We start from the raw sequence: 288,358 nt of genomic DNA on the forward strand, positions 1-288,358 counted from the left end.
ACAGCGTCTTCTACTACTCTTCTGAGCGTCGGGGGACCGGGGCAGGGCGCAATGGTGGCGGATGGACTCCGCTTGATGGCACCAGAACATATTTAAGATAAATAGATGTCCTGCTTTACTGTCCTAGCAGTATGGAGGACAGCACTAAGCCTGAGATGGCAGAGAGCCAGGCACATGTAACTCCCCAGTTAGGGTTTCCCCTCTCAGAATCACAATAAGAATACTGATCTATGAGGCTTCTGTTCTTATTTATTATAGGGGCTTTCTTCCACGTTGGATAAAAGTAAGAAGTCCAAGAAATATAAAAAGTGCCCCATTTGTTCTGTAAGGCTTAAGAATTCCGGGCAGAAATCTCTCTGTGAGACATGTACCAGTCGAATTGTGGGGGAAGAGCAGGCTTCGCTCATGACTAATATGAGGGCTATTGTCAGAGAAGAGGTGCAAACCTCGATATCTGGTTTGATACTTCCCCAGCCTATGCAGTCGGATTCCCAGGATCTGCAGGGATCTAGGAAGAGGCAGAGGGAATCAGGTCTATCATCTGACAGCAAATTTTCAGGTTCAGATCCGGAAGATGAAGAAGTATGTAGAGATCTTCCAGAGAAAGGGAAGAGATATCTGTTTCATCTGCTGACATAGATGAGCTCCTAGAGGCAGTAAGACAGACGATGCAGATTGTGGAGCCCGCATCCATTCCGTCAGTGCAAGACGAGATGTTTTGGGGGCTACATTCACAAACCTCAAAAGTCTTTCCTGTGAACCCCCATATTCGTGCTATGATCCTAGAAGAATGGGAGGAGGCGGAAAAGAGACTTTCCATTCCTAGAGACTTCAGACTTCGTCTTCCTTTTGATCAGGAGATCAGGGACAGGGAGGGTGTTCCAAAAATTGACATTCCACTTGCAAAAGTGTCTAAAAGAACCGCCATTCCTTTGGAGGACTCCTCCAACCTTGAAGGAGTCTATCGACCGCAAAGCAGATGGGCTCTTGAAAAGAGCCTGGGAGAGCTCAGCTGCGGTGGTCCGTACAAACATAGCAGCAAATTCCATTGCGCTGGCTATGCATTTATGGGTAGACGATTTGAAAGAACAGTTGTCAGCTAAAACCCCTAGAGTGTCTATTCTAAAATCTATTCCTCTGCTTAAAATGGCAACCAGTTTTCTAGCATATGCTACTGCGGAGTATGTGAGATTTACAGCCAGAGGCCAATCATTATCCAATGCAGCAAGAAGAGCTACCTGGCTAAAGAACTGGTCAGGAGATGTCCAGTCTAAAAATAAGCTGTGCTCTATTCCTTTTTTAGGAGGTAGAGTCTTTGGCCCTATCATTAATGATATTCTGGAAAAAGCCTCAGATGAAAAGAAGGAAATCAGAAATCAGACTATAGGTAGAAGGGAAAGCAGGGGAGGTGGAGCTTTCCCAAAGGGGGACAAAGTAGGTACAGAAATAAAGACTCAGGTTCCTCAACTTCAAGGTCTGGGTTTCGGAGAATATGACGCCATCAGAGTAGGGGGGCGCCTATCAAAATTCCTGGTAGAGTGCAAACAAATTTCCAGAAGTCCATGGGTACTCCAGGTTATCTCCCAGGGGTACAGAATGGAATTCAACGCCCTTCCCTCAGAAAGGATTTTTGTATCCAGCGCCCTTCTCTGTTCAGACTCTCCTATGTGGTGGAACATTCAGGACCTCCTGCGGATGGCAGCAATAGGTCCAGTTCCTCCTCAGGAAGTGGGAACAGGTCATTATTCGGGCCTCTTCTCTATAAAAAAGCCTTCGGGGGAATCCAGGACTATAATAAATCTAAAACCCCTAAACCCCTACCAATTTTTCCAGGCCATCAAAAGTACCTCAGATTTGCGGTGGAGAAAGATGGAAGGATCTTCCATTGTCAGTTTTGTTGCCTCCCATTCGGCTTAGCAACGGCGCCCAGAATTTTCACGAAACTTATGGTAGAGGTGGTAGCCTATTTGAGAAATCAGGACATCACAATTGTACCTTATTTAGGCGATTTCCTAATAGTGGCAGATTCTCCAAGTCAGCTCAGAATCGACTGCCAGTCAGTGGTCTCCACACTGCAGAAACTGGGATGGGTGGTAAACTGGTCAAAGTCAGATCTAGTTCCCAAGCCAAAAATAAAATTTCTGGGAGTCATTGTAGACTCAGGTGTGAGGAAATCTTTTCTGCCAGAACAAAAACTATTCAATTTAATCAAAAGGATTCGCCAGTTCTCAAGAAGCCGGGTTTTTATCAGAGAAGCAATGAAGATTCTCGGTCTGATGACAGCCTGCATCTCCTGTGTCAATTGGAGCCAATTTCATTCTCGCCAATTGCAGAGGGCAGTTCTCACTTCTTGGGACAGAAGGCAGAGCTCACTAGACAGAGAATTCTGTCTGTCCCATCAAGTCAGACGACCTCTACAGTGGTGGACCATTCCCAAAAATCTCCAGACGGATGTTTCATGGATTCAGTCTCCAGTAGGGTTGAGCGAAACGGATCGGACAAATTCAAAAATCGCCGACTTTCGGCAAAGTTGGGTTTCATGAAACCTGACCCGATCCTAGTGTGGAATCGGCCATGCGGTCGGCGATCTTCGTGCCAAAGTCGAGTTTCGTATGACGCTTTCACCGCCATTTTTCCGCCAATGAAGGAGGACGCAGAGTGTGGGCAGCGTGATGACATAGGTCTCGGTCCCCACCATCTTAGAGAAGGGCATGACAGTGATTGGCTTGCTTTCTGCGGCATCACCTGGGTTATAAAGGGGCGTGCACGCCGACCGCCATCTTACTGCTGCCGATCTTAGCATAGGGAGAGGTTGCTGCAGCTTCATCAGAATACGGGATATAGTTAGGGAGGGAAGATTAACCCCAAACCGCTTGTGCTGTAGCGATTTCCACTGTCCAACACCACCTTTTTTTGAAGGGACACTGGAGGCTATATTTTTGTGCATCAGCTCTGTAGCTTATTAAGCTGCCTTATAAGGCTCCCTGATAGCTGCATTGCTGTTTGCACGGTGCTGTGCAAACCAACTGCTTTTTTAAAAGCAAAAATCCTGTTGCTCCTTTCTGTACAGTTATCTTGTTTATTTGTCCACAGTGCACTTTTGTGTGCAGCAGTCCTTTTTATTGCTGCCATACTTGTCCTGAGATCATTGTAGGGAGATTGAAATTGTACTACAGTCCTTGTATTTTTTTCATATATCTTCCAGCCACTTTCTGCCACTTACATTGTGTTGTTTTATACACTGGGCCTGAGTTTTGGTTCAGTCTCCCCCCCAAAAAAAGGGAGATTCAAATTCTCACAAAGTGGATATACTTCAGTCCTGTTAGTTTGTCGTATATCAGCCAGCCACTTTCTGCCACTTACATTGTGTTGTTTTATATACTGGGCCTGAGTTTTGGTTCAGTCTCCCCAACAAAAAAGTGAGATTCAAATCCTCACAAAGTGGATATACTTCAGTCCTGTTAGTTTGTCGTATATCAGCCAGCCAGTTTCTGCCACTTACATTGTGTTGTTTTATACACTGGGCATGAGTTTTGGTTCAGTCTCCCCCCAAAAAAGGGAGGTTCAAATTCTCACAAAGTGGATATACTTCAATCCTGTTAGTTTGTCGTTTATCAGCCAGCCACTTTCTGCCACTTACATTGTGTTGTTTTATACACTGGGCCTCAGTTTCGGTTCAATCTCCCCCCAAAAAAGGGAGATTCAAATTCTCACAAAGTGGATATACTTCAGTCCTGTTAGTTTGTCGTATATCAGCCAGCCACTTTCTGCCACTTACATTGTGTTGTTTTATACACTGGGCCTGAGTTTTGGTTCAGTCTCCCCAACAAAAAAGTGAGATTCAAATCCTCACAAAGTGGATATACTTCAGTCCTGTTAGTTTGTCGTATATCAGCCAGCCACTTTCTGCCACTTACATTGTGTTGTTTTATACACTGGGCCTCAGTTTTGGTTCAGTCTCCCCCCAAAAAAAGTGAGATTCAAATTCTCACAAAGTGGATATACTACAGTCCTGTTAGTTTGTCGTATATTAGCCAGCCACTTTCTGCCACTTACATTGTGTTGTTTTATACACTGGGCCTAAGTTTTGGTTCAGTCTCCCTCCAAAAAAAGGGAGATTTAAATTCTCACAAAGAGGATATACTACAGTCCTGTTAGTTTGTCGTATATCAGCCAGCCACTTTCTGCCACTTACATTGTGTTGCTTTATACATTGGGCCTGAGTTTTGGTTCAGTCTCCCCTCAAAAAAAGGGAGATTCAAATTCTCAACAAGTTTATATACACCTTCTACCTTATTTTACAGTACCATATAACGGTTGTTATTTTGGTTAGATTTTCCAAAAAATGAGGAAGTCTGGTGGAAGAGCTCGTGGGCGGTCGTTGCTAGCTGGTACTGATGGTGGTGGTGGTGGTGCATCTGGTGGTAGTGGCAAAAGCACAATAGCACCTAAGGCTGCAGGTGTTGAGCCAGCGTCATCGTCAGGCTAGACAAGGCCTCGAAGGCTCCCTTATCTGGGAGTAGGAAAACAGCTTTTAAAGCTGGAGCAGCAGGAAAAAGTTTTGGCTTTCCTTGCTGACTCAACCTCTAGCTCTTTCGCCTCCTCTTCAAAGTTCCAAATATAAAAGCAGCAAGTCGTCAGTGGATGCTCCCGGTCAGGAACAAGACGTTTCCTTGTGTCCTTCACCCAAACCAAAAGTGAAGGATGCCTCAGGCTACACTACAGGTTACTCCATGGAGCTCTTTACACATACCGAGCCTGGGTTAGAAAGGGAAATTGTTAACTGCCCATTACAAGATGAATCGGACATGGAGTGCACTGATGCACAGCCACAGCTAGATTATTATGCTGTTACATTGACTCAGATCACTATATTGCCCTCGCAGTGTACTGAGCCTGAATCTGACCCTGATGAGACTATGGTGCCCCGTCCTGAACGCTATAGCACCTTACACAGTGACACAGAGGAAGGTGCACATGACATTGAAGAGGAGGTGATAGATGACCCAGTTGTTGACCCAGATTGGCAGCCATTGGGGGAAGAGGGTGCCGCTGCCAGTAGCTCAGAAGCGGAGGAGGATGATCCGCAGCAGCCATCTACATCGCAACAGCTGTCATCTGCCAGGCCCGTATCAGGCCAAAAACGTGTGTCAGAAACAAAAACAGTTTTAGGACAGCGTGGCCATCCGGTGAAAGTAGCACAGCGTGCAATGCCTGAAAAGGTATTCGATAGTACGAAGAGTGCAGTGTGGCAATTTTTTAACCAAGATCAGAATGATCAGTCAAAAGTTATCTGTAAGAAATGCTCAAAGACCTTTAGCTGAGGGAAGAATCTTCAAAATTTAAATACAACGTGCATGCATAGACATTTAACCAGCATGCACTTGCAAGCCTGGACTAACTACCAAACATCACGTACCGTTGGTGCACCTGCTCAGAATGAAGGCAGTCAGCAACGCTACATTGCTTCCCTCACTGTAAGCCCACCAGTTAGGACACCAGCAGCAGCAAATGTGGAGGTATCGTTGCAAGGCCAAAGCAGTCAGGAAATCACAAGGTTATTGGTAGGAAACACAGTATGTAGGCCAACATCAAGAATACGATCACCAACCCTCTCTCAATCCGCCATGTCCACCACCACCACCACCGCTAGTTCCACCATATGCAGCTCTCCAGTCCAGTTCACCCTATAAGAGACTCTCATTAGGAAAAGAACGTACTCATCCTCTCATCCGCGTACACAGGGTTTGAATGCCCACATTGCTATACTAATCTCGTTAGAGATGATGCCCTACCGGATGGTTGAAAGCAAAGCTTTCAAAGACCTGATAGCAGTACCACGCTATGACCTACCCAGTCGGCACTTCTTTGCGAGAAAAGCCATCCCAGCCCTCCACCAGCATGTCAAAGACCGCATTGTCCATGCACTGATGCAATCAGTCAGTGGAAAAGTGCACCTCACAACAGATGCATGGACCAGTAGGCATGGCCAGGGATGTTACGTGTCCATCACAGCGCACTGGGTTAATGTAGTGGATGCAAGGTCCACAGGGGACAGCCATAGTGGGACAGTTCTGCCTAGCCCACGGTCTAGGAAACAGTTGGCTGTAGGCGTTCACCACCCCTCCTCCTCCTCCTCCTCCAGAAGCAAAAGCTCATCCACAGAGCACAGTCGCATGACCACACCATCTGCAGCTGCCAGTGTTGCACACGAGGTGTCCCATTATCGAGCAGCTAGTGGTAAGCGTCAGCAGGCTGTGTTACAAATGAAGTGTTTGGGTGAAACAGACACACCGCGGAAGTACTGGCCGAGTACTTGCAGCAAAAAACTCAGTCATGGCTGGGCAGAGTACATCTTGAAGCAGGCAAGGTAGTCAGTGATAACGGAAGGAATTTTATGGCTGCCATAGCCCTTTCAGAACTGAAACACATACCTTGCCAGGCTCACACATGAACCTGGTGGTGCAGTGCTTCCTGAAAAATTATCCGGGGTTACCAGCCCTGCTCCTGAAGGTGCGAATACTTTGCTCGCACATCCGCCGGTCGCCCGTACACTCCAGCCGTATGCTGAACCATCAGCAATCGATGAATCTTCCCCAGCACCACCTAATAATCGACGTTGCAACAAGGTGGAACTCCACACTGCACATGGTTCAGAGGCTGTGCGAACAGAGGCATGCTGTAATTTATTTGTGGGAGGATACACATACACGGGCAGGCACTTGGATGGCAGACATGGAGTTGTCTGGTGTGCAGTGGTCGAAGCTACAAGACCTCTGTCAAGTCCTTCAGTGTTTTGAGGAATGCACACGGCTGGTAAGTGCAGACGACGCCATCATAAGCATGAGCATCCCACTAATGCGTCTGCTGATGCAAAGTTTGACGCACATTAAGGAGCAGGCGTCTGCAGCCGAGAAGGAGGGAAGCCTTGATGACAGTCAGCCATTGTCTGCTCAGGGAACTCTCCTGGACGAGGTGGCGGATGAAGAGGAGGAGGAGGAGGATGATGGGGATGAATATTTATGAGAGGAGGAAGCTTCTCAGGGGGCAATAGAAACTGGTGGCGTTGCAAGGTCAGGTACAGGGTTTTTGCGGGACACAAGTGATGTTGATTTGCAAGAAAGTGCTCCTCAACCCAGCACAAGCAGTGAACTGACACCTGGAACATTGGCCCACATGGCTGAATACGCCTTGCATATCCTAAAAAGGGACCCCCGCATTATCAAAATGATGACCGATGACGATTACTGGTTGGCCTGCCTCCTGGATCCATGATATAAAGGAAAATTACAAAATATCATGCCACATGAGAACCTTGACCAAATATTGGCTAACAAACAAGCAACTCTTGTAGACCATTTGGTTCAGGCATTCCCAGCACACAGCGGCGGTGATGGTTCTCACACGAGCTGTAAGGGGCAACATGGCAGAGGTGTTAGACGTGCACAAATACGAAGTGGCGTTGGACAGAGGGGTTTTATGAACAGGTTGTGGAGTGATTTCGCAATGACTGCAGACACTACAGGTAGGGTTGAGCGACTTTTATTTTTATAGGATCGGGTCGGGTTTCACGAAACCCGACTTTCTCAAAAGTCGGGTCGAGTTAAATCGGCCGATCCTATAAAAAAGTCGGGGTCGGGGTCGGCCGAAACACGAAACCCAATGCAGTGCAATGGGATACTATGGTTCCCAGGGTCTGAAGGAGAGGAAACTCTCCTTCAGGCCCTGGGATCCATATTTTAGTGTAAAATAAAGAATCAAAATAAAAAATATTGATATACTCACCCTCGGACGCGCCCTGGTACTAACTGGCAGCCTTCCTTCCTAAGAATGAGCGCGTGAATGACCTGCGGTGACGTCATGGCTTGTGATTGGTCACGTGAGCGGTCACATGGGCGGCCGCGACCAATCACAAGCCGTGACGTCATCTAAGGCCCTTCAAGCGCTCATTCTTAGGAAGGAAGGCTGCCGGAAAGAAGCCGAGGGTGAGTATATTCCTATTAGGTATATACTCACCCTCGGATGCGCCCTGCTTCTTTCCGGCAGCCTTCCTTCTTAAGAATGAGCGCATGAAGGGCCTTAGATGACGTCACGGCTTGTGATTGGTCGCGTGAGCGGTCACATGGGCGGCCGCGACCAATCACAAGCCGTGACGTCATCTAAGGTCCTGAACGCACTCATTCTTAAGAAGGAAGGCTGCTGGAAAGAAGCAGGGCGCATCCGAGGGTGAGTATATACCTAATAGGAATATACTCACCCTCGGCTTCTTTCCGGCAGCCTTCCTTCCTAAGAATGAGCGCGTGAAGGGCCTTATATGATGTCACGGCTTGCGATTGGTCACGGCCGCCCATGTGACCGCTCAGGCGACCAATCACAAGCCGCAACGTCACCGCAGGTCATTCACGCGCTCATTCTTAGGAAGGAAGGCTGCCAGTTAGTACCAGGGTGCGTCCAAGGGTGAGTATATCAATATTTTTTATTTTGATTCTATAATTTACACTTAAATATGGATTCCGATACCGATTTCCGATATCGCAAACATATCGGAACTCGGTATCGGAATTCCGATACCAGATTCAGAAGATCGCCGACCTCATGGCCGACCCCACACAGGGGTCGGGTTTCATGAAACCCGACTTTGCAAAAGTCGGCGACTCTGAAAATGGCCGACCCGTTTCGCTCAACCCTAACTACAGGTACTGCTGCATCGATTCAAAGGGACAGGAGACAGCATTTGTCCAGTATGGTTACGAACTATTTTTCCTCCCTTATCGATGTTCTCCCTCACAGTTCATTTGATTATTGGACATCTAAAATAGACACCTGGCCTGAATTGGCTGAATATGCATTACAGGAGCTCGCTTGTCCTGCTGCTAGTGTGCTATCAGAAAGAGTCTGCTGGTCCAATACTGACCAAAAAAAGGACACGTCTGGCTACCTGAAAAGTTGATGATGATCTAACCTTCATTAAAATGAACCAATCATGGATTTCAAATTATTTGGCCCCACCTTCCCGTGCTGACACGTAGCTTGCCTGAAAAATGTCTTGCTTTTGGCCTCCTCTTACTGACTGCTCCAAATCCTCCATTTGCAGCTGCTGAATGTCCACCATAGGCCATTTTTATACCTCCCTAAATGGGCTGACTCCCTCCACAGGGCCGTGGTCACCACCTGGCTCAAGCACCTGTGCGAGTGCCGTTTGCCTGGACAGGTGGGTGTGTCCACTCTTGGGCGACGGCACTGTCACAGGATCCCTCATAGTACAATGAAGCGTATATGATGGTGGTGGTGCACAACCAACGTCAGACACACCTTCGTAATATGAGGGGCCCTGTGCCAGTACCGCCACCCACGAGAGTGTTCCCCCCAGCTCGAACAGTGCTCTACCACTTACCTCTCCCTGCTCTACCACTGTGTAGTCTGGGCTGTTAAATCCTTCAATGGCACTGACAATACAAATTTGTTGAAATGATAGATGATAGTTAAAATATACAGGGGCCCTGGCCTCCATTTAGACCAGTTAATACTTTGCGCCTACTACCACTGTCTGCTACTCAGCAGAGGAGCCCACCCCTGTACCTAGCTGTTTATTTATAAACAATTTTTTGGCAGACATTTAGCCCACTTTATTATTTGGGCCTACTAACTGTGTCTGCAGCTCATTACAGTTGTCCTCCACTGAACAAAGCAATGCCGCCTGTTTAGTCCTGTTACCACAATTGAACTGCATTTTGGCTACTTTATTATTTGGGCCTAACAAACAAAAAAGAAAAAGAGACATGCGATACTGCAGGGATCATCAAATAGTAGTAAATTTTATTAAGTCATAATCCTTAAACCACACCACTCACGATTAAAAACATTTAAAAGTACATAAAACACAACAACAGTCCACCCAAGAGGATAATTGGAAGACAGAACTGTACACACAGGTACGGACCCTTTTATACATATACCTCCATGTTTGTAATACAACAAATTATTCTCCCTAAAGCAAATACAAAAATAGATTGGTATCCAATATATATGAATAGAAAGATTTTCAATAGCTGGAATGATATGAACAAATACTCATGTCTTAGCCACTCGAACTTCCAGTAAAGTGCCAGTAAAATAAAAAAATAGTCAAAACCCGTTCTAATAAACTGGCTGTGAAGGCAAAGTCTAAGCAAATGCTACTTCTGGCAAAAAAATGGATTTCTAATGAACATGCTCATACCACATAACCGGCCAGGGAGGCTGAAGTAAGGAGGAAAGGGACCAAATCCTGCGTGGTCAACCCGACGCGTGTCGTCACCACTGTGACTTCATCAGGGGTAAGAACGGTGTGGTAACCATAAGACCCCAATATAAATAGTACTTACAATTAATACAGCTGCAGCTAGAGATCGCGCTGACAGACATGCTGGCTCCCTCAGCGTCCCGGAAGTTGCTACTGCGCATGGCCAGGCGTTACTAAGGATACCCTGCGATACATGTCATACTGCGCAGGCGCCAATTGTAACTGAAGATCATACTAACAGGCACAGCGGCTCCTTCGGCGTAAAAGAGGCCGCTATTACACAGGGTTAGATGTTACTGGGTAACCCTGCGATGCATATTACATTACGCAGGCGCTCCCACTATTAGCAGATTATCCTTCTTAAACCAGCTGAAAGTCACATTGACAAGTACACCGGCTCCTACGGCGCTACAAAAACTATCACTGCGCATAGTAAGATGTTACCAGGGAAACCTAGCGACGCATATTACACTGCCCAGGCGCTCCCACCCAGAAAACCCAGAAATAACCTAACCCAATCTAAGAAATATAAATATGTATATACAACGATAGCTACCTACAAAATGGATATATAATATCCTAAATTGCCCTAATGGCAGTTTCTGGAAAAGTACCTATTGAACACATTAAGGAGAAACACATGGCAACTGTACGTAAAAGGGCGTTACCAATAGTATATGTTAAATAACGCAGGCGCTATATTCAAAAGCTGGTGCGCGTACAACTATAATATACCCTACTAGTCAAATTTAGTCCCTACACCCACCTTCGTGGCACAGTTGTTATATGCAGTTCCACCCGCCCACCAGTATGGGACCAACAGTATGAACCCAAACCCATGTTGTCATACACTATATAATTCACCAATACGACAAATGGGAGAAAGATGCTCCCAAGATGGAACACAGCAATATCCTTCAGTCAAGAAATCTTCTAAGTATATATAGCCTAGAAGAGACGTTGTTTTCGAGTCAATTCAGGATATATGTAAGTCCTCAAGTTCCCACGGTACTCCAAAAAAGACTAGAGGAGAAAAAACTTCAGGAGCCTCCAGTGCGTTCTCACATTAAATTCATTTTAGTTATAAACGAACCTATAATACCCAAAAATTTATGTATTAGGAGCCAAAAAAGACTAAAAAGCTTTTGAGCGGAGAAAATGAATACTTCGCCAAACCAAAATCATCTCATTATATCAAAAAATGAAATATAGATATAAAAGAAGGAGCTATATTGGGTACCAATCATATGAAAGACAATCATAACTGTTTATAGTAACCAGTAAATAGGAGCTCCTCATTAAGTCCAACCGGAGAGAGGCTCCGTAATTTATAGATCCTCTTGGACTCACATCTCAACAGCTGGTTAGTTAAGTTACCCCCTCTGATAGTTTCATTAATGCCTTCTAATCCCAGAATCTTCAAGCCTCTGATATTACTTCCATGTGCCTCAAGAAAATGTGCCGCAACTGAGGTTAGGGTCTTCCCTTTTTCCCGATCTCTTTTTGCCAGACTAATGTTAGAAAGGTGTTGTTGACATCTCTTCCTCAGCTCCTGCGACGTCTGGCCCACATAGATCTTGGGGCAATCACATAGAATTGCATACACGAGATTTTTCGACCTACAATTAAAAAAGGAATCTGATTTTATAGGGAAAGGTAACGTGGAAATACATATTTGTTCCCGTGCAACCAAAAATTGGCATATATTACACCCCCCACAAGGGTAAGTGCCACGGGTCCGTTTACCAATTCTTAATTCCCTTTTGGGTCTTTGATAGTGGCTATGGCAAAGTTGGTCTTTTAAGTTCTTGGCTCTTCTTGCCACCACTTTGGGAGTAGATGCGATATGCATAGAGAGTTTTGGCTCACATAACAGGATATTCCAGTTTTTATTCAGAATCCCATATATATCTGACCATTGATTGTTATAGGTCGTGATAAGAGATAAAGGTCGAACTGAATCACGCACCTGTTTCGTAAAGAGACTTTGTCTATCCCTTTGTTCAGCTTCTTTGAAGGCTCTTGCTACGATTTTTTTGGGATATTGTCTGTTGGTAAAACGGGTAGTTAGATCTTTTGCTAGCCCATAAAAATCTGTTGTTGAGCTACAGTTTCTACGGAGTCTCAAGAACTGACCTTTTGGTATTCCATTCTTCAAATGGGTTGGATGAAAACTGGAATAATGTAAAAGATTATTTGTTGCTGTCTTTTTCCGATAGAGGCAGGAGGAGACCCGGTTTTCTTTAATAGTCAATTTGATATCCAGAAAGTCCACAGTCGATTCTGATATGGTGGAGGTCAGGTGGATATTCAAAGAATTGATGTTCAAATCGGCGATGAACTTTTTGCATTCTTCAAGTGTTCCTGTCCACAAAAACAGAACATCGTCTATATAACGTCGCCAGATGGCTATTTTACTAGAAAACATGACATGTTGATAGACCACCAACTCCTCCCACCAACCCAAAAACAGGTTTGCGTATGAGGGCGCACAACGCGCCCCCATAGCAGTCCCAGTAATTTGCCTGTAATATTTTCTATCAAAGGTGAAATAGTTTTTATCAAGGACAAAATGAAGTAGCTCCAACAAAAAGAGGTTATGCTCACCATTCTCTTGATGTCTCTCCAGAAAAAATGCAACCGCTTGAATTCCCTGGTCATGGGCTATATTCGTATATAAAGATTCCACATCAAGACTAACCAGCAACGTTTCCTCTGGGACCTCCAGTTCCTCCAAATCCATCATTAAATGTGCCGAATCTCTTATATAAGAGTCCAGGGAAAGGGCTATCGGTTGAAGAAAATGATCCAGATATAAACATGGTCGTTCCATAATGCTCCCAATGCCAGCCACTATTGGTCTTCCTGGAGGCGATGTAAGTGACTTGTGCACTTTGGGCAAGATGTAGAAAGTAGGGACTACCGGATGATGCGTGACCAAAAAATCCGCCTCTTTTTTGTTGAGGATGCCCTCATAGGTTGCATTACGTATCAAACGGTCCAACTTGTCCTTAAATACCCCCGTAGGGTCTGAAGGAAGAATGTGATAGTTATTTTTGTTATTTAACTGCCGCAATACCTCCTCAGTATACATCTCGTGTGGCCACAAGACCACATTTCCTCCTTTATCGGCCTCTCGAATTATAAATTGTTTATTATTACGAAGCCCGGATAAGGCTTTTCTCTCCCCAATACTCAGGTTGTTACCCTTATTAGTGTCTATTTTTAAGGCCTCAATATCTTTACAGACACTTTCAAAAAAAATTTTCACCGCAGGGAAGAGTGAGAGAGAGGGGGTCACCTGTGATGGAGATCTCCTAGTAAACCTTGTCTTGTCCGGTGTCCTCTCATTCTCCTGTAGGAGTTCCAGAAGGTCACGGAAGGTCTGCTTGTCATTTTCCGGGAGTGAGTCCACAAGAGATGGTTTATGGTATAAAAGCTTAAATGTCATCTGTCGACAAAACAAATACACATCTTTAACCAATGTAAATTTATCCAAGGGGTTCATAGGTGAGAAAGAAAGACCCCTCGTTAACACTGATTTTTCAAGATCTGATAGGACATAAGTAGAGAGGTTTAACACTTGCAATTCCTCAGTTCTAGGTTGTAGCGACATACCCAATCCATTCAGCGTAATATCAGAGGCTTGAAGATTCTGGGATTAGAAGGCATTAATGAAACTATCAGAGGGGGTAACTTAACTAACCAGCTGTTGAGATGTGAGTCCAAGTGGATCTATAAATTACGGAGCCTCTCTCCGGTTGGACTTAATGAGGAGCTCCTATTTACTAGTTACTATAAACAGTTATGATTGTCTTTCATATGATTGGTACCCAATATAGCTCCTTCTTTTATATCTATATTTCATTTTTTGATATAATGAGATGATTTTGGTTTGGCGAAGTATTCATTTTCTCCGCTCAAAAGCTTTTTAGTCTTTTTTGGCTCCTAATACATAAATTTTTGGGTATTATAGGTTCGTTTATAACTAAAATGAATTTAATGTGAGAACGCACTGGAGGCTCCTGAAGTTTTTTCTCCTCTAGTCTTTTTTGGAGTACCGTGGGAACTTGAGGACTTACATATATCCTGAATTGATTCGAAAACAACGTCTCTTCTAGGCTATATATACTTAGAAGATTTCTTGACTGAAGGATATTGCTGTGTTCCATCTTGGGAGCATCTTTCTCCCATTTGTCGTATTGGTGAATTATATAGTGTATGACAACATGGGTTTGGGTTCATACTGTTGGTCCCATACTGGTGAGCGGGTGGAACTGCATATAACAACTGTGCCACGAAGGTGGGTGTAGGGACTATATTTGACTAGTAGGGTATATTATAGTTGTACGCGCACCAGCTTTTGAATATAGCGCCTGCGTTATTTAACATATACTATTGGTAACGCCCTTTTACGTACAGTTGCCATGTGTTTCTCCTTAATGTGTTCAATAGGTACTTTTCCAGAAACTGCCATTAGGGCAATTTAGGATATTATATATCCATTTTGTAGGTAGCTATCGTTGTATATACATATTTATATTTCTTAGATTGGGTTAGGTTATTTCTGGGTTTTCTGGGTGGGAGCGCCTGGGCAGTGTAATATGCGTCGCTAGGTTTCCCTGGTAACATCTTACTATGCGCAGTGATAGTTTTTGTAGCGCCGTAGGAGCCGGTGTACTTGTCAATGTGACTTTCAGCTGGTTTAAGAAGGATAATCTGCTAATAGTGGGAGCGCCTGCGTAATGTAATATGCATCGCAGGGTTACCCGGTAACATCTAACCCTGTGTAATAGCGGCCTCTTTTACGCCGAAGGAGCCGCTGTGCCTGTTAGTATGATCTTCAGTTACAATTGGCGCCTGCGCAGTATGACATGTATCGCAGGGTATCCTTAGTAACGCCTGGCCATGCGCAGTAGCAACTTCCGGGACGCTGAGGGAGCCAGCATGTCTGTCAGCGCGATCTCTAGCTGCAGCTGTATTAATTGTAAGTACTATTTATATTGGGGTCTTATGGTTACCACACCGTTCTTACCCCTGATGAAGTCACAGTGGTGACGACACGCGTCGGGTTGACCACGCAGGATTTGGTCCCTTTCCTCCTTACTTCAGCCTCCCTGGCCGGTTATGTGGTATGAGCATGTTCATTAGAAATCCATTTTTTTGCCAGAAGTAGCATTTGCTTAGACTTTGCCTTCACAGCCAGTTTATTAGAACGGGTTTTGACTATTTTTTTATTTTACTGGCACTTTACTGGAAGTTCGAGTGGCTAAGACATGAGTATTTGTTTATATCATTCCAGCTATTGAAAATCTTTCTATTCATATATATTGGATACCAATCTATTTTTGTATTTGCTTTAGGGAGAATAATTTGTTGTATTACAAACATGGAGGTATATGTATAAAAGGGTCCGTACCTGTGTGTACAGTTCTGTCTTCCAATTATCCTCTTGGGTGGACTGTTGTTGTGTTTTATGTACTTTTAAATGTTTTTAATCGTGAGTGGTGTGGTTTAAGGATTATGACTTAATAAAATTTACTACTATTTGATGATCCCTGCAGTATCGCATGTCTCTTTTTCTTTTTTGTTTGTTGTACTGTTTTGGCATGTTGCGGGTAGAGCATCCTTAGTTATTAGTTAGATGGTGCCCTCTAATTTTTGTGTCTTGCTTATTATTTGGGCCTACTAACTGTGTCTGCCACTCATTACAGTTGTCCTCCACTGAATAAAGCAATGCCGCCTGTTTAGTCCTGTTACCACATTTGAACTGCATTTAGCCCACTTTATAATTTGGGCCTACTAACTGTGCCTGCCGCTCATTACAGTTGTCCTCCACTGAACAAAGGAATGCCTCCTGTTTAGTCCTGTTACCAATTTTGAACTGCATTTAGGCTACTTTATTATTTGGGCCTACTAACTGTGTCTGCCACTCATTACAGTTGTCCTCCACTGAACAAAGCAATGCCGCCTGTTTAGTCTTGTTACCAATTTTGAACTGCATTTAGCCTACTTTATTATTTGGGCCTACTAACTGTGTCTGCCACTCATTACAGTTGTCCTCCGCTGAACAAAGCAATGCCGCCTGTTTAGTCCTGTTACCAATTTTGAACTGCATTTAGCCTACTTTATTATTTGGGCCTACTAACTGTGTCTGCCACTCATTACAGTTGTCCTCCGCTGAACAAAGCAATGCTGCCTGTTTAGTCATGTTACCAATTTTGAACTGCATTTAGGCTACTTTATTATTTGGGCCTACTAACTGTGTCTGCCACTCATTAGAGTTGTCCTTCACTGAACAAAGCAATGCTGCCTGTTTAGTTCTGTTACGAATTTTCAACTGCATTTAGGCTACTTTATTATTTGGGCCTACTAACTGTGTCTGCTACTCATTACAGTTGTCCTCCGCTGAACAAAGCAATGCCGCCTGTTTAGTCCTGTTACCAATTTTGAACTGCATTTAGCCTACTTTATTATTTGGGCCTACTAACTGTGTCTGCCACTCATTACAGTTGTCCTCCGCTGAACAAAGCAATGCCGCCTGTTTAGTCCTGTTACGGATTTTGAACTGCATTTAGCCTACTTTATTATTTGGGCCTGCTAACTGTGTCTGCCACTCATTACAGTTGTCCTCCGCTGAACAAAGCAATGCTGCCTATTTAGTCCTGTTACCAATTTTGAACTGTATTTAGCCTACTTTATCATTTGGGCCTACTAACTGTGTCTGCCACTCACTACAGTTGTCCTCCGCTGAACAAAGCAATGCTGCCTGTTTAGTCCTGTTACCAATTTTGAACTGCATTTAGGCTACTTTATTATTTGGGCCTACTAACTGTGTCTGCCACTCATTACAGTTGTCCTCCGCTGAACAAAGCAATGCCGCCTGTTTAGTCCTGTTACGGATTTTGAACTGCATTTAGGCTACTTTATTATTTGGGCCTGCTAACTGTGTCTGCCACTCATTACAGTTGTCCTCCGCTGAACAAAGCAATGCTGCCTATTTAGTCCTGTTACCAATTTTGAACTGTATTTAGCCTACTTTATCATTTGGGCCTACTAACTGTGTCTGCCACTCACTACAGTTGTCCTCCGCTGAACAAAGCAATGCTGCCTGTTTAGTCCTGTTACCAATTTTGAACTGCATTTAGGCTACTTTATTATTTGGGCCTGCTAACTGTGTCTGCCACTCATTACAGTTGTCCTCCGCTGAACAAAGCAATGCTGCCTATTTAGTCCTGTTACCAATTTTGAACTGCATTTGGGCTACTTTATTATTTGGGCCTGCTAACTGTGTCTGCCACTCATTACAGTTGTCCTCCGCTGAACAAAGCAATGCTGCCTGTTTAGTCCTGCTACCACATTTGAACTGCATATAGCCCACTTTATTATTTGGGCCTACTAACTGTGTCTGCGGCTCATTACAGTTGTCCTCCGCTGAACAAAGCAATGCCGCCTGTTTAGTCCTGTTACCAATTTTCAACTGCATTTAGCCCACTTTATTACTTGAGCCTACTAACTGTGTCTGCCACTCATTACAGTTGTCCTCCACTGAACAAAGCAATGCCGCCTGTTTAGTCCTGTTACCAATTTTGAGCTGCATTTAGCCTACTTTATTATTTGGGCATACTGTGTCTGCCACTCATTACAGTTGTCCTCCACTGAACAAAGCAATGCCGCCTGTTTAGTCCTGTTACCACATTTGAACTGCATTTAGCCCACTTTATTATTTGGGCCTACTAACTGTGTCTGCCGCTCATTACAGTTGTCCTCCGCTGAACAAAGCAATGCCGCCTGTTTAGTCCTGTTACCAATTTTGAACTGCATTTAGCCCACTTTATTATTTGGGCCTACTAACTGTGTCTGCCACTCATTACAGTTGTCCTCCGCTGAACAAAGCAATGCCGCCTGTTTAGTCCTGTTACGGATTTTGAACTGCATTTAGCCTACTTTATTATTTGGGCCTACTAACTGTGTCTGCCACTCATTACAGTTTCCTTCACTGAACAAAGCAATGCCGCCTGTTTAGTCCTGTTACCATATTTGAACTGCATTTAGCCCACTTTATTATTTGGGCCTATATCTGTGTTTCCTCGTCATCCTGCCCATTGCCCAGCCAGTGCTAGATGAGTCTGCTGGTACATTGACACAGACCACTACATTCCCCTTGCACTCTACACAGCCAGAATCTGACCCTGCTGAAAGTCAGATTCCCCTTCCCGCATACTATACCACCTTACACGGGGACAAAGAGGAAGGTGCAGATGAAAGTGCAGGTTCCTTCATCAGGTGGGGGCATACTCGTTGGCGACGTCACTGGCACAGAGCCCCTCATAGTATGCAAAAGTGTCTCTGCCGGTGGCTGGCGCCACCCGCCGTCAAACACACCGCCGTACTATGAGGGGCCCTGTGCCAGTGCCAATGCCAACGAGTGCCCCCCCCTGCTTGCTCAGGATCACAGCACTTGCAAAGTTGAAATACTTACTTCTCCCTGCTCCACCGCCGTGACGTATTCCGCGTTTCCTGGGCCCACGAAAATCTTGAGCCAGCCCTACCCCCCACAACTTTAGTCAAATGACCCCCAGTTTTCAATGCCTAACTATTATTATAATGTAAATTAAGATTGACAAGCTTCAGTAATAAGAATTTATGTTTTTGGCATTAAAATGGGCTCTGTTGGTGTTTTCCTGTCCTCCACTCACTGCTGACTTTGATTCCCCATTGATTTGCATTGGGTTTCGTGTTTCAGTCGGCCCTCGACTTTTCGAAATAATCGGCCGATTTCACCCGACCCGACTTTTGACAAAGTCTGGTTTCACGAAACCTGACTCATTCCAAAAAAAGTAAAAGTCGCTCAACTCTAGTCTCCAGTAGTTACAATAACCACGGACGCAAGTCAGCAAGGATGGGGTGGACACGTCCAGGGAAGATATTACCAGGGACGTTGGAGTTCGGTAGAAAGCAGAAATTCCTCAAATCACAGAGAGTTGCATGCGGTTTGGAAAGTCCTTTCTTCAGCACAGGTGTTACTAAAGAACAGACACATAAAGATCCTGTCAGACAATACAACGACGGTAGCTTTCCTTCGTCATCAGGGTGGTCTAAGACATCCAACATTGCAGTATCTAGCAGATCGGATCTTCAGTTGGGCGGAGAGAACTGCTCTGTCAATGTCATCAGTGCATCTGGAAGGTTCAAAAAACAAGATTGCGGACTTCCTCAGCAGGAAGATGTTATCATCAACGGAATGGGAATTAAACAACGAGGTTTTCAGTGAGTTGTGCCAACGCTGGGGAACACTGGATGTAGACCTGTTTGCGGTCAGAACATTTTACTCTCTGAACCCTCAAGAAAATCCAGCAGGAGTGGATGCCCTCTCACAATCATGGAGCAATGGTCTGTTGTTTGCATTCCCTCCTCTTGCTCTAATCCCAAGGGTGCTCAGAAAAATATTCAAGGACAGAGCTTGAGTCATTCTGGTGGTTCCTTTCTGGCCCAAGAGGAGCTGGTTCCCCTTACTAAAGAAGCTATCGGTAGCAAGACCTCTTCTCCTTTCAGGAAGAAAGGACTAACTTCATCAAGGTCTGATTCTACACCAAAACCCATAGAACCTGCAGTTAGCAGCTTGGATCCTTAGCACCAGATCCTAAAAGCGAACGGCCTTTCGGAGGAAGTCATCTCGATTCTTCAAGCAAGTAGAAAACCAGTGACCTCTGCAATTTATTTAAAGATATGGAAAAAATGAGAATTTAAATTCCCAGAGGAGCATTGCACGGCGAATAAGCCTCCTTACCTTGACAAGCCAGCAGGTATGTCACTCTCCATAAGGAGAAACGTTACCCCTTAGACCCCAGTCCAGAGCCTCTCACCTAGCTAAATCAGTTCTCATGCTTCGCACTGACGAGGGCCAACAGCCCGAAACACCATGTCTGCGAATAGAGATACTGATTTGGCTTTTATCCTAAGTCATATTTCTCGACTCGTTAAAGGGTTGATTGTGACTTGTAGGATCGCTACTTCCAACAGGTGGCGCTATAGAGTTAAGTCCTCTTTTTCTCAGAAGAGGCAATTTGCAGTTTCTGTGGAGACACAGCAGTTGATTCTGACCATCCTGACATTCCCAGAATACTTGATTTCTTACAGCAGGGATTTAAAAAAGGTCTCAGACCTAGTACGCTGAGGGTTCAAATAGCAGCCCTCAGTGCATTCTATGACTCTTCCCTGGCTTCCCACCCTTGGATAGGCCAATTCTCCAGAGCTGTTCAGAGATTAAGGCCCTTAATAAGGAAAACTGTCCCACCGTGGGATCTTAATTTGGTCCTTAATGAATTATGCAGACGACCGTTTGATCTAGCAGAGGAGATAGAGATTGGTAATCTTTCACTCAAAACTGCATTTTTAGTAGCCATCACGACTAGTGTTGAGCGATACCGTCCGATACTTGAAAGTATCAGTATCGGAAAGTATCGGCCGATACCGGCAAAGTATCGGATCCAATCCGATACCGATACCCGATACCAATACAAGTCAATGGGACTCAAGTATCGGACGGTATTCCTGATGGTTCCCAGGGTCTGAAGGAGAGGAAACTCTCCTTCAGGCCCTGGGATTCATATTAATGTGTAAAAGAAAGAATTAAAATAAAAAATATTGCTATACTCACCTCTCCGACGCAGCCTGGACCTCACCGAGGGAACCGGCAGCATTGTTTGCTTAAAATTTGCGCGTTTACTTCCTTACGTGAAGTCCCCGCTTGTGATTGGTCGCGTGCCGCCCATGTGGCCGCGACCAATCACAGCAAGCCGTGACGTAATTTTAGGTCCTTCAGGATTTTAAAATTACGTTCTGGCTTGTGATTGGTCGCGTCGCGGTCACATGGGCGACGCGACCAATCACAAGCCGTGACGTCACGGGAGGCTGGACACGCGCGCATTTTAAAATGCGCACGTGCCCAGCCTCCCGTGACGTCACGGCTTGTGATTGGTCGCGTTGCCCATGTGGCCGCGACGCGACCAATCACAGCAAGCCGTGACGTAATTTTAGGTCCTTCAGGATTTTAAAATTACATTCTGGCTTATGATTGGTCGCGACGCGACGCAACCAATCACAAGCCGTGAAGTCACGGGAGGCTGGACACGCGCGCATTTTAAAATGCGCGCGTGTCCAGCCTCCCGTGACGTCACGGCTTGTGATTGGTCGCGTCGCCCATGTGACCGCGACGCGACCAATCACAAGCCAGAACGTAATTTTAAAATCCTGAAGGACCTAAAATTACGTCACGGCTTGCTGTGATTGGTTGCGTCGCGGCCACATGGGCGGCACGCGACCAATCACAAGCCGGGACTTCACGTAAGGAAGTAAACGCGCGAATTTTTAGCAAACAACACTGCCGGTTCCCTCGGTGAGGTCCAGGCTGCGTCGGAGAGGTGAGTATAGCAATATTTTTTATTTTAATTCTCTCTTTTACACATTTTTACATTAATGTTGTTTCGATACCGATACCCGATACCACAAAAGTATCGGATCTCGGTATCGGAATTCCGATACCCGCAAGTATCGGCCGATACCCGATACTTGCGGTATCGGAATGCTCAACACTAATCACGACCGCTAAAAGAGTAGGGGAACTCTAGGCCCTGTCTATTCAAAACCCATATTTACAGGTATTTGATGATAGGCTGATCTTGAGACTTGATCCAGCTTTTCTCCCTAAAGTTGTCTCAGATTCCAATATAAACCAGGAGGTGGTGCTTCCCTCATTTTGTCAGCTCCCTAAAAACCAGAAGGAGGTTTTCTTTCATAACTTGCATGTCAGGGAGACAGTACTCAGATACCTGGAGGCAACTAGATCTTGGAGACAGGATAGTAATTTGTTCATCCTTTATAGGTGGCCAAATAAAGGAAAAAAGCATCAAAATCAACCATTGCGAGATGGATTAGATCTACAATTAGCCTAGCATATGAGGCTCAGGGAAAGAGTCCCCCGGGTAGTCTTAAAGCTCATTCATCCAGGGCCATAGCCACTTCGTGACCAGAGAAAGGGGGTGCATCAGCAGAACAAATCTGTAGAGAAGCATCCTGGTCTAGCCTCAGTACCTTTTCTAAACATTAGAAACTAGACGTAGTGTCATCTCAACTAGCATTTGGCAGAATGGTGCTTCAGGCAGTTGTCCCACACTAGGACTAAGTCTCCTTTGGTACTTCTCCTTGGTGCTGTCAGGTGGTGACCTGGAAAACAGTAATTAGACCTACCGGTTATTGTATTTCCAGGAATCCATCCTGACAGCACTCCTAGTTCCCTCTCTATTATAAGAACATTCTGTACTTCTTTGATGTAACATTTGTATAACAATTGTGTGTGTTTAAATAAAATTCTCCTTTTTGCATCCATCCAGATGTGTTACTTTGGAAAATCACTGAAGGGTGGTGGTGGGAGGGTCCTTTTAAACTCTCGTGGTTTCCTGTCCCACTATGGATAAGAAGGACATCCTCCATGGTGCTGTCAGGATGCATTCCTGGAAATACAATTACCGGTAGGTCTATTTACCGTTATCCAACATTCGCCGGATTGTACCTGAAGCAAAAAGCCTGATGTGTGAAAGTATCCTAACTCTATAATAACTTCCTGCTGATAAAACAATGATTTCATAGAAAAAAAGAAAATACACTTAGAAGCCGAGTAAGGGAAACATCTCTAAAATCAGGGTATCTGCCCAGATTAGGAAACAAAAATCTGGTGATACATTTAAAGGAGTTGGAGCCAAATACAACAGACATTTTTATGGAGAAGTATTCCACGTGTATTTGCACTTTTCATATTATGGCTGGTATTGATATTGTTCAGATCATGAGTTTATGTATTTATGGAATTATGGAGAGGTCATAGAAATTTAGATGAGGGTTTTACTTTACTTTAGGTCTTGGACATTAATATCAGTTACTCCTTTATGCAAATCAAGAGAAATATATTTGATGTTGAGAGGAAATACAATTAAGAAAAGTTATTTTTTAATCACCAGCATATTTAATTAGACATCATCTCTACTTCATATCATGAACAGAATTTTATGTTTGTTGTTTACTTAAACTATCTCCATTATTATGCCCACTGTTAAGTTCTCTAAAAATGTACTGGGTGACCATTACTGTAGTATGTATTCATCATTTATTTATTTTTCCTTTTCTAGTCGACTCTAAGCATATTTAGCACAAGAGTGAACACTTTTTTGTTTTGTAACTGTTGGTATTGATTCGTTGTTTCATGCTGTGCAGTCTCAACAAAATGAGCATCTTATATCTTTCTTAACTATAGCCACTATTTCTGATATAAAAATAATGGTCTTTCACGTGATCTAAAAAAGTACAAATACAGACTCAATTCATGATGTTCTTTTCCTAATTGTCTGTGGTCAGCAAAAAGTAAAAAAAAAATAAATCTGAAACTAATAAGAAATTTATGTTATAATTGCATACCTTTTATTAAATAGCTTGTTTTAAAATGAAGGACAATGTGACTAATTATCCTTTTCCACATCTCAAAGAATGTGTTTTGAAATGAATCCTGGAAACTTTAATTTCCTTGTTAACTAACTTCACCCGCCTACTGCAAACAGTCTAATTAAATTAATTCCATGGAATTACAGTATGTCCACACATTGAAAGCAATTAATGTTAATTCAATGTGTAATCATCAGTTAAAAGCCTGGATGCTGAGCTTCATCCACAATTTCTATTAGAAAATGAAAGCTACACACATAGCTTCATAACCAAATGAATTGGTTGAATTTTAACATGTAAGAAATAGACAACTATTTCTACAAATTAGAGGTTTTCAATTACCTTCTTCAGAACTGTGGAGACTAGCAGCAAGAAATTGTTGTTGTTTTTTAGAGTATGATAAATACAGGACTGTTTGACTTGGGAACTTTACATTTACATTGGAAATATCTCTGTTAAAAAATACACATAGACAACAATGCATATAGGATTATTCCTATTGCAATAAGCAACAAAAAAGTGAACAAACTATAGCACAACGTTTTCATATTTGTGGAAGCTAATTTGTATGTTACTTGTTGAACTATATTTTCTGTTAAAATAAAAGAGACATATTCAAGAAAAAAAGTATAAATACGTGCCTGTTTTTCACATGTTTTAATTAGCTCAAAGTACCACTAAATATGCTTTAACTGGTTCTTTGTGCAGAGTCCACGTTTATCAGCGGTTGATGGTCTCGCAGCGCTCAGGACCCCAGAGTCCTGCAAGCACTGAGATTCCAGTGCAGAGCGATAGCTCTGACAGGTGACATCATCAGGACCTGATTGGATCAGGTACCCAAGATGTTACCATTTGCTATCTTCTAGATGTCACAATAGCGGCATTTAGAATGTAGCAGAAGGAGACCTTTACTGTACTCACCTCTCCGATGCATGCCGTGATGAGATCTGATAATATCACGAGAAATCCAGTCATGGCAGCCGGAGGTCGCGTGATGATCTCCGGGTCTGCCAGCTACGATGCAAGCAGTTGAGTCTAACATGTAATCTGACAGTGTAAAACTGTCAGGCCTCATACAATGCAATACATTAGTATTGAGGAGCATGAGATCAGTGATCAGAGAAATAAACTTTGAAGTCACTTATACATATTTGGCATTGCTGCGTCCGGAATGACCCAACCTACAAAACTCTCACACTAGTTAACTTCTTCTGTGCACATCATAAAAAATAGAAGAAAAAATCTTTGCTTTTTCATTATGCTGACAAACAAAAAGTGCAATAAAATGTGATCGAAAAGTCAGATAGAAATAAAAATGATACACATGAAAATGTCATCTTGTCTTGCAAAAAACAAGCTGCCACATAGCTCAACTAACAGAAAGATAAAAAAGTTATAGCTCTCAGAATAAAGCAATGCAAAAACAATTGTTTTTTCTATAAAAGTTTTTATTGTGTAAAAGTGGCAAAACATAAAAAAAAATATAATTGTGGTATCGCTATATAGTACGAAAGCTGCCAATCATAAAAACCTGATATAAGTCTGGTATCGCTGTAATCACACAAACCCAAAAAATAAAGTCGACCAAGTACTTATACCACATGAGTCTCTGTGTTGAAAGGTCCTGCAAGTGTACAGGTTTTCCTGGAAGGCACATGGAGGAGGTATGTGCCTGCAGAGTCCATGACGGCTATCTGTGTTAGGGAAGCTACCATCTTTCTGAGTGTCTGGAACTGACTGAGTTTGAGCTTGTGAAGCAAGGTGATCCCAGTAAGGCAGCTTCCCTCGAAGCCAGGACCCACATGATGACAGCCTGTGAAGCCTGCAATGCTGCCAACCAGGTAACCCAGAGCATGGGAGACTGTGTGCACTGACAAGGGTCAGTTAACCCCTTTCTGACATCCTACTTACTATCCCGTTCATGTGGGCTGGGCCCGTCTGACCATGGATAGGATAGTACACCATAGCCGGGTGGTGTGTGGCAGATCGGGGCCAGGTGTCAGTTGATTGTCACAGCTGACACTCTGCACTAAGTGCCAGGAGCAGTCATGGACTGCTCCCGGCACTTTAACCCATGGGACACTGCGATCAAACATGATTGCAGCGTTGCGGGAGCAGGCAGAGGAGCTGTCAGCTCTGACAGCCCCTCTGCTTTTGGATTGGAGACCCCACAGCCCCCCGTGGGGTCCTGATCGCTGCCATGGAGACCCAATGTTGTCATGATGACATCCGGGTCTCCAGAGCTGAGAGACTTCCTGTCATGTGCAGTGCATGTCAAGAAGTCTCTAAGGTTAGTGAACAGAAGCTGCAGTGTTGCCAGCTTCTATAGCATGCAGATCTGCATGCTATAGAAGCAATAAGCCAGCACAAAATGAGTGTCCCATAGTGGGACAAAGTGTAAAAGTAAGAATGAAATAATTTTTTTTAAAAATAATTGAAAAAATATAAAATAAAATAATACAAAATAATAAAAAAAATCAATATTTTATATGAAATGAATATTTGAATTAAAAAAAATCTAAACAATAAATGTACACATATTTGGTATCGTGGTGTTTGTAACAACCTGACCTATAAAACTGTCTCACTATTTAACCCCTTCAGTGAACACCATTCAAGACAAATAGCCAAAAAAATGCTTTATCCTCATACTGCCGAAAAAAAGTGAAATAACGCGATCAAAAAGACGGATATAAATAAACATGGTGCTGCTGAAAACTTCACCTTGTCCTGCAAAAAAACAAGCTACCATATAGCTCCATCACCAGAAAAATAAAAAGTTATAGCTCTTAGGCTTGGTTCACATTGCGTTAATAGCAGCCCGCTCAACACATGCGTTAACGGGCAGCTGTTAACGTAAGTGCTGACTTGTCATACCAGTAGCGCAGATAGAGCTAGCAGATGCTCTATCTGCGCTAGCAGTGACGGACCCGGAAACGCTGCAGCCTGCGTTCCAGAGTCCATCACTCAATGATGGCACATCGCTAGCGCACGCCCATTGTGAGCGTGCGCTAGCGATGCATCCGCCATAGGTCTTAATGGCGGCATTAATGGACTGCGTTACCGTGTTATGCCGCCGTGTAATGTAGTCCATCTAATGGACTGCTAAAACACAGTGTGAACCTGGCTTTAGAATAAAGGGATGCAAAAATAATAATTTTATTATATGAAATAGTTTTTATTGTATAAAAGTGCCAAAACATAAAAAAATTATATTAATGAGGTATCGCTGTCATCGTACCGACCTTAATAACAAAACTGCTTTATCAATTTTACCACATGCGGAATGGTGTAAATGCCCCCCTCCAAAAGAAATTCATGAATTGCTGTTTTTTGTTCATTCTGCCTCCCAAAAATCGGAATAAAAGCGATCAAAAAATGTCATGAGCCCGAAAATTGGTACCAATAAAACTGTCAATTTGTTCCGCAAAAGACAAAACCTCACAAGTATCTGTGGGCCAAAATATGGAAAAATTATAGCTTTTAAAATGTGGTGAAGCAAAAACTATTTTTTGCAATAAAAAGCGTCTTTTAGTGTGTGACAGCTGCCAAACATAAAAACACGCTATAAAAACCTACTATAAATAGTAAATCAAACCCCCCTTTACCACCTCCTTAGTTAGGGAAAAAATAAAATAAAAAAGTATTTATTTCCATTTTCACTTTAGGGTTAGGGTTGGGGCTAAAGTTAGGGTTAGGGTTACAATTGGGATTAGGGTTAGGGTTGGGGTTAGGGGTGTGTTGGGGTTAGGGTTGGAGTTATAATTGGGGGGTTCCACTGTTTAGGTACATCAGGGGCTCTCCAAACGTGACATGGTGTCTGATCTCAATTCCAGCCAATTTTGCATTGAAAAGTCAAATGGCGCTCCTTCTCTTCCGAGCTCTGCCAGTAGTTTACCACCACATATGGGGATCAGCATACTCAGGAAAAATTGCACAACAACTTTTGGGGTCCAATTTCTCCTGTTACCTTTGGGAAAATAAAAAAATTGGGGGCGAAAATATCATTTTTGTGAAAAAAATATGATTTTTTATTTTTACGGCTGTACATTATAAACTTCTGTGAAGCACAAATTGCACAACTACTTTTGGGGTCCAATTTCTCCTGTTACCCTTGGTAAAATAAAGCAAATTGGATTTGATATAAATTTTTTGTGAAAAAAAGTTAAATGTTCATTTTTTTTTAAACATTCCAAAAATTCCTGTGAAGCACCTGAAGGGTTAATAAACTTCTTGAATGTGTTTTTTAGCACCTTGTCAGGTGCAGTTCTTAAAAGGTGTCACTTTTGGGTATTTCCTATCATATAGACCCCTCAAAGTGACTTCAAATGAGATGTGGTCCTTAAAAAAAAAAGTGTGGTAAAAAAGAGAAATCGCTGGTCAACTTTTAGCCCTTATAACTCGCTAACAAAAAAAAATGGTTCCTGGTTAATAATGGAGAGATGTCAATAAGACACCTATCCATTATTAATCCAATAGTAATAAAGGGTTAAAAATGCACACATATTATGAATAAAGTATTTTAATGAAATAAATAAACACATGGGGTTTTAATATCTTTATTGTATGCTCAATCCAATAGACAACCCTCGTTCTTCTGAAGAAAAGAAAAATAAAAAAGCAACAATGTCCCATACCTGTCTGCCACACAGTCATGTCCCTCAATGTAAATCCATCTGAAGGGGTTAAATACATTTACAACCAGGAGTCTGCTAATGCAGCCGCCCCTGGCTGTAAAAAACAGGGGAATAAATGGAATGCAGCTTCGTTGACTTGCGGTGCCGTCATAGAAGCTGCACCCCCTTGGTGGCATAAACTCATATGAACTGTAGTATGAGAAAATATTCAGAAAAATTCCCATGCTACAGTTTATATGAGTTCATATAGTGGGCCATGATATGATACTATATGTGGTGATGTTGGAGCCATGATACTGTATTTAGGGGCATCATACAGTGTGTGGGGCATTTTGCTTTGTGAGGGACTGTGGTAAAGGAACTGTAGGGACATCATATTGTGTGTTTGGACTGAGGGGGCCATGATACCGTATGTGTGTGGCTATGGGGTCATCACATTGTGTGAAGGGCTATTGGGTCATTATACTGAAACCGGCAAATCCCCGCAGCGCACAGTGCACAGTGATATCACAGGAAAGGAAGGTCATGGGTACCACCCGCTGTGATATTTGGAGTGAACTGCTCTCTGCTGCCAGCCTGTTCGCACCACTAGGCCGGCCATCGGAAAATTAACGGTGAGCATATGGCATATACACCTCCAGATTCCAACACATGGAATATGTGCACACACCCCGGTACGGTCAGAGCCAATGCTGAAAAAAGGGAGGGGAGGTATGAGGGGCATTTTTAATGTTTTTATGACAGGTGGATTCATAAGTCTGCAGCCACACTTATATATTTGGAGCAAACAACCCCTTTAAAGTTAGTTTACTCTGTGTCTGATAACTATGGGGCTCATTATAATGTGGTGGAGCTCTGGGAGCTAAGATGTTGTGTGTGACTGGAGAAAGTGAGCTCCGGGGACTATGATACTGTGTTTGTGGGCCTTCATGTTGTGCAGTAGCCAGCAATGTGGGGGTGGGCGATGGCACCACCCCTATTATTAAGTATTTTTAAATCTCATCTTACCTAGGTGTTGGAGCAATAGAAACAATCTGATAGTCTATTGCAGAAGCATGGCTAGGTAAGTTTATTACAATTAGATTACAATTAGATGCAATAATTTCTACAATTATAGATAGATACATACATTTGTCCATCAGTACATATGCAGTAAGTCATGTAAGTTTCTTAATTTTAGCCAAAACATACTTTTCAGAAACTATGCTTGGTTTAATATTGCATATTAATACAAACATGTTGAGACTTTGACAATTAGACAATACATTTAACTCTAAGTAGATCACATAATGAAACTGTAGTTTAGCAAAACTGCTAATTAGTTTTAATGTTTATCAATTATGATAGGATTAGGAGGCATTCTGGAGTTATGCCAGAAAGTATTTTCTCCTTTTGTCAATTTAATTTTCTTGGAATTTCAGATTTAATTTTTCTTAGACATTTGTTCCTTTGGGTAATCAAAATTATAAATGAATGTGAAATAGTTTTGTTAATTTGTACTACCTGATTTATTTTCATGCTGCAACAAAAGTACAACTAGGTCTAGTGCACTAAATATACTATGATTGTCTAGCAATAGTAAAATGTTTATTTAATATAGTTTGCAAATTTTGAATAAGGATTCTATCATACAGTACATTTTATTGCATAAAACAAAATGGTCACATTGCCCATTGTTGAGTTTGGTTATTCCTTACTTAAACTTCTTTTGTTTAGTAATTTAAATTGGGACAATAAATATGGTATTCATATGAAACCCCCCCCAAAAAATGTTTTTATTTATGTAATAATCTAAAATGCCACCAACCTGTGGCTACACCAAAACAAACAACAAAACACACCGTGAAAAAAGCTAATGTTGGGGGAAGATAAGATCCCTGAACGGTATCTATACTGATGGCTGCCTGACAGTGGGGGTTGGTGCCCTAGGGGGAACATTGCGGTGCCCCCACTCCACGGCGGCTTGCCCTGGGGTCCCTACAAATCCCTAATATTGCCAATGGGTCCCTCTACCCACACAATATTAATGTACTAAAGGTACCCCTAAAATATTAAACAATGTAAATCCTATGTCTAGGGAATCCTACACCCCAACACCGTGAATATAAAAACAATTGAGAACATGTGGTAGGCTACTGACAGACATGGATGATGCCTAGTCACTCTAATTAAGGTCAGAAGTTGATGTCTATAATCCAGAAGCACCTGTACAGTGGGTCACACACAGCATTTTATCTTATGGATTATTTGGTACGTCCATAACTGGGCAGCCTGCCCGATAGGTAATGGATTACAATATTTACATATACCCCAATGCTGCAGGCAAGAGAATACCCCCTCTCGTAATCAAATGACCATATATACATCTGCACACTTGATACTCATCGTCAGATGCCACGCCGTCAGCCCACTATCCTAAATCGCCTCGACGCGTTTCGCCCCTCTGGCTCATCAGGAGGCCCGATATTCCATGTCATGTGTCTCGATGGTAAAAGATAGAGATGTCCAACCTTTAGCACATTCTCGCAGAAACGTCGCACACCTAGACATTCACAGACTCTCAGACTCTCTTATATGTCAGTCCTCCATATCTTCACTCCACAACATGGACAACACCACCGCTTTCTATAATGCTACCCTCACACCAGCCATAGATTCAGTTACCCCTCTCGTGCATGGCAAAGTGCAACAAATCAATAGGCAATCCTGGCACAACAATCTCACCAAAAACCTTTGACAAGCATCCAGGGTCGCGGAGCGGCGTTGGAAGAAAACACGCCTGCCAGACTACTTCACCCCTTTCAAACAAGCTACACTTGCCTTCACATTAGCCCTCACCACTGCTAAACAGACCTTTTCCACAAACCTTGTATCTTCATTATACTACAACCCAAAACAACTGTTCAGCACATTCAACTCTCTCCTCCGCCCAACACTGCCTCCTCCTGCTCCCCATATCTCTGCCGAGGACTTTGCCACCTACTTCAGACATAAGATCAACCAAACAAGGCAAACCTTTACTGTTCCACCACCCCTACCACTCCATACACCAGACCTCTGCCCTTCCCTAATAACCTCCCTCTCCAACATCTCTGAAGGAGAGCTTACTCACCTCCTTTCCAAATCATACCTCACCACCTGTTAACTTGACCCCATCCCTTTCCACCTGCTCCTCAACCTCACTAACATGCTCATTCCAGTCCTAACCCATCTCTTCAACCTATTGCTATCATCTGGTACCTTCCCCTCTGCCTTCAAACATGCCACCATCACACCCATCCTCAAAAAACCTAGCCTTGACCCAACTGCTATGCCCAGCTATTGCCCCATATCACTGCTCCCATTTTCTTCCAAACTCCTTGAGCAGCATGTCCATGCTCAACTTTCCTCCCACCTCTCATCTAACTCTCTCCTTGACAACATCCAATCTGGCTTCTGCCCCCACCACTCCACCAAAAATGCCCTGACCAAAATTACTAATGACTTACTCACAGCCAAAGCTAACAGACAGTTCTCCATCCTCCTCATTCTCGACCTGTCCCCTGCCTTCGACACAGTCGACCACTGCCTATTGCTACAGATTCTTTCTTCCCTTGGCATTAAAGACCTTGCCCTGTCCTGGATTGCCTTATGCCTTTCCAACTGCACTTTTAGCGTTTCCCACTCCTACACTACCTCCTCATCCCCCATTTCTGTTGGAATCCCTCCAGGCTCTGTCCTGGGGCCCCTACTTTTTTCCATCTATACCCTTGGCCTAGGGCAACTCATAAAGTCTCATGGCTTCCAGTACCATCTCTATGTAGATGACATTCAGATCTACCTCTCTGGCGCAAATGTCACTTCTCTGCTGTCCAGAATCTCGGAGTGTCTATCAGCCATATCCTCCTTCTTCACCTCTCGCTACCTAAAACTCAATGTAGACCAAACTGAACTCATCATCTTTCCTCCATCTCATGTTGTATCTCCCCTACCCGACCTATCTATTATGGTATACAGCATCACGCTCTCTCCCGCAACTGAAATCCGCTGCCTCAGAGTAACTCTCGACTCTGCCCTAATCCTTCAAACCGCACATCTAAACTCTTGCCACCTTCTGTCGCCTCCAACTCAAAAATATTTCCAGAAACCGTCCCTTCCTCAGCCCTCAATCTACTAAAACTCTTGTGCATACGCTCTTCATCTCCAGCCTTGATTACTGCAACACCCTCCTCTGTGGCCTCCCGGCTTACTCTCTTGAACCACTCCAGTCCATCCTCAACTCTGCTGCCCAACTAATCCATATCTCTCCTTGCTACTCCCCTGTTTCTCCTCTCCGCGAATCCCTCCACTGGCTCCCAATTCCCCAGAGAATCCAGTTCAAACTACTAACACTGACCTACAAAGCCATCCACAACCTGTTCTCTTCCTATATCTCTGAACTAATCTCCCAATCTCTTCCCTAACATAATTTTGATCCTCCCAAGACCTCCTACTCTCCTCTACATTTATTCGTTCCTCACACAACCGCCTCCAAGATTTCTCCCAAATATCCCCCATCCTCTGGAATTTCACACCTTAACACGTCCGATTATCCACCAGGGAACCTGAAAACCCATCTCTTCAGGAAAGCTTACAGCCTGCAATAACCATCCTGCCACCTCACTACCACCGAAGCTGCCGCTTCACCACCATCAGGGCTGCTGCACCCCAGACCTTCTGTCTCTTCCCCATTATCCCGTAGAATTTAAGTCCGCAAGGACAGGGTCCTCTCCCCTCTGTCATCGTGAATTTGTTTAGTGTAAACAATATCTATAACTTTGTATTTAACCCTTTCTAATGTACAGCACCATGGAATCAATGGTGCTACATAAATAATAATAAAAATAATAATAATAATAATAATAGTGATATTAAATATCGATAACATAAAGGAATTAATGGTTATCCAGCCATTTAACATTGATTTCTTTAAGATAAGGCATCAAGATTAGATTGGTGTAAGTGAAACAATGCTGCAATATCGTGAGTTGATACTAAAATAAAATATGACGCAGTCAGGTATGAATCAACTTTCATTCCTGTAAGCATTAAAATGACTGTCTTTTCAAAGAGCCAATTGAAGGGGTAGCAAAAGGCTTAAGGTACCGTTACACTAAACGACTTACCAACGATCACGACCAGCGATACGACCTGGCCGTGATCGTTGGTAAGTCGTTGTGTGGTCGCTGGGCAGCTGTCACACAGACAGCTCTCTCCAGCGACCAACAATCAGGGGAACAACTTCGGCATCGTTGAAACTGTTTTCAACGATGCGGAAGTCCCCCTGCAGCACCCGGGTAACCAGGGTAAACATCGGGTTACTAAGTGCAGGGCCGCGATATTTACCCTGGTTACCATTGTAAAAGTAAAAAAACAAAAACACTACATACTCACATTCTGATGTCTGTCACGTCCCCCGCCGGCATCCACAGGGTTAAAACTGCTTTCGGCAAGAGCGCTGCTATTGCACGCGCTGCTGCTGAGAGCTTCCCTGCACTGAATGTGTCAGCGCCGGCAGTAACAGCGGTGACGTCACCACTGTGCTCTGCTTTACGGCCGGCGCTGACACAGTCAGTGCAGGGAAGCTCTCGGCAGCAGCGCGTGCAATAGCAGCGCTCCTGCCGAAAGCAGTTTTAACCCTGTGGACGCCGGGGGACGTGACAGACATCAGAATGTGAGTATGTACTGTTTTTTTTTTTACTTTTACAATGGTAACCACGGTAAATATCGGGTTACCAAGCGGGGCCCTGCGCTTAGTAACCCGATATTTACCCTGGTTACAAGTGAACACATCGCTGGATCGGCGTCACACACGCCGATCCAGCGATGACAGTGGGTGATCAGCGACCAAAAAATGGTCCTGATCATTCCCCAACGACCAACGATCTACCAGCAGGGGCCTGATCATTGGTCGCTGTCACACATAACACGATCGTTAGTGGGATCGTTGCTACGTCACCAAAAACGTGACGTTGCAACGATATCGTTAACAATATCGTTATGTGTGACTCAGCCTTTACTCACAATCTTATACTGATAGCTTATCTTAGCCACTTCTCCACATGCGCTGTACATATGTCTGCTTTATGGGAGCTTCATTCCGGCAAACAGCAGTATATGTACGGTGCCGTGATTGCACGGCCTAATGCTGAGCATCTCTGAGATTGGGTGTGGGTGTCAGCCTATGTGAGAGCTGATACCCTGCAGCAACACCCACGATCGCTTGTGGCTGGGGGTTTCCAGCAACACCCATGATCTCTTGCTTCCAGGGGTTTCCATGGAGACTATCAGGCCAACGTGATCGCATCGCACTGTCCTGATGGTCTCCATGGAGATCCCCGACGTCCTTCAGGGAGGGTGGCATGTCAGTGCTCAGAATAAGACTTTAGACAATTCCTTCCCTGCCTGTGAAATGCTCTTCTGATACTCTGCAGTGCAGAAGCGTTGCAGAACATCAGATGAGTGATCTGATGCTATATAGTAATGTCATACCCTGGGACAATGTAAAAAATTTCTCTCTTCCTTTCTTCTTTTTTGCTCATTTATGTGCAGACCCATATCATATGGGGTGTTGACAATATTATGTGGAAAAATTATTTTGTTGTGTAACTAATAACTTTATATATTTACATTAAAGGCTATGTTTTATATGGTCATAATTTGAGCACTATTTGGTGAATTCTATATATTTCTGGTGCCTATCTATTTGATTGATCTATTTGATACAATGAACTGTTTGAATTCGTAACAAACCACTCTATAAAACTGCCCCACTAGTTTACCCCTTCAGTGAACACCATAAAAAAATAAAAAACTAGGCAGAAAACAATGCTTTATGATTATACCGCCAAACAAAAAGTTCAATAAAACATGACCAAAAAGACTAATGTAAACAAAAATAATACTGCTGAAAATGTCATCTTGTCCCGCAAAACACAAGCCACCACACAGCTCCATCAGCAGAAAAATAATAAAAATATAGCCCTCAGAATTAAATTTTTTTCTATAAAATAGCTTTTATTGTGTAAAAGCGCCAAAACATAAAAAGATATAAATTGAGTATCGCTGTAATCACATAAGAAAAAATTCCTAAATTGCTAGTTTTTGTTTATTCTGTCTCACAAAAATCGGAATAATCACATAATAATCTTAAACATAACAAGGAAAAGGCCACCAAGTGGCAATAAAAGTGCTGGAATCAGCGCGAGGGTATGAATAATTAAATACACATAATAGATTACATAGAATAAATCAAAAAGTAGCAAGTAAGATTGGATCACAAATCAGAATATAAAGCGACCAGCAAATGTCATGTGCCCGAAAATTACTAATTAAAACGTCAACTCGTCCCGCAATAAACAAGCCTTCACATGACTCTGTCAGCTGAAATATGGAAAAATTATAGCTGTCTAAATATAGTGATGCAAAAACTAGTTTGTGTTAATAAAAAGCGTCTTTCAGTGTGTGACAGCAGCCAAACATAAAAACCCTATATAAATCTGGTGTCACTGTAATTGCACCGATCGGAAGAATAAAGTCACCTGATCACTTATAATGGTCAAAGAACAATGCAAAAAATTAATAAAAAATAAAAACCAATTCTTCACATGCTTTTGATTGTTTCTTTCTGCCTTCCAAAGATTGCAGTAATGCTCAGTGCACATTTATCCTGCACTCTGCACTGAGCGCTTACATTTCATGTAAATCTCTGAAACATGAGATTCATACAGAAACCCTGGTGGAAGATTCCCTATAATGAGGCAGATGAAGGCACTGTGGACGCCATAGAACATCTGATCCGGCGGTGTGCATCTTTTTAGGACTCCACAAAAGTGCAGTCGCCCACAGTTTTGTGCACTTATGAAAAGGACACCGATAAAGAGACACCAGCCCAGAGTAACTCTGCTCCCTCATTATAGTGAATGGATCCCTCAGAGTGTCATCTGCCATGTGACTCCGAGATTTAGATGGAAGCCACAAAGTTAGTGTTCAGCTTAGAGCACCAGAAAAATGTGACCCAAACGTTATGTAAAATGTTCCCAATAAAATATTCAACTCAATTCACAAAAAAAGGCCAGTAGACACTCAGATTTGACATCTATTAATTGAATTATAGTGGGCTTCCATGTTACTGGTAGCACAAAGGCTCTGAAAAAGCTATATGGCTCCTCGATCCCCAAAAGAAATTCATCAAATTCTCTGCTCCCAAATCCAAATGCCCCCTCCCTTCTGAGCGACAGTGTGCCTAAACCACATTTAGCGCCCACAAGCTTGGCATTTCTGTAGTGATGAGAGCCCACCTAATTTTCAGGTACATGTCTCCAGAAGCATGAGCTGGGCATAGTGTCCTGGTGACTGCAACGTACTGGTCACTACAGCGTACTAATCACTACAATGGCTGTTTTCAATTTTTACTCAGCAACATCCACTACTGCTGGTTTCTGGAAGACACCCATGGAGTCAAAATCATCACTACTTCTGTAGATAAATTCCCAAAGGGGTATAATTTCCTAAATGGTGTCACTTAAGGGGGAATGCTGCTTTTCTAGCACTTAAGCGCTCTTTATATGGAATCCACAAACTATTCTAGGAAAATCTGCGCTCTAGGAGGCAAATAGCGCTCTGTCCCTCTTGAGTTTCTCCGTATCGCTAAGCAGTACTGTACATCCACATATGGGGTATTTCCACATTCAGCAAAAATTGTGGGACAAATTTTGGTGCCATGTTTACCTATTTTGCAGTATGAAAATGTAAAAACTTGGGGCTAACACACAATCTTATTGGTAAAAATGTGAATTATTTTATATTCACTGCCCAAAGGTATAAAAGTCTGTGACACACCTATGGTGTAAATTTAATTACTGCACCCCTAGATGAATTCGATGAGAGGTTCAGTTTTTTAAATGGAATATCTTATGGAGGATTCTGCTGTTCCGACTCCTCAGGGGCTCTGCCAATGTAACATGGCACCCTCAAACAAGTGCAGCAAAATCTGTACTGTAATATGGCGCTACCTCCCTTCTGAGCTTTGCACTGTGCCTCAAAAGTAGTTTTTGACCACATATGGAGTATCAGTTTACTCAGGAGAATTTGGACAAAAAATATTGAGGTCCATTTTCTCCTGTTATCCTTGTGAAAATACAAAAATTGGAGCTAAAAAAAATTGTTTTGGGAAAAAATTTGATATTTTTATTTTCACGGTTCAATGCTATAAACTTCTGTGAAGCACCAGAGGGTTCAAGGTGCTCAATACACATGTAGATAAGCTCCCAAAGGGGTCTAGTTTCCAAAATGGTGTCACTTGTGGGGGATATCCACTGTTTAGGCACATCAGAGACTCTCCAAATGCGACATGGTATCTGCTAATTATTCCAGCAAATTTTACATTCAAAAGTCAAATGGTACTCCTTCCCTGCCATGCGCCTAAACAGTTGTTTTGCTCCACATATTTGGTAGCAACTTGCTTAGCAAATTGTATGGAGCAATTTATCCTATTACCCTTATGAAAAAGGAAAATTTGAAACAAAAAAAAATGTATTTGGGAAAAATGTAATTTTTTTATTTCCACGGCTCTACATTATAAGCTTCTGTAAAGCACCTATGGGTTCAAGGTACTCAATATACATCTAGATAAGTTCCCAAAGGGGTCTAGATTCCAAAGTTGGTTAACTTTTGGGGGTTTTCCACTGTTAATCACATCAGGGGCTCTCCAAACAGGACATGACGTCCGCTAATTATGCCAGCAACTTTTACATTCAAAAAGTGAAATGGCGCTCCTTCCCTTTCAAGCCCTGTCATGTGCCCATACAGTGGTTTTCCCCCACATATTGGGTGTCATTATACTCAGGAGAAATTTCAAAACAAATTGCATGGTTCTCCTGTTACCCTTGCAAAACTGAAAAAATGGGTCTACAGGAACATTTTGTGAAAGTTAAATAAATATTTATTTTTTCCTTCCACATTCCATTAATTACTGTGAAGCGCCTAAATGGATAATAAACTTCTTGAATGTGGTTTTAAGGATCTTGAGGGGTGCAGTTTTTTGAATGGTGTCACTTTTGGGTATTTTCTGTCATATAAGCCTCTCAAAGCCATTTCAAATGTGAGGTGGTCTCCAAAAATAATTATTTTGCAAATTTTGTTTTAAAACTGAGAGATCTCTGGTCAACTTTTAACCCTTACAACTTACTAACAAAAAATGATGTTTCAAAAATTATGGTGATCTAAAGTAGACATGTTGGAAATTTTATTTACCAACTTTTTTCTGTGACCTGACTCTGATTTAAGGGCATAAACATTGAAAGTTTGAAAATTGTGAAATTTTCAACATTTTCAGCAAATTTCCGATTTCATCAGAAATAAATGCAAGTCATATTATTATTATTTATTATTATTGCATTTTTATAGCGCCATTTAATTCCATGTCAGTTTACATTTGAAAAGGGGACAAATATAGACAAATACAACTAAACATGAGCAAAAAACGAGGCACACAGGTACATAAGGAGGGAGGACCCTGCCCGCGAGGGCTCACAGTCAAAGAAATGTTAGGATTATCATGAAGTACAATATGTTATGGGAAAACACACTCATAATCAGTGGCATGTATTAAAGCATTTCAGAGTTAGGACCTCATAAAATGATAGTGGTCAGAATGGCAAAAAAATGACCTGGTCAGGAAGATGAAAACAGGCTTCGGAGTGAATGGGTTAAGGCTAATAAGTTAATATAAAAAGGTTATATTATCCCTTTAAGTGCCAGCTTATCAGATGCTGCATATCAGTATGAAAAAAATGTGAAGGCATACATGTTACCAGTTAAAGAGAACCTTTTCCCAAATTTTCATGTTGAACTGGATATATGATGTAATACTTTTCAGATAAGGACCCCATGGGGAGAGAGGCACCTCAGCTGATTTTACCTCTGTCAGATTACAAGCCCAACTACCAGCTTTCCTCCTCTCCTAACACTGTCAGCAGAGGCTAGGGGATCAGCTCCAGGTGTTAGGGGGGAGACAAAACATTTGAGTGGTAACCCTGATTCCAACCCCTGATTCCAACTATGGTGGTGTACTGACATTACAGCCATATGGTGATCATATAATAGTAGATAACAGTCCTGTAGAACATACAAGTGTTTACCGTAGAGTCATATATGCAGTAATAAGTTACAGCTGATGTATTTTCTTATTGAGTCATTCATTTTTCCCGTTTTTTTTCTGGCCCAAACCAACATGACAACTTCTTTCAGCCATGACTCATCTACAAAGATGACAACAAAGACACATTTGACGTCTGACATTTCCAGCACCATTCCTGCTCATTCCCAACCTGCACAAATACCTCATCCTACTGATACACCAACACTGAGCCACTGCTGCCATATGTGTCCCTATTACTGCACCTGATGTGTGGTACATCACACAACATGATAATGCCCCCCACTATGCCACTTAAGATGATAAAATTGTGCAAATGACCTTGAAAACAGTGTACACATATTGCCCCTATAACAATAGAGCCTCTTAAGTGCCCTATTGACATTTAATAATGTCAGCTGAGTCCCTCAATGTGCAGCTCATCCATGCACAGTATGGTGGACCCACAGCTCCCTTATACAGAGTATTAGTTCCCACAGCTCTACTGTATACAGTATGATACCCCCACAGCATCTGTATACATAGAATGATGCTCCCCAAAACACAGTATAGTGACCACCATAAAGGCCCTCACAATGTATAATGGCCCACACAGCAGAACCCACACTGTATAATTGCCCTCACACTTTATAATTAGGTCCTCCACAGTAGTCCCCATGCTAGTCCTCACATTGTATAATAGCCTCCACATTAGCTCCCATGCTGTGTAATGCCTCTCACACTTTGAGGACCCCCCACTGATGTCCCTATAATGTATGAGACCCCCCACGGAAGGCCCCAAGCTATATAATAGTCCTCACATTAGCCTCCAAACTTTATAGTGGCCCTCACATTACCCTACAAACTGTATAATGACCTCTACATTAGCATCCATACTGTATAATTGCTCCTATATTAGCCACAAAACTGTATAATTGCCTTCACATTAGGCCTCAAACTGTGTAACTGCTCCATATTAGCCCCAAACTGTATAATGGCCTCCACCTTAACATCCATGCTGTAAAATGGCATCTGTATTAGCTCCCCTGCTGTATAATTATTATTATTATTTATTTATATAGCACCATTGATTCCATGGTGCTGTACATGAGAAGGGGTTACATACAAATTACAGATATCACTTACAGTAAGCAAACTAACAATTACAGATTGATACAGAGGGGCGAGGACCCTGCCCTTGCGGGCTTACATTCTACTGGATGGTGGGGAAGGAGACAATACATTGAGGGTTGCAGGAGCTCTGGTGTTGGTGAGGCGGTAGCTTCGGTAGTGGTGAGGAGGTAGCAGGGTCAGTGCAGGCTATAGGCTTTCCTGAACAGGTGGGTTTTCAGGTTCTGTCTGATGGATCCAACTGTGGTTGATAGTCGGACATGTTGGGGCAAAGAATTCCAGAGGATGGGGGATATTCGGGAGAAATTTTGGAGGCGGTTGGGTGAGGAGCAAATAAGTGTGGAGGAGAGAAGGGGGTTTTGGGAGGACTGGAGATTACGTGAGGGAAGATATCAGGAGATTAGTTCAGAGACATATGGAGGAGACAGGTTATGGATGGCTTTGTAGGTTAGTATTAGTAATTTGAACTGGATACGCTGAGGGAATGGGAGCCAGTGAAGAGATTTGCAGAGGAGGGAAGCAGAGAAGTAGCGAGGAGGGAGATGAATTAGTTGGGCAGCAGAGTTAAGGATGGACTGCAGAGGTGCAAGAGTTAGCAGGGAGACCACAGAAAAGGATGTTGCAGTAGTCAAGGCGGGAGATGATGAGGGCATGCACACGCATTTTAGTACATTGATGGATGAGGAAAGGATGGATTCTGGAGATATTTTTGAGCTGGAGGCGACAGGAGGTGGAAAGAGCTTGGATGTGCGGTTTGAAGGACAGGGTAGAGACAAGGGTTACTCCGAGGCAGCGGACTTCCGGGGGAAAGCGTGATGTCGTTAATTGCGATAGATAGGTCAGGTAAGGAAGATCTATGAGAAGGAGGAAAGATGATGAGTTCAGATTTGTCCACATTGAGTTTGAGGAAGCGAGAAGAGAAGAAGGAGGATATGGCTGATAGACACTCTGGGATTCTGGACAGCAGAGAGGTGACGTCTGGGCCACAGAGGTAGATCTGAGTGTCATCAGCATAAAGGTGGTACTGAAATCCATGGGACTTTATGAGTTGTCCCAGGCCAAGTGTATAGATTGAGAATTGCCACTTTATTAGCCCCCAAACTGTGTAATTGCCCCCACATTGTATAATGGCTCCACATTAGCCCCCAAACTGTATAATGGCCTCACTTTAGCTTCCACACTATATAAGCTTCGTTGCTGTGCAATGACTCTCTTGTTAGCCCTTGTACTATATAATGTGTTGTGAGTTCCGCTCTTGGGCTCCCTCCGGTGGTTATAAGTAGCATTTTTGTGAGTTCTGCTCTTGGGCTCCCTCCTGTGGTTTTGAGTGGTATGGCTGCTTCTTGGATTTAGCATCAGCTGCTGTTCTCACTGATCGTCTTTCTGGCTCGGCTATATTAGTCTGGCCTTATCCCTAATTCAATGCCAGTTGTCAATTGTTGAGCTTGGAGTCATGGCTCTCTGAGGATTTCCCTGCCACTCTGACCATTTCAGCAAAGCTAAGTCCTTGCTTGTCTTTTTGCAGTTCACTTGTTGTGGACTTTGTTGTTTGGCATTTTCTATGTTTTGCTCATTTGTCCAGCTTATCAGTATGGATCTATTTAGCTAAGCTGGAAGCTCTGGGCAGCAGAGTTTGCCCTCCACACCTTTAGTCAGGTGTGGAGATTTTTGCATTTCTCTGCAGTGGACTTTTTCTAGTTTTTATTACTGACCGCACAGTTTTCTGTTCTGTACTAATTCTGTCTAGCTAGTAGTGGCCTCCTTTGCTAAATCTTGTTTCATACTACGTATGTAATTTCCTTCTCCTCTCACAGTCATTATTTGTGGGGGGCTGTCCTATCCTTTGGGGATTTTCTCTGAGGCAAGATAGCTTTCCTGTTTCTACCTTTAGGGTTAGCTAGTTCTCCGGCTGTGACGAGGTGTCCAGGGAGTGACAGGAACATCCCACGGCTACTGCTAGTGTCTGTGTTAAGATTAGGAACTGCGGTCGGTATAGTTACCACCTGCTCAGAGCTAGTCGCATGTTGCTCCTTAATCACCAGACCATAACAGTACAACTGGCCGAAAATGAGCTGAATGCATCTCAAAAGAAGGAAAAGAAAGAGTTCTGAGCCATTTTTTTTTTTTTAGTCTGTTTTGTCTTATTCCTTCCTCTTAATCTCTGGGTGATTCAGGATATGGATGCGGGCATGGATGTTCAGGGGTTGTTTTCTCGTGTGGATCAGCTTGCTGCAAGAGTACAGAGTATTCAAGATTATGTTGTTCAGACTCCGGCCTTAGAGCCTAGGATCCCTACTCCGGATTTGTTTTACGGGGATAGAACTAAGTCTTTGAACTTTAAAAATAACTGCAAATTGTTTTTTGCTCTGAAACCCCGTTCCTCTGGTGACCCCATTCAACAAGTAAAAATAGTTATTTCTCTGCTGCGTGGTGACCCTCAGGACTGGGCATTCTCCCTTGAGTCAGGGGATCCGGCATTGCTTAATGTAGATGCATTTTTTCAATCGCTCGGATTATTGTATGACGAACCTCTGTAGAGCATGCTGAGAAAACACTGTTGGCCCTGTGTCAGGGTCAGGAAGCGGCAGAATTATACTGCCAGAAATTTAGAAAATGGTCTGTGCTCACTAAATGGAATGAGGATGCTCTGGCAGCAATTTTCAGAAAGGGTCTTTCTGAAGCCCTTAAGGATGTTATGGTGGGGTTCCCCACGCCTGTTGGTTTGAGCGAGTCTATGTCTCTGGCCATTCAGATTGATCGGCGCCTGCGCGAACGCAAAGTGGTGCACCATATGGCAGCATCCTCTGAGCAGAGTCCTGAGCCTATGCAATGTGATAGGATTTTGACTAGAGCGGAACAGAGGGGATACAGACGTCAGAATGGGCTGTGTTTTTACTGTGGGGATTCTGCTCATGCTATTTCTGATTGCCCTAAGCGTATTAAGAGGGTCGCTAGATCTGTTACCAATAGTACTGTGCAGCCTAAGTTTCTCCTGTCTGTGACCCTGATTTGCTCATTGTCATCTTTTTCTGTCATGGCATTTGTGGATTCGGGTGCTGCTCTGAACTTAATGGACTTAGAATTCGCTAGGCACTGTGGTTTTTCTTTGCAGCCTTTGCAGAGTCCCATACCCTTAAGGGGTATTGATGCTACACCGTTGGCCAAGAATAAACCTCAGTATTGGACTCAGCTGACTATGTGCATAGCTCCAGCACATCAGGAAGATTGTCATTTTCTGGTGTTGCATAATTTACATGATGTTGTTGTACTGGGTTTTCCATGGTTACAAGTACACAATCCAGTGCTGGATTGGAAATCAATGTCTGTGACTAGTTGGGGTTGTCAAGGGGTAAATAGTGGCATTCCTTTAATGTCAATTTCCTCTTCCCCCTCTTCTGATGTTCCTGAATTTTTGTCAGATTTCCAGGATGTATTTGATGAGCCCAACTCCAGTTCCCTTCCTCCACATAGGGACTGTGATTGTGCTATTGACTTGATTCCTGGCTGTAAGTTCCCTAAGGGCCGACTTTTCAATCTGTCTGTGCCAGAGCATGCAGCCATGCGGAGCTATGTAAAGGGGTCTTTAGAGAAGGGGCATATTCGGCCGTCTTCGTCACCATTGGGAGCGGGATTCTTTTTTGTTGCCAAGAAGGATGGCTCCTTGAGACCCTGTATTGATTATCGTCTTCTTAATAAGATCACGGTCAAATTCCAATACCCTTTACCTTTGCTCTCTGATTTGTTTGCTCGGATTAAGGGGGCTAGTTGGTTTACCAAGATTGACCTTCGAGGGGCATATAATCTTGTTCGTATTAAACAGAGTGACGAATGGAAAACTGCATTTAATACGCCCGAAGGCCATTTTGAATACCTGGTGATGCCTTTCGGGCTTTCTAATGCTCCTTCTGTATTTCAGTCCTTTATGCATGATATTTTCCGCAATTATCTTGATAAATTCTTGATTGTGTATTTGGATGATATTTTGATTTTTTCCAATGATTGGGAGTCTCATGTGAAGCAGGTCAGGATGGTATTCCAGATCTTTTGTGATAATGCTCTATTTGTGAAGGGGTCTAAGTGCCTATTTGGAGTTCAGAAGGTCTCTTTTTTGGGGTTTATTTTTTCTCCTTCGTCTATAGAAATGGATCCTGTTAAGGTCCAAGCCATTCATGACTGGATTCAACCCACATCCGTGAAGAGCCTTCAGAAATTTTTGGGCTTTGCTAATTTTTATCGCCGTTTCATTGCCAACTTCTCTAGTGTGGTTAAACCCCTGACTGATTTGACGAAGAAAGGCGCTGATGTGACTAATTGGTCCTCTGAGGCTGTTGAGGCCTTTCAGGAGCTTAAACGCCGATTTACTTCTGCCCCTGTCTTGCATCAGCCGGATGTTTCTCTTCCTTTTCAGGTTGAGGTTGACGCTTCTGAGATTGGGGCAGGGGCCGTTTTGTCACAGAGGAATTCTGATGGTTCCTTGATGAAGCCATGTGCCTTCTTTTCCCGAAAGTTTTCGCCTGCGGAACGCAATTATGATGTTGGCAATCAGGAGTTGTTGGCTATGAAGTGGGCATTTGAGGGATGGCGACATTGGCTTGAGGGAGCCAAGCACCGCATTGTGGTCTTGACCGACCATAAGAATCTGATTTACTTCCAGTCGGCCAAGCGGCTGAACCCTAGACAGGCTCGGTGGTCCCTGTTTTTCTCCCGTTTTGATTTTGTGGTCTCATATCTTCCAGGATCTAAGAATGTTAAGGCGGATGCCCTCTCTAGGAGTTTTTTGCCTGATTCTCCTGGAGTCCTTGAGCCGGTTGGCATTCTTAGGGAAGGGATGATTCTGTCTGCCATCCCCCCTGATTTGCGGCGGGCGCTTCAGGAATTTCAGGCTGATAAACCAGACCGCTGTCCTGTGGGGAAGCTGTTTGTTCCTGATAGATGGACAAGTAAGGTAATTTCTGAGGTCCATTGTTTTGTGTTGGCCGGTCATCCTGGGATTTTTGGTACCAGAGATTTGGTTGCTAGGTCCTTTTGGTGGCCTTCCTTGTCGCGGGATGTGCGTTCTTTTGTGCAGTCCTGTGGGACTTGTGCCCGGGCTAAGCCTTGCTGTTCCCGCGCTAGTGGGTTGCTTTTGCCTTTGCCTGTCCCGGAGAGGCCTTGGATGCATATTTCCATGGATTTTATTTTGGATCTTCCTGTGTCCCAGAGGATGTCTGTTATCTGGGTGGTTTGTGACCGGTTCTCTAAAATGGTCCATTTGGTACCTTTGCCTAAATTGCCTTCCTCCTCTGATTTGGTTCCATTATTTTTTCAGCATGTGGTTCGTTTGCATGGCATTCCAGAGAATATTGTGTCTGACAGAGGTTCCCAGTTTGTTTCCAGGTTTTGGCGGGCCTTTTGTGCTAAGATGGGCATTAATTTGTCTTTTTCTTCGGCGTTCCATCCTCAGACAAATGGCCAAACTGAGCGAACTAATCAAACCTTGGAAACCTATTTGAGATGCTTTGTGTCTGCTGATCAGGATGATTGGGTGGCTTTCTAGCCATTGGCCGAGTTTGCCCTTAATAATCGGGCCAGTTCGGCTACTTTGGTTTTGCCTTTCTTTTGTAATTTTGGTTTCCATCCTCATTTTTCTTCAGGGCAGGTTGAACCTTCTGATTGTCCTGGTGTGGATTCTGTGATGGACAGGTTGCAGCAGATTTGGACTCATGTGGTAGACAATTTGACATTGTCCCAGGAAAAGGCTCAGCGTTTTGCTAACCGCCGTCGGTGTGTTGGTCCTCGGCTTCGTGTGGGGGATTTGGTCTGGTTGTCCTCTCGTCATGTTCCTATGAAGGTTTCTTCCCCTAAGTTCAAGCCTCGGTTTATTGGTCCTTATAAGATTTCTGAGATTATCAATCCAGTTTTTTTTTCGTTTGGCCCTTCCAGCCTCTTTTGCCATCCACAATGTTTTCCATAGATCTTTGTTGCGGAGATATGTGGTACCCGTTGTTCCATCTGTTGATCCTCCTGCCCCGGTGTTGGTTGAGGGGGAGTTGGAATATGTGGTTGAGAAAATTTTGGATTCTCGTTTTTCGAGGCGGAGGCTTCAGTATCTTGTCAAGTGGAAGGGTTATGGCCAGGAGGATAATTCTTGGGTGGTTGCCTCCAATGTCCATGCCGCCGATTTGGTTCGTGCTTTCCATTTGGCTCGTCCTGATCGGCCTGGGGGCTCTGGTGAGGGTTCGGTGACCCCTCCTCAAGGGGGGGGTACTGTTGTGAGTTCCGCTCTTGGGCTCCCTCCGGTGGTTATAAGTAGCATTTTTGTGATTTCTGCTCTTGGGCTCCCTCCTGTGGTTTTGAGTGGTATGGCTGCTTCTTGGATTTAGCATCAGCAGCTGTTCTCACTGATCGTCTTTCTGGCTCGGCTATATTAGTCTGGCCTTATCCCTAATTCAATGCCAGTTGTCAATTGTTGAGCTTGGAGTCATGGCTCTCTGAGGATTTCCCTGCCACTCTGACCATTTCAGCAAAGCTAAGTCCTTGCTTGTCTTTTTGCAGTTCACTTGTTGTGGACTTTGTTGTTTGGCATTTTCTATGTTTTGCTCATTTGTCCAGCTTATCAGTATGGATCTATTTAGCTAAGCTGGATGCTCTGGGCAGCAGAGTTTGCCCTCCACACCTTTAGTCAGGTGTGGAGATTTTTGCATTTCTCTGCGGTGGACTTTTTCTAGTTTTAATTACTGACCGCACAGTTTTCTGTTCTGTACTAATTCTGTCTAGCTAGTAGTGGCCTCCTTTGCTAAATCTTGTTTCATACTACGTATGCCATTTCCTTCTAATCTCACAGTCATTATTTGTGGGGGCTGTCCTATCCTTTGGGGATTTTCTCTGAGGCAAGATAGCTTTCCTGTTTCTACCTTTAGGGTTAGCTAGTTCTCCGGCTGTGACGAGGTGTCCAGGGAGTGACAGGAACATCCCACGGCTACTGCTAGTGTCTGTGTTAAGATTAGGAACTGCGGTCGGTATAGTTACCACCTGCTCAGAGCTAGTCGCATGTCGCTCCTTAATCACCAGACCATAACAATAATGGCCACTTCATTAGCTCCCATGCAGTAGAATGGTTATTGCATTAGCCTCCAAACTGTTTAATGGCCCTCACATTAGGGTACTGTCACACAGTGACACTTTGATAGCTACGACGGTACGATCCGTGACGTTCCAGCGATATCCATACGATATCGCTGTGTCTGACACGCAGCAGCGATCAGGGACCCTGCTGAGAATCGTACGTCGTAGCAGATCATTTGGAACTTTCTTTCGTCGCTGGATCTCCCGCTGTCATCGCTGGATCATTGTGTGTGACAGCGATCCAGCGATGCGTTCGCTTGTAACCAGGGTAAACATCGGGTTACTAAGCGCAGGGCCGTGCTTAGTAACCCGATGTTTACCGTGGTTACCAGCGTAAAAGTAAAAAAAAACAAACGGTACATACTCACATTCCGGTGTCCATCAGGTCCCTTGCCGTCTGCTTCCCGCTCTGACTGACTGCCGGACGGAAAGTGAGAGCAGATCACAGCGGTGACGTCGCCGCTGTGATCTGCTTTCACTTTACGGCGGCACTCAGTCAGAGCGGGAAGCAGACTGCGAGGGACCTGGCGGACACCGGAATGTGAGTATGTACTGTTTGTTTTTTTTTACTTTTACGCTGGTAACCAGGGTAAACATCGGGTTACTAAGCGCGGCCCTGCACTTAGTAACCCGATGTTTACCCTGGTTACCCGGGACCTCGGCATCGTTGGTCGCTGGAGAGCGGTCTGTGTGACAGCTCCCCAGCGACCACACAATGACTTTCCAACTATCACGGCCAGGTCGTATCGCTGGTCGTGATCGTTGGAAAGTTGCAGAGTGTGACAGTACCCTAAGTCTAAATGCTGTATAATGACCACTGCATTAGCTCCCATGCTGTATAATGGCCCTTGCATTAGCTCCTACACTGTATAATAGGTCCCACATTAGCGTCCAAACTGTACAGTGGTCACTGTATTATCTCCCAAACTTTTTAGGGCCTCCCACACTTTATAAGGGTCCCCACAGTAATCCCTATTATTATGAGGACCCCCATTACTTCAGGGTCCCCCCATTATTTATGAACTTACCACATGTTTTAATCAAGATAAAAACATCATATGCTCACCTATTCCAGGATCCTGACCAGCCCTACGGGCAGCCGAATGCATTGTCATAGTGTCGACACATGCACAGGATGTCAGAGTCGCAACGCAATTATGTCACCACACGAGGATTCATCAGACTTCATGTGCATTTGTCAGTGCCTTGGCCATTCTGTAAACCACAGGTTTAAAGTGACTTGCTGTCTACAGAACGGAGAGTGGCTGTGCAAGGAAATTCTGTATACCTGCTCTATCGTGAGGCTTAACTGTATTTGGCTTATAAGTTTAGTAGCAGTTGTTCACATTTTCATGAAACATTCAGAAACTTAATTTTAGAAAGAATTTTAGTTCTCAAATGGCTTTGAGGGACAAATACATTAGAATCCCCCACAAATCATTCAATTTAACCCCTTAAGGACCAGGGGTATTTCTGCTTTTGCATTTCCGCATTTTGATCCCCTTTTTCCCACAGCCATAACGCTTTTATTTTTCCATCAATATGGCCATGTGAAGGCTTGCTTTTGCGGGACAAGTTGTACTTTTGAATGGCACCATTGATTTTACCATATTGTGTACTTGGAAATGGGAAAAAAATTACAAATGCGGTGAAATTACAAACGAAGTGCAATTCCACAGTTGTTTTTTGGATTTCTTTTTTACCATATTCACTAAATGCTAAAATTGACCTACCAGTATGATTTTCCAGGTTATTGTGAGTTCTCTGACACCAAACATGTCTAGGTTCTTTTTTATTTAAGTGGTGAAAAAAAAAATCCAAAGTTTGTAAAAAAAAAAAAAAATGTTACTATTTTCCGAGACCTGTAGTGTCTCCATTTGTTGGGATCTGGGGCCAGGTGAGGGCTTAATTTTTGCATGCCAATCTGATGTTTTTATTGATACCATTTTGGTGTGTATACGATCTTTTGATTGCCCGTTAATGCATTTTATTGCACTGTTGAAGTGACAAAAAAACGTAATTCTGACGTTTTCATTTTTTTCTCACTATGCCGTTTAGTGATCAGATTAATTCTTTTATATATTGATAGATCGGGTGATTCTTAATGCGACAATACCAAATATGGGTATGTATCCAAAAGAAACAAAGAATCAGGCGGCACTGTCTTATTGTGTTCTGGCTCCTCAGTGGAAATCAAGAACATGTGTCCTACTAAGCCGTACTTTAGAAGACTTCAGGTGCTCCTTCAGGGAAAACAATCACTTAATCCAAATTATCTTGCAAGAACGAGAAATGAGGGCACTCACCCGTCTTCATTAAAAATATTCCTTTATTTGCAAAACTGCATCCAGAGAACCAATGTGGCCGGGGGAGAGAGAGGGGGCCTCAGCCCGTGTGAGCAGAGGAGTACGACGACGGCCGTTTCGCGCGGTCCTGCGCTTCTACCCGTAGAAGCGCAGGACCACGCGAAACGGCCGTCGTCGTACTCCTCTGCTCACACGGGCTGAGGCCCCCTCTCTCTCCCCCGGCCACATTGGTTCTCTGGATGCAGTTTTGCAAATAAAGGAATATTTTTAATGAAGACGGGTGAGTGCCCTCATTTCTCGTTCTTGCAAGATAATTTCCAAATATGGGTATATTTACACTATCGTTCCAAAGTTTAGCGTCATTTAGAAATTTCCCTATTTTTTAAAGAAAAGCACAGTTTTTTCCAATGAAGCTAACATTAAATGATTCAGAAATACACTCTTAACATTGTTAATGTGGTAAATGACTACTCTAGCAGCAAATGTCTGGTTTGCAATGCAATATCTTCATAGGTGTATAGATGCCCATTTCCAACAACCATCACTTCAGTGTTCTTATGATACTTTGTGTTTGTTAACTGTGTAAGAAGGCTAATGGATGGGTAGAATACCCTTGAAAATCCTTGTGCAAGTATGTTAGCACAGCTGAAAACAGTTTGGCTGATTAGATAATCTATAAATCTGACCTTCCTTTGAGCTAGTTGAGAATCTGGATCATTACATTTGTTGGTTCCATTAAACTCTCAAGATGGCCAGAAAAAAATAACTTTAATGTGAAACTTGACAGTCTATTCTTGTTCTTAGAAATGATGGCTATTCCATGCGAGAAATTGCCAAGAAACTGAAGATTCCCTACAATGGTGTGTACTACTTCCATCAGAGGAGGGCACAAACAGGCTCTAACCAGATTAGAAAGAGAAGTGGAAGGCCCCGCTGCAAAACTGAGCAACAAGACAAGTATATTAGAGTCTCCAATTTGAGAAATCAATGCCTCACAGGTCCTCAACAGGCAGCTTCATTAAATACACGCAAAACGCCAGTGTCTATGTCTACAGTGAAGAGGCGAGTACAGGATGCTGGCCTTCAGGGCAGAGTGGCAAAGAAAAAGCCATATCTGAGACTGGCTAATAAAAGGAAAAGATTAATATGGGCAAAAGAACACAGACATTGGACAGAGGAAGATTGGAAAAAAGTGTTATGGACAGACGAATCCAAGTTTGAGGTGTTTGGATCACACAGAAGAACAATTGTGAGATGCAGAACAACTGAAAAGATGCCATCTGTCAAGCATGGTGGAGGTAATGTGATGGTCTGGGGTGGCTTTGGTGCTGGTAAAGTGTAAGATTTGTACAAGGTAAAAGGGATATTGAATAAGGAAGTTTATCACTCCATTTTATAACGCCATGCCCTGTGGACATCGCTTGATTGGATCCAATTTCATCCTACAACAGGACAATGACCCAAAGCACACCTCCACATTATGCAAGAACTATTTAGGGAAGAAGCAGGCAGCTGGTATTCTATCTGTAATGGAGTGGCCAGCGCAGTCACCAGATCTCAACCACATTGAGTTGTTGTGGGAGCAGCTTGACCGTATGGTATGCAAAAAGTGCCCATCAAGCCAAACCAACTTGTGGGAGTGGCTTCTGGAAGCATGGGGTGAAATTTCTCCAGATTACCTCAGCAAATTAACTGCTAGAATGACAAAGGTTTGCAATGCTGTAATTGCTGCAAAGGGAGCTTTGTTTGACGAAAGCAAAGTTTGAAGGAAAAAATTATTATTTCAAATGAAAATCTTTTTTTCAAACTTTGTCAATATCTGGAATAGATATCAATTCATTTGGCAACTCATTTGATTAATAAAAGTATGAGTTTTCATGGACTAGAAGCTGCGATCATCTGTTCGCTTGTGCTACATAGCGCATGGCTGCAGCCCTGCTTGTTGTAGAAGAAATGCTCACTTGCTATGAGCACCGACCTCTGGGCGATGCTCATAGCTTTTCTGCTATGACAACCAAAGGGGTCTCCTGCAGACCCTGGGTTGTGATGCCAACCCATCGGCGACCTGTGGTCATGTGACACGGGCGCCGATTGGCAGGGTCAATGACGCACTTCCTGCCTGTGCATGTTAACTGGTTCTGACAGAGTTTGAAATCGGCATTTAGCATGTTAACAGCTGCAGGTGGATCGATATTCCACCTGTGGCTGTTAGGGGCACATGACAGCTGATCAGATCAGCTGTCATGTGCCAGAAATCATGTGGGCTCATTGCCAGAGCCCACACCAAACAGGGGGAGGTGTCCAATGCTGAAAAATACATCCTTATAGTATTGAGAATGTGAAATATAAATATTTCCTTTTTATCAGATATTCAATTTTATTCAACTTTTTTTAGTAATACAAACCTGAACTGGACCATAGAGCCAGGGCCGGTTTTAGACAAAGTGGGGCCCTAGGCAAAATTTTAAAGTGGGGGCCCCAAATGATAACATTGCACTGTGGCCCCTATATTTAGGGGCCTTATATCGGCCAACGGGTCTGCCACTATTAGCTGTACACAGGGGCGTTGCTAGGGTCAGAAAAGATTGGGGGTCCAAGACAAAGAGCTGCCCCCAAGCCCCTCTTAATTTTTTTATAAACTCTTCAGATAAAACAGTGCTAACTCTCTGAGAACAGATAATGTAGTAGATGTCACCTGCAGTCCTATGTAACACCAGAGAAAGCAGTGATAACTCTCGGAGTACAGATAATTTAGTAGATGACATCTGCAGTCCTATGTAACACCACAGATAGACATAGCGTTTCAGAGTAAGACTATGTTCACATGCAGCATTTTTTTTTCAGTAGCCAAAACCTTTTCTATTAGCAGTAAAAATGTTGCATTCAAAACACCTGTTTTACAGCTTGTTTTGTGGTGGTCTTCACACTTGTTTCAGCTTTTTTTTAGAGTGAGGATGTTTGTTTTGTCTACAGTATGTTTAAGGCCACGTTCACATGTTGAGTGTTTGGTCAGTATTTCAAATCAGCATATGTAAGCCAAAACCAGGAGGGTGAGAAATAAAAATGTTTCTCAGGCTATGTGAACACGTTGCGGATTTTGCTGTGGATCTGCAGCAGTTTTCCATGCGTTCCATTGTACAGTACCATGTAAACGTATGGAAAATAAAATCCGCAGTGCACATGCTGTGGAAAATACCGCGCGGAAACGCTGTGTTGTATTTTCTGCAGCATGTCAATTCTTTGTGCGGATTCCGCTCCATAATAGGAATGCGCTGGTGTAAAAACGCTGTTGAAAACCGCACAAAAACCGAGGTAATTCCACAATAAATCTGCGGTAAATTTGCAGGTAAAACGAAGGGGATTTAAAAAGTGATACAGTTCTGATATCCAGTCAGAAAAAAAACAAGCGCCTGCAGGAGATTTTGGAAATCTCCTATGTTTTGCTGGCACTTTGAAAAGCAGCTTTTCGCTATGTTCATATGCAGAATTTTTGCAGCTTTTTCTTCTGCAAATAAGTTTACAGCATTTTACAGCACAAGCAAAAACTGAGATTTTCCCCTCACTGAATTTCACAACTGCAGCCCTTTTTAAATCTGCAGCATGTCACTTCTTTCAGCAATTTTTTTACCCGTAGAAAGCAATGAAAAAAGTTTAAAAAATGCTGCAAATGTTGCAACGTTGTTTTTTACTGCGTTTTTTGTGAATAACACTAACTTTATTAAACATGTACTGTAGACAAAATGCATACTGTAAAAAACAAACAGCAAAAGCTCTAAGGGTACCATCTCACAGTGGCACTTTGGTCGCTACGACGGCACGATCCGTGACGCTCCAGCGTCGCTCCATTATCGCTCCAGCGTCGTAGACTGCGGTCACACTTCGCAATGCACGGTGCTGGAGCGATAATTTAATGACGTATTTGCGATGTAGAAGTCGTACGGGACAGTACGATATACAATATATACAGTATACAATATCATGCACACCTTTGTTACACGATGCGATCATGCCGCCACAGCGGGACACTTGACGACGAAAGAAAGTTTCAAACGATCTGCTACGACGTACGATTCTCAGCGGGGTTCCTGATCGCAGTAGCGTGTCAGACACAGCGAGATCGTAAGTATATCGCTGGAACGTCACGGATCGTGCCGTCGTAGCGACCAAAGTGCCACTGTGAGACGGTACCCTAAGGGTGTGTGTCCACAATCAGTAAACGATGTGGGTCGGCTGCTGTGTACTTGTGCAGCGTCCAACCCGCAGTGGCCAGAAATTACAGTATAGTGGATGGGATTTCAAGAAATTCCATCTCTACTATGCGTGCACTATCACCTGCACCTCACCCGCAGAGACGGACATGGGGCGCGTCTGTCCAGGCTGCAGCATGTCAATTTATATGGTGTAGATGCGAGTCTCCGAAAGAGAAATCTCACCCGTGCAATGTATAGGACGCGGTGATTCCGCACAGATCAATGAACACACGTGGAATCACCTGTGTTCAAAAGATGGCAGCACTTTGGAAGCAGCACATGTCCACTACATCCAAAGGGGCTGCCATTTCCGGATCCTCTGCACATACCCTAAAAAATGGGTGTTGTGAAAGCAGTGATTTTACTGCCAAGAGAGCAGGCTTTGGCTGCAAAAAAAATGCACCAAAAACGCTGATTCCTATGCACACCTGTACTATATGTCTATAGTTTCCCCTTATTATTTCACGTGGGAATTCATTTATTTCTATATAATAAATGCCCTGATTCAGCAGACAATATTCCTGTCTTGTGTCATCCAGACAGTAGTGACAGGAGGTCGCCCTGTCAGATTACAAGCAGTGACTGTGGTCAGAGCCTATGCTGATCCCTGCTGTATGTGACTGTGAAACCTGATCCTACAGCAAACAGCACAGAGCTCCGGGACCACAGTGAGTAAATCACTGCATTGAGGGGGTCTCCAGGGGGGTTTGGGAGAGACGCCACTGCTGTACACCCTCTGGGCACTTCATACAGGGGCTGCAGTGGTAGGGGGCCCCCTTTCTAGGTGGGGCCCCAGGCATCTGCCTGGTCTGCCTGTGCCAAACACCAGCCCTGCATAGAGCAATGGTTGAAGGTGGTCAGGATTGATTTATCATGTTTTCTTTGATATAATATGGATGACTGGGTGCACACTTGTTGCCTTTTTTTAGGAGATGATACCAAGATGCACTTTGGCAAGATTGCAAGACAGCAGTGATAGTGAGATGCTCTGATTAATTATTTTCATTTATGATGATACTATTTTGATGCATAATATTCCCTAGTGGTAGCTGTATTTTCAGCAGGATAATGCACCCTCTCACAATGAGTAAATTGTTCAACAATAGTTTGAGGTACACAGCCATACATTTTCAGATGATGATTTCACCTTCAGTTTCCCCAGAATCCAATCTCTTTGAGCAGCTTGGTGCTTTGAAATATGCATGAGATCATTGTACCGTTGTAAGGTCTAATTATGCCCAGTCTTCAGTTTCCAACTCAAAGAAGGATGATGCTCTTGACTATGATTTCCTGATTTTTTCCTTGAATCCATTTAGCTCTCTACCTGCTGCCTGTTTCCAGTGACAGAAGAAGCACAGCAGCTCCAAAGATCGTTAAACTATCATCATCCTTCATTGTAGGCATTTTCGTCTTTTCAGTGTATGTTTCATTCTTCCTTTTTCTGACATAACACTGATTCGTAGACTCCAAAAATGTCCAGTTTTGATATATTGCCCACAAAACAGAAGTTCAAAACCCATGTGGCTTCTTTATACTTTAACTAGATATGAGCAGATCTCGCCAAATTAGAATCCATGTGGATTTTACTGGGAAATTCATTTTGCAGCAAGGAATTGAATGTTCCCTATTAGGCTTTGGGATCTCTCTAGAACCCAGGGTATAACAAATGTAACATATAAAAATAAAACAATGTAATTCTCATCTAACTGCTCACTGTCCCAGCACCACTGCTGCCTCTAATGTCCACTGCCCACTTGTCTAGTCCTCAGAACTTCTTATTTACCGTAGTCTTTATGCTAGGACCAATCCTTGGAAATTAAAGCGCTTCCTGATATTATGACCTGTGATCTCTGACACCTGGTGACAGCTGTAAGTTCTGTTCTAAAGTGAAGATGATGACACATAACTGTAGAAGAAAAGGCATTGAGGATTTGACAATGGGCAGCAGGCATCAAAAGTAATTTGGGGGCTGAGACAAATGAGTGGTGAGGTGAGTACTAGGTTTTATGTTTATTTATTTTTTACCGTTTTTCAGCCATCTACTGTTAAAACAAGGAGACCTTCAGCAATTAGTTTGCACCTTAGTGTGCAAACTAAATCCTCAGTGCCTATGGCCACCAAATCTTGCTGCAGATCTTTTACAGTCACTCGAGAATTTTCTACCATCTGTCTCTTCAGAAATCTGGCAAAAGCAGGAAATAGTTTTCTCTTTCTCTCATGTTCAGGTAGCCAGTGTATCTTTAACTGTGACATGCTTCCAACTGTATCTCTAAGAACATTCAACGTGTTTTTAATCTTTTATTTTTTGTATCCTTTTATTTGTTTGTGCAAGGCAATGATCTCTCCTCTTAACATTTTGGACCACTTTTTTGATAACCTACAGTGGGGGAAATAAGTATTTGATCCCTTGCCGATTTTGTACGTTTGCCCATGGACAAAGACATGAACAGTCTATAATTTAAGGGTAGGTTAATAATTTTAACATTGAGAGAGAGAATATCAAAAATAAAATCCAGAAAATCACATTGTATAAATTATATAAATCTATTTACATTTTGCAGTGAGATCTAAGTATTTGATCCCCTACCAACCATTAAGAGATCCAGCTCCTACAGACCAGTTAGATGATCCTAATCAACTAGTTACCTGCAATAAAGACAGTTCTCTTACATAGTCACCTTTATAAAAGACTCCTGTCCACAGACTCAATTAATCAGTCAGACTCTAACCTCTACAACATGGACAAGACCAAAGAGCTTTATAAGGATGTCAGGGACAAGATAATAGACCTGCACAAAGCAAGAATGGGCTACAAAACCATAAGTAAGATGCTGGGTGAGAAGGAGACAACTGTTGGTGCAATAGTAAGACTATGTAAGAAATACAAAATGACTGTCAATCGACATCAATCTGGGGCACCATGCAAAATCTCACCTCATGGGGTATCTTTGGTCATGAGGAAGGTGAGAGAGTAGCCTAAAACTACCCGGGGGAATTTGTTAATGATCTCAAGTCAGCTGGGACCACAGTCACCAAGAAAAACATTGGTAACACATTACACCGTAAAGGTTTAAAATAAATCCTGCAGTGCCCACAAGGCCCCCCTGCTCAAGAAGGCACATGTGCAGGCCCATCTGAAGTTTGCCAATGAACACCTGGATGATTCTGTGAGTGACTGGGAGAAGGTGCTGTGGTCAGAGGAGACAAAAAATTGAGGTCTTCGGCATTAACTCAACTCGCCATGTTTGGAGGAAGAGAAATGCTGCCTATGACCCAAAGAACACTGTCCCCACTGTCAAGCATGGAGATGGAAACATTATATTTTGGGAGTGTTTCTCTGCTAAGGGCACAGGACTACTTAACTGCATCAATGGAAGAATGGATGGAGCCATGTACCGTAAAATCCTGAGTGACAACCTCCTTCACTCCGCCAGGACATTAAAAATGGGTCATGGCTGGGTCTTCCAGCAAGACAATGACCCAAAACATACAGCCAAGGCAACAAAGGAGTAGCTCAAAAAGAAGCACATTAAGGTCATGGAGTGGTTTACCTAATCTCCAGCCTTTAATCTAATAGAAAACTTATGGAGGGAGATGCCATGCGACAGCCTCAAAATTTTATGATTTAGAGATGATCTGCAAATAGGAGTGGACCAACATTCCTGCTGACATGTGCGCAAACCTTATCAACTACAAAAAATGTCTGACTGCTGTACTTGCTAACAAAGGTTTTGCCACCAAGTATTAAGTCTTGCTTGCCAGAGGGATCAAATATGTATTTCTCACTGCAAAATGCAAATAAAGTTATATAATTTATACAATGTGATTTTCTGGATTTTATTTTTGATATTCTAATGTTAAAATTATAGACTGTTCATGTCTTTGTCAGTGGGCAAACTTACAAAATCAGCAAGGGATCAAATGCTTATTCCCCCCACTGGAAGTATATTTGTGAACTGAACAGGAGAGCTGCAAGAAACTAGTGTCTGTCTATGCATCACATTTCTAGTAGGTTGTAACAGCCAAAGTATGTTTTACTGAGTACTAAAGGCTTTATTTTGTGTTGAGTTTGGAGAAACCATTTGCTACATTAGTTGTGTAGAGCTACTTAAATTGTTTTTGTTTTATTGGTTTAAATAAAACAGCATAACATTTGTTAATTTTGCTCATAAATCTAATTTTCAATTTGAGTTGAATAATTTTGATTGTAACTGTGATCAGAATACCTTTTTTATAAAGTACTACCACAGTGCTTCAGTCATCACATTGTCCCCATTTACGATACCATCAGTACGCTCCAGTTTATAGTGACACCAGATTGCCCTCATTTATAGTGACACCAGAAGGTCTCTATTTATGCCATCAAAATGCCTCTATCATTAGGCTAGTTAGAGCTGCTCAATTCACAGTGCTTCACAGTGCTACCACGGTGCCCCATTTCACAGCTACAGCAAAGTGTGATCATAATGTGATGTTCATACCATTTTCTTCATAGACCTACTAATGAAAATTTTACATTGCCCTGTATTATAAATATAAATGAGTTATTAATTCAACAATCACATCACATTATATCTGATTATTAATGTTCTTGACACAAAGACATCAATATCATTTGGAGCTTGGAAAGCAATATAAGCTCCATGTTTAAAAATGTAAGATGTTTAATTCCATTTTTATCGCTATGAGTCACTTCTTTGCTTGGCAATGCCCTAACAAGCCTAAATGTGATAAACAGGAGAACAAATCCAGCACTATACTATGCACTGATCCTATGCCAAAATGCCTGTATAATTAGCTTGGATTGCAACTACTGACATGCTTCCAATATAGTATATGCTTAGTGAGCATTGGGAAGGTTAACATTTAAAATGAATATGCAGTTCAAGGAAAAGCAAGACATCTAAATTCTTTATATCCATTTATAATTGTAATTCCATCTGTAAAGATTTTAGGATAAGATTCACATAAAACTGAGAGTGATTTGAGATGTGATGCTTTAATACATTTTTTTCCTATTTTTCTGCTATTGCTGGACTTTTTTTCTGTCTCTCTCCATGGCTCTCATTGCTCAGGAACCGGCCTGAAGTTTCTATGCATCGCACCCATATTCATATTCATCCAAATTCATAGATTTCCTATACAGGTGAGCTGATTTTTTCATCTCTTTATTTTTGCTAATGTAACACTGATGACCTATCTTTAGGATAGGTCCTCATTATAAGGTCTGTAGGGTCCAACTTACAGAACTCCCAGGTATCAGCTTTTATAAGCTTAATTCTTGAGTTCAATGTGTAGTGGCCAATGCTGAGAACTGCCCATCAGCTATTATTGCCTTAAATAATCTGTCATTAAAAAGTCAGGACCACACTTATGGGTTATGGGAACCCAGCATGCTGTGTGGCTTCTGACAAGCCTCCATATCTGTGTTTGCCATTAGACTGTGAAATCTCACAGATTATATCAAGATCTTGCTGTTCCAACTAAACAAACTGTTTGCGCATTAATAAGAGCGCAAGTATGTGATATCATGCTCTCGGTCACATTCCAACAAGATGGTTTCTGACTTCACCTAATACACTTGCATTGAGCAAGGCCACACCCATCTAGTCGAAATGTGACCAGGAGTATGCATATCGCCACTCCCAGCACTAGCCCCGGAGAACCCTTACAGCACGCAGTGCGCAGGATGTGAGGATTCACAAGTCTGTAGTCATATGAAGTGACAGCAGACTTGTAGCTTTAGACCAGACAACTTCTTTAAGTAGGAGAATAGCCTCTTCAGAGAGGAAGACAAATTGAACTCTAGGGCCACCTACTGAATGTAAAATCCTAAAAGTCAATATTGACCCTTTAATGAGCTTTGCCACATGACTCAGGGTAAATAGCCAAACCTGACACTCCACTTGCAGACTTGTATTTTGGGGTGTATTCCTCTCATCAGTGCAAAGTAGGAAGTCTGATTTGGGTAGGTGAGAGGCCTCTGATAGGGAATGTAAGAGAATGTGTCTACTTATAGAGAGTGCCAAGTGGGTACTGTCTCACAGTGGCACTTTGGTCGCTACGACGGCACGATCCGTGACGTTCCAGCGATATCCATACGATATCGCTGTGTCTGACACGCTACTGCGATCAGGGACCCCGCTGAGAATCGTACGTCGTAGCAGATCATTTGAAACTTTCTTTCGTCGTCAAGTGTCCCGCTGTGGCGGCATGATTGCATCGTGTGACAAAGGTGTGCATGATATTGTATACGATGTGCGCACAGTAACCAACGGCTTCTACATCGCAAATACGTCATGAAATTATCGCTCCAGCATTGTGCATTGCAAAGTGTGACCGCAGTCTACGACGCTGGAGCGACAATCAAGCGACGCTGGAACGTCACGGATCGTGCCGTCGTAGCGACCAAAGTGCCACTGTGAGACGGTACCCTAAGGAAACTTATAGACTGCACCATACTCCTTTGGGAATTTAAATATGAAAAGAATCCCTTCAGATATTAAGAGGACTTGATATCCATTAGGGCTTGCCACCTAATGGATGTATCAATCCTAAAAGTCAGTATTAACTGTGTAATGAGCATTGTCACATGACTTAGGAAAATAAGCGAGACCATAAGCCATATTCCTTTAGCACACATGTTTGGTGGTGTTTGCCCTTCATCAGCACAGATCAGGAGATCTGATTTGGCTAGGACTCTGACAAATGGCCTAAGAAGGAGTGTTTCTTTTTGTTGAAAGTGTAAATTGAGTGTCTGGTTTGGCATTTTATGTTGCAAGGCTCATTTAAGAGTCGATATTGACTTTTAAGATTTCTACATCCAATAAGTGGCACTAGAGTTCAAGTCCTTTACCCTTTCTACAAGGAAAACCATTTCTCCTTAGACTACTTATAAGTAGATACATTTATGTAACTAATTACATATTGTGCTAGTTATAAAATAAGATTCCTTGTGGCAAACCAGCAAACCTTGCATAGTGAAATTTTTTTACAATATCAAGAGAAAAAAAAATAAAATCCAAGAGCAGAGAGAAGTAACTAAAGCTGCTACAGTATGTACTTGGTTTATATGCATAAAATCATTATTCAAGTATAATTAATCTTACAGTTAAAACATTTTGCAACACAATGTAATGAGCATAGGCATTTTTCGCAATTTACCTTACAAATCAAAGGTTTGAGGCATACTTTTATGTCATTTACAATTCCTTGTAATTCCTAGAAATGTATCTCAGAGTTCAAAGTTCAAAGTGGGCAGTTTTTGCTCTTATTTTATCCTTAATTCTTCTCTGAGAATTCAGTTTTTTTTAACAAAAATCTGCAACAAAGTTCCACAGGTATGGTCTTTTTTTATTTAGCACTATTTTTACGGTTTTTAATAAGGGGGCGGTATACACAAGGTAATAATGGAGAGCAGTCTAAAGATGCCCCACCAGCAAACTTGTGATCCACGCTTCCATGGAAAGGCCATAAAAATTAGCTCTAAATACACTACTCAAAAATAAAGGGAACACTAAAATATTACATCCTAGATACCACCAAATGAAATATTCCAGTTGCAGATCTTTATTCATTACATAGTGGAATGCGTTAAGAACAATAAAACATAAAATCATTGTTTTACATCACTGTAAAACAAAATTAACATCCCATGGAGGTCTGGATTTGGAATGATGCTCAAAAGCAAAGTGGAAAATCAAATTACAGGCTTATGCGACTTTAGTGGAAATGCCTCAAGACATGGAAATGATGCTCAGTAATGTGAGTGGCCTCCACTTGCCTGTATGACCTCCCTACAATGCCTGGGCATAGTTGTGATGAGGCAGCAGATATTCCCCTGAAGGTTCTCCTCCTAAACCTGGATTAAAGCATAAGTCAACTCCTGGACAGTTTGTGGGCAACATGGCATTGGTGGATTGAAAGAGACATGATGTACCATATGTTCTCGATTAGATTCAGCTCTAGGAAACAGTCTTGCCTATCCATAGCATAAATGCCTTCATCATGCAGGGACTGCTGGCACACTTCAGCCACATGAGGCATAGCATTGTCATGCATCACCTGCATATGGTCTCACAATTGGTCTGCAGATCTCATCTTGGTACCAAAAGGCAGTAAGGTTACCTCTGGCTAGCATATAGAGGGCAGCGCAGACCTCCAAAGAAATGCCTCCCCATACCATTAATAACCCATTGTCAAACTAGTCATGCTGGAGGATATTGCAGGCAGCAGAACGTTCGCCACTGTGTATCCAGACTTTGTCACGTCTGTCACGTGCTCAGTCTGAACCTGCTCTCATCTGTGAACAGCACAGGGTACCAATGTCAAATCTGCCATTCTTGATGTTCTCTGGCAAATGACCAAAAGGAGAAGGAAAAAACATATGCATCAAAGAAGGGATCATCAAATAGAGTGCATATGCATCAAAGAAGGGATCACCAAATAGAGTACAATACAAAATTATTTTTATTGTAAATCAACCACATACAAATCAGTTAAAAACATTTAAAATTTATTGTTCCCCTTTTTCCTTCCTTCTCTCCCCTTTCCTTTATAGGTCACAGATGGATGAGGATTAACATTTTCACATCTTGACAGCAAGATAAGCACACTGAGGACTCATGAACAAGAACCTTTTTGTCGTTGGCTTTCTTGAATCCCATATTCTAGTCCTGTCCCATTGTATTACCAAACATGTTTGCATGCTATTATCATATATTATTTAGTTTATTTACATATAATGCCTTATTATTTGAGGGTCACTTGTGTATATACACAACTGGCCTCGCTATATGTTTATTACGGATATGCCTATATGTTTGTCCTTTCCGTTGTATGGGTTTAGATCCTTACATGGACACAATCATTATGGGACTTTGCATGGGGACAATATACGGTATCTGCTAGATAATAAGCGTATATACCAAAAAAGGGGAGCCGTAAATTATATAAGCTCAACCATAAATATAGATAGGAAATCCAAAAGAAAATGGACACATAGAGAAAATGAATATAAAAATATTAAAAATGTATTAACAAGTAAATAAAACCAAAAATTGAATACATATGCATAATAGACCTAAACAATTAAAAGTGAAAGATGACATCTAAGCGCCACATCAAGGCAGAAGGTATATTGCACCAGTATATAAGTAAGAACCAATCAATGTAGTAGATTTAAATTGATGATAGTAATGAAAATAATTAGGTGCGTACAGTATGGTCCAATATAATGAATATTTGATTATATAGAGTATTTAGTTGTCAAAATGCACATATGTGCATAAAATGGCAAGAATTCAATAATTATCCATATTGAAGCAGTATTAGAAATGATGTAGTAAAGTGCATAGTGCTTTAGTACAGCCCAAATACAAGCTGCCATGTAAGATCAGTGCCAAAAAAATCATTATTTAAATCACAACAAAGTAGAAAAAAGGACCAAACAGTAAGGTGCAAGATACCAAATATAGTCTACCATAAAGTATAATCTACCATAGATCATATAGTGTGATCAAAATGGTATGAACAGTCTTCCAATATAAAGACACGGAGAGTATATATGTAGATGAAAAGGTAAGTACCTAAAAGAAAAGAAACTAATAGAAGGGGACTTTGCATGGGGACAATATATCTGCTAGATTATGAGCGTCACCAAATAATACTGGGTCAAAGTAGTAAATAAAAAAAAGTGCTCTCTAACAGGGACTGTTTATTATGTGGGAACCTATGTGACACTATTGTGTGCCTTACTCATGCGCATTGTTTAAATCTATGCTTGATAGAAAACTAAAATACTGACTTCCGATATGTACATACCGAGCGCAGGAGAGGGAGTTATCCCTGATGCATAAGATATTTCCTGTTGCTCCTCGCGCCTGCGCTTAAATGATGCTTGTTTTGCACACGGCACTATGTGCTTCGCCGTTGGCGCATGCGCATTGGGCCCACATGGAACTTCCGGTTATTTGATCGGTTCGCGCCTGCGTAGTACTAATGACAGGGCGCCGTCTTGCCATGGATACTCTCCTGTTACTGGCACTGTACAGCTGGTAGGATTTATCTATAATTATATTTTGTATATATATATATATTAATTGGGTCTGCACCACTACAGATCACTGATCTTGAGAAAGACACACCTATGTGTCGATACATGTGGGTCTAGCACCTACTTAGCCTGACTGCCTGCTTCATGGGGGAGACTGCCATTTCAGGTTAGGGTGAAGCATTTGATTCACCAGTATCATGGCCCCTTTGAGGTAATTGTTCTAGTGTCTCCCCTTAGCCTGATATTTCCTTTTAGGTTATTTAGATCATGTCTTGTGAAAAATTCTTTCTTATTCTATTGGATTGACTGTATTGATATTGTGCTATTTCTGTGATAACAGCATGCATACATTCTATAATTTGCATTAGGTTACATATTCATTGGCATTCATTTAACCCATTGCTTGCCAAATTAAAATTTTTACAAGTACGGATTTTTCAGAAAAGGGCGTCCCAATATTCAATTAAATATTTTACAAACACAACACAAAAAATTGGACCTACCGTATATACGCGAGTATAATCCGACCCGAGTATAAGCCGACCCCCCTAATTTTGCCACAGAAAACTGGGAAAACTTATTGACTCGAGTATAAGCCTAGGGTGGAAAATGCAGCAGCTACCGGTAAATGTCAAAAATAAAAATAGATACCAATAAAAGTAAAATTAATTGAGACATCAGTAGGATAAGTGTTTTTGAATATCCATATTGAATCAGGAGCCCCATATAATGCTCCATACAGTTCATGATGGGCCCCATAAGATGCTCCAAACAAAATACGCCCCATATAATGCTCCATATTAAAATACGCCCCATATAATGCTGCATAAAGGTTGATGGTCCCATAAGGTGCTCCACGCATTATGCCCCATAAGATGCTCCACACATTGTGGCCCCATAATATTCTCCATACATTGTGGCCCCATACAATGCTCCATACATTGTGGCCCCATACAATGCTCCATACATTGTGGCACCATACAATGCTCTATATATTGTGGCCCCATACAATGCTCCATATATTGTGGCACCATACAATGCTCCATATATTGTGGCACCATACAATGCTCCATATATTGCGGCCCCATACAATTCTCCATATATTGTGGCCCCATACAATGCTCCATATATTGTGGCACCATACAATGCTCCATATATTGTGGCCCCATACAATGCTCCATTTATTGTGGCCCCATACAATGCTCCATATATTGTGGCACCATACAATGCTCCATATATTGTGGTCCCATACAATGCTCCATATATTGTGGCCCCATAAAATGCTCCATATATTGTGGCACCATACAATGCTCCATATATTATGGCACCATACAATGCTCCATATATTGTGGCCCCATACAATGCTCCATATATTGTGGCACCATACAATGCTCCATATATTGTGGCACCATACAATGCTCCATATATTGTGGCACCATACAATGCTCCACACATTTGCCCCATTTGCTTTTGCTGCGATTAAAATAAAAAAAATCACATACTCACTTCTCTTCGCTCAGGCCTCCGGCACTTGCGATAGTCGAGTTCCTCGTTCCATGTGCCGCTCTGTCTTCCATCCTCTGCATTGACTGTTCAGGCAGAGGGCGGCGTGCACACTAATTGCGTCATCGCGCCCTCTGACCTGAACAGTTACAGCCAGAGGACGGAAGACAGAGCAGCGCGCAGCGATGGAATGAGGAAGGTGACTATCGCGCAATGCTCACCTCCCCCGATATACTCACCTGCTCCCAGCGCAGTCCCTGGCAGTGTCTCACTGTCAGATGGTCTCCGGGAGCCGGTGGCATCTTCCTGTGTTCAGCGGTCACGTGGTACTGCTTATTAAAGTAATGAATATGGACGCATATTCATTACTTTAATGAACGGTATGTGACAGCTGAACACAGGAAGATGCCGCCGGCTCCCGGAGACCATCTGACAGTGGGACGCTGCCAGGGACCGCGCCGGGAGCAGGTGAGTATATCACCGCGCCGCTCCCCCCCTCCGCTGACAATGACTCGAGTATAAGCCGAGAGGGTCACTTTCAGCCCCAAAAAGTGGGCTGAAAATCTCAGCTTATACTCGAGTATATACGGTAATTATAAAAATGATAAAGTCTTAGTTGCTAGAAGCTAAAGATTTGGAGTTCCAAAAAAGGACATTGGTAGATAATGGGTTAACATATACTAAGGGGTTATAAATGACATGGAGTGCACCTGATGCATCTAATACTGTGGTAAGTAGGGTTTTGAGTATTATATTCATTATTGTATGACCCATACTTCTTTGATTGTTGTCCAAAATGGGACTTTTAAATGTTTTAATTGATTTTTGATTGATTTGTATGTGGTTTCTTTCCAATAAAAATAATTTTGCATTGTATTCTATTTGGTGATCCCTTCTTTGATGCATATGCTTTTTTTTCTTCTCCTTTTGGTGACTATTTACTTTATATGCATTCGGTGAACACAGTGTAATTGTATTAATTGATGGTGCCTGTTTACACATATTGTTCTCTGAAAATGATAATTGCCCTGCATAGTGTTGGACTGTAAGCACAACACCCACTTGTGGATGTCGGGTCCTTATACCACCTTAATGGAGACTGTTTCTAACAGTTTGGCAAACGCATGGATGTTAGAGGCCTGCTTGAGGCCATTTTTCAGTGGTCTGGCACTGCTCCTCCTGATCCTCATTGCACAAAGGAGGAGGATGTGGTTCTGCTGCTGAGTTATTGCCGTTCTACGGCCTCCTCCATGTCTCCTGGTGTACTGGCCTGTCTCCTGGTATTATCTCCATGCCCTGATCAATGTGATGACAGATAGAGCTTCCCTTCTTACCACAGCTCACATTGATGTGCCATCCTTGATTATCTGCACTACCTGAGCAACTTCTGTGGGTTGTAGACATATGCTACTGTACCTCTAGGTGGAAAAGTGACCAAAACAACAGCCAAAAAGTATGAGAACAGAGAAATGGTCTGTGATCACCACCTTCAGAAACACTTCTTTATGGGGGGGTTGTCTTGCTAATTGCCTATCATTTCTACCTGTTGTCTGTTCCATTTGCACAACAGCAGGATAAATTGATTCACAATTAGTGTTGCTACATAACTGGACAGGTAGATTTCACAGAAATGTGATTGATTTGGTGTTACATTGTGTTGTTTAATTGTTCCCTTTATTTTATGAGCAGTGTATAAAAGCTACAAATGGTAGAATTTTAAAAAAAATAAAATAATTGATTAATTAATTTAAAAAAAGAGAACAGCTGGAGCAATAACTGGCCATTTCTGATCTAATGACTTGTCCTCTTTAGCTCCCAGAGTGTGTATGTGCACAGGGGAAAAAGATGACTGCAGAAAGGAAAATTATATTGAACATTAACGGACTTAAAGAAAGTTGATGGTGCCAGTGAGAAGTAGTTATATTTATTTGCTAGCAGGTAATTTTATAATTCACAGATTTGATTCCTCAAAGAAACTCTACACATTTTCATATGCAATTAGCCTCTTCAGAGAAAAAGAGGACTTGAACTCTATAGCGCCACTTGTTGGAAGTAGCGATCCTACAAGTCACAATTTTCATTCAGTTTTCTTTCAAAGCCAATATCATTATTACAATACGCTTTGTTTAATTTTTGAGGTTTCACAAATTTCTACATCTGCAAGGCTGTATTCATAAAAATCACTTTGTGCTATTCATTGCTAACAGCTTGCTATAAGCCTTTTAAACACAATTTTAAAAGAGTCATGGATTTAAAGCAGCTTATAAAAGTCCATTTATACAGCTAACAGTAGCCTATGCTCAGTGTACACAGAAAGCTGTCAATTAGTGGGGTGGTGGGGTTTAACAGAACTCAGCATTTGGAAAACTGGCAAATCTCAGCTCGTAGGTATTCGGCAGATAAAATAGTGATTTTACAAAAAGTAAACCCATTTAGTGATGACTTGCTGGATTCAGCTCTCAGATAATGAAACAAGAATCTGGTGCCAGATTCCCTTTTAAAAAAAGCCACTGCTTCAACTGATAAATATGTAGTAGTAAAAATAATGATTTTCTAAAAAGTATGACAAGCAGCCCAGTAAGTGATACATTACAATACCGGATTCAGGGTCTCTGCCCCTAAATCATGCTGCTCTCAGATGTGGATTCCCTTTAACCCCTTAACCCCCAAGGGTGGTTTGCACGTTAATGACCGAGTCAATGTTTACAATTCTGACCACTGTCCTTTTAAGGTTATAACTCTGGAATGCTTCAACAGATTCTGATGACTCAGAGAGTTTTCTCATGATGTATTGTACTTCATGATAGTGATAACATTTATTTGATATTAACTGTTTATTTGTGAAAAAAATTGAAATTTGTCGAAAATTTAGAAAATTTCGCAATTTTCCAACTTTGAATTTTTATGCCCTTAAATTGCAGAGATATGTCACACAAAATCCTTAATGAGAAACATTTTCCACAAGTGTACTTTACATCAGCACAATTTTGGAACCAAATTTTATTTTTCTTAGGGAGTTATAAGAGTTAAAATTTGACCAGCAATTTCTCATTTTTACAACAATATTTTTTTTAGGGACTACATCATATTTTAAGTCACTTTGAGGGATCTATATGATAGAAAATACCCAAGTGTGACACCATTCTAAAAACTGCACCCCTCATGGTGCTCAAAACCACATTCAAGATGTTTATTAACCCTTCAGGTTTTTTACAGGAATTTTTGTAATGTGTAAAAAAAATGAACATTTAACTTTTTATCACAAAAAATTTACTTCAGCTCCAATTTGTTTTATCTTACCAAGGGTAAAAGAAGAAATTGGACACCAAAAGTTGTTGAACAATTTGTTCTGAGTACGCCGATACCCCATATGTGGGGGTAAACCACTGTTTGGGCTCATGGCAGAGCTCAGAAGGGAAGGAGCGGCGCTTGACTTTTCAATGCAAAATTGACTGGAATTGAGCTAGGGCGCCATGTTGCGTTTGGAGAGCCCCTGATGTGCCTAAACATTGAAACCCACCACAATTGAAACCATTTTGGAAAGTAGACCACCTAAGGAACTTATCTAGATGTGTGGGGAGCACTCTCACTCACCAAGTGTTTCACTACAGTTTATAACGCAGAGCCGTGAAAATAAAAAATCATTTTTTTCCACAAAAATAATATTTTAGCCCCCAATTTTGTATTTTCTCAAGTGTAGCAGGAGAAATTGGACTGCAATAGTTGTTGTCCAATGTGTCCTGAGTACGCTGATACCTAAAATGTTTGGGTAAACCACTGTTTTAGCGCACTGGAGAGCTCGGAAGGGAAGGAGCACTGTTTTACTTTTTCAACGCAGAATTGGCTGGAATTGAGATCGGAAGCCTGTCGCATTTGGAGAGCCCCTAATGTGCCTAAACAGTGGAAACCCCCCAATTCTTAACCCAAACACACCCCTAACCCTAATCCCAAACCTAACCATAACCCTAACCACACCCCTAACCCTAATCCCAACCACACCCCTTACTCCAACACACCCCTAACCCTAACTTTAGCCCCAACCCTAACTAACCCCAACCCTAACCCTAACTTTAGCCCCAACTCTAACCCTAATTTTAGCCCCAACCCTAACCATAACTTTAGCCCCAACCCTAACTAACTTTAGCCTCAACCCTAACTGTAGCCCTAACCCTAACTTTAGCCCCAACCCTAAGTTTAGCCCCAACCCTAACCCTAAGTTTAGCCCCAACCCTAACCCTAACTTTAGCCCAAAACCCTAATCCTAACCCTAATAGGAAAATGGAAATAAATACATTTTTTTTTTTTATTATTATTTTTCACTAACTAAGGGGGAGATGAAGGGGGTTTGATTTACTTTTATAGTGGGGTTTTTAGCAGATTTTTATGATTGGCAGCTGTCACACACTAAAAGAGGCTTTTTATTGCAAAAAATAGTTTTTGCGTCTCCACACTTTGAGAGCTATAATTTTTCCATATTTTGGCCCACAGAGTCATGTGAGGTCTTGTTTTTTGCAGGACGAGTTGATGTTTTTATTGGTACCATTTTTGGACACATGACATTTTTTGATCGCTTTTTATTCCAATTTTTGTGAGCCAGAATGACCAAAAACCAGCTATTCATGAATTTCTTTTTGGGGGAATGTTTATTTCGTTTGATAAAATTGATAAAGCAGTTTTATTTTTCGGGTCAGTACAATTACAGTGATACCTCATTTATATAATTTTTTTACGTTTTGGAGCTTTTATATGATAAAAACTATTTTATAAAAAAAATAATTATTTTTGCATCGCTTTATTCTGAGGACTACAACTTTTTTGTTTTTTCTCTGATAATGCTGTATCACAGCTCGTTTTGTGCAGGACAAGATTACATCTTCAGTGGTACCATAGTTATTTGTATCTGTCTTTTTGATCGTGTGTTATTCCACTTTTTGTTTGGCGGTATGATAATAAAGCGTTTTTTTGCCGCTTTTTTTTTTTTACAGTGTTCACTGAAGGCGTTAACTAGTGGGACTGTTTTATAGGTCAGGTCCTTACGGGCGCAGCAATACTAAATGTGTACTTTTATTATTTTTTATTTAGATAAAGAAATGTATTTATTGGAACAATACACCGTGTGCAGAATTATTAGGCAAGTTTTATTTTTAAGGATTATTTTTATTATTGATCAACAGCTATGTTCTCAATCAACCCAAAAGACTCATAAATATCAAAGCTTAATATTTTTGGAAGTTGGAGTGGGATTTTTTTTAGATTTGGCTATCTTAGGAGGATATTTGTTTGTGCAGGTAACTATTACTGTGCAGAATTATTAGGCAACTTAATAAAAACCAAATAGATTCCCATCTCACTTGTTTATTTTCACCAGGTAAACCAATATAACTGCACAAAATTTAGAAATAAACATTTCTGACATGCAAAAACAAAACCCCCCAAAATTAGTGACCAATATAGCCACTATATATTGACACTAACAGCCTTCCATCCATAGATTCTGTCAGTTGCTTGATCTGTTTATGACCAACATTGCGTGCAGCAGCCACCACAGCCTCCCAGACACTGTTCCGAGAGTTGGACTGTTTTCCCTCCCTGTAGATCTCACATTTTATGAGGGACCACAGGTTCTCTATGGGGTTCAGATCAGGTGAACAAGGGGGCCATGTAATTATTTTTTCTTCTTTGAGACCTTTACTGGCCAGCCACGCTGCGGAGTAGTTGGAGGCATGTGATGGAGCATTGTCCTGCATGAAAATCATGTTTTTCTTGAACGATACCGACTTTTTACTGTACCACTGCTTGAAGAAGTTGTCTTCCAGAAACTGGCAGTAAGTCTGGGAGTTGAGCTTTGATGATCCCAGCCCATACCAGTACCCCACCTCCACCTTGCTGGCGTCTGAGTTGGAGTTGGACTGGAGCTCTCTGCCCTTTACAGATCCAACCTCTGGCCCATCCATATGGCCCATCAAGAGTCACTATCATTTCATCTGTCCATAAAACCTTTGAAAAGTCAGTCTTATAATATTTCTTGGCCCAGTTTTGACGTTTTATCTTATGTTTTTTGTTCAAAGGTGGTCGTTTTTCAGCCTTCCTTACCTTGGCCATGTCCCTGAGTATCGCACACCTTGTGCTTTTTGTTACTTCTTGCGACCCTGTTGGCTATTTGCCATGAAACGCTTGATTATTCGGTGATCACGCTTCAAAAGTTTGGCAATTTCAAGACTGCTGCATCCCTCTGCAAGCCATCTCACAATTTTGGAGTTTTCAAAGCCCGTCAAATCTCTCTTCTGACCCATTTTGCCAAAGGAAAGAAAGTTGCATAATAATTAAGCACACCTTATATAGGGTCTTGATGTCATTAGACAACACCCCTCCTCATTACAGAGATGCACATCACCTGATTTACTTAATTGGTAGTTGGCTCTCAAGCCTGAATAGCTTGGAGTAGGACAACATGTATAAAAAGTATCGTGTGATCAAAATACAACTTGCCTAATAATTCTGCACACAGTATATATGTATATATATATATATATATATATATATATATATATATATATATATAATTTTTAATTATTTAGGATTTTTTTTACACATTTAAATATTTCTCTTTTTACTTTTTTACTTTGTCCCAGTGTGGGACATCACAGTGCAGTGTCAGATCGCTGATCTGACAGTCAGTGCTCCAGGCTTGCCAGCGCCTGCTCTGAGCAGGAGCTTGCAAGCCACCTCCCTGCAGGACCCGGAAGGAGCCCCGCGGCCATTTTGGATCCGGAGACTGCAGGGAGGAGACACTCGGAACTATGCGATCACATTGCGTTATTCCGAGGGTCTCAGGGAAGCACGGAGGGAGCCCCCTCCATGCACGATGCTTCCCTATGCCGCTGGAACGCTGCGATCATGTTTGATCACAGTGTTCCGGGGGTTATTGTGACGGTTCATGACCACCCCTGGCATATAGTGCCGGATGTCCGCTGTAATAATCAGCTGACACCCGGCGGCAATCGGCCGCGCTTCCCCCGTGAATGCCGCCGATCGCCTATGACATACTATCCCGTCCCTGGGAATTAAGTCCCAGGTCATCTCGAAGGGAAAGTACGTCATATGGGATTAAGGGGTTAAAAAAATGGCTGTTATCAAAACCATCTAATAGTAAAACTCTCTTAGCAAAAAATAAGACAACTTTTATTTCTTAAACAACTCCAGCAAAATAAAAGCTGTTCTCTGACTGTTCGTTAATTGTTCAACTAAGGCTTCTTTCACACTTCCATCATTTGGGGTGCATCATAATGTAGTGAAGCGACGTATCGACGGATGTTTAGAAAATAGTGGAAGGAGTGTGTTATGCATCCAGTGTTATGATGGATGTGTCGAATGAGTTACTGCCTGAATTTTAAGGTATAAAATTCTAGAGAGAGAGAGAGAATTTTCCCCTTTTTTTAGAAAATCCTTCCAGGCATTCTCAGAAAGAAAAAACGGGATATGTCGCTGGATTCCTGTGTTTGATGGTCAGCGACGGATCCTGCGTCCATAGACTTCCATTATAGCCAAAGAAGGACAATGCAGAACCCGTCGCTGAGCGATTTTCCGACGTGCAAAAAAAAGTTCCTCTGAACGTTTTCTCTGCCCGACGGACCGCTATTTTCTGACGGATCCAGTGCAAGACGGATGAAACGGATGGCCGTCCGTCGCTAATACAAGTCTAATATGGTCTAATACAAGTCTAATACAATACAAGTCAAATACTAATACAAGTCTAATACAAGTCTAATACAGCGCCCCCTGCTGGAATAAACTCACATGAACTCGAGCGTGGGAATTTTTCAGAATATTTTCTCATGCTCGAGTTCATATGAGTTTTGCCAGCAGGAGGCGCAGCACCGCAAGTCTAGGTAGCTATGTTCCCCTGCATTCCATTCATTCCCAACTTTTTACAGGCAGGAGCACAGCTGCATTAGCAGAGCTGCTGCTTGTAAAATTTTTTTAACCCCTTCTGATGGATTTACAGCATGGGACTTGACTAACGCCGAAAAGGTATGGGATATTGTTGTTTTTTATTTTAACTTTGTTTCAGGTGACAAGGGTCTTCAATTGGATTGAGTGTTTAATAAACTATAACACCATGTGTCTTTATTTCATTAAAATACTTTTTTACTAATGTGTGTGTTTTTTTAACCCTTTAAGAACATAGGATTAATAATGGAGAGGTGTCTTATTGACACCTCTACATTATTAACCTGGCTTAATGTCACCTTACAATAGCAAGGTGACATTAACCCCTTATTACCCCATATTCCACTGCTACTCGGGAGTGGGAAGAGAGTGGCCAAGTGCCAGAATAGGTGCATCTTACAGATGTGCGTTTTATGGGGTGGCTGGGGGCCGATGTTTTTAGCCGGGGCGGCCAGTAACCTGATGTGAATTCTGCTTTTGGGCTCCCTCCGGTGGTTGTAGGTGGTAATGCAGTTGCCCCTGAGTTGCAGTCCTGGTCAGGTGTATCTGCTGATTGCAGTTCTGACTGGGGTACGTAGGTGTGCAGGATTCATTAGTCCTTGCCAGTTGTCAATTGTTGTTGGGAGGTGTTTGACCTCTTCCTGGTTCCTCCTGCCTTTCTGCCAAATCAGCAAAGATAAGTGTCTGTTTTTTTTTTCCTGTGACACACATGCTGTGTGTTTCACAATTCAGTGCTATTCTTTGTGTTTTCTTGTCCAGCTTAGATTGTGTCAGTATTTTCTCAGTCTTGCTGGATTCTCTGGAGTGGTAGATATACATTTCATGTCTTTAGTTAGATTGTGGAACTTTTTGTATTATCTGCTGTGGATATTTTTGGAAGGGTTTTAATACTGACCGCATAGTAATCTGCCCTATCCTTTCCTATTTAGCTAGAGTGGCCTCTTTTGCTAAATCCTGTTTTCTACCTGCGTGTGTCTAATCTTCTCTTTCTCACAGTCATTATTCGTGGGGGGCTGCCTATCCTTTGGGGGTCTGCTCTGAGGCAAGATAGCATTCCTATTTCCATCTATAGGGGTATTTAGTCCTCCGGCTGTGTCAAGGTGTCTAGGGTTTGTTAGGCACACCCCACGGCTACTTCTAGTTGCGGTGTTAGTTCAGGATTTGCGGTCAGTACAGGTTCCACCGACTCCAGAGAAAGTTTCATGCGGCTCCAAGGTCACCGGATCATAACAGTACAACTGGCCCATAATGAATTAAATGCATCTCAGAAGAAGGGAAGAAAGGTGTGTTGAGCCATTTTTTTTTCTACAGCCTGTTTTGTCTTTTCTTCCCTCTTTATCTATGGGTGGCTGAGGAGTCTTGTGCCAGCATGGATGTTCAGGAATTAGCTTCTCGTGTAGACCAGCTTGCTGCTAGGGTACAGGGTATTTCTGATTATATTGTTCAGACTCCTGCTTTAGAGTCGAAGATTCCTACTCCTGATTTGTTTTTTGGTGATAGGTCCAAATTTTGGGGTTTTAAAAACAATTGTAAACTGTTTTTTTCTCTGAGACCGCGATCCTCCGGTGATTCCATTCAGCAGGTTAAAATTGTCATCTCCCTGCTGCGTGGCGATCCTCAGGATTGGGCATTTTCCTTGGAATCTGGGAATCCGGCCTTGCTTAATGTAGATTCCTTTTTTCAGGCTTTAGGATTATTATATGATGAACCGAATTCTGTGGATCAAGCGAAGAAAACCTTGTTGGCCCTGTCTCAGGGTCAAGAGGCGGCAGAATTGTATTGTCAGAAATGTAGAAAATGGTCTGTGATGACTAAATGGAATGATGATGCTTTGGCGGCAATTTTCAGAAAGGGTCTTTCTGAATCCGTTAAAGATGTTATGGTGGGGTTTCCCACACCTTCCGGTCTGAGTGATTCTACGTCTCTGGCCATTCAGATTGATCGGCGCTTGCGGGAGCGTCAAACTGTGCGTGCTGTGGTGTCGTCCTTAGAGCAAAGTCCTGAGCCAATGCAGTGTGATAGGATTTTGTCTAGAACGGAACGACAGGGATTCAGACGTCAGAATAGGTTGTGTTATTATTGTGGCAACGCTTCTCATGTCATTTCAGTCTGCCCTAAGCGGACAAAAAGGATTGCTAGTTCATTTACTATCAGTACTGTACAACCTAAATTTCTGTTATCGGTGTCCTTGATCTGCTCATTGTCATCATTTTCTGTCATGGCATTTGTGGATTCAGGCGCCGCCTTGAACTTAATGGATTTTGAGTTTGCCAGGTGTTGCGGTTTTCCCTTGCAGCCTTTACAGAACCCTATTCCTTTAAGGGGGATTGATGCTACACCTTTGGCTAAAAATAAGCCCCAGTTTTGGACACAGGTGACCATGCACATGGCGCCAGCCCATCAGGAAGATTGTCGATTTCTGGTGTTGCATTATTTGCATGATGTTATCGTGCTGGGTTTCCCGTGGTTGCAGGTACATAATCCTGTGTTGGATTGGAAATCTATGTCTGTGACTAGTTGGGGTTGTCAGGGGGTTCATAATGATGTTCCTTTGATGTCAATCTCCTCTTCTTCCTCTTCTGAAATTCCAGAGTTTTTGTCTGATTTTCAGGATGTATTCGATGAGCCCAAGTCCAGTTCCCTTCCACCGCACAGGGACTGTGATTGTGCGATTGACTTGATTCCAGGCAGTAAGTTTCCTAAGGGCCGACATTTCAACCTGTCTGTGCCTAAACATACCGCCATGCGGAGTTATGTTAAGGAGTCTTTGGAGAAAGGGCATATTCGGCCATCTTCTTCACCGTTGGGAGCAGGTTTTTTTTTGTTGCTAAGAAGGATGGCTCCTTGAGACCTTGTATTGATTATCGCCTCTTGAATAAGATCACAGTCAAGTTTCAATACCCTTTACCTTTGCTTTCTGATTTGTTTGCTAGTATTAAGGGGGCTAGTTGGTTTACGAAGATTGACCTACGGGGGGCTTATAATCTTGTTCGTATTAAGCAGGGGGATGAATGGAAAACTGCATTTAATACGCCCGAAGGCCATTTTGAATACCTTGTGATGCCATTCGGGCTCTCTAACGCTCCATCTGTTTTTCAATCCTTCATGCATGATATCTTTTGGACTTATATTGATAAATTCTTGATTGTATATTTGGACGATATTTTGATTTTTTCCAATGATTGGGAGTCTCATGTGGAACAGGTCAGGATGGTATTTCAGATCCTTCATGACAATGCTTTGTTTGTGAAGGGGTCAAAGTGTCTCTTTGGGGTGCAGAAAGTTTCTTTTTTGGGCTTCATTTTTTCTCCCTCATCTATGGAGATGGATCCGGTTAAGGTTCAGGCCATTCATGATTGGATTCAACCCACATCCGTGAAGAGCCTTCAGAAATTTTTGGGTTTTGCAAATTTTTATCGCCGTTTCATTGCTAACTTCTCCAGCGTGGTTAAACCCTTGACTGATTTGACGAAAAAGGCGCTGATGTGGTGAATTGGTCCTCTGCGGCTGTCTCTGCCTTTCAGGAGCTTAAACGCCGATTTACTTCTGCTCCGGTGTTGCGCCAACCAGATGTTTCTATTCCGTTTCAGGTTGAGGTTGATGCTTCTGAGATTGGGGCAGGGGCCGTTTTGTCTCAGAGGGATTCTGTTGGTTCTTTGATGAAACCGTGTGCCTTCTTCTCCCGCAAGTTTTCGCCTGCTGAACGCAATTATGATGTCGGCAATCGGGAGTTGTTGGCTATGAAGTGGGCGTTTGAGGAATGGCGACATTGGCTTGAGGGAGCTAAGCACCGTATTGTGGTCCTGACCGATCATTAGAATTTGATTTACCTCGAGTCTGCCAAACGGCTGAGTCCTAGACAGGCTCGATGGTCCTTGTTTTTTTCCCGTTTTGATTTCGTGGTTTTGTATCTTCCGGGTTCTAAGAATATTAAGGCTGATGCCCTTTCTAGGAGTTTTTTGCCTGATTCTCGTGAGGTCCTTGAACCGGTCGGCATTCTGAAAGAAGGGGTGGTCCTTTCTGCCATTTCCCCTGATTTACGGCGGGTTCTTCAGGAATTTCAGGCTGATAGACCTGACCGCTGTCCTGTGGGGAAATTGTTTGTTCCTGACAGATGGACTAGTAGAGTGGTTTCTGAGGTTCACTGTTCTGTATTGGCTGGTCATCCTGGTATTTTTGGTACCAGAGATTTGGTTGGTAGGTCCTTTTGGTGGCCTTCTTTGTCACGTGATGTGCGTTCTTTTGTGCAGTCCTGTGGGACTTGTGTGTGGGCCAAGCCTTGTTGTTCCTGTGCTAGTGGGTTACTTTTGCCATTGCCGGTCCCTGAGAGGCCCTGGACGCATATTTCTATGGATTTTATTTCTGATCTTTCAGTTTCCCAGAGGATGTCGGTTATCTGGGTTGTTTGTGACCGGTTTTCTAAGATGGTTCATTTGGTGCCTTTGCCTAAATTGCCTTCCTCTTAAGAGTTGGTTCCATTGTTTTTTCAGCATGTGGCTCGTTTGCATGGTATTCCGGAGAATATTGTGTCCAACAGAGGTTCCCAGTTTGTTTCTAGGTTTTGGTGGGCCTTTTGTGCTAGGCTGGGCATTGATTTGTCTTTTTCTTCTGCATTTCATCCTCAGACAAATGGCCAGACCGAGCGAACTAGTCAGACTCTGGAGACTTATTTGAGATGCTTTGTGTATGCCGATCAGGATGATTGGGTGGCCTTTTTGCCATTGGCCGAGTTTGCCCTTAATAATTGGGCTAGTTCGGCTACTTTGGTTTCGCCTTTCTTTGTAATTTTGGTTTTCATCCTCGTTTTTCTTCTTGGCAGGTTGAGCCTTCTGACTGTCCTGGTGTGGATTCTGTGGTTGACAGGTTGCAGCAGATTTGGGCTCATGTGGTGGACAATTTGGTGTTGTCTCAGGAGGAGGCCCAACGTTTTGCTAACCGTCGTCGGTGTGTTGGTTCCCGGCTTCGGGTTGGGGATTTAGTTTGGTTGTCTTCCCGTCATGTTCCTATGAAGGTCTCTTCCCCTAAGTTTAAGCCTCAGTTTATTGGTCCTTATAGGATTTCTGAGATTATTAATCCGGTGTCTTTTCGATTGGCGCTTCCGGCCTCTTTTGCTATCCATAATGTCTTCCATAGATCTTTATTGCGGAAATATGTGGTGCCCGTTGTTCCCTTTGTTGATCCTCCGGCCCCTGTTTTTGTTGATGGGGAGTTGGAGTATTTGGTTGAGAAGATTTTGGATTCTCGTTTTTCGAGGCGGAGGCTTCAGTACCTTGTCAAATGGAAGGGTTATGGCCAGGAGGATAATTCTTGGGTTTTTGCTTCTGATGTCCATGCTGCTGATTTGGTCTGTGCCTTTCATCTGGCTCGTCCTGATCGGCCTGGGGGTGCTGGTGAGGGTTCGGTGACCCCTCCTCAAGGGGGGGGGTACTGTTGTAAATTCTGCTTTTGGGCTCCCTCCGGTGGTTGTAGGTGGTAATGCAGTTGCCCCTGAGTTGCAGTCCTGGTCAGGTGTATCTGCTGATTGCAGTTCTGACTGGGGTATTTAGGTGTGCAGGATTCATTAGTCCTTGCCAGTTGTCAATTGTTGTTGGGAGGTGTTTGACCTCTGCCTGGTTCCTCCTGCCTTTCTGCCAAATCAGCAAAGATAAGTGTCTGTTTTTTTTTTCCTGTGACACACATGCTGTGTGTTTCACAATTCAGTGCTATTCTTTGTGTTTTCTTGTCCAGCTTAGATTGTGTCAGTATTCTCTCAGTCTTGCTGGATTCTCTGGAGTGGCAGATATACATTTCATGTCTTTAGTTAGATTGTGGAACTTTTTGTATTATCTGCTGTGGATATTTTTGGAAGGGTTTTAATACTGACCGCATAGTAATCTGTCCTATCCTTTCCTATTTAGCTAGAGTGGCCTCTTTTGCTAAATCCTGTTTTCTACCTGCGTGTGTCTAATCTTCTCCTTCTCACAGTCATTATTCGTGGGGGGCTGCCTATCCTTTGGGGGTCTGCTCTAAGGCAAGATAGCATTCCTATTTCCATCTATAGGGGTATTTAGTCCTCCGGCTGTGTCGAGGTGTCTAGGGTTTGTTAGGCACACCCCACGGCTACTTCTAGTTGCGGTGTTAGTTCAGGATTTGCGGTCAGTACAGGTTCCACCGACTCCAGAGAAAGTTTCATGCGGCTCCAAGGTCACCGGATCATAACAGTAACCATGGTCCCTCTCTAGGCTATTAATATCTGCCCTCAGTCACTGGCTTTACCATTCTGGCGGAGAAAATTGCGAGGTAGCCCATGCCAATTTTTTCTGCGATTTAACCCTTTATTTTACAAGCTACAGCACCCAAATTTTGCACATACACACTACTAACATTAGTAGAGTGGAATATGCAAAAAAAAGGGATATGAGATGGTTTACTGTATGTAAACCATGTCTCATATCCTGTCGGGTTTGTGAAGGAGAAAGAAAAAGCCGGCAATTGAATTACCGGCTTTTCACATATCTCGCGCTGAATTAAATATAAACACAGTATATATATATATATATATATATATATATATATATATATATATATATATATATATATGTGTGTGTCTTAATGACATATGTTGTGAAATTGGATTTTGGGCTCCCCCGGTGGCCACTGGTGGAATTGAACTTGTGTGCATCATCCTCTCTGTTCACCTGTTTCCATCAGGATGTGGGAGTCGCTATTTAGCCTTGCTCCTCTGTCACTTCCATGCCGGTCAACATTGTAATCAGAAGCCTTTCTGTGCATGTTCCTGCTGCTAGACAACTCCCAGCTAAGTTGGACTTTAGTCCTTGTTTGTTTTTGCATTTTGTTCCAGTTCACAGCTGTAGTTTCGTTTCTGTGTCTGGAAAGCTCTTGTGATCTGAAATTGCCACTCTGATGTTATGAGTTAATACTAGAGTCTTAAAGTAATTTCAGGATGGTGTTTTGATAGGGTTTTCAGCTGACCATGAAAGTGCCCTTTCTGTCTTCCTGCTATCTAGTAAGCGGACCTCAATTTTGCTAAACCTATTTTCATACTACGTTTGTCATTTCATCTAAAATCACCGCCAATATTTGTGGGGGCCTCTGTCTTCCTTTCGGGGAAATTTCTCTAGAGGTGAGCCAGGACTATATTTTCCTCTGCCAGGATTAGTTAGTCCTCCGGCCGGCGCTGGGCGTCTAGGGATAAAACGCAGGCTACGCTACCCGGCTACTGTTAGTTGTGCGGCAGGTTTAGTTCATGGTCAGTTTAGTTTCCATCCTTCCAAGAGCTAGTTCTTATGTTTGCTGGGCTATGTTCTCTTGCCATTGAGAACCATAACAGTTTGACCGGCCCAAAAAGGGTTAAATTAATTGACAGAGAAAGGAGAGAAAAGAGAAGTCTGCTGAAGTTTTTTTTTTTTTTTTTTTTTTCAATTCTGAGTGTGCTTGTAATTGAATCTCTCGCAAGTCTGCCTATATTGCAGCCTTTCTCTCTCTCTCTCCTTCTAATCCTGGAATGGCTCTGTGTTCACCTGTTTAAAATGGATATTCAGAGTTTAGCTGCAGGTTTGAATAATCTCACCACGAAAGTTCAAAATTTACAAGATTTTGTTGTTCATGTTCCTATATCTGAACCTAGAATTCCTTTGCCTGAATTTTTCTCGGGGAATAGATCTTGCTTTTAAAATTTCAAAAATAATTGCAAGTTGTTTTTGTCCCTGAAATCTCGCTCTGCTGGAGATCCTGCTCAGCAGGTCAGGATTGTGATTTCCTTGCTCCGGGGCGACCCTCAGGATTGGGCTTTTGCATTGGCTCCAGGGGATCCTGCGTTGCTCAATGTGGATGCGTTTTTTCTGGCCTTGGGGTTGCTTTATGTGGAACCTCAGTTAGAACTTCAGGCGGAAAAGGCCTTGATGTCCCTATCTCAGGGGCAAGACGAAGCTGAAATATACTGCCAGAAATTCCGTAAATGGGCTGTGCTTACTCAGTGGAATGAGTGCGCCCTGGTGGCGAATTTCAGAGAGGGTCTCTCTGATGCCATTAAGGATGTTATGGTGGGGTTCCCTGTGCCTGCGGGTCTGAATGAGTCCATGACAATGGCTATCCAGATCGATAGGCGTCTGCGGGAGCGCAAACCTGTGCACCATTTGGCGGTGTCTACTGAGAAGACGCCAGAGAATATGCAATGTGATAGAATTCTGTCCAGAAGTGAACGGCAGAATTTTAGACGAAAGAATGGGTTGTGCTTCTATTGCGGTGATTCAACTCATGTTATATCAGCATGCTCTAAGCGTACTAAGAAGCTTGATAAGTCTGTTTCAATTGGCACTTTACAGTCTAAGTTTATTCTTTCTGTGACCCTGATTTGTTCTTTATCATCTATTACCGCGGATGCCTATGTCGACTCTGGCGCCGCTTTGAGTCTTATGGATTGGTCCTTTGCCAAACGCTGTGGGTATGATTTGGAGCCTCTTGAAACTCCTATACCCCTGAAGGGGATTGACTCCACCCCATTGGCTAGCAATAAACCACAATACTGGACACAAGTAACTATGCGGATTAATCCGGATCACCAGGAGATTATTCGCTTTCTTGTGCTGTATAACCTACATGATGTGTTGGTGCTTGGATTGCCATGGCTGCAATCTCATAACCCAGTCCTTGACTGGAAAGCTATGTCTGTGTTAAGCTGGGGATGTAAGGGGACGCATGGGGACGTACCTGTGGTTTCCATTTCATCATCTATTCCCTCTGAGATTCCTGAATTCTTGACTGAATATCGTGACGTTTTTGAAGAACCTAAGCTTGGTTCATTACCTCCGCACCGGGAGTGCGATTGTGCCATAGATTTGATTCCGGGTAGTAAATATAATTACTGAAAAAATTCTACCAATCCAAAATTAATTGCCAGCAAGGTAGTAGTGGTAATGGTTTATAATAAAAAATAACCTTTAATAATACTATTAAAACTCATTTGAGACAAGAAAAAACAAGAAAAACAACAGACCAACATATATTAAAATAGAGGACACCCACTAAGCCCTATCATTAACGGTAAATGTGGGCGCAAAATATTGCTTAATTAGATCCTAATTGTCCCTCAGAAGGTAACCTCATCTATACTGTATTATATCAAAACAATATAAATATAAAGACAGGTGCTCTTTTTCATCATGCTGATTCTCACTGAACCATATGTGATTGTACCAGATGTTTTCAATAGTCTACAGATGTCAAATCACACCCTGCAGAAATCTTGTATATATTAAATCTGTACCACTTTGCTAGATACATTGCCGCATGATGATTTCATACAAAAAAAGAGTCTCTGAAATGGAACAATCTCACCCGGTTCTTATATTAAGCAGACTCTCCCGGTCTTGAGAGATGCTCCATACAATTCCTCTGTTGGTCCACAGATGGGGGATGGACGTGCACACCATCAAACTTTCAACCCACCAAACCGGTCCTCAAATCAAAGGTAATTGTTAACCCCCTGGCCTCCCGACGCGTTTCCTTTCATCATCAGGGGAGGATTCAATAAACTGCCAACTCGGGGAGAAGGTGTTTTCCTCACAGGGAATAAGCAACCTTCCTATTTGGATTCATCTTGGCAAGATGAATCCAAATAGGAAGGTTGCTTATTCCCTGTGAGGAAAACACCTTCTCCCCGAGTTGGCAGTTTATTGAATCCTCCCCTGATGATGAAAGGAAACGCGTCGGGAGGCCAGGGGGTTAACAATTACCTTTGATTTGAGGACCGGTTTGGTGGGTTGAAAGTTTGATGGTGTGCACGTCCATCCCCCATCTGTGGACCAACAGAGGAATTGTATGGAGCATCTCTCAAGACCGGGAGAGTCTGCTTAATATAAGAACCGGGTGAGATTGTTCCATTTCAGAGATGCTTTTTTTGTATGAAATCATCATGCGGCAATGTATCTAGCAAAGTGGTACAGATTTAATATATACAAGATTTCTGCAGGGTGTGATTTGACATCTGTAGACTATTGAAAACATCTGGTACAATCACATATGGTTCAGTGAGAATCAGCATGATGAAAAAGAGCACCTGTCTTTATATTTATATTGTTTTGATATAATACAGTATAGATGAGGTTACCTTCTGAGGGACAATTAGGATCTAATTAAGCAATATTTTGCGCCCACATTTACCGTTAATGATAGGGCTTAGTGGGTGTCCTCTATTTTAATATATGTTGGTCTGTTGTTTTTCTTGTTTTTTCTTGTCTCAAATGAGTTTTAATAGTATTATTAAAGGTTATTTTTTATTATAAACCATTACCACTACTACCTTGCTGGCAATTAATCCGGGTAGTAAATACCCTAAGGGTCGTTTATTTAATCTGTCTGTGCCTGAGCATGCTGCTATGCGAGAATATATAAAGGAGTCCTTGGAAAAGGGACATATTCGTCCTTCGTCATCTCCCTTAGGAGCCGGTTTTTTCTTTGTGGCTAAGAAAAATGGCTCTTTGAGGCCGTGCATTGATTATCGGCTTTTGAATAAAATCACGGTTAAATATCAATATCCGTTGCCACTGCTGACTGATTTGTTTGCTCGCATAAAGGGGGCCAAGTGGTTCTCTAAGATAGATCTCCGTGGGGCGTATAATTTGGTGCGAATTAAGCAGGGGGATGAGTGGAAAACCGCATTTAATACGCCCGAGGGCCACTTTGAGTATTTGGTGATGCCTTTTGGTCTTTCAAATGCCCCTTCAGTCTTTCAGTCCTTTATGCATGACATTTTCCGTGATTATTTGGATAAATTTATGATTGTGTATCTGGATGATATTTTGATTTTTTCGGATGACTGGGACTCTCATGTCCAGCAGGTCAGGAGGGTTTTTCAGGTTTTGCGGTCTAATTCCTTGTGTGTGAAGGGTTCTAAGTGCGTTTTTGGGGTTCAAAAGATTTCCTTTTTGGGATATATTTTTTCCCCCTCTTCCATCGAGATGGATCCTGTCAAGGTTCAGGCTATTTGTGATTGGACGCAACCCTCTTCTCTTAAGAGTCTTCAGAAATTTTTGGGCTTTGCTAACTTTTATCGTCGATTTATTGCTGGTTTTTCTGATGTTGTTAAGCCATTGACTGATTTGACTAAGAAGGGTGCTGATGTTGCTGATTGGTCCCCTGCTGCTGTGGAGGCTTTTCGGGAGCTTAAGCGCCGCTTTTCTTCCGCCCCTGTGTTGCGTCAGCCTGATGTTGCTCTTCCTTTTCAGGTTGAGGTCGACGCTTCTGAAATCGGAGCTGGGGCGGTTTTGTCGCAGAGAAGTTCCGATTGCTCCGTGATGAGACCTTGTGCTTTTTTCTCGCGTAAATTTTCGCCCGCCGAGCGGAATTATGATGTTGGGAATCGGGAGCTTTTGCCCATGAAGTGGGCTTTTGAGGAGTGGCGTCATTGGCTTGAGGGGGCTAGACATCAGGTGGTGGTATTGACTGACCACAAAAATCTAATTTATCTTGAGTCCGCCAGACGCCTGAATCCTAGACAGGCGCGCTGGTCGTTGTTTTTCTCTCGGTTTAATTTTGTGGTGTCCTACCTGCCGGGTTCTAAGAATGTTAAGGCGGATGCCCTTTCTAGGAGTTTTGAGCCTGACTCCCCTGGTAATTCTGAACCTACAGGTATCCTTAAGGATGGAGTGATATTGTCTGCCGTTTCTCCAGACCTGCGGCGGGCCTTGCAGGAGTTTCAGGCGGATAGACCTGATCGTTGCCCACCTGGTAGACTGTTTGTTCCTGATGATTGGACCAGTAAAGTCATTTCTGAGGTTCATTCTTCTGCGTTGGCAGGTCATCCTGGAATCTTTGGTACCAGGGATTTGGTGGCAAGGTCCTTCTGGTGGCCTTCCCTGTCTCGAGATGTGCGAGGCTTCGTGCAGTCTTGTGACGTTTGCGCTCGGGCCAAGCCTTGTTGTTCTCGGGCTAGTGGATTGTTGTTGCCCTTGCCTATCCCGAAGAGGCCCTGGACGCACATCTCGATGGATTTTATTTCGGATCTTCCTGTTTCTCAGAAGATGTCTGTCATCTGGGTGGTGTGTGATCGTTTCTCTAAGATGGTCCATTTGGTTCCCCTGCCTAAGTTGCCTTCTTCTTCCGAGTTGGTTCCTCTGTTTTTTCAAAATGTGGTCCGTTTGCATGGTATTCCGGAGAATATCGTTTCTGACAGAGGTACCCAATTCGTGTCTAGATTTTGGCGAGCATTCTGTGCTAGGATGGGCATAGATTTGTCTTTCTCGTCTGCTTTCCATCCTCAGACTAATGGCCAGACCGAGCGGACGAATCAGACCTTGGAGACATATTTGAGGTGTTTTGTGTCTGCAGATCAGGATGATTGGGTTGCTTTTTTGCCTTTAGCGGAGTTTGCCCTCAATAATCGGGCCAGCTCTGCCACCTTGGTGTCTCCCTTTTTCTGTAATTCGGGGTTTCATCCTCGATTTTCTTCTGGTCAGGTGGAATCTTCGGATTGTCCTGGAGTGGATGCTGTGGTGGAGAGGTTGCATCAGATTTGGGGGCAGGTAGTGGACAATTTGAAGTTGTCCCAGGAGAAGACTCAGCTTTTTGCCAACCGCCGGCGTCGGGTTGGTCCTCGGCTTTGTGTTGGGGACTTGGTGTGGTTGTCTTCTCGTTTTGTCCCTATGAGGGTTTCTTCTCCCAAGTTTAAGCCTCGGTTCATCGGCCCGTACAAGATATTGGAGATTCTTAACCCTGTGTCCTTCCGTTTGGACCTCCCTGCATCTTTTTCTATTCATAATGTTTTTCATCGGTCATTATTGCGCAGGTATGAGGTACCGGTTGTGCCTTCCGTTAAGCCTCCTGCTCCGGTGTTGGTTGAGGGCGAGTTGGAGTACGTTGTGGAAAAAATCTTGGACTCCCGTGTTTCCAGACGGAAACTCCAGTATCTGGTCAAATGGAAGGGATACGGTCAGGAGGATAATTCTTGGGTGACTGCCTCTGATGTTCATGCCTCCGATTTGGTCCGTGCCTTTCATAGGGCTCATCCTGATCGCCCTGGTGGTTCTGGTGAGGGTTCGTTGCCCCCTCCTTGAGGGGGGGGGTACTGTTGTGAAATTGGATTTTGGGCTCCCCCTGTGGCCACTGGTGGAATTGAACTGGTGTGCATCATCCTCTCTGTTCACCTGTTTCCATCAGGATGTGGGAGTCGCTATTTAGCCTTGCTCCTCTGTCACTTCCATGCCGGTCAACATTGTAATCAGAAGCCTTTCTGTGCATGTTCCTGCTGCTAGACAACTCCCAGCTAAGTTGGACTTTAGTCCTTGTTTGTTTTTGCATTTTGTTCCAGTTCACAGCTGTAGTTTCATTTCTGTGTCTGGAAAGCTCTTGTGATCTGAAATTGCCACTCTGATGTTATGAGTTAATACTAGAGTCTTAAAGTAATTTCAGGATGGTGTTTTGATAGGGTTTTCAGCTGACCATGAAAGTGCCCTTTCTGTCTTCCTGCTATCTAGTAAGCGGACCTCAATTTTGCTAAACCTATTTTCATACTACGTTTGTCATTTCATCTAAAATCACCGCCAATATTTGTGGGGGCCTCTGTCTGCCTTTCGGGGAAATTTCTCTAGAGGTGAGCCAGGACTATATTTTCCTCTGCCAGGATTAGTTAGTCCTCCGGCCGGCGCTGGGCGTCTAGGGATAAAACGCAGGCTACGCTACCCGGCTACTGTTAGTTGTGCGGCAGGTTTAGTTCATGGTCAGTTTAGTTTCCATCCTTCCAAGAGCTAGTTCTTATGTTTGCTGGGCTATGTTCTCTTGCCATTGAGAACCATAACAGACATATATATATATACTGCATATATGTTTTAATGAACATTTGAGCACATAAATCCATTAGATGTCGGTTTTGCAAGCCTGCGAGAAAATATTGCAGTACGGATTACATATGGAGGATGCCATGCGCAAAATACACTGCCACATCCTGCCTACGGATGACATACGGATCACTATTTTGGGAACATTTCTGCGTATTACGGCCGTAAAAAACGGACCGTATTTTCATACGCTGAGTGTGACGCCGGCCTAACCCTTGGCTTCTGGCTTCTAACCTGGTACATATATTTACAATATTTATATCATCTACCTTCACAGTATATCACTTGAATCACTTAGGCACATTATAAAGTGGGGAGAAAAAGTATTTAGTCAGCCACCAATTGTGCAAGTTCTCCCACTTGAAAGATGAGAGAGGCCTATAATTGACATCATAAGTAGACCACAACTATGAGAGTCTACATGAGAAAACAAATCCAGAAAATCACCTTGTCTGATTTGGCAAGATTTATTTTGCAAATTATAGTGGAAAAAAAGTTTTGGTCACCTAAAAATATGCAAGATTTCTGGCTCTCAGAGACCTGTAACTTCTTCTTTATCCCCTTTATGACCTTCCTTGGGATTTTCCGTTTTTCCGTGTTCGTTTTTCACTCCCCTCCTTCCCAGAGCCATAACTTTTTTTATTTTTCCATCAATATGGCTATGTGAGGGCTTATTTTTTGCAAGACGAGTTGTACTTTTGAACGACATCATTGGTTTTACCATGTCGTGTACTAGAAAATGGGAAAAAAAATCCAAGTGCGGTGAAATTGCAAAAAAAGTGCAATCCCACACTTGTTTTTTGCTTGGCTTTTTTGCTAGGTTCACTAAATGCTAAAACTGACATGCGATTATGATTATCCAGGTTACTATGAGTTCATAGACACCAAACATGTCTAGGTTCTCTTTTATCTAAGTGGTGAAAAAAAATTCCAAACTTTGCTAAAAAAAAAAATTGCGCCATTTTCCGATACCCTTAGTGTCTCCATTTTTCGTGATCTGGTGATTTTAATGCAATGTCGCGGCGACCAAAAAAACGTAATTCTGGCGTTTCCGTTTTTTTTCTCACTACGCCATTTAGCGATCAGGTTAATCCTTTTATTTATTTATTTTAATTTATCCTATTATTATTTATTTACGATAGATCCGGCGATTCTGAACTCGGCGATACTAAATATGTGTAGGTTTGATTTTTTTTTACTGTTTTATTTTGAATGGGACGAAAGGGGGGTTATTTAAACTTTTATATTTTTTTAATTTTTTTCACGGTTTTTTTTACTTTTTTTTTTACTTTTGCCATGCTTTAATAGCTTCCATGGGAGGCTAGAAGCTGGCACAACTCGATCGGCTCAGCTACATGGGAGCGATCATTAGATCGCTTCTATGTAGCTGAATTCCTGCATTGCTATGAGCACCGACCACAGGGTGGCGCTCACAGCAATCCGGCATCAGCAACCATAGAGGTCTCAAGGACCTCTATCTTTACTATGCAGACGCATTGCTGACCCCCGATCATATGAAAAGGGGTCGGCGGTGCGCTCTTTTCCGGCCAGATGGCAGCGTTTGACAGCGGCATTTAACTAGTTAATAGCGGCGGGTGGATCGCGATTCCACCCATTACTATTGCGGGCATATGTCAGCTGTTCAAAATAGCTGACATGTCCCGGCTTTGATGCGGGCTCACCGACGGAGCCCACATCAAAGCACGGGTTTTGACCTCGGACGTACTATCCCGTCCGAGGTCAGAAAGGGGTTAAGAGGCTCATCTGTCCTCCATTCATTACCTTTAGTAATGGCACCTGTTTGAACTTGTTATCAGTATAAAAGACACCTGTCCACAACCTCAAACATTCACACTCCAAACTCCACTATGGTGAAAACCAAAGAGCTGTCAAACGACAACAGAAACAAAATTGTAGCCCTGCATCAGGCTGGGAAGACTGAATCTGCAATAGGCAAGCAGCTTAGTGTAATGAAATCAACTTTGGGAGCAGTAATAAGAAAATGGAACACATACAAGACCACAGATAATCACCCTCGATCTGGGGCTCTATGCAAGATCTCACCCCGTGGGGTTAAAATGATCACAAGAATGGTGAGCAAAAATCCCAGAATCACACAGGAGGACTTAATGATTGACCTGCATAGAGCTGGGACAACCATGAAAAAGGCTACCATCAGTAACACACTACGCCACCAGGGACTCAGATCCTCCAGTCCCAGATGTGTCCCCCTGCTTAAGCCAGTACATGTCCGGGCCCATTTGCTTGAAAGCATTTGGATTATGCAGAAAAGTATTGGGAAAATGCCATATGGTCTGATGAAACCAAAGTAGAACTGTTTGGTAGAAACAAAACTCGCCATATTTGGAGGAGACAGAATGCTGAGCTGCATCCAAAGAACACCATACCTACTGTAAAGCATGGGGGTTGCAACATCATACTTTGGGGCTGTTTCTCTGCAAAGGGAACAGGACGACTCATCTGTGTATATGAAAGAATGAATTGGGCCATATATCTTGATATTTTGAGTGCAAACCTCCTTCCATCCTTCCATGATGGGTCTTCCAGCATGATAATGATCCCAAGCACACCAAGGCAACGAAGGAGTGGCTTCGCAAGAAGCATATAAAGGTCCTGGAGTGGCCTAACCAGTCTCATGATCAAGATAGAAATCTTTTGGAGGGACTTGAAAGTCCGTGTTGCCCAGCGAGAAGCCCAAAACATCACTGCTCTAGAGAAGATCTGCATGGAGAAATGGGCCAACATGCCACTAACAATGTGTGCCAACCTTGTGAAGACTTACAGAAAACATTTGACCTTTGTCATTGCCAACAAAGAATATATAACAAAATAGTAAGATGAACTTTTGTAAATGTGTGAGGGGTCACAGAGACTGTTTTATACTCCAAGCACGTCCCGTTTAAACATTGTTAAATATTGCAAATTGTATATGTTTTAATACCTCATGCTGCTAAAGCATATATTTCTATTGTATCATATAATGTGTTAGAGGGAAGGTGCAGTACTCTAAATAGCACACTTGGCGCAGTAATAGGAGTAGCCACTAGAGGAGGCTCATTAGGAACACATAGTATAGGTCTAGTAAATAGTTAATGTAGGAGGGGCCCACTGGGATATGTGTAGTGATCTTCCTGCTTGTAGTCAGTGTAGCCTGGGAGCTCAGACAGGCCAGGAGGGTCAGAGAGCCCAGGCAGACCTATAGAGCCTTAGAGCCCGGGGCTACATAGTGGCCCCCACAACGTTCCAAGAGAGAAGCCCATCCATCCAGATTCAGTGGGCCAGAAGTGCAGCAGTGAGAAGCAGCAGTACAAGAGGCAGTGACAGCAGAAGTGCAAGAAGCAGTGAGAGTGGTAGTGAGAACAGGAGCTACCGTAAGAGTCAAAGCAGAACAGTACCGCAGGTTGCTCCAAAAATGTGGCTGCTTGCTACTTGGGCTGATACCCTTATGTCTGGTGCAAAACGGACAAGGGAACTCCTAAAGGTAGTCAGGCTGGACAGGGAGGACGCTGCGATACCAAGTGGGACGGGGTGTCCCAGAAACACATTGAAAAGCACAGGGAAAGTGAATGATATGTGCTGTATAGAACCTAATGTTAATGCTGTAACTGAAAAGGCAAAGGAAATATGCTGTGTGGAGCCTAATGTTGATGTTGCAAAAGACATTGGTGTGCTGAGAGAAGAAACCAGTAAAGTTATCTGTTTTAAGTTGAACGTGGACTCTGTCTCCATTTGTGCAACAACTCCAGCAGCAGAACTTCGGCTGCTCAGATGGGACCCTGACGGTGCAGATGATGTAGATGAAGGTACGCTAAAAAGGGACACTGGTTTCATGTGGCGGGAGGCCAGGACACAGGTAAACAGATAGTCTCAGCCACGACTACGGCCCTGGCCCTCCCTCACAAATGACCAAATACTTATTTTCCACCGTAATTTTCAAAATAAATCTTGCCAAATCAGACAGGGTGCTTTTCTGGATTTGTTTTCTCATTTTGACTCTCATAGTTGTGGTCTACCTATGATGTCAATTACAGGCCTCTCTCATCTTTTTAAGTTGGAGAACTTACACAATGGATGGCTGACTTAATACTTTTTTCCCCAACTGAATATGCCAGGAGTTCTCTCTTTTTCCAGGAATCCATACACTGCAGAACTTTATCTACGCTTTTGAGGCACAAACACATGCTAACATACAAGTGCTTGTCACTAAATTAGAGTATCATCAAAAAGTTTATTTATTTCAGTTCTTCAATACAAAAAGTGAAACTCATCTAATATATAAAGCTGAATGTGTGTGTGTATGTGTGTATGTCTGTGTGTGTGTATGTCCGGGATTGGCATCTGCACCGTCGCAGCTACAGCCACAAAATTTTGCAGTCACACGTCTGGACCCTGAGAGCGTCATATGCTATGTTGTGAGGCAAAATTTTAACCCCGCGCATTCCAATTCACCAAACAATTTTGCCTCTATCTACATAATGGGGAAAAAGTGAAAGGAAAAGTGTGGAGGCAAATTGACAGCTGCCAGATGTGAACAAGGGGAACTTAAAGAGTGAGAGTGATGGCACCAAAGAGTATATACCGTACAGTTGCTAAGGTGGGGCCCCGACATGGGATACTCACCACACACGGGGATATGAACACACACACAAAATGTGCCACACACTACAACGTACTTGAACACATATATCACCTTCAGCACACATTTCACCACACATACACCAACCTCGCCACATAAAAGTCGAAACACAAAAGTTGTCGCTCAAAACTCGCCACGCTCAAAACTCGCCACATGCAAAACTAGGCTCACGCAAAACTCGCCACACGTGCAAAACTCACCTTATGGAAAACTCGCCACATGCAAAACTTGCACACGCGGAAAAATTGCCACATGCACAAATGTTGCAACACATGCAAAAGTTGCCTCACACAAAACTTGCACATACTCAAAATGCACCACACATAAAAATCGCCACGCGCAAAACTCGACATGCGCAAAACTTGCTGCACACAACTTGCTACACTAACTTGTCACATGCAACTCGACACACAAAAAGTTGCTACATGCATGTCGCCACACAAAACTCATCTCACAAAAGTCACTACATGCATGTAGCCACATGCAACTCAACACACACAACTTGACACATGAAATTCGCCCTAAAACACACACAAGTCTGGTATTACCCTTCAAAAATAAAAATCTGATAAATAAGCAGACAAACTACAAGAGCAAAAAATTTACCATATAGGAAATACGGCAGCTGTCAGTCACATGACCTGTCTATTGTGTGTATGTGTGAGCTAATATATCCTGCCATGGAGGAGAGATTCCTGTTGGCTGTGGATTTACCAGGCTGCCAGTTTAGCTTACAAATACTGAGGTAAAAATACTGACCAAATAACATGTGAACAAGGTCTAATACAGGAGGAGATGACACACCGATATATACTATATACAGGAGGAGATGACACAGGTATATACTATATACAGTAGAGATGACACACAGGTATATACTATATACAGGAGATGACACACAGGTATATACTATATACAGAAGGAGATGACACACACATATATACTATATACAGGGAAGATGACACACAGGTATATACTATATACAGGAGGAGATGACATACAGGTATATACTATATACAGGAGGAGATGTCACACTCATATATACTATATACAGGGAAGATGACACACAGGTATATACTATATACAGGGGAGATGACACACAGGTATATACTATATACAGGAGGAGATGACACACAGGTATATACAGGAGGAGATTACACACAGGTATACACTATATAAAGGGGAGATGACACACACATATATACTATATACAGGGGAGATGACACACAGGTATATACTATATACAGGAGGAGATGACATACAGGTATATACTATATACAGGAGGAGATGACACACACATATACACTATATACAGGGGAGATGACACACAGATATATACTACATACAGGGGAGATGACACACAGGTATATACTATATACAGGGGAGATGTCACACAGGTATATACTATATACAGGAGGAGATGACACACAGGTATATAATATATACAGGAGGAGATGACATACAGGTACATACTATATGCAGGAGGATATGACATACAGGTACATACTATATACAGGGGAGATGACACACAGATATATACTATATACAGGAGGAGATGACACACAGGTATATGCTATATACAGGAGGAGATGACGCACAGGTATATACTATATACAGGGGAGATGACACACATGTATACTATATACAGGAGGAGATGACACACAGATATATACTATATACAGGAGCAGATGACACACAGGTATATACTATATACAGGAGGAGATGACATACAGGTACACACTATATACAGGAGGAGATGACACACAGGTAAATACTATATACAGGAGCAGATGACACACAGGTATATACTATATACAGGAGGAGATGACTTACAGGTATATACTATATACAGGAGGAGATGACACACGTATATACTATATACAGGAGAAGATGACATACAGGTATATACTATATAAAAGAGGAGATGACACATAGTTATATAGAGAAGGAGATGACATACAGGTATATACTATATACAGGAAATTATATACAGATATATACCATATATAGGAGATGACATACAGGTATATAGTATATACAGAAGGGATGACATACAGGTATATACTATATACAGGAGGAGATGACACATAGGTATATACAATATACAGGAGGAGATGACATACAGCAGGTATATACTATTTACAGGGAGATGACATACAGGTATATACTATATACAGGAGATGACATACAGGTATATACTAAATTTAAGGGAGATGACAAACATGTATATACTGAGGGTAAAATGAGAGGTGTGAGGTGAAAATGAGGGGTGTGCGGTGAAAATGAAAAGGTGTGAGTGCAAAATGAGAGGAGTGAGGGAAAATTGTTAGGGGTTCAGTTCCCGCTTCTGCACAGGGGGAATCTCGGGCCATCTCTGCTCCGGTATCCCATTCTTCTTCTGCCGTAGTGGAGCCTGCTCAGTGGAGACGTCGGTCCCAGTGTCTTGCTCGGTCTCACTCTGTGCTGAGGGTTGCTGCAGCTTTCCCAGCTTCTGCCATTAAAGCCAGTGCTGGGCAGCGACGAGCTGACGCTTTTGGGACTAAGTTCTGCTTCTGAGCATGCCCAGGGTGAGATCTCCCATTGGAGATCAAGGGTCACATGCTCAGATACTGCAGCGGATCCCATTGGTCCTCCAGGAAGGTCCTGAAGGTGCTGAACTTCTGTGGCAGCTTCCTATTGGTCCTTTTAGGAAGGTCCTGTACATGCTGCAGCTATATAAGGTTCGCATGACCGCATGGCCATGCGCTAGTGTACAATTGTATACGTGTGTTTGTTGATGAGTGCAAGTCGTCCTTTAAATATCCCATCCCTATTGTATGACTGCTCGCGTAAGGTGTATGGCTGCTATCTAGCACCCGACTAGACTCACAACGTGTTACACACGAAACAGCGTCCATTGCTGTGACCGCCAGTGCGGTGCCATGCGCCTGTAGAGCGCTTCCTAACCCACGTCTGGGTGTTTAGTGGTGTCTTCCAATACGGCACAGCTCGCACTCTTGTGCTTCAAGCTATTATTACTTGTTACCTCTTACACCCAGTAGCGGTGTCAAGCGCAAGTAGTCTGTACAGACTCTAATCCCGTGTCTTGGGACTGAGTTCGGTGACTCCTTGCTTACGCTTTTTGTGTGGTACCGTGGCCCTGTGATGTAACAGGGTTCGCGTCCACCGCCATATAGCGCTGCCATTTACTAGCAGCAGGTTCTCACCTGCACGGTGGACCCCGGACTGCGAATGCACCTATATTATCTCACCTTTTACTTGGTGCATTCCGCCAGTCCTTAACAGAAGTAAATGGCGGACGATCAGTGTCTACAGAGGTACATCCAGCAGCTGGAGGGAAGGTTGGCGGCTCTAGAGCGTACAACCTCAGCTGTGGATGTCACTGCTGTCGCTGTTCAGGCTGCAAGTGTAGCTGCAGCCAGTTTGTCCGCTGCCACCCCTGCTCCGACTATATCCCGTCTCCAGACAAGTTTGCTGGTGACAGTAAGCAATGTGGCGGATTCCTGAGCCAGTGCTCCATACACCTCGAGCTCCTGGCGGCACGTTTTCCTACGGAACGGGTAAAAGTGGGATTTATTCTATCTCTCTTGTCGGGCAGGGCGTTGGAGTGGGCAATGCCGCTTTGGGAGCGTGATGATCGTGTGGTACAGAGTGCTCCTCTCTTTTTGGATGCACTGAAGCAGGTCTTTATGGGACCTCGTGTCACCCACGATACCGCACTCCAGTTGTTGACAATTACTCAGGGTTCGTCCATGGTCAGCCAGTTTGCCATCCAATTCCGGACTCTAGCCTCAGAGTTAGAATGGCCGGATAAAGTTATTATTCCGGTGTTCTGGAAAGGACTGGCAGACCATGTGAAGGATGCCTTGGCCACCAGGGAGATTCCCGCCACACTGGAGGAGCTCATTTCTATATCTACCCGCATCGACCTCCGTTTTAACGAGCGGAGGTTAGAGCGGACCCAGTGTAGGCAGAGGTTTCGGCTGGCTCCCACCTTCGCCAGACCTCTAGAATCTCCTGTTCTGGCGTCTGACTCCCATGAGGCCATGGAGGTTTCTTGAGCGGGATCTAAGTCTCAGACCGCTTGAGTACCCGTGGTTTGTAAAAATTGCCACCAACTAGGACATTACGCTAATAAATGTCCACGACGGTTGGGAAACGATCGTGTCTAGTAACCATTGGGGGAGGTTCACTAGACACAGCGGCATTTTCTTCCAAACTGTCCTTTAAAGGGACAATCCTGATAGGCTCATCCACTCTTACAGTCGAGCTTTGTGTGGATTCAGGAGCAGAGGGAAATTTCATGTCCTCTGCTTTTGCTCAGCGCCACGCTATACCACTGGTAATGCTCGCCAAACCTGTAACTGTTAGAGTTGTGAATGGGTCAACACTACCACTGCAAATCACACACCAGACTGTTCCTTTCACCTTATCCATGTCTCCTTCCCACCAGGAGATTATTTCCCTTCTTGTCCTTCCAGAGGGAATGGATGAGATTCTGCTGGGAATACGCTGGCTCCGTTTCCACTCCCCACATATTGAGTGGTCCTCAGGGAGAATTTTGGGTTGGAGTGAGTCTTGTATGGGCAGATGTGTGAGAGAGTGCGTACAGGTTTCCACTACTGAGATACCTGCAGATCTTTCTTCCCTTCCCAAGTGCTATTGGTGCTATGCAGACGTTTTCTCCAAAAAGGCTGCAGAGACCCTTCCACCTCATCGCCCCTATGACTGTCCTATTGATCTCTTGCCTGGTGCTGAACCTCCTCAGGGAAAGGTCTACCCCCTCTCTCTCCCTGAGATGGAGGCTATGTCTCAATACATCCAGGAGAATTTGGCAAGAGGGTTCATTAGGAAGTCAGTGTCACCTGCAGGAGCGGGGTTCTTCTTCGTGCATAAGAAGAATGGGGAATTACATCCTTGCATCGATTACAGGGGTCTTAATGCCATCACCATTAAAAATCAGTATCCGTTGCCCCTGAATTCTGAGCTCTTTGACAGACTAAGAGGAGCAAGGGTATTCACCATACTAGATCTGCGGGGTGCATATAACCTGATTCACATCCGTGAGGGGGATGAATGGAAAATGGCTTTTAATACCAGGGATGGGCACTATGAGTATCTGGTGATGCCCTTCAGGCTCTGTGATGCCCCAGCCGTTTTTCAGGACTTTGTCAATGATATCTTCCGGGATATGCTCTCCACCTCGGTCGTAGTCTATCTGGATGATATTCTCATCTTCTCTCCAGATATTGACTCCCACTGGAGACATGTTGGCAGAGTCTTCGATCTCTTACGGGCGAATTCCCTTTATGCAAAGTTGGAGAAGTGTGTGTTTGAGCAGGAGTCTTTACTAGGGTTGAGCGAAACGGGTCGGCCATTTTCAGAAGTCGCCGACTTTTAGCAAAGTCGGGTTTCATGAAACCTGACCCGACCCCTGTGTGGGGTCGGCCATGAGGTCGGCGATCTTCTGAATCTGGTATCGGAATTCCGATACCGAGTTCCGATATGTTTGCGATATCGGGAATCGGTATCAAAATCCATATTTAAGTGTAAAATAAAGAATCAAAATAAAAAATATTGATATACTCACCCTCGGACGCGCCCTGCTTCTTTCCAGCAGCCTTCCTTCCTAAGAATGAGCGCGTGAAGGACCTTAGATGACGTCGCGGCTTGTGATTGGTCGCGTGACCGCCCATGTGACCGCTCACGCGACCAATCACAAGCCGCGACATCACCGCAGGTCATTCACGCGCTCATTCTTAGGAAGGAAGGCTGCCGGTTAGTACCAGGGCGCGTCCGAGGGTGAGTATATCAATATTTTTTATTTTGATTCTTTATTTTACACATTAACCCCTTAACGACCGCCGATACGCCTTTTAACGGCGGCCGCTAAGGGTACTTAAACCACAGCGCCGTTAATTAACGGCGCTGTGGAAAAAGTGAATAGCGCCCCCCAGAGTCGGATTTTCTCTGGGGTCTCGGTTGCCGAGGGTAGCCGAGACCCCAGAGAACATGATTCGGGGGGTTTTTACCGACCCCCGAGTTGCGATCGCCGGTAATTAACCGTTTACCGGCGGTCGCAACAAAAAAAAAAAAAACGCGATTTGCCGTTTAATTTCTCTGTCCTCCGATGTGATTGCACATCGGAGGACAGAGAAATGTGGTCCCCGATGGCCCCCAATAGCCCCCCAATACTTACCTACCTCCCCCGGTGCTCCTCGTGTCTCCCCATGGGCGCCGCCATCTTTTTTCCGGGAAAAAATGGCGGGCGCACGCGCAGTGCGCCCGCCGCCCGGATGTTCTTTGGGGTCTCGGCTGCCGGGGGTAGCCGAGACCCCAAAGAACATGATCGGGGTCGATTTGCACCGACCCCTGCTTTGCGATCGCCGGTAATTAACAGTTTACCGGCGACCGCAAAAAAAAAAAAAAAAAAAAAGCGATCTGTTATTTCTCTGTCCTCTGATGTGATCGCACATCAGAGGACAGAGAAATAGGGGGATTCGGGGACCCTATCATACTCACCCGGGGTCCCTGGGTCCTCTTCTGTCTTCTCCTGCCAGCCGGCTTTTTCATCATGGCGGGCGCATGCGCAGTAAGCCCGCCATCTGCTGCCATCTGCCGGCCGGCAGGAGAAGACAAGTTGGGGCTAAAATTAGGGTTAGGGTTAGGGTTAGGGTTAGAGTTAGGGTTAGGGTTGGGGCTAAATTTAGGGTTAGGGTTAGGCTACTTTCACACTAGCGTTTTTTGGCTTCCGTCGCAATGCGTCGTTGGAGAAAAAACGCATCCTGCAAAAGTGCTTGCAGGATGCGTTTTTTCTCCATTGGCTTGCATTAGCGACGCATTGCGACGGATTGCCACATGTCGCATCCGTCGTGCGACGGATGCGTCGTGCTTCGGCGGACCGTCGACACAAAAAAAACTACATGTAACTTTTTTGTGCGACGTGTCCCACATATTTCAGTGCCACGTATTTAAGTGACACGTGCCACGTATCAAAGTGCCACGTGCCACATATTTCAGTGCCACGTATCAAAGTGCCACGTGCCACGTATCAAAGTGCCACGTGCCACGTATCAAAGTGCCACGTGCCACGTATCAAAGTGCCACGTGCCACATATTTCAGTGCCACGTATCAAAGTGCCACGTGCCACGTATCAAAGTGCCACATGCCACATCTTTCAGTGCCACGTGCCACGTATTTAAGAGACACGTGCCACGTATCAAAGTGCCACGTGCCACATATTTCAGTGCCACGTATTTAAGTGACACATGCCACGTATCAAAGTGCCACGTGCCACATATTTCAGTGCCACGTATCAAAGTGCCACGTGCCACGTATCAAAGTGCCACGTGCCACGTATCAAAGTGCCACGTGCCACGTATCAAAGTGCCACATATTTCAGTGCCACGTGCCACGTATCAAAGTGCCACGTGCCACGTATCAAAGTGCCACGTGCCACATCTTTCAGTGCCACGTATTTAAGTGACACGTGCCACGTATCAAAGTGCCACGTATCACGTATTTCAGTGCCACGTATTTAAGTGACACGTATCACGTATAAGTGCCACGTGTCACGTATTTAATTGCCACATATTTAAGTTCCACGTATCAAGATTTTCCATGGAGAACAGACACATCCAGAGATATGTCTGCTCTCCACGGCTGCAGCAACACACTGACAGGAGCCATAGTTCCTGTCGGTGTGTCACTGCGCATGCGCGAGCGAGTTTACCGGCGGTCATTGACCCCGGCACTCTCGCTTAACGGCAGTGCTGCGTGGGAAAGTTCAACGCAGCTGTACTGCTGTTAACCGAGACGCCGGAGTCATTGAACTCCGGAACAGTACGCGATACACTGCTAGGAGCTTCGCTCCTGGCAGTGTATCGCCGGAGAGCAGCCGATCGGCGTGGGACACTCGTTTTATGGATTCTGCGGACAGGGAGTATGAATTTGGTTTATTATTTTTGGATTTTTTCCTGGAGGATCGAGGGCTTCGCCTACAAGTGTGCTGTTGGTGAGTATATACTCTGTGTTATATGTTGTATGTACTGTGTGTCATGTATGTGTATTGTGTGTAGGTGTTTTGTGTAACTTTACAATTGTGCTAAGTCGCCGGACACAGGGACAACTCTCCCATCCTAATACCGGATGGGAGTAGTAGTCCCATACGGCGACTTAGCACAATGGTGGCACTAGCGTCGCATGGGGACACACACACGCACACACACACACACAGAAGGACTCCATGCTGCTTCACTGGGGGGCGGGGGCTTCCCTCTTCCTGTCCGACGTCACGTCCGGTCCTGGGTGTCAACCCCTCCGTACAAAGACGCCGACACCCAGGACAAAGGCGCTGTGTGTGGAAGGTAATATGGGGCCCTAGGGGGATACGCAGACACGCCGCTGCGTAAAGAATTGACATGTCAATTCTTTTTACGCCGGCGTGTTTGCAGACAAAAGCGCCGCGTTTTTTTGCGGTGTGTCTGAACGGCAAAGTGAATTTCTCATTCACTTTGCCGGCAGACGAAAATGACATTGCGCATTTTTGAAAAGCGCCCGCAAAATAGCGCTCAAAAATGCGCTATGTCTGAAAGTAGCCTAAGGCTTCTTTCACACTTGCGTCGGTACGGGGCGGTCGCAATGCGTCGGCCCGATGTACCGACGCACGTTGTGAAAATTGTGCACAACGTGGGCAGCGGATGCAGTTTTTCAACGCATCCGCTGCCCAGTCTATGTCCTGGGGAGGAGGGGGCAGAGTTACGGCCACGCATCCGCGGAAATGGCGGACGCGACGTACAAAAAAAAGGTTACATTGAACTTTTTTTGTGACGACGGGGGCTAAAGTTATGGTTAGGGTTGGGGCTAAAGTTAGGGTTGGGGCTAAAGTTAGGGTTAGAGTTGGGATTAGGGTTAGGGTTTGGATTAGGGTTGGGATTAGTGTTACGTTTGGGATTAGGGTTGGGATTAGGGTTAGGGTTGGGATTAGGGTTAGGGGTGTGTTGGATTTAGGGTTTTGATTAGGGTTATGGTTAGGGTTGAGATTAGGGCTGTTTTGGGGTTAGGGTTGTGATTATCGTTAGGGTTGTGATTAGGATTATGGATCGGGTTGAGATTAGGGTTAGGGCTGTGTTGGGGTTAGGGTTGGAGTTAGAATTGGGGTGTTTCCACTGTTTAGGTACATCAGGGGGTCTCCAAACACGACAGCCAATTTTGCGCTAAAAAAGTCAAATGGTACTCCCTCCCTTCTGAGCTCTGCCGTGCGCCCAAACAGTGGTTTACCCCCACATATGGGGCATCAGCGTACTCGGGATAAATTGGACAACAACTTTTGGGGTCCAATTTCTCCTGTTACCCTTGTGAAAATAAAAACTTGGGGGCTAAAAATCTTTTTTGTTGGAAAAAAATATATTTTTTTATTTTCACTACTCTGCATTATAAATTTCTGTGAAGCACTTGAGCTTTCAAAGTTCTCACCACATATCTAGATAAGTTCCTTAGGGGGTCTAGTTTCCAAAATTTGGTCACTTGTGGGGGTTTCTACTGTTTAGGTACATTAGGGGTCTGCAAACGCAACATAACGCCCGCAGACAATTCTATCAAAGTCTGCATTGCAAAATGGCGCTCCTTCCCTTCCGAGCTCTGCCGTGCGCCCAAACAGTGGTTTACCCCCACATATGGGGTACCAGCATACTCAGGACAAATTGGACAACAACTTTTGGGGTCCAATTTCTCTTGTTACCCTTGTGAAAATAAAAATTTGGGGGCTAAAAAAATCTTTTTTGTGGGAAAAAAAATATTTTTTATTTTCACTACTCTGCATTATAAACTTCTGTGAAGCACTTGGGCATTCAAAGTTCTCACCACATATCTAGATAAGTTCCTTGGGGGGTCTATTTTCCAAAATGGGGTCACTTGTTGGGGGTTTCTACTGTTTAGGTACATTAGGGGTCTGCAAAGGCAACATAACGCCCGCAGACAATTCTATCAAAGTCTGCATTCCAAAATGGCACTCCTTCCCTTCCGAGCTCTGCCATGCGCCCAAACAGTGGTTTACCCCCACATATGGGGTACCAGCATACTCAGGACAAATTGGACAACAACTTTTGGGGTCCAATTTCTCTTGTTACCCTTGTGAAAATAAAAATTTGGGGGCTAAAAAAATCTTTTTTGTGGGAAAAAAAATATTTTTTATTTTCACTACTCTGCATTATAAACTTCTGTGAAGCACTTGGGCATTCAAAGTTCTCACCACATATCTAGATAAGTTCCTTGGGGGGTCTATTTTCCAAAATGGGGTCACTTGTTGGGGGTTTCTACTGTTTAGGTACATTAGGGGTCTGCAAAGGCAACATAACGCCCGCAGACAATTCTATCAAAGTCTGCATTCCAAAATGGCACTCCTTCCCTTCCGAGCTCTGCCATGCGCCCAAACAGTGGTTTACCCCCACATATGGGGTACCAGCATACTCAGGACAAATTGGACAACAACTTTTGGGGTCCAATTTCTCTTGTTACCCTTGTGAAAATAAAAACTTGGGGGCTAAAAAATCTTTATTGTTAAAAAATATATATTTTTTATTTTCACGACTCTGCATTATAAACTTCTGTGATGCACTTGGGCATTCAAAGTTCTCACTACACATCTAGATAAGTTCCATGGGGGGTCTAGTTTCCAAAATGGGGTCACTTTTGGGGGGTTTCTGCTGTTTAGGCACATCAGGGGCTCTCCAAACGCGACATGGCGTCCGATCTCAATTCCAGTCAATTTTGCATTGAAAAGTCAAATGGCGCTCCTTTGCTTCCGAGCTCAGCCATGCGCCCAAACAGTGGTTTACCCCCACATATGGGGTGTCGGCGTACTCAAGACAAATTGTACAACAGCTTCTGGGGTCCATTTTCTCCTGTTACCCTTGGTAAAATAAAAATTTGGAGGCAAAAAGATCATTTTTGTAGAAAAAATGCGATTTTTTTATTTTCACGGCTCTACGTTATAAACTTCTGTGAAGCACCTGGGGGTTTAAAGTGCTCACCACACATCTAGATAAGTTCCTTAAGGGGTCTAGTTTCCAAAATGGTGTCATATGTGGGGGGTCTCTACTGTTTAGGCACATCAGCGGCTCTCCAAACGTGACATGGCGTCCGATCTCAATTCCAGCCAATTCTACATTGAAAAAGTAAAACGACACTCCTTCTCTTCCAAGCTCTGCGGTGCGCCCAAACAGTGGTTTACCCCCATATATGGGGTATCGACGTACTCAGGAGAAATTGCACAACAACTTTTGTGGTCTAATTTCTCCTGTTACCCTTGTGAAAATAAAAATTTGGGGGCAAAAAGATCATTTTTGTAGAAAAAATGAGATTTTTTATTTTCACGGCTCTACGTTATAAACTTCTGTGAAGCACTTGGGGGTTCAAAGTGCTCACCACACATCTAGATAAGTTCCTTGGGGGGTCTAGTTTCCAAAATGGTATCACTTGTGGGGGGTTTCCACTGTTTAGGCACATCAGGGACTCTCCAAACGCGACATGGCATCCGATCTCAATTCCAGCCAATTCTGCATTGAAAAAGTCAAACGGTGCTCCTTCACTTCCAAGCTCTGCGGTGCGCCCAAACAGTGGTTTACCTCCACATATGGGGTATCGACGTACTCAGGAGAAATTGCACAACAACTTTTGTGGTCTAATTTCTCCTGTTACCCTTGTGAAAATAAAAATTTGGGGGCAAAAAGATCATTTTTGTAGAAAAAATGAGATTTTTTATTTTCACGGCTCTACGTTATAAACTTCTGTGAAGCACTTGGGGGTTCAAAGTGCTCACCACACATCTAGATAAGTTCCTTGGGGGGTCTAGTTTCCAAAATGGTATCACTTGTGGGGGGTTTCCACTGTTTAGGCACATCAGGGACTCTCCAAACGCGACATGGCATCCGATCTCAATTCCAGCCAATTCTGCATTGAAAAAGTCAAACGGTGCTCCTTCACTTCCAAGCTCTGCGGTGCGCCCAAACAGTGGTTTACCTCCACATATGGGGTATCGACGTACTCAGGAGAAATTGCACAACAACTTTTGTGGTCTAATTTCTCCTGTTACCCTTGTGAAAATAAGAATTTGTGGGCGAAAAAATCATTTTTGTGAAAACAAATGCGATTTTTTATTTTCACGGCTCTACGTTATAAACTTCTGTGAAGCACTTGGGGGTTCAAAGTGCTCACCACACATCTAGATAAGTTCCTTGGGGGGTCTAGTTTCCAAAATGGTGTCACTTGTGGGGGGTTTCCACTGTTTAGGCACATTAGGGGCTCTCCAAACGCGACATGGCGTCCGATCTCAATTCCAGCCAATTCTGCATTGAAACAGTCAAACTGTGCTCCTTCACTTCCAAGCTCTGCGGTGCGCCCAAACAGTGGTTTACCTCCACATATGGGGTATCGGCGTACTCAGGAAAAATTGCACAACAAAATTTGTGGTTAAATTTCTGTTTTTACACTTGTGAAAATTAAAAAAAATGGTTCTGAAGTAAAATGTTTGCAAAAAAAAGTAAAATGTTAATTTTTTTCTTCCACATTGTTTTAGTTCCTGTGAAGTACGTAAAGGGTTAATAAACTTCTTGAATGTGGTTTTGAGCAGCTTGAGGGGTGCAGTTTTTAGAATGGTGTCACACTTGGTTATTTTCTATCATATAGACCCCTCAAAATCACTTCAAAGGTGATGTGGTCCCTAAAAAAAACATGGTGTTGTAAAAATGAGAAATTGCTGGTCAACTTTTAACCCTTATAACTCCCTAACAAAAAAAAAAATTGTTTCCAAAATTGTGCTGATGTAAAGTAGACATGTGAGAAATGTTATTTATTAACTATTTTTTGTGACATATCTCTCTGATTTAAGGGCATAAAAATACAAAGTTTGAAAATTGCAAAATTTTAAAAATTTTCGCCATATTTCCATTTTTTTCATAAATAATCGCAAGTAATATCGAAGAAATGTTACCACTAACTTGAAGTACAACATGTCACGAAAAAACAATCTCAGAATCAGCGGGATCCGATAAAGCGTTCCAGAGTTATAACCTCATAAAGTGACACTGGTCAGAATTGTAAAAATTGGCTCGGTCATTAAGTACCAAATTGGCTCTGTCACTAAGGGGTTAATATGGATCCCAGGGCCTGAAGGAGAGTTTCCTCTCCTTCAGACCCTGGGAACCATAGTATCCCATTGCACTGCATTGGGTTTCATGTTTCGGCCGACCCCGACCCCAACTTTTTTATAGGATCGGCCGATTTCAATCGACCCGACTTTTGAGAAAGTCGGGTTTCGTGAAACCCGACCCGATCCTATAAAAATAAAAGTCGCTCAACCCTAGTCTTTACCTTTCCTGGGCTATATCATCTCCGCCCAGGGATTGGCTATGGATCCTGCCAAACTACAGGCTGTGATAGACTGGCAAGAACCCCATTCTCTTAAAGCGGTGCAGCGCTTTATGGGGTTCATAAATTACTATCACCAGTTCATTCCCCACTTCTCAACTTTGGTAGCTCCCTTGGTAGCCTTCACCAAGAAGGGAGCGAATCCCAAATTGTGGTCTGAGGAGGTCTCCAAGGCCTTCACTTCAATAAAATCTCATTTTGCTAGCGCTCCCATCTTACATCGTCCCGATGTGGATAAGCCATTCATTATGGAGGTGGATGCCTCATCCGTTGGTGCTGGAGCAGTCCTCTTTCAAAAGGATGCTCAAGGTCGGAAGCATCCTTGCTTCTTCTTCTCTAAGACCTTCACACCAGCGGAGAGGAACTATTCCATCGGGGATAGGGAGTTGCTAGCAATGAAGTTGGCCTTTTCGGAGTGGAGACATCTTTTGGAGGGAGCTCGGTTCCCCTTCCAAGTCTTCCACAAAAATTTGGTCTATTTACGTACAGCTCAGCGGCTGAATTCTCGTCAGGCCAGATGGTCCTTGTTCGTCTCCCGGTTCCACTTCACTCTCCATTATCTCGCAGGGGAGACGAACATTCGTGCTGAAGCCCCCTCTCGCTCCGTTGTGTCATCCGAGGAGGAGGAAGGTGAGCCTCGGCTTATTGTCCCTTCTGAGAGCCTGAGAACCGTAGCTCCGGTCTCTCTAGAGTCTGTGCCTCCGGGCAAGACCTTTGTTCCCATTAATTTGTGACCGGAGGTTATCTCTTGGGCTCATTCGTCCAGAGTGGGTGGTCACTTTGGGACAAAGAGGACATCTGAGTTGCTGGCGAGAACGTACTGGTGGCCACATGTGGCTCGTGACATCAGAGACTATGTTCAGGCGTGTGTCTCCTGCGCCAAAAATAAGTCTAATCGACAATGGCCAGCTGGATTATTATATCCCCTGCCGGTGGCAGACAGGCCCTGGGAGATGGTCGGGATGGACTTTGTGGTGAGTTTGCCCAAGTCTCGTGGCTGTACCGTCATTTGGGTTATCACCGATCATTTTTCTAAAATGGTGCACTTGGTGCTGCTTCCTCGGCTACCTTCTGCACAGGCCTTGGCAGCGTTGTTTATTAAATATATCTTCCGCCTACACGGTATGCCGGACAAAATTGTCAGTGACCGGGGTCCCCAGTTTGCATCTCGGTTCTGGAGAGAGCCTTGTCATCTTCTCAGTATTGAGTTAAATCTCTTTTCTGCCTATCATCCCGAGACAAATGGGTTGGTAGAGAGAGCCAACCAGACCTTGGTCACATATCTGCGACATTTTGTCTCAGCCAGGCAGGACGACTGGGCTTCATTGCTATCATGGGCAGAGTTTGCTCTGAACAACGCTGTAGCCGACTCCACTGGAGAGACACCATTCCTCCTTAACTATGGCCAGCATCCGCGGGTACTTGTGCCCATGCCCGTGTCTTCTGCCGATTCTAGGGTGGCAGACTGGGCTGTGGAGGCACGGGACATTTGGGACCGCACTCAGGATGCCATTCAGGCTTTCAAGGAGAGAATGAGGTCCTCTGCCGATACACATCGGCGCCCCGCTCCGACATTTGCTCCTGGCGACTTAGCGTGGCTCTCCGCCCATAACATCAGGCTGCGAGTTGAGTCCACTAAGTTTGCACCTTGCTACTTGGGCCCTTTCAAGGTCCTCGAACAGGTTAACCCTGTGGTCTACCGGTTAGCCCTTCCGCCTCGCCTAGGTATCACCGACACCTTTCATGTGTCCCTTTTGAAGCCGGTATACATGTCCCGGTTTTCCGAGTCATCTGCTGGGACATCGGGTTCGTCTACAGACGATTTAAAGGTGAACGCAATTCTGGGGGTCAACGTAGTACGTGGCAAAAAATTTTATTTGGTGGTTTGGAAGGGCTGTGGTCCTGAGGACAGATCCTGGGAGCCTGCTGAGCACTTTCGGGCTCCGCAGCTCATTGCTGCCTTCGAGCGTAGCGAGGTCCAAGGAGGGGGGGTGATGTTAGGGGCCGAGTTCCCGCTTCTGCACAGGGGGAATCTCGGGTCATCTCCGCTGCGGTCTCCATTCTTCTTCTGCCGCAGTGGAGCCTGCTCAGCGGAGACGTCAGTCCCAGCGTCTTGCTCGGTCTCACTCTGTGCTGAGGGTTGCTGCGGCTTTCCCAGCTTCTGCCATTAAAGCCAGTGCTGGGCAGCGACGAGCTGACGCTTTTGGGACTAAGTCCTGCTTTTACCCTTCTGAGCATGTCCAGGGTGAGATCTCCCATTGGAGATCAAGGGTCACATGCTCAGATACTGCAGCGGATCCCATTGGTCCTCCAGGAAGGTCCTGAAGGTGCTGAACTTCTGTGGCAGCTTCCTATTGGTCCTTTTAGGAAGGTCCTGTACATGCTGCAGCTATATAAGGTTCACATGACCGCACGGCCATGCGCTAGTGTACAATTGTATACGTGTGTTTGTTGATGAGTGCAAGTCGTCCTTTAAATATCCCATCCCTATTGTATGACTGCTCGCGTAAGGTGTATGGCTGCTATCTAGCACCCGACTAGACTCACAACGTGTTACACACGAAACAGTGTCCATTGCTGTGACCGCAAGTGCGGCGCCATGCGCCTGTAGAGCGCTTCCTAACCCACGTCTGGGTGTTTAGTGGTGTCTGCCAATACGGCACAGCTCGCACTCTTGTGCTTCAAGCTATTATTACTTGTTACCTCTTACACCCAGTAGCGGTGTCAAGCGCAAGTAGTCTGTACGGACTCTAATCCCGTGTCTTGGGACTGAGTTCGGTGACTCCTTGCTTACGCTTTTTGTGCGGTACAGCGGCCCTGTGACGTAACAGGGTTCGCGCCCACCGCCATATAGCACTGTCATTTACTAGCAGCAGGTTCTCACCTGCACGGTGGACCCCGGATTGCGAACGCACCTATATTATCTCACCTTTTACTTGGTGCATTCCGCCAGTCCTTAACAAAAATAGTGGAGTGATCGGAAAATGACAGATGTGAGGTCAAAATGACAAGTGTTAGGGGGGAATGAGAGGAGTGAGGGGGAAAATAAGAGGAGTGAGGGGGAAAATGAGAGGTGTAAAGGACAAAATGAGAGATGTGAGTTGGAAAATGAGAGGCGTGATGGGAAAATAAGAGAAGTGAGGTGCTATAACTAACCACAGATATTTACTATGCCCAGGCAATGCCGGGCTCTTCAGCTAGTATGTTATATAGTGTCATTGCAAACATATTGATCTATTTCAAGTGTTCATTTCTGTTAATGTTGATGATTAACCCCTTACCGACCTCCGCCGTACTATTACTGCGGAGGTCGGATCCCCTGCTTTGATGTGGGCTCCGGCGCTGAGTCCACCTCAAAGCCGGGACATGTCAGCTGTTTTGAACAGCTGACATGTGCCTGCAATAGCAGTGGGTGAAATCGCGATTTACCTGCCACTATTAACTAGTTAAATGCCGCTGTCAAATGCTGACAGTGGCATTTAACCGGCTCTACCGGCCATCGGACCAGAAATGAGCGCATCGACGACCCCCGTCACATGATCGGGGGTCAGCGATACATCGGCATAGCTACCAGAGGTCTCCTTGAGACCTCTATGTTTGCTGATGCCGGCTTGCTGTGAGTGCCACCCTGTGGTCGGCGCTCATAGCAATGCAGGAATTCAGCTACATAGGAGCGATCTGATGATCCCTGCTATTTAGCAGAGCCGATCAGGCTATACCAGCTTCTAGCCTCCCATGGAGGCTATTGAAGCATGGCAAAAGTAAAAAAAAAGTTTAAAAAAATATGAAATAAAAAAAAATAAAAATAAAAGTTTAAATCACCCCCCTTTTGCCCCATTCAAAATAAAACAATAAAAAAAATCAAACCTACACATATTTGGTATCGCCACCTTCAGAATCGCCCGATCTATCAATAAAAAAAGTTTTAACCTGATCGCTAAGCAGTCTAGTGAGAAAAAAATTTGAAACCCCAGAATTACTTTTTTTGGTTGCCATGACATTGTATTAAAATGTAATAATGGGTGATTAAAAGAACGTATCTGCACCAAAATGGTATCATTAAAACACCTGCTCGGCACACAAAAAAATAAGCCCTCACCTGACCCCAGATCACGAAAAATGGAGACGCTACGGGTATTGGAAAATTGCGCAATTTTTTTTTTTTAGCAAAGTTTGGAATTTTTTTTTACCACCTAGATAAAACGTAACTTAGACATGTTTGGTGTCTATGAACTCGTAATGACCTGGAGAAACAAAATGGCAGGTCAGTTTTAGCATTTAGTAAACCTAACAAAAAAGCCAAACAAAAAACAAGTGTGGGATTGCGCTTTTTTTTTTGCAATTTCACCGCACTTGGAATTTTTTTCCTGTTTTCTAGTACACGACATGCTAAAACCAATGAAGTCATTGAAAATTGCAACTTGTCCAGCAAAAAATAAGCCCTCACATTGACGGAAAAATAAAAAAGTTATGGCTTTGGGAGGGAGGGGAGCGAAAAACGAGAACGCAAAAACGGAAAAGGGCAAGGTCGTGAAGGGGTTAAGGCTTACAACCAATGAAAACCCAAATGTCTTTATCTCAGTAAATTGGAATAATTAACAAAAAACACATGGAAAGGCTACCTAAGCATTTAAAAAGGTCCCTTAGTCTGTTTCACTAGGCTCCACAATCATGTGGAAGACTACTGACTTGACAGATGTTCAGAAGGAAGTCATTGACACACTCCACAAGGAGGGTAAGCCACAAAAGGTCATTGCTAAAGAAGCTGGCTGTTCACAGAGTGCTGTATCAAAGCATATTAATGGAAGGTTGAGTGGAAGGAAAAAGTTTGTTGGAAAAAGGTGCATAAGCAACCGGGATAACTGCAGTCTTGAAAGGATTGTTAAGAAAAGGCATTCAAAAATTTGGGGGAGATTCACAAGGAGAGGACTGCTGCTGGAGTCATTGCTTCAAGAGCCACCACACACAGATGTACCCAGGACATGGGCTACGTGTGTCGCATTCCTTGTATCAAGCCACTCATGACCAATAGACAATGTCAGAAGTATCTTACCTGGGCCAATGAGAAAGGGAACTGGACTGTTGCTCAGTGGTCCAAGATGTTGTTTTCAGATGAAAGTAAATATTGCATTTCATTTGGAAATCAAGGTCCCAGAGTCTGGAGAAAGAATGGAGAGGTACAGAATCCAAGCTGTTTGAGGTTGAGTGTGAAGTTTCCGCAATAAGTTTTGGTTTGGGGAGGCAAGTCATCTGCTGGTGTAGATCCACTGTATTTTATCAAGACCAAAGTCAGCACAGCCGTCTACCAGAAAATTTTAGAGCACTTCAGGCTTCCCTCTGCTGACAAACGTTTTGGAAATGGAAATTTCATGCTCCAGCAGGACTTGGCACCTGTCCACACTGCCAAAAGTACTAATACCTGGTTTAAAAACAACAGTATCTCTGTCCTTGATTGGCCAGCAAACTCGCCTGACCGTAACCCCATGGAGAATCTATGAGGTATTGTCAAGAAGAAAATGAGAGACACCCAACAATGTAGATGAGCTCAGCTGAAGGCTGCTATCAAAGCAAATTGTGCTTTCATAACACCTCAGCAGTGCCACAGGCTGATTGCCTCTATGCCATATCACATTTATGCAGTAATTGATGCAAAAGGAACCCTGACCAAGTACTGAGTGCGTTTACTGAACATACATTTCAGTAGGCCAACATTTTGGAGTTTAAAATCATTTTTTAAGCTGATGTTATAAAGTATTCCAATTTATTGAGATAATGGCTTTTGGGATTTCATTGGCTGTAAGCCATAATCATCAACTTTGACAGAAATAAACACTTGAAATAGATCACTAGATTACTCTGTTTGTATTGACTCTATATAATATGAGTTTCACTTTTTATATTGAAGAACTGATATATATTATCCCCTCTCTGCATTCCGACGTACTATTCCGTCCATGTGACATGGGACATAATTCTCATTGACGGAATAGTACATCACGTGCAATCAGCCGCGCTCACGGGGGGATACTCACAGCTGACACCCGGCACTAAGTGCCAAGGATCGTTACAGACTGCTCCCGGCACTTTAACCTCCAGAACACTGCGATCAAGCAAGATTACAGCGTTCTGGTGGCATAGAGAAGCATCGCGCAGGAAAGGGGCTCCCTGCATGCTTCCCTCAGACCCTCAGAACAATGCGGTGTGATTGCGTTGTTCTGAGGTTCTCCCTGCCTGCAGACCCCTGGATCCAAGATGGCTGTGTGGTCCTTCCGGGTCCTGCAGGGAGGTGGCTTCTCAGTGCCTGCTGAGAGCAGATATAAATGAGGTATCGCAGTAATCATACTGACCCGAAGAATAAAACGGCATTATCAATTTTACCACACGTGGAACGGTATAAACGCCCCACCCAAAAGAAATTTATGAATTGCTGCTTTCTGTTCATTCTATAACACTAAAACCTCTATTCTATTTTAATGAATGAGGTAAAGAGTAATGTTGAGCATTTCGATACCGCAAGTATCGGGTATCAGCCGATACTTAGCGGTATCGGAATTCCGATACCGAGATCCGATACTTGCCGCATATCGGATACCGGAATCGGAAGTTCCCAGGATTCAAACTGCACAAATTTGTACGAAATCAGCCAATGAGAATGATTCCAAGTGTGGGCACATCCTGTTCAGCATGGAGGGCCTGAAACTACTGGCAAGGCTGTGATTGGCTGCTGAAATGATGTCATGATGCAGTTTAAAAGTCGCTGGCGCCATTTTGCGCTCACTCTGCTGTGAATTCAGTTAGTGACAGGACGCTGTTTGCTGACTGAGGGCCAGTTTAGAGATAGCGATTTGCTTCTTTGTGCTTTTCAAAGGCTAATTTAGCAACCGCTGTGTTCACCTACTAATCACCTTGCTTTTGCCTTGTAGCGCTGTTTTCACAGCGATCTGCAAGGTCTGTGTGTGTGTGTGTGAGTGCAGCCCACTCTCTAGTCTGAGTGCAGCCATAGGCCATCAATAGCTGGTTGTATTCAGTTCAGGGAGGGTGGTTCATTGCCTCATACTGTTCTTTTTTTTTTTTTTTTTTCAAGTAGTGTAGTCTGCTGCTCATTTTTTCAAAAAATTCCTATTAGTGTTTTTCCACCCGTCTCCAGCTAACTTGTGGAAAAACACTACATAGGATAACGTATAGGAGGGTTTTTGGGCCTTGCAGCGCCGTTTACGGCTGTCTGCACGGTCTCCGTGTGACTGCAGCTCGCCCTGTAGTCTGTGAGCAGCCATAGCCTGGTTGTCTCCAGCTCAGGGTTGTTCACTGCGTCATACCGTAAAATCAATTTTCCTTTTGTTTTAAGTAGTGCAGGCTGCTGCACATTTTTTCAAAAAATTCCTATTAGTGTCTTTCCACCCGTCTCTAGCTAACTTGTGGAAAAACACTACATAGGATAACGTAGAGGAGGGTTTTTGGGCCTTGCAACGCCGTTTACGGCTGTCTGCATGGTCTCCGTGTGACTGCAGCTCGCCCTGTAGTCTGTGAGCAGCCATAGCCTGGTTGTCTCCAGCTCAGGGTTCTTCACTGCGTCATACCGTAAAATCAATTTTCCTTTTGTTTTAAGTAGTGCAGGCTGCTGCACATTTTTTCAAAAAATTCCTATTAGTGTCTTTCCACCCGTCTCCAGCTAACTTGTGGAAAAACACTACATAGGATAACGTAGAGGAGGGTTTTTGGGCCTTGCAATGCCGTTTACGGCTGTCTGCAAGGTCTCCATGTGACTGCAGCTCGCCCTGTAGTCTGTGAGCAGCCATAGCCTGGTTGTCTCCAGCTCAGGGTTCTTCACTGCGTCAAACCGTAAAATCAATTTTCCTTTTGTTTTAAGTAGTGCAGGCTGCTGCACATTTTTTCAAAAAATTCCTATTAGTGTCTTTCCACCCGTCTCCAGCTAACTTGTGGAAAAACACTACATAGGATAACGTAGAGGAGGGTTTTTGGGCCTTGCAGCGCCGTTTACGGCTGTCTGCACGGTCTCCGTGTGACTGCAGCTCTCTCTGTTGTCAGTTCAGCCCCCAAAAAATAAATAAATAATAAAGTTCACCAAACACACCAGTGACACCACTTTACATTTGTGTAGGCCACATTAGCTCATATTAAAGTCTAGTCCACACTTTAGAAAATTAGTGTTTCTTATACCTGTTAGTTGTTCAGGAATAAGCACACAAAGCCGTTAGTACTTTTCTGCTTATCTTTATCAGTCAACCAAGATGAAGAAGGCAGTGAGTAAGGCACGTGGGCGTGGGCGCGGAGCAGGGAGAGGATTCTGTGCCTGCTGCGGGCACCGGTGACTCATCAGCACCCACTTTCACCAGGGAACAGTCCTTCATGCGCAGCTTTGTCGCAGAGCGCCGTACACCGCTGCTGCGTGAAGAACAAATTGAAGCCGTTGTCGGATGGATGGCAGCTAATGCATCAACTTCAATTAGTGCCACATCCTCTCAGACACAGAGCACTGGAGAGCAGCCATCTGTCTCTTCACCACCTGCCAAATTGCCCAGGCAGACAGAGATCCCAGGACAGGAGCCGTCTCTACTTCTGTTCTCTGAATCTCTTGGCTTGGAAACAGGGGGCCAGCCAAGCAGCATTGGAGAAATGGAAGAAGAGGCAGGGTGCAGTGATGCCCAACAGCTTTTTCTGTCTTCCTCTGAAGAGGCGGGTGGGCCAGTGGCTCCGGTCACCACATCGCAGGACGCATCCGCTGATGACACTCAGGTGCCACTTTCTGGTGCGTGCTCTGCTGCTGAGACTACCCAGGAGGAGCAGTTGGGGGCAGAGGGTAGTGTAGATGATGAGGTCCTTGACCCATCTTGGCGTGAGGGACAGAAAGGTGGTGGGAGCAGCTCTGAGGAAGAGATTCCCCGTACGGCCCAAAGAGGGAGAGGGAGGGGGAAGACTGCGGATCCTGCAGCCTTCGCTTTGGCACCCGTTAGGAGCATGTCTCTTCCAAAAGCCAAAAAGGGCGCTCCCAAGACTTGCAGTGCCTGGTCCTTTTTTGACACAGTTGCAGATGACATTTGCTATGTCAAATGCAAGGTGTGTCATCACAAAGTCAAAAGAGGTCGAAATGTCAGCAACCTCAATACCTCCAACATATGGAAACATGTGCGCACCAGGCACGCGGCGGAGTTAGAAAGACACACTGAAGAGCTAGGCCAACCAACAGCGGCAGCTACCACCTCTTCAGCTCGTGTTGCCTCTTCCTCCAGCTCACACGCAGCTGGTTCGGCTTCCTCCCAGGATCGCCGTGGAAGAACCTCTGGCCCTGTTGTCCAGAGACCCGCTGTAATTCCACCCGCAGCACCACTTTCCCAGTCATCCACACACTCCCAGCCCAGTGTACAGCCATCGGTAGTACAGGCATGGGAGAAAAGGCGGCCTTTCTCATCAAACCACCCATGAGCACAGGCTCTGACTGCAGGCATTGCCAAACTTCTGTCACTGGAAATGCTGTCATTCAGGCTGGTGGAGACTGACAGCTTCCGTGACTTGATGTCATTGGCAGTCCCACAGTACAATGTGCCCAGCCGCTTTTACTTCAGCAGGCAAGCCGTCCCTGCCCTGCACAAGCATGTGGAGGGACACATAAAACACGCGCTACTGAATGCCGTCAGTAGCAAGGTCCACCTCACCACCGATGCGTGGACCAGTCAACATGGACAGGGGCGATACCTTTCCCTCACTGCCCATTGGGTTAATGTCATTGAGCCGGGTACAGATCGTGCGAGTGGCGCAGGACGTGTCCTGCCCACTCCAAGGATTGCAGGAATCCATTCTGTACGCATTGACTCCTCCTCTTACACCCGTTCCTCAGAATCATCGCTGCAGGAGCCGTCACAGTCCACCTCCACATGGACCCGTGATGATCGTTTACCTGTTACGACAGACATGAGCACAGCCGTGGCCAAACGTCAACAGGCCGTCTTGAAATTAATTTCTTTGGGGAATCGAAGCCACACAGCGCAGGAGCTCTGGAATGCCATCAAGCAGGAGAGCGATGTGTGGTTTGTGCCAGCGAATCTCCAGCCAGGCATGGTAGTGTGTGATAATGGCCGAAATCTGGTGGCAGCTCTGGGCCTCGGCAACCTCACTCACATCCCATGTCTGGCACATGTGCTCAATTTGGTCATGCAGAGTTTTTTGAGGGACTATCCGGATCTTGATGCACTGCTGCACAAGGTCCGCCTAGAGTGTGCTCACTTGCGGCGTTCCAGCACGGCAAAAGCGCGCATTGCGGCTCTGCAGCGCCGACACCGCCTGACGGAACATCGCATCATATGAGACCTACCTACCAGGTGGAATTCCACGTTACATATGTTGGAGCGGTTGTGTGAGCAGCAGCAAGCTGTAATGGAGTACCAGCTGCTTCAGGCGCAAAGAAGTCGCACTCAGCGCCGTTCAGACTTCACAACCACAGAGTGGGCCACTATGAATGACGTCTGCCAGGTTTTGCGTCCCTTCGATTATTCCACGCGGATGGCGAGTGCAGATGATGCACTAGTCAGCATGACTGTCCCCCTTATCTGCCTGCTTGAAAAATCACTGCAAGTGCTAAGGGATGATGTTGTGGAAGAGGTGGAGGATGAGGATTCACCATTTCCATCATCTTCTGGACAGTCAGCGCCACGTGGTTCCTCACAAATGCGTAGGCAGGGGACAGTTTGTGAAGAGGATGAGGAGGAGTCAATGGAGGAGGAAGACATCCGTCCAGAGGAGGGAGTTACCGAATTGTCCAGTACTCAGTGTGTACAGCGAGGGTGGGGTGATGACGAGCGGGCAGAGATCACGCCTCCAGCAGGGGACAGCGTTTCTTGGGCAGTTGGCAGTCTGCAGCACATGGTGGATTACATGCTGCAGTGCCTGAGAAACGACCGTCACATCGCCCACATTCTCAACATGTCTGATTATTGGGTGTTCACCCTCCTCGATCCTCGCTACCGGGACAACGTAGAAAGCCTCATCACACCATTGAACCGGGAGCGAAAAATGCGGGAGTACCAAGACACACTGGTGAATTCCATCATCTTCTCCATTCCAAGTGAGAGAAGTGCTGCTAGTGCATTACAAAGCAGCTCAGTGCGTCCAGGCAGTGGTGGAGGCTCTGCACAAAGAGGGAGCAGAAGCAGTGCCTCTGCCCAAGGCAAGACCAGTATGGCCCAACTGTGGCACAGTTTTCTGTGCCCGCCACAAAAGTCTACACCATCACAGACGGCTCCAGTCAGCAGGAGGCAACGGTTCCGTCAGATGGTGACAGACTACATGTCTTGCCCTCTTGCTGTACTCCCAGACGGCTCTTCCCCTTTCAAGTTTTGGGTCTCAAAGCTGGATACATGGCCAGAGCTAAGCCAGTATGCATTGGAGGTGCTGGCTTGCCCTGCGGCTAGTGTATTATCGGAACGCGTCTTTAGTGCTGCAGGTGGTGTACTAACTGACCGTCGCATGCGACTATCCTCCGATAACGTTGACCGGCTTACTTTCCTGAAAATGCACAAGGCCTGGATCTCGCAGGAATTTGCCACTCCTCTTCCTGATTAAATAATTAGGTGACTGTCTACGTTATCCAGGTTTCCTGTTGTGTTCATCTTTCTACCACCTGAACTTAAATTCCTTGGCTCCAACACCGCCAGTTGAGGCTCTGAAGTGCCGTCTGCACAGTCAAAACATACGACCCAGTGTTATTGGGTTTCAGTAACGTCAGCTGATCCCCAGCTGTGTAGCCGGCAATGTGTCCTGCGACCGCCACGCTGACACAACAACTGAAATGTAAGGGAACCTGTCCCCCCCCAAGGCATTTGTTACTGAAAGAGCCACCTTGTGCAGCAGTAATGCTGCACAAGGAAAAGGTAGCTATTTTTGTTTAGCTCCTTGCACACGCAGAACTTAACACTTATAAAATGTGTCCACTGATACCGTAAAACCGTCCCGGAGGTGGGACTTTCCTTCGTAATATGACGCAGCACAGCTGTCATTCCTACCCCCTTGGCACCGTGCCCCGGCTCCTCAGCGTTGTTTGATTCCGTCCCGGAGCCTGCGCTGTTATGTTATCCCTTGGCCAGGCACACTTAGCGCTGCCCATCTTCTGACATCATTTGGTGTCAGGCTGGCTGCGCCTGTGCGGCCGCGCTGGCCGAGAGCCCGCCTCGCATTGTCTTCTGATTTAATCCCACTGGGGGCCTGAGATCCATGGACATGCGCAGTGCATATCTGAACCTCCGCCTCTCACTCATCTCCCTACGCCTTCTTCAGACTATGCGCCATCAGCTGATCCCTAATAGCATGCCACGGCCGTGATGCCGCACAGTCTGAAGAAGCCGTAGGGAGGGGAGTGAGAGGCGAGGATATGCACTGCGCATGGCCACGGATCCCAGGCCCACGGTGGGATTACATTAGACGACACTGCTAGGCGGGCTCTCGGCCAGTGCAACCGCACAGGCGCAGCCAGCCTGACACCAAATAATGTCAGAAGATGGGCAGCGCTAAGTGTGCCTGGCCAAGGGATAACATAACAGCGCAGGCTCCGGGATGGAATCAAACAACGCTGAGGAGCCGGGGCACGGCGCCGGGGGGGTAAGAATGACGGCTGTGCTGCGTCATATTACGAAGGAAAGTCCGACCTCCGGGATGGTCTCACGGTTTCAGGGGACACATTTTATAAGTGTTTAGTTCTGTGTTTGCAAGGAGCATAATGAAAAGAGCCACCTTTTCCTTTTGCATCTTTTGTGCTGCACAAGCTGGATCTTTCAGCTACAAACGCCTTGGGGGGGGTGTTAAAGGTTCCCTTTCGACTTTCTCCAATCAGGCTTCGGCCTACATTGTGTTCCTCTGCTTCTCCTGCTGTCCCTGGGCTCCAACAACGCTAGTTGTTGCCTGGTAGTGCTGTACGCACAGTCAACAGTCGCTCCTCTGTTATTGGGGTTCAGTAACGTCAGCTGTTTCCCAGCTGTGTGTGTGGCAATCCCTCCTATCTCCTCCAACTCCTCCTCCTCCTGTCCCTGGGCTCCAACACCGCTAGTTGCCGTCCAGAAGTGCTGCCCGCACAGTCCCAACAGTCGCTTCTCTGTTATTGGGGTTCAGTAACGTCAGCTGTTCCCCAGCTGTGTGTGTGGCAATCCCTCCTATCTCCTCCACCTCCTCCTCCTCCTGTCCCTGGGCTCCAACACCGCTAGTTGCCGTCCAGAAGTGCTGCCCGCACAGTCCCAACAGTCGCTACTCTGTTATTGGGGTTCAGTAACGTCAGCTGTTCCCCAGCTGTGTGTGTGGCAATCCCTCCTATCTCCTCCACCTCCTCCTCCTCCTGTCCCTGGGCTCCAACACTGCTAGTTGCCGTCCAGAAGTGCTGCCCGCACAATCCCAACAGTCGCTCCTCTGTTATTGGGGTTCAGTAACGTCAGCTGTTCCCCAGCTGTGTGTGTGGCAATCCCTCCTATCTCCTCCACCTCCTCCTCCTCCTGTCCCTGGGCTCCAACACCGCTAGTTGCCGTCCAGAAGTGCTGCCCGCACAGTCCCAACAGTCGCTCCTCTGTTATTGGGGTTCAGTAACGTCAGCTGTTCCCCAGCTGTGTGTGTGGCAATCCCTCCTATCTCCTCCACCTCCTCCTCCTCCTGTCCCTGGGCTCCAACACCGCTAGTTGCCGTCCAGAAGTGCTGCCCGCACAGTCCCAACAGTCGCTCCTCTGTTATTGGGGTTCAGTAACGTCAGCTGTTCCCCAGGTGTGTGTGTGGCAATCCCTCCTATCTCCTCCACCTCCTCCTCCTCCTGTCCCTGGGCTCCAACACCGCTAGTTGTTGCCTGGTAGTGCTGTACGCACAGTCAACAGTCGCTCCTCTGTTATTGGGGTTCAGTAACGTCAGCTGTGCCCCAGCTGTGTGTGTGGCAATCCCTCCTATCTCCTCCACCTCCTCCTCCTCCTGTCCCTGGGCTCCAACACCGCTAGTTGCCGTCCAGAAGTGCTGCTCGCACAGTCCCAACAGTCGCTCCTCTGTTATTGGGGTTCAGTAACGTCAGCTGTTCCCCAGCTGTGTGTGTGGCAATCCCTCCTATCTCCTCCACCTCCTCCTCCTCCTGTCCCTGGGCTCCAACACCGCTAGTTGCCGTCCAGAAGTGCTGCCCGCACAGTCCCAACAGTCGCTCCTCTGTTATTGGGGTTCAGTAACGTCAGCTGTTCCCCAGCTGTGTGTGTGGCAATCCCTCCTATCTCCTCCACCTCCTCCTCCTCCTGTCCCTGGGCTCCAACACCGCTAGTTGCCATCCAGAAGTGCTGCCCGCACAGTCCCAACAGTCGCTCCTCTGTTATTGGGGTTCAGTAACGTCAGCTGTTCCCCAGCTGTGTGTGTGGCAATCCCTCCTATCTCCTCCACCTCCTCCTCCTCCTGTCCCTGGGCTCCAACACCGCTAGTTGCCGTCCAGAAGTGCTGCCCGCACAGTCCCAACAGTTGCTCCTCTGTTATTGGGGTTCAGTAACGTCAGCTGTTCCCCAGCTGTGTGTGTGGCAATCCCTCCTATCTCCTCCACCTCCTCCTCCTCCTGTCCCTGGGCTCCAACACCGATAGTTGTTGCCTGGTAGTGCTGTACGCACAGTCAACAGTCGCTCCTCTGTTATTGGGGTTCAGTAACGTCAGCTGTTCCCCAGCTGTGTGTGTGGCAATCCCTCCTATCTCCTCCACCTCCTCCTCCTCCTGTCCCTGGGCTCCAACACCGCTAGTTGCCGTCCAGAAGTGCTGCCCGCACAGTCCCAACAGTCGCTCCTCTGTTATTGGGGTTCAGTAACGTCAGCTGTTCCCCAGCTGTGTGTGTGGCAATCCCTCCTATCTCCTCCACCTCCTCCTCCTCCTGTCCCTGGGCTCCAACACCGCTAGTTGCCGTCCAGAAGTGCTGCCCGCACAGTCCCAACAGTCGCTCCTCTGTTATTGGGGTTCAGTAACGTCAGCTGTTCCCCAGCTGTGTGTGTGGCAATCCCTCCTATCTCCTCCACCTCCTCCTCCTCCTGTCCCTGGGCTCCAACACCGCTAGTTGCCGTCCAGAAGTGCTGCCCGCACAGTCCCAACAGTCGCTCCTCTGTTATTGGGGTTCAGTAACGTCAGCTGTTCCCCAGCTGTGTGTGTGGCAATCCCTCCTATCTCCTCCACCTCATCCTCCTCCTGTCCCTGGGCTCCAACACCGCTAGTTGCCGTCCAGAAGTGCTGCCCGCACAGTCCCAACAGTCGCTCCTCTGTTATTGGGGTTCAGTAACGTCAGCTGTTCCCCAACTGTGTGTGTGGCAATCCCTCCTATCTCCTCCACCTCCTCCTCCTCCTGTCCCTGGGCTCCAACACCGCTAGTTGTTGCCTGGTAGTGCTGTACGCACAGTCAACAGTCGCTCCTCTGTTATTGGGGTTCAGTAACGTCAGCTGTTCCCCAGCTGTGTGTGGCAATCCCTCCTATCTCCTCCACCTCCTCTTCCTCCTGTCCCTGGGCTCCAACACCGCTAGTTGCCGTCCAGAAGTGCTGCCCGCACAGTCCCAACAGTCGCTCCTCTGTTATTGGGGTTCAGTAACGTCAGCTGTTCCCCAGCTGTGTGTGTGGCAATCCCTCCTATCTCCTCCACCTCCTCCTCCTCCTGTCCCTGGGCTCCAACACCGCTAGTTGCCGTCCAGAAGTGCTGCCCGCACAGTCCCAACAGTCCCTCCTCTGTTATTGGGGTTCAGTAACGTCAGCTGTTCCCCAGCTGTGTGTGTGGCAATCCCTCCTATCTCCTCCACCTCCTCCTCCTCCTGTCCCTGGGCGTCCAACACCGCTAGTTGCCGTCCAGAAGTGCTGCCCGCACAGTCCCAACAGTCGCTCCTCTGTTATTGGGGTTCAGTAACGTCAGCTGTTCCCCAGCTGTGTGTGTGGCAATCCCTCCTATCTCCTCCACCTCCTCCTCCTCCTGTCCCTGGGCTCCAACACCGCTAGTTGCCGTCCAGAAGTGCTGCCCGCACAGTCTCAACAGTCGCTCCTCTGTTATTGGGGTTCAGTAACGTCAGCTGTTCCCCAGCTGTGTGTGTGGCAATCCCTCCTATCTCCTCCACCTCCTCCTCCTCCTGTCCCTGGGTTCCAACACCGCTAGTTGCCGTCTAGAACTGCTGCCCGCACAGTCCCAACAGTCGCTCCTCTGTTATTGGGGTTCAGTAACGTCAGCTGTTCCCCAGCTGTGTGTGTGGCAATCCCTCCTATCTCCTCCACCTCCTCCTCCTCCTGTCCCTGGGCTCCAACACCGCTAGTTGTTGCCTGGTAGTGCTGCCCGCACAGTCCCAACAGTCGATCCTCTGTTATTGGGGTTCAGTAACGTCAGCTGTTCCCCAGCTGTGTGTGTGGCAATCCCTCCTATCTCCTCCACCTCCTCCTCCTCCTGTCCCTGGGCTCCAACACCGCTAGATGCCGTCCAGAAGTGCTGCCCGCACAGTCCCAACATTCGCTCCTCTGTTATTGGGGTTCAGTAACGTCAGCTGTTAACCAGCTGTGTGTGTGGCAATCCCTCCTATCTCCTCCACCTCCTCCTCCTCCTGTGCCTGGGCTCCAACACCGCTAGTTGCCGTCCAGAAGTGCTGCCCGCACAGTCCCAACAGTCCCTCCTCTGTTATTGGGGTTCAGTAACGTCAGCTGTTCCCCAGCTGTGTGTGTGGCAATCCCTCCTATCTCCTCCACCTCCTCCTCCTCCTGTCCCTGGGCTCCAACACCGCTAGTTGTTGCCTGGTAGTGCTGCCCGCACAGTCCCAACAGTCGATCCTCTGTTATTGGGGTTCAGTAACGTCAGCTGTTCCCCAGCTGTGTGTGTGGCAATCCCTCCTATCTCCTCCACCTCCTCCTCCTCCTGTCCCTGGGCTCCAACACCGCTAGATGCCGTCCAGAAGTGCTGCCCGCACAGTCCCAACATTCGCTCCTCTGTTATTGGGGTTCAGTAACGTCAGCTGTTAACCAGCTGTGTGTGTGGCAATCCCTCCTATCTCCTCCACCTCCTCCTCCTCCTGTGCCTGGGCTCCAACACCGCTAGTTGCCGTCCAGAAGTGCTGCCCGCACAGTCCCAACAGTCCCTCCTCTGTTATTGGGGTTCAGTAACGTCAGCTGTTCCCCAGCTGTGTGTGTGGCAATCCCTCCTATCTCCTCCACCTCCTCCTCCTCCTGTCCCTGGGCGTCCAACACCGCTAGTTGCCGTCCAGAAGTGCTCCCCGCACAGTCCCAACAGTCGCTCCTCTGTTATTGGGGTTCAGTAACGTCAGCTTTTCCCCAGCTGTGTGTGTGGCAATCCCTCCTATCTCCTCCACCTCCTCCTCCTCCTGTCCCTGGGCTCCAACACCACTAGTTGCCGTCCAGAAGTGCTGCCCGCACAGTCCCAACAGTCGCTCCTCTGTTATTGGGGTTCAGTAACGTCAGCTGTTCCCCAGCTGTGTGTGTGGCAATCCCTCCTATCTCCTCCACCTCCTCCTCCCCCTGTCCCTGGGCTCCAACACCGCTAGTTGCCGTCCAGAAGTGCTGCCCGCACAGTCCCAACAGTCGCTCCTCTGTTATTGGGGTTCAGTAACATCAGCTGTTCCCCAGCTGTGTGTGTGGCAATCCCTCCTATCTCCTCCACCTCCTCCTCCTCCTGTCCCTGGGCGTCCAACACCGCTAGTTGCCGTCCAGAAGTGCTGCCCGCACAGTCCCACCAGTCGCTCCTCTGTTATTGGGGTTCAGTAACGTCAGATGTTCCCCAGCTGTGTGTGGCAATCCCTCCTATCTCCTCCACCTCCTCCTCCTCCTGTCCCTGGGCTCCAACACCGCTAGTTGCCGTCCAGAAGTGCTGCCCGCACAGTCCCAACAGTCGCTCCTCTGTTATTGGGGTTCAGTAACATCAGCTGTTCCCCAGCTGTGTGTGTGGCAATCCCTCCTATCTCCTCCACCTCCTCCTCCTCCTGTCCCTGGGCTCCAACCCCGCTAGTTGCCGTCCAGAAGTGCTGTCTGCACAGAGCCAAACACCTCACCAATGTGTTAGTGGGGTTCAGTAATGCCTGCTGCTCCCCAGCTGTGTATACGGCAACGTGTCCTGCGACCGCCACGCAGGCACAACAAGTTAAATTTAAGGGAACCTGTCCCCCCCCCAGGCATTTGTTACTGAAGGAGACACCTTGTGCAGCAGTATTGATGCAAAGGGAAAAAGTGCCTCTTTTCGTGGTGCTCCTTGCACATGCTGAACCTAACACTTTTGAAATGTGTCCCCCACACGGTTAAACCGTCCGGTCGGTGGAACTTTCCTTTGTCATGTGACGCAGCACAGCCGTCATTCTTACCCCCTTGGCGCCGTGCGCCGCCTCCTCAGCGTTGTTTGAATCTGTCCCGGAGTCTGCGCTGTTATGTTATCCCTTGGCCAGGCACACTTAGCGCTGCCCGTCTTCTGACATCATTTGGTGTCAGGATGGCTGCGCCTGTGCGGCCGCGCTGGACGAGATCCGGCCTCGTGGTGTCTTCTGATTTAATCCCACTGCGGACCTGTGATCCATGGACATTAGCAGTGCATATCTGAACCTCCGCCTCTCACTCATCTCCCTACGCCTTCTTCAGACTGTGAGCTGTCAGCTGATCCCTAATAGCATGCCACGGCCGTGACGCCGCACAGTCTGAAGAAGCCGTAGGGAGGGGAGTGAGAGGCGAGGATATGCACTGCTCATGCCCATGGATCACAGGTCCGCAGAGTGATTACATTAGATGACTCAGCGAGGCGGGATCTCGTCCAGCGCGGCCGCACAGGCGCAGCCATCCTGACACCAAATGATGTCGGAAGACGGGCAGCGCTAAGTGTGCCTGGCCAAGGGATAACATAACAGCGCAGACTCCGGGACAGATTCAAACAATGCTGAGGAGGAGGCGCACGGCGCCAAGGGGGTAAGAATGACGGCTGTGCTGCGTCACATGACAAAGGAAAGTTCCACCGACCGGACGGTTTAACCGTGTGAGGGGACACATTTCAAAAGTGTTAAGTTCAGCATGTGCAAGGACCATAATTAAAAGAGCTAAGTTTAACTTTTCCAGCATTAGTGCTGTACAAGATGGCTCTTTCAGCTACAAACGCCTGGGGGGGGTTAAAGATTCCCTTTCAACTTGCTCCAGTGCAGGCTGCGGCCTACACTCTGCTCCACCTGCAGAGCCCGGGCTCCAACACCGCTAGTTGCTGTCCGGAAGTGCTGGCTGCACAGAGAAAAACACCTCGCCAATGTGTCAGTGGGGTTCAGCACCGCCAGCTGTTCCCCTGCTGTGTAGCCGGCAACGTGTACTGCAACAGCCACGCAGACACAACAGACCCAAAGCTGCCGCCAGTGCAGGCTTCGGCCTACACTCTGCTCCCCCTGCTCCTCCTGCTGACCCTGGGCTCTAACACTGCCAGTTGGGGCCCGGTACTGCTAGCTGCACAGAGAAATACACCAGCCAATGTGTCAGTGGGGTTCAGCAACGCCAGCTGTTCCCCTGCTGTGTAGCCGGCATCGTGTCCTGCAAAAGCCACGCAGACACAAGAACTGAAATTGAAGGGATCCTGTCGCCCCACCCCCAGGTGTTTGTATGTTTTACAGCCAACTTGTACAGCAGTAATGCTGCATGTGTGCAAGGTGGCTCATACACTTATTCTCCTTGCACCCGTGGAACAGAACACGTCTACAATGTGTCCCCTGAGACCATTAAAACGTCCCTGAGGGGTGACTTTCCTTTGTAATGACACGCAACGACCCCCTTGGTAGCACAGCCCTTCTTCTGACATCATTGTTTGGCTGGCTGCGCCTCTGCGGCCGCCCTGCCCGACACAACGCCCCTCGGTGTCCTATTTATTTTGACTGCGAGGGTGTGATTGACGGGCATGAGCAGTGCATATCTTCGCCAGGCTGTCACTCAGCTCCTTCCGCCTTCTTCAGACTGTGCGGCTTCATGGCCGCGGCATGCGATAAGGGATCAGCTGACGCCGCACAGTCTGTAGCAGGTGTAAGGACACGAGCGAGAGGCGAACCTATGTACTGCGCCAGGCCATGAATCCCAGCCCCGCAGTGTGAAACACTGTAAAGACACTGCGGGGATGGGATTCATGGGCATCGCGAACCGCACCAGCCGACATGAAATGATGTCAGAAGATGGGCAGCGCATGGCCAAGGGATAACACAACAACGCAGTCTCCTGTACAGCAAAATGCGATGCTCAGGAGGCAGCGCCAAGCACCAAGGTGGTATTTTTGACAGCTGTGCTGCGTCTCATTACGAAGGGAACTCCCGCCTCCAACACAGTTTAACTGTATAAAGGGCTAAATGTTATACGTGTTTCATTCAGCGTGTGCAAGGAGAAAAATTAAAAGAGCAACCTTTGACTTGTGCAGCACTACTGCTGCATAAGGCGTGGCTCTTCTAGTTTGTAACACCTGAGGGGGGGTTAAAGGTTACCTTTAAAATTGGTTCAATTAGGCTTCGGCCTACACTCTGCTCCCCCTGCAGATCCTGGGCTCTAACACCGCCAGTTGGTGCCCCGAAGTGCTGGCTGCACAGAGAAAAACACCCGCCAATGTGTCAGTGGGGTTCAGCACCGCCAGCTGTTCCCCTGCTGTGTAGCCCGCAACGTGTCCTGCAACAGCCACGCAGACACAAAGCTGCCGCCAGTGCAGGCTTCGGCCTGCACTCTGCTCCCTCTCCTCCTGCTGACCCTGGGCTCTAACACCGCCAGTTGGTGCCCGGTAATGCTAGCTGCACAGAGAAAAACACCAGCCAATGTGTCAGTGGGGTTCAGCAACGCCAGCTGTTCCCCTGCTGTGTAGCCGGCATCGTGTCCTGCAAAAGCCATGCAGACACAAGAACTGAAATTGAAGGGATCCTGTCGCCCCACCCCCAGGTGTTTGTGTGTTTTACAGCCACCTTGTACAGCAGTAATGCTGCATGTGTGCAAGGTGGCTCATAAACTTATTCTCCTTGCACACGTGGAACGGAACACATCTACAATGTGTCCCCTGAGACCATTAAAACATCCCTGAGGTGTGACTTTCCTTTGTAATGACACGCAGCAACCCCCTTGGTAGCGCTGCCCGTCTTCTCACATCATCGTTTGGCTGGCTGCGCCTCTGCGGCAGCCCTGCCCGACACAACGCCCCTCGGTGTCTAATTTATTTTGACTGCGAGGGTGTGATTGGTGGGCATGAGCAGTGCCTATCTTCGCCTGGCACTTATCTCCTTCCGCCTTCTTCACACTGTGCGGCCTCATGGCCGTGGCATGCCATAAGGGATCAGCTGGCGCCGCACAGTCTGAAGCAGGTGTAAGGACCCGAGCGAGAGGCGAACATATGTACTGCGCCAGGCCATGAATCCCAGCCCTGCAGTGTGAAACACTGTAAAGACACTGCGGGGCTGAGATTCATGGGCATCGCGAACCGCACCAGCCGACATGAAATGATGTCAGAAGATGGGCAGCGCATGGCCAAGGGATAATGCAACAACGCAGACTCCTGTACAGCAAAATGCGATGTTCAGGAGGCCGCGCCAAGCACCAAGGTGGTATTTTTGCCAGCTGTGCTGCATCTCATTACGAAGGGAACTCCTGCCTCCAAGACAGATTGACTGTATAAGGGCCAAAATGTTGTACGTGTTTCATTCAGCTTGTGCAAGGAACAAAATTAAAAGAGCAACCTTTGACTTGTGCAGCACTACTGCTGCATAAGGTGTGGCTCTTCTAGTTTGTAACCCCTGAGGGGGGGTTAAAGGTTACCTTTAAAATTGGTTCAATTAGGCTTCGGCCTACACTCTGCTCCCCCTGCAGATCCTGGGCTCTAACACCGCCAGTTGGTGCCCCGAAGTGCTGGCTGCACAGAGAAAAACACCTCGCCAATGTGTCAGTGGGGTTCAGCACCGCCAGCTGTTCCCCTGCTGTGTAGCGGGCAATGTGTCCTGCAACAGCCACGCAGACACAAAGCTGCCGCCAGTGCAGGCTTCGGCCTACACTCTGCTCCCTCTCCTCCTGCTGACCCTGGGCTCTAACACCGCCAGTTGGTGCCCGGTACTGCTAGCTGCACAGAGAAAAACACCAGCCAATGTGTCAGTGGGGTTCAGCACCGCCAGCTGTTCCCCTTCTGTGTAGCCGGCAACGTGTCCTGCAACAGCCACGCAGACACAAGAACTGAAATTGAAGGGAACTTGTCCCCCCTCCCCCAGGCGTTTGTATGTTTTACAGCCACCTTTTACAGCAGTAATGCTGCATGTGTGCAAGGTGGCTCATACACTTATTCTCCTTGCACCCGTGGAACAGAACACGTCTACAATGTGTCCCCTGAGACCAATAAAATGTCCCTGAGGTGTGACTTTCCTTTGTAATGACACGCAACAACCCCCTTGGTAGCGCTGCCCGTCTTCTGGCATCATTGTTTGGCTGGCTGCGCCTCTGCGGCCGCCCTGACCCACACAACGGCCCTCGGTGTCTTATTTATTTTGACTGCGAGGGTGTGATTGATGGGCATGAGCAGTGCATATGTTCGCCTGTCCCTCATCTCCTTCCGCCTTCTTCAGACTGTGCGGCTTCATGGCCGTGGCATGCGATAAGGGATCAGTTGACGCCGCACAGTCTGTAGCAGGTGTAAGGACCCGAGCGAGAGGCGAACATATGTACTGCGCCAGGCCATGAATCCCAGCCCCGCATTGTGAAACACTGTAAAGGCACTGCGGGGCTGGGATTCATGGTCATCGCGAACCGCACCGGCCGACATTAAATGATGTAAGGAGACGGGCAGCGCTAACAGCGCAAGGCCAAGGGATAACACGACAGCGCAGACTCCTGTACAGTAAATAACAACGCTCAGGAGGATGCGCCCAGCACCAAGGTGGGATTTTTGACATCTGTGCTGCGTCTCATTACGAAGGGAACTCTCGCCTCCAACAGAGTTTGACTGTATAAAGGGCTAAATGTTATACGTGTTTCATTCAGCGTGTGCAAGGAGAAAAATTAAAAGAGCAACCTTTGACTTGTGCAGCACTACTGCTGCATAAGGCGTGGCTCTTCTAGTTTGTAACCCCTTAGGGGGGGTTAAAGGTTACCTTTAAAATTGGTTCAATTAGGCTTCGGCCTACACTCTGCTCCCCCTGCAGATCCTGGGCTCTAACACCGCCAGTTGGTGCCCCGAAGTGCTGGCTGCACAGAGAAAAACACCTCGCCAATGTGTCAGTGGGGTTCAGCACCGCCAGCTGTTCCCCTGCTGTGTAGCGGGCAACGTGTCCTGCAACAGCCACGCAGACACAAAGCTGCCGCCAGTGCAGGCTTCGGCCTACACTCTGCTCCCTCTCGTCCTCCTGCTGACCCTGGGCTCTAACACCGCCAGTTGGTGCCCGGTACTGCTAGCTGCACAGAGAAAAACACCAGCCAATGTGTCAGTGGGGTTCAGCACCGCCAGCTGTTCCCCTGCTGTGTAGCCGGCATTGTGTCCTGCAAAAGCCACGCAGACACAAGAACTGTAATTGAAGGGATCCTGTCGTCCCACCCCCAGGTGTTTGTATGTTTTACAGCAACCTTGTACAGCAGTAATGCTGCATGTGTGCAAGGTGGCTCATACACTTATTCTCCTTGCACCCGTGGAACAGAACACGTCTACAATGTGTCCCCTGAGACCATTAAAACGTCCCTGAGGTGTGACTTTCCTTTGTAATGACACGCAACGACCCCCTTGGTAGCACAGCCCTTCTTCTGACATCATTGTTTGGCTGGCTGCTCCTCTGCGGCCGCCCTGCCCGACACAACGCCCCTCGGTGTCTTATTTATTTTGACTGCGAGGGTGTGATTGACGGGCATGAGCAGTGCATATCTTCGCCAGGCTGTCACTCAGCTCCTTCCGCCTTCTTCAGACGGTGCGGCTTCATGGCCGCGGCATGCCATAAGGGATCAGCTGACGCCGCACAGTCTGTAGCAGGTGTAAGGACACGAGCGAGAGGCGAACCTATGTACTGCGCCAGGCCATGAATCCCAGCCCCGCAGTGTGAAACACTGTAAAGACACTGCGGGGATGGGATTCATGGGCATCGCGAACCGCACCAGCCGACATGAAATGATGTCAGAAGATGGGCAGCGCATGGCCAAGGGATAACGCAACAACGCAGACTCCTGTACATCAAAATGCAATGCTCAGGAGGCCGCGCCAAGCACCAAGGTGGTATTTTTGCCAGCTGTGCTGCGTCGCATTACGAAGGGAACTCCTGCCTCCAAGACTGATTGACTCTATAAGGGCCAAAATGTTGTACGTGTTTCATTCAGCTTGTGCAAGGAACAAAATTAAAAGAGCAACCTTTGACTTGTGCAGCACTACTGCTGCATAAGGCGTGGCTCTTCTAGTTTGTAACACCTGAGGGGGGGTTAAAGGTTACCTTTAAAATTGGTTCAATTAGGCTTCGGCCTACACTCTGCTCCCTCTCCTCCTGCTGACCCTGGGCTCTAACACCGCCAGTTTGGGCCCGGTACTGCTAGCTGCACAGAGAAAAACACCAGCCAATGTGTCAGTGGGGTTCAGCACCGCCAGCTGTTCCCCTGCTGTGTAGCCGGCAACGTGTCCTGCAAATGCCATGCAGACACAACAGACCTACAAATGCCTCCAGTGCAGGCTTCGGCCTACACTCTGCTCCCCCTGCTGACCCTTTGCTCCAACACCGCTAGTTGGGGCTCTAGGAAGACAAGCTTGAATAGGTCCCCATCCTGGTTCCAGCACCGTCAGCTGTTTCCAGGCAGAGCCTTTGGCTTAGGTGCCTCCCTCTGGGTATCCGAGTTCCACCAACGTCAGGTGGTCCTTGGTAGTGCTTTCAGGCACGGGTACCTCCTGCTTAGTAACCGGGTTCCAGTAACGTCAGCTGGTCCTCGGTAGTTCCATTGGCTCTTGGACCTTCGGCTACCCATCCAGGTTCCAGTACCGTCAGCTGGTTCTCGGCAGTGTCTTTTGCTCTTGTACCTTCTGCTCCCCATCCTGGTTCCAGTACCGTCAGCTGGTTCCGGGCAGAGCCTTTGGCTTAGGTGCCTCCCTGTGGGTATCTGAGTTCCACCAACGTCAGGTGGTCCTTGGTAGTGCTTTAAGCACGGGTACCTCCTGCTTAGTAACCGGGTTCCAGTAACGTCAGCTGGTCCTCGGTAGTTCCATTGGCTCTTGGACCTTCGGCTACCCATCCGGGTTCCAGTACCATCAGCTGGTTCTCGGCAGTGTCTTTTGCTCTTGTACCTTCTGCTCCCCATCCTGGTTCCAGTAAGGTCAGCTGGTTCCGGGCAGAGCCTTTGGCTTAGGTGCCTCCCTCTGGGTATCTGAGTTCCACCAACGTCAGGTGGTCCTTGGTAGTGCTTTCAGCACGGGTACCTCCTGCTTAGTAACCGGGTTCCAGTAACGTCAGCTGGTCCTCGGTAGTTCCATTGGCTCTTGGACCTTCGGGTAGCCATCCGAGTTCCAGTTCCATCAGCTGTTTCTCGGCATTTTCTCAGCCTACTTGTACCTTCTGCTACATTTCCAAGTTCAAGACCCTAAAGACGACGACCCGGAAGACCACCCCTAAGATGACGACAACACCAGAGACGACAACCACTGAGATGACGACGACCCTGGAGACGATGACCCTGAAGACCACCCCGATGACGACGACCCCGGAGACGACGACCCTGGAGACGACGACCCTGGAGACGACGACGACCTGGAAGACCGAGAAGCAGAAGAACAAGAGGCTGCAGAACAAAGAGCAGAAGAACATTAAGCATAAGACTAAATATCAGAGCAAAAGATATTATCTAAATTATAAGCAGAAGAAGACTAAGCAGTGTATGGGGGTGAGTCCGTTCCTCCTCGTGGTGCCCCTGGATAAAGCCTGATGCTGCAGGCCAAACTGAACGCGGACAAATGTAACTGTTTTGTGACAGGCAGAACGGAAGGTGTAATCTTCAAACTTTTATAGATAACAACTACGGGAATGCCTGTCACAAATAAGAATATGATGAAGAAGTTGAATATGAAGAAGATAATAGTAAAATAAAAAGAATATGAACAATGTAACAAAAAAAATAATAGGTAGAAGATGAAGAAGAAGATGAATAAGGTGAAGAAGTTGATGTCAAAGAAGCTGATGATGAGGATAATGAAGAAGAAAGTGTGGGAGAAGTTAAAAAGAAGGTGAAGGGCGTGGAAGTAGTGAAACATCAATATCTGACAAAATAAAAAAAAAAAAAAATAACATAGTCAAAATCTTTCTAACGCCGAACGTCATAAAAAAAAAATAAAAATCCTGCCATTCTATTTGATTGGGCTAAACCTCTGTGCCTTTAATGTCTCTGCCACCTCCCCCAATACATCCTACATTATTCTTAGTTGTTTTCCTTCATGTAGAATTAACCTACAAGGAAAGAAAGGGTTTATTTTAATTCCGATATTTTCGTCCCATTGACTTGCATTGGGATCGGGTATCGGTATCGGATTAGATCCGATACTTTGACGGTATCGGCCGATACTTTCCGATACCGATACTTTCCGATATCGGAAGGTATCGCTCAACACTAGTAAAGAGTATTTTCAAAATATCAATATTTTATTGTATATACACAAACAAGATTAATTTACATAGGAATAGAGTACCACAAACCAAGCAGGTTCAAAGGGGGAATACAACCAGGTCTATTTACAAGTTACAATTTATACCATTAAAGTTTGATAATGCATTATTTTGTACGTATGAATGTCTTAACCATAAAGGGGTTCCATATATATCCATAAGAAAAATTATTTTTGAGCAAAGTTGCTGTATATGGTAAGAAACCAAAAGGATGTCTGGCCCTTTAAGAAAAGATAAATACAAAATAGCCAAGGCACTTAATTTTATCCTAAATGCTAGTTATAGCTAATAGGAAATTTCAATGTGATCTGCAAGTGCAGTGTAATACAATCACACTGTGGAACAAGCTCAAAGTGCCATATAAAGATTAAGAGCCTATACTATAAAGTATATGTCAGAATATGACTTACTGCAATAATGGAGACCTGGACCCCAGCCTGCCGCCCCTATGCGCGTTTCGCTGCTCTTCTTCTTTTTTGTTCATTCTGCCTCCCAAAAATTGTAATAAAAAGCGATCAAAAAATGTCATGTTCCCGAAATTGATACCAGTAAAACCGTCAACTCTTCTTGCAAAAAAACAAGACCTCATATGACTCTGTGGGCCAAAATATGGAAAAATTATAGCTCTCAAAATGTGGTGATGCAAAAACTATTTTTTGCAATAAAAAGCGTCTTTTTGGGTGTGACAGCAGCCAAACATAAAACCCAATATAAAAACCCACTATAAATAGTAAATCAAACCCCCCTTTATCACCCCCCCCCCCCCTTTGTTAGGGAAAAATAATAAAATAAACAAATATATATATTTTTTTCATTTTCCTATTAGGGTTGGAGTTAGGGTTGAGGCTTAAGTTAGGGTTAGGGTTTGGATTAATGTTAGGGTTGGGATTACATTTACTATTGGGATTAGGGTAATGTTTGGGATTAGTGTCAGGGGTGTGGTTAGGGTTAGGGTTGGGATTAGGGTAAGGGGTGTGTTGGGCTTAGGGTTATGGTTAGGGTTGTGATTAGGGTTAGGGGTGTGTTTGGGTTATGGGTGTGGTTAGGGTTATGGTTAGGGTTGGGATTCGGGTTAGGTTGTGTTGGGGTTAGGGTAGGAGTTAGAATTGGGGGGTTTCCACTGTTTAGGCACATCAGGATCTCTACAAACGCGACATGGCATCTGATATCAATTCCAGCCAATTTTTGCATTGAAAAGTCAAACGGTGCTCCTTCCTTTCCGAGCTCTACCGTGCACCCAAATAATGGTTTACCCCCACATATGGGGTACCAACATACTCAGGACAAATTGGACATCAACTTTTCCAGTCCAATTTCTCCTGTTATCCAAGTGATGGGTGTCTCAATATGGAAACTGCTGTTGATACCAACCTATTGCACTGGTACCACCAGCGGAACACCATCACACCACACACACACTGTATATGCCGTACGAACTACACACACACACACACACTCACACACATTCACACACTCACACACTCACACTCACGCTCACACACTCACACTCACAACCACGAACACACACTCACGCACACACACTCACACTCTCAAAGTCACACTCACACACACACTCACACACTCACGCAGCCTCTTGCATGGTATACACACACACTCTATGCGCCATATGCACCACAAACACACACACTCACACACTCACGCTCATACACTCACTCACACACTCACGCACCCTCTTGCACGGTACAACCAGTGGAACACCGTCACAAACACGCCACCACCTGGAACAGCAGTTATTCATTGACTGCCGCCATCTTTGTACAGGAGGAGTGCATGCACAGTTTTAATGTGACTGCCGCTATCTGTATGCACAAAGATGGTGGCCGTCTCATTTACTGCGCCTGCGCAAATTACGCGCAGGTGCATTGAATTATTCGGCTGATCCCGGTGGCAGATGAGCGACGTGTTTACAGGCAGAGGAAGCTGGTCACATTAAAGGGGTTTTCCCACGAATGAAAGTTCATTTTAAAAATTGACTGTGTATGACCGTGTATGGAGCATACCACATCAACTGGGCAGGCGAGGAAGCAAAAGACAATACTGACATTACAGCAGGGGATCACAGAGGATTCATTTTGTGAGGTAAAATATTTCACTGTTTTTTAAAAATATTTTACCTCACAAAATGTATCCTCTGCGATCTCCGACTGTAATGTCAGTTATGTCTTTTGCTTCCTCCCCTGCCCAGTAGCTGTAATATGTTTGGTACACGGTCAGACACAGACAATTTTTAAAATGAACTTTTGTTCATGGGAAAACCCTTTTAAAAAGCAAATATCAATGCAACATGACTCCTCATAAAAAGTATGCCAATGACAATGAAAGGAAAGCAGCAAAGGCACAACGTCGAAGACAACAAAGGGCAAACGAGACTCATGAAGAGCAACAGCATCGCTGGGACAAAAACAATGCAAATAAGCATAGGTGTCAAGCACATGAGTCCCCTGATGCAAAAGTCATTAGAATATCAAAGAAATGCCATTAGGCAACAACAGCGCCGCATGCCTTCCCCCATCGTGACATTACCGCCCTCCCAATGCGATAGCATCGGGCCTCCATCTAGTATGTTTATAAGACATTTCTATAAGACATATAAGTTCATATTCCCTTAGGAGTTCATTCTTGTTTCAAAATCTAGGCCCAACAGTGTTCTATGGTAATGGTATGGAAAGCCATACCTTGTGCTGAATGCTTTCATGTTCATCTTCTTATACTTCTCCGTTATCTGATGACAGAAATATTTATAGAATAACCAACTAAAATACCATAGTAATGTCTCAATAAACTGGCAACAAAATGCAAATTGTCCTTTTTCTTTTCTTCTTTCAATACGATTTATATTCTGATCTTGTTTGAAGTAAATTGGTTTTCAAAAACCAAGTATTTAGTGGCTCTTTGTCCTTGATTTCAATGTTTCCTAAGCTATCAAAGAGATTTATGGTATCTGATCAAAACTGACAGGCATATATTCATGAAAAGCCCTTATAGTGGCAAATGTAAACTGATCAGTGGTGTCTAAAAATTTTTCTTATAATTCCATCTGTCCAGCAGAGTTTATGTATGCTTCACATTACTTTTTAATTAACCTAGCAATACTTAAAGATGGATATCATGAAACTATATTCCCTGACCACTAGCATACTATAACTATGTTATGATACACAGAAGTTTCTGCTTTGGTTTGCTAGTTCAAAGTTGGTCTTTAAAATTAAAATTCAATAATTCAATAGAAAGAGAAGGTTTACACAGGAAAGAAACAGAAAATTAATCTCTGCTCACTATAAGATGGTCACCTTAGGTACAACAATCCAATTGTCTGAAGATATAATGGAGGAGTAATCATATAATCATATATTGGTAACAGATGCTTAAGCTATGTAATATGAAAAAACATTTTTCATCTTTTTATGTGAAAGTATAAAAACATTAAAGGGATTGGTCCTTTTCTTAAAATCCCAGTTGCTGGGTGTAGATAGAAAAAGAAACTGAGCTTTACTATGCCATCCTGGTTTCACTGCTGAGTCCCAGACACTGCTTCTTGTATCTGGTATTGGCAGAAGAGGTAACGTTACGTCACATCAACAGAGCTGCTGCCAATCAGTAAGCTCAGCAACTCTGAGTGGGGCATTTGATGTCTTCCATCTCTGTATCTAACAACGAGTCTTTGCAAAACTGAACAACTTGTGTTTTCTCCCTCCACTAACCAACCTAAATCAATATTGCTACCTCTGTGGGTGGTTCTACATTAACTGCCAAGCAGCACGCTTTCTATCTTGGGGCTTCATTTGATATTTCTATCTCTCTTTATGACCAATCGCTCATTTGCTCATATCACTTACAACTAAAAAACCTTTTCATATCTTTGACTCTGCAAAAACTCTTACTGCTGCTCTCATTCATTCTCATCTGGACTACTGCATCTCTATACTAATCGGTCTCTCTCTTAGTAAACCATCGTCTCTCCAATCCATCCTCAGTGCAGCAGCCAGGGTTGTATTTCTATGCAGCTGCTACACTGGTTGCTCATCTGCTACAAAGTACAGTATAAACTTATCACTCCCTACCACAAAACTATCCACAGTCCTATATCTTCTGCCTCATCGCCGTCTACCACTCCACCATTCCACTAATGAGCTAACATTAACATTCTCTATAGTTCCATCCTCCCATTCCTGTATCCAATACTTCTCTTGAATGCACTATCCCAAATAATTCCCACAATTTTAAGTGTGCTCCAGAAACATATTTTTTAAAGCTGGACTATCACTTCACCCCACTAATCAAATTATCCTTATTCAGCTGAAAAGGAATGCAAGCAAAATGTATCGGTAACATGTAAAATCAAACTCATTGTATTAGCACCAATCTTAGACCAGCAGTACATGTGCATTCATATAGACTCTCCAATTTAAATAAAATATCTATATATGATGAACAAATTCATCTGTTAGGTACATGTCTTGTCAAAAATATCACTATCAGCAACTTCACAGGGTGAATGGACTGACAAAAATATAGAAGAGAAACACTCAAGCAACCATACTCCAAACCCAGTTAGGAATACATAAAGCACTGGACATGATAATCATGTATATCAAATGAAGTAATCCTTAATATTTGCCTGAAATAAGAATAGCCTAATACACAACATATTTATTAATGTTGTTACGATTTTCAGGAGATAATTTTGAGGGATTACAAAAAAGAAAAATAGATGCAATTTTAAAAATAGTTATAAATAGCCACATTTCAAATGAATAATCGCAAGATGGGGGTCATCCTCACATTAAGATAAAATGTGTTGAATATGCTTCATCCATTGAATGTACTATCCATAACATATACGGTCATTAAAATACCAGCTCAAGACTAGAGATGATCGAACCCGAACTTTAACCCCTTTCTGCCATTAGATGTACTATCCCGTTGAGGTGACCTGGGACTTAATTCCCAGGGACGGGATAGTACATCATAGGTGATCGGCCGCGCTCACGGGGGGAGCGCGGTCGATCGCGGCCAGCTGATTACTACAGCTGACATCCGGCACTATGTGCCAGGAGTGGTCATGGACCGCTCCCGGCACATTAACCCCAGGAACACTGCGATCAAACATAATCACAGCGTTCCAGTGGCATAGGCAAGCATCGCGCAGGGAGGGGGCACTCTGCGTGCTTCCCTGAGACCCTCAGAACAACACGATGTGATCTCGTTGTTCCTAGCGTCTCCTCCATCCTCCTGTCTGCAGGCTCCGGATCCAAGATGGCTGCGGGGGGCCTTCTGGGTCCTACAGGGAGGTGGTTTACAAGTGCCTGTTTAGAGCAGGCACCGGCAAGTCTGCAGCACTGCCTGTCAGATCACTGATCTGACACTATACCATGATGTCCTACCCTGGGACAAAGTAAAAATATATATATATATTTACATGTGTAAAAAAAAATCCTAAAATAAAATATATATATATATTGTTCCAATAAATACATTTCTTTATGTAAATAATAAAAAAAAATATATACACATATTTAGTATTGCCGCGTCCATAACGACCTGACCTATAAAACTGTCCCACTATTTAACCCCTTTAGTGATCACAGTAAAAAGAATAAATAAAAAATGAGGCAGCAAACAATGCTTTATCATCATACCGCCGAACAAAAAGTGGAATAACACGCGATCAAAAAGATAGATATAAATACACATGGTACCACCGAAAATGTCATCTTGTCCGGCAAAAAACGAGCTGCCATACAGCGTCATCAGCAAAAAAATATAAAAGTTATAGCCCTCAGAATATAGCGATGCAAAAAATTATTTTCTCTATAAAATAGTTTTTATTGTAAAAAAGCACAAAAACATAAAAAAATTATATAAATGAGATATTGCTGTAATCGTACTGACCCGAAGAATAAAACTGCTTTATCAAATTTACCAACGTGGAACAGTATAAACAAACTCCCAAAAGAAATTCAACCCGCTATAAAAAGTAAATCAAACCCCCTTTATCACCTCCTTGGTTAGGGAAAAATTAAAAAATGCATTTATTTCCATTTTCCCATCAGGGTTAGGGTTAGGGCTAAAGTTAGGGTTAAGGTTGGGGCTAAAGTTAGGGTTTAAGCTAAAGTTAGGGTTGGGGCTAAAGTTAGGGTTAGGGTTGGGGCTAAAGTTAGAGTTGGGGCTAAAGTTAGGGTTGGGTCTAGATTTGGGGTTAGGGTTTGGATTACGTTTATGGTTGGATTACGGGTGTGTCAGCGTTAGGGGTATGGTTTAGGGTTGGGATTAGGGTTAGGGGTGTGTTGGGGTTAGGGGTGTGTTGGAGTTGGTATTAGGGTTAGGGATGTGTTCGGGTTAGGGTTGTTGTTAGGGTTGGGATTAGGGTTAGGGGTGTGTTGGGGTTAGGGGTGTGTGTTATGACCCCAATGGCGAGGGTCTCAGAGGAACGTGGAAGTCTGCAGAATACAAAAATCCAGCTCATAGGGCAGTGGTAACTGGGTTGACCATATATCTACTCCTAACGCCAACACTAGAAGTAGCCGGGGATCATTCCTACGTTGATTCTAGATGACACGCGCCAGCCGGAGAATCTAGCTACCCCTAGTAGAGGAAAACAAAGACCTTTCTTGCCTCCAGAGAAGGGGACCCCAAAGCTGGATAGAAGCCCCCCACAAATAATGACAGTGAGGTAAGAGGAAATGACAAACACAGAAATGAACCAGGTTTAGCACAGAGAGGCCCGCTTACTGATAGCAGAATAAAGAAAGGTAACTTATATGGTCAACAAAAACCCTATCAAAATCCACACTGGAAATTCAAGAACCCCCGAACCGTCTAACGGTCCGGGGGGAGAACACCAGCCCCCTAGAGCTTCCAGCAAAGGTCAGGATATATATTTGGAACAATGTTGTGAATTTGGATTCTGGGCTCCCCCGGTGGCCGCTTGTGGAATTGGACTTGTCATCCTCTTTCCTGTTTCACCTGGTTCCATCAGTAGTGGGTGTCGCTATTTAAGCTCATTTCTCTGGTGGTTTCTTGCCGGTCAACAATGTTATCTGATGCCTCTCAGTGCTTGTTCCTGCTTCTAGACAACTACTAGATAAGTTGGACTTTTGTCCATGTTTTGTTTTGCCTATTTGTTCCAGTTCACAGCTGAAGTTTTGTTACTGTGTCTGGAAAGCTCTCGTTGATCAGGGATTGCTACTCTGGCGTTATGAGTTAATGCCAGAGTTTAAGGTAATCTCTGGATGGTGTTTTGTTAGTGTTTTTCTGCTGACCATGAAAGTATACTATCTGTCTTCTGCTATCTAGTAAGCGGACCTCAAATTTGCTAAGACTATTTTCCTGCTGCGTTTGTAGTTTCATCTGAACTCACCGTCATTATATGTGGGGGGCTACTGTCTTCTTTGGAATATTTCTCTAGAGGTGAGCCAGGTCTTATATTTCCCTCTGCTAGCTATTTAGGTCTTAGGCCAGAGCTGGGCATCTAGCGATAAATAGGAAATGCTACCTGGCTATTTCTAGTTGCGCGGCAGGCTTAGTTCATGGTCAGTATAGTTCCATCTTCCGAGAGCTTGTCCCTCTATAGGCTTGCTATGATCTCTGCCTGCAGAGATCATGACAGTTTGACCGGCCCATAAAGTGTTAAAGACCCAGGTTGAGAAAGGAGAGTTATAAGAAGTCTGCTGGAATTTTTTTTTTTTTTTTTTCCTCCAGTCTGCCTTGCTGCAGTCTTTTTTCTCTCTCTCCTCTTAATCTCTGTATGCTCTGTGTGCACCTGACAATAATGGATCTCCAGAGTGTAACTGCGGGTTTGAATAATCTCATCACGAAAGTACAAAATTTACAAGATTTTGTGGTACATGCTCCGGTATCTGAGCCGAGAATTCCTTTGCCGGAGTTCTTCACAGGGAATAGAGCTAGCTTCCAGAATTTCCGAAATAATTGTAAGCTTTATTTGTCCCTGAAGTCTCGTTCAGCTGGAGACCCTGCTCAGCAGGTTAGGATTGTGATTTCCTTGCTCAGGGGTGACCCTCAAGATTGGGCCTTCTCATTGCCAGCAGGGGATCCTGCGTTACGCGATGTGGATGCGTTTTTTCTGGCCTTGGGCTTGCTTTATGAGGAACCTCATTTGGAACTTCAGGCAGAAAAAACTTTGATGGCACTATCTCAGGGGCAAGACGAAGCTGAAGTTTTCTGCCAAAAATTCCGTAAATGGTCTGTGCTTACTCAGTGGAATGAGTGCGCTTTGGCGGCAACTTTCAGAGAAGGTCTCTCTGATGCCGTTAAGGATGTTATGGTGGGGTTCCCTTTGCCTGCAGGTCTGAATGAGTCCATGACAATGGCTATTCAGATTGATAGGCGTCTGCGGGAGCGCAAACCGGTGCACCATCTGGCGGTGTCTATGGAAAAGACGCCAGAGAGTATGCAGTGTGATAGAATTCTGTCCAGGAGCGAGCGACAGAATTTTAGACGGAAGAATGGATTGTGTTTCTATTGTGGGGATTCTACTCATGTTATATCAGCATGCTCTAGGCGTACAAAGAAGCTTGATAAGTCTGTTTCCATTGGCACCATTCAGTCTAAGTTTATTTTGTCTGTAACCCTGATTTGCTCTTTGTCATCCATTGCCACGGACGCCTATGTTGACTCTGGCGCCGCTCTGAGTCTTATGGATTGGTCCTTTGCCAATCGTTGTGGTTTTAATTTAGAGCCTTTGGAGACTCTTATTCCTCTGAAGGGGATTGACTCCACCCCATTGGCTAATAATAAACCACAATACTGGACACAAGTAACCATGCGTATCAATCCGGATCACCAGGAGATTATTCGTTTCCTGGTGCTGTATAATTTACATGACGATTTGGTACTGGGATTGCCATGGTTGCAGTCTCACAACCCAGTCTTGGACTGGAGAGCAATGTCTGTGTTGAGCTGGGGATGTAAGGGTATTCATGGGGACGTACCTTTGGTTTCTATTTCGTCGTCCATTCCCTCTGAAGTCCCTGAGTTCCTCTCTGATTATCAAGACGTCTTTGACGAACCCAAGCTTGGGTCGTTACCTCCGCACCGTGAGTGCGATTGTGCCATAGATTTGATACCGGGTTGTAAATATCCAAAGGGTCGTTTGTTTAATTTGTCTGTGCCGGAACATGCTGCTATGCGGGAATATATAAAGGAGTCTTTGGAAAAGGGACATATTCGTCCATCTTCTTCTCCCTTGGGAGCTGGGTTTTTCTTTGTCTCAAAAAAAGACGGCTCTTTGAGACCATGTATTGATTATCGGCTTCTGAATAAGATCACTGTTAAGTATCAATACCCATTGCCATTGCTTACTGATTTGTTTGCTCGTATAGAGGGTGCTAAGTGGTTCTCTAAAATTGATCTTCGTGGGGCGTATAATTTGGTGCGGATCAGGCAGGGGGATGAGTGGAAGACCGCATTTAATACGCCCGAGGGCCACTTTGAGTATTTGGTCATGCCTTTTGGTCTTTCTAATGCCCCTTCAGTTTTCCAGTCTTTTATGCATGATATTTTCCGCGATTTTCTGGATAAATTTATGATAATATATCTGGATGATATTCTGATTTTTTCTGATGACTGGGACTCTCATGTCCAGCAGGTCAGGAGAGTTTTTCAGGTTCTGCGGTCTAATTCTTTATGTGTGAAGGGGTCTAAGTGCGTTTTTGGGGTCCAGAAAATTTCCTTTTTGGGGTATATTTTTTCTCCCTCTTCCATTGAGATGGATCCCGTCAAGGTGCAAGCTATTTGTGACTGGACTCAGCCCTCCTCTCTTAAGGGTCTTCAGAGATTTTTGGGCTTTGCCAACTTTTACCGCCGATTTATTGCTGGTTTTTCGGATGTCGTTAAACCACTGACTGATTTGACCAGACAAGGCGCTGATGTTGCTAATTGGTCCCCTCATGCTGTAGAGGCCTTTCAGGAGCTTAAGCGCCGTTTTGCCTCTGCCCCTGTGTTGCGTCAGCCTGATGTGAATCTGCCTTTTCAGGTTGAGGTTGACGCTTCGGAGATCGGAGCTGGGGCAGTGTTGTCGCAGAAAGGTTCCGACTGCTCCGTCATTAGGCCTTGTGCCTTCTTTTCTCGCAAATTTTCGCCCGCAGAGCGGAATTATGATGTTGGGAATCGGGAGCTTTTGGCCATGAAGTGGGCGTTTGAGGAGTGGCGCCATTGGCTCGAGGGGGCTAGGCATCAGGTGGTGGTATTGACTGACCACAAAAATTTGATTTATCTTGAGACTGCCAGACGCCTGAATCCTAGACAGGCGCGCTGGTCTTTATTTTTTTCTCGCTTTAATTTTGTGGTGTCATACCTACCGGGTTCTAAGAATGTTAAGGCAGATGCCCTTTCTAGGAGTTTTGACCCGGACTCTCCTGGTAATTCTGAACCCACAGGTATCCTTAGGGAGGGAGTAATTTTGTCGGCCGTTTCTCCTGATCTGCGGCGGTCCTTGCAAGAGTTTCAGGCGGATAGACCGGATCGTTGTCCGCCTGATAGACTGTTTGTTCCGGATGATTGGACCAGCAGAGTCATCTCTGAGGTACATTCTTCTGCATTGGCAGGTCATCCCGGAATTTTTGGTACCAGGGATTTGGTGGCAAGATCCTTCTGGTGGCCTTCCCTGTCACGAGATGTGCGAGTCTTTGTGCAGTCATGTGACGTTTGTGCTCGGGCCAAGTCTTGTAGTTCTCGGGCTAGCGGACTGCTGTTGCCCTTGCCTATTCCTAAGAGGCCTTGGACACACATCTCGATGGATTTTATTTCAGATCTGCCTGTTTCCCAGAAGATGTCTGTCATCTGGGTGGTCTGTGACCGTTTCTCTAAAATGGTCCATTTGGTTCCTCTGCCCAAGTTGCCTTCTTCTTCTGAGTTGGTTCCTCTGTTTTTTCAGAATGTTGTCCGATTGCACGGTATTCCTGAGAATATTGTTTCTGACAGAGGTACCCAATTTGTGTCTAGATTTTGGCGGGCATTCTGTGCTAGGATGGGCATAGATTTGTCTTTTTCATCTGCTTTTCACCCTCAGACTAATGGCCAGACCGAGCGGACTAATCAGACCCTTGAGACATATCTGAGGTGTTTTGTCTCTGCTGACCAGGATGATTGGGTTGCTTTTTTGCCATTGGCGGAGTTCGCCCTCAATAATCGGGCCAGTTCTTCCACCTTGGTGTCCCCGTTTTTCTGTAATTCGGGGTTTCACCCTCGATTTTCCTCCGGTCAGGTGGAATCCTCGGATTGTCCTGGAGTGGATGCGGTGGTGGAGAGATTGCATCACATCTGGGGGCAGGTTATGGACAATTTGAAGTTGTCCCAGGAGAAGACTCAGCGTTTTGCCAACCGTCATCGTCGTGTTGGTTCTCGGCTTTGTGTTGGAGATTTAGTGTGGTTGTCTTCTCGTTTTGTCCCTATGAGGGTCTCTTCTCCTAAGTTTAAACCTCGGTTCATCGGCCCTTATAGAATATTGGAGATTCTTAATCCTGTTTCTTTCCGTTTGGACCTCCCTGCGTCCTTTTCCATTCATAACGTTTTTCATCGGTCGTTATTGCGCAGGTATGAGGTACCTGTTGTACCTTCAGTTGAGCCTCCTGCTCCGGTGTTGGTTGAGGGTGAGTTGGAGTACGTTGTGGAGAAAATTTTGGACTCTCGTGTTTCCAGACGGAAACTCCAGTATCTGGTCAACTGGAAGGGTTACGGCCAGGAGGATAATTCTTGGGTCAATGCATCTGATGTTCATGCTTCTGATCTTGTTCGTGCCTTCCATAGGGCTCATCCTGGTCGCCCTGGTGGATCTGGTGAGGGTTCGGTGCCCCCTCCTTGAGGGGGGGGTACTGTTGTGAATTTGGATTCTGGGCTCCCCCGGTGGCCGCTTGTGGAATTGGACTTGTCATCCTCTTTCCTGTTTCACCTGGTTCCATCAGTAGTGGGTGTCGCTATTTAAGCTCATTTCTCTGGTGGTTTCTTGCCGGTCAACAATGTTATCTGATGCCTCTCAGTGCTTGTTCCTGCTTCTAGACAACTACTAGATAAGTTGGACTTTTGTCCATGTTTTGTTTTGCCTATTTGTTCCAGTTCACAGCTGAAGTTTTGTTACTGTGTCTGGAAAGCTCTCGTTGATCAGGGATTGCTACTCTGGCGTTATGAGTTAATGCCAGAGTTTAAGGTAATCTCTGGATGGTGTTTTGTTAGTGTTTTTCTGCTGACCATGAAAGTATACTATCTGTCTTCTGCTATCTAGTAAGCGGACCTCAAATTTGCTAAGACTATTTTCCTGCTGCGTTTGTAGTTTCATCTGAACTCACCGTCATTATATGTGGGGGGCTACTGTCTTCTTTGGAATATTTCTCTAGAGGTGAGCCAGGTCTTATATTTCCCTCTGCTAGCTATTTAGGTCTTAGGCCAGAGCTGGGCATCTAGCGATAAATAGGAAATGCTACCTGGCTATTTCTAGTTGCGCGGCAGGCTTAGTTCATGGTCAGTATAGTTCCATCTTCCGAGAGCTTGTCCCTCTATAGGCTTGCTATGATCTCTGCCTGCAGAGATCATGACAGAACAAGCTGGACAAAAATACAAAACCAAAAGCAAATAGCAAAAAGCAAAAGGCAGACTTAGCTGATATAACTGGAACCAGGATCAGTAGACAAGAGCACAGCAGACTAGCTCTGATAACTACGTTGCCAGGCATTGAACTGAAGGTCCAGGGAGCTTATATAGCAACACCCCTAACTAACGACCCAGGTGCGGATAAAAGGAATGACAGAAAAACCAGAGTTAAAAAACTAGTAACCACTAGAGGGAGCAAAAAGCAAAATCACAACAGTACCCCCCCTTAGTGAGGGGTCACCGAACCCTCACCACGACCACCAGGGCGATCAGGATGAGCGGCATGAAAGGCACGAACTAAATCGGCCGCATGAACATCAGAGGCGACCACCCAGGAATTATCCTCCTGACCATAGCCCTTCCACTTGACCAGGTACTGAAGCCTCCGCCTGGAGAGGCGAGAATCCAAGATCTTCTCCACCACGTACTCCAACTCGCCCTCAACCAACACCGGAGCAGGAGGCTCAGCAGAAGGAACTACAGGCACAATGTACCGCCGCAACAAGGACCTATGAAATACATTGTGAATAGCAAACGACACAGGAAGATCCAGACGAAAAGATACAGGATTAAGGATTTCCAATATCTTGTAAGGCCCAATAAAACGAGGTTTAAATTTGGGAGAGGAGACCTTCATAGGAACAAAGCGGGAAGAAAGCCATACCAAATCCCCAACGCGTAGTCGGGGACCCACACCGCGGCGGCGGTTGGCAAAGCGCTGAGCCTTCTCCTGTGACAACTTCAAGTTGTCCACCACATGATTCCAGATCTGCTGCAACCTATCCACCACAGAATCCACCCCAGGACAGTCAGAAGGCTCCACATGACCCGAAGAAAAGCGAGGATGGAAACCAGAGTTGCAGAAAAAAGGCGAAACCAAGGTGGCGGAACTAGCCCGATTATTAAGGGCAAACTCAGCCAACGGCAAGAATGTCACCCAATCGTCCTGATCAGCAGAGACAAAACACCTCAAATAAGCCTCCAAAGTCTGATTGGTTCGCTCCGTCTGTCCATTAGTCTGAGGATGGAAAGCAGACGAAAACGACAAATCAATGCCCATCCTACTACAAAAGGATCGCCAGAACCTGGAAACGAACTGGGATCCTCTGTCTGACACAATATTCTCAGGGATGCCGTGCAAACGAACCACGTTCTGGAAAAACACAGGAACCAGATCGGAAGAGGAAGGCAGCTTAGGCAAAGGAACCAAATGGACCATCTTAGAGAAGCGATCACATATCACCCAGATAACGGACATGCCCTGAGATAGCGGAAGATCAGAAATGAAATCCATGGAGATATGTGTCCAAGGTCTCTTCGGGACAGGCAAGGGCAAGAGCAAACCGCTGGCACGAGAACAGCAAGGCTTAGCTCGAGCACAAGTCCCACAGGACTGCACAAATGACCGCACATCCCTTGACAAGGAAGGCCACCAAAAGGACCTGGCCACCAAATCTCTGGTGCCAAAAATTCCCGGGTGACCTGCCAACACCGAGGAATGAACCTCGGAAATGACTCTGCTGGTCCACTTATCCGGGACAAACAGTCTGTCAGGTGGACAAGACTCAGGCCTATCAGCCTGAAATCTCTGCAACACACGTCGCAGATCCGGAGAAATAGCTGACAAGATAATTCCATCTTTAAGAATACCAACAGGATCCGCGACTCCAGGAGCATCAGGCACAAAGCTCCTAGAAAGAGCATCGGCCTTCACATTCTTTGAACCTGGTAAATACGAGACAACAAAATCAAAGCGGGAGAAAAACAATGACCAGCGGGCCTGTCTCGGATTAAGGCGTTTAGCAGACTCGAGATACATCAGATTTTTGTGATCAGTCAAGACCACCACACGATGCTTAGCACCCTCGAGCCAATGACGCCACTCCTCAAATGCCCATTTCATGGCCAACAACTCCCGATTGCCCACATCATAATTTCGCTCGGCAGGCGAAAACTTCCTAGAGAAAAAGGCACAAGGTTTCATAACAGAGCAACCAGGGCCTCTCTGCGACAAAACGGCCCCTGCCCCAATCTCCGAAGCATCCACCTCAACCTGAAAGGGAAGTGAGACGTCAGGCTGGCACAAAACAGGCGCCGAAGTAAACCGGCGTTTCAACTCCTGGAAAGCCTCCACGGCAGCAGGAGCCCAGTTAGCTACATCGGAGCCCTTCTTGGTCATATCCGTCAAAGGTTTCACAATGCTAGAAAAATTAGCGATAAAACGACGGTAGAAGTTAGCGAAGCCCAAGAACTTCTGAAGACTCTTAACTGACGAGGGCTGAGTCCAATCAAGAATAGCTCGGACCTTGACTGGGTCCATCTCCACAGCAGAAGGGGAAAAAATGAACCCCAAAAAGGGAACCTTCTGTACACCAAAGAGACACTTTGAGCCCTTGACAAACAAAGAATTTTCACGCAAAATTTTAAAGACCAACCTGACCTGCTCCACATGCGAATCCCAATTATCAGAAAAAACCAAAATATCATCCAGATAAACAATCAAAAATTTATCCAGATACTTCCGGAAAATGTCATGCATAAAGGACTGAAAAACTGAAGGCGCATTGGAGAGCCCAAAAGGCATCACCAAGTACTCAAAATGACCTTCGGGCGTATTGAATGCGGTTTTCCATTCATCACCTTGCTTAATGCGCACAAGGTTGTACGCACCACGAAGGTCTATCTTGGTGAACCACTTGGCACCCTTAATCCGGGCAAACAAGTCAGACAACAGCGGTAAAGGATACTGAAATTTGACAGTGATCTTATTTAAAAGCCGATAATCAATACAAGGTCTCAAAGATCCGTCCTTTTTTGCCACAAAAAAGAATCCCGCACCAAGAGGGGAAGAAGACGGACGAATATGTCCTTTCTCCAGAGACTCCTTGATATATGAACGCATAGCGGTATGTTCAGGTACCGACAGATTAAACAGTCTTCCCTTAGGAAATTTACTGCCTGGGATCAAATCTATAGCACAGTCACAGTCCCTATGAGGAGGCAGTGCACTGGACTCAGACTCACTGAAGACATCCTGATAATCAGACAAATACTCCGGAACTTCCGAAGGCGTAGAAGAAGCAATAGACACAGGCAGGGAATCCCCATGAATACCACGACAGCCCCAACTTGAGACTGACATAGCCTTCCAGTCCAGGACTGGATTATGGGTCTGCAACCATGGCAGCCCCAAAACAACCAAATCATGCATTTTATGTAAAACCAGGAAACGTATCACCTCGCGGTGTTCAGTAGTCATGCACATGGTAACCTGTGTCCAATACTGCGGTTTATTTGCTGCCAATGGTGTAGCATCAATACCCCTAAGAGGAATAGGATTTTCTAATGGTTCAAGAGTAAAACCACAGCGCTTAGCAAATGAGAGATCCATGAGACTCAGGGCAGCACCTGAATCTACAAACGCCATGACAGGATAAGATGACAGTGAGCAAATCAAAGTTACAGACAGAATAAATTTAGGTTGCAAATTACCAACGGTGACAGGACTAACAACCTTAGCTATACGTTTAGAGCATGCTGAGATAACATGTGTAGAATCACCACAGTAGTAGCACAAGCCATTCCGGCGTCTATGAATTTTCCGCTCATTTCTAGTCAGGATTCTATCACATTGCATTAAATCAGGTGTCTGTTCAGACAACACCATGAGGGAATTTGCGGTTTTTCTATCACATTGCACCGAATTAGGTGTCTGTTCAGACAACACCATGAGGGAATTTGCGGTTTTGCGCTCCCGCAACCGCCGGTCAATTTGAATAGCCAGTGCCATAGTATCATTCAGACCTGTGGGAATGGGAAAACCCACCATAACATTCTTAATGGCTTCAGAAAGGCCATTTCTAAAATTAGCGGCCAGTGCACACTCGTTCCAATGTGTCAGCACGGACCATTTCCGAAATTTTTGGCAATACACTTCAGCCTCGTCCTGCCCCTGAGACATAGCCAGCAAGGCCTTTTCTGCCTGAATCTCAAGATTGGGTTCCTCATAAAGTAAACCGAGCGCCAGAAAAAACGCATCAAGATCAGCCAATGCCGGATCTCCTGGCGCCAGCGAAAAAGCCCAATCCTGAGGGTCGCCCCGTAAGAACGAAATAACAATTTTTACTTGCTGAGCAGAATCTCCAGATGAACAGGGTCTCAGGGACAAAAACAATTTACAATTATTCACGAAATTCCTAAACTTAAACCTGTCTCCGGAAAACAGTTCAGGAATCGGTATTTTAGGTTCTGACCTAGGATTTCTGATAACATAGTCTTGTATGCCCTGCACACGAGTAGCCAGCTGGTCCACACTTGTAATCAAGGTCTGGACATTCATGTCTGCAGCAAGCATAGCCACTCTGAGGTAAAGGGGAAGAAGAAAAAAAAAAAAAAAAAAAACTCAGAATCTTCTTTCTTATAATCCCTCTTCTGCAATGCATTAAACATTTAATACTGGCCTGGCAAACTGTTATGACCCCAATGGCGAGGGTCTCAGAGGAACGTGGAAGTCTGCAGAATACAAAAATCCAGCTCATAGGGCAGTGGTAACTGGGTTGACCATATATCTACTCCTAACGCCAACACTAGAAGTAGCCGGGGATCATTCCTACGTTGATTCTAGATGACACGCGCCAGCCGGAGAATCTAGCTACCCCTAGTAGAGGAAAACAAAGACCTTTCTTGCCTCCAGAGAAGGGGACCCCAAAGCTGGATAGAAGCCCCCCACAAATAATGACGGTGAGGTAAGAGGAAATGACAAACACAGAAATGAACCAGGTTTAGCACAGAGAGGCCCGCTTACTGATAGCAGAATAAAGAAAGGTAACTTATATGGTCAACAAAAACCCTATCAAAATCCACACTGGAAATTCAAGAACCCCCGAACCGTCTAACGGTCCGGGGGGAGAACACCAGCCCCCTAGAGCTTCCAGCAAAGGTCAGGATATATATTTGGAACAAGCTGGACAAAAATACAAAACCAAAAGCAAATAGCAAAAAGCAAAAGGCAGACTTAGCTGATATAACTGGAACCAGGATCAGTAGACAAGAGCACAGCAGACTAGCTCTGATAACTACGTTGCCAGGCATTGAACTGAAGGTCCAGGGAGCTTATATAGCAACACCCCTAACTAACGACCCAGGTGCGGATAAAAGGAATGACAGAAAAACCAGAGTCAAAAAACTAGTAACCACTAGAGGGAGCAAAAAGCAAAATCACAACAGGTGTGTTACTGTTAGGGTTGCAGTTAGAATTGGGAGATTTCCACTGTTTAGGCACACCAGGGATGGATCCATAGCATGAAAACAGGCAAGAAGAGGTAGTGGTTTGACCAGAGGGAGAACTCAGGCAACTGTTCTACATATTCCCTGCGCTCGGCTAGATAACAGGCCAAGGGTGTGAGGCTCCCCTGTATAGCAGTATTTTTCTGATATTCATTCAGGCAAAACAACTGTAATTTGCAGCATCTGCCAAATGACTCAACAAATAGGCAAGAACACTGCTAACCTGAGAACCGCCGGCATGCATAAACACATGCCAGCCAAGCACCCCAAAAGGTGGGTGGAATACCTGGGTACAAAATCTGTGTCTGAGGGTTAAACCATTGCCCCTTTCCATGTGTTATGGCCTTCCCAATCTGCTGTCCATGAAGCAGGCACTGAGACCTTCTGCTCACAACCTGCAGTTGCACAGACACAACAGTCAGCAACCATGCCCAGTTCCTTGTCCTAGCGCAGCATTCGGTTGTCCCTGCCCCAGACTTTTAACAGAAAGCAGAAATATCCACCCACCCACATACAGGTCTAACCACTTAAAACCCACATTTCCAGATTGCTAGCCCTGGAATGTTGTCGTGTTGACTTGTGGGAACCGAGTCTTTCCGCGACCTCTTGGTGGTGGCAGCCCCACAGTACTCACTTCCCGGTGTGCTGTCCCCACGTTACACAAGCACGTGTTACACAATATCAGCTGTGCTCTTGCCAATGGAGTTCCATGGCAGGTCCACCTAACCACTGACATGTGAACAAGTTATTGTGGACAGGGACGCTACATTTCCCTGATGGTACACTGATTTAACCTGGCGGAGTCTGGGACAGACTCAGATGCTGGGACATCACACATATTACCGACACCAAGAATAGCAAGCCCAACTTCCATCAGGGTTTCAATCTCCTCATATTCCAGTTCCTGTCTCTCCTCCTCCTCCGTGGAACTAGCCTCCCCATCACTTCCCAGCTTTGAAGTCTGCAGCACTGCCTTGGCAAAGTGGTAGCACGCTCTGCTGAAACTCATTTGTTTAGGTCATAAAGCTTACAAGACAGCCAAGCTGTTGAAAGGGATAAAAGAACAGACCAATCTGTGGCTCTCCTCACTGAACCTCCAACCAGGTCTGGTTTTGTGCGATGATAGGTGTATTTTGGTGGTGGCTTTAAAACTTGGCAAGCTTGTACACGTTCCGTGCATGGACCATGTGCTAAACTTGGTTGCACAGCATTTTTTAAAAACATACCCTGACTTCCCAGACTTACTTGCCAAGGTACACTGTGTCAGCGCACATTTCCCAAAGTCATCTCTGCTTTCGTCAGTCTAGCTTCGCACTTCGCTGCAGCAGCGCTTTAATTTGCTTTGTTACCGACTGATTTGTGACCTGTCCACACGCTGAAATTCGATCTTTCATACTGTATTTATACTGAAAGTTCAAAAATCAAGCAACACATCTCATTATAAAGGGAAATTCCACATAATACCTCTTTAGCATACGCCATATACGGCTCAAATACGCAGCACCCCAGTAGGCGGGCAGAACGCCTGGGTGCAAAAAATATGTGTGAGTGTGAAACCACTGGCTCTTCAATTTAATACGCCCTTCCCAATCTGCTGTCTAGAAATGAGGTGCTGATGCATCTTGTCCACAACCTGCAGTTGCACAACAACAGTCAGCAACCACGTCCAGTTTGCTGTCCCAGCTCAGCGTTCAGTTGTCCCTTTTTAGCATATATATCTGTTCACAAATTGTTAGTTAGATAGGGCATAAATATTCGATAGCACTTTGCATTGTACGGTGCAAGACTAAGACCATTGCTGACTTTTCCAGGCTCTTAAATGAGACTTATGTCACATCAAGAAACTGTCGCTTTTCTTCTATTTTCTAAATTTGGGTCCTTAAAAAAATGGTGATGGGGTATTGGCCAGTTTCTGCACATTTTAAGCACCTCTAAGAGACTGGGTTAATACGCTCCACAGACCTATTCAGGCCACAACCTTACACATATTGGAACATGGTCATTGCCACTCTAAGGCCTTTACTTGAGCTCTGTAGCACTGCCTGTCACCTGAGTAATACTCTCTACAGACCTCGACACTCTCTGGGGCTTATCCTGTAATTACTCCATTGCTGCTCAAAACCAGGCAAAAGATACATTTTGCCTGATTGGGTAGCTTCCAGAGGAACTACGTAGGCTTGTGCAGATTGGTCAGTGGCACTCCTGTCTCTTTCTCTTGAGGAGGCTGCTTCCAAGTAAAATGAGGCTTGCACATGTTCCTGACATGGGTTTCAGGTGTGACAGACTGACCACAATGAAAGCCCTTGCTTTCATACACTGTATTCAGAATTTAATTCTAATGCTTTTGGTGTCATAATGACATGGCGGTGGACATGGTGGTGGGTGGTGTGGGGAGAAACCCAAAATTGAAATGGTCATGTTTGAACTGGAATTGTAAAGGGATGGGGAATATGTATTCCACTATCTTTCTAGCTATTTGGAATGAGAGAGGGTCTTCCCAAATGAATGATACAGGGCCACCTGAGGGCCCTTCCCAAACTCAGGTTTCACGGCACCTGCTGGCCCTCTGAAAATGTGAAGTGAGGGCCGCATAATGACATGGCATTGGCGGGCGAAGCCCAAAATTCAAATGGGCATATTTAAACTGGCATTGTAAAGGGATGGGAAATATGTATTCCACTATCTAGCTAACAATTTGGAATGAGGGAGAGACCTCCCAAATATAGGAGTGAGAGCCCTCACAGGTGTTAAAGGAAAAACTAAAGCCAAAATGCTCTGTGTGAACATATGCTGAATGGAAGGTATACCGTAATTTTATTTAGTTTTTTAATTTCACAATTTTTTATATACATGTAATTGTGAAGGAACAAATGTTTCTTATCATTTTTCGCTTTGAAAAAACTTTGGTTTGGTTTGTAGGTCTTTTATCCCCTTCTATACATGTGCCGTACTAATACTGCTCTGCTGGAATTGTGTTCCCGCAGACAACCAACAGTACTAGTACGGAGCACCAATCACGTGGCCTCACGGTGAGTGCTGCGGCGATCGGGTGTCACCTGTATGTGACATCTGACACCCCTCAGCAATGCCCACAATTGGTGCTAGCACCGATCGAGAGCATTTAACTCCTTTGATGCCGCTGTTAGTAGTGACAGCGGCATAGAAGATCATCGCACAGAAAGGGGGCTCCATGCCCTCTTCCATCAGGACATTGCAATGCGATTGCATTGGCCTGATGGTCTCAATAGAGACCCTTGGCACCAAGATGGCCGTGGGGTCCTTCCCGGTCCTGCAGGGACGTGGCTTGTTAGTGCCTGCTCTCACCTTTGCCGGCTTGCCGCCTTCCCTGCCTGCAGATCCTGATCTGAAACTCAAAAAGACGCATGTTAATAAAAATGGTACATCTGAAAACGTCATATTGTCCTGCAAAAAACAGCTCTATCAGCCAAAAAATATAAAAGTTATAACACTCAGAATAAAGCGATGCAAAAATAATTATTTTTTCTATAAAACTATTTCTACTGTGTAAAAGCGCCAAAACATAAAAAAAAATATCCTGTGGTATTGCTGTAATCGTACTGACCCAAAAAATAAAGCTGTCTTATCAATTTTACCATACGTGGATCAGTACAAAAAAACAACAAGCTATTCCTGAATTGCTTGTTTTTGTCCATTATGTCTCCCAAAAATCAGAAAAGAAAGCTATCAAAAAATGTCATGTGCCCGAAAATGGTACCAAATTAAAATGTCAGCTTGTCCTGCAAAAAATAGGCCATAACATGACTCTGTCAGATGAAATAAGAAAAAATTATGGCTCTCAAAAATAAGGTGATGTAAAAATGTAAAAACTAGTTTTCGCAAAAAAAAGCGTCTTTAAGTATGTGACAGCAGCGAAACATAAAAACCCGATATAAATCTGGTATCGCTGTAATCGCACCAACCCGAAGAATAAAGTCGCATAATCACTTATACCACACGAGGAAAGGCATAAAAAACAAATAAAACCAATTCTTCACATGCTGATGATTTTTTTCATTCTGCCTCACAAACATCGCAGTAAGACTTGGCGCACATTTATCATGCGCTTAGCGCTGAGGTCTTACACAGGGGTTTCTGTGTAAATCTCTGAAATACGTGATTCAGACAGAACCCCTGGTGGAAGATTCCCTATAATGAGGCTGATGGAGCCACTCTGTATAATTTAAGATCAGGCGCACATCCTAATAAATGCAGTTAAAGGGAGGTGCAAAAAGCCGGTAGTAAATAGCAATGTATCGAAAAGAGAGAAAGGCACTACCATAATGCCTGCACACTACACCATACACGTATAATATAGAGAAAATAACAAGCTTTATTTGGTACACCATAACAAAAAGCATAAAACATAAGTAAAATCATACGGGAACCCCACTCATGAACCCCCCACCATATATAATATATTTAGGATGCCAAGAGATAAATCAAATAAATGTAAAATACATCATTGTAGTACAAAAACATATACAATATATCCAATGCACCCAAGACCATGTAGAAATATAATAATAATGTGGTGGGCACCCCAAAAATAACCCTGAACAAACAGAGCAGGGTGTAGCCTGCATCGGTAAGAAATTACAACGTGAGTGTAACCTAATGACCAGAAATGCCAAAATCTGGCCAAAACTGCTGCAAATGCATGTAGATAAGGAATATATCGATAGCATATATGTTGGCAGAGCTGTAAAAACCAGCCAAAGAAGAATGAAAATACGCCACCATAGTCGTGTGGTCAGAGAATAAGGAAAGCACTCACAAAGTTGAAAATGAAATAAGTCAGGGTAAAGTGGAGCGTCCAACTGAGGGGGGACAAAGTAAGATGGAACACGAAGTGGGGCGCCCCTCAAAGGACCCAACGCGTATCGTTGTAACCTGTACAGCTTCTTCAGGGGAAGATGGAGCCACTCTGGACACTGTCTGACCTGTGATACCGCGGTGTTCGTCTTTTTAGGATTGCATAAAAGTGCTGTCAGCCCCAGTTTTGTGCACTTTTGAAAAGGACACCTCTGAACAGAGACCAGACAGAGTCCAGAGTAAATTTGCCGCCTTATCATAGCGAATGGATCCCTCTGGGCTTTCATCTGTCACGTCACCCAGAGGTTTAGATGGAAACCCCAAAGTAAGTGCTCAGCAGAGAGCACCAGATAAGTGTGATCCCTAACGATTAGTGTTGAGCATTCCGATACCACAAGTATCGGGTATCGGCCGATATTTGCGGTATCGGAATTCCGATACCGAGATCCGATACTTTTGTTGTATCGGGAATCGGTATCGGGATCGATATAATGTGTAAAATAAAGAATTAAAATAAAAAATATTGATATACTCACCTCTCCGACGCAGCCTGCACCTTACCGAGGGAACCGGCAGCCTTCTTTGCTTTAAAAGCGCGCGTTTACTGCCTTCCGTGATGTCACGGCTTCTGATTGGTCGCGTGCCGCCCCTGTGACCGCGACGCGACCAATCACAACAAGCCGTGACGTAATTTTCAGGTCCTGAATGCCTAATTCTAGGCATTCAGGACCTGAAAATTACGTCACGGCTTGTGATTGGTCGCGTGCCGCCCATGTGACCGCGACGCGACCAATCACAACAAGCCGTGACGTAATTTTCAGGTCCTGAATGCCTAGAATTAGGCATTCAGGACCTGAAAATTATGTCACGGCTTGTGATTGGTCGCGTCGCGGTCACATGGGCGGCACACGACCAATCAGAAGCCGTGACGTCACGGAAGGCAGTAAACGCGCGCATTTTAAGCAAAGAAGGCTGCCGGTTCCCTCGGTAAGGTGCAGGCTGCGTCGGAGAGGTGAGTATATCAATATTTTTTATTTTAATTCTTTATTTTACACATTAATATGGTTCCCAGGGCCTGAAGGAGAGTTTCCTCTCCTTCAGACCCTGGGAACCATCAGGGATACCGTCCGATACTTGAGTCCCATTGACTTGTATTGGTATCAGGTATCGGTATCGGATTAGATCCAATACTTTGCCGGTATCGGCCGATACTTTCCGATACCGATACTTTCAAGTATCGGACGGTATCGCTCATCACTACTAACGATATAAAAAATGTTCCCATTAAAAGCTTCAACTAAATCCATGAAAAAAGCAAGCCCTCGCTCATGTCCGTCATCTGTTAATGGAAATATAAGGTTTTTCCACGTTACCAGTAGCACAAAGGCTCTGGAAAAGCTAAATGGCTTCACGTTCCTCAAAAGAAATTCAGCTAATTCTGTGCTCCAAAATCCAGTTGCGAATAAGCAACATTTAGCGTCCACATGTTTGGCTTTTCTTTAGTGATGACAGCCTGCCTAATTTACGGGTGCATGTCTCCGGAAGCATGAGCTGTGCATAATGTATTGGTCATTACAACGGAAGTTTGCAATGTTCACTCAGCAACATCCACTGCTGCCTGTTTCTGGACAACACTCAAAATCATCACTACATCTGTAGATAAATTCCCAAAGGTTATAATTTCCAAAATGTAGTAATTTAACCCCTTCACCCCCAAGGGTGGTTTGCACGTTATGGACCGGGCCAATTTTTACAATTCTGACCACTGTCCCTTTATTAGGTTATAACTCTGGAACACTTCAACGGATCCTGGTGATTCTGACATTGTTTTCTCGTGACATATTGTACTTCATGATAGTGGTAAAATTTCTTTGATATTACCTGCGTTTATCTGTGAAAAAAATGGAAATTTGGTGAAAATTTTGAAAATTTCGCAATTTTCCAAATTTGAATTTTTATGCAATTAAATCACAGTGATATGTCACACAAAATACTTAATAAGTAACATTTCCCACATGTCTACTTTACATCAGCATCATTTTGGAACCAAAATTTTTTTTTGTTAGGGAGTTATAAGGGTTAAAAGTTGACCAGCAATTTCTCATTTTTACAACACCATTTTTTTTTAGGGACCACATCTCATTTGAAGTCATTTTGAGGGGTCTATATGATAGAAAATACCCAAGTGTGACACCATTCTAAAAACTGCACCCCTCAAGGTGCTCAAAACCACATTCAAAAAGTTTATTAACCCTTCAGGTGTTTCACAGGAATTTTTGGAATGTTTAAATAAAAATGAACATTTAACTTTTTTTCACACAAAATTTAATTCAGCTCCAATTTGTTTTATTTTACCAAGGGTAACAGGAGAAAATGGACCCCAAAAGATGTTATACAATTTGTCCTGAGTACGCCGATACCCCATATGTGGGGGTAAATCACTGTTTGGGCGCATGACAGAGCTCGGAAGTGAAGGAGCGCCATTTGACTTTTCAATGCAAAATTGACTGGAATTGAGATGGGACGCCATGTTGCGTTTGGAGAGCCACTGATGTGCCTAAACATTGAAACCCCCCACAAGTGACACCATTTTGGAAAGTAGACCCCCTAAGGAACTTATCTAGAGGTGTGGTGAGCACTTTGACCCACCAAGTGCTTCACAGAAGTTTATACTGCAGAACCGTAAAAATAAAAAATCATATTTTTTCACAAAAATGATCTTTTCTCCCCCAATTTTTTATTTTCCCAAGGGTGAGAGAAGAAATTGGACCCCAAAAGTTGTTGTACAATTTGTCCTGAGTACGCTGATACCCCATATGTGGGGGTAAACCACTGTTTGGGCGCATGGGAGAGCTCGGAAGGGAAGGAGCGCCGTTTGACTTTTCACTGCAAAATTGACAGGAATTGAGATGGGACGCCATGTTGCGTTTGGAGAGCCACTGATGTGCCTAAACATTGAAACCCCCCACAAGTGACACCATTTTGGAAAGTAGACCCCCTAAGGAACTTATCTAGATGTGTGGTGAGCACTTTGACCCACCAAGTGCTTCACAGAAGTTTATAATGCAGTGCCGTAAAAATAAAACACAAATTTTTTCCCACAAAAATTATATTTTAGCCCCCAGTTTTGTATTTTCCCGAGGGTAACAGGAGAAATTGGACCCAAAAAGTTGTTGTCCAATTTGTCCTGAGTACGCTGATACTCCATATGTGGGGGGGAACCACCGTTTAAGCGCATGGGAGGGCTAGGAAGGGATGGAGCGCCATTTGGAATGCAGACTTAGATGGAATGGTCTGCAGGCGTCACATTGCGTTTGCAGAGCCCCTAATGTACCTAAACAGTAAAAAAAACCCACAAGTGACACCATTTTGGAAAGTAGACCCCCTAAGGAACTCATCTAGATGTGTTGTGAGAGATTTGAACCCCTAAGTGTTTCACTACAGTTTATAACGCAGAGCCGTGCAAATAAAAAATATTTTTTTTTCCACAAAAATTATTTTTTAGCCCCCAGTTTTGTATTTTTCCAAGGGTAACAGGAGAAATTAAACCCTATATATTGTTGTCCAATTTGTCCTGAGTACGCTGATACCTGATATCTGGGGGGGAACCACCGTTTGAGCGCATGGCAGAGCTCGGAAGGGAAGGAGCATCATTTGCAATGCAGACTTAGATGGATTGGTCTGCAGGCGTCACATTGCGTTTGCAGAGCCCCTAATGTTCCTAAACAGTAGAAACCCCCCACAAGTGACCCAATATTGGAAACTAGACCCCCCAAGGAACTTATCTAGTTGTGTTGTGAGAACTTTGAACCCCCAAGTGTTTCACTACAGTTTATAACGCAGAGCCGTGAAAATAAAAAAATAAAAAATTTCCCCCCAAAATTATTTTTTAGCCCCCAGTTTTGTATTTTCCCAATGGTAACAGGAGAAATTGGACCCCAAAAGTTGTTGTCCAATTTGTCTTAAGTACGCTGATACCCCATATGTGGGGGGGAACCACCGTTTGGGCGCATGGGAGGGCTCGGAAGGGAAGGAGCGCCATTTGGAATGCAGACTTAGATGGAATGGTCTGCAGGCGTCACATTGCGTTTGCAGAGCCCCTAATGTACCTAAACAGTAGAAACCCCCCACAAGTGACACCATTTTGGAAAGTAGACCCCCTAAGGAACTCATCTAGATGTGTTGTGAGAGCTTTGAACCCCCTAGTGTTTCACTACAGTTTATAACGCAGAGCCATGCAAATAAAAAATATTTTTTTTTTCCACAAAAATTATTTTTTAGCCCCAGTTTTGTATTTTCCCAAGGGTAACAGGAGAAATTGGACCCCAAAAGTTGTTCTCCAATGTGTTCCGAGTACGCTGATACCCCATATGTTGGGGTAAACCCCTGTTTGGGCGCACGGGAGAGCTTGGAAGGGAAGGAGCACTGTTTTACTTTTTCAACGCAGAATTGGCTGGAATTGAAATGGGACGCCATGTCACGTTTGGAGAGCCCCTGATGTGCCTAAACAGTGGAAACCCCCCAATTATAACTGAAACCCTAATCCACACACACCCCTAACCCTAATCCCAACGGTAACCCTAACCACACCTCTAACCCAGACACACCCCTAATCCTAATCCCAACCCTATTCCCAACCGTAAATGTAATCCAAACCCTAACCCTAACTTTAGCCCCAACCCTAACCCTAACTTTAGCCCCAACCCTAAATGTAGCCCTAGCCCTAACCCTAGCCCTAACCCTAGCTCTAACCCTAACCCTAGCCCTAACCCTAATGGGAAAATGGAAATAAATAATTTTTTTAATTTTTCCCTAACTAAGGCTACGTTCACATTATTGTTCTGCGCCGCAGCGTCGCCGCATGCGTCATGCGCCCCTATATTTAACATGGGGGCGCATGGACATGCGTTGCACTTGCGTTTTGCGACGCATGCGTCACTGCGGCGCACGCGTCATGGCGCAGAGGACGTAGCAAGTTGCATTTTTTGTGCGTACAAAATCAAGCAAAAAAAGGACGCATGCGTCGCAAAACGCAGCGTTGTGCATGCGGTGTTCCTGCGTTGTGTGTTGCGTTGCCAACGCTGCGGCGCACAACGCAAATGTGAACGTAGCCTAAGCGGGTGATGAAGGGGGGTTTGATTTACTTTTATAGCGGGTTATTTAGCGGATTTTTATGATTGGCAGCCGTCACACACTGAAAGACGCTTTTTATTGCAAAAAATATTTTTTGCGTTACCACATTTTGAGAGCTATAATTTTTCCATATTTGAGTCCACAGAGTCATGTGAGGTCTTGTTTTTTGCGGGACGAGTTGACGTTTTTATTGGTAACATGTTCGGGCACGGGAGATTTTTTGATCGCTTTTTATTCCGATTTTTGTGAGGCAGAATGACCAAAAACCAGCTATTCATTAATTTCTTTTGGGGGAGGCGTTTATACCGTTCCGCGTTTGGTGAAATTGATAAAGCAGTTTTATTCTTCGGGTCATTACGATTACAGCGATATCTCATTTACATCATTTTTTTATGTTTTGGCGCTTTTATACGATAGAAGCTATTTTATAGAAAAAATAATTATTTTGGCATCGCTTTATTCTGAGGACTATAACTTTTTTATTTTTTCGCTGATGATGGTGTATGGCACCTCGTTTTTTGCGGGACAAGATGACGTTTTCAGCGGTACCATGGTTATTTTTATCTGTCTTTTTGATCGCGTGTTATTCCACTTTTTGTTTGGCGGTATGAGAATAAAGCGTTGTTTTTTGCCTCGTTTTTTTTTTTTTTTTTTTTACGGTGTTCACTGAAGGGGTTAACTAGTTATGCAGTTTTATAGGTGGGGTCGTTACGGACGCGGCGATACTAAATATGTGTACTTTTATTGTTTGATTTTTTTTTTTAATTTAGATAGAGAAATGTATTTATGGGAATAATTTTTTTTATTTATTTATTTAGTTAGGAATTTTTTTTTTTTACACGTGGACATTTTTTTTTTACTTTTTTACTTTGTCCCAGGGGGGGACATCACAGATCATTGATCTGGCAGTGTGCACAGCACTCTGCCAGATCTGCGATCTGCTGTGCAGGGCTGCAGGCTTACCAAGTGTCTGCACTGAGCAGACACTCGGTAAGCCACCTCCTTCCCTGCAGGACCCGGATGCCGCGGCCATCTTGGATCCGGGACCTGCAGCAAGGAAGGAGGTAGGAGACCCTCGGAGCAACGCGATCACATCGCGTTGCTCCGGGGGTCTCAGGGAAGCACGCAGGGAGCCCCCTCCCTGCGCAATGCTTCCCTATACCGCCGGTACACCGCGATCATGTTTGATCGCGGTGTGCCGGGGGTTAATGTTCCGGGGGCGGTCCGTGACCGCTCCTGGCACATAGTGCCAGATGTCAGCTGCGATAGTCAGCTGACACCCGGCCGCGATCGGCCGCGCTCCCCCCGTGAGCGCGGCCGATCGTGCTGGACGTACTATTCCGTCCTTGGGAAGTAGGGCCCACCCCACATGGACGGAATAGTACGTCCAATGACAGAAAGGGGTTAAGGGAGGTTTCCACTGTTTAGGCACATCAGGGGCTCTCTAAATGAGACATGGCATCCGCAAATTATTGCAGTAAATTTTACATTTAAAAAGTCAAATGGCGCTCCTTCCCTTCCAAGCTCTGCCGTGCACCCAAACAATAGTATTCCCCCACATATGGGGTATTGGTATACTCAGGAGAAATTGCAAAACAAATTTTATGGAGCAATTTCACCTGTTACCCTTATGAAAATGGAAATTATGGAACTAAAAAAAAGATTTATTTTGGAAAAAAATTTTTGTTTCCACGGCTCTACATTATAAACTTCTGTGAAGCATCTGTGGGTTCAAAGTGCTCAATACACATCTATATAAGTTCCTTAAGGGGTCTACTTTCCAAAATGGTGCCATTTGTGTGGGTTTCCACTGTTTAGGCACATCAGTGGCTCTCCAAACGCGACATGGCAACTGCTAATTATTTCAGCATATTTACATTCAAAAAGTCAAATGGCAATCCTTTCCTTCAAAGCCCTGCCGTGCACCCAAACAGTTGCTTTCTTCCACATATTGGTATCTGCGCACTCAGGAGAAATTGCACAACAAATTGTATTGAGCATTTTCTCTTGTTACCCTTATGAAAATGCAAAATTTGGAGCTGAAAAAGATTTATCTGAGTATAATTTAAATTTTTTTTCCAGAGCTTAATGTTATAAACTTCTGTGAATCCTCAGGGGGCTCAAGGTGCTCAATACACATCTAGATAAGTTCCCTAATGGGTCTAGTTTCCAAAATGATTTCACTTGCTAGGGGTTTCCACTTTTTAGGCATATCAGGGGCTCTTCGAATACGACATGGTGACTGCTAATTATGCCAGCATATTTTACATTCAAAAAGTTAAATGGTGTTCCTTCCCTTCCGAGCATTGCCGTTTGCCCAACCAGCAGATTTCCCCAAAAAATGGGATATCGGCATTCTCAGGAGAAATTGCGCAACAAAATGTATGGTCAATTTTCTCCTGTTACCTTTGCGAAAGTAAAAAAAAATGGGTCTAAAAGAAAATTTTTATGAACGAAAAGTAAATGTTTATTTTTTCTTCCACATTCCAAAAATTCCTGTGAAGCACCTGAAGGGTTAATAAACTTCTTGAATGTAGTTTTGAGTACCTAGAGGGGTGCAGTTTTTAGAATGGTGTAATTTTTGGGTATTTTCTGTCCTATAGGCCCCTTAACCCCTTCACCCCCAAGGGTGGTTTGCACGTTAATGACCGGGCCAATTTTTACAATTCTGACCACTGTCCCTTTATGAGGTTATAACTCTGGAACGCTTCAACGGATCTTGGCGATTCTGACATTGTTTTCTCGTGACATATTGTACTTCATGATAGTGGTAAAATTTCTTTGATATTACCTGCGTTTATTTGCAGAAAAAATGGAAATTTGGCGAAAATTTTGAAAATTTTGCAATTTTCCAACTTTGAATTTTTATGCCCTTAAATCACAGAGATATGTCATGCAAAATACTTAATAAGTAACATTTCCCACATGCCTACTTTACATCAGCACAATTTTGGAACCAAAATTTTTTTTTGTTAGGGAGTTATAAGGGTTAAAAGTTGACCAGCAATTTCTCATTTTTACAACACCATTTTTTTTTAGGGACCACATCTCATTTGAAGTCATTTTGAGGGGTCTATATGATAGAAAATACCCATGTGTGACACCATTCTAAAAACTGCACCCCTCAAGGTGCTCAAAACCATATTCAAGAAGTTTATTAACCCTTCTGGTGCTTCACAGGAATTTTTGGAATGTTTAAATAAAAATGAACATTTAACTTTTTTTCACAAAAAATTTACTTCAGCTCCAATTTGTTTTATTTTACCAAGGGTAACAGGAGAAAATGGACCCCAAAATTTGTTGTACAATTTCTCCTGAGTACGCTGATACCCCATATGTGGGGGTAAACCACTGTTTGGGCGCATGACAGAGCTCGGAAGCGAAGGAGCGCCATTTGACTTTTCAATGCAAAATTGACTGGAATTGAGATGGGACGCCATGTTGCGTTTGGGGAGCCCCTGATGTGCCTAAACATTGAAACCTCCCACAAGTGATACCATTTTGGAAAGTAGACCCCATAAGGAACTTATCTAGAGGTGTGGTGAGCACTTTGACCCACCAAGTACTTCACAGAAGTTTATAATGCAGAACCGTAAAAATAAAAAATCATATTTTTCACAAAAATTATTTTTCGCCCCCAATTTTTTATTTTCCCAAGGGTAAGAGAAGAAATTGGACCCCAAAAGTTGTTGTACAATTTGTCCTGAGTACGCTGATACCCCATATGTGGCGATAAACCACTGTTTGGGCGCATGGGAGAGCTCGGAAGGGAAGTAGCACCGTTTGACTTTTCAATGCAAAATTGACTGGAATTGAGATGGGACGCCATGTTGCGTTTGGGGAGCCCCTGATGTGCCTAAACATTGAAACCGCCCACAAGTGACACCATTTTGGAAAGTAGACCCCCTAAGGAACTTATCTAGAGGTGTGGTGAGCACTTTGACCCACCAAGTACTTCACAGAAGTTTATAATGCAGAACCGTAAAAATAAAAAATCATATTTTTTCACAAAAATTATTTTTCGCCCCCAATTTTTTATTTTCCCAAGGGTAAGAGAAGAAATTGGACCCCAACAGTTGTTGCACAATTTGTCCTGAGTACGCTGATACCCCATATGTGGCGATAAACCACTGTTTGGGCGCATGGGAGAGCTCGGAAGGGAAGTAGCACCGTTTGACTTTTCAATGCAAAATTGACAGGAATTGAGATGGGACGCCATGTTGCGTTTGGAGAGCCACTGATGTGCCTAAACATTGAAACCCCCCACAAGTGACACCATTTTGGAAAGTAGACCCCCTAAGGAACTTATCTAGATGTGTTTTGAGCGCTTTGACCCACCAAGGGCTTCACAGAAGTTAATAATGCAGAGCCGTAAAAATAAAACAAAAATTTTTTCCCACAAAAATTATTTTTTTAGCCCCCAGTTTTGTATTTTCCCGAGGGTAGCAGGAGAAATTGGACCCCAAAATCTGTTGTCCAAGTTGTCCTGAATGCGATGATATACCATATGTGGGGAGAACCACTGTTTGGGCGCATGGGAGGGCTTGGAAAGGAAGGAGCGCCATTTGGAATGCAGACTTAGATGGAATGGTCTGCAGGCGTCACATTGCGTTTGCAGAGCCCCTAATGTACCTAAACAGTAGAAACCCCCCACAAGTGACACCATGTTGGAAAGTAGACCCCCTAAGGAACTTATCTAGATGTGTGATGAGCGCTTTGACCCACCAAGGGCTTCACAGAAGTTTATAATGCAGAGCCGTAAAAATAAAACAAAAATTTTTTCCCACAAAAATTATTTTTCAGCCCCCAGTTTTGTATTTTCCCGAGGGTAACAGGAGAAATTGGACCCCAAAAGTTGTTGTCCAATTTGTCCTGAGTGCACTGATACCCCATATGTGGGGGGAAACCACCGTTTGGACACATGGAAGGGCTCGGAAGTGAAGGAGCGCCATTTGGAATGCAGACTTAGATGGAATGGTCTGCAGGCGTCACATTGCGTTTGCAGAGCCCCTAATGTACTTAAACAGTAGAAATCCCCCACAAGTGACACCATGTTGGAAAGTAGACCCCCTAAGGAACTTATCTAGATGTGTGGTGAGCGCTTTGACCCACCAAGGGCTTCACAGAAGTTTATAATGCAGAGCCGTAAAAATAAAACAAAAATTTTTTCCCACAAAAATTATTTTTCAGCCCCCAGTTTTGTATTTTTCCGAGGGTAACAAGAGAAATTGGACCCCAAAAGTTGTTGTCCAATTTGTCCTGAGTGCGCTGATACCCCATATATGGGGGGAAACCACCGTTTGGACGCATGGAAGGGCTCGGAAGTGAAGGAGCGCCATTTGGAATGCAGACTTAGATGGAATGGTCTGCAGGCGTCACATTGCGTTTGCAGAGCCCCTAATGTACTTAAACAGTAGAAATCCCCCACAAGTGACACCATGTTGGAAAGTAGACCCCCTAAGGAACTTATCTAGATGTGTGGTGAGCGCTTTGACCCACCAAGGGCTTCACAGAAGTTTATAATGCAGAGCCGTAAAAATAAAACAAAAATTTTTTCCTACAAAAATTATTTTTCAGCCCCCAGTTTTGTATTTTCCCGAGGGTAACAGGAGAAATTGGACCCTAAAAGTTGTTGTCCAATTTGTCCTGAGTGCGCTGATACCCCATATGTGGGGGGAACCACCGTTTGGATGCATGGGAGGGCTCGGAAGGGAAGGAGCGCCATTTGGAATGCAGACTTAGATGGAATGGTCTGCAGGCGTCACATTGCGTTTGCAGAGCCCCTAATGTACCTAAACAGTAGAAGCCCCGCACAAGTGACCCCATTTTGGAAACTAGACCCCCCAAGGAACTTATCTAGATGTGTTGTAAGAACTTTGAACCCCCAAGTGTTTCACTACAGTTTATAACGCAGAGCCGTGAAAATAAAAAATCCTTTTTTTTCCCACAAAAATTATTTTTTAGCCCCCAGTTTTGTATTTTCCTAGGGGTAACAGGAGAAATTGGACCCCAAAGGTTGTTGTTCTATTCGTCCTGAGTACGCTGATACCCCATATGTTGGGGTAAACCCCTGTTTGGGCACACGGGAGAGCTCGGAAGGGAAGGAGCACTGTTTTACTTTTTCAACGCAGAATTGGCTGGAATTGAGATCGGACGCCATGTCGCGTTTGGAGAGCCCCTGATGTGCCGAAACAGTGGAAACCCCCAAATTATAACTGAAACCCTAATCCAAACACACCCCTAACCCTAATCCCAACAGTAACCCTAACCACACCTCTAACCCTGACACACCCCTAACCCTAATCCCAACCCTATTCCCAACCGTAAATGTAATCTAAACCCTAACCGTAACTTTAGCCCCAACCCTAACCCTAACTTTAGCCCCAACCCTAACTGTAGCCTTAACCCTAGCCCCAACCCTAGCCCTAACCCTAGCCCTAATGGGAAAATGGAAATAAATACTTTTTTTTTATTTTTCCCTAACTAAGGGGGTGATGAAGGGGGATTTGATTTACTTTTATAGCGGGTTATTTAGCGGATTTTTATGATTGGCAGCCGTCCCACACTGAAAGACGCTTTTTATTGCAAAAAATATTTTTTGCGTTACCACATTTTGAGAGCTATAAATTTTCCATATTTTGGTCCACAGAGTCATGTGAGGTCTTGTTTTTTGCGGGACGAGTTGATGTTTTTATTGGTAACATTTTTGGGCACGTCACATTTTTTGATCGCTTTTTATTCCGATTTTTGTGAGGCAGAATGACCAAAAACCAGCTATTCATGAATTTCTTTTGGGGGAGGCGTTTATACCGTTCAGCGTTTGGTAAAATTGATAAAGCAGTTTTATTCTTCGGGTCAGTACGATTACAGCGATATCTCATTTATATTATTTTTTTTATGTTTTGGCGCTTTTATACGATAAAAACTATTTTATGGAAAAAATAATTATTTTTGCATCGCTTTATTCTCAGGACTATAACTTTTTTATTTTTCTGCTGATGATGCTGTATGGTGGCTCGTTATTTGCGGGACAAGATGACGCTTTCAGCGGTACCATGGTTATTTATATCTGTCTTTTTGATCGCGTGTTATTCCACTTTTTGTTCGGCGGTATGATAATAAAGCGTTGTTTTTTGCCTCGTTTTTTTTTTTTTTTTCTTACGGTGTTTACTGAAGGGGTTAACGAGTGGGCCAGTTTTATAGGTCGGGTCGTTACGGACGCGGCGATACTAAATATGTGTACTTTTATTGTTTTGTTTTTTTTATATTTAGGTAAAGAAATGTATTTATGGGAATAATATTTTTTTTTTTTTTCATTATTTTGGAATATTTTTTTTTATTTTTTTTTACACATTTGGAAATTTTTTTTTTTACTTTTTTACTTTGCCCCAGGGGGGGACAATACAGATCGGTGATCTGTCAGTTTGCATAGCACTCTGACAGATCACCGATCTGCGAGAGGTGCAGGCTGCTTCACAGTGCCTGCTCTGAGCAGGCTTCAGTGAAGCCACCTCCCTCCCTGCAGGACCCGGATCCGCGGCCATCTTGGATCCTGGTCTGGAGCAGGCAGGGAGGGAGGTAAGACCCTCGCAGCAATGCGATCACATCGCGTTGCTGCGGGGGGGTCAGGGAAGCCCGCAGGGAGCCCTCTCCCTGCGCGATGCTTCCCTGCATCGCCGGCACATCGCGATCATGTTTGATCGCGGTGTGCCGGGGGTTAATGTGCCGGGGGCGGTCCTTGACCGCTCCTGGCACATAGTGCCGGATGTCAGCTGCGATATGCAGCTGACACCCGGCCGCGATCGGCCGCGCTCCCCCCGTGAGCGCGGCCGATCGGCTATGACGTACTATCCCGTCAAGGGTCAGATAGGCCCAGGTCACCTCGACGGGATAGTACGTCAAAGGTCACAGAGGGGTTAAGGTCACTTCAAATGTGAGATGGTCCCAAAAAAATATGGTTTTGCTAATTTTGTTATAAAAATATGAAATAGCTGGTCAATGTTAGGTGTTGAGCTCCCGTCGCTGCACTGGGGGACTCTCAAACCATGTCCTTTGTGGTCTCCCACTCTTCCCCAGCTGCAGAGGAGCCTGCTCAGCAGAGACATTGGTCCCAGCATCTTGCTCAAGATGATGCTGAGCATCTGGTTACTGCTGCCGTCCCAGGTTCAGCTATTATAATCAACGGCGAGCAGACGCTCCATGTACTAAGTCCTGCTTTTTGTCAACTGAGTGTGCCCATGGGATGACCTCAAATTGGAGGTTGAGGTCACATGCTCAGGTTCTGAAGCGGTCCTGATTGGAACACGGGGAAGGTCCCGGAAGGACGCAGCTATAAAAGGTTTGCATGGCCTCTCGGCCATGCGCTAGTATAAAACCAAAATCGTGGATGTGTGGATGTTTTTATGCAATCCGATGAAAGCTCCTAATTGATCCCCTTCCCTAGTGTTGTTGACTGAGTTTGGGTCATTGGAGCTAACTAGCATAAGATTGTGCCATCCAGCACAAGACACGACAGTATTGCATCTACAGCAGCATCCGTCAGAGTGGTGCCGTGTGCAAATAGTCGAATGCTAGTGCGTCTAGAGAAACTCTAACCCTGTGTCCTTGGGGCAGGGTCCTGTGACCAAAACACTAGCATTCATTCTGCAGTATTGCGGCCCTGTGATGCAGTAGGGTTCGTCTCCTACAAACCGGGTGAAGTTAACACGCTTGTGTTTGTTATACCGCCATATACTGTCCGTCATTACTTAGCAGCAGGTGTCATCTCTGGACGGTGGACCCCAGGCTGCGAACGCACCTTATATCCTCTTTAACATTTTTTTGGTGTGTTCTGCCAGCCCTAACATTGTACTAGACCAGGGTATAGCTAGTAATGGTGGACGAACAGCGACAGCAGCGGTAGATGCAACAGTTGGAGGGCAGGTTAGCAGCTATCGAGCACACTACCTCAGCCGTGGATGTTACCGCAGTAGCTGTTCAGACTGATAGCGTGGCTGCAGCTAGTTTGTCCACTGCCATGCCTATTCTGACCTTATCCCACCTCCTGCTGCCAGATAAGTTTTCTGGTGATAACAAGTCATGTAGGGGATTTGTGAGGCAGTGTGCTATACACCTTGAGCTCCTGGCTGCATGTTTCCCCTCAGAGCGGGCCAAGGTTGGATTCATAATATCACTCCTGTCGGACAGGGCATTGGAGTGGGCCATGCCGCTGTGGGAGGGTGATGATCATGTGGTGCAGAGTACTCGGTGATTCCTGACCACTCTGAAACACGTCTTTTTGGGACCTCGAGTCACCCAAGATGCGGCACTCCTGGCACTGACAGAGGGCTCGTCCATGGTCAGCTATTTTGCCATACACTTCCGGACTTTAGCATCTGAGTTGGAGTGGCCGGACAAAGTCCTTATTCCTGTATTTTGGAGGGGACTGACTGACCATGTGAAGGACGCTTTGGCCACTAGGGAGATTCCTGCCACACTGGAGGAGCTAATAGCGGTTTCAACTCGCATCGACCTTCATTTTAACGAGTGAAGGTTGGAGCCAGCCAAGTGTAGGCAGAGGTTTTGGCTGGCTCCCACCTTCGCCAAATCACTGGAATCTCCGGTCCAGGCACTTGAGCCACATGAGGCCATGGAGGTGTCACGAGTGGAATCTAAGTCCCGGACCGCTCGTGCACTCAAAGTCTGTCATGTCTGCCGGCAGTCAGGACATTTTGCCTTCAGATGTCCTTAATGGTTGGGAAAAAATCCCTGTTTAGTGACCGTAGGAACTGGTTCACTAGACACAGCGGCGTTTTCCCCAAAACTGTACCTCAAGGGGACAATTATCATTGGCCCACCACTCATATGCTAGAGCTTTGCGTGGATTTCAGGGCGGAGGGCAACTTTATGTATTCTGCCTTTTCCCAATGGCACACAATTCCTCTGGTGATGCTTGCCAAACCAGTGACCGTACAAGTGGTAAATGGGTCGACACTGTCCTAACAGATAACTCAACAGACCATCTCATTTACTCTATCCATGTCTCCGTTCCATCAGGAGATCATCTCCCTGCTAGAGGAATTGGATGAGGTCCTCTAAGGGATACCATGGCTACGCTACCACTCCCCTCATGTAGAGTGGTCCTCAGGGAGAATTCTGGGATGGAGTGAATCCTGTAAGGGTAGATGACAGAGGGAGTGCATTCAGGTTGCTACTACAAAGGTAGCCGCAGATCTTTCCTCTCTCCCCAAACACTATTGGCCCTATTTGGATGTTTTCTCCAAGAAGGCTGCGGAGACTCTTGTGCCTCAGTGCCCCTATGACTGCCCTATTGACCTCTTGCAATGACTCAGTACATCCGGGAGAATCTGACAAGAGGATTCATTAGGAAGTCAGTGTAACCTGCATGGGTGGGGTTCTTCTTCATGCAGAAGAAGAACGGAGAACTACGTCCATGCATAAATTACAAGGGTCTTAAAGCCATCACCGTTAAGAACAAGTACCCTCTGCCCCTGATATATGAGCTATTTGATAAGTTGCAGGGAGGGAGGGTTTTTACTAAACTTGATCTGTGGGGTGCTTACAACCTGATTTGCATTTCTGAGGGGGACGAATGCAAGACAATATTTAACACCAGGGACTGCCATTACGAGTATCTGGTGATGCCCTTCTGGCTCTGTAATGCCCCTGCCATTTTCCAGGATTTTGTAAACGATATCTTCCGGGACATGTTCACCACCTTGGTTGTAGTCAATCTGGATAATATTCTCATCTACTCTCCAGATATAGACTCCCACCAGAGAGATGTTTACAACGTCTTCGACCTCCTACGGGCAATCTCCCTCTATGCCAAGTTGGAGAAGTGTGTGTTTGAGCAGGAGTCCTTGCCTTTCCCAGTCTATATCATCTCCGCCCAGGTATTGGCTGTGGATCCTGCCAAGCTGCAGGCTGTGATGGACTGGCAGGAACCCCATTCTCTCATAGCAGTGCAGCTATCGCCAGTTCATTCCCCACTTCTCAACTTTGGTAGCTCCCTTGGCAGCCCTCACCAGGAAGGGAGCAAATCCAACGTTGTGGTTGTAGGAGGTCTCCAAGGCCTTTCTCTTTATCAAGTCCCACTTTGCTAGCACTCCAATTTTACATCGCCCTGATGTAGATAAACCATTCATAATGGAGGTGGATGCCTCATCTGTCAGTTCTGGAGCAGTCCTCTTCCAAAAGGATGCTTAAGGTCAGAAGCATCCTTGCTTCTTTTTCTCCAAGACCTTCACATCGGCAGAGAGAAATTATTCCATTGGGATAGGGAGCTGCTAGCTATGAAGTTGGCCTTCTCGGAGTGGAGACACCTCCTGGAGGGGTCTCTTTTTTACTTCTGAATCTACGCCGACCACAAAAATTTGGTGTACCTACAAACTACCCAGTGGCTATATTCTCGCCAGGCTAGATGGTCCCTATTCTTCTCCCAGTTCCATTTCACCCTCCATTTTTTTCTCTCCAGAGAGAAGAACATTCGTGCTGACGCTCTCTCCCACTCCATAGTGTCATCAGAGGAGGAAGAGGAGGAGCCTTGGTTAATTGTCCTTTCTGAGAACCTGAGGATCGTGGCCCCAGTTTCCCTAGAGTCTGTGCCCCCGGGCAAGACTTTTGTGCCAACTAATTTGCGACCGGAGTTTCTTTCTTGGGCTCACTCATCCAAGGTGGGTGGACATTTTGGGGCCGAGAAGACATCTGAGCTTCTGGCGAAGACATTCTGGTGGCCGCATATGGCCTATGATGTCGGAGACTATATTCGGGCATGTGTCTCCTTCACCAAGAATAGGTCTTCTCGACAATGGCCTGCTGGGATACTTTACTCCCTGCCGTTGGCAGACAGGCCCTGGGAAGTGGTCAGGATGGACTTTCTAGTGGGTTTACCAAGTCCTGTAGCTGCACAGTCATTACTAAGCAGCAGGTGTCATCTCTGCACGGTGGACCCCGGGCTGCGAAAGCACCTTATATCCTCTTTAATATTATTTGGTGCGTTCCGCCAGCCCTAACAGTCAACTTTTAAACCTTAATCTTCCAAACAAAAAAAAATTATGTTTCCAAAATTGTGTTGATGTAAAGTAGACATGTGCGAAATGTTATTTATTAACAATTTTCTGTGATATGACTCTCTGATTTAAGGGCATAAAAATTAAAAGTATGAAAATTGCTAAATTTTCAAAATTTCCATTTTTTTTAACAAATAAATGCAAGTCATATCAAAGAAATTTTACCACTATCATAAAATACGATATGTCATGAGTAAACAGTCTCAGAATCACTGGGATCCGTTGAAGCGTTATAGAGTTCTGACCTCTAGAATTGTAAAAATTGGCCTGGTCAGGAAGGTAAAAACAGGCTTCGGGTGAAGTGATTAATCAGAAGTTCCCCCCCCCCCTTCCCCCCGATCCAAAACCCTAGCTATGCCTCTGATGTGAACATATAACATACTAGATTGTGGCCCGATTCTAACGCATCGGGTATTCTAGAATATGCATGTCCCCGTAGTATATGGACAATGATGATTCCAGAATTCGCGGCAGACTGTGCCCATCACTGATTGGTCGAGGCAACGTTTATGACATCATCGTCGCCATGGCAACCATTGTGACATCTACGTCGATACTGTGCCCGTCGCTGATTGGTCGAGGCAACCTTTATGACATCATCGTCGCCATGCTGTGCCCGTCGCTGATTGGTCGAGGCCCGGCGGCCTCAACCAATCAGAGACGCGGGATTTCCAGGACAGACAGACAGACAGAAAAACCCTTAGACAATCTATATATAGATGCTAAATGGGAGGTATAATTTATTTTTTGTTTTTTACTTTTTTGTGTTAAATACATGTAACTATGAAGGAAAAATGTTTCTTAACATTTTTCGATTTAAAAAAAAATGTAGTTTTGGTTTGGTAGGTCTTCTTATAAATCAATAAAACCGGTGCAATAGCCTGACAACATTATTCCCAGATACCATATGTGAGTCAGAAAGACATGCATGCATCTTCTCCATGCTGTTCCCATTTAGTTTTAGCTCTTTCCCATCCTTTTAAGCTTTTTTCTCAGGCCCCCAGACCTGTATGTTGGGGCCAGCAGAACGTTGGGCTTTCCTATTGACTTGAATTGGATTCGTTATTCTGAAAGAATACACAGATATTTGATATTATTCATGCTGATTTTCCTGAATATGAATATTTCACTATTCGCTCATCACTAATAAGTAGTGTTGAGCGATACCTTCCGATATCGGAAAGTATCGGTATCGGAAAGTATCGGCCGATACCGTCAAAGTATCGGATCTAATCCGATACCGATACCCGATCCCAATGCAAGTCAATGGGACGAAAATATCGGAATTAAAATAAACCCTTTATAAACTTGTAGGTTCATTCTACATGAAGGAAAACAACTAAGAATAATGTAGGATGTATTGGGGGACGTGGCGGAGACATTAAAGGCACAGAGGTTTAGCCCAATGTAATAGAATAGCAGGATTTTGTTTTGTTTTTTATGACGTTCGGCGGTAGAAAGATTTTGACTATGTTAATTTTTTTTTAATTTTGTCAGATATTGATGTTTCACTACTTCCACGCCCTTCACCTTCTTTTTTACTTCTCCCACACTTTCTTCTACATTATCTTCATCATCAGCTTCTTTGACATCAACTTCTTCACCTTATTCATCTTCTTCTTCATCTTCTACCTATTATTTTTTTGGTTACATTGTTCATATTCTTTTTATTTTACTATTATCTTCATCATATTCTACTTCTTCATCATATTCTTATTTGTGACAGGCATTCCCGTAGTTGTTATCTATAAAAGTTTGAAGATTACACCTTCCGTTCTGCCTGTCACAAAACAGTTACATTTGTCCGCGTTCAGTTTGGCCTGCAGCATCAGGCTTTACCCAGGGGCACCACGAGGAGGAACGGACTCACCACCATACACTGCTTAGTCTTCTTCTGCTTATAATTTAGATAATATTTTTTGCTCTGATATTTAGTCTTATGCTTAATGTTCTTCTGCTCTTTGTTCTGCAGCCTCTTGTTCTTCTGCTTCTCGGTCTTCCAGGTCGTCGTCGTCTCCAGGGTCATCGTCTCCGGGGTCGTCGTCATCGGGGTGGTCTTCAGGGTCGTCGTCTCCGGGGTCGTCGTCATCGGGGTGGTCTTCAGGGTCATCGTCTCCAGGGTCGTCGTCATCACGGTGGTTGTCGTCTCTGGTGTCGTTGTCATCTTAGGGGTGGTCTTCCGGATCATCGTGTTTAGTCTCTTGAACTTGGAAATGTAGCAGAAGGTACAAGAAGGCTGAGAAAATGCCGAGAACCAGCTGATGGAACTGGAACTCGGATGGCTACCCGAAGGTCCAAGAGCCAATGGAACTACCGAGGACCAGCTGACGTTACTGGAACCCGGTTACTAAGCAGGAGGTACCCGTGCTTGAAAGCACTACCAAGGACCACCTGACGTTGGTGGAACTCGGATACCCAGAGGGAGGCACCTAAGCCAAAGGCTCTGCCCGGAACCAGCTGACGGTACTGGAACCAGGATGGGGAGCAGAAGGTACAAGAGCAAAAGACAGTGCCGAGAACCAGCTGACGGTGCTGGAACCCGGATGGGTAGCCGAAGGTCCAAGAGCCAATGGAACTACCGAGGACCAGCTGACGTTACTGGAACCCGGTTACTAAGCAGGAGGTACCCATGCCTGAAAGCACTACCAAGGACCACCTGACGTTGGTGGAACTCGGATACCCAGAGGGAGGCACCTAAGCCAAAGGCTGTGCCCGGAACCAGCTGACGGTACTGGAACCAGGATGGAGAGCAGAAGGTACAAGAGCAAGTGTCTGCGTGGCTTTTGCAGGACACGATGCCGGCTGCACAGCAGGGGAACAGCTGGCGGTGCTGAACCCCACTGACACATTGGCTGGTGTTTTTCTCTGTGCAGCTAGCAGTACCGGGCCCCAACTGGCGGTGTTAGAGCCTGGGGTCAGCAGGAGGAGGAGAGGGAGCAGAGTGTAGGCCGAAGCCTGCACTGGCGGCAGCTTTGGGTCTGTTGTGCCTGCGTTGCTGTTGCAGGACACGTTGCCGGCTGCACAGCAGGGGAACAGCTGGCGGTGCTGAACCCCACTGACACATTGGCTGGTGTTTTTCTCTGTGCAGCTAGCAGTACCGGGCCCCAACTGGCGGTGTTGGAGCCCGGGCTCTGCAGGGGGAGCAGAGTGTAGGCCGAAGCCTAATTGAACCAATTTCAAAGGTAACCTTTAACCCCCCCTCAGGGGTTACAAAGTAGAAGAGCCACAGCTTATGCAGCAGTAGTGCTGCACAAGTCAAAGGTTGCTCTTTTAATTTTGCTCCTTGCACACGCTGAATGAAACACGTATAACATTTAGCCCTTTATACAGTCAAACTGTGTTGGAGGCGCGAGTTCCCTTTGTAATAAGACGCAGCACAGATGTCAAGAATCCCACCTTGGTGCTGGGTGCAGCCTCCTGAGCGTTGTTATTTGCTGTACAGGAGTCTGCGCTGTCGTGTTATCCCCTGGCCTAGCGCTGTTAGCGCTGCCCATCTTCTGACATAATTTAATGTCGGCCGGTGCGGTTCGCGATGACCATGAATTCCAGCCCCCCAGTGTCTTAACATTGTTAAAACACTGCGGGGCTGGGATTCATGGCCTGGCGCAGCACATATGTTCGCCTCTCACACTCGGGTCCTTACACCCGCTTCAGACTGTGTGGCGTCAGCTGATCCCTTATCGCATGCCACGGCCATGAAGCCGCACAGTCTGAAGAAGGCGGAAGGAGATGAGGGACAGGCGAACTGATGCACTGCTCATGCCCATCAATCACACCCTCGCAGTCCCAAGAAATAAGACACCGAGGGGCATTGTGTGGGTCAGGGCGGCCGCAGAGGCGCAGGCAGCCAAACAATGATGCCAGAAGATGGGCAGCGCTACCAAGGGGGTTGCAGCGTGTCATTACAAAGGAAAGTCACACCACCGGGACGGTTAAATGGTCACACAGAGGACACATTTCAGACGTGTTTTCAGTTCCACATGTGCGAGGAGAATACGTTTATGAGCCACCTTGCACACATGCAGCATTACCGCTGTACAAGGTGGCTGGAAAACGTACAAACGCCTGGGGGAGGGGGGACAGGTTCCCTTCAATTTCAGTTCTTGTGTCTGCGTGGCTTTTGCAGGACACGATGCCGGCTGCACAGCAGGGGAACAGCTGGCGGTGCTGAACCCCACTGACACATTGGCTGGTGTTTTTCTCTGTGCAGCTAGCAGTACCGGGCCCCAACTGGCGGTGTTAGAGCCCGGGGTCAGCAGGAGGAGGAGAGGGAGCAGAGTGTAGGCCGAAGCCTGCACTGGCGGCAGCTTTGGGTCTGTTGTGCCTGCGTGGCTGTTGCAGGACACGTTGCCGGCTGCACAGCAGGGGAACAGCTGGCGGTGCTGAACCCCACTGACACATTGGCTGGTGTTTTTCTCTGTGCAGCTAGCAGTACCGGGCCCCAACTGGCGGTGTTGGAGCCCGGGCTCTGCAGGGGGAGCAGAGTGTAGGCCGAAGCCTAATTGAACCAATTTCAAAGGTAACCTTTAACCCCCCCTCAGGGGTTACAAAGTAGAAGAGCCACAGCTTATGCAGCAGTAGTGCTGCACAAGTCAAAGGTTGCTCTTTTAATTTTGCTCCTTGCACACGCTGAATGAAACACGTATAACATTTAGCCCTTTATACAGTCAAACTGTGTTGGAGGCGCGAGTTCCCTTTGTAATGAGACGCAGCACAGATGTCAAGAATCCCACCTTGGTGCTGGGTGCAGCCTCCTGAGCGTTGTTATTTGCTGTACAGGAGTCTGCGCTGTCGTGTTATCCCCTGGCCTAGCGCTGTTAGCGCTGCCCATCTTCTGACATCATTTAATGTCGGCCGGTGCGGTTCGCGATGACCATGAATCCCAGCCCCCCAGTGTCTTAACATTGTTAAAACACTGCGGGGCTGGGATTCATGGCCTGGCGCAGCACATATGTTCACCTCTCACACTCGGGTCCTTACACCCGCTTCAGACTGTGCGGCGTCAGCTGATCCCTTATCGCATGCCACGGCCATGAAGCCGCACAGTCTGAAGAAGGCGGAAGGAGATGAGGGACAGGCGAACTGATGCACTGCTCATGCCCATCAATCACACCCTCGCAGTCCCAAGAAATAAGACACCGAGGGGCGTTGTGTGGGTCAGGGCGGCTGCAGAGGCGCAGGCAGCCAAACAATGATGCCAGAAGACGGGCAGCGCTACCAAGGGGGTTGCAGCGTGTCATTACAAAGGAAAGTCACACCACCGGGACGGTTAAATGGTCACACAGAGGACACATTTCAGACGTGTTTTCAGTTCCACATGTGCGAGGAGAATACGTTTATGAGCCACCTTGCACACATGCAGCATTACCGCTGTACAAGGTGGCTGGAAAACGTACAAACACCTGGGGGAGGGGGGACAGGTTCCCTTCAATTTCAGTTCTTGTGTCTGCGTGGCTTTTGCAGGACACGATGCCGGCTACACAGCAGGGGAACAGCTGGCGGTGCTGAACCCCACTGACACATTGGCTGGTGTTTTTCTCTGTGCAGCTAGCAGTACCGGGCCCCAACTGGCGGTGTTAGAGCCCGGGGTCAGCAGGAGGAGGAGATGGAGCAGAGTGTAGGCCGAAGCCTGCACTGGCGGCAGCTTTGGGTCTGTTGTGCCTGCGTTGCTGTTGCAGGACACGTTGCCGGCTGCACAGCAGGGGAACAGCTGGCGGTGCTGAACCCCACTGACACATTGGCTGGTGTTTTTCTCTGTGCAGCTAGCAGTACCGGGCCCCAACTGGCGGTGTTGGAGCCCGGGCTCTGCAGGGGGAGCAGAGTGTAGGCCGAAGCCTAATTGAACCAATTTCAAAGGTAACCTTTAACCCCCCCTCAGGGGTTACAAAGTAGAAGAGCCACAGCTTATGCAGCAGTAGTGCTGCACAAGTCAAAGGTTGTTCTTTTAATTTTGCTCCTTGCACACGCTGAATGAAACACGTATAACATTTAGCCCTTTATACAGTCAAACTGTGTTGGAGGCGCGAGTTCCCTTTGTAATTTGACGCAGCACAGATGTCAAGAATCCCACCTTGGTGCTGGGTGCAGCCTCCTGAGCGTTGTTATTTGCTGTACAGGAGTCTGCGCTGTCGTGTTATCCCCTGGCCTAGCGCTGTTAGCGCTGCCCATCTTCTGACATCATTTAATGTCGGCCGGTGCGGTTCGCGATGACCATGAATCCCAGCCCCCCAGTGTCTTAACATTGTTAAAACACTGCGGGGCTGGGATTCATGGGCTGGCGCAGCACATATGTTCGCCTCTCACACTCGGGTCCTTACACCCGCTTCAGACTGTGCGGCGTCAGCTGATCCCTTATCGCATGCCACGGCCATGAAGACGCACAGTCCGAAGAAGGCGGAAGGAGATGAGGGACAGGCGAAGAAATGCACCGTTCATGCCCATCAATCACACCCTCGCAGTCCAAATAAATAAAACACCGAGGGGCGTTGTGTGGGGCAAGGCGGCCGCAGAGGCGCAGGCAGCCAAACAATGATGCCAGAAGACGGGCAGCGCTACCAAGGAGCTTGTTGCGTGTCATTACAAAGGAAAATCACACCTGAGGGACGTTTTAATGGTCGCAGAGGACTCATTTTTAGACGTGTTCACTTCAACATGGGCAAGGAGAATAAGTTTCTGAGCCACCTTGCCACATGCAGCATTACTGTCGTACAAGGTGGCTGTAAAACGTAAAAACGCCTGGGGGAGGGGGGACAGGTTTCCTTCAATTTCAGTTCTTTTGTCTGCGTGGCTGTTGCAGGACACGTTGCCGGCTACACAGCAGGGGAACAGCTGGCGGTGCTGAACCCCACTGACACATTGGCTGGTGTTTGGCTCTGTGCAGCTAGCACATCTGGGCCCCAACTGGCGGTGTTAGAGCCCAGGGTCAGCAGGAGGAGGAGAGGGAGCAGAGTGTAGGCCGAAGCCTGCACTGGAGCAAGTTGAAAGGGAAACTTTAACCCCCCCCCAGGCGTTTGTAGCTGAAAGAGCCATCGTGTACAGCACTAATGCTGGAAAAGGTAAACTTAGCTCTTTTAATTATGGTCCTTGCACATGCTGAACCTAACACTTATAAAAAGTGTCCCCTCCTACCGTGATACCGTCCGGTAGGTGGAACTTTCCTTTGTGATGTGACGCAGCACAGCCGTCATTCTTACCCCCTTGGCGCCGTGCGCCGCCTCCTCAGCGTTGTTTGAATCAGTCCCGGAGCCTGCGCTGTTAGGTTAGCCCTTGGCCATGCACACATTTTGCGCTGCCCGTCTTCTGACATCATTTGGTGTCAGGCTGGCTGAGCCTGTGCGGCCGCGCTGGACGAGATCCCGCCTCATAGTGTCTTCTGATTTAATCCCACTGGGGGCCTGAGATCCATGGACATGCGCAGTGCATATCTGAACCTCCACCTCTCACTCATCTCCCTACGGCTTCTTCAGACTGTGCGTTGTCACGGCCGTGGCATGCTATTAGGGACCAGCTGACACCGCACAGTTTGAAGAAGCCGTAGGGAGATGAGTGAGAGGTGGAGGTTCAGATATGCACTGCGCATGTCCATGGATCTCAGGCCCCCAGTGGGATTAAATCAGAAGACAGTACGAGGCGGGCTCTCGGCCAGCGCGGCCGCACAGGCGCAGCCAGCCTGACACCAAATGATGTCAGAAGACGGGCAGCGCAAAATGTGTGCATGGCCAAGGGCTAACCTAACAGCGCAGGCTCCGGGACTGATTCAAACAACGCTGAGGAGGCGGCGCACGGCGCCAAGGGGGTAAGAATGACGGCTGTGCTGCGTCACATCACAAAGGAAAGTTCCACCTACCGGACGGTATCACGGTAGGAGGGGACACTTTTCATAAGTGTTAGGTTCAGCATATGCAAGGAGCACCACGAAAAAAGGCACTTTTTCCCTTTGCATCATTACTGCTGCACAAGGTGGCTCCTTCAGTAACAAACGCCTGGGGGGGGGCAGGTTCCCTTAAATTTAACTTGTTGTGCCTGCGTGGCGGTCGCAGTACACGTTGCCGGCTGCACAGCAGGGGAACAGCTGGCGGTGCTGAACCCCACTAACACATTGGCGAGGTGTTTGGCTCTGTGTGGACAGCACTTCTGGACGGCAACTAGCGTTGTTGGAGCCCAGGGACAGGAGGGGGAGGTGGAGGTGGAGGAGGTAGGAGGAGGTAGGAGGGATTGCCACACACACAGCAGGGGAACAGCTGACATTACTGAACCCCAATAACAGAGGAGGGACTGTTGACTGTGCGTACAGCACTTCTGGACGGCAACTAGCGTTGTTGGAGCCCAGGGACAGGTGGAGGAGGAGGAGGTGGAGGAGATAGGAGGGATTGCCACACACACAGCAGGGGAACAGCTGACTTTACTGAACCCCAATAACAGAGGAGGGACTGTTGACTGTGCGTACAGCACTTCTGGACGGCAACTAGCGTTGTTGGAGCCCAGGGACAGGTGGAGGAGGAGGAGGTGGAGGAGGTAGGAGGAGGTAGGAGGGATTGCCACACACACAGCAGGGAAACAGCTGACGTTACTGAACCCCAATAACAGAGGAGGGACTGTTGACTGTGCGTACAGCACTTCTGGACGGCAACTAGCGTTGTTGGAGCCCAGGGACAGGTGGAGGAGGAGGAGGTGGAGGAGGTAGGAGGAGGTAGGAGGGATTGCCACACACACAGCAGGGGAACAGCTGATGTTACTGAACCCCAATAACAGAGGAGGGACTGTTGACTGTGCGTACAGCACTTCTGGACGGCAACTAGCGTTGTTGGAGCCCAGGGACAGGTGGAGGAGGAGGAGGTGGAGGAGGTAGGAGGGATTGCCACACACACAGCAGGGGAACAGCTGACGTTACTGAACCCCAATAACAGAGGAGGGACTGTTGACTGTGCGTACAGCACTTCTGGACGGCAACTAGCGTTGTTGGAGCCCAGGGACAGGTGGAGGAGGAGGAGGTGGAGGAGGTAGGAGGGATTGCCACACACACAGCAGGGGAACAGCTGACGTTACTGAACCCCAATAACAGAGGAGGGACTGTTGACTGTGCGTACAGCACTTCTGGACGGCAACTAGCGTTGTTGGAGCCCAGGGACAGGTGGAGGAGGAGGAGGTGGAGGAGGTAGGAGGAGGTAGGAGGGATTGCCACACACACAGCAGGGGAACAGCTGATGTTACTGAACCCCAATAACAGAGGAGGGACTGTTGACTGTGCGTACAGCACTTCTGGACGGCAACTAGCGTTGTTGGAGCCCAGGGACAGGTGGAGGAGGAGGAGGTGGAGGAGGTAGGAGGGATTGCCACACACACAGCAGGGGAACAGCTGACGTTACTGAACCCCAATAACAGAGGAGGGACTGTTGACTGTGCGTACAGCACTTCTGGACGGCAACTAGCGTTGTTGGAGCCCAGGGACAGGTGGAGGAGGAGGAGGTGGAGGAGGTAGGAGGGATTGCCACACACACAGCAGGGGAACAGCTGACGTTACTGAACCCCAATAACAGAGGAGGGACTGTTGACTGTGCGTACAGCACTTCTGGACGGCAACTAGCGTTGTTGGAGCCCAGGGACAGGTGGAGGAGGAGGAGGTGGAGGAGGTAGGAGGAGGTAGGAGGGATTGCCACACACACAGCAGGGGAACAGCTGACGTTACTGAACCCCAATAACAGAGGATGGACTGTTGACTGTGCGTACAGCACTTCTGGACGGCAACTAGCGTTGTTGGAGCCCAGGGACAGGTGGAGGAGGAGGAGGTGGAGGAGATAGGAGGGATTGCCACACACACAGCAGGGGAACAGCTGACGTTACTGAACCCCAATAACAGAGGAGGGACTGTTGACTGTGCGCACAGCACTACTGGACGGCAACTAGCGGTGTTGGAGCCCAGGGACAGGAGGGGGAGGTGGAGGTGGAGGAGATAGGAGGGATTGCCACACACACAGCAGGGGAACAGCTGACGTTACTGAACCCCAATAACAGAGGAGCGACTGTTGACTGTGCGTACAGCACTACCAGGCAACAACTAGCGGTGTTGGAGCCCAGGGACAGGAGGAGAAGCAGAGGAACACAATGTAGGCTGAAGCCTGATTGGAGAAAGTCAAAAGGGAACCTTTAACCCCCCCCCCAAGGCGTTTGTAGCTGAAAGAGCCAGCTTGTGCAGCAAAAAAGATGCAAAAGGAAAAGGTGGCTCTTTTCATGATGCTCCTTGCAAACACAGAACTAAACACTTATAAAATGTGTCCCCTGATACCGTGTGACCGTCCCGGAGGTGGGACTTTCCTTCGTAATATGACGCAGCACAGCCGTCATTCCTACCCCCTTGGCGCCGTGCCCCGGCTCCTCAGCGTTGTTTGATTCCGTCCCGGAGCCTGCGCTGTTATGTTATCCCTTGGCCAGGCACACTTAGCACTGCCCATCTTCTGACATCATTTGGTGTCAGGCTGGCTGCGCCTGTGCGGCCGCGCTGGCCGAGAGCCCGCCTCGCAGTGTCGTCTAATGTAATCCCACCGCGGGCCTGAGATCAGTGGCCATGCACAGTGCATATCCTCGCCTCTCACTCCCCTCCCTACGGCTTCTTAAGACTGTGCGGTGTCACGGCCGTGGCATGCTTTTAGGGACCAGCTGACACCGCACAGTCTGAAGAAGCCGTAGGGAGATGAGTGAGAGGTGGAGGTTCAGATATGCACTGCGCATGTCCATGGATTTCAGGCCCCCAGTGGGATTAAATCAGAAGACACTGCGAGGCGGGCTCTCGGCCAGCGCGGCCGCACAGGCGCAGCCATCCTGACACCAAATGATGTCAGAAGACGGGCAGCGCTAAGTGTGCCTGGCCAAGGGATAACTTAACAGCGCAGGCTCCGGGACGGAATCAAACAACGCTGAGGAGCCGGGGCACGGCGCCAAGGGGGTAGGAATGACGGCTGTGCTGCGTCATATTACGAAGGAAAGTCCCACCTCCGGGACGGTTTTACGGTATCAGTGGACACATTTTATAAGTGTTAAGTTCTGCGTGTGCAAGGAGCTAAACATAAATAGCTACCTTTTCCTTGTGCAGCATTACTGCTGTACAAGGTGGCTCTTTCAGTAACAAACGCCTTGGGGGGGGGGGACAGGTTCCCTTACATTTCAGTTGTTGTGTCAGCGTGGCGGTCGCAGGACACATTGCTGGCTACACAGCTGGGGATCAGCTGACGTTACTGAAACCCAATAACACTGGGTTGTATGTTTTGACTGTGCAGACGGGACTTCTGAGCCTCAACTGGCGGTGTTGGAGCCCAGGAATTTAAGTTCAGGTGGTAGAAAGATGAACACAACAGGAGACCTGGATACTGTAGACAGTCACCTAATTATTTAATCAGGAAGAGGAGTGGCAAATTCCTGCGAGATCCAGGCCTTGTTCATTTTCAGGAAAGTAAGCCGGTCAACGTTATCGGAGGATAGTCGCATGCGACGGTCAGTTAGTACACCACCTGCAGCACTAAAGACACGTTCCGATAATACACTGGCCACAGGGCAAGACAGCACCTCCAATGCATACTGGCTTAGCTCTGGCCATGTATCCAGCTTTGAGACCCAAAACTTGAAAGGGGAAGAGCCGTCTGGGAGTACAGCAAGAGGGCAAGACATGTAGTCTGTCACCATCTGACGGAACCGTTGCCTCCTGCTGACTGGAGCCGTCTGTGATGGTGTAGACTTTTGTGGCGGGCACAGAAAACTGTGCCACAGTTGGGCCATACTGGTCTTGCCTTGGGCAGAGGCACTGCTTCTGCTCCCTCTTTGTGCAGAGCCTCCACCACTGCCTGGACGCACTGAGCTGCTTTGGAATGCACTAGCAGCACTTCTCTCAGTTGGAATGGAGAAGATGATGGAATTGACCAGTGTGTCTTGGTACTCCCGCATTTTTCGCTCCTGGTTCAACGGTGTGATGAGGCTTTCTACGTTGTCCCGGTAGCGAGGATCGAGGAGGGTGAACACCCAATAATCAGACATGTTGAGAATGTGGGCGATGCGGCGGTCGTTTCTCAGGCACTGCAGCATGTAATCCACCATGTGCTGCAGACTGCCAACTGCCCAAGAAACGCTGTCCCCTGCTGGAGGCGTGATCTCTGCCCGCTCGTCATCACCCCACCCTCGCTGTACACACTGAGTACTGGACAATTGTGTAACTCCCTCCTCTGGACGGATGTCTTCCTCCTCCATTGACTCCTCCTCATCCTCCTCACAAACTGTCCCCTGCCTACGCGTTTGTGAGGAACCACGTGGCGCTGACTGTCCAGAAGATGATGGAAATGCTGAATCCTCATCCTCCACCTCTTCCACAACATCATCCCTTAGCGCTTGCAGTGATTTTTCAAGCAGGCAGATAAGGGGGACAGTCATGCTGACTAGTGCATCATCTGCACTCGCCATCCGCGTGGAATAATCAAAGGGACGCAAAACCTGGCAGACGTCATTCATAGTGGCCCACTCTGTGGTTGTGAAGTCTGTATGGCGCTGACTGCGACTTCTTTGCGCCTGAAGCAGCTGGTACTCCATTACAGCTTGCTGCTGCTCACACAACCGCTCCAACATATGTAACGTGGAATTCCACCTGGTAGGTAGGTCACATATGATGCGATGTTCCGGCAGGCGGTGTTGGCGCTGCAGAGCCGCAATGCGCGCTTTTGCCGTGCTGGAACGCCGCAAGTGAGCACACTCTAGGTGGACCTTGTGCAGCAGTGCATCAAGATCCGGATTGTCCCTCAGAAAACTCTGCACGACCAAATTGAGCACATGTGCCAGACATGGGATGTGAGTGAGGTTGCCGAGGCCCAGAGCTGCCACCAGATTTCGGCCATTATCACACACTACCATGCCTGGCTGGAGATTCGCTGGCACAAACCACACATCGCTCTCCTGCTTGATGGCATTCCAGAGCTCCTGCGCTGTGTGGCTTCGATTCCCCAAATAAATTAATTTCATGACGTTTGGCCACGGCTGTGCTCATGTCGGTCGTAACAGGTACACGTTCATCACGGGTCCATGTAGAGGTGGACTGTGACGGCTCCTGCAGCGATGACTCTGAGGATCTGGTGTAGGAGGAGGAGTCAATGCGTACAGAATGGATTCCTGCAATCCTTGGAGTGGGCAGGACACGTCCTGCGCCACTCGCACGGTCTGTACCCGGCTCAACGACATTAACCCAATGGGCAGTGAGGGAAAGGTATTGCCCCTGTCCATGTTGACTGGTCCACGCATCGGTGGTGAGGTGGACCTTGCTACTGACGGCGTTCAGTAGCGCGTGTTTTATGTGTCCCTCCACATGCTTGTGCAGGGCAGGGACGGCTTGCCTGCTGAAGTAAAAGTGGCTGGGCACATTGTACTGTGGGACTGCCAATGACATCAAGTCACGGAAGCTGTCAGTCTCCACCAGCCTGAATGACAGCATTTCCAGTAACAGAAGTTTGGCAATGCCTGCAGTCAGAGCCTGTGCTCGTGGGTGGTTTGACGAGAAAGGCTGCCTTTTCTCCCATGCCTGTACTACCGATGGCTGTAGACTGGGCTGGGAGTGTGTGGATGACTGGGAAAGTGGTGCTGCGGGTGGAATTACAGCGGGTCTCTGGACAACAGGGCCAGAGGTTCTTCCACGGCGATCCTGGGAGGAAGCCGAACCAGCTGCGTGTGAGCTGGAGGAAGAGGCAACACGAGCTGAAGAGGTGGTAGCTGCCGCTGTTGGTTGGCCTAGCTCTTCAGTGTGTTTTTCTAACTCCGCCGGGTGCCTGGTGCGCACATGTTTCCACATGTTGGAGGTATTGAGGTTGCTGACATTTTTCCCTCTTTTTACTTTGTGATGACACACCTTGCATTTGACATAGCAAATGTCATCTGCAACTGTGTCAAAAAAGGACCAGGCACTGCAAGTCTTGGGAGCGCCCTTTTTGGCTTTTGGAAGAGACATGCTCCTAACGGGTGCCAAAGCGGAGGCTGCAGGATCCGCAGTCTTCCCCCTCCCTCTCCCTCTTTGGGCCGTATGGGGAATCTCTTCCTCAGAGCTGCTCCCACCACCTTCCTGTCCCTCACGCCAAGATGGGTCAAGGACCTCATCATCTACACTACCCTCTGCCCCCAACTGCTCCTCCTGGGTAGTCTCAGCAGCAGAGCACGCACCAGTAAGTGGCACCTGAGTGTCATCATCAGCTGATGCGGCCTGCGATGTGGTGAACGGAGCCACTGGCCCACCCGCCTCTTCAGAGGAAGAGATAAAAAGCTGTTGGGCATCACTGCACCCTGCCTCTTCTTCCATTTCTCCAATGCTGCTTGGCTGGCCCCCTGTTTCCAAGCCAAGAGATTCAGAGAACAGAAGTAGAGACGGCTCCTGTCCTGGGATCTCTGTCTGCCTGGGCAATTTGGCAGGTGGTGAAGAGACAGATGGCTGCTCTCCAGTGCTCTGTGTCTGAGAGGATGTGGCACTAATTGAAGTTGATGCATTAGCTGCCATCCATCCGACAACGGCTTCAATTTGTTCTTCACGCAGCAGCGGTGTACGGCGCTCTGCGACAAAGCTGCGCATGAATGACTGTTCCCTTGTGAAAGTGGGTGCTGATGAGTCACCGGTGCCCGCAGCAGGCACAGAATCCCCACGTCCCCTCCCTGCTCCGCGCCCACGCCCACGCCCACGTGCCTTACTCACTGCCTACTTCATCTTGGTTGACTGATAAAGATAAGCAGAAAAGTACTAACGGATTTGTGTGCTTATTCCTAAACAACTCCTCCTAACAGGTATAAGAAACACTAATTTTCTAAAGTATGGACTAGACTTTAATATGAGCTAATGTGGCCTACACAAATGTAAAGTGGTGTCACTGGTGTGTTTGGTGAACTTTATTATTTATTTATTTTTTGGGGGCTGAACTGACAACAGATAGAGCTGCAGTCACACGGAGACCGTGCAGACAGACGTAAACGGCGCTGCAAGGCCCAAAAACCCTCCTCTACGTTATCCTATGTAGTGTTTTTCCACAAGTTAGCTGGAGACGGGTGGAAAGACACTAATAGTAATTTTTTGAAAAAATGTGCAGCAGCCTGCACTACTTAAAACAAAATGAAAATTGATTTGGCGGTATGACGCAGTGAACAACCCTGAGCTGGAGACAACCAGGCTATGGCTGCTCACAGACTACAGGGCGAGCTGCAGTCACACGGAGACCGTGCAGACAGCCGTAAACGGCGCTGCAAGGCCCAAAAACCCTCCTCTACGTTATCCTATGTAGTGTTTTTCCACAAATTAGCTGGAGACGGGTGGAAAGACACTAATAGGAATTTTTTGAAAAAATGTGCAGCAGCCTGCACTACTTAAAACAAAATGAAAATTGATTTGGCGGTATGACGCAGTGAACAACCCTGAGCTGGAGACAACCAGGCTATGGCTGCTCACAGACTACAGGGCGAGCTGCAGTCACACGGAGACCGTGCAGACAGCCGTAAACGGCGCTGCAAGGCCCAAAAACCCTCCTCTACGTTATCCTATGTAGTGTTTTTCCACAAATTAGCTGGAGACGGGTGGAAAGACACTAATAGGATTTTTTTGAATAAATTAGCAGCAGACTACACTACTTGGAAAAAAAAAAAAAAAGGACAGTATGAGGCAATGAACCACCCTCCCTGAACTGAATACAACCAGCTATGGATGGCCTATGTGGCTGCACTCAGACTAGAGAGTGGGCTGCACTCACACACACACACACACACACACAGACCTTGCAGATTGCTGTGAAAACAGCGCTACAAGGCAAAAGCAAGGTGAATAGTAGGTGAACACAGCGGTTGCTAAATTAGCCTTTGGAAAGCACAAAGAAGCAAATCGCTATCTCTAAACTGGCCCTCAGTCAGCAAACAGCGTCCTGTCACTAACTGAATTCACAGCAGAGTGATCGCAAAATGGCGCCAGCGACTTTTAAAGTGCATCATGACATCATTTCAGCAGCCAATCACAGCCATGCCAGTAGTTTCATGCCCTCCATGCTGAACAGGATGTGCCCACACTTGAAATCATTCTCATTGGCTGAATTTGTGCATTTTGAATCTGGGAACTTCCGATTCCGGTATCCGATACGCGGCAAGTATCGGAATCCCGGTATCAGAATTCCGATACCGCAAGTATCGGCCGATACCCGATACTTGCGGTATCGGAATGCTCAACACTACTAATAAGTAAATGTTGACCTAATTTATTTTGCTGCTCATTCAATTTACTGACCAGCAAGCATACCAGATGGCTTAATCTTGAGAAATTCACAAGGAAGCTTGACAACTTAGTAAACAGCACTGAATGTCATTGTTATGCACTGAAACAGTATATTAAGGATGAATAAATTATAACCTCAGCCGCCAAGCTTTTAAAAGCATCTTCTCTTCCCATCTTTGCACAGCAGATTTTTACAAACAGCACATACATTGTCATTTTAATCTCAACATAATTGCTTCTGTTATTTAGCTTGGTTTGAGAAAGTATTTCAACTTTCTGTTCAGTAACACCGGGAATGGAAAGATAAGTGATAAAGCAAGGCACAGGATTAAGTAAGGTAGAATTAGAAAACTGTATTTTCCAAATCAATACATAAATGATATGTGTAATGTATGAGTGAAAAAGGTTTCTATTTTCCACAACATACCATAATACTCTGCATCTTCAGCCATGTTTCTACTTGGGGGAAATTAGCTGTTAATTAGCTGTTCAAATTAAGCAAATCATGAGGATTTATCAGCAAAGTTATTCTCTGCAAATTGATTATTCTTTATTATGTTCTGAAGTTGCTTCAGATGCCAGAGAATAATAAACATAGGATATAAAAAATAATATAATACAGCATTCACCTGTAACGCCATCCTCTTAACCTGCAGTTTAGTCCTCCATACCTCTTTGTTTCACCTTTCTCCTCCCATAAATTACACTGGTCAACAGCATTTTTGGTGCCAAAGATATTTCATCGAATTTAGGGTATTTTTGGGGTGCTGATTCTGAAAATGTCATCAGTTTTGCCAGATTGGCTCAAGTTTTTGAGATTTTTGGTATCTTATTTATAGCACTTGTTGGTAAATGCGACGCATCATCTCATTAATTTCTTTGGATTAGTACTTGAACTGAGCAGTTCTCAATATAGTTTTGTGTTAATTAGTGTTCTAAAAGTTTGTTCATAGCTTGATTTTTGCACTAACTTTATGTTGTTGTCTGTTTTCCAGTGAAAAGCATGAACTCATCAAGAAGAAGTTGTCTTAACGATCCAGACTCATTCTGTTACATTTGTGGTGAATACACACTGCCAAAACATAGAAGAAACATAACAGACTTCGTAAAAAAAGTGTATTTTGCCTATTTTGGGGTTATGCTTGGGGACCAAGACAAGTTTTGGGCACCACACATAGTGTGCAAAGCATGTATCGAATTATTACGAAAATGGAGCAAAGGACAAAGAAAAAGCTTCAAATTTGGTGTTCCAATGGTGTGGAGAGAGCCAAAAAATCATCATGATGACTGTTATTTATGGTAAACACAGGTACAGGCACATCTTCACAATGAGGGACAAGCCTTCTTGCAGATTCCATGTTACTCCCATTTTCGTTTCTTATGCTTATTGAATCCTTGCACTTGCACTGCACAGAAATAACAGTCATCATGATGATTTTTTGGCTCTCTCCACACCATTGGAACACCAAATTTGAAGCTATTTCTTTGTCCTTTGCTCCATTTTCGTAATAATTGGATACATGCTTTGCACACTATGTGTGGTGCCCAAAACTTGTCTTGGTCCCCAAGCATAACCCCAAAATAGGCAAAATACACTTTTTTTATGAAGTCTGTTATGTTTCTTCTATGTTTTGGCAGTGTGTATTCACCACAAATGTAACAGAATGAGTCTGGATCGTTAAGACAACTTCTTCTTGATGAGTTCATGCTTTTCACTGGAAAACAGACAACAACATAAAGTTAGTGCAAAAATCAAGCTATGAACAAACTTTTAGAACACTAATTAACACAAAACTATAATGAGAACTGCTCAGTTCAAGTACTAATCCAAAGAAATTAATGAGATGATGCGTCGCATTTACCAACAAGTGCTATAAATAAGATACCAAAAATGTCAAAAACTTGAGCCAATCTGGCAAAACTGATAGCATATTCAGAATCAGCACCCCAAAAATACCCCAAATTCATTAAAATATTTTGGACACCAGAAAATTTTTTTTTTTTTGTTGACCTGTGTTATCTTTGGCCTTTTCACACGAGACCAAACTTTTCAATGCAACCGAGCCTCACACATCACTGCATACTAAGAAAATAGGAGGTGAGGTCATGGATTGCAGGTATGTGTCACCAAGGTGGTTGACCTCGGTAATGTAAAATCTGTACAAGTAAAAATTGGTTACTGAGAGGATTAATTTGACTGATTTTTTGGTCTGGAATTTAGGAGCAACCAAAAGAGTCTGGGGGAAATAGGTAATTCCCATAATCGAGTCCAGGGAGTAAAGTCCTAAAACAGGAACTGGGTTAGCTCATCAGTGTAGTTTGGACAGGACCTTAACAGAGGTGTTTTTGTCTGATGAACGAGTTTAAACAGTGCTGGAGCCACTGCAGCCGGAAAACACTGCATTTGGGCAGACTGTCAGTCAAGGCGAGGGGCACGGTTACAGCTACCATTCTGTATTCTCAGAGCGGTTACTGAACCAGCGACTGTACCGCCTAATGGCTGAAGCCTGAATGCTGTAAGAAGAGTAAAGTTCATTTTCTCCCTGCACAGTTAAGCTAAATGCTATTAACCTACAGATTAATACCATATCTATAGGTTAATAGGGTTTTTTCTGTTGACAGGTTACCTTTAAAGTGAAAGGAACAAGAGTAGAGGAAAAGAAGAGGTGTTGATGGCTGGACAGTAAGCTGCATTTTAAGTAGGACAGGTGAGTGGATAGTATTAATTCATATTTTAACAGTTTGCCTGGCTCTTAATTTTGCTGCAAAATTGCTGCTACATCTGGATATCATTTTGCTGAATATGAGAGGTGCAAATTTATAAATTATGAAAACACATTTTTGTAAAATTCATGGACAATTGATTTCCACTTAATTTTTTTCTGTCAAGGTATAAATATAGCAACAATACAGACTAATTTCTGAAAAAAGCTTTTTAAATGTGAAAAGTGGGCATTTAGCAAAAACAACAATAAAATATCAGTTCCATTTTCTGAAAAAAATGGTCATAATCCATAGATACAAGAGTGGCCATTTGTTGTTTCTCTGTACCACAGGATTTTTGCAGTATGTTTATCAAGATGCAAAACTTCTATGGACAGAAAACCCTCATAATGTGGCATGCAATAGTGCAAGTCATGATTTTTTTTCAGATTTTGTAAGAATCCAAAATAAAAGGACCTAAAGGCCTTACAAAAGCTTTTGGGTTTTGTCAACTACTACTGAAAGTTCATCAAACACTTGTCATTAGTGGCCAAACCCATGATGGATATAACCAGGAAAAAGATGGACTTTTTCAAATGGTTCAGTTCACCCTGGGAGATTTTGGATACATTGAAAAGATGTTATGCAACTGTTCCAATCCCTATACAGCCTGATATCGCTCAGCCATTTACTGTAGAAGTTGATTTGTCTGAAGTGGGGGTGGGGGCTGTATTATCGCAAGGTGTATCTTCTACTAAATGATGTTCCTGTGCATATTTTTCTAAGAAACTATTGTCTGCTGAGAAAAAATATGATATTGGTAACATGGAACTTTTGGCAAATGGGCTTTTGAAGAGTTGTGTCATTTTCTGGAAGGAGCAGTTCCATCTGGTCATGGTAATCAGTGATCATAAAAATCTTTTATATTTAAAATTTGCTAAGCGTCTGATATCTAAACAGGCAAGGTGGTCTTCAGATTTAACTTTTTTGCAACGTAAAGGTTGAGGAATATTAATGTTAATGCCTTATCCTCTTGTTTTCATGGGGATGGAGATAATTGTGAACCGGTTTCTATACTACAGAAAGGGGTAGATATTGCTGCTATAAGTTCTGACCTTGAGAAAGAGGTTGTAGAGGCTCAGGGGACACCTATCCTTTAGGTAAAATGTTTGTACCAGCGGATCTCTTTTTTACAGTTATAAGTGAACATCATGATTTGGTCTTGGCCAGACACCCTGGTAGTAAAGCCACCACAGATCTCTTTACCCAGAGTTTTTGATGGTCTGGAGTGCATCCAGATATTAGGGAGTATGTAGTTGCCTATAGTCTTTGTGCACGTTCTAAGACCCCCTCATATCCCTCGTCCATCTGGGTCTTTCCTCTTGCAATTCTCTTCTCGGTAGATCTTGGACTCATTTGTCAGTAGATTTAATTGCTGATTAATCCATATCCACAGGTAATACAGTTATTTTGGACGTAGTGGACAGGTTCAGTAAGATGTCTCATTTCATTGCACTATCTGCATTACCCAACTCCAAGACCTTGGCACAAATTTTCATCAAAGCAATCATGCAATTACACTGTATTTCCACCAATATTGTTTATGACCAGGGGGTGCAATTTATTTCCAAATTTTGGAAAGCATTTTGCGCTCAGTTGGCAATCAATCTCTCGTTTTCCTCAGTCTTTTATCCACAGTCTAATGGCCAAACTGAACAGGTTAACCAGAATCTTGAGTCTTATCTTAGGTGTTTTGTGTCTGAGAATAAGGTTACTTACTTACCTCTAGCTGAAAATGCATTGAATAACTGTCTTCATGAGTCTACCTGTAAGTAACCGTTCCTCGAGGTCTATGGGTTTCATCCTCAGCTCAGTTTTTTCATCTTTCATTCACCCCTTCTCCCTCTCCCTCCTCTCTCCATTAAAAATCTCTACACATTTTCCACTGTTTCATTGAGGCCGTCGGGATATAAGGTTTTCAACCAGAAAATCCAGTAGGACTTTTCTATTTAATTTCTGGATCCTGTAAAAACAACCTGAGTGGCGCCTAGTATTAAAGGGTTATTATTCCTGCTGCGAATAAAACAGTTACCACCATTGACTGTATAATGAAGAAAAAACAACCTAGAGAATGGATATAAAATATCCGTATTCGCGCTAATAAAAACCCTAATAATAAATATATAAATATATAAATACCAGAAAGTGCCGCCTAAGATAAATTCATATCTATAGATTACACCTCTCAATAAAGGTAGAGGGAATAGCCCGATGATGAATAAGATGTTCTTAAATAATCTGAATAACACCAGCAGTCTTACCTAGAAAAGCGTTCAAAAATCATAGGCAAGGTGCTTGATTGCAGGCTGTGTTTCCCCACGATGGATGAGGTGCTTAGTTGGATAAGGTGCTTGAAGCTACGTTCTCCAGCGGCGGCTGTTGGCGTGACGCTGAAGATGATGGTAGCTGATTCTTGCTCACATACGCCAGCTGCCTCGGCCGATAGCAGCGTGACGTTGAGAGGAGCTCGCGCTTGCAGCGGCATATACTATTCCGTGCAGGCCGGTGTCCTTTCAGGTGCGCAAAGTGAAAACGGCGCCGAGAAAGGACCTGCGTGCCGGTGTGAGTGACGTATCCGCCCACGTGACTGAAAGTGCGCTACGGATGGCGATAGGGACCAAAAAAGTCAACGCGTTTCGGAGACGTCTGTCTCCTTCCTCAGGAATGGGCCCTACCCCATAATAGCCGTCCTTATAACCGCCATCCGCCCAATTAAGTCACTGAAATCCAAAGAGTTCCACCCCGCTGTTCAATCCTTTAGGGATGACAGTGTTCAGGGTGAAGATCCATCTTGTCTCAGCTCTTGACATCGCTTTAATGAAATTACCACCCCTCCAATGTGGAGTTATTTTCTCAATCCCTATAGCCTCCGTGCAATGTGTGGATCCATTGTGATATTCGGCAAAGTGTTTTGAGAGGGGGTGACCCAGAAATTTCCTCTTTATATTCTGGATATGCTCACTGATCCTTGTCTTTAATGGTCTTTTAGTACGTCCTATATACACCTTTTTACATGGACAAGTTATAGCGTATATGACCCCTTTAGTAGAGCAAGTTATAAATTCCTTAATAGTGAATTCAGCCCCCTCTTTACAAAACTTGCTTTGCTTGCTCGTTTGGACCTGTTTACACATAGTGCATTTTTGGCATGGAAAAAAACCTTTTAGAAGGTCCCGTGATAAAGTGGTTTGTTTGAAATCCAATTTATTTTGTATTGTGGGGGCTATCAAGTTGCCTAAATTCCGACATTTTTTATATATAAAGCGGGGCTGATTTGACATAGTGTCCCCCAAAACCTTGTCATTTTTTAAAACATGCCAGTGTTTTTTCACTATTTTGCGTAAAATATTGGAATTGGCATTAAATTGAGTGATAATTGGGATGAAATTCAATTCATCCTTGCTTTTAGTAGTTGGATTAAAAAACTCTTGACGAGGTTTAGAAAAGGCATCTTTCCTGGCTGCCCCCAGCATGTCCTCATTGTAACCTTTTTGTAAAAAATTTTTTGTAAGGATTTCTGCCTCTTTATCTAGATCCAAAGGTTTGGAACAATTTCGATGGATTCTCATATACTGGCTTTTGGGAATATTTAACAGCCATTGAGGGAGATGGCAACTATCAAGGGGGATAAAACTGTTAGAATCTGTTGGCTTATGAAAAGTGCGTGTGTGAATGGTACCTTCCTCTATAAAAATATTCAGATCTAAAAAATTGATTTCACAGTTACTAATATTACTGCTAAAATTTAAGAAAAAATCATTTTTATTAATATTAATTAAAAACTGATTCAGTGTTTCCCTACCCCCAGACCATATAAAAACCACATTGTCTATGAAACGTTGCCAGAGGACCAGGTTCGCGCGCAGAACACCTTCAGGGTAAATGAAGGACTCTTCCCATCTTCCGACATATAAATTAGCATAACTGGGCGCGAACCTGGTCCCCATAGCAGTACCCCACTGCTGGGAGTAGTAGTCCTCCTGGTAAATAAAATAATTATGTGTTAAAATAAACTTCATACAATCCCCTAAAAATTCAATTTGTTCCCTAGGTGTATTAGAGTGTTTTTCTAAGAAGTATTTGGCAGCATCACAACCCTTGGTATGGTCTATCACCGTGTACAAAGATGCAATGTCAAGAGTGCCCAATATGTAGCTTTCTTGCCATTTAATATTTTGCAAGATTTTTAAAATATGGGCACTGTCTTTGAGGTAAGCCGGAAGATGTGTTACCAGTTTTTGAAGGTGACAATCCACAAATTTAGACAGGTTGGATGTAAGGCACTGTATCCCTGAGATAATGGGCCTCCCAGGTGGATTTTGAATGTCTTTGTGTATCTTTGGTAGATAGTAAAATGCTGCCAACCTTGGGGGCCCATCATTAATAAATTTGAATTCTTGTTCGCTGATGAATCCTTTATCCAGTCCCCTTTTAGTTAGAAACTTCATTTCTCTACTGAACTTGTCCGTGGGGTCTTTATTTAGTTTCTTATACGTTTTGGAGTCACTTAATAGACGCATAGCTTCAGAGTGGTATGCTTCCTTATCAAGGACTACCACCCCTCCCCCTTTGTCTGCTGGGCGGATAACAAGTTCATTTTGTTTTTGTAGAGAAACTAGAGCTTGTTTTTCTTTCCATGTAAGATTGAATTTAAATTTTCTACAACGATTCTCATTAATTTTGCGTATTTCCTGAATTACATTATTTTGGAAAGTGTCCATTTGTACTGAATATTCATTGGTCGGATGAAAGTGAGATTTATTTTTGAGATTTGTGTGGACATATATACTGTTGGAAGGTTGATCGGAGTTGATGCTGATGGGGTTCTTGAGAAAATGTCTCCGAATAGCAAGTTTTCTCATGAATAGTTTTATGCCTACATAAGCTTCAAATTTGTTAAATTTACTTGCAGGGGCATACTTCAAGCCTTTTTGTAGAAGGGACATTTGGTCCGCATTAAGAGATCGGTTACTTAAATTGAAGATGGTCGTTCCTGTATGGTTATGGAAACTTATTGACCTTTTCTTTTTTTTGGCGAGTTTCCCGCCCCTGCACCCTCTTTTGCGGATTTTTTTGGGTCTGACCGAAAAAAAGGGTGTCTATTTGATTTATTAGGCATATTTTTATGGTTGCTCCGTTTAGGTTCCCCTGATGTGCTTTTTGATTTGGCTTTAGTATTCCCTTTACCAGCAGTTGATATTTTTAGAGTAGTTTTATTCAAAGTAACTGGTTGTGACTGACTCGTGCCCTCTAATGGTGATTGAATATTATCTAACAAATTTTGAAAACGATTATTGGTGGTAATCGATGATAGTATTCTATTAGGTGGTGTAACAGTCCCCATATTGGAATTCATGTTCTCCCTACAATTTGTGTGATTATCTTGGGGTGAAGGGGAAGGAGTAGTTGGATGAATGGAAAAAATCTCCGAAACCGAAGTGGAGTCCAAATTACTGATATTAATTTGATCTATTGTTTCAAAAGCAGATTCAGCTTGGCTAGTTTCTCCAAAAGTGCATTCTGGAACTGCATCCCTTCCAAATTTCTTCTTTTTTCTGTTAATGATCTCCAATTCTTTGTTCCTAATTCTAGTACGAATACTTTTGGACATCTTTATAATTTCTGGGTGTTCCCGATAGGGTCTAATAGTATCAAATAATTTGGAGATGGTTTGTTTACTGTTCAAAAGTTGTTTTCTCCTTTTCTCAATAATAAATTCAACTGCTTGTTTGGAAAAAGCTTCGAAGAGGTTATTCCATTGAGACAAAGTCTCAGGGTCTCCTATATCCCCTGAAAGGGCCTTATGAACTTTAAGGCCCTTTGGGATGCAGTCAAATACTATATACCTCTCCAAAGTAGCAACCTCCCACATGTCCCGCATTTCTTTAATTAAAAGTTGTTCTAACGTTTTTAGTGATTTAATGATAGAGGTAATATCCTCCTTATTAGAATTGGGGGTCGCTGGATGATATGATGAATTAAAGAATCTTTGTATATTGGTGATTCGATCTTTTCTGTCATTCCATAGATCACCCATACTTGGTTGGAAAAGAACAATGCTTGTGTCAAAAAGGATAATATAATACAGCAGCCTACTCAAAACGGCGGAAAAAATGTAAGTGTAAAAACAACCTGAGTGGCGCCTAGTATTAAAGGGTTATTATTCCTGCTGCGAATAAAACAGTTACCACCATTGACTATATAATGAAGAAAAAACAACCTAGAGAATGGATATAAAATATCCATATTCGCGCTAATAAAAACCCTAATAATAAATATATAAATATATAAATACCAGAAAGTGCCGCCTAAGATAAATTCATATCTATAGATTACACCTCTCAATAAAGGTAGAGGGAATAGCCCGATGACGGGGTGGAACTCTTTGGATTTCAGTGACTTAATTGGGCGGATGGCGGTTATAAGGACGGCTATTATGGGGTAGGGCCCATTCCTGAGGAAGGAGACAGACGTCTCCGAAACGCGTTGACTTTTTTGGTCCCTATCGCCATCCGTAGCGCACTTTCAGTCACGTGGGCGGATACGTCACTCACACCGGCACGCAGGTCCTTTCTCGGCGCCGTTTTCACTTTGCGCACCTGAAAGGACACCGGCCTGCACGGAATAGTATATGCCGCTGCAAGCGCGAGCTCCTCTCAATGTCACGCTGCTATCGGCCGAGGCAGCTGGCGTATGTGAGCAAGAATCAGCTACCATCATCTTCAGCGTCACGCCAACAGCCGCCGCTGGAGAACGTAGCTTCAAGCACCTTATCCAACTAAGCACCTCATCCATCGTGGGGAAACACAGCCTGCAATCAAGCACCTTGCCTATGATTTTTGAACGCTTTTCTAGGTAAGACTGCTGGTGTTATTCAGATTATTTAAGAACATCTTATTCATCATCGGGCTATTCCCTCTACCTTTATTGAGAGGTGTAATCTATAGATATGAATTTATCTTAGGCGGCACTTTCTGGTATTTATATATTTATATATTTATTATTAGGGTTTTTATTAGCGCGAATACGGATATTTTATATCCATTCTCTAGGTTGTAATTTCTGGATCCTGTTTGTGTCATTCTGTGGTATTTGTTCCACCGGGGTTACGTTTATGTCACATTCTTTGTGATGTTTAACCAGGAGATGACTGGACAGACTTTTTTTAGTGTTGTGCCTGTGACCATTCATACGCGGTCGCACTGTCTGTGTGGTGCGAACCATGCATTGAAGGCCACACACACATGTAATCACATAAATAACATAGTCACTCTCACAAGTGAGGTGTTGATTTATGTTTATGGACTCTCCTATACTGCTTGATATAATACAATTTTGTATATGACTGATGATGTTGCAGCATTGACACTTTTTAGATCCACATCTAAAAACTCCAAAAGGATTTTGTATAAGAGTTTCTTCAGTATTTAAAGAGGAGAGAGGATTCCTCAAATCTCTGGGCTCTATGATGTTTTTAAATGTAACTCCCCTCCGAAATGTGATACCGTGATTCTTAGGTATCCATTGTTTTAAAAAAGAATCCTTTCTTAGGCCTCTTTCACACATCAGTTTCTTCGGTACGTGTGGTGAGTTTTCACACGTTCCGAAGAGACGTACACACGTAGACCAATTCAAACGAATGGGTCTATTCACATGTCAGTGTGTTTCCACTGACCGTGTGTCCATGGGCAAAACATGCTGACATGTCCGCTTTTTGCTGTCATCATGGACGGCAAAACGTCCCGCACATGTGCACATGGAGAATACACTTTGATGTCCTCCGCGTGACACGGAGGGCTACCGGGGAAGAAGCACTACTGTTAGCGCTGTTCCCTGGCGGCTGGTGCTGAAGCCGACTGTCATCATTCACCCTAAGCATGTAGAAGACTAGAGACTCAGGTGTTGAGCCAAGGGTACGAAACTGCATAAGTGTGCAACCTGCCAGCCAACGTGTACAGTCTCTGAGCAAAGACACACACACAAACAAATGTGCAGACAGAGTGGTAGAGTAGCCACACACACACACCAAACATAAATGACACTAGCGCTCCCACGTGTGCCGCTGAGAGCCTTTTATACCCTAGGCTCCACCCCAAACACTCATGCCCAGTTGGCTGAGACACCACCCGCTGGCCAATCAGGAACTGCCACATCACCAGAACAGCTAACATTAGACCACCAATGAAAAGACACCACATTACGGACATGCTCAGTGAGGTGATCTCTGGACTTATACTTCAGAGTGCAAGGCTGCACCTGCGTAAAACTGGTTACCATAGACTTGGCTGGAGAGCCAGCAGTAACCAAGTGTATACCACGAGCCTGAGCAAGACACTGGGACTGATATCTGTGCTGAGCAGCATTTGCAATGCCAGGACCTGAATGGGAAACCGCAGAAGCAGATAATGCTTGGGATCGATCCCATGCAGCGGGAGAATCCCAACGCCTAACACTCATTTCTACAACATTGTTTCCTTTTCACAAAAATATGTTTTTTTCTCATTTCAGGAAACCTCATTCACTATTCATTATAATATAATCATGCAATTTTTTTTTCAAGAATTACAAGCCTGCATACTGTGTAGTCCTAGTAGACAATTGGCTATTGCACAGCTTTTGACATTGCTTCTACCATGTCCTTTCTCATTCTTATTATTATGTTTATTTCTAGCTATTGGGTAAACTATAAAAAAGAAAGCATCGTAATTTCAGAACAGGTTTGTTATCCAGAAATATGAAACACTGTAGTGCAGAAAGCATTCACAAAAATAGGCCAAAAAAGGAGCATGGTTTCTCAAAATAAATATTGGTTGGCAAAATAACTTGGCTCATCAAGCAGGAAAACAATATCATTGGCAAGGCAAAAAATTATAGGTTTCAGTAGCCAATGACAAAGATGAGCTAGGCTGTCTGATTTATGTTTTTTAAAGCTGGGAATAATAAATACAATAAATTGGGACTATGCTGGCAGCAAAATGCATACGTAACATATCATATTAGGAACCTATAAGGACGATTTATTAAACCAATCTTCCACCCTTGAAAAGAGCGTCAATTAGCTTTGAAATGCATTGTACTTCAAGTGCATTAGTCCTAAAGTTCCTTTCCTTGATTGACACATCCTTAAAGATTATCCAAATAACTGGCTTAGTGGAAGGCATAGCTGTCAATTAAAAAGAGAAGTACTAGGCTATGATTCAATCTATTTATCCAATGAAGTAACTAAAGTTCTAAGGGTCATGCCCATGATGCAAAATTTTGACCTGGGCCCTCACCAGTATGTTGATCAGCTGTATAGAACCTTGTTATAATGTCCTCTATCCCAGTCCCTATCCTTTAATAATTTCCTCTGTCCTCTTCTCCTTCCCATAATAATGTCATCCATCCTGTGGCCATTCCTTTAACCCCTTTATCCCATATGACGTACTATTCCATCAAGGTGACCAGGAACTTAATTGCCAGTGACAGGATAGTACGTCATAGGCGATCGGATGCGCTCACGGAGGGAACGCGGCCAATTGCCACCGGGTGTCAGCTGATTATTACAGCTGACATCTGGCACTATGTTCTAGGAGCTGTCACGGACCACTCCCGGCACATTAACCCCATCACACTGCGATCAAAGATGATCGCAGCGTTTTGGTAGCACAGGGAAGCATCCCTAAGACCCTCGGAGCAACGCGATGTGATCGCGTTTCTCCGAGGGTCTCCTACCTCCTCCTCCCTGCAGGCCCCGGATCCACAATGGTTACGGGGGGCCTTCCAGGTCCTGCAGGGAGGTGGCTTTCAAGCGCCTGCTCAGAGAAGGCGCCGGGAAGCCTCCCTGCAGTGCCTGACAGATCGCTGACCTGGCACAGTGCACTGCAAAGTGTCAGATCAGCGATCTGTCACTATACAGTGATGTCCCCCCTGGGGCAATGTAAAAAAGTAAAGAAAAAAAAATTACATGTGTAAAAAAAAAAATCCTAAAAAACTAAAAAAAAAATATTGTTCCAATAAATACATTTCTTTATCTAAATAAAAAAAACAATAAAAGTACACATAGTTAGTATCGCCGCATCCGTAACGACCCGACCTATAAAACTGTCCCCCTAGTTAACCCCTTCAGTGAACACCGTAAAAAAAATAAAAAAAAATCGAGGCAAAAAACAAAGCTTTATTATCATACTATCGAACAAAAAGTTGAGTAACATGCAATCAAAAAGACAGATATAAATAACCATGGTACCACTGAAAATGCCATCTTGACCCGCAAAAAACGAGCTGCCATACAGCATCATCAGCAAAAAAATAAAAAGTTATAGTATGCAGAATAAAGCGATGCAATAATAATTATTTTTTATATAAAATAGTTTTTATCGTATAAAAGTGCCAAAGCATAAAGAAAGATATAAGTGAGGTATCGCTGTAATCGTACTGACCCGAAGAATAAAACTGCTTTATCAATTTTACCAAATGTGGAATGGTATAAACGTTCCCCCCCAAAAGAAAATCATGAATAGCTGGTTTTAGGTCATTCTGCCTCACAAAAATCAGAATAAAAAGTGATCAAAAAACTCGTCCCGCAAAAAACAAGACCTCACATGACTCTGTGGACCAAAATATGGAAAAATTATAGCTCTCAAAATGTGGAAAATCTTTTAGTGTGAGAAGGCTGCCAATCACAAAAATCCGCTGAAAAACCCGCTATAAAAGTAAATCAAACCCCTTCATCACCCCCTTAGTTAGGGAAAAATAATAAAATTTTAAAAAATGTATTTATTTCCATTTTCCCATTAGGGTTAGAGTTAGGGTTGAGGATAAACTTAAGGTTAGGGCTAAAGTTAGCATTGGGGCTACAGTTAGGTTTAGGGTTGGGGCTAAAGTTAGAGTTAGGGTTGGGGCTAAAGTTAGGGTTAGGGTTGGGGCTAAAGTTAGGGTTAGGGCTGGGGCTAAAGTTAGGGTTAGTGTTGGGCTAAAGTTAGGGTGAGGGAAGGGGCTAAAGTTAGGGTTAAGGTTGGGGCTAAAGTTAGAGTTAGGGATGGGGCTAAAGTTTGGGTTAGGGCTAAAGTTAGGGTTGGGACTACAGTTAGGGTTAGGGCTAAAGTTAGGGTTAGGGTTGGGGCTAAAGTTAGGGTTAAGTTTGGGGCTAAAGTTAGGGCTAGGGTTGAGGCTAAGGTAAGGGGTTGGATTACATTTACAGTTGGAATTAGGGTTGGGATTAGGGTTACGGGTGTGGTTAGGGTTATGGTTGGGATAAGGGTTAGGGGTGTGTTGGAGTTAGGGGTGTGGTTAGGGTTAGGATTAGGGTTAGGGGTGTGTTTGGGTTAGGGTTTCAGTTAGAATTCGGGGTTTCCGCTGTTTAGGCACATCAGGGGCTCTCTAAGTGCGACATGGCATCCAATCTCAATTCCAGCCAATTCTGCGGTGAAAAAGTAAAACAGTGCTCCTTCCCTTCCGAGCTCTCCCGTGCGCCCAAACAGGGGTTTAGCCCAACATGGGGTATCAGTTTTCTCAGGACCAATTGGAAAACAACTTTTGGGTAGGGTTGAGCGAATCAGATCGGACAAATTCAAAAATCGCTGACTTTCGGCAAAGTTGGGTTTCCTTTTTACTGCTGCCATACTTGTCCTGAGATCATTGTAGAGAGATTGAAATTGTACTACAGTCCTTGTATTTTTTCATATATCTTTCAGCCACTTTCTGCCACTTACATTGTGTTGTTTTATACACTGTGCCTGAGTTTTGGTTCAGTCTCCCCCCAAAAAAAGTGAGATTCAAATTCTCACAAAGTGGATATACTTCTGTCCTGTTAGTTTGTTGTATATCAGCCAGCCACTTTCTGCCACTTACATTGTGTTGTTTTATACACTGGGCCTGAGTTTTGGTTCAGTCTCCCCCCAAAAAATGTGAGATTCAAATTCTCACAAAGTGGATTTACTTCTGTCCTGTTAGTTTGTCGTATATCAGCCAGCCACTTTCTGCCACTTACATTGTGTTGTTTTATACACTGGGCCTGAGTTTTGGTTCAGTCTCCCCCCAAAAAAAAGTGAGATTCAAATTCTCACAAAGTGGATATACTTCTGTCCTGTTAGTTTGTCGTATATCAGCCAGCCACTTTCTGCCACTTACATTGTGTTGTTTTATACACTGGGCCTGAGTTTTGGTTCAGTCTCCCCCAAAAAAAGTGAGATTCAAATTCTCACAAAGGTGATGTACTTCTGTCCTGTTAGTTTGTCGTATATCAGCCAGCCACTTTCTGCCACTTACATTGTGTTGTTTTATACACTGGGCCTGAGTTTTGGTTCAGTCTCCCAAAAAAGGGGAGATTTTAATTCTCAACAAGTTAATATACACCTTCTACCTTGTTTTACAGTACCATATAACGGTTGATATTTTGGTTAGATTTTCCAAAAAATGAGGAAGTCTGGTGGAAGAGCCCGTGGGCTGTCATTGCAAGCTGGTACTGATGGTGGTGCATCTGGTGGTAGTGGGAAAAGCACAACAGCACCTAAGGCTGGACGTGTTGAGCCAGCATCAATGTCTGGCTACACAAGGCCTCGAAGGCTCCTTTATCTGGGAGTAGAAAAACAGCTTTTAAAGCCAGAGCAGCAGGAAAAAGTTTTGGCCTTCCTTGCTGACTCAGCCTCTAGCTCTTTCGCCTCCTCTTCACAAAGTTCCAAATATAAAAGCAGCGAGTCATCAGTGGATGCTCCTGGTCAGGAACAAGACTTTTCCTTGTGTCCTTCACCGAAACCAAAAGTGAAGGATGCGTCAGGTGACATTACAGACTACTTCATGGAGCTCTTTACACATACCATGCCTGGGTTAGAAATTGTTAACTGCCCATTACAAGATGAATTGGACATGGAGTGCACTGATGCACAGCCACAGCTAGATTATTATGCTGTTCCATTGACTCAGATCACTACATTGCCCTCACAGTGTACTGAGCCAGAATCTGACCCTGATGAGACTATGGTGCCCCGTCCCGAACGCTATAGCACCTTACACAGTGACACAGAGGATGGTGCACATGACATTGAAGAGGAGGTAATTGATGACCCAGTTGTTGACCCAGATTGGCAGCCATTGAGGGAAGAGGGTGCCGCAGCCAGTAGCTCAGAAGCGGAGGAGGATGATCCACAGCAGCCATCTACATCGCAACAGCTGTCATCTAGCAGACCCGTATCAGGCCAAAAAAGTTTGTCAAAAACAGTTTTAGGACAGCGTGGCCATCCGGTGAAAGCAGCAGAGCATGCAATGCCTGAAAAGGTATTCCATAGTAGGAAGAGTGTAGTGTGGCAATTTTTTTACCAATATCCGAATGATCAGTGCAAAGTTATCTGTAAGAAATGCTCCAAGACCTTTAGCAGAGGGAAGAATCTTCAAAATTTAAATACAACGTGCATGCTTAGACATTTAACCAGCATGCACTTGCAAGCCTGGACTAACGACCAAACGTCCAGTACCGTTGGTGCACCTGCTCAGAATGAAGGTAGTCAGCAACGCTACATTGCTTCCCTCACTGTAAGCCCACTGGTTAGGACACCACCAGCAGCAAATGTGGAGGTATCGTCGCAAGGCCAAAGCAGTCAGGGAATCACATGTTTATTGGTAGGAAACACTCTATGTAGGCCAGCATCAAGAATACCATCACCAACCCTCTCTCAATCCGCCATGTCCACCACCACTAGTGTTGAGCATTCCGATACCGCAAGTATCGGGTATCGGCCAATACTTGCGGTATCGGAATTCCGATACCGAGATCCGATACTTTTGTGGTATCGGGAATCGGAATCGGAAGTTTCCAGTGTATGCTTCCCAGGGTCTGAAGGAGAGGAAACTCTCCTTCAGGCCCTGGGATCCATATGAATGTGTAAAATAAAGAATTAAAATAAAAAATATTGATATACTCACCTGTCCGGAGGCCCCTGCACCTTACCGCTGTTAACCGGCAGCCTTTTTTGTTTAAAATGAGCGTGTTCAGCACCTTCCATGATGTCACGGCTTCTGATTTGTCGCGTGCCGCTCATGTGACCGCCATGCGACCAATCACAAGCCGTGACGTCATTCTCAGGTCCTAAATTCCGAATTCTAGGAATTTAGGACCTGAGAATGACGTCACGGCTTGTGATTGGTCGCGTGGCGGTCACATGAGCGGCACGCGACCAATCAGAAGCCGTGACGTCATGGAAGGCGCTGAATGCGCTCATTTTAAACAAAGAAGGCTGCCAGTTAACAGTGGTAAGGTGCAGGGGCCACCGGACAGGTGAGTATATCAATATTTTTTATTTTAATTCTTTATTTTACACATTCATATGGATCCCAGGGCCTGAAAGAGAGTTTCCTCTCCTTCAGACACTGGGAACCATCAGGATACCGTCCGATACTTGGTGTCCCATTGACTTGCATGGGTATCAGGTATCGGAATCGGCGAGATCCGATACTTTGCCGGTATCGGCCGATACTATCCGATACCGATACTTTCAAGTATCGGACGGTATTGCTCAACACTAACCACCACCAACACCGCTAGTTCCACCATATGCAGCTCTCCAGTCCAGCTCACCCAACAAGAGACTCTCGTAAGGAAAATAAATTACTTATCATCTCATCCGCGTACACAGGGTTTGAACGCCCACATTGCTATACTAATCTCTTTAGAGTTGATGCCCTACCGGTTGGTTAAAAGTGAAGCTTTCAAAGACCTGATGGCCTACGCAGTACCACGCTATGACCTTCCCAGTTGGCACTTCTTTGCGAGAAAAGACATCCCAGACCTCCACCAGCATGTCAAAGACCGCATTGTCCATGCAGAGGCAATCAGTCAGTGGAAAGGTGCACCTCACAACAGATGCATGGACCAGTAGGCATGGCCAGGGACGTTACGTGTCCATCACAGCGCACTGGGTTAATGTGGTGGATGCAGGGTCCACAGGGGACAGCCATAGTGGGACAGTTCTGCCTAGCCCACGGTCTAGGAAACAGTTGGCTGTAGTCGTTCGCCACCCCTCCTCCAGAAGCGAAAGCTTGTCCACAGAGCGCAGTCGCATGACCACTCCATCCGCAGCTGCCAGTGTAGAACACAAGGTGTCCCATTATCGAATAGCTAGTGGTAAGCGTCAGCAGGCTGTGTTACAAATGAAGTGTTTGGGTGACAACAGACACACCGCGGAAGTACTGGCCGAGTACTTGCAGCAACAAGCTCAGTCATGGCTGGGCAGTGTACGTCTTGAGGAAGGCAAGGCAGTCAGTGATAACGGAAGGAATTTTATGGCTGCCATAGCCCTTCCAGAACTGAAACACATACCTTGCCTGGCTCACACCTTGAACCTGGTGGTGCAGTGCTTCCTGAAAAATTATCCGGGGTTACCAGCCCTGCTCCTGAAGGTGCGAAGACTTTGCTCGCACATCCGCCGGTCGCCTGTACATTCCAGCCGTATGCTGAACCATCAGCGATCACTGAAGCTTCCCCAGCACCGCCTAATAATCAACATTGCAACAAGGTGGAACTCCACACTGCACATGCTTCAGAGGCTGTGCGAACAGAGGCGTGCTGTAATTAATTTGTGGGAAGATACACATACACGTGCAGGCAGTTGGATGGCAGACATGGAGTTGTCTGGTATGCAGTGGTCGAAGCTACAAGACCTCTGTTAAGTCCTTCAGTGTTTTGAGGAATGCACACAGCTGGTAAGTGCAGATGACGCCATCATAAGCATGAGCATCCCACTAATGCGTCTGCTGATGCAAAGTTTGACGCACATTAAGGAGCAGGCGTCTGCAGCCGAGGAGGAGGGAAGCCTTGATGACAGTCAGCGATAGTCTGCTCAGGGAATTCTCCTGGATGAGGTGGCGGAGGAAGAGGAGGAGGAGGATGATTATGGGGATGAATATGTATGGGAGTAGGAGGCTTCTCAGGGGGCAATAGAAACTGGTGGCGTTGCAAGGTCAGGTACAGGGTTTTTGCGGGACACAAGTGATGTTGATTTGCAAGAAAGTGCTCCTCAACCCAGCACAAGCAGTGAATTGACACCTGGAACATTGGCCCACATGGCTGAGTATGTCTTGCGTATCCTAAAAAGGGACCCCCGCATTATCAAAATGATGACCGATGACGATTACTGGTTGTCCTGACTCCTGGATCCACGATATAAAGGGAAATTGCAAAATATCACGCCAAATGAGAACCTTGAGCAAATATTGGCTACCAAACAAGCAACTCTTGTAGATTGTTTGGTTCAGGCATTCCCAGCACACAGCGGCGGTGATGGTTCTCACACGAGCTGTAGGGGGAACATGGCAGAGGTGTTAGAGGTGCACAAATCCGAAGTGGCGTTGGACAGAGGGGTTTTATGACCAGGTTGTGGAGTGATTTTGCAATGACCACTGACACGACAGGTACTGCTGCATCGATTCAAAGTGACAGGAGACAGCATTTGTCTAGTATGGATACATACTACTTTTCATCCCTTATCGATTTTCTTCCTCACAGGTCATTCCCCTTTGATTACTGGGCATCTAAAATAGACACCTGGCCTGAATTGGCAGAATATGCATTACAGAAGATCGCTTGCCCTGCTGCTACTGAGCTATCAGAAAGAGTCTTCAGTGCTGCTGGTTCAATACTGACCGAAAAAAGGACACGTCTGGCTACCCAAAATGTTGATGATCTAACTTTCATTAAAATGAACCAATCATGGATTTCAAATTATTTGGCCCCACCTTCCTCTGCTGACACGTAGCTTGCCTGAAAAATGTCTTGCTTTTGGCCTCCTCTTACTGACTTCTCCAATTCCTCCATTTGAAGCTGCTGAATGTCCACCATAGGCCATTTTTATACCTCCCTAAATGGGCTGACTCCCCCCACAGGGCCGTGGTCACCACCTGGCGCAAGCACCCGTGCGAGTGCCTTTTGCCTGGACAGGTGGGTTGGCCCACTCTTGGGCGATGGTACTGGCACAGGGTCCCTCATAGTACAATGAAGTGTCTCTGATGGTGGTGGTGCACAACCAATGTCAGACACACCATCGTAATATGAGGGGCCCTGTGCCAGTACCACCGCCCACAAGAGAGTGTTCCCCCCAGCTTGAACAGTGCTCTACCACTTGCAATACTTACCTCTCCCTGCTTCCCTGCTCTAACCACTGTGTAGTCTGAGCTGTTAAATCCTTCAATGGCACTGCCAATACAAATTTGTTGAAATTATAGATGATAGTTAAAATATACAGGGGCCCTGGCCTCCATTTAGACCAGTTAGTACTTTGCGCCTACTACCACTGTCTGCTACTCAGCAGAGGAGCCCACCCCTGTACCTAGCTATGCCAACTGTTTATTTATGAACAATTTTTTGGCAGACATTTAGCCCACTTTATTATTTGGGCCTACTAACTGTGTCTGCCACTCATTACAGTTGTCCTCCACTGAACAAAGCAATGCCGCCTTTTTAGTCCTGTTACCAATTTTGAACTGCATTTAGGCTACTTTTTTTTTGGGGCCTACTAACTGTGTCTGCCACTCATTACAGTTGTCCTCCACTGAACAAAGCAATGCCACCTGTTTAGTCCTGTTACCAATTTTAAACTGCATTTAGGCTACTTTATTATTTGGGCCTACTAACTGTGTCTGCCACTCATTACAGTTGTCCTCCACTAAACAAAGCAATGCCGCCTGTTTAGTCCTGTTATCAATTTTGAACTGCATTTAGCCTACTTTACAATTTGGACCTACTAACTGTGTCTGCCACTCATTACAGTTGTCCTCCACTGAACAAAGCAATGCCACCTGTTTAGTCCTGTTACCAATTTTAAACTGCATTTAGGCTACTTTATTATTTGGGCCTACTAACTGTGTCTGCCACTCATTACAGTTGTCCTCCACTAAACAAAGCAATGCCGCCTGTTTAGTCCTGTTATCAATTTTGAACTGCATTTAGCCTACTTTATTATTTGGACCTACTAACTGTGTCTGCCACTCATTACAGTTGTCCTCCACTGAACAAAGCAATGCCGCCTGTTTAGTCCTGTTACCAATTTTGAACTGTATTTAGGCTACTTTATTATTTGGGCCTACTAACTGTGTCTGCCACTCATTACAGTTGTCCTCCACTGAACAAAGCAATGCCGCCTGTTTAGTCCTGTTACCAATTTTGAACTGCATTTAGGCTACTTTATTATTTGGGCCTACTAACTGTGTCTGCCACTCATTACAGTTGTCCTCCACTGAACAAAGCAATGCCGCCTGTTTAGTCCTGTTACCAATTTTGAACTGCATTTAGCCTACTTTATTATTTGGGCCTACTAACTGTGTCTGCCACTCATTACAGTTGTCCTCCACTAAACAAAGCAATGCCGCCTGTTTAGTCCTGTTATCAATTTTGAACTGCATTTAGCCTACTTTACAATTTGGACCTACTAACTGTGTCTGCCACTCATTACAGTTGTCCTCCACTGAACAAAGCAATGCCACCTGTTTAGTCCTGTTACCAATTTTAAACTGCATTTAGGCTACTTTATTATTTGGGCCTACTAACTGTGTCTGCCACTCATTACAGTTGTCCTCCACTAAACAAAGCAATGCCGCCTGTTTAGTCCTGTTATCAATTTTGAACTGCATTTAGGCTACTTTATTATTTGGACCTACTAACTGTGTCTGCCACTCATTACAGTTGTCCTCCACTGAACAAAGCAATGCCGCCTGTTTAGTCCTGTTACCAATTTTGAACTGTATTTAGGCTACTTTATTATTTGGGCCTACTGTGTCTGCCACTCATTACAGTTGTCCTCCACTGAACAAAGCAATGCCGCCTGTTTAGTCCTGTTACCAATTTTGAACTGCATTTAGGCTACTTTATTATTTGGGCCTACTAACTGTGTCTGCCACTCATTACAGTTGTCCTCCACTGAACAAAGCAATGCCGCCTGTTTAGTCCTGTTACCAATTTTGAACTGCATTTAGCCTACTTTATTATTTGGGCCTACTAATGTGTCTGCCACTCATTAAAGTTGTCCTCCACTGAACAAAGCTATGCCGCCTGTTTAGTCCTGTTACCACATTTGAACTGCATTTAGCCCACTTTATTATTTGGGCCTATATCTGTGTTTCCTCCTCATCCTGCCCATTGCCCAGCCACTGCTAGATGAGTCTGCTGGTACATTGACCCAGACCACTACATTCCCCTTGCACTCTATACAGCCAGAAATTGACCCTGCTTAAAGTCAGGTTCCCCTTCATGCATACTATACCACCTTACACGGGGACAAAGAGGAAGGTGCAGATAAAAGGGCAGGTTCCTTCATCAGGTGGGGGGGCATACTCATTGGCGACGTCACTGGCACAGGGCCCCTCATAGTACGCAAATGTGTCTCTGCCGGTGGGAGTCGCCACCCGCCGTCAAACACACCGCCGTACTATGAGGGTCCCTGTGCCAGTGCCAATGCCAACGAGTGGGCCCCCCTGTTTGCTCAGGATCACAGCACTTGCAAAGTTTAAATACCTCTCCCTGCTCCACCGTCGTGACGTATTCCACGTTTCCTGGGCCCACGAAAATCTTGAGCCAGCCCTACCCCCCCACAACTTTAGCCAAATGACCCCTAGTTTTCAATGCCTATCTATTATTATAAAGTAAATTAAGACTGACAAGCTTCAGTAATAAGAATTGATGCTTTTGGCATTAAAATGGGCACTGTAGGTGTTTTCCTGTCCTCCACTCAATGCCGACTTTGATTCCCCATTGACTTGCATTGGGTTTTGTGTTTTAGTCGGCCCCCGACTTTTCACAATAATCGGCCAATTTCACCCGACCCGACTTTTGACAAAGTCGGGTTTCGCGAAACCCGACTCGATCCGAAAAAGTGACAGTCGCTCAACTCTACTTTTGGGGTCCAATTTCTCCTGTTACCCTTGGGAAAATACAAAACTGGGGGCTAAAATAATAATTTTTGTGGAAAAAAAAGATTTTTTTTACTTTCACGGCTCTGCTTTATAAACTGTAGTGAAACACTTGGGGTTCAAAGTTCTTACAACACATCTATATAAGTTCCTTGGGGAGTCTAGTTTCCAATATGGGGTCACGTTTAGGGGGTTTCTGCTGTTTAGGTACATCAGGGGCTCTGCAAATGCAACATGCTGCCTGCAGACCAATCCATTTAAGTCTGCATTCCAAACGGCACTCCTTCCCTTCCGAGCTCTGCCATGCGCCCAAATGGTGGTTCCCCCCACATATGGGGTATCAGCATACTCAGGACAAATTGGACAACAACTTTTGGGGTCCAATTTCTCCTGTTACCCTTGGGAAAATACAAAACTGGGGGCTAAAAAAGAATTTTTGGGAAAAAAAAGAATTTTTATTTTCACGGCTCTGCATTATAAACTGTAGTAAAACACTTGGTGAGTAAAGCTCACCACACATCTAGATAAGTTACTTAGGGGGTCTACTTTCCAAAATGGTGTCATTTGTTGGGGGGTTTCAATGTTTAGGCACATCAGGGGCTCTCCAAACTTGACATGGCGTCCTAGCTCAATTCCAGTTAATTTTGCATTGAAAAGTCAAGCGGCGCTCCTTACCTTCCGTGCTCTGCCATGCACCCAAACAGTGGCATACCCCACATATGGGGTATTGCCGTACTCAGGACAAATTGTACAACAACTTTTGGGGTCCAATATCCCTTGTTACCGTTGGTAAAATAAAACAAATTGGAGTTGAAGTAAATTTTTTATGAAAAAAAGTTAAATGTTCATTTTTGTTTTAAACATTCCAAAAATTCCTGTGAAACACATGAAGGGTTAATAAACTTCTTGAATGTGGTTTGGAGCACCTTGAGGGGTGCAGTTTTTAGAATGGTGTCACACTTGGTTATTTTCTATCATATAGACCCCTCAAAGGGACTTCAAATGTGATGTGGTCCCTAAAAAAAATGAGAAATTGCTGGTTAACTTTTAACCCTTATAACTCCCTAACAAAAAAAAATGTGGTTCCAAAATTGTGCTGATGTAAAGTAGACATGTGGGAAATGTTAATTATTTAGTATTTTGTGTGACATATCTCTTTGATTTAAGGGCATAAAAATTCAAATTTGGAAAATTGAGAAATTTTCAAAATCAAATTTCTGTTTTGTTTTTTTTTACAAATAAACGCAGGTAATATCAAATAAATTTTATCATTATCATGAAGAACAATATGTCCCGAGAAAACATTGTCAGAGTCATCAGGATCCGTTGAAGTGTTCCAGAGTTATAACCTCATAAAGGGACAGTGGTCAGAATTGTAAAAATTGACCCGGTCATGAACGTGCAAACCACCATTGGGGGTTAAGGGGTTAAGGATTTTTACTATCCTCTCACAATGACTCCTGTTCTGGCTTTCATCATGTAATAACATCTCCTATCCTGTAATAATGTCCTTTATCCTGTAATAATATCATCCATCCTATAATAATGTCCCCTATTCTGGCTCCCATTCTGTAATAACATTTTTGGTCCTATAATGATGTCCCCCATACTTGCCTTTATCCTGTAATAATGTCCCCCATCATAAAATAATGTCCCCCAACCTATAATAATGTCCATCTTGTAATAATGGTCTCATCCTGGCTACTATGAGGTAATATTATCTCTCACCCCTCTAATAATGTCTTGCATCCTATAATAATATGCTCACTCTGACCTCCACCCTCTAAAAAGGCCCCAACCCTATAATATTAATATAATATTGTCCATAACAAGTAGGACCAACAATGTGACACATGCCCCCTGTGATGCTAAGCAGCTAATTACCCTACAAACCTACAAATCAAGCATTTATCTATCACACCAAAACCTTTAACTTTCTGTCACTCATTCTACTTAGCCTTTCACTTTCTCTCAGGAAAATAATAAATAAAATGTCAATGCATCATACAAGAACCAAACCCCACACCAAGACTAGGGAACCCTGGTCAATGCAATAGGTGAAATGCGCATTGGGCACGTTTTGATGTGGGGTTTTTACCTTGTATTATGCATTAACTTTTTTAATATATTTTTTTATTTATTCTTGTCCTCCCTTCTGATTAATAGGTCTAACATGTGCACATTATATATGGTTGTTTTCTATTCCTGAACTATTGATCTCTTGTAGCACATCACTTTATTTAGGAGTAGAGATGGATGAACCCGAACAAGACACCTAATTCCTATGCATGGACCCCAAACACGGACTTCTGCCAGAGATCTATGTTACTCTTCACATTCGGCAACCCGATAACCTTTTCCGATGTTATCTGTTATGGACCTGGTGGTTAGGTGCACCCGGACTGACCTGATAGTTATCACAGAATCCGGACGAGCTCTGGGGTAGTGGGAACTCTGCTGACCGCAAACCCTACTCCTATCACACACACTAGAAATAGCCGTGGAGCGTGCCTGACTCTGCCTAGACACCTCTTCACAGCCTAAGAGCTAACTACCCCTAAAGATAGGAAACAAAGCCTACCTTGCCTCAGAGAAATTCCCCAAAGGAAAAGGCAGCCCCCCACAAGTATTGACTGTGAGTTAAGAGGAAATCACAAACACAGGAATGAAATAGGTTTTAGCAAAGGAGGCCAGTCTAACTTAACAGATTGAGGATAGACAAGGGATCTTTGCGGTCAACACAAAAAACTACAAAAACCACGCAGAGTGTGAAAAAAGACCCCCGCACCGACTCATGGTGCGGTGGTGCCACTCTGCACCCCCAGAGCTTCCAGCGATAGCAAGCTGGACTAGAACATAGCAAGAAAACAATGAGCAACAAATGAACAATCAGGGACTTAGCTTCTGCTGGAGTAGACAGGTCATCAGAAAGGTCCAAGAGAGATCTGAACCAGTACTAAGACATCGACAGCCGGCATGCACTAACGATCTGAGTGGAGTTAAATAGAGCAGCAGGTCTAGCAGCAAACGAGAACAGGTGAGGAAAGAACCTCAATGGCTAATAGCTCCACTCACAGCCACCAGAGGGAGTTCACAGACAGAACTCGCCGAAGTACCATTCATGACCACAGGAGGGAGTTCGAGAACGGAATTCACAACAGTTATCATTTCAAGTATCATTAGAGCCATGTCAAGTATTGGCATGGCTGTGATTCACCGGCACATTGTGCAAAAAAAAATGACGTGGGGCTCCCCTATTCTTGATAACAAGCACAGGTAAAACTGCAGCCCTCAGCTGTCAGCTTTATTTTGGCTGGTTCTTAAAATTAGAGGGGTTCCCATGTATTTTTTCTTAAAAAACATTTAAATAAATTAAAAACAGACAGCGGGGGCTGGTATTCTCTGGCTGAGAAGGAGCCATGTATATTGGACCAATCTTGCCTAAAAATAGAAGCCAGAAGCAGCCCCAGAAAAGGAACATCCATTAGATGACCCAAATCTGTCACTTTGTCAGGCTCTTCCCACAAACTCTGATGTATTAGCAAGTAGTGTAATGGTTTTGGGGTTAATGTTACCTTTATAATGTCACCTAACATCAAGCCAAGGGGTAAGTAATGCAGAGGTATCAATCAGACATGACCAGAAAAAAAGTTGTTTAATTGAACAAAACAATCCCCGACAGTCACCTCTTGTTCCCATTTATTAATGTAAAAATAAATAATAAATAAAAATAAAAAATCACAGTTGAACTCATTTGTCCGCCGATAATCCATAGTGCTGATGTCCCACGACAATCCGCAACTATGCTACTTCTGTTTGAAATGCTAAGAGGTGACATCAGTAATGCTACTACTTAGACTGGCAGCCAGATTACACTGAGCAGAGTGTGATAATGTGGCTGCAAGTAACCTTAATAACATCACCGCTGGTAACACGCAGTGCATTCTCATGCTCTGCTCAGGATAAAAAAGGGAGATTTATCTTGGAGGGTCTTGTTCAGTTAACCCCCGTCCAAAATTGGGCATAATAATACACCAAAGTCGAACTCCCTACCTTTGATGTGAGCTCTGGCGCTGAGCACACATCTTTCTGGCACATGTCAGCTGTTTTGAACAGCTGACATGTGCCTCTAACAGCCACAGGTGGAATCGAAATCCAACCTCGGCTGTTAACTAGTTAAATGCCACTGTCAATCTCTGATAGTGGCATTTAATGCCAAAAATCTCACCCCCGTCATGTGATTGCAGGTCACCAACAGACCAGTCAAGGTTGTCACTGCCGGATTGCTATGAGCATCACCTGGTGGCCAGTGCTCATAGCAAGTGAGCAATTCTGATACAAACAGGCCCACCAAATGGCCCCCCTACTCCCCCCTTCTGCTACTATCACCTGGATCTCCACAGACCTGTTCCCGCCCCACCCGAGATGGTTGCCCATCCACTGAATAACATTAAACAACAATAACTTGACTCTGAAAAAAGGAGGAGGGGAATTGAAGGTTCAACCATTTTGAAAAACTGCAACAAACAGCTCCACCATACCGCCCCAAGCCACACCGCAACTGGCCCAGGGGGACCCAGCTGACTGTTGCCCATACCAAAAATGTCCCACTGAGACCTCTCTCAGTAAAGACCCGTTTTAAATTTTAACAACAAACAGCTCCACCATGCCAACCCCAGCCGCACCGCAACTGGCCCAGGGGGACCCAACAGTCTGTTGCCCATACCAAAAATTGTCCCATTGATACCTCTCTCAGTATGGACCCGTTTTCAATTTTAACAACAAACAGCTCCAGCATGCCACCCCCAGCCACACCAAATAGGGGGACCCAGCTGACTGTTGCCAAAAACAAATAATTGCTCTAATTCAGTTCCTGAAATGTATATAAGTGAGGATGAAACACCATGTATGTACATATAAGTTATAGTTTACAACCAAGGTATACAACAGGTTGATACTGGAAAATCTCCCATATCCCACTTTGTCATTTAGTTGTGTGGTAACATTGTTCTGTGATTTGAGCTGTTGTGCATGAAGTAATATTTTTTGGGTGCAGTTGCTAGCATGATTCACCATGTCATATCTCACCTTGTTATTTGGTGGTGGTGAAATTTCACAGTCTGCATAGCTCATGCACATTTAAAAAAAAAATAAATTATGCTACTAAATGTGATACAGACCTCCATATCCCACATTGTAATCTTGTGGCAGTGATATAATGCTGTCTGCAACCCTCAGGCACATATGAAAACATTAATTAATTAATTTCTGTTGCAAAACGTGATACAGCTCGTTGTATCCCATGTTGTCATTCTGTGGCAGTGATATGAAGCTGTCTGGAGACCTCACGCACATTAAATACCTCACATACTTTTTTATATGTGGTTTTTGCACTTTTTTTGGGATGCAGTTGGGCCAATTCTGCCTTGTAAACTGTGGTGTCTGTTCTCATGGGATACATTTTGATAGCGCTGGGCAGCCTGCCTGAGCTAATAGAGGGGTATCACTGCCCTTCTAGGCTGTTAACCTGGATGCTGTGCATCTCCATTGTGTGAACAGCACCACATACACATCTTTTATGTGCAGTAATATGCCAAGCAGCCACCCCCTGCATTAGTTTGGTAGGTTGTGAGCGGTTGCCTCATTGGTATTTCTGCACCTGTGTTGTCGCCATCTTAACCACATGGGTCTACTGCATCCTGTGTGTGCCAATTCCAAAGACAATCTTTTATATTATACAGGCCTCATCCACACTAAAAATATATATTTTTTGTTGCTAATGTGATACAGAAGGGGATACCTCAGTTTGAAATTGTTTTGAGTATCTAGTCAATGTTATATAGGCCTCATCGACAAGCCCCAAAATATTCTACTCTTACTAACATAATACAGTAGGGGACATCTCAATTTGAGATTGTTTGTAGCATCTAGTCAATGCTATATGGGCCTCATCCACAGGCCCCCCAAAAATGTGTTGCTTATTAACGTCATACAGTAGGGGAAATCTAATTTAAAAAAATTTGTAGCATATCTTCTGTGTCTTTTAGCCCTCATCCACACTTAGTTCTTTCTTCTGTTACTAACGTAATACAGTAGGGGAGATCTCACTTTGAAATTGTTTGTAGCATCTAGACAATGTTATACAGGCCTCATCGACAGGCCAAAGAAATTCTGCTACTAAAATCATACAGTAGGTGACATCTCACTTTGAATGTATTCAATGTTATACAGGTTTCATTGACAGACCCCCCAAACATCTTCTGTTACTAATGTAATACAGTAGGAGACATCTCACTTTATTAATTGCTTCTAGCATCTAGTCAATGTTATACAGGCCTCAATGACAGGCCAAAAAACATTATTTTGTTACTAATGTCATACATTATGGGACATCTCATTTTTAAATTGTTTATAACATCTAGTCAATGTTATACAGGCCTCATCGACAAGCCCAAAAATATTCCTCTGTTACTAATGTAATACAGTAGGGAACATCTCACGTTGTAATTGTTTGCAGAATCTGGTCAATGTTATACAGGCCTCATCGACAGGCCCCACAAAAATGTGTCAATTGCTAACATCATACATTAGACGACATCTAATAAAAAATTGTTTGGATCATATCCTCTTTGTCGTCGAGCCCTCATCCATGCTGAAACAATTATTTCTTCATTGAGTAACATGATTCATCACGCCATATTTCACCTCATTTTGTGCCGCCGAAATTCAGCTGTGTACAGAAGTTGTGCAGAGTTAAAAATGTAATTTTTGGTTGATAATAGGCTGCTCCTAGTACACTCTCTGAGCAACATGACTGGGAAAAAGCAAGGTTGTTGTGGAAGGGGGATTATGCTTGGTTTTTGAGGTGTAGGTGGGGTAGGTGTTAATGTTTCTGAAAGCACTAGTGAACCAACAATGTGACATCCAATTCAAAGATAACTGACAACTTCTGATACTGGATGTTGCAGTTTTTAGTGTGCTGAATTGTTCTCGTGTAATTTCAGTATGTAATATATTTAGTGGGGCTTCTGTTCTTGCTGTTGTTGCTGCTGGAAATGTTAACTAATTTGTGAAATATGAACAGTCCTGCTTGGGTATCCATCTGCTGTGTTGGATTAATTGGAAGACCTGTCAGTCCCTATTATAATATTTCTTTTGTGGTAAAATTGATGCCACTTTGTTGGTATCTGCCACAAATTTTTGGAAATGTTAGCACTCCTGGTTGTATCTCCATCTGCTGGGTTGGATGTAGTGTACTGGGAGACCTTTCGGTCCCTATTATAATATTTCTACTGTGGTAATATTGATGCCACTTTGTTAGTGCCTGCCACTAATTTTTGGAAATGTGAACACTCCTAGTTGGGTGTCCATCTGTTGGGTAGGGTGCAGAGGAAGACCTGTCTGTCTCTATTATAATATTTCTACTGTGGTAATATTGGTGCCACTTTCTTAGTATCTACCACTAATATTTGGAAATGTGAACACTCCTGGTTGGGTGTCCATCTGCTGGATTGGGTGTAGTGGAAGACCGGTTGTTCCCTATTATAATATTTTTACTGTAGAAAATCTAGATAGAATCATGTACCAAAAGCAAACACAATCATATCCCACAACCCGCAGTATTCAGGTGGCAGGTGGTGCATATTTCCAATATATAACAGTTTTGTTTAAGTTTCAAGATTAAGAAGATTTCTCTAAAATGAAAAAAAAAACAATTGCTTTGTGCATCTCAAATGACAGGAATCACACTTTCAGTGACACACAAGATTTGAATTCAGAATTTATTTTAGACCCACCATTAGCAATTAGGGTTCTGTTACCGTCAGTGCTTGCACTCTGTGAAATATAAAAAAATAATGCAGCTATCAAAGTGCTGCTATATTCCAAATTCATCAATTCAGGTGCACACTGAGTGACTGCACAAATTCAGCAGTTCCCTATATATGACTTGAATATCTGGATTAGCATAAATATATATATATATGTACTTATTTATTGTATTTACTTTACAGTTAAAGTAACGTTATATTTTGCTAGATGAGACTTTTGCTGAGAGTGTTACCAAATATGTTTATTTTTTATGTAAGCTTATTCATTTTGTATTGGAAAAGGGGGAATCATTGAAACTTTCATGTTATTTTAACCCCTTAATCCCATAAGATGTACTATCCCGTCAAGGTGACCTGGGACTTAATTCCCAGTGATGGGATAGTACGTCATATGCGATCGGCCGCGCTCACGGGGGGAGCGCGGCCGATTGTGGCTGGGTGTCAGCTGACTATAGCAGCTTACATCTGGCATTATGTGCCAGGAGTGGTCACGGACCGCCCCCGGCACATTAACCCCTGGCATACTGCGATCAAACATGATCGTAGTGTACCGGCGGTACAGGGAAGCATCGCGCAGGGAGGGGGCTCCCTGCGTGCTTCCCTGAGACGATCGGTACAAGGCGATGTACTCACCTTGTACCGAGGGTCTCCTGCCTGCAGCCCCCGGCGCCTCTTCTATGCAGGATTACTTCCTTTTCCACGCGCTGCCTTTACGTGAATTGGATACACCACAGCAATCTGTCTGAAGAAGGTCTATGTTACGGACCGAAACGTTATAAAGTCTGGGATTGCATTACAATAAAAACCTATTTGCATCGTCTGAGTGCCGGATAATTTTTCTGACCCGGATCCAAAATGGCCGCGGGGCTGCATCCGGGTACTGCAGGGAGTACTTCCGGGTCCACAGCAGGCGCTGGTAAGCCTGCAGCACTGTCAGTCAGATCGCTGAGTGCTGTGCAAACTGTCAGATCAGCGATCTGTGATGTCCCCCCCTGGGACAAAGTAAAAAAAGTAAACAATAAAAATTCCACATGTGTAAAAAAAAATAAAAAAATTCCTAAATAAAGAAAAAAAAAATTATTCCCATAAATACATTTCTTTATCTAAATAATAAAAAAGCAATAAAAGTACACATATTTAGTATCGCCGCGTCCGTAATGACCCAACCTATAAAACTGTCCCACTAGTTAACCCCTTCAGTGAACACCGTAAAAAAAAAAAAAACGAGCCAAAAAACAATGCTTTATTATCATAATGCTGAACAAAAAGTGGAATAACACACGATCAAAAGGATGGATATAAATAACCATGGTACCGCTGAAAACGTCATCTTGTCCCGCAAAAAACAAGCTGCCATACAGCATCATAAGCAAAAAAATAAAAAAGTTATAGTCCTCAGAATAAAGCGATGCCAAAATAATTATTTTTTCTATAAAATAGCATTTATTGTATAAAAGCGCCAAAACATAAAAAAATTATATAAATGAGATATCGCTGTAATCGTACTGACCCGACGAATAAAACTGCTTTATCAATTTTACCAAACGTGGAACGGTATAAACGCCTCCCCCAAAAGAAATTAATGAATAGCTGGTTTTTGGTCATTCTGCCTCACAAAAATCGGAATAAAAAACGATCACAAATGTACTGTGCCTGAAAATGTTATCAATAAAAACGTCAACTCGTCCCGCAAAAAACAAGACCTCACAAGACTCTGTGGACCAAAATATGGAAAAATTATAGGTCTCAAAATGTGGAAATGCAAAAACTTTTTTGCTATAAAAAGCATCTTTTAGTGTGTGACAGCTGCCAATCATAAAAATCTGATATAAAAAAATGCTATAAAAGTAAATCAAACCCCCCTTCATCACCCCCTTAGTTAGGGAAAAAGGGTTAGGGCTAGGGCTAGGGTTAGGGCTAGGGTTAGGGCTAGGGTTGGAGCTAAAGTTAGGGTTAGGGTTGGGGCTAAAGTTAGGGTTAGGGTTATGGCTAAAGTTAGGGTTAGGGTTTGGATTACATTTACGGTTGGGATTAGTGTTAGGTGTGTGTCAGGGTTAGGGGTGTGGTTAGGGTTACCGTTGGGATTAGGGTTAGGGGTGTGTTTGGATTAGGGTTTCAGGCACATCAGGGGCTCTCCAAACGCGACATTGCATCCGATCTCAATTCCAGCGAATTCTGCGTTGAAAAAGTAAAACAGTGCTCCTTCCCTTCCGAGCTCTCCCATGCGCCCAAACAGGGGTCTACCCCAACATATTGGGTATCATCGTACTTGGAACAAATTGGACAACAACTTTTGGGGTCCAAGTTCTCTTGTTATCCTTGGGAAAATAAAAATTTGGGGGACTAAAAATCATCTTTGTGGGAAAAAAAAGATTTTTTATTTTCTCGGCTCTGCGTTGTAAACTATAGTGAAACACTTGGGGGTTCAAAGTTCTCACAACATATCTAGATAAGTTCATTAGGAGGTCTAGTTTCCAATCTGGGGTCACTTGTGGGGGGTTTCTACTGTTTGGGTACATCAGGGGCTCTACAAATGCAACGTGATGCCTGCAGACCAATCCATCTAAGTCTGCATTCCAAATGGCGCTCCTTCCCTTCCGAGCTCTGCCATGCACCCAAACAGTGGTTCCCCCCTTATATGGGGTATCAGCGTACTCAGGACAAATTGGGCAACAACTTTTGGGGTTCAATTTATCCTATTACCCTTGTGAAAATACAAAACTAGGGGCTAAAAATCATTTTTGGGAAAAAAAAAAGAATTTTTATTTTCACGGCTCTGCGTTATAAACTGTAGTGAAACACTTGGTAGTTCAAAGTTCTCACAACACATCTAGATAAGTTCCTTGGGAGGTCTAGTTTCCAATATGGGGTCACCTGTTGGGGTTTGTACTGCTTGGGTACATCAGGGGCTCTACAAATGCAACGTGACGCCTGCAGACCAATCCATCTAAGTCTGCATTCCAAATGGTGCTCCTTCCCTTCGGAGCTTTGCCATGCGCCCAAACAGTGGTTCCCCCCACATATGGGGTATCAGCGTACTCAGGACAAATTGGACAACTTTTGGGGTCCAATTGCTCCTGTTACCCTTGGGAAAATACAAAACTGGGGGCTAATAAATCATTTTTGTGAAAAAAAAAAAAGAATTTTTATTTTCACGGCTCTGCGTTATAAACTGTAGTGAAACACTTGGGGGTTTAAAGCTCTCAAAACACATTTAGATAAGTTCCTTAGGGGATCTACTTTCCAAAATGGTGTCACTTGTGGGGGGTTTTAATGTTTAGGCACATCAGGGGCTCTCCAAACGCGATATGGTGTCCCATCTCAATTCCAGTCAATTTTGCATTGAAAAGTCAAACGGTGCTCCTTCCCTTCTGAGCTCTGCCATGCGCCCAAACAGTCGTTTACCCCCACATATGTGATATCAGCGTACTCAGGACAAATCGCACAACAATTTTTGGGGTCCAATTTCTTCTCTTACCCTTGGGAAAATAAAAAATTGGGGGCGAAATATCATTTTTGTGAAAAAATATGATTTTTTATTTTTACAGCTCTGCATTATAAACTTCTGTGAAGCACTTGGTGGGTCAAAGTGCTTATCACACATCTAGATAAGTTCCCTAGGGGTATACTTTCCAAAATGGTGTCACTTGTGGGGGGTTTCAATGTTTACGCACATCAGGGGCTCTCCAAACGCAACATGGCGTCCCATCTCAATTCCAGTCAATTTTGCATTGAAAAGTAAAATGGCGCTCCTTTCCTTCCGAGCTCTGCCATGCGCCCAAACAGTGGTTTACCCCCACATATGGGGTATTAGCTGTCAGCGTACTCAGGACAAATTGTACAACAACTTTTGAGGTGCATTTTCTCCTGTTACCCTTGGTAAAATAAGACAAATTGGAGCTGAAATAAATTTTGTGTGAAAAAAAGTTAAATGTTCATTTTTATTTAAACATTCCAAAAATTCCTGTGAAACACCTGAAGGGTTAATAAACTTCTTGAATGTGGTTTTGAGCACTTTGAGGGGTGCAGTTTTTAGAATGGTGTCACACTTGGGTATTTTCTATCATATAGACCCCCTCAAAATGACTTCAAATGAGATGTGGTCCCTAAAAAAAAATGGTGTTGTAAAAATGAGAAATTGCTGGTCAACTTTTAACCCTTATAACTCCCTAACAAAAAAAAAATTTGGTTCCAAAATTGTACTGATGTAAAGTAGACATGTGGGAAATGTTACTTATTAAGTATTTTGGGTGACATATCTCTGTGATTTAAGGGCATAAAAATTCAAATTTGGAAAATTGCGACATTTTCAAAATTTTCACCAATTTTCAATTTTTTCACAAATAAACGCAAGTTATATCAAATAAATCTTACCACTTTCATGAAGTACAATATGTAGTTAGAAAACAGAGTTAGAATCGCCAAGATCCGTTGAAGCGTTCCAGAGTTATAACCTCATAAAGGGACAGTGGTCAGAATTGTAAAAATTGGCCCGGTCACTAACGTGCAAACCACCCTCGGGGCTTAAGGGGTTAAATTTTAAAAATATTTTTTTTATTATTTCCTTTTTTAGTCCTTCTATATAAAATGCTTTGCTTGAGTGCTTGTACTGTATTTTGCAATACTTGCGTATTGCAATATCTGTTGAAAGCACCACTTTTCAATGAAGCCCAGCCAAATATTGGGTTTCAGGGAGAACAAAGATACTGTGTCAACACATTGCAGATAAGAGACTTGGAACAAAAGAAAGTTCAATAGGGTCTTATCCGATAAAAGTGAAGTTACTGGGAAAGGAATCCCCTCACCTGGTATGGTTGCTACAAGCAACCTGTAACTGGCATAGGTATATTAGCTGCTGCAAGGACACCAGTCACTGGAAGGACCGTACAGTAAAAGCTGAAAGATGATGTTGCTCATGCGCTGCTGATGAGGTATATACATTGTATCCAACTGATGATAAAATTATAACATTTATTGCAGGTTTTCACAGTCAACGCGTTTCGAGGCCACAAAGGCCCTCTTCATCAGGACAGAAATCTGGTGTGACTGCCAGAAATCGATGTCAATCTTTACAGATTGTAAAGACTTTAGTGGACTGGAGACTGGAGGAGAGAAGGTTTTTCCACCAACATAGTCAAGAGGATTCTTTACTGTTAGGGCAGTGAAAATCTGGAATTGCTTGCCTGAGGAGGTGGTGATGGCGAACTCAGTCGAGGGGTTCAAGAGAGGCCTGGATGTCTTCCTGGAGCAGAACAATATTGTATCATACAATTATTAGGTTCTGTAGAAGGACGTAGATCTGGGGATTTATTATGATGGAATATAGGCTGAACTGGATGGACAAATGTCTTTTTTCAGCCTTACTAACTATGTTACTAACTATGTTACTAGTGTCAACATATTGGCACACCACAATCACATTAGTTAGAATAATGGATGCAAAAATGGAGAGCCACTTAGATTGCAGAACTTAAATGTTGCTGTCAGGATTAACATTGGCATTTAAGGGTTTAAACAGCGGCAATTGGATTTAGCTCCGATTACTTCTGTTACAGTAAGTTGGGGGCTATATAACACAGCTGTTGTCTATGGTCTGGTTTCAGTTTCTAAGCGCACTCCATGCATGAAAATTTAGTATCCACTGTATATGTATCATGTATGTTGGGAACTGTTTAACTGGAAATCCTTTTGAGAATTGTCATTGATTTGAAAAATGTTTGCAAGGTTACAGTTATATTTTTGCTGGCATGGAAATTATATTTTTGTTGTCCAGATACAGAATGCATTGCAAAGCAAATCATTTCTATAAGTAGTGTTTAAATTAATGTAGAAATTGCTTTGACCTAAAAAACCTTTTTAGAAACAACATGCCTCTCAAATGTAGATTGAACACATTAATATAACAGGAGCAGAGAAAACGTTTGAAAATACTCCAAAATGTGAGCTGCGAAACATTATTAAATGAGAAAAAGTAAACTTTGATTGCTTGAAATTATTTTGAAATGCTGATTTTCACCTTCCAATAGCTTTTACAAGGAAGAAAAAATGAACAATGTAAAAAATAAATGGAGCTTTGAATAAGTACTTGAATTTTCAATTTGGTGTTATTAAGTACAGAATGACCTACCTGATATACTCCATTTTAAATAAATGAAACAACCAGTACTCTATGATATTGCCAATATGGTATTTATTTATTGTCAACATATATGTTTACATACGGGACACATTAGTTACTTATTTCCCACTGCGCTTGTGATGACATCAGAAAGGTGAAGTGAGTTCATTGGCTGTGAACTCCCAGGAACTTTCTGATGCCACCGCGAGCAGTCACTCACCGGCCACTTTATTAGGTACACCTGTCCAACTTCTTGTTAACACTTAATTTCTAATCAGCCAATCACATGGCGGCAACTCAGTGCATTTAGGCATGTAGACATGGTCAAGACAATCTCCTGCAGTTCAAACCGAGCATCAGTATGGGGAAGAAAGGTGATTTGAGTGCCTTTGAACGTGGCATGGTTGTTGGTGCCAGAAGGGCTGGTCTGAGTATTTCAGAAACTGCTGATCTACTGGGATTTTCACGCCCAACCATCTCTAGGGTTTACAGAGAATGGTCCGAAAAAGAAAAAAAATCCAGTGAGCGGCAGTTCTGTGGGCGGAAATGCCTTGTTGATGCCAGAGGTCAGAGGAGAATGGGCAGACTGGTTCGAGCTGATAGAAAGGCAACAGTGACTCAAATCGCCACCCGTTACAACCAAGGTAGGCCTAAGAGCATCTCTGAATGCACAGTGCGTTGAACTTTGAGGCAGATGGGCTACAGCAGCAGAAGACCACACCGGGTACCACTCCTTTCAGCTAAGAACAGGAAACTGAGGCTACAATTTGTACAAGCTCATCGAAATTGGACAGTAGAAGATTGGAAAAACGTTGCTTGGTCTGATGAGTCTCGATTTCTGCTGCGACATTCGGATGGTAGGGTCAGAATTTGGCGTAAACAACATGAAAGCATGGATCCATCCTGCCTTGTATGGAGCATCTTTGGGATGTGCAGCCGACAAATCTGCGGCAACTGTGTGATGCCATCATGTCAACATGGACCAAAATCTCTGAGGAATGCTTCCAGCACCTTGTTGAATCTATACCACGAAGAATTGAGGCAGTTCTGAAGGCAAAAGGGGGTCCAACCCGTTACTAGCATGGTGTACCTAATAAAGTGGCCGGTGAGTGTATATACAGTTGGGAAAAAAATACTTGTTTTCCCAAATATAATTCTCCTACCATTTTCTGAGACCTGCAATTGTTTTTATTTTCTGCACCTTGCACTTATGGTTCTATGAATACCATTTAGGTGTACAAAGAAAGTGCATTGATCAAACGAAAGCAGATCTCATGTATCTACTCTTTTCTTTGGCATTTAATGTATCAATAAAATAACTGTATTTCTTGATAAATTGGACTTTTCCGGATGCTTTGTTAAAGAAAGAGGATGTGATTTCACCCCTTCACCCCCCAAGCCCATTTTCACTTTCATGACTAGGTTACATTTTACATTTCTCTCAATTTTTGGAGTAATAACTCTGGAATGTTTCAACAGATCCCATTGATTCAGGGATTGTGTTTTCATGACATATTGTTCTTCGATATGACTTGCATTTATTTGTGAAAAAATATCAGAAATTTAGCAAAAACTGTTGAAAATGTAACAATTTTCAAACTTTTAATTCTTATGCCCTTAAACTAGTTAACGAGTTATGTCACACAAAATAGTTATTACATAACATTTACCACATAGATATAAGTAACACAGTGGCACTTGTATCATGGGTTCTAGCTAGCAGCAAATAAAGCCAAATACCACCATTTGTCTAATTAGGAATATAAAGAAACTACAATTCACGCTTTGCCAGAGATAATAAGAGGACAGTTTGGGGACTCTCCCCTTATTGGCTATGGTAAAGTGCAAATTATACAGTTTCTTTCTAACATTTACCACATGTCTACTTTACATCTGCATATTTTGTTAAACATATTTTTTATTAGGAAGTTAGAAGGGTTAAAAGTTCATGAGCAATTTCTCATTTTTCCAACAAAATTTACAAAATCTTTTTTCTAGAAACCACATCACATTTGAAATGTGTTTGGGGGACCTATTCAATATGAAATATCCAAAAGTGACATCATCCTAAAATCATACTTTCACAAGGGTAGCATGAGAAAATGGATCCCTAAATTTGTTGTGCAATTTCTCCTGAGTACACCAATACCCCATAAGTGAATGAAAACTACTATTCAGACGCATGGCAGGGGTCGAAAGGCAAGGAGCTTGATTTGACTTTTTGAACACAAAATTTGCTAGAATCATTAGTGGATGCCATGTTGCATTTGGAGGGCCCCTGATGTGCCTAAACAGTGAAAAACCCAAACAAGTGATGCCATTTTGGAGTCTACACCCCCCATGAAATGCATGTAGATTTGTGATGAACTCCTTGAATCCCAATGTAATTCACACAAGTTTATAACGTAGAGCGATTAAAATAAAAAATAACATTTTTCCAAATTTTTTTTTTTTAGTCCCAAATTTTGCATTTTCATAAGGACAACAGGAGAAAATGAACAATTCAGTTTGTTATGCAATTTATCCTAAGTACGCCGATACCAAATATGTGGAGAAAAACTATTGTCTGAGCTCACAGCAGGGCTGGGAAGCGTGGAAGTGCCATTTGGCTTTTTATAGCAAAATATGTTTGAATCATTAGAGGATGCACTGTCAGGATTGGAGAGCCCCTGATGTGCCAAAATAGTGAAAACGTCCCACAAGACACTCCATTTTGGAAACTAGAGCCCTCAAGGAATGTATTGAGATGTTTGGTTAGCACCATGAACCCCCAGGTGCTTCACAGAAGTTTATAACATTGAGATGTGAAAATAAAAAAAATCACATTTGTCTCTCAAAAATGTTTTTTAAGCTCAAATTTTATTTCCGCAAGGGTAATAGGAGAAATTACATTATAAAGTTTGTTGCGAAATTTCTCCTGAGTACACTGACACTGGCATGGCAGGGCTCGGAAGGGAATAAGCACCATTTGGCTTTTGAATGCAAAATTTGCTGGAATCACTAGCAGACACCATGTCGGGTTTGGAGAGCCCTGATGTGCCTAAATGAAAAAAAACACAATTGACGTCATTTTGGGAACTAGACCACTCAAGGAATCTATCTAGATGTGCTATAAGCACTTTAATCCCCCAGGTACTTCACAGAAGTTTATAACATTGAACTGTGAAAATGAAAAAATCTATTTTTCCCTCAAAAATGTTGGTTTTGCCCCCATTTTTTATTTTCACAAGGGTAACAAAAGCAAAATGGACCATAACATTTGTTGTGCAATTTCTTCCGAGTGCACCAATACCCCCTGTGTGGTCTAAAACTTCTATTGAGGCACAGTGCAAAGTTCAGAAAGGAAGCAGCTACATATTGGAGTTCAGATTTTTCTGGAATGATTTGAGGGTTCCATATCACATTGTCAGAACCCCTGAGGTTCCAGAACAGCAGAAACCTCCCATAAGTGATATCATTTTACAAACTTTTCAGCTCTCTGAATAAATTATATTGTTTATACCACTTAAATTTTGATCACTTCTGGACAGGTCACTGTAGCCTAAAGACTTTAAGGCCGATATTTGTCTACAAACTGACATGGTAAACATCAGGACCACACAATCAAGATCTCATGGTGCCAATGGGGATAAAGAGGAAGCCCCACACTCTGTTAAACATCTAGATGCCATAGTCACTATTGACAGAAGGATTTAAGGGGTTAAACGACCATAGTCTGTGCCAACACTGATCGTGGCTGATGTTGCAATTTGTCAGCTATACTGTACAGCTGACAAATGCAGCATTGTCACCCCTAAGGGGATGTTAGTCTCTTATAGTCTCTTATATAGCAGGTCAGTAAAAAGACATATTGGTGGTCACTAAGGGGTTAAGGAAAAGTGAATGTCATTCTCATATGGCCATTAGAATTATTGCAAAATGTACAGATAAATATGCATATCAGCCACACACATATATATGTATAGAAGATCATGTCATGATTAGTGATGACATTGACGAGCGAATAATGAAATATTCGGATTCGGTCGGAAAAATCTTCACTAATAATTTCTATTATCTGTTTCTTCGTATCGAATAATGAATCCAATGAAAGTCATTGGGAAAGCTGAATATTTTTCTGCTGGACCCAACAAACAGGACTAGGGGCATGGGAAAAATCTGAAATGGATGGAAAAGAGCTAAAACTAAATGGGAACGGCATGGAGAAGATGCCTGCATGCCTTTCTGACTCACATATGGTATCTGGGAATAATGTTTTAAGACTATTGCGCCAGTTCTATGGATTTATAAGAAGACCTACCAAACTAAACCTAATTTTTTTTAAATGAAAAAATGCTAAGAAACATTTTTTCCTTCACAACACATGTATAAAACGCAAAAAAAAAAGAAAAGAATGAAAAAATTATACCTCACCTTTAGCACATGTTCACATGGAGAGTTTTGGCTTTTTTTTTCATTTAACATTTGTGAAGGCTCTCACTCATACATTTGGGAGGTCCCTCCCTCCTTTCAAATTGTTAGCTAGATAGTGAAATACATATTCCCCATCACTTTATAATGTCTGCTAAAACATGCCTATTTAAATTTTGGACTTCGCTGCCACCACCACCAACACGTCCACCGCCATGTCATTATGCGGTCCTCGCTTGACATTTTCAGAGGGCCTGCAGGTGCCGTAAAACCTGAGTTTTGTGAGCTCCACAGGTCATTTGGCCACTGGATACCAATGTAGCCAATGTTATACAGTAGCGAGTGAAGCTGCTGTAAGGTGAATATAATACAGGAGTTGGGGGAGCTGAATGCTCAATGTAAGTAAATTGGATTCTACCAAACACCAAAAGTATTAGAATTAAATTGTGAATACATTGTATGCAAGTGAGGGCCTGTATCAGTTAGTCTATGAGGCCTGAAACCCATGTCAGGAACATGTATAAGCTTCATTTTACTTGGAAGCAGCCTCCTCAAGGGAAAGATACAGGAGTGTCATTGACCAATCTGCACAAGCCTACGCACTTCTTCTGGAAACTACACAACTAGGCAGAATGTATATTTTGCATGGTTTTGAGCAACAATGGAGTAATTACAGGATATGTCCCAGAGAGTGATGAAGTCTGTAGAGTGTAGTACTCAGGTGACAGACAGTGCTACAGAGCTCAGGTAAAGGCTATAGCATGGCAATGACCATGTTCCAATATGTGTAAAGCTATGGCCTGAATAGGTCTGTGGAGCATATTAACCAAGTTTCTTAGATGTGCTTAATATGTACAGAAACTGGGCAATACCCCACCATTATTTTTTTGTAGGACCCAAATTTAGAAAATTTAAGGGAACTGACAGTTTAATAAAGAGACACAAGTCTCATTCGGAGCCTGGAATAGCCATCATTGGTCTTTGTCCTTCAAAGGACAATGTAAAGTGGTTTATGAACAAACATATATACTGACAAAGGACAGCTGAGCGTTGCGCTGGCACAATGAACTGGATGTGGTTGCTGACTGTTGTGTCTGTGCAACTGCAGGTTGTGGGCAGGAGGCATCAGTGCCTGTTTCCTGGACAGCAGATTGTGAAGGCTGTAACACAAGGGAAGGGCCAGTGGTTTCTTCACCCTCAGACACAGATTTTGTACACAGGCGTTCCGCCCACCTACTGGGGTGCTTGACTGCCATGTGCTTTTGCATGCTGGTGTTGCTCAGGTTGGCAGTGTCCTTGCCTCTTCTTAGCTTGGTTTGGCAGATGCTGCAAATCACAGTTGTTTTGTCTGAAGAAATTTGAGAAGGAAGCTGAACTACAGTGGAACAACGCTGATAATAGAGAGAGCAGGTGCCACTGATGGGAGTATTCATCAGCCGGTGGCTGTGCTGAATACTCCCATCAGCAGTGCCTGCTCTCATTGTTATCAACAACAGCAGATGTAGGCTGATGGGAGTAGTACTTAAGCATAGATGGACAGCCCATGCCTGGTGTCAAGCTTTTAGACCAAATACTTGAAGGTCGCAGAGGAATTAGTGAGTACGCTAGTTTGGTCAGCCAGATATTGCTTGACCATTTTTAACAATATTTTCCTCCTTGTCAAAAGTAGTTGGTCATCAGGTCCTTGATGCTTGGAGGGTGTCATCAAATTGGCCCAGGCCTTTGACAGTGTAACCCTGCCTCTTCTGTACCTGGTGTGTTTGTCTTCTGTGTCTCCTCTAGTGAGCTTGCCCACTGCCGCCAGCATTGTCTGATAGGAATTTTTTCAACGTATTTTCCACAAGGACCTTCTGGTAAAGCAACATTTTAGTAGACTTCTCTGCCTCAGAATGGAGACATGCAAGTTTTTCCTTGTAGCATGGGTGTAGCAGGGTGAACAACCAGTACTCTTTTTTGGTCAAGATGAAAAAATGTAAAGGTCAGGGGAAAGGCAGCTGTTCATATTCGACCATTTATACCAAATACCCTACAGCCAACACTTCCCTGTCTCCACCATGATGATGACTCTCAATTTCCTCCTCCCTGCATGCCCCTCCTTAGCCCATCCATGTAGGAGAGATGGGATGAAGCTCCTTTTCCTCCTGCTCCTCATTGTTATCTGATCTATGCTGAGCAGATGAGATGAGTCAGGGCTGCGTAGCATCTCCCTGTCTCATGTCTTCCTCCATCTCCACCTGATACGCATGCAAAGCTTCATCTTTTATTGATAGCAGAGAATGTTTATGTAGCCACAGAAGAGAGATTGTTGCCCTGATGATGGTGTTATCGTCAGACATCCATGCTCACTCTTCAGTTGTTATGTGCAGAGTATAACCAGAAAACCGACGGGCGTGTTTGAGCTTGTGTGACACAACTGGTCTCTGCTGCTCACAAAGCCTTGTCAGCATGCGCAGTGTGGAGTTCCAGCATGTCGTCATGTTACAGAAATGTTGGTGAGCTGGCACTTACATGCACTGCATCAGAACTACCACAGCAGCAGCAGCTGTAGCTGACTTGCTGAAATGGGCGCTATGCAGTGAACCTTGAAAAGTAGCTCTGGCAAATCTGGGTAGATATTCAGAAACTGCTGAACCACCAAGTTGAGCATGTGGACCAGGCATAGTAAATGTGTAAGTTTGCCAATCTTCACAGCCACCAAAGTGTTACGCCCATTATCACACATGACCATTGCGGGTTATAAGTTCACAGCAAGAGTACAGATTTGTCTGGTATGTTATTTCTTTCAACAACTCTGTGGCAGTGTGCTGTTTGTCTCCTAGAAAAATTAGCTTCAGCAGAGGATGTTGCCGCATCGCTGAGGCAGTGCTGCAGAGCTTATAACTACTGGCTGATGTGGACAACATTGTCTGAGATGACAAATTGGAGATGGATGATGAGGTGGAGCATGAAGGGGTGCTGGAACTGGTGTAGGAGATGGAGTACACCCTAATAGAAACAGGGACACCAATCCTCAGCATCGGTAGCACATGTTCTGTGCCAGGTTCGGACTCAGCTGGTTCACCCACTGTGCCGTCAGGGAAATGTAGCTTCTCTGGTCACAAGTGCTTGTCCACGTGTCGGTTATTTACACTGTGTTCCAAATTATTATGCAAATAATATTTCCTCAGATTTCCTCTAAATTACCTATCTGAATTGCAGTCATTGTTATTTTCCAGTCATCTACTATTCTAGTATAATTGCAATGTTTTGGAACAAACTGCCTATGAAAACAGTATATTTTCTTAAAAAATAAACACTCAAAATGCTTGTTCCAAATTATTATGCACAGCAGAGTTTTCAACCTTTTTTTTATTTTGAACAAAAAAATGGTCAATTGTGAAGTTATAAGCATTATCAGCTTATTACAAAGTGAAATCAAACAGTTTTCAAGTGAAAACTTTATTCTAGGCGATGTTACATTTGCACATAGGACCCCTTGTTCCAAAGAAGCTTCTGAACTCTCTCGTCCATTGAATTTGTCAGTTTTTGGATGGTTTCTGCTTCAATTGTTGTGCATGTGGACAGAATACCCTCCCAGAGCTGTGGCTTAGATGTGAACTGCCTCCCGCCATCACAGACACTCCTTTTGATGATGCTCCAGAGGTTCTCAATGGGGTTGAGGTCAGGGGAAGATGGTGGCCACACCATAAGTTTGTCCTCTTTTATGCCTATAGAAGCCAGAGATGCAGATGTGTTTTTTGCAGCATGAGACGGTGCATTATCATGCATGAAAATGATCTTGCTGCGGAAAGCACGGTTCTTCCTCTTGAACCATGGCAGGAAGTGTTGTTTTAGAAACTCCACATAGATTATGGAGTTCATCTTTACCCCTTCAGGGATCATAAAGGGGCCGACAATCTCTCTCCCCATGATTCCAGCCCAAAACATTACTCCACCTCCTCCTTGTTGGCGCCTTAGCCGTTTTTTCATGGGGTGTCCATCAACCAGCCATCCTCTACTCCATCCATCTGGACCATCGAGCGTTGCACGGCACTCATCAGTGAACAAAACAGTTTGGAAGTCAGTCTTCATGTATCGTTTGGACCACTGGAGCCATTTCTGCTTGTGTGCAGTGGATAGAGGTGGTCGACAGGATGGCTTACGCACAGCTGCAAACCTCTGAAGGACCCTGCATCTTGTTGTTCTGGGGATGTTGGAGGCACCAGCAGCTTTAAAACTTGTCTGCTGCTATGACAAGGCATTTTTGCAGCTGCTCTTTTAACCTTACGCAATTGCCTGTTGGAAAGAGTCCTCAATTTTTCCTTATCAGCACGCACACTTGTGTGCTGGGAATCAGCTACATACTTCTTGATTGTGCAATGATCACGATGAAGTGTCTTGGCAATGTTGATTGCAGTCATGCCTTGACCTAAATACTCCACAATTTGTTGCTTCTCAGCAGCCGACACATCCTTTTTCTTTCCCATTTTGGCCAAAAATGTAGGCTGCTTAATAATGTGGAACAGCCTTCTTAAGTAGCCTTGCCTTTTTTTGGACACACCTGCCAAACTAATTTGCACAGGTATCTGCAATTGCTTTTAGTGATATAAAGAGCCCTGACACACATTACCATCAATGAGTTTAAATGACAAACAAAAAAATTCTAACCTTATTACTCCTAAACTCTTTGTGCATAATAATTTGGAACACAGTGTAGTGGACCATTCCAATAGCTGCACTGGTAAGTGCATGGGTGATGTTCCAGGACATGCACTGGAATAAGGCAGGGAAGCCACACTGGGAGAAATAGTTCCAGCTGGGGACTGAGTGGAGTGGCCCCCAAATGCAGGGCAGCTGGGTACTTGGTACCGGGTCCCTCAATCTCGGTTCTAGGGGTGTGACGGTGGCCCGACCCGGTCCGTGGCCCTGCTAAGGGGTGCCCAAATAAAGGTGTAGGTGAAAGTTTGTCAAGTGTTCGTGACACCACCTGTGGTATTCGGTCAGGGTGACCGATGCTGCTAGGGGTCCACTGGGGTGAAGGAATGGCAGCTAGATTGTGTAACTTCCCACATGTGAAGTGTGTCCCCAGGGCTTCCCCTTGATGAGTAGATGGTAATGGTGTAGGTCGCATTAAATGACGAGGACACAGGGTTGCAGTCTCTTTACCTTTTTACTGAAGGCTTCGGCATCCACAATCCCGAGCACTGCTAACAAGGCTGGCTGAGACCGGCCGGTCCGAAGGCACATCCAGAGTTCCCTTTGCAGGTGGAAATCAGTAGCCTTCCTACTAGCGCCTGTGTGTTGTAGTACTTCCCTGCTGAGCACCACGGGATAGTCCTCACAACTGACGTGTATGTTTCTGTTCTTTCTCTCCGTCCCCCAGATGGTTTGGATAGGACGCACCTGTATGACGGGGTAGGCCTGGAGTTATTTTATAGGGACCCTAGAGATGCCCCTCTCCTACAATTGCCTCCGTTGTCTTCATTAGGTGTAAAGGTGAGACAGCCAACCTAGAGTTAACTGCCCTGCCGTAGTTCAAAGTAATGCGTAGAGCCTATTACTCCCTCGGCGTTCCGGCCGCCGGCTACGCACCTCAGAAGGATGTTGCTGATCTTGGGGCACAACTCCTCCTGGTTTTATCTCCTTTGTGCTGTGATCTCGTTTCTCACTTCTCCACAATATACTTCGCTTCGTGTCCTTTCTTAGGATGCCGCCGCAATGAGGTGCAGGCACGGCTCCGTAACGATCTGTCTCGTGCTAGGCCACTGTCAGGATCCCCCCCCTGACAGGGACCTCCCTGAGTCTTCCCAAGCAACTCTCTCTCTCACTAGATGTTACCTGGGCAAAACCCAGTCAGCTTCTCCTCTAACTTCCTATCCGACTCCCAGTTTTACCAGAGTGTGAGGAGTGGCCTAATACATAGAACCTTTTGCTCCCCCTGGTGGCCGGAGTGTGAAGTGTAGTGTGTGACTGTGATACCTGGTCAGGTGAACTCCTTTAGTGCCATCAGACGTACCATCACTCCCCCTTGTGGAAGAGCGACAATACTGCAACGACCAGGACTCTGGGGCGCTGCACTAGTACCAAGGTATAGTTGCTGTCATGAGTCGGCAAAAGTCCTCAGTGTCCACAAGCCTTTTTCCGTTTAGCATTTTGGCCTGTGAATGTTTGGCTGAGAAATACCTTTTTTGTTCCAAGGCTTGGGCTAGGGAAACCTGATCGCTGTGCTGGGACAAGGATTTGAAAGTGCCTGATAATGCCTCAGAATGTGCAAGGTGACTGGCAAGCATCTAGCACAGGGGAAGAGGCAGTGTTGCCACCCACTGACACTAATTGTGGACCCAGGAATTTGCCCCTCTTCCTCATGTTCAACCAGCACACCCTCGTCCTCCTGACTTCGTGATTTAACAATAGTGATGAGTGAATTTGTTCGGAAAACGATCGCCAAACATAAATCTGGCACGAATATGGCACATTCCGGAAACACGAGCAAAATTTTATAAAAAAAAAAATCGGTAACAAGTGCGGTAAAATATTTGCATTGCAACAAAAGTATTTTTGGCACTTTAGTAAAGACAATGGTGGTGTATCATGAGCGTTTGGAATGTGTTTGATGAGGGGAGGGGGCTTGCAGAGCTCTAAGGCAGGGTGTTCTTGTAAACAGTAATTTTTATTTTCTTAACTTTAAGTGTGCACATTGCAGCTAGACAGTCAGGACGCAGGAAACATCCACAATGTCCTGACACATCGGTTTGTATCATTGGGTACTGAAATCACGTGTCCCTTTCCATTTGAAGAGTGAACATTTTGTTTTAGCGCCATTTTGACACTGTAACAGAGCAGAGAAGCTGCTCCTGATGCTGGCACTGTTGGCAGCAAGATTTTAGCTAGTTAGCTAGGCGGTTGTATATCAGTCAGATAGTGTAGCTAGATATTGTCCAGTGTGGCTGTTAAATTTACCTTCCAGCATTTTTTTTTACCATTACTGAGATCCACACACATAGCCAGCAGGGCACATGTCCTACAAGTGTGTTGTACACTGCTTCGATTGTGCTGCATGCATGAGTATAGCGTACTAATTCTTATTTTTTCACTAGCTAAAAGTGAAACAGCATGCCATATTCCCCTTTGCCATTTAGTGCAGTGGTGACACTGTTCTGTGATTTGAGCTTTTGTGCATGAAGAAATATTTTGAGGGGGCAGTTGCTAGCGTGATTTACAATGCCATATCTCACCTTGTTATTTAGTGACAATGAAATTCAAGAATGTGCATAGCTCATGCACATTAAAAAAATATATATTTCTTCTTTTGCTGAATGTGATAAAACTCGCTGTATCACATGCTATCATTTTGTGGTGGTGATATCAAGCTGCCTGCAGACCTAACACTCATTTAAAAAAAATACAATTTTTTCTGTTGCTAGATGTGATACAGCTCACCGTATCCCAAGTTGTCATTTTGTGGCAGTGATATGAAGCTGTCTGCAGGCTTAACACAGATGTAAAAAAAATTATAATTTTTTTCTGTTGATGAATGTGGTACAGCCCGCCGTATCCCACGTGGTCATTTTGTGGTGGTGATATGAACCTGTCTGCAGACCTAATGTGCACTAAAAAAAAATTATACTTTTTTTGTTGTTAAATGTGATACAGCCCACCGTATCCCACAGTATCTTTTTATGGTGATGATATGAACCTGTCGGCAGACTTAATGCGCATTAATAAAAATTGTAATTTGTGCTGTTGCTGAATGTGATGCAGCCCACCGTATCTGTCTGCAGACCGAACGCACATTTGTAAAAAATTTGAATTTTTTTCTGTTGCTAAAAGTGATACAGCTTGCTGTATCCCACGTTGTCAATTTGTGACAGTGATATGAACCTTAGTTTACAAAAAGTCCAACAATATTAAGTACAGGCACTTCAACCTTTTTTAGGCCCAAGGGGGGGGGAATTTATCCCGAGCATTAGCCCAACTAGAAAGTCGGTGGATTTACCGTCTGGGAACCCTATGTCCCCAAGGCCTTAATGAAAATATGGGCTTTGCATCTTTTCTGTAATTTTGCATAGTATAGGATTGCGATATATCTTTTTAGGGGTGGGGGTCAGCTGTAGTTTACACTATAGTTTATGATTTTAATTATGTTTTATTCAATTTTTCTTGTATAGGTTTTAATTATCATTTCTCTTTTGTAGTTCCATTTTGGTCATGTCAGTAAATAGAAGGATCATTCAACAGTGAAAAATTCATGATGATACATGGGGGATGAATTGGCAATTCTTTTGGATGAAGGACATTCCTTTCTAGAGGACTATTATTAATAACTTTTGGAAAGGATTGTAGTGATGGAATCATACACTTTGTGTAAGAATGAGGGTGTGTTGCATCGCCTTCATATGTAATTATGAGGTTGAAAGGCCTCTTATTTAATCTACATTTTGTTATCTGGACAATTTCGTGTTTTTAGCTAGATTTATGTAATTATTAATATTATGTCTCGTATACATTCTTCACATATTAATTTCACTTATATATTGATGCACTTATCTTATATATATATTTTTTGTATGTTTTGTATATTCTGCATTTTTATATTAATATTATTTTTGTGTATAAAAATTGATAAATATTTGTATGTATATACACTGTATGTTTTGTATGTATATTTTAGACATTTGTTTGTCTATATACTTTATCACACTTAGTATTTTCACTTATTTAGGCCATATTGGAGCTTTTTATGATCACAATAATGCGATTTTGGTAGATACCAATGTAGAATTGAAACTATAAGGCACAATCATTCCTGTGCATAGTGAAGCACATTTAAACCGCCAAAGATATGTGTCATATTTTCCCCACTTCACAAATACTAATTCTCAGTAAGTTCGGCAATATAGATGGAGCGCATGCACAATCTTCCTCGACTCGCGATCTTCCTGCGACACCTATACAGACGGGCTTGCGGTCCACGCTTGCGTGTCAGAGGTGCAGGCAGGAAGATCAATTCAGCGAGAGAGGCGATGCTGACATGCGCCGTATACGTCATCTTGCCGATCTACCAGCTGATTGGCTGGAACTATGTTTAAAGAGTCAGCTGTCCCTCACGCCCCCGGAAGAAGCTAGGTGGCGAAACGCGCGTCGGGGTGAGGGGACGCCGCTGTATGGACTCGGTACAGTAAAGACAACAGCCCACAGCCGCAGGTATTTATGCACAGCACTTTCTGCTACAGGGAACCTTATGTATAGTTAATTTACTATTTGTTATGTTAGGTACATTAAGTGATAGGAGGTATCAAACAGATTCACTCCCGCAGTAGGAAGACTGCACGTGTGTGTTTTCTTTGCCCAGTTTCTTTGTATGGCTAATTAAAATGTGATATTTACATCATTGGCATAGATATAAAGCCATGGGCTAAATAATGAATCACCACTGTGAAAATTTTTCATTCATTTTAAAAAAAAACTACAAATATTATTGTTCAATTTAATTATATATATATATATATATATATGTGTGTCAATTGTTATTAGAACCATCTATTTAATATATACCTGCTTTTGTAGTAATATATATATTTTTTGTACAAATTATATTTTATAGCTTGCATCTATTTTGGGACCAATTATCAATTGATTAGAGCATGATTAGATAATACCTTATATGATAAAACTAGCTTTTTTGGCATAATAATATTGGTATTGATACTAAATTTTGATTGTGCAAGTGTCTTTTTGATGTATTTATATATTTTTCTGTGGTATACCTTCCGAAAGTTGTCTGGGCCTTGGCGGTATCCTGTTCTGTGACATTTTCTTGCTTTTTGTATGGTTTTAACTTTTTCTAAATAAAATAATGTTTTAACAAGGATCTCTTCAGTGTTTGACCCTTATTGGATCGAAAGGGTGAAAATTAGTGATATGAACCTGTCTGCAGACCTAGCACACATTAAAAAATTATAATTTTTTCTGTTGCTTAATGTGATACAGCCCACCGTATCCCATGTTGTCATATTATGGTGGTGATATCAAGTTTCTGCAGACCTAAAGCACATTAAAGAAAAATTATAACTTTTTCTGTTCCTAAATGTGATACAGCCCGCCGTATGCCACATTGTCATTTAGTGGCAGTGATATGAACCTGTCTGCAGACCTAACGCACATTAAAAAAATAATATTTTTTTTCTGTTGCTGAATGTTATACAGCCTGCCATATCCCATGTTGTCATTTTGTGGTGGTGATATGTAGCTGTCTGCAGATGCCAAGCACATTAACCCCTTCATGACCCAGCCTATTTTGGCCTTAATGACCTTGCCGTTTTTTGCAATTCTGACCAGTGTCCCTTTATGAGGTAATAACTCAGGAACGCTTCAATGGATCCTTGCGGTTCTGAGATTGTTTTTTCGTGACATATTGGGCTTCATGTTAGTGGTAAATTTAGGTCGATAATTTCTGAGTTTATTTGTGAAAAAAACGGAAATTTGGCGAAAATTTTGAAAATTTTGCAATTTTCACATTTTGAATTTTTATTCTGTTAAACCAGAGAGTTATGTGACACAAAATAGTTAATGAATAACATTTCCCACATGTCTACTTTACATCAGCACAATTTTGGAAAGAAATTTTTTTTTTGCTAGGAAGTTATAAGGGTTAAAATTTGACCAGTGATTTCTCATTTTTACAACAAAATTTACAAAACCATTTTTTTTAGGGACCACCTCACATTTGAAGTCAGTTTGAGGGTTCTATATGGCTGAAAATACCCAAAAGTGACACCATTCTAAAAACTGCACCCCTCAAGGTGCTCAAAACCACATTCAAGAAGTGTATTAACCCTTCAGGTGTTTCACAGCAGCAGAAGCAACAAGGAGGGGAAAAATTAACATTTAACTTTTTAGTCACAAAAATGATCTTTTAGCAACAATTTTTTTATTTTCCCAAGGGTAAAAGGAGAAACTGGACCACGAATGTTGTTGTCCAATTTGTCCTGAGTACGCTGATGCCTCATATGTGGGGGTAAACCACTGTTTGGGCGCACGGCAGGGCTCGGAAGGGAAGGAGCGCCATTTGACTTTTTGAATGAAAAATTGGCTCCAATCTTTAGCGGACACCATGTCGCGTTTGGAGAGCCCCCGTGTGCCTAAACATTGGAGCTCCCCCACAAGTGACCCCATTTTGGAAACTAGACCCCCCAAGGAACTTATCTAGAAGCATAGTGAGCACTTTAAAGCCCCAGGTGCTTCACAAATTAATCCGTAAAAATGAAAAAGTACTTTTTTTTCACACAAATTTTCTTTTAGCCTCAATTTTTTCATTTTCACATGGGCAACAGAATAAAATGGATCCTAAAATTTGTTGGGCAATTTCTCCTGAGTACGACAATACCTCATATGTGGGGGTAAACTACTGTTTGGGCACATGGTAAGGCTCGGAAGGGAAGGAGCGCCATTTGACTTTTTGAATGAAAATTATCTCCATCGTTAGCGGACACCATGTCAGGTTTGGAGAGCCCCTGTGTGCCTAAACATTGGAGCTCCCCCACAAGTGACCCCATTTTGGAAACTAGACCCCCCAAGGAACTTATCTAGATGCATAGTGAGCACTTTAAACCCTCAGGTGCTTCACAAATTGATCCGTAAAAATGAAAAAGTACTTTTTTTTCACACAAAATTTGTTTTTGCCTCAATTTTTTCATTTTCACATGGGCAACAGGATAAAATGGATCCTAAAATGTGTTGGGCAATTTCTCCTGAGTACGCCGATACCTCATATGTGGGGGTAAACCACTGTTTGGGTGCACGGCAAGGCTTGGAAGGGAAGGCGCGCCATTTGACTTTTTCAATGGAAAATTAGCTCCAAACATTAGTGGACACCATGTTGCGTTCGGAGAGCCCCTGTGTGCCTAAACATTGGAGCTCCCCTACAATTGACCCCATTTTGGAAACTAGACCCCCCAAGGAACTTATCTAGATGCATAGTGAGCACTTATAACCCCCAGGTGCTTCACAGAAGTTTATAACGCAGAGCCATGAAAATAAAAAAATATTTTTCTTTCCTCAAAAATGATTTTTAGCCCGGAGTTTTTTATTTTCCCAAGGATAATAGGAAAAATTGGACCCCAAATATTGTTTTCCAGTTTGTCCTGAGTACGATGATACCTCATATGTGGGGGTAAACCACTGTTTGGGCGCACGGCAGGGCTCGGAAGGGAAGGCACGCCATTTGGCTTTTTGAATGGAAAATTAGCTTCAATCATTAGCGGACACCATGTCGCGTTTGGAGAGCCCCTGTGTGCCTAAACATTGGAGCTCCCGCACAAGTGACCCCATTTTGGAAACTAGACCTCCCAAGGAACTAATCTAGATGTGTGGTGAGCACTTTGAACCCTCAAGTGCTTCACAGAAGTTTATAACGCCGAGCCATGAAAATAAAAAATTATTTTTCTTTCCTCAAAAATGATTTTTTAACCCACAATTTTTTATTTTCCCAAGGGTAACAGGAGAAATTGGACCCCAAAAGTTGTTGTGCAGTTTCTCCTGAGTACGCTGATACCCCATATGTGGGGGTAAACCACTGTTTTGGCACACGTCGGGGAGCGGAAGGGAAGTAGTGACGTTTTGAAATGCAGACTTTAATGGAATGCTCTGCGGGCGTCACGTTGTGTTTGCAGAGCCCCTGATGTGCCTAAACAGTAGGAACTCCCCACAATTGACCCCACTTTGAAAACTAGACCCCCAAGGGAACTTATCTAGATGTGTGGTGAGCACTTTGAACCCCCAAGTGCTTCACAGAAGTTTATAACGCAGAGCCGTGAAAATAAAAAATGTGTTTTCTTTCCTCAAAAATATTTTTTTAGCCCAGAATTTTTTAATTTTCCCAAGGGTAACAGGAAAAATTTGACCCCTAAAGTTGTTGTCCAGTTTCTCCTGAGTACGCTGATACCCCATATGTGGGGGTAAACCACTGTTTGGGCACATGGCGGGGCTCGGAAGGGAAGTAGTGACGATTTGGAATGCAGACTTTGATGGAATGGTCTGCGGGAATCATGTTACGTTTGCAGAGCCCCTGATGTGCCTAAACAGTAGAAACCCCCCACAAGTGACCCCATTTTGGAAACTAGACCCCCCAAGGAACTTATCTAGATGTGTGGTGAGCACGTTCAACCCCCAAGTGCTTCACAGAAGTTTACAACGCAGAGCCGTGAAAATAAAAAATAATTTTTCTTTCCTCAAAAAAGATGTTTTAGCAAGCAATTGTTTATTTTCACAAGGGTAACAGGAGAAATTGGACCCCAATATTTGTTGCCCAGTTTGTTGTGAGTACGCTGATACCTCATATGTGGGGGTAAACCACTGTTTGGGCGCACGTCAGGGCTCGGAAGGGAAGTAGTGACATTTGAAATGCAGACTTTGATGGAATGGTCTGCGGGCGTCACGTTGCATTTGCAGAGCCCCTGATGTGCCTAAACAGTAGAAAAAACCCACAAGTGACCCCATTTTGGAAACTAGACCCCAAAAGGATCTTATCTAGATGTGTGGTGAGCACTTTCAACCCCCAAGTGCTTCACATAAGTTTATAACGTAGAGCCGTGAAAATAAAAAATAATTGTTCTTTCCTCAAAATTATGTTTTAGCAAGTAATTTTTTATTTTTGCAAGGGTAACAGGAGAAATTGGACCCCAATAGTTGTTGCCCAGTTTGTCCTGAGTACGCTGGTATCCCATATGTGGGGGTAAACCACTGTTTGGGCGCACGTCGGGGCTTGGAAGGGAGGGCACACCATTTGACTTTTTGAACGCAAGATTGGCTGGAATCAATGGTGGCGCCATGTTGCGTTTGGAGACCCCTGATGTGCCTAAACAGTGGAAACCCCTCAATTCTAACTTCAACACTAACCCCAACACACCCCTAACCCTAATCCCAACTGTAGCCATAACCCTAATCACAACCCTAACCCCAACACACCCGTAACCCTAAATCCAACCCTAATCCTAACCCTAATCCCAACCCTACCCACAACTGTAACCCCAACACAACCCTAACCCTATCCTTAACCCTAACCACAAGCCTAATCTTAACCCTATTTCCAACCCTAGCCCTAATTCCAACCCTAAGGGTACCGTCTCACATAACGATTTACCAACGATCACGACCAGCGATACGACCTGGCTGTGATCGTTGGAAAGTCATTGTGTGGTCGCTGGGGAGCTGTCACACAGACTGCTCTCCAGCGACCAACGATGCCAAGGTCCCGGGTAACCAGGGTAAACATCGGGTTACTAAGCGCAGGGCCGCGCTTAGTAACCCGATGTTTACCGTGGTTACCAGCGTAAAAGTAAAAAAAAAAAAACGTACATACTCACATTTCGGTGTCCTTCAGGTCCCTTGCCGTCTGCTTCCCGCTCTGACTGAGTGCCGCCGTACAGTGAGAGCAGAACGCAGCGGTGACGTCACTGCTGTGCTGTGCTCTCACTTTCCGGCCGGCAGACAGTCAGAGCGGGAAGCAGACGGCAAGGGACCTGAAGGACACCGAAATGTGAGTATGTACGTTTTTTTGTTTTTTTTTTTTACTTTTACGCTGGTAACCACGGTAAACATCGGGTTACTAAGCGCGGCCCTGCGCTTAGTAACCCGATGTTTACCCTGGTTACAAGTGAACGCATCGCTGGATCGCTGTCACACACAACGATCCAGCGATGACAGCGGGAGATCCAGCGACGAAAGAAAGTTCCAAACGATCTGCTACGACGTACGATTCTCAGCAGGGTCCCTGATCGCTGCTGCGTGTCAGACACAGCGATATCATATGGATATCGCTGGAACGTCACGGATCGTACCGTCGTAGCGACAAAAGTGCCACTGTGAGACGGTACCCTAACTCTAATTCCAACCCTAACCCTAAGGCTATGTGCCCACTTTGCGGATTCGTGTGAGATTTTTCCGCACCATTTTTGAAAAATCCGCAGGTAAAAGGCACTGCGTTTTACCTACGGATTTACAGCGGATTTCCAGTGTTTTTTTGTGCGGATTTCACCTGCGGATTCCTATTGAGGAACAGGTGTAAAACGCTGCGGAATCCGCACAAAATTGACATGCTGCGGAAAATACATAGCGTTTCCGCACGGTATTTTCCGCACCATGGGCACAGCGGATTTGGTTTTCCATAGGTGTACATGGTACTGTAAACCTGATGGAAAACTGCTACGAATTCGCAGCGGCCAATCCGCTTCGGATCCGCGGCCAATCCGCTGCGGATCCGCGGCGGATCCGCGGCGGATCCGCGGCCGATCCGCGGCCGATCCGCTGCGGATCCGCGGCAATCCGCTGCGGATTCGCAGCCAAATCTGCACTGTGTGCATATGCCCTAACCCTACCCCTAACCCTACCCCTACCCCTAATTCTAACCCTAATTCTAACCCTAGTTCTAACCCTAACCCTAGCAGAAAAAAAATAAAAAATATTTTATTTATTTTTATTATTCTCCCTATGGGGGTGATAAAGGGGGGGGGGGGTCATTTACTTTTTTTTATTTTGATCACTGCGATAGGCTATATCGCAGTGATCAAAATAGATCTGGAACGAATCTGCCAGCCGGCAAGACTCTGCGGGCGCAGTGCGCAGGCGCCCGCCATATTGGACAATGGCGGCGCCCATGGAGAAGCCGGACGGACACCGGGAGGCCAGGTAAGTATGTAGGGGGGGGTGATCGGATCACGGGGGGGGGACCGGAGCACAGGGAGGGGGCACCGGAGCACGGGGGGAGCGGACAGGAGGACGCAGGAGCGGACAGAACTAATTAGGGGGGCGGACCGCGCACCGGAGCACTGGGGGGGCGATCGGTGGGGTGGGGTGGGGGCAGATTAGGTTTTCCAGCCATGGCCGATGATATTGCAGCATCGGCCATGGCTGGATTGTAATATTTCACCGTTTTTTTGGGTGAAATATTACAAATCGCTCTGATTGGCAGTTTCACTTTCAACAGCCAATCAGAGCGATCGTAGCCACGAGGGGGTGAAGCCACCCCCCCTGGGCTGAAGCACCACTCCCCCTGTTCCTGGAGATCGGGTGAAATCGGAGTTAACCCCTTCACCCGATCTGCAGGAGCGCGATCCCTCCATGACGCATACGCTGCGTCATAGGTCGTTTTGGCACCGACTTTCATGACGCAGCGTATGCGTCAAAGGTCGCTAAGGGGTTAAAATATATATTTTTCTGTTGGTAAACATGATACAGCCCGCTATATCCAACCTTTTCATTTAGTTGCATTGAAATTGTTCTGTGTGCATAGCTGTTGCACATTAAAATTAATTTATTTAATTCTTTTACAAGCGTGTTACAGCAGTGAAGACCTGAGTTTGAAATTGTTTTGAGCCTATCTTCAAGATTATGTGCATCTTTGGCATCCAATTTCTCATGGTCATAGTTTTTGCCTAGCTTGAGATGTGCATGTGTTACACTATCTTCTGACAAGCATCAAACGCTCTCTGGTAATTGGTGTTAGGTAAATGAGTAATTGTTGTAGGCTGGATCCTGGATCTCGTACTTTCCATAGCCACCCTGTCATTGATCCTGTTGTCCGATCCCATTCCCGCTGTTGTCAAGGCCCTTTTCCTGATCAGTTCATGTAACGATGCATTGGCCATATTTCTGCGGCAAATCTGCACCTTGCCAGCAGCAACTGTAGGAAAGAGGGCATTCCAATGCCATGGACACTCTTCTAGATTATTAAGCCCTCAAAAAAATTCATGTTACTAACGTGATTCAGAAGGAGAGAACTCAGTTTTAAATTGTTTTGAGCATCTAGTCTATTTTATGCACACCTCATCGACAGGCCCCCAGAAATTATTCTGTTACTAACGTATATCAGTTCGTAGATTACTATTGTTAGAAAAATGTAAGGATAGTATCATGGGTAATTGACTTAAAGACAGTGGAGGACTGCCAGTATCGGAGGCCTACGCTACAGGCAACACACATGAAGGGGACAAAATGCGGAATGTACACATTTACAAAAATTTATTTGCACACACCAACACAGTGACATCAATTTCAATAACGATATTCATTCGCTTTACAGACATTTACAGACATAACTGTCACTGTCACTATTTGAACAGAGTTCTTCAAGAAAAAAGTGGGAGCGAACGGCACCGATTGCTGTATATTGCGTGAAGATGTATACTTTATTTGATCCTATGAAGATCAGTACATTCCGAGGCTCGCTGCTGATATGGGTGGTGCTCACCATATGAAATCCACAATCAATAAAGTGGCCGTCATTCAGTCTTTCACCCCCTGCACCCCTCTCCTTACCTGCCGCCGCCGAAATATGCCTGTAACTTGCTGATTGCAAATAAAGGACAGCAATTCTACTGCTTGGTTTGGGTGAGTGCCGCTTTCATTCATATTCTTACTGTCACTATTTGGACTTCCAATCTAAATTTACTATTTGTATGTTTTGTAGCGAGGGTAGACAAATAATTACTGGGAGTAAACCCTCGCAAACACGGTCTCGTTCACGATGTCCAATTCCACAGTTTTTGGTGGCGGGATAACACTCAAGCTTTCCTCCTCCATCCCCTCCTGACAACCATGGACAACATAGAGAGAATCATTAATCATCATCTTCATCTCCTAACTTTTGCTTGTCAATCACCTCTTCCTTCTCGTCCTTTTCATGGTCCTTCTCCATTCCTCCCATGGCAACAGTCTGTAAGATGTCAGACTTGAACTTATAGATAGTGTTAACCCTAAAGGTATCCTCCTCTGCTTCCTCCTCTTCCCTCAGAACTACCACCACCACCTCCTCCCCCACATTAATTAAAGTGTGCTCCAGCATGTAGATGACAGTAGTCGGGATGCTGATGATGGCATCATCACTGCTAACCATCTTAGTAGTCATTAACCCCTTTTAGACAAAGCCTGTTTTCACGTTAATGACCTGGCCAATTTTTACAATTCTGACCACTGTTTTTATGAGGTCATAACTCTCTAATGCTTTAACGGATCCTGGTGATTCTGAGAGTGTTTCTGTTTTTCGTGACATATTGTACAGGGTGGTCCATTTTATGGATACACCTAAATAAAATGGGAATGGTTGGTGATATCAACTTCCTGTTTGTGGGACATTAGTATATGGGAGGGGGAAACTTTTCAAGATAGGTGGTGACCATGGTGGCCATTTTGACGTCGGCCATTTTGGATACAACTTCATTTTTTTTAATGGGAAGATGGTCATGTGAAACATCAAACTTATTGAGAATTTCACAAGAAAAACAATGGTGTGCTTGGTTTTAACATAACTTTATTCTTTCATGAGTTACTTAAAAGGTTATGACCACTTATAAAATGTGCTCAAAGTGCTGCCCATTGTGTTGGATTGTCAATGCATCCCTCTTCTCCCACTCTTGACACACTGATAGCAACACCCCAGAAGAAATGCTAGCACAGGCTTCCAGTATCTGTTGTTTCAGATGCTGCACATCTTGTATTTTCACAGCATAGACAATTGCCTTCAGATGACCCCACATACAAAAGTCTAAGAGGGTCAGATCAGGAGACCTTAGTGGCCATTAAACTAGCCCACGATGACCAATCCACTTTCCTGGAAACTGTTCATGTAGGAATGCTCGGACTTGACACCCATAATGGGGTGGTTCACCATCTTGCTGGAAAAACTCAGGGAACATGCCATCTTCAGTGCATAAAGTGGGCAACACACCATCGTGTGCCATTTGACTTTTTAAATGCAAAATTTAATGGCATAATTAGCAGACACCATGTCGCGTTTGAAGAGACCCTGATTTTCCCAAACAGTGGAAACCCTCCACAAGTGACATTTTGGAAACTATACCCTTTATGGAACTTATCTAGATATGTATTGAGCACCTTGAACCCACAGGTGCTTTACAGAAGTTTATAGCGTAGAGCCGTGGTAATAAAAAAAGAATCACATTTTTTCTCCCAAAAAATCTTTTTTAGCTACAATTTTTTTTTTCCGCAAGGGCAGAAGGAGAAAATGGGCCACAAATTTTGTTGTGCAATTTCTCCTGAGTTCACAATACCCCATGTGTGGTTGAAAACTACTTTTGAGGCTCAGTGCAAAGCTCAGAAGGGAAGTAGCGCCATATTACAGTGCAGATTTTGCTGCACTTGTTTTAGGGTGCATTGTAACATTAACAGAGCTCCTGAGGTGACGGAACAGCATAACCCCTATAAGTGACCCCATTTTAGGAATTAAACCTCTCAATGAATTCATCTAGGGGTGCAGTGATTGTATTGAAACCACAGATATGTCACAAACTTCTATACCATTTGGCAGTGAAGAAAAAATAATTTACATTTTTACCACCAAGATTGTGTGTTAGCCCCAAGTTTTACATTTTCACACTGAGAAATGTCTAAAACCTGCACCTGAATTTGTCCCACAATTTCTGCTGAATGTAGAAATACCCCATATGTGGCTTCACACTACTACTTTGCCATACTGAGTGACTCAGAAGGGACAGCACGCTACTTGCCTCTTGGAGCATACATTTTCCTAGACTACTTTGTGGATTCCATATAAAGAGTCCCTAAGTGCTGGAAAAGCAGAATCCCCTTCATGTCTCCCCATTTTAGAAATTATAACCCTTTGGGAATTTATCTACAGATGTAGAGACGATTTTTACTCCATGGGTGTTTTCCAGAAACAGGCAGCAGTGGCTGTTGCTGAGTGAAAAATGAAAACTGCCATTGTAGTGACTAGCACAATATACCCAGCTCATGCTTCTGGGGACACACACCTTAAAATTAGGCAGGATCTCATCACCACAGAAATGCCAAATGTGGGTGCTATGTTTTGGCACACTGGAGCTCAGAAGGGAAGGGGGCATTTGGATTGGAGAGCAGAGAATTTGCAGAATTTGTTTTTTTGGGTGAGTAGCCATTTACCTTTTCCAGAGCTCTTGTGCTACCAGTAACGTGGAAGCCCCCTGTTAGGAATTGAGTTCCCGCCACTGCACAGGAGGAATCTTGAACCATGTCTGCTGTGGTCTCCCATTCTTCTCCAGCCACAGTGGAGCCTGCTCAGCAGAGACATCGGTCCCAGCGTCTGGATCAAGCTGATACTGTGCATTTGGTTATTGCTGCATTTCCAGGCTCTGCCTCTGTATCCAGTACTGATCAGCAGCAAGCAGGCATTTCAGGGACTAGGTCCTGCTTTTCTCATACTCAGCATGCCCACAGGACAACCTCTCATTGGAGGTCAGGGGTCACACGCTCAGGTCCTGTAGCAGCTCCTATTGGACCATTAGGAAGGTCCTTGAGAGCTACAGCTGTAAAAGTTTTGCATGGCTGCACGGCCATGCGCTACTATAAACTTGATAATGTGTGTGTGTAGATGAATGTCTGTCGATGGATGAAAGCTCCGTAATCATTCCTAGTCCTTGTGTTGATGACTGCTCATGAATGGTGGAAGCTACCTAGCGCTCGACAGTGCTACCTGCACACTTAGCACACGTTTCAGTGTCTAATCGCAGTGCCCGCCTGTAAGGCACCGTGCGCAATCAGTGCACTTTCCTGACAGTTGGTCAGTGTAGGGTGGCAATTTCTGCTTTGACTCAGCATCTGACACAGGGCGTCCTCAGGCGCTGGCTCAAAAGCCACCGAGGGTCAAACGAGTCCAAGCACCAGTTTAGTGGGGGTGATTCATAGGGATCCCACTAGTGTCTTTCAGCTGCACCCTGTGACTGCTAATAGGGCGCAGCGTATTTACGGCGACTCTGTGAAGCAACAGAGTTTGCTTACTTTCATACTGGGTGAGGTCTAACCCACGTGTGAGCAAGCATCCATCCCCCATTACTCAGCAGCTCTCGAGCGTACAACCTCAGCTGTGGATGTTACCGCAGTAACTGTTCAGGCTGCTAGCGTGGCTGCAGCAAGTTTGCCCACTGCCACCCCTGTTCCGATCTTATCCCATCTCCCGCTACCAGATAAATACTCTGGTGATAGCAAGTCATGTAGAGGATTCATGATCCAGTGCGCTATACACCTCGAGCTCCTGGCTGCACGTTTTCCCACAGAGCGGGAAAAGGTGGGATTCATTATATCCCTTCTGTCAGGCAGGGCGTTGGAGTGGGCTACACCGCTGTGGGATCGCGACTATCATGTGGTGCAGAGTGCTCCGCTGTTTCTGAGCACTCTGAAACAGATCTTTTTAGGACCTCAAGTCACCCATGATACGGCGCTCCAACTACTGACATTGATCCAGGGCTCGTCCATGGTCAGCCATTTTGCCGTCCACTTCCGGACTTAAGCATCTGAGCTGGAGTGGCCGGATAAAGCCCTCATCCCTGTATTTTGGAGGGGGCTGGCTGACCATGTGAAGGACTCTTTGGCCACCAGGGTGATTCCCGCCACACTGGAGGAGCTAATAGCTGTATCAACTCGCATCAACCTTCGTTTTAACGAGCAAAGGTTGGATCGAGCACAGTGTAGGCAGAGGTTTCGGCTGGCTCCCACCTTCGCCAAACCTCTGGAATCTCCGGTCCAGGCGTCTGAGTCACATAAGGCCATGGAGCTGTCACGAGTGGGATCTAAGTCCCGGACCGCTAGTGCATTCAAGGTCTTTCATGTTTGCCGGCAGTCAGGACAACTTGCCTCCAGATGTTCCGAGCAATCGGGAAAATGTCAGCGTTTAGTGGTTGTAGGATGAGGAACACTAGACACGGCGACGTTTTCCTCCAAACTGTCCTTCAAGGGGACAATTACCATAGGCTCATCCACTCTTACGGTAGAGCTTTCCGTGGATTCTGGGGCAGAGGGCAATTTTATGTCATCTGCCTTCGCCCAGCGACACGCAATACCCCTGGTGATGCTTGCCAAACCTGTAACCGTACGAGTGGTAAATGGGTCGACACTGCCCTCACAGATAACACACCAAACCATTAGTGTTGAGCATTCCGATACCGCAAGTATCGGGTATCGGCCGATACTTGCGGTATCGGAATTTCGATACCGAGATCCGATACTTTTGTGGTATCGGGAATCGGAATCGGAAGTTCCCAGTGTATGGTTCCCAGGGTCTGAAGGAGAGGAAACTCTCCTTCAGGCCCTGGGATCCATATCCATGTAAAAAATAAAGAATTAAAATAAAAAATATTGATATACTCACCTCTCCGGAGGCCCCTGGACATCACCGCTGGTAACCGGCAGCCTGCTTTGCTTAAAATGAGCGCGTTCAGCACCTTCCATGATGTCACGGCTTCTGATTGGTCGCGTGCCGCTCATGTGACCGCCACGCGACCAATCACAAGCCGTGATGTAATTCTCAGGTCCTAAATTCCTCATTCTAGGAATTTAGGACCTGAGAATTACGTCACGGCTTGTGATTGGTCGCGTGGCGATCACATGGGCGGCCGCGACCAATCACAAGCCATGACGTCATCTAAGGCCCTGAACGCGCTCATTCTTAGGAAGGAAGGCTGCCGGAAAGAAGCCGAGGGTGAGTATATTCCTATTAGGTATATACTCACCCTCGGACGTGCCCTGCTTCTTTCCGGCAGCCTTCCTTCTTAAGAATGAGCGCGTGAAGGGCCTTAGATTACGTCACGGCTTGTGATTGGTCGCGGCCGCCCATGTGACCGCTCACGCGACCAATCACAAGCCGTGACGTAATTCTCAGGTCCTAAATTCCTAGAAAGAGGAATTTAGGACCTGAGAATTACGTCACGGCTTGTAATTGGTCGCGTGGCGGTCACATGAGCGGCACGCGACCAATCAGAAGCCGTGACGTCATGGAAGGCCGTAAATGCGCTCATTTTAAGCAAAGAAGGCTGCCGGTTACCAGCGGCGATGTTCAGGGGCCTCCGGAGAGGTGAGTATATCAATATTTTTTATTTTAATTCTTTTTTTTACACAGTAATATGGATCACAGGGCCTGAAGGAGAGTTTCCTCTCCTTCAGACCCTGGGAACCATCAGGATACCTGCCGATACTTGGTGTCCCATTGACTTGTATTGGTATCGGGTATCGGTATCGGCGATATCCGATACTTTTCGGGTATCGGCCGATACTATCCGATACCGATACTTTCAAGTATCGGACGGTATCGCTCAACACTACAAACCATCCCAATTACCTTATCCATGTCTCCATCTCATCAGGAGATTATCTCCCTGCTAGTCATACCCAAGGGAATTGGTGAGGTCCTGTTGGTGATACCATGGCTAAGCTACCACTCTCTTCATATAGAGTGTGCTCAGGGAGTATTCTGGGATGGGGTGAATCTTGTGAGGGTAGATGTCTGAGGGAGTGTGTTCAGGTTGCTACAACTGAAGTACACGCAGATCTTTCCTCTCTCCCCAAGCACTATTGGACATATGCAGACGTGTTCTCCAAGAGGGCCGAGGAGACCCTTCCACCTCACCGCTCCTATGACTGTCCTATTGACTTCTTGCCTGGTGCTGAGCCTCCCCTGGGTCGAGTCTACCTGTTATCTCTCCCGGAGATGGAGGCAATGTCTCAGTACATTCAGGAGAATCTGGCAAGAGGATTCATTAGGAAGTCAGTGTCACCTGAAGGGGCGGGGTTCTTCTTTGTGCAGAAGAAGGAGGGAGAATTAAGTCCATACATAGATTACAGGGGTCTTAACGCCATCACCATTAAGAATAACTACCCTCTGCCCCTGATATCTGAGCTTTTCGATAGGTTGCGGGGAGCGAGGGTATGTCAGGACTCTGAACATTTTTTACCTTTTGTGCATTACTGCCCTTTTCCAAAATGGCATCTTTGGTCTCATGTGCAATGTGTCTTCCTGCTATAAAACTCCACCCCAGCCTTCAGTCTGTGCTAGAGTATTCTGCCTTGCATCCAGCTCCTGACCACTGATTACTCCCTGGCTATATACCTGCTCCTGTGAACCTGTGTGGTGATCCTGCTACTCTGCTCTGAGTTCCTGCTGCATATACCAGTTTCCAGTAATCCTCCATCATCTGCTGCTCGTGTTTACTTCCATCTGCATTTGCTGGACATGTAAGCTGTTTCTCCTCTACAAAAACCTGAGACTATTAACCAGGCCTCCCTGGTTGAGCTAAGATATAATTTGAACTGCCTTATAAGCTTATCTATCTGTGTTTGGACTAAGACAAGGATTTATTCGTGTCAAATATCCTCAAGAATAACTGTGCTTCATAGACTTTCTGCTTGATTGCATTTTCCTCTGAAGTTTCCTATAGACTGCTAAGCTGCATTTAATATTTGCACCAAGTGTTGTGGACTTGAGTTTCTCTCTGCACCTGTTTGAATCACCGTGTGATAATATAGACTTTACCACTTATAAAACTGTGTCCTGTAGTTGTCTTGTTCCACGCAAAGAGTCTCCTGAGTTATCCCCTATAATTATTACAGGATACTCTAGCCTAAAAAAAAAAGGAGACTGCTGTAACAATGACTGCAGAAAGCAAATTAGAGCAGGTGTTTTCCATAATTAGATCACTGCAGAAAGATGTGGAAGGTCTGCAAAAGAAGTTTGGAAGCTTTGAACACAATCAACAAGTGTTTGGACAAACTTTGCAGTACTTGAGCAACCGCATGGCAGCCCAGGAAAACAAACTTGCAGGCACAGAATCCCAGTATGGACGGGCTTTTCAGGACATAAGCACGCAAATAGCTGCACAAGAGACTTTACCCTCTGGGCAACCGCCACCAGCTAGCCCACCTAAGTTGCCCCCATTCAGATTTAATGGTGATCATGACAAATTTCGTGGCTTTGTGAATTAATGTATGCTATATTTTGATGTGCATGCTGACCGTTTTCCTACTGATAGATCCAAAGTATTGTGTGTAATAATGCTACTGACCTCACGAGCGCTCGCCTGGGCGAATCCGATGATTGAGTCTCGTGACCCATGGTTAAATAACTTGGATGATTTCTTGGCCACTATGGCATTAATGTTTGATGACCCTAATCGCCGTGCAACCGCTGAATCTGCTTTGTTGTCTTTATGCCAGGCGAAACGTTCTGTTATTGAGTATGCCACTGAATTCAGGAGATTAGCAGTAGATACTAATTGGGACAGTTATGCACAATTGCCTATTTTTAAAAGGGGTCTGTCTAGTATTATAAAAGATGAACTAGCTCGCTCTGAGTCACCACAAGAGCTAGAGACATTTATACTGCATTGTGTGCGCATAGACATTAGCCTTACTGAGCGTAGGCAGGAGAAATTTGCTGCATATAACCGTATTTCTAACTTTTCCCTTCCTTCCAAAGAGCCTGCAGGTAAAACCTCTCGGGAGGTGGAGGAGGCACCCATGCAATTTGATTCCGTTCAGAGGTGCGAGATCAATGAGCGCCGGGAGCATCGCCTTCGTGAAAGTCTATGTTTCTACTGCGGCCAATCTGACCACTTCTTGATCAATTGTCCTAAGTGTCCTAGATGGCCTAACAAGGTGCTAGCAGCAGTAGGGGAGTATGACAACTGTGATGATGAATCTGACATCTCTGAATGTAGCCTGCCTTTAAACGCTGTATTCCATTCACTTTCTATGACTGCACCTCCCAAGGAGCTGAAGGAGAAGAACTCTCACTGTTCTCTCCCTATTAAGATCCTGTGTTCAGGACAGTGGATTTCCAATGCAGTTATGATTGACTCAGGTGCAGGTGCCAATTTCATGGATATCGCATTTGCCAAGGAACATGGTATTGAAATTCAGCAAAGAGCCTCTCCAATTACCATGGAAGCAGAGGATGGGTCACCTTTAATATCTGGGCCTGTGGATCAGGAGACCGTACCCCTTGAAATTTTGTTGGAGCCTAATCATCAGGAGCAACTTTCTTTCTTGCTAATTTCTTCTCCTCATTTTCCTGTGATTTTAGGCATTCCTTGGTTGCATTCTCAGAACCCAATTATCAACTGGAAGACCAAGGAGATTATCTTTCCAACAAGGAGCAACTCAGCGTTAACAGAAGCTGTCCCTGAGTCCACAGCTATGGAACCACATGTACAGGTATTTTCTTTACCTCCAGCATATAAAGAGTTCTCTGACATCTGTGACAAGAATAATGCAGATCAGCTTCCTCCACACAGGCATTATGACTGTCCCATTGAGCTGCTTCCTGGGGCAGCTATTCCTTTTGGTAACATATACCCTTTTGCGGCACCTGAGCTTCAAGCCTTAAAGGAGTATATTGATGAAAATCTGGCCAAAGGCTTCATACGTCCTTCTTCCTCATCAGCAGGGGCACCTATCATTTTTGTAAAAAAGAAGGATGGGACCCTGAGACCCTGTGTTGACTATTGAGAACTCAATAAGGTAACCGTACAAAACCGTTACCCTTTGCCTCTGATTCCCGAAGTACTGGAAAGAGTCCGCCATGCTAAGGTGTTCTCTAAACTGGATCTTTGTGGGGCTTATAATTTGTTGCGTATTCGTCCAGGGGATGAGTGGAAGACAGCATTCCGATGCCGTTATGGACACTTTGAATATCTCGTGATGCCCTTCGGGCTTTGTAATGCTCCTGCAACGTTTCAACACCTTGCTAATGACATTTTCAGAGATTTTTTGGACCAGTTTGTGGTGTTCTATTTGAACGATATCCTAATCTTTTCTGACTCTCTACAGGAACATGAAGAACATGTCAAAGCTGTTTTAAGATGTCTGAAAGAGAACCATCTGTATATCAAGCCGGAGAAATGCGAGTTCCATCATTCTGAGATACAGTTCTTAGGTTATATCATCTCTCCCCAGGGGCTGAACATGGAATCTGGTAAGATTCAGGCTATCCTTGACTGGCCAGTACCCAAGAACGTTAAGGAGGTCCAACGTTTTATTGGTCTTGCAAATTTCTACAGACGCTTCATTTGAAATTTTTCTGATATTGTCCGTCCCATTACTTCCTTGACAAAGAAAGAAAAGCCCTTTAAGTGGTCATCACAGGCTCAAGAAGCTTTTGATCGGCTTAAGATCTGTTTCACATCAGCACCGCTGTTGATACACCCAGATCCAATACTTTCATTCATTGTGGAGGTGGACACTTCTCATAATGCTTAGGGGGCTATTCTCTCCCAAAGAACTGGAGAGAAGGGTCTGCTAAATCCTTGTGCTTTCTTTTCCCGTAGACTAACCTCAGCAGAGAAGAATTACGACATGGGAGACAAGGAATTGCTGGCTATTATTACGGCTTTCAAAGAATGGAGGCATCATCTGCAAGGAGCTGCACAACAGATCATAGTGCTAACTGACCATCGCAATTTAGAGTTCCTTAGATCCGCTAGATGTCTTTCTCCTCATCAGGTTCTTTTTAACTTATTCTTAAATCAATTTAACTTTGTTATCTCGTACCGTCCAGGTTCTCGTAATGGGAAGGCTGATGCTTTATCCCGAATCCATGCTGCGGATTCTGTACCTGGAGCCCCGTCCAAGACTATTCTATCTGATGCCAATTTCATAGGAGTTATCCACGATCAGGACTTGTGGAAGGAGTGCAGGGAGGCCTATGACGGTGATGTATTTCTGGCCAACCCACCTGTGGATATTAATCTTGTCTTTAAGGGTGGCATGTGGTTCAGAGATCGATGTATCTACGTCCCTGAGGTCGTCCGTCTGCAGATCCTCAAGTTGGTACATGACTCCAAGTTGGCTGTTCACAGGGGTACAGAAGACACAAGAGTTCCTGAGCCGATTCTTCTGGTGGCCAACTTGCCTGAAGGATACCAAGGACTATGTTCTCTCTTGCAAGGTATATGCATATTACAAGACTCCTCATGTGGCACCTATGGGTCTTCTACAACTATTACCTGTTCCGTCCCACCCTTGGGGGTCTATATCAATGGACTTTATTGTGGAGCTGCCTACATCGGGGGGCATGAATACAATCATGGTGGTAGTTGATCGCCTGACTAAAGCTGCTCATTTTGTTCCATGCACCGGCCTCCCCTCAGCTAAAGAAACAGTGAACTTGGTTATACAGAATGTCTTTCGGTTGCATGGGGTTCCGGATGAGATCATCTCTGACCGTGGAGTACAGTTCACTTCAAGATTCTGGAAGGGGTTTTGCTCTGCACTCAATATTAATATCTGTATCTTCTGCTTACCATCCCCAGAGAAATGGTCAGACTGAACGTACCAACCAGATGCTGGAACAATATCTAAGATGCTATGTCAGCCATCTCCAGGATGATTGGTTGGAGTTGCTTCCTTTAGCCAAATTTTCATATAATAATTCTCAGAGCGCCTCCACTAAATTTACACCTTTCTTTGCCAATCTGGGTTATCATCTGTGTATTTTACCTAGGTCTCCAATTAATTCTCCAGTTCCGACAGTGGAGGAAAGGCTGACTGCGATGAGACAAAATCTGGAGGTTCTGAAGGAATCCCTGTCCACGGCTCAAGAACGTTATAAGAGATCGGCTGAAAGATTCCGTAAACCTGCACCCATGTTCAAGGTAGGAGATTCCTTGTGGTTAGCAACTAAGAATCTGAAGTTAAACATTCCTTCACAACAACTTGGACAGAAATTCATTGGCCCTTTCAAGATCAACAGTATTGTGAGCTCTGTGGCCTGCTGGCTGAAGCTGCCTAGGACTATGAAGGTACACCCAGTTTTTCATATATCTTTACTAAAGCCTGTATCTCCTAATACCTTCCAGGGACGCTTTGTGCCACCTCCGCAGCCTGTGGTGATTGATGGGCAAGAACAATTTGTGGTGGAGGAAATTATTGATTCCAGGATTCGCAGGAATCGGCTCCAATATCTGATAAGATGGCAGGGATATCCCCCTGAGGAAGACTCTTGGGAACCTGTGGAAAACATCAATGCCCAACAGAAGATTTCTCGTTTTCATCAGAGACTCCCTGAGAAACCAGGTCCAGAATCGTCCTGAGGCCACTTCTAAGGAGGGAGTAATGTCAGGACTCTGAACATTTTTTACCTTTTGTGCATTACTGCCCTTTTCCAATATGGCGTCTTTGGTCTCATGTGCACTGTGTCTTCCTGCTATAAAACTCCACCCCAGCCTTCAGTCTGTGCTAGAGTATTCTGTCTTGCATCCAGCTCCTGACCTCTGTTTACTCTCTGGCTATATACCTGCTCCTGTGAACCTGTGGGGTTATCCTGCTACTCTGCTCTGAGTTCCTGCTGCATACACAAGTTTCCAGTAATCCTCCTTCATCTGCTGCTCGTGTTTACTTCCATCTGCATTTGCTGGACATGTAAGCTGTTTCTGCTCTGCAAAAACCTGAGACTATTAACCAGGCCTCCCTGGTTGAGCTAAGATATGATTGGAACTGCCTTATAAGCTTATCTATCTGTGTTTGGACTAAGACAAGGATTTATTCGTGTCAAGTATCCTCAAGAATAACTGTGCTTCATAGACTTTCTGCTTGATTGCAATTTCCTCTGAAGTTTCCTATAGACTGCTAAGCTGCGTTTAATATTTACACCAAATGTTGTGGACTTGAGTTTCTCTCTGCACCTGTTTGAATCACCGTGTGATAATATAGACTTTTCCACTTATAAACTGTGTCCTGTAGTGGTCTTGTTCCACGCAAAGAGTCTCCTGAGTTATCTCCTATAATTATTACAGGTATTTACTAAGCTTGATCTGCAGGGTGCTTACAAACTGATTCGTATCCGTGAGGGGGATGAATGGAAGATGGCTTTTAACAGCAGGGATGGGCACTTTGAATACCTGGTGATGCCCTTCGGGCTTTGTAATGCCCCAGCCGCTTTCCAAGACTTTGTAAACGATATCTTCCGGGATATGCTCTCCACCTCGGTTGTAGTCTATCTGGATGATATTCTCATCTACTCTCCAGATATAGACTCCCACCGGAGAGATGTTTGCAAAGTCTTCGACCTCTTACGGGCAAACTCCCTCTATGCCAAGTTGGAGAAGTGTGTGTTTGAGCAGGAGTCTTTGCCTTTCCTGGGCTATATCATCTCTGCCCAAGGATTGGCTATGGATCCTGCCAAGCTACAGGCTGTGATGGACTGGCAAGAACCCCATTCTCTCAAAGCGTTGCAGTGCTTCATGGGGTTTATCAACTATTATAGCCAGTTCATTCCCCACTTCTCAACTTTGGTAGCTCCCCTGGTTGCCCTCACCAAGAAGGGAGCTAATCCGAAATTGTGGTCAGAGGAGGTCTCCAAGGCCTTCCTCTCTATCAAGTCACACTTCTCTGGCACTCCCATTTTACATCGCCCCGATGTTGATTAACCATTTATCATGGAGGTGGATGCCTCTTCCGTCGGAGCTGGAGCAGTCCTCTTCCAGAAGGATGCTCAAGGTCGAAGCATCCTTGTTTCTTCTTCTCCAAGACCTTCACACCGGTGGAGAGGAATTAGTCCATTGGGGACAGGGAGCTGCTAGCCATGAAGTTGGCCTTTTTGGAGTGGAGACATCTTCTGGAGGGGGCTTGCTACCCCTTCCAAGTATTCACCGACCACAAAAATTTGGTGTATTTACAAACTGCCCAGCGACTAAACTCTCGCCAGGCCAGATAGTCCCTGTTCTTCTCCCGGTTCCACACTCAGGCTGACGCTCTCTCTCGCTCATGTGTGTCATCAGAGGAGGAGGAGCCTCAGCTTATTGTCCCTTCAGAGACCTGAGAACTGTGGCTCCGGTTTTGCTAGAGTCTGTGCCCCCAGGCAAGACTTTTGTGCCATCTAATTTGTGACCGGAGGTTCTCTCTTGGGCTCACTCGTCCAAGGTGGGAGGACATATTGGGACCAAGAGGACATTTGAGCTTCTGGCGAGGACATACTCGTGGCCACATATGGCCCGTGACATCAGGAACTATATTCGGGCGTGTGTCTCCTGCACCAAGAATCAGTCGCCTCAGCAGTGGCCTGCTGGATTACTTTACCCCCTAAAGCATACTGATGTAAACACTGCCTTATTATGGTGAGCCCTGGCTACACAGTACGGAGGTGTGGAAAGGATTCTCTCTGCAGTTTTGGAACGTGTGTTTAATTAAGGCAGAGTTTGAGAGGGCAGGTGGAGGTCCTAGAGGAGGTGGAGGAGGCAGAAGCACTGCACAAACTATTACATGCTGAGGTTTGTTCCGCCAACCCTGGGGATGCCAAGACTTAGTGTCTAGTGACACCTTGGTGTCTACTGCCTTAGTTCTCCATCCCCTGGTGTGTACTAGTTTAGTTCTCCAACCCAAGCTGTTTAGTAGTTTAGTTCTCCAACCCCTGTTGTCTAGTAGTTTAGTTATCCATCTTCTTCATCTTCATCTTAGGTTCACATCATCAGTGTGTACCATCCCCTGTCCCTCAGAGTAGCAGTCATATACCGGCCCCCAGGCTCACCCACCCACTTCCTTGACCATTTGCGTTGCTGCCACACTTCATGTCCTCAGAATTGACAACCCTTTTCCTGGCAGACTTCAGCAGCCCCACCTAATTGCATCCCAGCTTCTATCTCTAGCCAATTCTTGTAGCCTCTCACAACTTTCAAACTCTGACACACACAAAGATGGTAACACCCCTGATCTGGACTTTGTCTCGCTCAGTTCAATCTCCTACCTAGATGACTCACCTCTTACCCTTTGTCCCCCATGAAATTAGGAGTATACCCACAACTTAGAAATTTTTAGGTGCTCCCTAAAAACACATATCAAAGTCCTTTTTATATATATAGCTTATTCTCTACTTCTCTGAACATAATTTGCCTTCAAACTCAACCGTACCCAAAACCATCTGCATGAGCCTTTGTCTACCCCTCATTTCCTTAAGATTATACAATCATTGTAAATAAGCACCTGTAATTTGTGTCCCCCCCACCTCATTGTAGATCGTAAGCTCTGAAGAGCAGGGTCATCATTATTTTTGCTTTGTCTGTTTATCTTAAATTTGGTAACTTTTGATTGTTTTATATAAATTGCTGACTTGTAAAGCTATGTGGAATGTGTTTTTGATATATAAATAAAGGTTATTATTATTAGTAGATTGAAGATGGTGAAGTTCAAGCTGTTAGATTTGTCATGTGTAGGAGGAAAGAATCTTTTACGTGAGCTTAACTGCACAAATTATGGCTTGCTACTGTGTTGACACAGGGTGGAGTAGGGTGAACACTTTAAGCTGCTGAACTGTGAGAGAGGTGCAGATGGAGATGTTATGGTGGATTGAGAAAGAAGGGGTGTACTTGGTATGTAAGATCAGTCAAAAACAGCAGGCATGTCCAATTCCGTATCAGCTGACAGGCTGTAGGGGGTAAACAAGTGGAGGTTCTTCGGCTGGAGACCTGTGTGACAACACTCACCACGATGAGGGAGGAGGAAGAATCAGAAGATGTGGTTAATGGGGTAGATGGTGGTTGGCAATAACCGCTAGTCTGCATTTTAGCACAGTGACATTCCCAGATTAATACATGTTGATTGCGCATGTGCCAGTTCATGCATGTAGTACTGATGTTATTTCAGTTTTTTACTCTACTAGGTTAAGAAAAGATAATAAGTTAACAACTAATGTGATTTTTTAGATTTTTGCGAGTCTGAAAAAAAGACCCCAAATAGGCAACTGCAGAACCACAAACGCTGCTGTCCACTGCCCGAGTTGGGGTTCAGGATGCATTGGTTGTCATGGTTGCATCACTCTGTGTCTACGTAACATCCTCATCTTCCTCCTCCTCCTCTGCTGAGCTACTCAGCTGCATGCATCTGGGTTTACACCAAGTCTGATCTACTACCTCATTGTTTTCCTCTTTGTTCTCCCACTCCTCGTCCTGAGAGTCAACCTCCTCCTCTTCATGCCTTGACAGCACAGTACAGTCCGCGGGCGCCTCATGTATCTGAGCCTTGTCACGAATGGATCACTTTCACCCAAAGGGGTTAATGTCTGTTCATGAGGGTTTCATGTATGCTCAGACCCAACTTCGTCCGGCCATGGATGAAACAATTTAGCTATCGGTGCAGATGATTTCCTCCACTTGACTCTGTGAATCTTTAGAGTACTCTTCCAATGCCCATAGCATAAAATGTGTGAAGAGATCTGCAGACTTAGCCATTTGTGGTTCCCATCAGTCAGTTGGGTGCTTGGAGAGTTGTGATGTGGGGGAAAAAAAGGGTAATTGGGGTGTCACCACTGAGGACTGTACTGTATGTGATGATAAGGTGGAGGAAGAGGACAAGAGGCCACTTGATGCAGCCCTTGCTATCTACTGCAGCACATGTTCTTTCTGACCCTCATCTACAAAGCGTAATGCTTTACAGCTGCCAAAGAAAGGGTGTGGAGTTGCCCATCCAGCAACAAAAGTTGTAAAAATGCTGCACAATTGCTCACTGTAGCAAAAAGAACCAACTTCTCAACCCTCATATCAAATCTGTCTCACAACCTTAACCCCTTACTGACCTCGGACGGGATAGTACGTCCGAGGTCAGCTCCCCTGCTTTGATGCAGGGCTCCGCGGTGAGTCCGTATCAAAGCCGGGACATGTCAGCTGTTTTGAACAGCTGACATGTGCCCGCAATAGCGGCGGGTGAAATAGCGATTCACCCGGCGCTATTAACTAGTTAAATGCCGCTGTCAAACGCAGACAGCGGCATTTAACTACCGCATCCGGCCGGGCGGCCAGATATGAGCGCATCGCCGACTCCCGTCACATGATCGGAGGTCGGCGATGCTTCTCCATTGTAACCATAGAGGTCCTTGAGACCTCTATGGTTACTGATCCCCGGCAGCTGTGAGCGCCACCCTGTGGTCGGCGCTCACAGCACACCTGATTTTCTGCTACATAGCAGCGAACAGCAGATCGCTGCTATGTAGCAGAGGCGATCGTGCTGTGCCTGCTTCTAGCCTCCCATGGAGGCTATTGAAGCATGGCAAAAGTTAAAGAAAATGTGAAAAAAATGTGAAAAAAATAAAAAAAAATATAAAAGTTTAAATCACCCCCCCTTTCGCCCCAGTCAAAATAAATCAATAAAAAAAAATCAAACCTACACATGTTTGGTATCGCCACGTTCAGAATCGCCCGATCTATCAATAAAAAAAGCATTAACCTGATCGCTAAACGGCATAACGAGATAAAAATCGAAACGCCAGAATTACGTTTTTTTGGTTGCCGCGACACTGCATTAAAATGCAATAACGGGCGATCAAAAGAACATATCTGCCCCAAATTGGAATCATTAAAAATGCCAGCTCAGCACGCAAAAAACAAGCCCTCAACCGACCCCAGATCATGAAAAATAGAGACGCTACAAGTATCGGAAAATGGCACAATTTTTTTTTTTTTAATTTTAGCAAAGTTTGGAATTTTTTTTCACCACTTAGGTAAAAAATAACCTAGTCATGTTAGGTGTCTATGAACTCGTAGTGACATGGAGAATCATAATGGCAGGTCAGTTTTAGCATTTAGTGAACCTAGCAAAAAAGCCAAGCAAAAAACAAGTGTGGGATTGCACTTTTTTTGCAATTTCACCGCACTTGGAATTTTTTTCCCATTTTCTAGTACACGACATGGTAAAACCAATGAAGTTGTTCAAAAGTACATCTCGTCCCACAAGAAATAAGCCCTCACATGGCCAAATTGATGGAAAAATAAAAAAGTTATGGCTCTGGGAAAGAGGGGAGTGAAAAACGAAAACGGAAAAACGAAAAATCCCAAGGTCATGAAGGGGTTAAACAGCTATTCAGTACTTTCAATTCTTTCCTGTGTCCTCCAGCTCCCCCTTCCTCTTCTATCATCTCAGCCGAAGACTTTGCCTAACACCTGTGAACTTGACACAATAACGTCCCACCGCATTCCAAACTTTACCACAGTCTTCATCATATGCCTAACCCACCTCTTCAACTTGTCACTAACAACTGGTGTCTTCCATCTTAACCCTTGTCAGGCTGCATAATTTTACAACCTTAACAGGCTGCATAGGTACAATTGTACCTTCACATATACCTCCACTGTGGGAAGACTTTACTTGGTTTCAGAAACTAAAGTTCATTCAGCTACAAATGTTATGCTGATATCTATTGTTCAGTGTTGTTACTGGTCACTTATGTTGCTGTCAATTAAGTTAATTCAAACTGGGAGTGGCTTCTACTTGTCTTCCTGCCTCCCTCCTCTCATTAGCCATTTTGCTGTTCATCTCATTGCTGTGAGCACACATTTCTAGGCTTGTGAAGTCTTCAATTTCTTGGAAACGAAGGTAGGAAAGTCTCACAGCATCTAACAGCCAGTTATACCTTTATTCTCATTATGTGGGGACAGAACAGTCAAATTGTCTTTCAGCCTGGACTTGGCTTACATATATTTTGTATGAAACTTATCACTATAGGTATAATTTTTATACGAAAAATGGATAATAATTAGTATCTACATATTGTTTTACGATGTTTTATTTATATTCAGCACAAAATACGAAGCCAAAATTCATCTAGCAAGTCATCATGAGTGATAGTAATGCTGGATCTAGTTTCCGCCATAATCCAAGAAAACGTGTTTGCAGGTTAGTATAATTTTGTGAAAAGCCAATAATGTAGTATTTCGGAAAATTATTTATTTTACATTTTTTCATATTTACAGATTTACGTCTGACGAAATAATGCGAATGCTAGAAGAATCTGATTCTGAGCATGAGGATGAACCATATGTTGCATCTGATGATGAAAACTATGTACCACAAGTGGATGTTACTGAAGAAGATTCAGACATTGAACAAGAAATGGTCATAGAGCATGAAAATGAATACGAATCAGACGAAAGTGTTGAGGATGATTCTGTGCCTCAAAGTGCAGGCGACATTTGGACTGCTAAGGATGAAACTCAATGGTGCAGTAATCCACTGCCAAATGCACAAACAAAATCTCGTAATGTCCTACGACAAAGAGGTGGCCCTGCAGCAATCAGCAACCTATATACAGCAAAAGAGCTATTCAAGTCCATCATGACTCCCGAGATGTGTGACATCATATTACGGGAAACGAATCGAAAGGCCAAGAGAGTTTGTGATGCTTACAACAACGAACTGGTACAACGTTTTCCTGATTCTTCCAAACGGCCACCACAAAAAACATTCAAGCAATTTACTGAAACTGAACTTCATGCATTTTTGGGCATACTGATTGCTGCTGGTGTGCACAGAGCCAACAAAGAGAATCTGGAGGAAATGTGGAATGTTGCTGCTCTGCCTCTTATACGTGCAGCCATGTCTCGTGACCGCTTCAAGATGATACTCAGATTTATCAGGTTTGACAACGAAAATACACGTGCAGAACGTGTGCAAACAGATAAAGCTGCACCAATACGGGACATCTGGACAATGCTGAACAGTAATCTGGAGAGAGCCTACAAGCCATATCATTGTATCACCGTCGACGAGCAATTATTTCCATTTAGAGGTCATACTAAATTTACCCAGTATATACCTTCAAAACCAGCTAAATATGGCATAAAGATTTTCTGGGCTTGTGACTCATCAAATGCCTACCCTTTACAAGGTCAGCTCTACACTGGGAAACCAACTGATGGTCCTCGACAAGTAAACATTGGAGAACGAACAGTATTGGACCTAGTGAGCTCGTATAAAGGCTCTGGAAGAAATGTCACCACCGATAACTTCTTTACAACCATGGAACTAGCTAAGGTATTGAACTCCTGGAACATGACACTAGTTGGTACAGTGAGAAAAAACAAAAGGTTCCTACCTAACAACATGCAGCCTGCCAAAGAAAGGCCTGTAAACTCGACAAATTTTGCCTACAATCATGATGCAACAGTCTGTTCATATGTACCAAAGAAGAACAAATCAGTCGTGCTTCTATCATCTATGCACATGACGGGAGAAGTTGAAGAGACACTAGCAGCCAAGCCAGAGATAATAAAATACTACAACATAACAAAAGGTGGCGTTGATGTTATGGATAAAATGTTGGGAGAGTACACTGTGAAACGACGAACATCACGTTGGACTTTGGCATTTTTCTACAATATGATTGATGTCAGTGGGTTAGCATCCTACATCATCTACAGAGAACACAATCCAAGCTTCAGGGCAAAGGATCAACGAAGAAAGTTCCTGAAAGATCTCGCAAATCAGCTGTGTATGCCTGCAATTGAAGATCGTAGTACAAACAAAATGATAATGAGAAACCATTTTCTTCGAGGTGCAGTAGAAATGGTGCTTGGACGATGCATTGTGGTAGCATCGCAGCCAGCAGCTGGCCCCAACATACCTCATGGTAGTCGTGGACCCTCCCCTGTTGTTGGTAGTTGCTATGTCTGCAGAGACCTGAGGCGAAAACAACGCAAGACTAGAAAGTCTTGTGTGGTTTGTGTGAAACCCATTTGCGATGAACACTCTGTAGCAAAGCCAACATGCATTACTTGCAAAGAAAATCAATAAAAAAAAGTTTCTTACATTTTCTTTTATAATGTAAATGAACAGTTTTTTACTTGTTTATAATAGTTAAATAGCATTATCATTAAAAAAAAATTTATGCTTTTTCCCTTGCATTATCTTCATTCAAAATATATGAGGTACATTTGTACCTATGCAGCTTGTTATGGATGCAAAAAGATCTCGACCCCTTATCTCGGAAGCGGGTGGAGATATTTTATTGAAATTTGGCCAATATATTCTGGACCAAAAATGTAGAGATGTCACGAAATTTCAGCCCTCTACGTCTTTTCAAAAAAAAGTTATTGCAATTTTAAAACGGAATAGTTACAATTGTACCTATTCAGCCGGATAAGGGTTAAACATACCTCAATCACACCATACCCCCACTTCATTGGAGTCAACTACCCATGTTACTATCTTTAGATTTTTCTGACAATAGTAGTCTACAAAAATTATATGACATTTGTGCCACACGAGTGGGGCTAACTATGAAAGCAGGTTGAGCTCTTGCATGTGGTATCAGGGGACCCAGCACAGGAGGCCTACACTGATCCCACACCTACCTCATCTTACTGTGACGTTCAATTGAAAGCTGTAAATGCTGTCCCAGACCCTAATACCTCATGCCTAGGGTTGAGCGAAACGGATCGTTCATTTTCATAAGTCGCTGACTTTTGGCAAAGTCGGCATCTCATGAAACCCGACTCGACCCCTGTGTGGGGTCGGCCATGCGGTACGCGACTTTCGCGCCAAAGTCACGTTTCAATGATGCTAAAAGTGCCATTTCTCAGCCAATGAAGGTGGACGCAGAGTGTGGGCAGCGTGATGACATAGATCTCAGTCCCCACCATCTTAGAGAAGGGCATTGCTGTGATTGGCTTGCTTTCTGCGGCGTCACAGGGGCTATAAAGGGGCGTTCCCGCCGACCGCCATCTTACTGCTGCTGATCTGAGCATAGGGAGAGGTTGCTACCGCTTCGTCAGAAGCAGGGAGAGCGTTAGGCAGGGTACATTCACCCCCAAACCGCTTGTGCTGTAGCGATTTCCACTGTCCAACACCACCTTTTGTTTGCAGGACAGTGGAAGCTACATTTTTTTTCCTCAGCGCTGTAGCTCATTGGGCTACCCTAGAAGGCTCCCTGATAGCTGCGTTGCTGTGTGTGTATGCCGCTGTGCAAACCAACTGCTTTTTTCAAAGCACAAATCCTGTTGTTCCTTCCTTTCTGCACAGCTATCTTGTTTGTTTGTCCACACTTTTGTGTGCAGCAGTCCTTTTTATAGCTGCCTGACATACTTTTATGAGATTACTGCAGGGAGATAAAGATTGGCAAGTCTGCCTCTGTGCCAGTGCTGTGTGTGGCATCTGTCTCTCATTGTGTGCCACAGAAAACCTAGTGTGTAATATTGTTTTTTTTTGTTTGTTTTTTTAATTCTCCCTGAAAAAAAAAATTAAATAGTGGGAGATAAAGATTGGCAAGTCTGCCTCTGTGCCAGTCCTGTGTGTGGCATCTGTCTCTCCTTGTGTGCCACCAAAAACCAGTGTGTAATATTGGGCCATTTTTTTTTGGGGGGGGGTAAATTCTCCCTGTAAAAAAACAAATTAATAGTGGGAGATAAAGATTGGCAAGACTGCCTCAGTGCCAGTCCTGTGTGTGGCATCTGTCTCTCCTTGGGTGCCACCGAAAACCAGTGTGTAATATTGGGCCATTTTTTTTTTTTGTAAATTCTCCCTGTAAAAAAAATAATTAATAGTGGGAGATAAAGATTGGCAAGTCTGCCTCTGTGCCAGTCCTGTGTGTGGCATCTGTCTCTCCTTGTGTGCCACCGAAAACCAGAGTGTAATATTGGGCCATTTTTTGGGGGGGGTAAATTCTCCCTGTAAAAAAACAAATTAATAGTGAGAGATAAAGATTGGCAAGACTGCCTCTGTGCCAGTCCTGTGTGTGGCATCTGTCTCTCCTTGTGTGCCACCGAAAACCAGTGTGTAATATTGGGCCATTATTTTTTGGTAAATTCTCCCTGTAAAAAAAAATTAATAGTGGGAGATAAAGATTGGCAAGTCTGCCTCTGTGCCAGTCCTGTGTGTGGCATCTGTCTCTCCTTGTGTGCCACCGAAAACCAGTGTGTAATATTGGGCCATTTTTTTTTTTTTGTAAATTCTCCCTGTAAAAAAAATAATTAATAGTGGGAGATAAAGATTGCCAAGTCTGCCTCTGTGCCAGTCCTGTGTGTGGCATCTGTCTCTCCTTGTGTGCCACCGAAAACCAGTGTGTAATATTGGGCCATTTTTTTGGGGGGAGGTAAATTCTCCCTGTAAAAAAACAAATTAATAGTGGGAGATAAAGATTGGCAAGTCTGCCTCTGTGCCAGTCCTGTGTGTGGCATCTGTCTCTCCTTGTGTGCCACCGAAAACCAGTTTGTAATATTGGGCCATTTTTTTTTTTGTAAATTCTCCCTGTAAAAAAACAAATTAATAGTGGGAGATAAAGATTGGCAAGTCTGCCTCTGTGCCAGTGCTGTGTGTGGCATCTGTCTCTCCTTGTGTGCCACCGAAAACCAGTGTGTAATACTGGGCCATTTTTTTGGGGGGGTAAATTCTCCCTGTAAAAAAACAAATTAATAGTGGGAGATAAAGATTGGCAAGTCTGCCTCTGTGCCAGTCCTGTGTGTGGCATCTGTCTCTCCTTGTGTGCCACCGAAAACCAGTGTGTAATACTGGGCCATTTTTTTTTGGGGGGGGGTAAATTCTCCCTGTAAAAAAACAAATTAATAGTGGGAGATAAAGATTGGCATGTCTGCCTCTGTGCCAGTCCTGTGTGTGGCATCTGTCTCTCCTTGTGTGCCACCGAAAACCAGTGTGTAATATTGGGCCATTTTTTGGGGGAGGGGTAAATTCTCCCTGTAAAAAAACAAATTAATAGTGGGAGATAAAGATTGGCAAGTCTGCCTCTGTGCCAGTCCTGTGTGTGGCATATGTCTCTCCTTGTGTGCCACCGAAAACCAGTTTGTAATATTGGGCCATTTTTTTTTGGTAAATTCTCCCTGTAAAAAAACAAATTAATAGTGGGAGATAAAGATTGGCAAGTCTGCCTCTGTGCCAGTGCTGTGAGTGGCATCTGTCTCTCCTTGTGTGCCACCGAAAACCAGTGTGTAATACTGGGCCATTTTTTTGGGGGGGTAAATTCTCCCTGTAAAAAAACAAATTAATAGTGGGAGATAAAGATTGGCAAGTCTGCCTCTGTGCCAGTCCTGTGTGTGGCATATGTCTCTCCTTGTGTGCCACCGAAAACCAGTTTGTAATATTGGGCCATTTTTTTTTGGTAAATTCTCCCTGTAAAAAAACAAATTAATAGTGGGAGATAAAGATTGGCAAGTCTGCCTCTGTGCCAGTGCTGTGAGTGGCATCTGTCTCTCCTTGTGTGCCACCGAAAACCAGTGTGTAATACTGGGCCATTTTTTTGGGGGGGTAAATTCTCCCTGTAAAAGAACAAATTAATAGTGGGAGATAAAGATTGGCAAGTCTGCCTCTGTGCCAGTCCTGTGTGTGGCATCTGTCTCTCCTTGTGTGCCACCGAAAACCAGTGTGTAATATTGGGCCATTTTTTTTTTTGGTAAATTCTCCCTGTAAAAAAAAAATTAATAGTGGGAGATAAAGATTGGCAAGTCTGCCTCTGTGCCAGTGCTGTGTGTGGCATCTGTCTCTCCTTGTGTGCCACCGAAAACCAGTGTGTAATACTGGGCCATTTTTTTGGGGGGGTAAATTCTCCCTGTAAAAAAACAATTTAATAGTGGGAGATAAAGATTGGCAAGTCTGCCTCTGTGCAAGTCCTGTGTGTGGCATCTGTCTCTCCTTGTGTGCCACAAAAAACCAGTGTTTAATATTGGGCCATTTTTTGGGGGGGAGTAAATTCTCCCTGTAAAAAAAATTATTAATAGTGGAAGATAAAGATTGGCAAGCCTGCCTCTGTGCCAGTCCTGTGTGTGGCATCTGTCTCTCCTTGTGTGCCACCGAAAACCAGTGTGTAATATTGGGCCATTTTTTTTTTTGGTAAATTCTCCCTGTAAAATAAAAAATTAATAGTGGGAAATAAAGAATGGCAAGTCTGCCTCTGTGCCAGTCCTGTGTGTGGCATCTGTCTCTTCTTGTGTGCCACCGAAAACCAGTGTGTAATATTGGGCCATTTTTTTTTTTGGTAAATTCTCCCTGTAAAAAAAATAATTAATAGTGGGAGATAAAGATTGGCAAGTCTGCCTCTGTTCCAGTCCTGTGTGTGGCATCTGTCTCTCCTTGTGTGCCACCAAAAACCAGTGTGTAAAACTGGGCCATTTTTTGGGGGGGGTAAATTCTCCCTGTAAAAAAAACAAATTAATAATGGGAGATAAAGATTGGCAAGTCTGCCTCTGTGCCAGTCCTGTGTGTGGCATCTGTCTCTCATTGTGTGCCACAGAAAACCAGTGTGTAATATTGGGCCATTTTTTTTTTTTGGTAAATTCTCCCTGTAAAAAAAAAATTAATAGTGGGAGATAAAGATTGGCAAGTCTGCCTCTGTGCCAGTGCTGTGTGTGGCATCTGTCTCTCCTTGTGTGCCACCGAAAACCAGTGTGTAATATTGGGCCATTTTTTGGGGGGGGGTAAATTCTCCCTGTAAAAAAACAAATTAATAGTGGGAGATAAAGATTGGCAAGTCTGCCTCTGTGCCAGTCCTGTGTGTGGCATCTGTCGCTCCTTGTGTGCCACCGAAAACCAGTGTGTAATATTGGGCCATTTTTTTGGGGGGGGGGTAAATTCTCCCTGTAAAAAAAATTATTAATAGTGGGAGATAAAGATTGGCAAGTCTGCCTCTGTGCCAGTCCTGTGTGTGGCATCTGTCTCTCCTTGTGTGCCACCGAAAACCAATGTGTAATATTGGGCCATTTTTATTTTTGGTAAATTCTCCCTGTAAAAAAAAAATTAATAGTGGGAGATAAAGATTGGCAAGTCTGCCTCTGTGCCAGTGCTGTGTGTGGCATCTGTCTCTCCTTGTGTGCCACCGAAAACCAATGTGTAATACTGGGCCATTTTTTTGGGGGGGTAAATTCAAATTAATAGTGGGAGATAAAGATTGGCAAGTCTGCCTCTGTGCCAGTCCTGTGTGTGGCATCTGTCTCTCCTTGTGTGCCACCGAAAACCAGTGTGTAATATTGGGCCATTTTTTTTTTTGGGTAAATTCTCCCTGTAAAAAAAAGAATTAATAGTGGGAGATAAAGATTGGCAAGTCTGCCTCTGTGCCAGTGCTGTGTGTGGCATCTGTCTCTCCTTGTGTGCCACCGAAAACCAGTGTGTAATACTGGGCCATTTTTTTTTTTTTTTAATTCTCCCTGAAAAAAAAAATAGTGGGAGATTAAGATTGGCATTTCTGCTTGAGTGCCGGTCCTGTGTGTGCCATCTGTCTCAAATTATTGGGCACAGAAAACCTAGTGTGTAACATTGGGCCTGATTTTCCTTTCAGTGTCAGGCACCTATAAAGGTATATATAAATCCTACAGAAGTTTGAGTTCACCTTATAAGTTGTTTTACAGTAACAAATACTGTTACTTTGGTTACGTTTTGCAAACAATGAGGAAGTCTAGTGGAAGAGGTCATGGCCGTGGGCGGTCATTGTCAGCTGGTAATGATGGTAGTGGTGGTGGAGCATCAGGTGGTCGTGGTAAAAGCAGTACAGCACCTAAGTCTCGAGTTGTTGAGCCAGGTTCGTCGTCTGGCTACACAAGGCCTCGAACGCTCTCTTTTCTGGGAGTAGGAAAACCACTTTTGAAGCCGGAGCAGGAGGAACAAGTATTGGCTTTCATTGCTGACTCTGCCTCTAGCTCTTTCGCCTCCTCCTCGGAAAGTGCCAAATGTCAGAGCAGTGCATCGTCAGTGGATGCTCCCGGTCAGGAACAAGTCGCTTCCTTGTGTCCTTCACCCAGAACAACAGTGAAGGATGCGTCAGTCGACACAACAGTTTACTCCATGGAGCTCTTTACACATACCGTTCCTGGGTTAGACAGTGAAACAGTTAACAGGCCATGCCCATTAGAAGTTGAATCGGACATGGAGTGCACAGATGCACAGCCACAGCCAGATTACTATGCTGTTCCTTTGACTCAGACCAGAACATTGCCCTTGCAGTGTACTGAGGCAGAATCAAAACCAGCGGAGACTATGGTGCCCCGTCACGAACGCTATACCACCGGCTTACACAGTGACATAGACGAAGTTGCACACGACATAGAAGAGGAGGTCATAGATGACCCAGTTGTTGACCCCGATTGGCAGCCATTGGGGGAACAGGGTGCAGGCGGCAGTAGTTCTGAAGCGGAGGAGGAGGAGCCATAGCAGGCATCAACATCACAACAGGTTCCATCTGCCGGGCCCGTATCTGGCCAAAAACGCTTGGCAAAACCAAAACCAGTTGGAGGACAGCGTGGCCATCTGGTTAAAGAAGCTCAATCTGCAATGCCTGAAAAGGTATCCGATAGTAGAAAGAGTGCAGTCTGGCATTTTTTTAAACAACATCCAAATGATCAGCGCAAAGTCATCTGTCAAAAATGTTCAACTACCTTAAGCAGAGGTCAGAATCTTAAAAGTCTAAATACAAGTTGCATGCATAGACATTTATCCACCATGCATTTGCAAGCCTGGACTAACTACCAAACGTCCCTTAAGGTTGCAGCACCCTCGGCCAATGAAGCTAGTCAGCAACGCTACATCCCTTCCCTCCCTGTAAGCCCACCATTTCCCGCACCACCTGCAGTATCTGTGCAGCTTTCGTCGCCAGGCCAAAGCAGTCAGGGAATCACCAGGTTAGTAGTAGGAAACACTGCATGTAGGGCACCGGCAAGAATACCATCTCCAACCCTCTCTCAGTCACCCATGTCCACCGGCACCCCCGCTAGTTCCACCGTATGCAGCTCTCCAGTCCAGCTCACCCTTCATGAGACTCTCGTTAGGAAAAGGAAGTACTCATCCTCGCATCCGTGTACAAAGGGTTTGAACGCCCACATTGCTAGACTAATCTCATTAGAGATGATGCCCTACCGGTTAGTTGAAAGCGAAGCTTTCAAAGCGCTGATAGACTACGCTGTACCACGCTACGAGCTACCCAGTCGACACTTCTTTTCTAGAAAAGCCATCCCAGCCCTCCAACAACATGTTAAAGACCGCATCGTCCATGCACTCAGGCAGTCTGTGACTACAAAGGTGCACCTGACAACAGACGCATGGACCAGTAGGCATGGCCAGGTACGTTACGTGTCCATCACGGCACACTGGGTGAATGTGATTGATGCAGGGTCCACAGGGGACAGCAATATTGGGACAGTTCTGCCTAGCCCACGGTCAAGGAAAGAGTTGGCTGTAGGCGTTCGCCCCCCCTCCTCCTCTTCCTCCTCCTCCTGCAGAAGCGAGAGCTCGTCCACAGACTGCAGTCGCACATCCACTCCATCCATTCTCTGACCAAGATGAGCAGATACCACTCCTCTCTGCTCCACACCTGAACGCACTTAGTTTTCCATATATTGCATAGCACAAGTCTGCTAGACTTCAGTCTGCAGTGTGATTTCTAGAAGTGTGTTCTAAAAGTGTGGATTACATTAGAATTAAAACCTGAAAGATGTATACAGACTGTACCCTGCTACCTGCCACCATCGCACTCTAACAAGCATCTCTATTCTTCCAACAGGCTTGATTGTATGCATCTGGTCCACCCTTAATTCTCTGACCAAGATGAGCAGATACCACTCCTCTCTGCTCCACACCTGAATGCACTTAGTTTTCCATATATTGCATAGCACAAGTCTGCTAGACTTCAGTCTGCAGTGTGATTTCTAGAAGTGTGTTCTAAAAGTGTGGATTACATTAGAATTAAAACCTGAAAGATGTATACAGACTGTGCCCTGCTACCTGCCACCATCGCACTCTAACAAGCATCTCTATTCTTCCAACAGGTATGTTCACCCACCCAGTCCACCCAGCTCTCCTGCTGTCTGTCTGTGAAGTGCACATAGTACATCACCCAGCTTTGCGCATAGACTTTCCTCTGCTCCTAGCATTGTGATGGTATGTTCACCCACCCAGTCCACCCAGCTCTCCTGCTGTCTGTCTGTGAAGCGCACATAGTACATCACCCAACTTTGCGCATAGACTTTCCTCTGCTCCTAGCATTGTGATGGTATGTTCACCCACCCAGTCCACCCAGCTCTCCTGCTGTCTGTCTGTGAAGTGCACATAGTACATCACCCAGCTTTGCGCATAGACTTTCCTCTGCTCCTAGCATTGTGATGGTATGTTCACCCACCCAGTCCACCCAGCTCTCCTGCTGTCTGTCTGTGAAGTGCACATAGTACATCACCCAGCTTTGCGCATAGACTTTCCTCTGCTCCTAGCATTGTGATGGTATGTTCACCCACCCAGTCCACCCAGCTCTCCTGCTGTCTGTCTGTGAAGTGCACATAGTACATCACCCAGCTTTGCGCATAGACTTTCCTCTGCTCCTAGCATTGTGATGGTATGCCTTTCAGCTAACCCTCAACTTACTCTGTGATATTTATGACCTTGTTTACTTAGGCTTGATTGTATGCATCTGGTCCACCCTTAATTCTCTGACCAAGATGAGCAGATACCACTCCTCTCTGCTCCACACCTGAACGCACTTAGTTTTCCATATATTGCATAGCACAAGTCTGCTAGACTTCAGTCTGCAGTGTGATTTCTAGAAGTGTGTTCTAAAAGTGTGGATTACATTAGAATTAAAACCTGAAAGATGTATACAGACTGTGCCCTGCTACCTGCCACCATCGCACTCTAACAAGCATCTCTATTCTTCCAACAGGCTTGATTGTATGCATCTGGTCCACCCTTAATTCTCTGACCAAGATGAGCAGATACCACTCCTCTCTGCTCCACACCTGAACGCACTTAGTTTTCCATATATTGCATAGCACAAGTCTGCTAGACTTCAGTCTGCAGTGTGATTTCTAGAAGTGTGTTCTAAAAGTGTGGATTACATTAGAATTAAAACCTGAATTGAACCGGAAGGGAACTGAAGGTAACTGGACTGTCACTGCAAACAATGTTTCTGTTTGTTGTCACTTTTACCCCTATATTCTTTCACTTTCTGCTACCTCCCCCAATCCCCACACCAAGTACGGAACTGTTCATCTCCTCTTCAATCCTCCCCATCCATCTCACCTCCTCCTCAGAACTGTTCCTTAACATACAATCCTCTGTCTCAAAACACAGGCAGCCCCCTCATGCCCTCTCCTGCTCCCACCTACTAACACTATCTCTGCTCCTTCTCACTGCTGGTGATATCTCTCCAAATCCTGGTCCTCCTCACCACATTCCCACAGTCATTTCTACCTCCCATCCACGCTCCATCACAAACTTCCGTAACCTCTCTAACCTTATACCCATTCGCCCAGCCCCCGCTTCCCCAGTCCCACTAACAGGAGCTCTGTGGAATGCTCGCTCTGTCTGTAACAAGCTTTCCTACATCCATGATCTTTTTGTTACTACCAAACTTTTCTTCCTCGCCATCACCGAAACCTGGCTCACCCCTTCTGACACAGCCTCTCCTGCTGCACTCTCTTACGGTGGCTTCCACCTTTCTCACACACCCCGCCCCAGCAGCAAGCATGGTGGAGGAGTTGGTTTTCTCCTGTCAGATAACTGCTCCTTCACCCCAATCCCACTGCCACCCTCTGTTACCCTCCCTTCCTTTGAGGTGCACTCTGTGCGCATCTACTCCCCCTCCAACCTCCAACTGGCTGTCATTTACCGCCCCCCAGGGCCAGCCACCATCTTCTTTGACCACTTCACCACCTGGCTACTTAATTTCCTTTCTGCAGACATCCCCACTATCATCATGGGCGATTTCAACATCCCCATTGACACTTCCCTCTCAGCTGCCACTAAACTTCCATCTCTCTCTTCCTCCTTCGGCCTCACTCAATGGTCTTCTGCAGCCACTCACAAAGATGGTCACACACTGGACCTCATCTTCACCCGCCTCTGCTCCCTATCTAAACTCTCTAACTCACCTCTTCCTCTCTCTGACCACAACCTTCTCACATTCTCATCTCTCTCCACTCCATGTCTAGAGTCCCCACCCCACAAACTTTCACACCCTCGCAGAAATCTTAAACATCTTGACCTACATTCATTCTCTGAATCCCTCCTCCCTCTCACAGACATAAGTTCCATATACAATGCGGATGATGCTGCGGCTCTATATAACACCACAATAGCTGTAGCTTTGGAATCTGCTGCCCCACTTACACATACCAAAGCTCGCAAAATCAACAGACAGCCCTGGCACACCAGACTGACCAAAGAACTGAGGCGAGCTTCCAGGGCTGCTGAGCGCAGATGGAAAAGATCCCACTCCAACGACCACTTAATCGCATTCAAACAGTCCCTCACTACTTTCAAGACTGCACTCGCCACAGCTAAACAAACCTACTTCTCATCTCTCATATCCTCCCTGTCTCACAACCCTAAACAGTTATTCAACACCTTCAATTCTCTCCTCCGTCCCCCAGCACCTCCTCCCTCCCAACTTATCTCTGCTGAAGACTTTGCCTCATTCTTCAAGCAGAAGATTGATAACATCAGAGACAGTTTTGGTCAACAAGCCCCAGAGCCCTTCCTCCCAACTTCCCTACCCTCCACCTCCAAAACCAACTTCTCCACCATTACAGAAGATCAACTCACCACTCTACTCTCAAGATCGCATCTCACCACCTGTGCACTTGACCCGCTCCCATCCCACCTCATCCCAAACCTCACCACAATCTTCATCCCAACCCTAACCCATCTCTTCAACCTATCACTAATAACTGGTGTTTTCCCCTCAAGCTTTAAACATGCCTCCATCACACCTATCCTCAAAAAGCCCTCTCTTGACCCATCCTCTGTATCTAGCTATCGCCCTATATCACTTCTCCCCTATGCCTCAAAACTACTGGAACAACACGTCTACCTTGAACTGTCCTCCCATCTCTCTTCTTGCTCCCTCTTTGACCGCTTACAATCTGGCTTCCGGTCACACCATTCCACTGAAACTGCCCTAACTAAGGTCACCAATGACCTCTTAACCGCCAAGAGCAAGCAACACTACTCTGTTCTCCTCCTCCTCGACCTGTCGGCTGCCTTTGACACAGTGGACCATTCCCTATTATTACAGACCCTCTCATCCCTTGGCATCACAGACTTGGCCCTATCCTGGATCTCATCATACCTAACAGACTGTACATTCAGCGTCTCCCACTCACACACCACCTCCTCACCTCGCCCCCTATCTGTCGGAGTCCAACAAGGTTCAGTCCTTGGGCCCCTGCTCTTCTCCATTTACACCTTTGGCCTGGGACAGCTCATAGAATCTCACGGCTTTTAGTATCACCTCTATGCTGATGACACACAGATCTACATCTCTGGACCAGATATCACCTCCCTACTAACCAGAATCCCTCAATGTCTGTCCACTATTTCATCCTTCTTCTCCGCTAGATTTCTGAAACTTAACATGGACAAAAAAGAATTCATCATCTTTCCCCCATCTCACGTGACCCCCCCAACGAACCTATCCATTACAGTAAATGGCTGCCCACTCTCCCCAGTCCCACAAGCTCGCTGCCTCGGGGTTATCCTTGACGCTGATCTCTCCTTCAAACCACATATCCAAGCCCTTTCCACTTCCTGCCGACTTCAACTCAAAAATATTGCACGAATCCGTTCATTCCTCAACCAAGAATCTGCAAAAACTCTAGTCCATGCCCTCATCATCTCTCACCTTGACTACTGCAACCTCCTGCTCTGTGGCCTCCCCTCAAACACTCTCGCACCCCTCCAATCTATTCTAAACTCTGCTGCCCGACTAATCCACCTGTCCCCCCGCTATTCTCCGGCCTCTCCCCTCTGTCAATCCCTTCACTGGCTCCCCATTGCCCAGAGACTCCAGTACAAAACCCTAACCATGACGTACAAAGCCATCCACAACCTGTCTCCTCCTTACATCTGTGACCTCATCTCCCGGTACTTTCCTACACGCAACCTCCGATTCTCACAAGATCTCCTTCTCTACTCCCCTCTTATCTCCTCTTCCCACAATCGTATACAAGATTTCTCTCGTGTATCACCCCTACTCTGGAACCCTCTACCACAACATATCAGACTCTCGCCCACCATCGAAACCTTCAAAAAGAATCTGAAGACCCACCTCTTCCGACAAGCCTACAACCTGCAGTAACCACCGATCGACCAAACCGCTGCATGACCAGCTCTACCCTCACCTACTGTATTCTCACCCATCCCTTGTAGATTGTGAGCCTTCGCGGGCAGGGTCCTCTCTCCTACTGTACCAGTTATGACTTGTATTGTTCAAGATTATTGTACTTGTTTTTATTATGTATACCCCTCCTCACTTGTAAAGCGCCATGGAATAAATGGCGCTAAAACAATAAATAATAATAATAATAATCCGCAGCTGCCACTGTTGCACACCAGGTGTGCCATTATGGGACATCTAGTGGCAAGCGTCAGCAGGCTGTATTGGCAATGAAGTGTTTGGGCGACAACAGACACACCGCGGAAGTTCTGTTTGAGTTCTTGCAGAAAGAAACTCAGTCATGGCTGGACACTGTACATCTTGAGGCAGGCAAGGTAGTGGGTGGTAACGGAAGGAATTTCATGGCTGCCATAGCCCTTTCCCAACTGAAACACATTCCTTGCCTGGCTCACACCTTAAACCTGGTGGTGCAGTGCTTCCTGAAAAGTTATCCGGGGTTACCCGACCTGCTCCTCAAAGTGCGCAGACTTTGCTCGCATATCCGCCGTTCGCCCGTACACTCCAGCCGTATGCAGAACTATCAGCGGTCTTTGAACCTTCCCCAGCATCGCCTAATCATCGACGTTGCAACAAGGTGGAAACTCCACACTGCACATGCTTCAGAGACTGTGCAAACAGAGGCGTGCTGTTATGTTTTTGTGGGAGGATACACATACACGGGCAGGCAGTTGGATGGCAGACATGGAGTTGTCAGGTGTGCAGTGGTCGAAGCTACAAGACCTGTGTCAAGTCCTTCAGTGTTTTGAGGAATGCACACGGCTGGTTAGTGCAGACATCGCCATAATAAGCATGAGCATCCCCCTAATGCATCTGCTGATGCAAAGTTTGACGCACATAAAGGAGCAGGCGTCTGCAGCCGAGGAAGAGGAAAGCCTTGATGACAGTCAGCCATTGTCTGGTCAGGGCCGTGTAGAGGACGCGGTAGCGGGCGAAGAGGAGGAGGAGGAGGACGAGTAGGATGATGGGGATGAGTACTTTTTTAATGAGGAAGCTTCTCCTGGGCCAACCGAAACTAGTGGCGTTGCAAGGCCGGGTTCTGTTTTTTTAAGGGAGACAAGTGACGTAGATTTGCCTGTAACTGCCCCTCAGACCAGCACAAACGCAGATTTGACAACTGGAACTTTGGCCCACATGGCGGATTATGCCTTACGTATCCTCAAAAGGGACCCACGCATTATTAAAATGATGAGCGATGACGATTACTGGTTGGCCTGCATCCTTGACCCTCGCTATAAAGGCAAATTGCAAAATATTATGCCACATGAGAACCTCGAAAAAATATTAGCAACCAAACAAGCTACTCTTGTAGACCGTTTGATTCAGGCATTCCCAGCACACAGCGCCGGTGATGGTTCTCACACGAGCTGCAGGGGGCTACAGGGCAGAGGTGTTAGAGGTGCACAAATCAGAAGTGGCGATGGACAGAGGGGTTTTCTGACCAGGTTGTGGAGCGATTTCGCAATGACCGCAGACAGGACAGGTACTGCAGCATCTATTCAAAGTGACAGGAGACAACATTTGTCCAGTATGGTTACTAACTATTTTTCATCCCTTATCGATGTTCTCCCTCAACCGTCATTCCCATTTGATTACTGGGCATCCAAATTAGACACCTGGCCTGAATTGGCAGAATATGCATTGCAGGAGCTTGCTTGCCTAGCAGCTAGTGTGCTATCAGAAAGAGTATTCAGTGCTGCTGGTTCAATATTAACCAAAAAAAGGACTCGTCTGGCTACCCAAAATGTGGATGATCTAACCTTCATTAAAATGAACCACTCCTGGATTTCAAATTATTTTGCCCCACCTTCCCCGGCTGACACCTAGCTTTCCTATAAAAAAGTCTTGCTTGTGGACTGGTCTTACTGAGTGTTCCAATCTCTTAATTTGCAGCAGCTGTTTGTCCAGCATACGACATGTTTACACCTCCCTCAATGGGAAAACTCCCCCCATGGGGCCGTGGTCTCGCCACTTGGCGCAAGCACCCGTTAGAGTGCCGTTTGTCTGAAGAGGTGGGTGTGCCCGCTGTTGGTCGACGGCACTGCCACTGGGTCCCTCATAGTACAATAAAGTGTCTCTGGCGGTGGTGGCGCGCACCCAACGTCAGACACACCGTTGTAACATGAGGGGCCCTGGGACGGTACCGCCGGCCACAAGAGAGTTCACCCCCCATCTCAAACTGTGCTCTACCACGTGCAAAATTATCTCTCACAGCTCCACCAATGTTTAGTCTATGCGCTGACATCATTCAATGCCTGGCACTGACAATACCAATTTGTTGACATCTATGATGCTAGTTTAAGTAGTCTGGGTCAGTGTCCTATATTGACACCAGTAAATACTTACTGCCAAATTACTGTCAGAAACTCAGCAGATGAGCCCACCCCTGTACCTAAGTATGCCACACTTTTTTTTTGTTTTTGTTTTTTGGCGAGACATTAACATCTATTTATTTTTTGTGAGTACTAACTGTGTCAGACACTCCTTGCAATTGTCCTCCGCTGACCACACCAATGCTGCCTGTGTACCCCTGCGAGATAACTCTAAGTGCCTTGAGCCTATTTTTATTTATTTTAGACCTAGTAAGCCTGTCTGCAGTCCCTCCTTGCAATCCTCCTCCGCTGAGCTGACCACAATGCTGCCTGTGTATCCATGTAACCGATTTAAAACTGCCTTGAGCCTATTTTTAGTTATTTTAGGCCTAGTACGCCAGTCTGCGGTCCCTCCTTGCAATCCTCCTCCTCCGCTGACCACAATGCTGCCTGTGTATCCAGGTAACCGATTTCAAACTGCCTTGAGCCTATTTTTAGTTATTTTAGGCCTAGTACGCCAGTCTGCGGTCCCTCCTTGCAATCCTCCTCCTCCGCTGAGCTGACCACAATGCTGCCTGTGTATCCATGTAACCGATTTAAAACTGCCTTGAGCCTATTTTTAGTTATTTTAGGCCTAGTACGCCTATCTGCGGTCCCTCCTTGCAATCCTCCTCCTCCGCTGACCACAATGTTGCCTGTGTATCCATGTAACCGATTTAAAACTGCCTTGAGCCTATTTTTAGTTATTTTAGGCCTAGTACGCCTGTCTGCGGTCCCTCCTTGCAATCCTCCTCCTCCGCTGACCACAATGCTGCCTGTGTATCCAGGTAACCGATTTCAAACTGCTTTGAGCCTATTTTTAGTTATTTTAGGCCTAGTACGCCTGTCTGCGGTCCCTCCTTGCAATCCTCCTCCTCCGCTGACCACAATGCTGCCTGTGTATCCATGTAACCGATTTAAAACTGCCTTGAGCCTATTTTTAGTTATTTTAGGCCTAGTACGCCTGTCTGCAGTCCCTCCTTGCAATCCTCCTCCTCCGCTGACCACAATGCTGCCTGTGTATCCATGTAACCGATTTCAAACTGCTTTAAACCTATTTTTATTTATTTTAGGCTTAGTACGCAAGTCTGCGGTCCCTCCTTGCAATCCTCCTCCTCCGCTGAGCTGACCACAATGCTGCCTGTGTATCCATGTAACCGATTTAAAACTGCCTTGAGCCTATTTTTAGTTATTTTAGGCCCAGTACGCCTGTCTGTGGTCCCTCCTTGCAATCCTCCTCCTCCGCTGACCACAATGCTGCCTGTGTATCCATGTAACCGATTTAAAACTGCCTTGAGCCTATTTTTAGTTATTTTAGGCCTAGTACGCCTGTCTGCGGTCCCTCCTTGCAATCCTCCTTCTCCGCTGACCACACCAATGCTGCCCGTGTACCCCTGGAACCTATTTTAAAGTGCATAGAGCCTATTTCTTTATTTTATGTAATATTAAAAAAGCCATGATGGACTACGCTGTCCCACGCTACGAGCTACCCAGTCGACACCTCTTTTGCAAGAAAAGCCATCCCAGCCCTCCACCAGCACCACCTCCATTGTCCATGCACTCTGGCAATCTGTGAGTACAAAGGTGCACCTGACAACAGATGCATGGACCTGTAGGCATGGCCACGGAAGGTTACGTGTCCATTACGGCGCAATGGGTTAATGTGGTGGATGCATGGTCCACAGCGGACAGCCTACTAAGTCTGTCTGCAGTCCCTAATTCAAATTTTCCTCCACTGTCTAAATCTGAGCTTCAACCTTCTGGCTCTCATTAAGTGCTTTTTTTAAAAAAAATTGGTGGTTGGGGCCTAATACCTCTGTTTGCCGCTCCCTGGTGTTCTCCTCAATTGAATAAATCTGAGCTTCAACCTTCTGGCTCTCATTAAGTGCTTTTTTAACAAAAAATTGGTGGTTATGGCCTACTAACGGTGTCTGCCGCTCCCTGGTGTTGTCCTCCACTGTATAAAGCTGAGCTTCAGTCTTTAGGCTTTCAGCCTACAGTATCAGATATTAAACTGCATTTGGCCTTCAACTTTGGTTACGACCTACTAACGGTGTCTGCCGCTCCCTGGTGTTGTCCTCAACTGAATAAATCTGAGCTTCAACCTTCTGGCTCTCATTAAGTGCTTTTTAAAAAAAAAAATTGGTGGTTGGGGCCTAATACCTCTGTTTGCCGCTCCCTGTTGTTCTCCTCAGCCAAATAAATCTGAGCTTCAACCTTCTGGCTCTCATTAAGTGCTTTTTAAAAAAAAAAAATTGGTGGTTGGGGCCTAATACCTCTGTTTGCCGCTCCCTGGTGTTCTCCTCAACTGTATAAAGCTGAGCTTCAACCTTCTGGCTCTCATTAAGTGCTTTTTTAACAAAAAATTGGTGGTTACGGCCTACTAACGATGTCTGCCGCTCCCTGGTGTTGTCCTCCACTGTATAAAGCTGAGCTTCAGTCTTTAGGCTTTCAGCCTACAGTATCAGATATTAAACTGCATTTGGCCTTCAACTTTGGTTACGGCCTACTAACGGTGTCTGCCGCTCCCTGGTGTTGTCCTCAACTGAATAAATCTGAGCTTCAACCTTCTGGCTCTCATTAAGTGCTTTTTTTTAAAAAAAATTGGTGGTTGGGGCCTAATACCTCTGTTTGCCGCTCCCTGTTGTTCTCCTCAACTGAATAAATCTGAGCTTCAACCTTCTGGCTCTCATTAAGTGCTTTTTTAAAAAAAAATTGGTGGTTGGGGCCTAATACCTCTGTTTGCCGCTCCCTGGTGTTCTCCTCAACTGAATAAATCTGAGCTTCAACCTTCTGGCTCTCATTAAGTGCTTTTTTAACAAAAAATTGGTGGTTACGGCCTACTAACGGTGTCTGCCACTCCCTGGTGTTGTCCTCCACTGTATAAAGCTGAGCTTCAGTCTTTAGGCTTTCGGCCTATAGTATCAGATATTAAACTGCATTTGGCCTTCAACTTTGGTTACGGCCTACTAACGGTGTCTGCCGCTCCCTGGTGTTGTCCTCAACTGTATAAAGCTGAGCTTCAACCTTCTGGCTCTCATTAATTGCTTTTTTAACAAAAAATTGGTGGTTACAGCCTACTAACGGTGTCTGCCGCTCCATGGTGTTGTCCTCCACTGTATAAAGCTGAGCTTCAGTCTTTAGGCTTTTGGCCTATAGCAGCAGATATTAAACTGCATTTGGCCTTCGACTTCGGTTACGGCCTACTAACGATGTCTGCCGCTCCATGGTGTTGTCCTCCACTGTATAAAGCTGAGCTTCAACCTTCTGGCTCTCATTAAGTGCTTTTTTAACAAAAAATTGGTGGTTACAGCCTACTAACGGTGTCTGCCGCTCCATGGTGTTGTCCTCCACTGTATAAAGCTGAGCTTCAGTCTTTAGGCTTTTGGCCTATAGCAGCAGATATTAAACTGCATTTGGCCTTCGACTTCGGTTACGGCCTACTAACGGTGTCTGCCGCTCCATGGTGTTGTCCTCAACTGTATAAAGCTGAGCTTCAACCTTCTGGCTCTCATTAAGTGCTTTTTTAACAAAAAATTGGTGGTTACGGCCTACTAACGGTGTGTGCCGCTCCATGGTGTTGTCCTCCACTGTATAAAGCTGAGCTTCAGTCTTTAGGCTTTTGGCCTATAGTAGCAGATATTAAACTGCATTTGGCCTACTAGTGTGGTTGGGCCCTTAAAACAGTGTCTGCTGCTCCTGGGTTTGCTACTCCACTGAACAAAACAATGCCGCCTGTTTAGTCCTGTTACTAATTTTGAACTGCATTTAGCCTACTTTATTCTTTGGCCCTATATCTGTGTTTAGTACTCCTCATCCTGCCCATTGCCCAGCCACTGCTAGATGAGTCTGCTGGTACATTGACCTAGACCACTACATTCCCCTTGCACTCTACACAGCCAGAATCTGATCCTGCTGAAAGTAAGCTTCCCCTTCCCGCATGTTATACCACCTTACACAGGGACAATGAGGAAGGTGCAGATGAAAGTGCAGGTTCCTTCATCAGGTGGGGGGGCATACTCGTTGGCGACGTCAATGGCACAGGTCTCCTCAGAGTACGCAAAAGTGTTGCTGCTGGTGGGAGGCGCCCCCCTGCCGTGCAAACACACCGCTGTACTTTGAGGGGCCCTGTGCCAGTGCCAATGCCAATGAGTGGGCCCCCCCTGCTTGCTTAGGATCACAGCACTTGCAAACTTGACATACTTACCTCTCACTGCTCCACCGCCGTGACGTAGTCCACGTTTCCTGGGCCCACTAAAACCTTGAACCAGCCCTACCCCCCCACAACTTTTGCCAAATGACCCCCAATTTCCAATGCCCAATTATTATTATAAAGTTAATTAAGATTGACAAGCTTCAGAAACAAGAATGGATGTTTTTGGCATTAAAATGGGCACTGTAGGTGTTTTCCTGGCCTCCACTCACTGCCGACTATGCTTCCCCATTGACTTGCATTGGGTTTCGTGTTTCGGTCGATCCCCGACTTTTAGCGATAATCGGCCGACTGCACTCGACTCGACTTTGGACAAAGTCGGGTTTCGCAAAACCCGACTCGATCTTAAAAAAATTAAAGTCGCTCAACCCTACTCATGCCTTGTTGATTTCTACAGTTCCATGCTACATTTTGTAGTGTGTGTGGATTGAGGCCACTTTCCTGGTGTCTGGCCCTCATTTGATGTGTTTTGGCAGCATTTGGGGCCGTTATTAGGTGTTGTGTATGCGTTTGTTTTTGCCTCCCATTGAGATGAATGGCGTTCGGTTATGTTCGGTGAATATTCGACAAATTAATAGGCGAATATTGCAAATTCAGCAATTGTAATTCGAACTGAACATTGAAATATTCACTCATCTCTATTTAACAACAACATGACTTATCGGCAACTTTGTCTCTTCATCATCTACCTCCTTATATAAAATTTGTCATTCTCCACCATCATCCACTTTTGACTATGGCTGTTCTAAGTTCTGTGCATCAGTAAACAGCTTGTCCTCCTGTCCCTCTTGGAACATGCAGGTTCAGAGGTCAGAATCAAGAAATGATTATGTAAAAATCTCCTTGGAGTGTCATATTGTGGAATCACTGGTCTCTTAGGACTCGAAATGGGAGGAAGGAGAATCAGGGTGAGGATTATTTGGATTCAGATTCTTGTCTGGTAAGAGTGGACTGTGTGGAAAACTGTGTGGTGCTGGCAAGCATACTGGAAGCATTATCTTCTATCCAACTTATCACCTGTTCACCCTGGTCTTGATTTAGAAATGGTGCCCCATGCCTCCCTGCAAAGTGGGAAAGGAAGTGATGTGCCATGGATGGGCATTTCTTGTGCTTCAGGAACAGATGCAGTGTCACCTACCCCACTTCCTTTGCGTCTGCATGCGCCATCATCAGCACTTCCATTTACCCCGCCCTTACTGCACACCTTACTCATTTTCTAATTGCTAGTTCAATTTTTCTGGAGTTTTTTTTATTTAAAAGCACCATAATTTAACACAAAACAAGTTAAACTGTTTTTTTCTCGTTTAATACCATTGTAATTTAGCACAAAGCAGGATAAAATGTATGGAAGACAATATAGTCAATGTTTTCACAAAAATGAGGTCACCTCCATAAGGCAAAGCATTTCTTTGGAGTTTTAAATCACTGTAATTTAATAAAAAGCAGGTTAAACTTTACGGATGAGAACTCCAGCAGGCAATGCAGTGCATTTGAGCGCAAAATCGACAGGACATAATTATATGTCCAAGGTTGGTAAGTCATAAGACATAAGGGGTTAAAATTTATTTTTTAAATTTTATTTAAAACCTAATTTCTTATCTTCTTTAGGAGACTTGAACCAGCAATGAATTGATTGCTAATACTACATGTGACAATACTATAGTGGTTGTCATTTTAAGTCCAGCCACAGACAGGTCTTCATAAGAATGCTACAATGGTAATCAATTGGCCCTTCAAGATTACAAGCACTGACAACTTAGGCTACTTTCACACTAGCGTCGGGCCAAGGTTCCCGACGCTAGCGTTGTCTCCGCCGCACAACGGGGGCAGCGGATGCATTTTTCCAGCGCATCCGCTGCCCCATTGTGAGGTGCGGGGAAGTGCGGGGAGGTGGGGGCGGAGTTCCGGCCGTGCATGCGCGGTCGGAAAAAGCGGACCGTCGTGAGCAAAAAACGTTACATGTAGCATTTTTTGGTCCCGACGGTCCACCACAACACGGCGCAACCGTCGCACGACGGTTGCGACGTGTGTCAATCCGTCGCAATACGTCGCTTAATGTAAGTCTATGGGGAAAAAACGCATCCTGCAAGCACTTTTGCAGGATGCGTTTTTTCTGCAAAACGACGCATTGTGGCGGACTGCAGTTAACGCTAGTGTGAAAGTAGCCTCAGCCATATAAATGCTGCTGTCATTGATTGTTTGCTGGAGTCAATACTGCTACAGGCAAATGCTGGCTAAGACCAGTTTCACATTTGCGGTTGTGTCCGCAGCGTTTCTTCCGCAAATATCCGCATGCGTTGTGTATTCCTATGTTTAACATTAGGGACGCATGCGTTTGCGATCGTTCGCGTTTTGCCGCGTTTGACGACGCATGCGTCGTTTCGTCGTCTGCGGCTTGTCGCGGAAATGCAACATGTAGTCATGGCGTCAATTTGCCGCCTGGAAACGTATGCGGTCGATTGCGTAAAGAATGCGCCAAAAAACGCATTGCTGTCTATGTGAACGCATGTTTTCACAAGCACATGCGTTTGCTTGCGTTCGTGAACGCATGC

Source organism: Ranitomeya variabilis, chromosome 2, assembly GCF_051348905.1.
Source record: "Ranitomeya variabilis isolate aRanVar5 chromosome 2, aRanVar5.hap1, whole genome shotgun sequence".
Taxonomy (NCBI): Eukaryota; Metazoa; Chordata; class Amphibia; order Anura; family Dendrobatidae; genus Ranitomeya; species Ranitomeya variabilis.